We start from the raw sequence: 227,530 nt of genomic DNA, 5'->3' as shown, positions 1-227,530 counted from the left end.
AAATTGTCAAATTCCTAGAATTAAACACAGGGGAAAATATCTCTAACATCAGTCTTTGCAGTGATTTTCTTTTTGATATGACACCAAAAGCACAAGTAATGAAAGAAAAATCAACAAGTGGGACTATATACATCAAACTAGAAAGCTTGTGCAAAAAGAGAAAATAACAAAATGAAAAGGTAACCTTCAGGATGGGAAAAAAAAGATCTGCAAACCATCTATCTCATAGCAGGTTATTGTTCAGTTGCCAAGTCATGTCTGACACTTTTTGAATCCATGAACTGCAGCATGTCAGGCTTCCCTGTCCTTCACTATCTCCCTGAGTTTGCTCAAACCCATGTCCATTGTGCCAATGATGCCATACAACCATTTCATCCTCTTTCACCCCCTTCTCCTCCTGCCCTCAATCTTTCCCAGCATCAGGGTCTTTTCCAATGAGTTGGCTCTTCACACCAGGTGGCCAAAGTATTGACGCTTCAGCTTCAGTCTTTCCAATGAATATTCAGGACTGATTTCCTTTAGGACTGGTTTGATCTCCTTGCAGTCAAAGGGACTCTCAGGAGTTGTCCCCAGCATCACAGTTCAAAGGCATCAATTGTTTGACGTTCAGCCTTTTTTATGGTCTCTCACATCCATATATGACTCCTGGAAAAACCATAGCTTTGACTATAAATACCTTTGTTGGCAAAGTAATGTCTCTGCTTTTTAATATGCTGTCTAGGTTTGTCATAGCTTTCCTGCCAAGGAGCAAGTGTGTTTTAATTTTGTGGCTGCAGTCACCATCCGCAGTGATTTTGGAGCCCAAGAAAATAAAATCTGTCACTCTTTCCATTGTTTCCCCATCTATTTGCCATGAAGTGACGGGAGTAAATACCATGATCTTTGTTTTACCATGTTGAGTTTTAAGCCAGCTTTTCCACCCTCCTCTTTCACTTTCATCAGGAGGCTCTTTAATTCTTCAGTTTCTGTCATTAGAGTGGTATCATCTGCATATGTGAGATTGTTGTTATTTCTGCCAGCACTCTTGATTCCAGCTTGTGGTTCATCAAGCCTGGCATTTAGCATGATTTACTTTGCATATAAGTTAAAGAAGTGTGACAATATACAGCCCTTGACATACTCCCTTCCCAATTTTGAACCAGTCTGTCATTCCATGTTCAGCTCTAACTGTTGCTTCTTGTCCTGCATACAGGTTTCTCAGGAGACAGAAAAACCTGGTATTCTGGTATTCCCATCTGTTTAAGAATTTTCCACAGTTTGTTATAATCCAATAACTGGTTAATATTCAAAATGTATACAGAACTCCTTCAACTCAATAGCAAAAAGCAAATAATTCTACTTAAAAAATGGACAGAGGACTGCAATAGACATTCTTCCAAAGAAGACATACAAATGGCCAACAAGCACACAAAAAGATGTTCAACATCCCTAATCATCAGAGAAATTTAGATTAAAACCACAATAAGATATTATTTCACACTTGTTAGGATGCTTACTATCAAAATTAAAAATTAAAATATCAAGAGATAACAAAATGCTGATGAGAATGTGGAGAAAAGTGAATCCTTTTTGCACTGCTGGTGGAAACGTAAATTGGTGCAGCCACTATGGAAACCGGAGAAGGCGATGGCACCCCACTCCAGTACTCTTGCCTAGAAAATCCCATGGACGGAGGAGCCTGGAAGACTGCAGCCCATGTGGTCGCTGAGAGTCGGACACGACTGAGCGACTTCACTTTCATGTTTCACTTTCATGTTTCACTTTCATGCATTGGAGAAGGAAATGGCAACCCACTCCAGTGTTCTTGCCTGGAGAATCCCAGGGACGAGGAAGCCTGGTGGGCTGCCGTCTATGGGGTCACATAGAGTCAAACACGACTGAAGCGACTTAGCAGCAGCAGCAGCAGCAGCTATGGAAACAGTATAAATGTTCCTTGATTAAAAAAAAAAAAAAAAAGAACTACCGTATGATTCAACATTCTCATTTTTTCTGTGTATATACCCAAAAGAGATAAAATTAGTATCTCAAAGAGATACGTACACTCATATTTATTGCATTTTTCACAATAGCCAAGACATGGAAACAACCTAAGTTTCTACTGACAGATGAATGAAGAAAGAAAAATAAAGAAATACACATAAATAGAGGAATATTTTTCAGTCAGTAAGAAGGAAATCCTGACATTTGCCACAACATGAATGGGCCTTAAAGGGATTATGCTAAGTGAGGTAAATCAAAGACACATACTGTATTATGATCTCACTTATATGTAGAATCTAAAAATGTCAAACTCTGAAAGAAGCAGAATGATAGTTACCAGAGATTGTGGGGGTAAGCGAAATGAGGATATGTCAGTCAGAAGTATAAATTTCCTGTAATAAGAAGTGTAAGCTCTGGGATCCAATGTACAGCACGGTGACTATAGTTAGTAATACTTCATACTTTGTCTACTTCAAAGTTACATAGTAGAATTTAAATATTCCTAAAAATAACAACAAAATAGTAATTATGTGTGGTGCAGGATGTGTTAACTATTGTAGTAAACACTTTGCAAAATATACATGTATCAAATTATTATGCTGTATACTTTAAATGTATACAATGTCATTTGTCAATTGTATCTCAATAATGAGGGTGGGGGAACTACAATGAGATTTCACCTCACTCCTATTAGGATGGTGATTATCAAAAAGTCAAGAAACAAGTGGGTTTCTTGTCAACAACAGGGTTGACTTTTTAAAACTGTGGTTAACTTTCAGTTTTAAGATGCATAAATTCTAGAAATCTAATGCACAACATGGTAACTATAAATAATAATAATGTATCCTTAAAATTTGCTATGAGAGTAGATCTTGTTTTCAACAAATGGTAAGTATATATGAAGTAAGTATATATGAAGTGATGGATAAGTTAATTATCTTTATTGTGGTGATCATTGTATAAAGTATACTTATAACAAAATATCACATTGTAAGCTTTAAATGCATATAATTATTGTGAATCATACCTTAATAAAGATGGAAAAATAAAGGGGGAAAAAAAGTATATGTATGGTGAACTGGTTTTCAATTAATGTGCCAGGCCAACAGAACTGGAGGAGGATAGTCTTTTCAACAAATGGTGCTAAAACAATTAGGTAACCAAAAAGAAAAATTTACACTTTTACCTCATAGGATTCACATAATTTAACTCAAAATGGATCATAAACATGAATGTAAGAGCTACAATAAAACTTCTAGAAGAAAGTATAGGAAGAAATCTTTATAAGCTTGGTTGGCAAAGACATGATCTATTGAAAAAAAAAAAAAGATTAACTGGACTTGATCAAAATTTAAAACATGTACTTCAAAAAAATATGATTAGGAAAACGAAGAGCCCCAGACTGAGAAAAGATATTTGAAAGCATATCTGATAAAGGACTTGTACTCTGAATATAAAAAGAATCCTTACAACTCAATTACATGAAGATAAACAAGTCAGTAAAAAATTAGTAAGAAAATGTGAATACATATTTTACCAAAGAAGATACAAGAATAGCTAGTAAGCCCATGAAAAGATGCTTAACATTATTAATCATTATGGAAATGCAAATTAAAAGTACAATGAGATACCACTAAATACCTATTAGAGACGATATTTTTGTTATTGTTTAGTTGCTAAGTTGCATCCAACTCTTTTGAGACCCCATGGACTGTAGCCCAAGAGGCTTCTCTGTTCATGGTATTTCCCAGGGCAAGAATACTGGAGTGTGTTGTCACTTCTTTTCTGGAGGATCTTCCCAACCCAGGGATTGAACCTGTGCCTCCTATGTCTCCTGCATTAGCAGGCAGATTCTTTACCATAAGAAGAAAGAGTCATTGTGTTGATGAGGATGTAAAAAAGCCAAGACATTACTTTGTCAACAAAGATCTGTAGTGTCAAAGCTATGGTTTTTCCAGTAGTCATGTATGAATGTGAGAGTTGGACCATAAAGAAAGCTAAGTGCCGAAAAATTGATGCTTTTGAACTGTGGTATTGGAGAAGACTCTTGAGAGTCCCTTGGACTGCAAGGAGATCCAACCAGTCCATCCTAAAGGAGATCAATCCTGGGTGTTCATTGGAAGGACTGATGCTGAGGCTGAAACTCCAATACTTTGGCCACCCGATGTGAAGAATTGACTCATTGGAAAGGACCCTGATGCTAGGAAAGATTGAAGACAGGAGGAGAAAGGGATGACAGAGGATGAGATGGTTGGATGGCATCATAAACTCAATAGGCATGAGTCTGAGCAAGCTCCGGGAGTTGGTGATAGACAGGGAAGCCTGGCATGCTGCAGTACATGGGGTTACAAAAAGTCAAACACGACTGAGCAACTGAACTGACTGACTTGAGGATGTAAAGAAACTAGAACCTTCATATATTGATGCTGAGAATGTAAAATGGTACAAACATTTTAGAAAACTGGCAGTCTCTTAGAAGCTTAAACATAACTTTATCATCAGTCAGTTCAGTTCAGTCGTGGAGTGCATCGAGTCGGTGATACCATCCAGCCATCTCATCCTCTGTTGTCCCCTTCTCCTCCTACCCCTAATCCCTCCCAGCATCAGGGTTTTTTTCCAATGAGTCAATTCTTTGCATGAGGTGGCCAAAGTACTGGAGTTTCAGCCTCAGCATCAGTCCTTCCAATGAACACCCAGGACTGGTCTCCTTTAGAATGGACTAATTGGATCTCCTTGCAGTCCAAGGCACTCTCAAGAGTCTTCTCCAGCACCACAGTTTAAAAGCATCAAATTCTTCGGCACTCAGCTTTCTTCACAGTCCAACTCTCACATCCATACATGACCACTGGAAAAACCATAGCCTTGACTAGATGGACCTTTGTTGGCAAAGTAATATCTCTGCTTTTTAATATGCTACCTACGTTGGTCATAATTTTCCTTCCAAGGAGTAAGCATGTTTTAATTTCATGGCTTCAATCACCATCTGCAGTGATTTTGGAGCCCTAAAAAAGAAAGTCTGACACTGTTTACACTGTTTCCCCATCTATTTCCCATGAAGTGGTGGGACCGGATGCCATGATCTTCGTTTTCTGAATGTTGAACTTTAAGCCAACTTTTTCACTCTCCTTTCACTCTCATCAAGAGGCTTTTTAGTTCTTCACTTTTTGCCATAAGGGTGGTGTCATCTGCATACCTGAAGTTATTGATATTTCTCCTGGAAATCTTGATTCCAGCTTGTGCTTCTTCCAGCCCAGCATTTCTCATGATGTACTCTGCATAGAAGTTAAATAAGCAGGGTGACAATATACAGCCTTGACGAACTCCTTTTCCTATTTGGAACCAGTCTGTTGTTCCATGTCCAGTTCTAACTGTTGCTTCCTGACCTGCATACAGGTTTCTCAAGAGGTAGGTCAGGTGGTCTGGTATGTCCATCTCTTTCAGAATTTTCCAGTTTATTGTGATCCACACAATCAAAGGCTTTGGCACAGTCAATAAAGCAGAAATAGATATTTTTATGGAATTCTCTTGCCTTTTTGACGATCCAGCGGATGCTGGCAATTTGAGCTCTGGTTCCTCTGCCTTTCTAAAACCAGCTTGACCATCTGAAAGTTCACGGTTCACGTACTTTTGAAGCCTGGCTTGCAGAATTTTGAGCATTACTTTATTAGCATGTGAGGTGAGTGCAATTGTGTGGCAGTTTGAGCACTCTTTGGCATTGCCTTTCTTTGGGATTGGAATGAAAACTGACCTTTTTCAGTCCTGTGGCCACTGCTGAGTTTTCCAAATTTGCTGGCATATTGAATGCAGCACTTTCACAGCATCATCTTCCAAGATTTGAAATAGCTCAACTGGAATTCTGTCACCTCCACTAGCTTTGTTCGTAGTGATGCTTTCTAAGGCTCACTTGACTTCACATTCCAGGATGTCTGGCTCTAGGTCAGTGATCACACCATCGTGATTATCTGGGTTGTGGATCTTTTTTGTACAGTTCTGTATATTCTTGCCATCTCTTCTTAATATCTTCTGCTTCTATTAGGTCCATACCATTTCTGTCCTTTATTGAGCCCATCTTTGCATGAAATGTTCCCCTGCTATCTCTAATTTTCTTGAAGAGATCTCGTCTTTCCCATTCTGTTGTTTTCCTCTATTTCTTTGCATTGACACTGAGGAAGGCTTTCTTATCTCTCCCTGCTATTCTTTGGAACTCTGCATTCAAATGGGAATATCTTTCCTTTTCTCCTTTGCTTTTTACTTTTTCTCACAGCTATTCATAAGGCCTCCTCAGACAGACATTTTGCTTTTTTACATTTCTTTTCCATGGAGATGGTCTTGATCCCTGTTTCCTGTACAATGTCATGAACCTCCGTCCACAGTTCACCAGGTAATTTGTCTATCAGAGCTAGTCCCTTAAATCTATCTCACTTCCATTGTATAATCATAAAGGATTTGACTTAGGTCATACCTGAATGGTCTAGTGGTTTTCCCTACTCTCTTCAATTTAAGTCTGAATTTGGCAATAAGGAGTTCATGATCTGAGCCACAGTCAGCTCCTGGTCTTGTTTTTGCTGACTGTATACAGCTTATCCATCTTTGGCTGCAAAGAATATAATCAATCTGATTTCGGTGTTGACCATCTGGTGATGTCCACGTGCAGTCTTCTCTTGTGTTCTTAGAAGAGGGTGTTTGCTGTGACCAGTGTGTTCTCTTGGCAAAACTCTATTAGCCTTTGCCCTGCTTCATTCCGTATTCTAAGGCCAAATTTGCCTGTTACTCCAGGTGTTTCTTGACTTGCAATTTTACTCCCTGGTGTTAATATTTCTCCTAGTCATGAAAACAGATGTCCACAGAAAGACTGGTACAGTGTTTATAGTAGCATCAATCAAAAAAAACCCAAATCTAGAAAAAAATCCCAAAATCGACTAATCAATAATCTAAATGTGATATATCCATACAATAATACGCAGCAGTAAAAAGGAATGTTCATGTATGTTACACAGTGAATTAACTTAAAAATATGCTAAGTGAAGGTAAAACTCTTAAGTTCCATTGCTACTCTATGCTCTAATTCTGTAAATAAGCAGTAGGCCTTATGTAATACATTGCCCTCTGCTGACCTTATTTTATATTCACTGTTTTAAGAGCATTTCTTTGTGATCTCTCCCAGCAGATTCAAATTTCTCCTCTTAGAGATCAGGTTTTATAACTTTTAATTTGTTAGGTTGAAAATTTAGCTACTGCTTATTATGTTCCCATATCTTAGAAAATATGCTCTGTAATTATTTCATTCATCAAATGATCTCTATGAGGTAGATTATTACGATTCCTATCAAATAGGTTAGAGAGATGACAGGCCATGCTAAGACTTAGCTTCAGAGACTACTTTTCTGAACCAGGAGTCTCTTCTGGAAGATCATGTTGACTGTACATGATGTGCCCTAAAGCTGTGTGTGCTCCCTCAGCTGTGTGACTCCATGGACTGCAGCCTGCGTCTCCTCTGTCCATGCGATTTTTCAGGCAAGAATACAGGACTGGGTTGCTATGACCTCCTCCCAGGGATCTTCTCAACCCAGGGATCAAACTCGCCATCTCCTCCATCTCTAGCATTGACAGTCAGATTCTTTACCACTGAGCTACCTGGGAAGCCCCCCAAAGGTATATGTGCATTTAATTTAGGTGTTTGTGTGCTTTTACTTAACTACTGACAAGTTATTCAGGATAGCTTTGGATATTATATATATATATATATATATATATATATATATATATATAAAACACATATAAGAAATTTTCTTCTTCTTGTCTAATTGCTGTGGCTAAGGCTTCCAATATTATGTTGGAAGAGAACTGCTGTTACTATTCAAATGCATAAAATGTTTCAATTTCTGAATATCAAAATGCTCTCAGTTCTAACAGAAAACTTTATTTAAAGCAGTTTTAATAGTCTACCAAACTCAGGATTGTTCCCTGACCCATTTTCGAGGATGATCTGTTTCCAAGGTGCTGACATCTCAGCACCAGGAAGTGGTTTCTGGTCCACATGTTGTCTTGGTCCTTGCACACTGTCACTTCTAAAATCTAGGTTTCTGAAACATGGTCTTTGACATTAAAGACTTTTCCCTATAGCATGTCATGCTCCTGTTCAGGGTCCTACCATGGTCTCCAGATACCAGAGATCCAGTCTCTATCATCCTTACCCAGCCACAAAACTCCTTGCCAGTTGATGGTCTGGTTGAAAGAGGAGTGAACACCTTCACTCCTTTCAGACTGACACATACTTAAGGGCTTTCCTTTGACTTCTCTGTAAGAGCATACTCACTCACTCTGTGGGATAGTTCATTCTTCTCACAGAACTACAAGTATGGAGGTGGGCAAATCTAGGACACTGTCTGAACAGGCTCAAAGATGTCAGAATCCTGAGTTGGCAATGACCTCCCTGCTTCCCTGTGGTCTCAATGTGTCTAGAGTACCTCTGGTCATCACACAATCACATTCAAAGTTAAGCAGCAGGGTCCAATACAAGGCAATTTCTCCTCCAGAAAAATTCCTCTTATGAAACCCTCTCCCCCTCCACCACTCCTTACATCTGATTGGTCAGCTTTTGGTCCACCCCTACGTCAAGAGGTAAGGCACCTTTCCTGAGAAAGAATCCATACTTCAGGAACTTTTGAGGTTCTCCTGGAAGTCATTTGGGTAAGTGTTCCACAGGACCTCCACAGATAGCCACAGCACCCCTCCAACCCTTACTGATGAGGTCCACAGATAGCCACAGCACCCCTCCAACCCTTACTGATGAGGTTATCAGGCTGTACAGTCTTCCCTACAGGTCTCCCAGCTACGCTGTAGGGAAAGGGAAATTTACAACGGCCTCATCCTGGATCCCCACCCCAATCCATTTATGGAATTCCACAATACCCATCCCAGAGCACTAAGTGCAGGGACCATTTCTCCAGTACTCACCAAAGTCTAACTCAAGTCCCATTCCCTCCTTATTGTTTAGTTGCTAAGTCATGTCCAACTCTATGAACCCGTGGACTGCAGCACACCAGGCTTTCCTGTCATTCACAATATCCTGGAGTTTGCTCAAACTCATATTCATTAAGTCGGTGATGCTATCCATCTCATCCAATCGCCATTCCCTCCTTACCTGCTGGTAAACCTCTTGGGGTGGAAAGTTTATTACCATTTTCTTCTGCTCTGCTGCCATTGTGCAACTCATTATCAGTCCTCCAAGTTTAGCTTTAGACAAATTTATGCAAAATTACAAAAAGTCATTTAAAGTACCTGCTTCTGGCATTAAATTTTCCAGAGGCAATTTTGGCACTCAAAGCCAATAATTTGTCCTGTGGTCATTGCTGAGTTATGTACTCACCATGGTGCACTAAGCTAAGCCTTTTAACCTAATTATAATAGTGGAAGAACTTCAAAGGTTAACACAAAAACATGTGTTATTAAATGTACTACTGTGGTCAGGATGAAGGGGACATAGGGCATTATGTGAACTCTGTACTTCCTGCTCAATTTTGCTGTGAAAGTGAAGCTACTTTAAAAAGTTTTAAGAGGGGAAAAAAAAACTTTATTAGGTTTAATGTTGTACCAGGCCCAGTGGTGGGAGTATATATATCTTAGGGTCCCTGCTGGTCCCTAACCAGCCTTCACCTTAAAGTCCCTTCTGACTGAACCTTTCCATTTCTACTCAAACTTTTCAAGCCTGTAAGTCAGCGGTGGAACAGTACCCATTAGTCTTTATGTCACGTGTTTTTCCTAATTCCCTCTGCTGTTACCTGCTCAGTCTGAAAATTGGCCCGTTAAGTCACTTTCCAGCCTTCCTTGCAACCATAGTAGTGTAATTGCAGCACCAACTGATGACTCACAAAGGAGTCACTACTTGGTGTCATTGGAACACTCTTCAAACTGGTTTGGCGGATGAAATGTTCTTGCCCTTCCCCTTATGTCTTCCTGCCTGAAAGAGGAGTGATGGCATTAATAACAGTCATTGTGACAAAGAGGAGACCTTAAAAATGGGAACCATGTGCTAGAGTTCAAACACATCTTTCTAGAAAAGCTAGAAAGAATCTAGGCAGCAATCATGAAGCTTCCTTACTAGCACTGGGTAACCGTCATATTTACTTGAAACGCAAATTTATCTAAGCTACTGATGTTAACAGCAGTTCAATTACTCCACCCAGATTTTCTTACAGAAAAAATATCCTTATACCAAAATAAAACTTTATGAATCCCAAGAAATACAGCAAAATTTTAAGTTATGAATCCCAAGAAGTTAATATACCTGCTTCCCTCAGGTGGGCCAATAACCAAACTTTTTTTTAGATTTATAATACTGTGTCAACTTCAGGCATACACCGGTGATGTTTTTTATAGGTTATAAGATAGTGAATATAGTTCCCTGCATTATACAGTAAATCCTTATCGCATATGTATTTTATGTATAGTTTGTATACATCTCTTTGCCATCATCCCCCAACTTCCTCTCTGGAATAATCTGTTATTAAAAATTTTTTTTGTTGTTGTTATTAAAAATTCTGAGTGTTACATGTTGATTCACTTGTATCATCTTTTAGTTTTCACATGTATCAGTGGTATCCTATCTGACTTTACCTTAGTTCTCTATTCTTGCTGCTGAACATGGCAATCTCATTTTTTAATGCTGAGTAATATTCCATTGTTTGCATATACACACCTTAAATCAATTGTTGATGGCTGTCCTTGCTATTGTAAACAGTGCTGCTTTGAACACTAGGGGGCTTGTACCTTTTTCAATTAGTTTTTCCTCCCCCAGATACATGACCAAGAGTGGGACTGCTGGATCCATAAGGTAGCTGTTTTTAGTTTAAGAACCTCCATACTGTTCTCCATAGAGGATGAAGCAATTAACATCACCACCAACAATGTAGGTTTCCCTTTTCTCCATAACTTCTCTACCATCTATTATTTGTAGACTTTGCTTATAGCCATTTTGACTTAAGTGAGGGGATATCCAATTGTGGTTTTGAATTTCTCCATGTTAAACACTTTCCATGTGCTTTTTCAACCATCAAACTTTTCTGAAGGCACTACATCCAATCCCCAGGAGCCCCTTTCCAGCTCACCTCCCACCAAGATCCCAACCACAGGAGGCAAAATAGGAAGCACAAGAAAGAACAATCTGGAAAATCAAGTTCGATGGGATGGGGGAAAAATGAAGGTTGGCTGGTGTGGCCCAAAGATTTTAACAATAAGATGGTTAAAGTTCATTTAGAATACCTTTATAAGCAAAATTAGGGAAATTCTGAAAAATTAAAATCAATTTACAGAGGAAATTAAAGCCCCAATTGGTCAGAGGTGTGGAACATGCTTACACCTCCTGACCTTGCTTCCACTGGATCATTCTCTGAACTGGAAACAGGATGGGAAACTTCACTGACCCGATAGTCTTTTAAACATATTACTGTTCAAATCATTTGAAAAAATTTTAAGCTGCTCCCCAGTATGGTTAAGTGTTTGAAGTAGGCTGGAGAAATGAAGAGGGATAATGAACAAGGCAGTGTCTACTTTAGAAGACTCACTAGAATGAGAATTATTTCAAGAAAGTACAATGTCCTAAGCAGATGTAATTACTACAAAGACAAAACCATTTCCAAAAATGAAAGAGTAGGGTACGGCTGGAGTTAGCTTCACTAATACACATCTGTGAATAGAAGAATCAGCAAATTACTGCAAAGAAAAAAATTAAGTACTTTAACAGACCTTAAATCTAAATACAGAATAAAAAATTACATCTAAATCTGAAAGGATGGTTAAGAATGATTTAAAAGCACCAAGTTTTAGAAGTATTATTTTTATTAGAAAGATATTTAATAAAATATGTATATATCTTATAACTTTTCATTTTTGTCGACCTTCCAGTCCTTGCACATATTAGAGAGATTCAATCACAGGATTATATACCAGAATGGGTGCTCAGTGCAATGATGGATTCCCACACTATGCAATACCACCCCTAAGAAGTGCTCCAAATTTGAAGTCCAGAAAACAAAAAAAAAACTAGCAATGCATAAATACAGTGTAGGAAAAAGCAGAGTATTTCAAAAGTTTCATTAAATGCCTTCTGGATAAAGAGTTACAGAGGGGGCTACAGCTGGCAGTGTCATGAGCAGAAAAGGGAACATGACCAAAAACAAAACTATGCTTTCCCAAACTTTTCAGCACCCCCAAAGTGAGATTACATGAGCAACTATACTTCAGAAGTCTTAAATTCTCAGCAGTTGATGTTCATATAATGCTGCTGTTTATAAATCACTAAACCAAGCACTGCTTCTTTGGTATGCCAGCAATGTTTTCATTCGTGAGAAACTCTCCAGAAAAAAGTGTTTACACCAAAGCAAGGTACCAAGGAAACCGGTTACCGTGGTATAATAAGGCCCTAAGAAAGGCAGCAGGTCGTATAGTTACCTCCTTGTGGGCAAAATCCCTGCCCGAAAACTATGCAACCTACTACCTCTTCCTAGGAACCCATTTTTTTCTTGCTGGTCTTCTACTTAGTAGATGGACTTCAAATTAACCTGTTAAATTAGGCCATATTTTTTTTTGGGGGGGGGGGGTTATTTCAAATTAAAACCAGTTAGAATTCACTCACTGATAGCTTTTACAAAGGCACTGGCCAGAATTCCCTGGCAGTCCAGTAGTTAGGACTCCATGCTTTCACTGTCGAGGGTCCAGGTTCAATCACTGGTGGGGAAACTAAAACCCCTCAGGCTATACAGCTAAAAAACAAAAAGCTGGCACCACAGACTTTTCAAAACATTTAACAAAGTACTAAAATATGATTTCATAAACTCTCCATCTCTTTTGATAAACTAGAAAATCAGATGACAGTATGTCTAAACCCTCTTCACCACTGTCAAGTGAAGCTAACTTACAGTCTGTCCCCTTTAGATGCTGTCTCCTAGTTACAACCAGTCACTTCTAGGCCCAGGTTATCTGGGGTTTTGACCCTTGACGTAGAGTAACTAGAAGCAAATTCTGATCATGGTTTTTGTCACCATCAAAAACAAGCTTTCAGAGATTGTCTCACTGTACCATAAGGTACTTTTAAATGTTTTAAAAAACATAGTACACAACCATTTGATTCAATTGCTAGGCTTGACCAAAAAGGGTATGAAATGTATCCCTGAGTAATAATAAAAGATATAAATTCATTTTTCACCAGACCTTAGGTATTACTTAAATTTCCAATCACAAACTTGTGATGATATCCATTCTGGAGACACATGTACTGGAAACCCACAAAAACAACTTGCCAAAAATTTCTTGAACATTCCCACTTTTCTTTGGCACACCAAAAGGTAATGACTATAAAAGGCCCCCTACCCAACAGGTCTATGTCTAGTTTGAAGACCAATTCTGGAACCATGCAGGTTTCCATCTATATGTATGCCAGGGATGAACTAAAAAAACATAAATCTAACCCAGGGTAAATCACCTGGTTTGGACCCATCCAGGAGAGAATTTGATATTTTCTCTCATGCAAAGTTGCTGCAGCTTACAGCACTGTACAATGATTGCCTAAGATACTAAGATTCATGACAGATGGAAATATTTGAGAAGAGGTAACCTCTCTCTCACCTACACTTTGCCTCTTTCTCTTCTCCCAAAATAAAACAAATGGCAAGCACTTAAAACAGGGAGCATTAGCTAATTATAAGGGCCCAAGGTAGCATTTCCTTGGAGAAGGAAATGGCAACCCACTCCAGTACTCTTGCCTGGAAAATTCCACGGACAGAGAAGCCTGGTAGGCTACAGTCTATGGGATCATAAAGAGTTGGAGACGACTGAGCAACTTCACTCACTTTCAAGGTAGCATATGACTTGGCCATTGGAAAAAAGCTGAAACATGGACTTTTTTAGGAAAGTCCTAAAGTTCCACGATTAGAAAAAAGCTAATCAAGGGTGTTAAAATTCAAACATCCCTTTCAAGCATTATCCTCACATTTTCTTTAAAACAACTATAGACTTTCTAAACTGACAAGCTTCAGAGGACCTCCCTTTGTGAATGAAGGCTCATTTCAGGTTTTGGGGACCAGGGCAAAGCTGACATCTTAAGGACTTAAAAAGGGAACGAGAGCTGAACCCAAGAAACCATTTCTCCTTTTCTAGGCTACAGAGTGAAGGTGTCCAAATCATCACTGCAACAGTAGTTACAACAATGCCTAAGGTCACATAAACACCAAATTGGGGACTGAATCATAATCAACCTGATTTCAATTTAGCTCAGACAGTACTTTTCCAGTTTGTATTTACCTTTCCCACCTAGGATCTCACCTTGGACATCTGTACCAGGGGCAGTTAACCTATTCACAATTACAAAAATGCATGGTGCCCTATTAAGATTTCTTGAAAGTTATATACTTTCTCCACTCTTTGAGATTTTTGCTCAATTTCAAATTTCTAAAATATACCATATGTGAAAAATGTAAATGTTAGATCACTGTGTCTATTGTAGGTACACCATACTTGAACAGAGAATGTTATTATCAAGGACTTAAGTAAACTGTTAAGTACAAAGCAATGTCAAAATTAATTCTTCCAAGTTTTAACATCATCTAGACAAAAACAAAATGCAGCAAGTCTACTCCTCAGGGAAGGCAATAGATTGTATAGTTATCTCCTGAACAGGGTAAAATCACTACCCCACAACTATACAATCTACTACCTCACTCTGATAGAGCAATCTTTTCTTCTGAAATGAAGACTGCAACTCTTTATGGTGCATTATCAACATCAATCAAAATAAAATATACACTTATTCCAACATGCAGAAATGAGAAGCAAAAAGTATCCCAATCCCCAATCAGTCTAGTCTCTAAAATAAGCAGCAACCTGAACACTATTAAGAAATGCTGCACTACAGCATTTTTACACAAGTCAATCTTAAATGCTGCACAATTAGTTATCAACTGTGTGAGGCTGTTTGGATGCAGATTTTTCTATCACCTTAGGAAAGACAGTAGATTGTATAGTTATCTCCCAGTGGTGGGTGTGACCCTAAAACTATACAACCTACTACCTCATCCCACAGTGAAGAGAATGTCCAGGGAGAATGCTGAAACTGGACCAGAGCTGGGCATCACAGGAAAGCTCTCTCCTAGGTAATCCTGGTTCTCCTGTGTGATTAAAGGAGAAAAAAAAAAGTATTAGACTACTTTCATTCACTGAATGTGAACTAAGTTGAACTGAAACAAACCTTCCAAAAATCAGCAATTTAAACTGTAGCAATATTCATGATCTAAACAGTGCTTTTATTCCTTCTATTTAGTATTATTCTAAATTCTTAGCTATCTGAATCCATGTGTTTATAAGATTTAGAAATCATGATTTTATTGCATCTTACTTTATTTATCAACTTTAATTTTCTTAAGTTATCAGAACACTTATCCTTCCCTTGAGAAACCCAAAAACTCCATTACAAAGGAGGAACAGAAGATCCTCTAAAACACAAAAGTTCTGTACAGTATGCATAATCCATGATTAAAGGAACGGCAAAAAATATACAGAGATTCTAATTTTTAAATTAACGTACTCATGTATTCCATGCCGGCAAAGAAAGGCACTGTGAAGATCAAAGTGTGGAATCAAGCTATTTAACGTTTTGGTACAATACTCTCTGAACTAAGCAATATGATCAGCTTAGTTTTATAATCTAAATGTTACAAAGCTAAATCATATTAAACATCAGTCTTCAATTTACTTATTTCATACTTAACAGACAGCTACCACAAAGATTTCTTGATTTGTTAAGGAATGCACCAAATTTAATGTCAAGGAAAATTACTGAGTGGTGACTTACTAACAACCAAAACCTATAATCAAAACCATTTTTATGACATACAGCTCCATGTTATTAGAATTGAAAGTTCAGAAGTAACCCTTATACATTGGGTCAACCAATTTTCAACAAGAGTGCCACAACAATTCAATGGAGAAAAAATAATTTTCAGCAAACAGTGCTGGGACAACTGAATACCCACACGCAAAAAGAATAAATCTGGGTCCCCACCATATTTAAGTAACTTAAAATGAATAACTTATTTTAAAGAAGGGTAAAGAATAGCCATTTCTCCAAAGATATGATCAATAAGCAAAAAATGGCCAAAAAGTACATAGAGAGACACTCAACATCATTTATTACTCATTAGGGAAACCTGAATCATAATGGGACAGCACTTTCAGATCCATTAGGATGGCCATAATCAAAAGAGAACAGAAACAAAGGAAGCATTATTGAGAATATAGAGAAATTATATTCCCAACTACGGTTGGAATGTAAAATGGGTCAGGTGCTTTGGAAAGTTTAGCAGTTCATCAGAAAGTTAATTCCACTCATAGTTATATTCCTAAGAAAATTAGACACAAAACTTGTATATGAAATGTTCACAGCATTTGGAGTCAACAAAAGTCAAGGTTCAAACCCTGGCCCAACCTACTCACTGCCACTGAAGCCATGTGCAAGTAACTTAAGCTTTTCTAAGGTCTCTGTAACATCAATTAATTGGACTAAATCATCTGTAATGGTAAGGGAAAAAGATTTACCACACCCTCGATATACATATGGCCCAACATTAAGCCCCTTCATGTGTGCCATCTTATGTAAGTCATATCATCTCTGTTTTACATAGGTGGAAACTGGTGCCAAGAAGTTTAATAACCTGTTCCAAATTATTGAGATCTCCAAACTTATCATATCTGAGCCTATTTCAATTATACAAGGCCAGATGATGATTCAGGCATGAACATGCAAAAAACCGCCCCTAAAAAGTCAGGGCTTTACGAGCCAGTAGATGGTGATTGCAGCCATGAAATTAAAAGATGCTTACTCCTTGGAAGGAAAGTTATGACCAATCTAGGTAGCATATTCAAAAGCAGAGATATTACTTTGCCAACAAAGGTCCATCTAGTCAAAGCTATGGATTTTCCAGTGGTCATGTATGGATGTGAGAGTTGGACTGTGAAGAAAGCTGAGTGCCAAAGTACTAATGCTTTTGAACTGTGGTGCTGGAGAATACTCTTGCGGGTCCCTTGGACTGCAAGGAGATCCAACCAGTCCATCCTAAAGGAGATCAGTCCTGGGTGTTCATTGGAAGGACTGATGCTGAAGCTGAAACTCCAATACTTTGGCCACCTCATGCAAAGAGCTGACTCAGTGGAAAAGACCCTGATGCTGGGAGGGATTGGGGGCAGGAGGAGAAGGGAATGACAGGGGATGAGATGGCTGGATGGTATCAACAACTCGATGCATATAAGTTTGGGTGAACTCCGGGAGTTGCAGATAGACAAGGAGGCCTAGCATGCTGCGAATTCATGGGGTCGTAGAGTCGGACACGACTGAGCGACTGAACTAAACTGAACTGATCTTTCTCCAGAACCAGCAAGTGTTGTATTAAGTCACTCAGTCATGTCTCACTCTTTGCAACCCCATGGACTGTAGCCCGCCAGGCTCCTCTGTCCATGGGATTCTCCAGGCAAGAATACTGCAGTGGGTTGCCATTTTCTCCTCCAAAGGATCTTCCCAACCCAAGGAATGAATCCAAATACTGGTCCATGACAGAACAGTCAGACAGACTGGTCCAGACAGAACAGTTTACATCTCCCACTCCATTCCATTTTTGGCAGAATATAACAAGTAATGGGCTTGAAAATTTGAGTACATATCTACTGTTTTCTTAACTTTTAATAAAGTTTTCAAAATCCAATACATGAATTTTGAATATATATTTTTAAAATTAAAAATTCATTATTAACTTCAGTGGGGGTTAAAAAAAAAACCCTGCATCAAGTTCTTCTACTCTTCAGCAGATCTCAGGTGCCAACTTCCCATTTTCAGATGGCAGGTCTATTCTAAAAGAGCCAGTTTATACCTTAAAATCTATGTCCAAGTACATGTACACTCACACACAAGGACTTACATAAAGACAACTTTCTGAAGCATCATTTCACATCTATCATCTGGAAAATTAATGAACAAATTCATCTTCTCATTTTAGGTCTACTATGAAGGGTAATAATGCAATATACAATGCCATATCTTAAATATAAGTATCAGTGAGTGAGAATACTGAACCAGCATAGTCCTTACTTTTAAAATGACAGCCAACAGTAAAACCAGCTGATACCTCTACCACAACCCTCAAGCCCAGCCCAGTTTTCTCATCTAAAACGTCTGAATCTTCATCAAACATAGGAATCTAAGATTAAATAAACACTGAATCTAAAAATGTATTCATTTTTCAACTTTGGCAAGTGTGGCCTGCTTATTTCATACGATTTAAGTTGGGAGTTTATGGGTGAGCAGCACAGCAAACAGGTATCTACTATGTAGCATCACCATTCATAATTCACAAGAAAAATATTTTGTATTTTTAAACAGTACTCACACATACACCAGAGAAGGCAATGGCACCCCACTCCAGTACTTTTGCCTAGAAAATCCCATGGACAGAGGAGCCTGGTAGGCTGCAATCTATGGGGTCGCTAGAGTAGGACACGGCTGAGCAACTTCACTTTCACTTTTCACTTTTATGCGTTGGAGAAGGAAATGGCAACCCACTCCAGTGTTCTTGCCTGGAGAATCCCAGGGACGGGGAAGCCTGGTGGGCTGCCGTCTGTGGGTTCACACAGTTGGACACAACTGAAGTGACTTAACAGCACACATACACGTCTATACATATGTAACACTAAATACTAGTATTACGGTTGCTTTAGTCACCAAGTCATCTCTGACTCTGTGCTGTGCTCATTTGTGTCAACCCTTTGCAACACTCTGGACTCCTCTGTCCATGGGATTTTTCCGGCAAGAATACTGGAACGGGTTGCCATTTTCTCCTTCCCAACCCAAGGACTGAACCCATGTCTGCTGCACTGTCAGGTAGATTCTTTACCACTGAGCCACCAGGGAAGCCAAATACTAAACTAATATAGTAAGATACTAATATTCAATACTGTTCACAAATGAACACTAACTCCTACTCTTTTATTTTATACATTATTATACACATATATTGACTTTATGATCCACTGATGGTTTTCAATCTTCAGTTTTTCAGATTAACTCTGATTACAGCAAATTTTGGAAACTAAAATCTAATAGCAAAGAGGAAGCAATGTTTAGTTAAGCAAGCTTTCAGAATACAATCCATAAACTAGAATTTATGGATTTTAAGAACCCATGGAAATGTTCACTAAGAAAAAGGTTAAATAAAACTCAACATACACACTGATCACAACTATACAATCTTTGGCTGGAGAAAGAAGTTATGTAGCTGACTAACGTGTTTTCATTCCTTAAGATTTTCCCTCTAAAGCGTATTTCAGAATCAGAGATCCAGTTTGAATCCCGGTTTCTCATTTACCTTGTCTTCAGACACATCAAGTGATAATCTCTCAGCTTTTGTTATTTCAACTCATAAAAATCAGACAAATCTTACAGGGATGTTAAGAGGAATTAGAAATAAAATACAAAAACCACAAAGTATACCAAGTGCAGAGTGGATGCTCAATAACTTTCAGCTACAACCATCAGTATTAGACAATTCTAAAACATTCTTAGACAAGACTATCAGCTAAAACTATCCGAATGTGACCTTTTACATATTTTCTTTTCTAACAGTAACACAATTTTACATGCATTTTCTATCCTGTTCACTTACTACCTCAGTCTGGAGCTTGAACTCCTCCCCTCCCCATTAAATACCCTAGTGACCAAAAGTCTCAACTCAACTTGCACAAAATGTTTCTGTGCAACATGGCAGTACAGGAAAGGAGTTTACAGGTCAGGCAACTACGTGGCAGCTGTGTTCTTTTTCAAGTTAAATAACCTCCTTGAGGTTTAGTTCTCATCTCCAGTTGGAACCTAACATCCACACCTCACAGGATTGTTCTGAAGATTAGGAACACACACAGATCATCTTAGTGATCCATCTTAATGACATCTTAGCTGACATACTCAACAAATGGTAACCATTTTTCTTAATAAATTAAACCTATTTGAGAAACTAAAAAATCTAAGACTCCACCTGCAACACAGGAGACGCAAGTACAATCCCTGGGTTGGGAAGATCCCCTAGAGGAGAAAATGGCAACCCATGCCAATATTCTTGCCTGAAAAATACCATGGACAGAGGAGCCTGGTGGGCTACAGTCCAAAGGATCACAAAGAGTTCGACACAACTGAACACAGCGCACAGCAAGACAGTTATTTTACCTTCTTGGGTATACTTGTGACAGTCAAAAATACTTATCTTCAATTAAATCATGCATCAATTTAAAATGTCCTGTGAAAAGGCAATCTACTTATTTATGTTTATCTATATTTATATAAAAGTTTCTAACACTTTTAATATTCACTTATATCTTGGTAAACGATAATGTATGACATCATATAGTTTAATATACTTGTATAGTCAACTTTGGCCAGAGTTCTTAACTTGCATCCATAACCAGCTTCAGTAACCACCAGAAATTGTATATACAATTTCTCTGCAAGTTTCCATAGCTTTTGCCACATCTGCAAAAAAGTCTATAACCAAAAGAATGTTAACTGCCATGGCATTAAAAACACATTTGAATATATATTCTAAAGGCTACATATTAATTAAAATATATCAATACCACCTTTGCATTTATCAATTTTCCTACTTAGTCCAAACACAGGCATACCCCATCTTTTCTACATACTTAATATCTATTAACACTTTGATATTCTGAGCTAAAATGTTGTTTTCTCCAGCAATCTAATATTCTCACCTTTTATATTTACATACTCCTATAAACAAAGTAGCTCATTAAAGTTCTACTTTTTACATATTTCCATCTCCATTTACATGCCATCTTACAGGTGACTAAACATTTTTTTTTTTTGTCAAACTTTTATACAAATACAACGAAGCATTTCCTTTAGTCTCATCACCAAGTTTCACTTGATGATAAACACAAATCAAAATTAGAACACTGGTTACTTAATACAATTTCCTTCAAACACTCAGTTGAATATTAATAAAATTATCTGATGATGATGGCTGAATATTTAAACATAAATACATATACAAATTCTCCAGTTGTATTTTGATTCCTTTGGCAGAATATAGGCATTATTTTTAGCCATGGATTGCCCCATCAAGGTTAAGTTGACAAGTGAAATTGACAAGATTAAGTTTTTGGCTATAACTAAGTTTTACTAACAAAATTAACCCACTTTTAATCTAAGATCTTAATTTCTTTTTTGAGAGGGGCTGAATTTTTTTAAATGGAGGTCTAATTGACATATACCATTGTATTAGTTCCAGGTGTACAATGTAATTTGTTATTGTATAACTGTGAAATGATCACCACAGTAATCTAGCTACATCCACTAAATTTGTTATCCTACCAAATACTGCACTAAGCCTGAGACTCATGTTGAGACTCATGTTAAGTTTTAAAAGCTAAGTACTAGGTCATGTTTTCCAAAAGGACCATTTCCTTTCATTCACTTAGACACACAACATAAGGCATTCTAGATTAGATGAAACTATCTAAATTCTGAAATTTAAAAAAATGTCAGTTCAATTCCCAATATTCCTCTGAAGATTCTGCAATGCAAATTGTTAATCTAGGGCCAACATCCCTGCTGTTAAGTACATTCTAAGCTACCTCCCTATATTCTGCTACACACCCTATAATGCACACAAATATTTCGGGTAAAGCAGAGTACTCCACTTGGGTGACTTGTTCTGCTTAGTGGTCCTTATACATACACCATTATTTCTCAATCCTATCATATTCGACTTTCCTATCCTTAATTATACTGATATGTACCCAGGTTGAAAAGTCACCGTTTAATTCACACAATCCCCAAAGTCAAGAAAAGGTGGCTTCTTGTCATTAAATCCAGATTCCCCAGTTTACTATAACCAACCGTATCCTTAGTCTACAATGTACAAGAAAAATATTCTATAACTGACTAAAAAACTGGGGAGAAGGGAAGAAACGGCCAAGTGAACAAGTAGTTTAACTTCATAATGAATACTGGCACAAAGCAGATTAAAGGAACATCATCATTAATATCTGCTATTTTAAAACAAATCATTCAAAATCTCCTAAAACATTCCTAGAGAAGCAAAAGTGATACTTAATGAAAGCATAGTTGTCATCTGCCTCAGAGTCCTTAAACCTTATACCCAGAAAGAGCCTAAGAAATCAACTGATGAAACTGCCTCACATTTGAGATGAGGCCACAGACAGAGGGGACATTTTCAGCTGATAATCTGAAACACACTTAGCCAGAGAAAGCCAATTTCTGAAGAGCAGCTAAGCAATCCACTATCCATTTGGTGTGGTAGTCAGTAGCCACATGTCACTCGAGCACCAGAAATGTGACTAGCTCCAAATGAGATGTGCTGTTACCGTAAAAGACACTCTGGATTTCAAAGACTTAATATAAAGCAAAATAAAAAAGCCAGTAGCTCTCTTTTTATCCTAAGTGACTGTGCAATGTTTAGTACACCCACAGTCAAAGATCATACAGTGATCAAGCCTTCTTTATTCCACCCGAGGTCACATTAGGGCAATGTTGACAACTCATTGCTGGGGATCCAAATTCTCATCCTGTGCTGTGCTAAGTGGCTTCAGTTGTGTCTGATTCTCTGCGATCCAATGGAGCCCACCAGCCTCCTCAGTCCGTGGGTTCTCCAGGCAAGCATACTGGAGTGGCTTGCCATGCTCTCCTCCAGGGGATGTTTCAGACCCAAGGATCAAACCCACGTCTCTTACTGTCTCCTGCACTGGCAGGCAGATTCTTTACCACTAGCGCCACCTGGGCATGTACATGGAAAAATCATTCATCAGTTAATATTCTGGGGTGAAGAGCTTTTACTGTCTAAATAAAAGCTTCTCCAGATTTAAAAACATTAAGTGATTAAAATGCATGCTGGCCACTGATTGCTAGCTCCTGAAAACAAAAGTGAAAGGAACATGTTCCACCAAGTATAAATAATCAGGGCCACTTTTAATACTCCTTAAAGACCAGTGATATAAATGGGGGGGGGGGGGAACGCATTAGAAGAAATGTTCTCCAAACTTTTTTGATACTCATCTTCAGAGAAGTATTTTTGAAGGAATAAACATTATACAACAGAATCATCAGTTTCATATAACAAACTATTGATACTATTTTCTGTTTTTAAAAAATTCTGACCACCCACTGACTTGATTTCATAACCCAGTAAGTCAGGACCTACAGTTTGAAGAACTTGATTTAGGATTCATTTTCATCAATTTCCACTACAAAGCTATTAACTGTTCAAAGAAAAAGCACACAAATATCTATAGTGTGTTGTACTCTAAACCAAGAAATTCTAGTTAATGCTAACCACTCCACTCTCAAAGTTCACAAGTTTCACAATACTACATAACTGGGTATAGTAAATCAAACACCCTCAAAAAACCACCGAAGTAACTTACAAAACGTTACTTAACTACATATATTTTCTGAATATTCTATAAACGAATCAGACTGCCATACAGCAGAAAAACTTGGACAAAGGACAATTATTATACTTTCTGAACAACGTTTCAATTTAAAATTTAACGTTTTAAACAAGTGCGTGATTTTCTGGCCATCAGAAATGAATGAGGACTGCTAAATGAGGTTTTTACTCTAGCAACTGCGTGCCAAGAAAATAATCATCAGTAAAGTTACAAATAAAAAAAACTCATCCAGTCTTCTGATTTACTTAAAGAATTCAACATTCACTATCCCCGATGCCTTTTCCCATTTGCCAGCCCTCTCAAAATCGAGAAGTCTATTTTAAAAAGCTTTAGAGTTGACCTCTGACACAGAGGCAGGGGGGCCAGGCCGTACTGTAAAAGTTGGAAAGACTGAAGGCCATCGCTAGCCAAGGACATAAAGGTTACGCATTCCTCACACCGGAATCCTCCAGGAACGTGCATCAGCCAACCTGCTTCCAGGGTGTGCAGCCCCCAAGTCAGGGATGGGGCCGCTGGCTGGGGCCCAGGTCGCCATGCATGAGCCCGTCCCCCCGGGATCCCACTTCCTCCCGCCCGCCCTCTCCACTGCCAAGGACGGCCGCAGGGGTGGACCGGCTGCACAGCTGCTCCAGGACCGGAGGCTGAGTTAGGCCGGCGGATTAGCAGCAGCGAGGTAGCCCAGAGCCTGCCCGCCCGCATGTCCCGGCCCTCCCCCGCACTTCCTACCTTCCCTCTGGCATCCCAGCCCCCAAGGCCAAGGTCTCCCCTGCCCACAAACCTGATAGCGGAAGTGACGTCAGGGGACCTGGCGCTGTCCACAGCCAGTCACGCCATAGCGGGAGGGAACGCTGGCCAATGGGCAAGGCGCGGGGGCGGGACTTCCCCCGCCCAAGTTTGATTGAAGTTGGGGGAGGGGCGGGGTGAAGAATGTGAAGAATGACCCCTCCCCCCGTCCGTGAGGCGCTGGGCGGGAAGCGGAGGGGGTTGGGACCGACCACGCCACGCGGCGCCCATCCCCCACCCGCGCCACCACCTACTGCGGCCTCTGCTCTCAACCCGCCTGCCCAGCTCGCTCCAGCCCTTCAGGCCTCCACCAACCGGTTCGCAACTCTCCCGTTTTCCCACCGCCGCCGGGGGGGGTCCGAGAGATGGAAAATGGCGGCCCCGCGCTCGCCGTCCCGCCTCTGTACCCACCTCAGGCTTGCGGAGGAGGCCGCCGCCTGCCGCTGCCCTCCGCGGGGACAGCCCAGCCCTCGCGCCCGCCGCCCGCCGCCACCCGCCGCCACCCGAGAGCTGCACACGAGGACCCGGATGGAGGAGGCGCGGGCGGGCGGGCCGCAGCAGCCAGAGGGAAGGCAGCGCGGGCGCCGGGAGGCTGAGGCAGGGGCGGGCTCGAGAGCAGCGCACGAACTCATTGGCGGGACCTTTTGACTGACGTGTGTGTCGCCCTTTTGCCTCAGCCGAGTTGGGCTGGCCGGACCCCACTGGAGACGGCATCTGGACCCGCCCCGTACTGGGCGGCCTTCGGAGGAGGGGCGGGCGGGACCCGCCCGGGACCCGCCCACTTTGCCGCTCCCCGTTTCTTATTGGACGGCTGGGAGAGTGGTGGCGCAGAATCCTGCCTCTGCTTGTGAAGGACCGGCGCCGTCACGTGGCCTTCGAAATCGCGCCGGGCTGCGGTGCGCCGCGCTCTGGCTTTAGGACAGTGTACCGCAAGCCTCACAAAGGACTGTCCCGCTCGCCGTCACCCACTCCGCGCCTCCCCTCGAGGACTTAGACCGACCCGCTTTGCCTCAGTTTACCCGCAAGTAGGTGAAGCAGTCCTGTCCGCCGTTTGCCCCAGGTTTTGAAGATTCTTGTTTTTTCAAAGTAATCCATAATTTTCCTAACTTAATAATAGCTTAAAACATGGTTCGTCCATGCCGATTATAACTTTCCAAACTCCGGAAAGCACTGGTTGAGTACCCTTTCAGATCTCTTTATGGCTGGGAGTCCACCACCTGCACCTCACTGTTTCTCTTAACTCACTGCTACTTTGTGCACAGGATACTAAAAAAAGACAAAACGCATTCTCATGGATAACAGAACTGTTTTTAACAGCACTAAAAATTTACCTGGTGCGTCTACATTTATGATCTCAGATGGCACTATGCTAGTATTCGTCTTAGTGCATGCAAAAAATGCCAAAGGGGTTACTTAGTTAATTTTGTGGGCTGAAATGAACAAGAGATGAGGAGACAAAACTTGAACTTGGACCTGAAAGATGAGCATGATTTAGGACTTACAGAAAGAAGATGTATTCAGAAAGAAGAGCATAGGCCCACTGGGCTGGCTGGAGTTACGCTGTAGAGAGATGGAGTCCTCATCCTTGTCTGTCCCCAGTACCTATCACAGTAGGAGTGTGGCAGTCTGGGAGTGTAAAAAATTCTGTCGAATGGAACCAGTATCAATGATGTAGGCTGAGGTGGGAGGAAAATGCAGAAAGGAAACAGGTCAGGATGTTGTTCAGTTTTGAGATGAGAGGTGATGGGATTCAGCTACACAACAGCGACCCCACAGCACTATGAACTTTAGTGACGTTTTCTTCACATGTTCACCTACAAGTGGTTAGTAAGGTTGAAAAAGTATATATGAATTATATTATGCTCTACTTTCCAATCCGTGCTTCATTTTCTACCCTTGAAGGCCAACCAAACAATGCTGAAGTCTATAAAGAAAAAGATTAATAGAGTTGTCCATATGAGTGAAAACACAATAAAAAAAAAAAAAACCTTTAAAGTTAAAAGACAAGTGACAAATTGGAAAAACAATTTTGTATAATACATAGCAAACAAACATTAATTAGAATGTCTAGTGGTCAGGAGCAGGGACCTGAAACCAGGCTGCTAACTTTGAACCCTGATTCTACTTCTTCCCAACTAGACAGCTATGGACTTACCAAACCACTTATTCTCTCTGTCTTGGGTTCTCATCTGTAAAATGGAGATGACAACATCAGTTACCTTATAGTATTGTAAGGATTAAATGAGTAAACTTTACACGTGCTTAGAACAATGCTAGATAATAAAAGCATTATATAAGTGTTTGTTAATGTTAATCCTTAATATATAAAGTGGATTTTTTTCAAATCAGTAGTTAAAAGTGAATGACCCATTAAAATATAAACAAAAGATAAACTGTCAGTTCAACTGTCAATCTTATTAGCTATCAAATAAATACAAATCAAGTTGTCTCCCAGGTCATCATAGGTCATCTCTTAAACATTCCGTGAATAAATATGATGGTGATGTAAACCTAAATTTATCAGTATAGGAAGACTGAGACTTACATTGTTATGAGAGAAATAGGTATATGACATGACCTTATAAATTTTAAACAGTTACCTCTGGGATTACTTGCAAACTTTATTGTCTTTACACCCTTCTTGGCAGTAAGTATGAATTGCTCTCATAATCAGGAAAAAAGTATAAAAGTTATCCAGAAACATTTATTTGTTCCCCCATAACCCTTGTCTCCTTTGTCTGTATTAAACAGAAACCAGGTTCTTAGGTGACAACAGAACTAAAGTGCCCTAAGATGTAACCATGGGGTCGCTAAGAGTTGGACATGACTGCGCGACTTCACTTTCACTTTTCACTTTCATGCATTGGAGAAGGAAATGGCAACCCACTCCAGTGTTCTTGCCTGGAGAATCACAGGGACGGGTGAGCTGCCGTCTCTGGGGTCACACAGAGTCGAACACGACTGAAGCGACTTAGCAGCAGCAGCAGCAAGATGTAACCATCTGACTAAGTGCTGGCTTGAGATGTGAACAAAGTTTCTGGCTTCTGCCCTCCAAAGGAGGGACTTGCTCTTTCTCTCCGCTTTTCTGATTTCCAGCTGCCTAAGTAGAATGGAATATGGTGGAGAACCTCATGAAGCAAATCCCAGCCCCCTTCTGATGTCATACTGTGCTCTCCACTTAAGCTTGAATTTGAAAGAGATGTGACTTATTTAAGCCCCTAAAGTTTGGAGAAACTTTCATAGGAAGCCAGCCTGACCAGCTGGGCAAGCTCATGCAGTGTGCTTTCATTGTGTGTGTGGATTCTTAGGAGATAGAGAGGGCATATTGTGGGAAGAACATGAAGTTTTTGGAATAGAGCAAACTTGGATGAAAGGCCCAGCTCCTGTGTCCCAGGGGCACCCTTGGACGGAGACTGTGTGTTCAATTAAATCATAGTAGGGTATGATTTGGAACTGCTGAGTGATGAACAGAAGCTGGTTGTCTTCACAGTCATTGTGAGAAAGGGTGGCAAGAGCTGCATTTGAATCCTTGCTTGGGACCACTCCAGTATTCTTGGGCTTCCTCTACAGCTCAGCTGGTAAAGAATCTGCCTGCAATTCGGGAGACCTGGGTTTGATCCCTGGGTTGGGAAGGTCCCCTGGAGAAGGAAAAGGTTACCCACTCCAGTATTCTGGCTTGGAGAATTTCATGGACAGTCCATGGAGTTGCAAAGAGTTGGACATGACTGAGTGACTTTCACTTTCACACCAAGGGAGATGACCTTGTTGGCAATGCAGATCAGCCTGTCATAAGTCTTAGGTTCAAATTAGAGCTTGTTCCCATACTTCACCCTACCCCCAGCCTGGCCTCAACCTCCCTTTCTACTCCCAATGCTTGTGGGAGTCCAGCACCTGCCGCTGCTCAGGCCTCCTGGAATGGTCATCTTTATCCTCACCTAGCCAGTCATGGTCATCCAGATCTTTTCTGACCACCCAGTCTATCTCCTACCATCACTCTTTCACCATTCTATTTTATAACACGTTCGGCATGTTAGCCCACTTTGAGCCCATCTTGCTTGTGTTCTTGTTCTCCCCACAAGAGAGCAAGAACCTTGTCTGAATATTCACAGCTGTGTCCCCATGTTCTAGAACAGGACCCTGTACACAAAGTAGATGCTTTATTATCTCTTAAAGTGTAGAATTACAAGCAAAGACTAGGGCAGTTCATAGTGGAGGCTGAGCTCAAAGGATAGAAATTTTACCAGCAGGAGTCCAGGAAGTGAGAGCCTTAACCAGTAGACCATATGAAAAGCAGAGGGAGCAGCAGCCAGATGGGCCAGGAAAAGGAAGAGGTTTGGAGTCCTGAGAAGACCCACAGACTTCCATGGCTGGAATTCCTGGAGTAGCCAACCCCAAATGACCAGAGGCCTTGCCATCTCAGATCCCACTTCTTGTCCACAAAAGTTGCTGTGGAGGCAACCTCAGGACAGAGTCTTCCCTCCACCTTTGTGTGTGTGTGTATGTGTGTGTTAGTGGCTCAGTCATATCCGACTCTTTATGACCCCATGGACTGTAGCCCACCAGGCTTCTCTGTCCATGGACTTCTCCAGGCAAGAATACTGGAGTGGGTAGCCATTCCCTTCTCCAGGGGATCTTCCTGACCCAGAGATCAAACCTGGGTCTCCCACATTGCAGGCAGATTCTTTACCATCTGAGCCACCAGGAAAGCCCCCACCTTTGTTTACCTGCGACTAAAACTACTGAAGTAAACAAAACACATTCCAGGGAACACCCTCTGACCCTGCCCTCCATCACCACCCCTCCCCAGGTGAGACTGGTGCTCTTTGTGCAGCTGCTTCCTCTGGCCCCTCACTCAGCATGCTGGGTCCAGATACTCAATTTGCCTTTTGGTCTCCCTGCTTTTTACAGCAGATTCCCTTTAATTTTGCCCTTAATCTTGGGGCCCTGCCTCAGTGGGCCCAGGTTTTAGCTTGGAGCCTGGGGGACATGACCTTTTAAACTGTGGTGTTGGAGAAGACTCTTGAGAGTCCCTTGGACCTCAAGGAGAACAAACCAACCAATCCTAAAGGAAATCAGTCCTGAATGTTCATTGGAAGGACTGGTGCTGAAGCTGAAGCTCTAATACTTTGGCCACCTGATGCTAAGAACTGACTCATTGGAAAAGACCCTTGTGCTGGGAAAGATTGAAGGCAGGAGGAGAAGGGGATGACAGAGGATGAGATGGTTGAATGGCATCCCCAACTCAATGGACATGAGTTTGAGTAAGCTCCAGGTGTTGGTGATGGACAGGGAAGCCTGGCGTGCTGCAGTCCATGGGATCACAAAGATTCAGACACGACTGAGCCACTGAACTGAATGGCGGACATGTTGATTTGGAGATTGATGTCTGGTCAGTGCCTCTGGCGATCTCACCCACTCTAAGTGCTGATGGCTCCAAAGGTCTCCTGTGTTCCTATGTAAGTGCCAGAATTTCTGTCTAAGAGTCACAGTGGAAGAAGAGAGGCCCCAGGTTTGGCCTACACCCCCAGTATCCCTAGGGTGAAGTGGGCCATTATTATATTGTTGTTATAGTGTTCACTTTAGCCAGAGGTTGCAAACTGATGATGTCCTGGAAGTCACATCTAGTTCGCAGAAGTGCTTTGTGATGCCCCTGCAATGTTTTAAATCTATTTTTAATTAGCTGACAGCTTTCAAAATAATCGAGATATTTAATGCTAAAAAGTCTAGATTTCTTGCTCTTCTCAAAAAAACTAGAATCTCTGGCTACACTCAGCCAGCATTTCAACAGGACAATATTTTCTTTATGCACAAAATGGGCTCTGCTATTTGTCACAGGCCCCACCCTTCCCTCCACCTCCAGCCTGCTTTGTTTTGTTACAAGCCTGGCTCCCGTGGTCATCTGAATCTGCGTCCTTGCTGCCTCCACTTTGGGGCACTGTTCCTGTCCCACTTGGACCATGGGATTTGGGTCTAGATCAAGCAGAGTCCTTTCCTGAGGATGTCTTAAACAGGAACTGGGAGAAGAGAACCCCTTAGTCCTGGACCCCAAGCTATAATGACAGGGGAGAAGGGATCCTTCTGCAGGAAAGCAGCAAAGCAAGCTTGAGAAGCAGAGACAAAAGAGAGGGGGGCTTCCGGTCGCAATTGAGTCTAGTTCCTATCATCCCTGAGGCAGCCCTACCCTTTCCCCAGTGCACAGTTGTGACTAACAATGAGGTAGTGGGAAGGAGAATGGGCTTGAGAATGATACAGATCTGCCACTCTGCGATTTTGGCTGAACCACTGATAACCTTCTGAGTTTCTTCATCTGTGCAGTGGGGACACTATAGCTTACCTCCTAAGATGGGGTGGGGTTCCAATAATGTCATCTATGTGAAGCATTAGATGTAATGCGTGTGCATAACACATGCTACTAAGGATTCCATAAACAGTGAATTTTATGGTAGATGTTTACTAAAAACTGATCAGTTAGAGTTAAGAAGAGTGAGCGCCTTCCTGAAGAATAGTAGCAGTGTTCTTTAAGGAGATAAATCCTAATCAGTACTGCCTTCAGAGACTCGGGTAGCCTGGAAGAAGCTAAGCCTCTACCGGGAGGAGCTGGATTTGCATAACAGTTCACCCTTTCAATGACTGTGTCCACTTGGAATATTTACTTAAATTCTCTGACCCTGAGGTTCCTCCTCTAAAATGGAGACACACTCAGTCACGTCTGACTCTTTGTGATCCCATGGACTGTAGCCCACCAGGTTCCTCTGTCCATGGGGATTCTCTGTCCAGTAGGATTCCCTACTGGAGTGGGTTGCCATGCCGTCCTCCAGGGGATTTTCCCAACTCAACCCAGGGATCGAACCCATGTCTCCCACATTGCAGGCGGATTCTTTACCGATTGAGCCAGCAGGGAAGCCCAAGAATACTGGAGAGGGTAGCCCATCCCTTCTCCAGGGGATCTTCCCGAACCAGGAATCAAACCAAGGTCTTCTGCATTACAGACCTATTCTTTACCAGTTGAGGTACCCAAGAAACCCATCTTTTTCAGTTATTTTGAGAATGAAAGTAACTCATTAATGTAAGAATGGCTAGTAGTGTTTGTGTCCTAAGCATTCAATAAATCGTATTTATTGTGATGGAAAAACAACAAAAGCCACAGTCCAGAGCTAGCCAAAGGTTTCATTTCTGGGGGAGTCATTGCTATTGTGCTTTCTACTATCTGAGGCTCAACTGAGCTAAAAGTGCACACTAAGTCATCAGAACACAAAGCTTTTCTGTTCAGTTTGTGCCAAGAACTCACCTCCTGCACCACCCACCCCGACTGCCAAATTAGCAGCCCCCATGATTCAAACCCTCCTATGTGAGCTTCAAGCAAGTAGTTTTTAAAGCAGATTTCCATTTAAAAAAGAAGAAAAAAAGGCTTTGGATGATCAACACAAGACCAAAATCAAAAGAGAAACCACAATGTAGAATTTTTTAATTTTAAGAAGCAAAGTCTAGCAACTTTCAAGTTACAGACAAAATGATAAAAGTTGTTGACATCTTGAGACCAAAATAATACCTTACACGGTTGATTCTCTAGAACCAATCTCACTTCCTTGTACTGAGTAAGCATGAGATGGGTTCCTAGGAAGCTTTGCCTCTTGATTTGGTTTTGGCCCTGAGCCCAATACTGCCTTGCACAAAATATCCTCAAGCACTTGTTGCGACAGACGGCCCTGCATGGCACAGCCTGCCTGCCAGGCCTCTTGGAGCCCAGCCATGCTGGCCGGCACTTGGTCAGTCTCAGGCGGGGCAAAGGCAGTGATGTCTATTCCTCTAATGAGCTCTTGAAAATAGCGCCTGATGGAAATAGTGTCCTTGGTGGGGACTGCGGGGGACACGCTGCCCTCCACGAGTCTCTTCATCTCCTCCTTGAGCCTTTTATGCTCGTGGAGAAATTGCACTGTGTTAGCATGATGCTGCAGGAGCATCTTCATCTGCTGGTAAAGCTCTCGGGGGGCTTCAAGTTCCCGGGCAACCAGCTGTAACTTCTCCAGCTTGGAGCAGTGCTCATTCTGCAGTTGCTTTTTCAAGGTGGCAATACGACATTTGATGCCACTGAGCAGGCTGTCTCCGATGGCGTCGATCATGGCCAGTGTGTCAGTGGCGCTGGTAGAGAGTTCCCTGATGAGCTTCTCCATGTCCTGTGGAGGCAGCATGAACAATTCTTAGGAAAGACCTTCAGCATTCAGGCCTCGGCACCTGGTTCATGGCATTGCCTCTTCTCCAGTACTGAACCAAGAACTCCTTAGGGGTGGTGCCCACTGCTAGCTGCTAGCCTACTACCCTTTTTTCAACTCTTTCCTACCAAAGAACCCTGATTCTTCCAGCCAGTGATGTGTGGGCAGCTAAAAATACTTACATTCATTTCCTGCTTTCCTTGTAGTTCGGGGTGACAAGGCATGCAACAGAAGCAGAAGTCTGAGTTATTGGGTGCGGCTTCTGGGAAAGCTGCCTAAAAGTAGACAGATGCTTCTGGGACAAGTCTTGATCCTTCCCCTTTCTCCTGCCAGGACCTGGGGTCAATGCCCCGTGGAGTAGGCTCCTGGTAACCTTGTGCTGACAGGAGCACACACGGCAAAGCTGAGAGAAAAGGGTGGAGCATCATGGGGCCACTAAGCTGGCATTCTTGACTTTCTACCTATGGCCATTTCATTAAGTTAAAAAATAAATAGAATCTCTAATTTTTAAAAAAGCTTCAGCTTGTGAATTTCTATTACAATCAAACGTACACCCTTACTAAAAGAATACTCAAGTGGAAGGAGTTACCTGAATATTTTGAAGGGAATGAAATCACAAACCATCCATTGTGATCTTGCTAGAAAAAGTCAAGGTCTCTTACTCTGGACTCCATGACCTACAGTGCCCTTCCCCGTCTGGTCAGCTTGTCCTGCAGCTCATCCTGTCAGCCTCAGCTCTGCATCACCTCTGTGATCAGGTCTCCCCTCGGGGGGAAGGAGTGTAGGGGAAACAGTTGTAGAGGCACTCGGAGATAAGGCCAGGCAGCCCCTAGGTGTGCTTGTGGCTCTTACATCTGAATAGTCCTGCATCTTAGATTCCTGCCTTGAGGAAAGGAGATCATGGGTGCTGAAGAGAACTAAATGAGATGATGGACATATAGTGCCTAACACCAGACCAGCATGTAGTAGGCACTTAACAAATTCATCTTCCATGGGATGAAGAGATTCTTCCATTCTATTGATAAATGTTTCTATAGGTCTCATATATGTCACTGTGGCTCCCAATAGTACAATATAATAGTACAATAAGCAGGGTGACAATATAAAGCCTTGACATACTCTTTTCCCAATTTGGAACCAGTCTGTTGTTCCACGTCCATTTCTAACTATTGCTTCTTGACCTGCATACAGATTTCTCAGGAGGCACGTCAGGTGGTCGTCTGGTATTCCCATTGCATTAAGAATTTTGCACAGTTTGTTGTGATGCACACAGTCAAAGGCTTTGGCATAGTCAATAAAGCAGAAACAGATGTTTTTTCTGGAACTCTCTTGTTTTTTCGATGATTCAGCGGATGTTGGCAATTTGATCTCTGGTTCGTCTGCCTTTGCTAAATCCAGCTAGAACGTCTGGAAGTTCATGGTTCACATACTGTTGAAGCCTGGCTTGGAGAATTTTGAGCATTACTTTGCTAGCGTGTGAGATGAGTGCAATTGTGCGATAGTTTGAGCATTCTTTGGCATTGCCCTTCTTAGGGATTGGAATGAAAACTGACCTTTTCCAGTCCTGTGTCTACTGCTGAGTTTTTCAAATGTGGTGGCATATTGAGTGCAGCACTTTCACAGCATCATTTTTTAGGATTTGAAATAGCTCAACTGGAATTCCATCACCTCCACTAGCTTTGTTCATAGTGATGCTTCCTAAGGTCCACTTGACTTCGCATTCCAGAATATCTGGCTCTAGGTGAGTGATCACACCATTGTGGTTATCTGGGTCATGAAGATCTTTTTTGTATAGTTCTTCTGTGTATTCTGGCCACCTCTTCTTAATATCGTCTGCTTCTGTTAGGTCCCTACCATTTCTGTCCTTTATTGTGCCCATCTTTGCATGAAATGTTCCCTTGATATCTCTAATTTTCTTCGAGATCCCTAGTCTTTCCCATTCTATTGTTTTCCTCTATTTCTTTGCACTGATCACTGAAGAATCAAATGGGTATATCTTTCCTTTTCTCCTTTGCCTTGAGCTTCTCTTGTTTTCTCAGCTATTTGTAAGGCCTCCTCAGACAACCATTTTGCCTTTTTGCATTTCTTTTTCTTGGGTATGGTCTTGATCACTGCCTCCTGTACAATGTCATGAACCTCCATCTATAGTTCTTCAGGCACTGTGTCTATCAGATCTAATCCCTTGAATCTATTTGTCACTTCCACTGTATAATTGTAAGGGATTTGATTTAGGTCTGCATTCAGTTCAGTTCAGTTCAGTTGCTCAGTCATGTCCGACTCTTTGTGACCCCATGAATCGCAGCACGCCAGGCTTCCCTGTCCATCACCAACTCCCAGAGTTCACTCAGACTCGCGTCCATCGAGTCAGTGATGCCATCCAGCCATCTCATCCTCTGTTGTCCCTTTCTCCTCCTGCTCCCAATCTCTCCCAGCATCAGAGTCTTTTCCAATGAGTCAGCTCTTCACATGAGGTGGCCAAAGTACTGGAGTTTCAGCTTTAGCATCATTCCTTCCAAAGAAATCCCAGGGCTGATCTCCTTCAAAATGGACTGGTTGAATCTCCTTGCAGTCCAAGGGACTCTCAAGAGTCTTCTCCAACACCACAGTTCAAAAGCATCCATTTTTTGGCACTCACCCTTCTTCACAGTCCAACTCTCACATCCATACGTGACCACAGGAAAAACCATAGCCTTGACTAGACAGACCTTTGTTGGCAAAGTAATGTCTCTGCTTTTGAATATGCTGTCTAGGTTGGTCATAACTTTCCTTCCAAGGAGTAAGCGTCTTTTAATTTCATGGCTGCAGTCACCATCTGCAGTGATTTTGGAGCCCCCCAAAATAAAGTCTGACACTGTTTCCACTGTTTCTCTATCTATTTCCCATGACGTGATGGGACCGGATGCCATGATCGTTTTCTGAATGTTGAGCTTTAAGCCAACTTTTTCACTCTCCTCTTTCACTTTCATCAAGAGGTTTTTTAGTTCACTTTCTGCCATAAGGTTGGTGTCATCTGCATATCTGAGGTTATTGATATTTAAAATGGTGTATAAAATAACCACGTTTATTTAAAAATGTATTCCAATATCAAACAGCAAATTTCAACAATGCAAAACTGCAATTACTTTAATATATTTTCTTTTCTCTTGGGTTTTGAAACCTAGAAGAGGAAGAGCTGAACCAGTTATTTAACTTTTTAAAAAATTACCAAATTGTTTTCCAAAGTGTTTGTACAATTTTACATTCCCAGCAGCAGTGTATGAGAGTTCCTTACCCAGAGTCCCCTACATCCACACAAACACTTGATCTATCATTTTGGATAGATGTGTAGCTGTATCTCATTGTGGTTTTCATTTGCATTTCCCTAATAACTGAGAATCTTTTCATATACTGTTTGCCATCTGCATAGCTCATTTGGTGTAAAGTCTATGCTAATATTTTGCCTATTTTAATTGATTTGTTTGTTTTCTTTTTTTTTTTTGGCCACACTCTGAGCCATGCAGGATCTTAGTTCCCTGACCAGGGATTGAACTTGTGCTCCCTGTATTGGGAACGTGGAGTCTTAACCCCTGGACTGCCAGGGAAGTCCCCAAGCTGTTTGTTTTCTTATTGTTGAATTTTGAGAGTTCTTTATATACTCTTTATCTTTTATCAGATATATTTTTACAGAGATATTTTTCTCCTATGTTTTCTTCTACACATTGTGCGGTTTTAGTTTTATATATATATATATAGGTCTACTGTCTATGTAGGATTAATTTTTGCATATAGTGTGAAGGATGGATGAAGTTTTGTTTTTCTTTTCCTTCCTTTTCTTTCTTTCTTTGTTGCTGTTGCTACATACAAAATTTCAATTGTTCCAGTACCATTTGTTGAAGAGGCTAGTCTTTCTCCACTGCACTGCTTTTGCAGTTTTGTCAAAACTCAGGTTCTATTTGTGTACAGATTTGTTTCTGGATTCTTTATTTTGTTCCATTGTTTTATTTGTCTGTCTTTATGCCAATACCATGCTCTTTCGATTACCAGAGTTTTAGATTAATTGTTGAATTCAGGTAGAGTTAACCCTACAACTTTATTTCAAATTGTTTTGGTTATTCTATAACCTTTACTTTTGCACATGAGCTTTAGAATCACCCAGTCATTAAAAAAAAAAAAAAGTATGCTGGGATGTTAATTGTGATTGCATGAAATCTGTTGAAGTATTTGGGTAGAACTGGCATGTCAATAACATTGAGTTTTGCTATGCATGAAGAGTATATATTCTGCCATTTATTTACTAATAGATCCTCTTAATTTCTCTCAGCAATAGTTATATCGTTTTGCTTCTTCCTTTCCTATCTGAATGCTTTTATTTTTCTTGCCTAGTTGTACTGGTTAGAACTCCAGTACAATGTTAAATTGCAGTGATGAGAACAACATCATTGTCTTATTTCTGATCTTGTTGGGGGTGAATATTCAGTGTTGCAAGATTAAGCATGATGTTTGTTGCAGGTTTTCACAGATGCCTTTTATTATCTTCTATGTTGTGGTATAATGGGAAATATATGGCCTTTGTCCCTGGTTCCTGGTACAAAGCTCATAAAATTCTTGGAATTTCCTGAGTGATAGGTATAGATTTTGTTATTCATAATAAGCCCTTTTTAAAAATATATGAGATTATACTAATTACGTGACTCTTGGTGGGTCCCTAGATAGCTTCAGGATGGATCCTGGTTGCGAGAAAGACCAAACATGACTAAAGAGTTGGAACTTTCAGCTCTACCCTCAATCTCTGGGTTTTAGCCCTACCCTCAAACTCTGGGTTTCAGCCCTTCCCTCAACTGGCGGTATAAAACTCTGAGAAGAGGAGAGGGATTAGAGATTGAGTTCAATCACCAATGGCCAATGATTTGATCAGTCGTGCCCTACATAATTGGGGAAGGAAATGGCAACCCACTCCAGTATTCTTGCCTGGAGAATTCCATGGACAGAGGAGCCTGGTGGGCTGCCGTCTTTGGGGTCGCACAGAGTCGGACACGACTGAAGGGATTTAGCAGCAGCAGCAGCCCTACATAATGGAATCTCCACAAAAACCCCTTTAGAAAGGGTTCAGGGAGCTTCCAATTGGTGAACACTGTTATGCTGGGAGGACAGGACACGCGGAGAACTCATGCAAGCTACCTCTCTAAATACCCCACAGCTCTTACCTTGTCCTGTGTATCTTTTCTGTTTAGCTGTTGCTGATTTATATCCTTATAATAAAGAGGTAAAAGCAGTAAAGTGCTTTCCTGTGAATCATTCTAATGAATCATCAACCTGAGAAGGGAGTTGAGGAAACCCAAGTTTATAGCCAGTTAGTCAGAAGTACAGGTGGCAACTTCAGACTTGTGACTGAAATCTGAAGTGAGGGCAGTCTTATAGCATAGCCCTTAACTGGTGAGGTCTGAATTAACTACAGATGGTTAGTATCAGAACTGAATTAAGTTTTTGGACAATCAGTTTGGCCTCTGAGAACCAGAGCATCTGAGATATTACTAGATTGCTTAGTTTTATCAAATTAATATTGAATTCTTGCAAAAAAGTATTCTGTCTACTGAAATCATATGATTTTTCATTTTTCTTTTGTTATTATAGTGGACTACATTGATTTTTGAATGTTAGCACTGTATTCTGGAGATAAAGCCCCTTTTGCTTGTAATGTATTAGGCCTCTCATATATTTTTGGATATGATCTACAAAATTTTTAAATGAATTATTACATCAGTGTTCATAAAAGATATTGGTTGTAATTTTCTTTGCCTGGTTCTGACTTCAGGATAACCCTGGTCCTATAGAAAGAGTTGGGACAAATTCCCATTTCTTCAATTTTCTGGAAGTTTGTGTATATTTGTTATTGCCTCTTCCTTAAATGTTTGGTTGAATCATCAACAAACCTATATGGGCTTGGAGTTTTTAATGCAAGCAAGTTTTTAACTACAAATTTAACTTCTTTAACAGATAAATGGCTATTATAACATTTCTTCTGGGAGAATTTTGATCATTTGTGTCTTTCACAGAATTTAATCTAAATTGTCAAGTTTATTGCCATAAAATTGTTTGCAGTTGTCCCTTATTATGTGTTGGAGCCACTCCTCAGAAACCTGAAGAGTGATGATGTCACCACACAAAGATGTGATGAAAAGGGCTATTACATAATGAAGCTTTCTGGAGGAGAGCAGGGCAGCTTCCAACCAGGTCTGAAATAGCTTTAAAGAGCAGAGAAAGCAGATTGGTTTGGAATTTTTATGGTGATTATGAGCTGTGGAAGGTTCCCACAGCTAAGCTGGGCTTATGTGGTTTGAAATCCTGCAGGTGCCAAAGAAGGAAGCACTTAGGTTTGCTTATCAGCTTTTCCAGATTTTGATCAGAAGGGGTAGAGGGAGAAGGAAGGCTTTAAAAGCTGTGAGCAGTTTAACATTAAACATAGAGTTTGACTGTTGTATTTTAAATACCTATAGAATTTGTAGTGATGTTACCTCTCTTATTCCTGGTTTTGGTAAATAATGTTCTCTCTCCTCTCACCATCTCTATTTCCTTGAGTAGTCTGGCTAGAAGTTTAATTCTGTTGATCTTCTTGAAGAACTAGTTTTTGGGTTTTATTTATTTTCTCTATTGTTTTTGGTTTTCTAGCTCATTTTTTTCTGCTCTGTCTTTATTATTTCTTTTATGCTGCTTACTTGGATTACTTCACTCTTTCTTTTTGCACTTTCCTAAGGTGGGAGCTGAGATCAGTAATACCAAGTCTTATTATTTTCTAATTTAAATTTCCCACGTGCTGCTTTAGTGGCAACCCATAATACTGATACGTTTTGCTTTCATTTTTATCCAGTGCAAAATACTTTATAATCTCCATTTTGGTTTTTCTTTGATCTATGAGTTAATCAATACATGTTATTTAATTTCCAAAAATCTGTAAGTTATTCATTTCTAATTTAATTCTGTTGTCATCAGAGAAACTCAACATTTGAAAAACTAGGATCATGGCATCCAGTCCCATCATTTCACAGCAAATAGAAGGGGGAAAAGTGGAAACAGTAACAGATTGTATTTTCTTGGGCTCCAAAATCACTGCGGATGGTAACCGCAGCCATGAAATTAAGACACTTGCTTCTTGGAAGGAAAGCTATGACAAACCTAGACAGTGTATTAAGAAGCAGAGACGACTTTGCCAACGAAAGTCCATGTAGTCAAAGCTATGGTTTTTCCAGTAGTCGTGTACAGATGTGAGAACTGAACCATGTAAAAGGCTAAATGCCAAAGAACTGATGCTTTTGAATTCTCCAGTGGTTCTGGAGAAGACTCTTGAGAGTCCCTTTGATAGCAAGGAGATCAAACCAATCAATCCTAAAGGAAATCTACCCTGAATATTCATTGGAAAGACTAATGCTGAAGCTGAAGCTCCAGTACTTTAGCCACCTGAGGAGAAGAGCCAACTCATTATAAAAGACCCTGATTCTGGTAAAGATAGAAGGCAGGAGGAGAAGAGGGTGACAGAAGATGGGATGGTTGGATAGCATCACTGACTCAAAGGACATGAGTTTGAGCAAACTCTAGGAGATAATGAAGAACTGGGAAGTCTGGTGCACTGCAGTCTATGGGGTCACAAAGAGGTGGGCATGACTTAGCAACTAAACAGGGAACGTACTTTGTATAAATTGAATTTTTAAAAACGTTTAAAAAATAATTTTATTTATTTATTGGCTGTGCAGACTTCTCTCTAGTTGCAGTGAGTGGTGGCTACTGTGGTTGCAGTGCACGGGGTTCTTACTGCAGTGGCTTCTGTTGTTGCAGAGTACAGGCTCTAGGGCGTGTGGGCTTCAGTAGTTTCGGCTTGAGGGCTCAGTGGTTGTGGTTTCCAGACTCTAGAACACAGGTTCAATAGCTGTGGCACACGGGCGTAGTTGCTCCATGGCATGTGGGATCCTCCTGGACCAGGGATTGAACCCATGTCTCCTGTATTGGTAGGAGGATCCTTTACCATTGAGCCAACAGAAAAGCCCCAAATCCTTTTAAATTTGTTGATACTTGTTTTATGGTCTATCTTGGTGAGCTGTGTGAACTTGAGAATGTGTTCTATTGTTGTTGGGGGGGAATGTTCCATAAATGTTAGTCAGGCCTGATTAACAATGTTGTTCAAGCTATATATTTGCAGAATTCCTGCATACCTGTTCTATCAGTTATCAAGAAAAAGATATTGAAAATTATTGATTTGTCTATTTCTCCTGGTAGTTTTATCGGTTTTTGCTTTATATATTTTGAAGATTCCTTATTAAATGCATAAACATTTCAGACTTTTTATTCTCTTGATTAATTGATCCATTTACGAAAATGAAATTACCTTCTTTCTCCTTGGTATTAATAATATTATTTGGCCTGAAATCTTGTTTGCCTGATGTTAATAGAATCACTCTGGCTTCTTTTGACTCATATTAGCATGACATGTCTCTTTCCATTCTTTCACTTTTAACCTATTTGTGTCTTCATATAAAGCACATTTATCCGAGTTGGGTCTTGATTTTTTTTTTTTTCACTATGATGAAAGCCTTTTTAATTGGAGTGTTTAGACCATTTTCAGTTGATGTGATTATTGATATGGCTAGATTTGAGTTTTATCATCTTGCTATTTGCTTCGATTTGCCCAATCTGGTTTTTGTTCCCTTCCTCCTCTCTTTCTACCTTCTTTAGGATTAATTGTGTATCTTTTATAATCCTATTTTATCTCCACTGCTGGCTTATTAGCAATAACTCTTTACTATTTTAGTGGTTGCTTGAGGGCTTATGGGCTTCCCTGGTGGCTCAAATGGTAAAGAATCTGCCTGCAATGCAGGAGACCCAGGTTTGATTCCTGGGTCAGAAAGATCCCCTGGAGAAGGGAATGTCTATCCACTCCAGTCTTCTTGCCTGGGAAATCCCATAAACAGAGGAGCCTGGCATGCTTAGTCCATGGCATTGCAAAGAATCAAACGCAACTGAGGGACTTTCACTTTCTTGAGGGCTTATAGCACACATCTTTAACTTATCACAGTCTACCTTCATCTCACTTCACATGTAGTATAAAACCCTTATCGTACTGTACCTCCATGATGTCTCTCCTAGGCTCATGCTATTGTTGTCATGTACTTTACTTTTACATGTAATGAACGTCATATGACATTGTTATTTTAAAAACAGTGAGTTATGTTTTGAAAGATTTAAATAATATGAAAACAATCTTACATATTTACGGTTTTCTTTGCCATTTCTGGTGTCCTTTATTCCTTTTAGATTCAGATTTTCCTTCTGCCTGAAGGACTTCCTATAATATTTCTTATAGTGTGAATCTGCTGGTGATGAATTCTTTCAGCTTTTGAAAGAAAGTGGTTTTATTTTGTCTTCATATTTGAAAGATATTTTCACTAGATACAGAATTCTAGGTTGACTTTTTTAAACTGATATTTTAAAGATTTTTCTCCACTGTCTTCATGCTTGGATTGTTTCCAGCAAGAAAGCAGATGTCATCCTTATTTTTGTTCTTCTGTGTGAAATATGTGTGTGTTTTTACCTTTGGGTGCTGTTAATATTTTCTCTTTATCACTGGCTTCAGCAATTTGACTATGATGTACTCTGGTATAGTTTTAGCCATATTTATTTTACTAGATGTTTGTCAAATTTCTTGGATGTATTTTTTTTATATAGTTTTCATCAAGTTTGGTAAATATTTGGCCATTATTTTTTAAGATAGTTTTCCTGTCCTTCCCCCACCCTGTCATTTCCTTCAGGGACTTCAATTAGTCAAATATTGGGACACGAAGCTCTTCCCCTGCTAAGTAATTCTGTTTTAAAAAAAATTCTCACTCCTCTCTGGGTTTCATTTTGAGTAATTTATATTGCTATGTCTTCAATTTCACAAAGCTTTTCTTCTCAGTGACTAACCTGCTGTTAATCCCACTAAGCGTATTTTTCTCTCATCTCCAGAAATTTGATTTGAATCTTTTTTATATCTTCCTTGTCTCTAACTTTTTGAAATATGGACTACAATTACAATAATTATAATTATAAATATAATTTAGCAACTGAAAAAACCAACAAATTATTATTTTCATTGTGGGTCATATTTTCCTGCTTCTTTGCTTGCCTGGTAATCTTTGATGTCATACATTGTGATTTTTTACCTTGTTTGATGTTGCATATTTTTACATTCCTATAAATCTTAATATTTTGGGAGGATACAGTTAAGTTACTTGGAAAAAATGATCTTTTAGTGCTTGCTTCCCTGGTGGCTCAGATGGTAAAGAATCTGCCTGCCAATGCAGGAGACCTGGGTTTGATCCCTGGGTTGGGAAGATCACCTGGAGAAAGGAATAACTACCCACTCCAGTGGTCTTGCCTGGATAATCCCATGGACAGAGGAGCCTATAGTCCTCAGGGTCGCAAAGAATCGGACACGACTGAGTGACTAACACTTTTATTTTCACTTCATTATTTGTTAGGTGAGTCTGGAGCCATGCTCATTCTGGGACTAAGACTTCCTGAGTACTCACTTCAATGTCTCATGATTTACAAGTTTTTCCAATCTTGTTAGTGGGAACAGGCTTTGTTCTGATTCTGTTTGAGCTCCAAGCACTGCCCTCAATCTTTTCCTGTGGAGCCTTTCATGGCATAACGTAATTTTCTCACAGACAGGTGCTGAGCTCTGTTGAACACTCAAAGGAGACTCTGCAGATCTCTGGTTTGTCTCTCTGTGCAGTGCTCTCTTCTCTGAACTCTGTCTTATGCACTTGAAATGTCTTGACCTCCCCAGAGGCTCAGTTCCATCTCCTAAATTCAAAGAATCTGCCAGGCTTTGCTTGGGTTCCCTCTTTCCACCCTTTCAAGCTCTCTCAAGGCAGTAAGTTGTAGCAACGGTAGAGCTAATCTTGTGTATATCCTGTCTCTCAGAGATTAGTATCTTTTATTTCTTGAGGTCCAGTGTCTTGAAAACTGTTGTTCCATATATTTTTGTTTATTTTTTTTATTTTTCCAGAAGGGAGAATAAATTCAGACTTTGTTACTCTATCTGGATCAGATGAGGAAATAATAAAAATCCAATTTTAACCAATATTTGGTATTTAGAAGAAGATCTATAAAAGTCAGCTATGATAGACAGAGATATTCTGCCCCAATCCCCCTTTCCAGAGAGGACTTACTGCCTGTCGAGGTATGACCAGCCTCCAGGTGTCAAATCCTTTGGGATTGCTGTGCCCTTCCCACATCAGCCTACATTTGGAGGCTGAGCAAAAGGACCTACAGTCGCCTGCCCATTGCACCTCAACATAGAGTACTCTAATGGGCAAAGCTGGATCAGGCAATGCTTGTCAGGCCTGTGGTGTAGTTTGCCTTCTCCTCTGTTTCATCTACCTCCTCCTACTCTTACAGATGGCAGTCTTGGATATCTTGTACCCCAAACTCTGTCTCAGCTTCTGTTTCCAGAGACTCAACCTATGATACCAAATGTTAGGTGGCTAGTGTGGCCCAGTCCCCAGCAGCCTCTGCCTTGGCCATTCTGCAGGTGTCCCTTCTCTACAAAAGCTAAAGTTTAGAATTTGTTTCTCAAAGACTATCTAGTCTTCAGAGTGTGTGTGTGTGTGTGTGTGTGACTTAGAAAATTTTGTTCTCTTGACAAATGTATCCAGAGATTGATTCCTAATATCTAAGTTTTGGGGGGCGGGAGAAAGTTATAAAATAAGGAAAATATACCATAGAAGCTAGGATGCATCTTACTTTGTCATCTTAAAAGAGTAAAGTGAAGTGAAAGTCACTCAGTCATGTCTGACTCTTTGCGACCCATGGACTATACTGTTCATGGACTTCTCCAGGCCCGAATACTGGTATGGGTAGCCATTCCCTTCTCCAGGGGATCTTCCCAACCCAGAGATAGAACCCAGGTCTCTCACACTGTAGGTGGATTCTTTACCAGCTGAGCCACCAGGGAAGCCCATAAGAGTGAAATGGCCATTAAATGATCATTTTGGAATCCCTTTAAGCAAACAGAATTCAACCATTTCTCAACATGCACATTTCAAAACTTAACATATTTCACAACACACTTAAGGAGACTCACTCTCTAGAGAATTTCTCCCTCATATTTAAATACTGCTTTTGTTAATGTAGTGTCCTCAAGAGAACAGCAGTCATTTGAATGGAAGCCAAATATTGCCCTGCTGTTGGAGAAAAGACATGAGCCATATGAGCCATACCTGTACTGCCTGTGCCGCGCTCTCAGATTTCTGCAGCACCAGCTGAATATCCTTAGCAAAGTTCACTTTCCTCTCTGCATAGGCATCAGAAATCTTGGCTACTGGGTGAGTCTTGTGGTCCCCAAAGAGCTTGCACATTCCACATATTGGTTCTTCATCACTTAGGCACATCTGATTGACAAAAGAAAAGTCAATGACACTTATTTCCCTTCTTATTCCAGTCCTACACACTCAGAACCTTCTGTAACCTCAGGCTGCTGAATGTATTCTTAAGCAGGTATCAAAAGTCAGTTGCACAGGAGGCTTGATGTATGGAAGACAGAGATGGTGGTAGTACCAGGATGCTTGAATGATAATTTAGTAAGCACATACCACACTTGGTTTTTCTTGGACTCCTCATAATGACCCTTTGATTTGGATAGTATTGTGTCCATTTTACAGGGGAGAAAGCTGAAAAGTCTCCAAGTTGTTAAATGATTTGCCCAAGGACACAATGCCATGAAGGGATAGAACTGGGGTTAGAAGCAAAGTCATTTCCACTTGGCCAAGCCAAGGGCTGTTATAAAGATTAAATATGATGCATGGAACATGCTTGGTATGCAGTCTGGCACTCGGCAGACATTATACACATGGTAGCTACCAATAATATCATAAAGACTTCAACAAAGTTGACCCTGCTACAGGCTCAAGATAAACTGGGCCTATTTTAGATGAAAGGGATTGAGTAGGACCTCACTGTCCTGCTGGCCCCTTCACTTGGCTAATGGGAGCCTTGGAATGAAACCTTATGAATGAAATGAAAACTTACTAGTGAAAACTTGGAATCTCAGAAAGGGAGGTTACTGCTGAGGGTGAGAGAACCACTGAGAATTTGTGATAAATGAAACTGATTTTCAAAGGCAGAATTCAACAAGAATACCAAATCACATTGTATTCTTTTGGGTCCTCTTAGTGGCCTGAGCTAGCCTGCCCCAAACATTCCATTTATGTCCTTGCACGAGGAGGGGTGGCTGGAAGAAACAGAGCAGAAGCTGGTGGAGCTCAGAACAGCCCGGGAAAGTGGCTGAGGGTGGCGACTCACAAAGAAACCCTGCCCTCTGAGGACAGACCCTGGATATTCTGCCCTAAAGGGCTGGGGGCCCTGGAGCGATGATGCCCTCACAGAGCTCCATCTATGCTTTAGGAGTTGGCTGCAGAGCTCAAGCTAGAGCCAGTTATAAAGACTCAGGAAAGCTTTTGACCTTCTCCAAGGAAACCACTAACTTAGTTCACCCCTGACCTTTATCAAAGCAACCTAAACCTGGTGGCTGCTGCACAGTCTGTGAGACGTGGGAGCTGCCTCATGCTGTCCCACCAGGGCTGCTGGGGAAAGCAAACAAGCTCAAGGTTGTGTACAGGCTTTGTTGACTGACGAATGAAAGCTAAAGTGGTGTTATGTCTGATTCATATCTGAGTTATATTTGACATGGAGATCATCCTAAAGCTATTACCAAAGGGGCAGATTACATGTATCAAATCACCTGTGAAGATCTCTTAGCTGGGGAACATGGAATTAGAGTGGGGTACACATGGTTTTATTTAAATCACACTGTAGACACGTGTGTATAAACATATAACATGTATAGCATCATACAGAGTACAGTAAAGAGTTCATATGACATATTGTATCAAAAACTCATGCTTAAGATTAAACATCAGAATCATACACAGCTCTCCAAATGGGATGTGGCCAAAAGGAGGAATGGCAGATTCCTGGTCCCATCTTACCCTACCCTCTCTCTCTGCATGATCATGGGTAGCTAAATTCTCATAGATCTGACTATCATGCAACTTCTTTGTAACTATGTGAGCCTGTCTATCTGTGGTCCCTTTAATCTTGCTGCAGTTTACCTGACTGAATACCACACACACACACCAAACCCTGGGCTCCATCACTAAGAATGAAGGTAGCGTTGGTATGTGCATTTGTCTGGAAAGTAATCCTCTGCTATACTCCTAAGCAAATATCTGATTTCAACAATAGGTTGCTGAGTAATTTGACAGATTGTGTAGCTAAGCAAGAATAAAATAAAATTAAAAGTGTGATTGAATACCAGATTCACACTTTCTCCATGCTTTTCACATGTCTGAGCAAGTTGATTTTGCTCCTTGGTGTGAAGCGTCTCAAGTTCTTCCTTAAACTTCTCCAGTATGTTTTCAGCCAAGATGTTCCTCTGCAATCCGTTTGTTCCCCTTCCCCTCAAATAAATGACCTAAAACACAGAACCGGCATGAGCTTGTGGCAAATTCCCATCATCAACTGTGACATCATCATAGGGAAGGATGAAACACCGCCCTTCCTGCACATAAACACCAGTGAGCGGGAAGACAGCCCAGGCCACCCCTCCAGGCTTTCAAAAGGAAATGACTGTGAAGACTCCTCATCCCTGTAGAATATCTCCTCCTGCTCCAAAGCACTCTCACCTGAGCAAGTAAGTGCACTGTCTACAGAGACAATCATCACAGACTCCATCAGATGGAGCAGGAATCTGCCTTCTTTGACCTTGTAAGTCTTGGTTAGCACCTGCTCTGTCTCCTGGGGACATTCAGGCCAGTGGGAAGACAGACCTTCATGAAGGACTGTGTGCTTGGATGTATAGGGGAGCACAGAGAAGGAAGGACTAACTCTCCTTGGGGTGACAGAGGAGAGCATGACTGGAGTCTCAAGAAGATGCCTAAATTAAGCATTGAAGACCAAAGCATATTAGCCACGTCTTTTATTTACTGTGTCCTGATGTTCTGGCATCTGGGGCTTGGGATGAGCCCCTTCCCTTTGGCTAGCCAGTTCCTACAGACAGTAAAGGATTCACCTGGAGGCATTCATTTTACATGCAAACTGACAAATCTGGGGTCCACATCCCAACCACCTCCTTTACATTTGCTGTTCCCCTACCCACTGCCCTAGCCATTCAGGGCCAGATACTAGATATCTAGGGGCAACCCCATGTCCCAGAGGCCACTGAAATTGTTCAAGCTGGCCAATCCTAAGCCTTCTCACCATACCTACCTGTTTTCTTCCTGCAGAAACCAAACAAAAGTCTTTCTTGTCCACATTTCCCCATCCCCCTGTTTCCTGACCCACTCTGATTTCCACATGTGGCCCACTGTGATGTGGTGTGGCCCCTCCTCTTGGGGTCTATGAGTTACAAGCTATTTCTCAATGGCAATCATCTCCTGATCTGTTTGTCTTGTCATACCCAAATAATAACAAGGAAAAAAAGCCAAGGCTACATGCCACCCTGAGGTACCATCGCAGTCCACTCATCTGTCAATAACCTTAAATTCCACTTGTTTAATAAACTTTCATTGAGCACCTGCCATGCTGGGAATGTGATAGTGAACAGGACAGTGCACCTGGCCCTACCCTCAGGGGTTTATATACTAGAGAGGGGAACAGACACCGAACAACCTATGTGCCAGCTATAGCCACTGATTTCCAACCAGACAGTCTAAACTCTTCTTGGACCCAGTTGTCTCTTCTGCAAAACTAACCCATGGTAAAAGAAGTCTTAACAGTGTCTTGTGTGTGTGGTGGGGGGACGCACATGGAGTGAAGAAAATGTTCTAGATGTTGGTCCGGGTGGGGCTTATATGGAAATATACATATGTGCTTTATTGGGACAAAGTGTACCTCACATGTCCTCAATTTAGCAACTAAACGACAACAACAAATACCTCAGATGTGTGCATCACACGCTTTACTGTGTGTATTTTATACCTCGAGGGAAGAAAGGTGGGTGAACTTAAACATCGTGACTTGAATTTTCAGCCTCGGTTTCATTGTCTGCAAATAGAAATCCAGCCCGTTCTCTCCAGAAATGCTTAGATTCCTATTTGGGAATATGCATTAAAGGAATTACTATCATTATTGTTACAGTGAATTTTCAGTTACTTCTTTGAAAAAAAGTGCCTATTTAAGCTTGAGGGAGAAGGCGATGGCACCCCACGCCAGTACTCTCGCCTGGGAAATCCCATGGATGGCGGAGCCTGGTGGGCTGCAGTCCATGGGGTCGCTAATAGTCGGACACGGCTGAGCGACTTCACTTTCACTTTTCACTTTCATGCATTGGAGAAGGAAATGGCAACCCACTCCAGTGTTCTTGGCTGGAGAATCCCAGGGACGGGGGAGCCTGGTGGGTTTCCATCTATGGGGTCGCGCAGAGTTGGACACGACTGAAGGAACTTAGCAACTTAAGCTTGGGGAGGGGGTTCCATAAAGTGGGCAGTCTTAAATTTAGAGATTATCTTGCCCGTAATCCTTATATAGTAAATGTTAACATATTTTTTTTTCTTCGAGATTGTCCCTCTCTCTAGACTGAGGAGCTGGGCTTCTCAGCCCTCCTCAGCCAGCATGCCATTTCTAAAAGGTTTACACCCTGCTCAGAATTTCCCTGGCCCCTCTGGGAAGAGAAAAAAAAATCATCTTTAGAGGGGCCGGTCCTGAGTTTAAACCCCAGGCTAGCCATCGCTACAAAATGAAAAGCATAAGTAAATCTAAGCATCTGGTGTTTTTGAACTGCTGCCCCGCAGCTCTATACACACATTCTCTCACACACAACCTTCTCACTGGCGCCCTAGCCCCCATATTCAGTTGATTACCATTGGAGAGCCGGCACCTGCCTCTCCAATCGGCCTACCCTCCGTTCCTACTGACACAGAACCCTTCATAACTTCCCTCTTCCTGCAATCCATTCATTTTATATTTTCTTCCTTCCTTCCACAAATACCCAAAGGACCTGGAGAAACACCAATCACAGTACTTTCATGCTACCTGGGGAGAGAAACACCACACAAGTCATTGTCCAACAAGTTTCCATGAGAATACATACTGCAGATAACAGTAGTTTCCACACCAGTGCTATATGACCTTTTCCAGGTTAAACATTTCTCCTGGCCCCACTGCTTACAGGACAGCATGCAAAGAAAGCCTTTTGCATGACATGTAAGACCTCCTTCAACATGCCCTGACCTGTCCTCCTAATGGATGCCCTAAGTGCCCTGGCAGCTCCCACAACCCCACACCAAAGCCTTCTTATTTACTAACCAACTCTAAGCAATCTGGCTGCAGGCCCCCCTTTAGGCCCTTGGTATCTGCTATCCTCTCTTCATCTGCCCTGCTTTGTAGTCTCTCCCCAGCTGTCAGCTCCTCTGCAGTCTTTTGTGTCTCCACTGAAGGGTCTCTCACTGTATAGAGAGCCACTGGCTCCTACAAGGATGTGTCTTGTCATCTCTGTATCCCTGGGATCCTGGCAGTGACAAGGCCCCTGGCAGGTGCTTGAAAATGTCCCCCTACCCCAGCACATACTGAATAAGTGAAAGCTGGTGTATTTTATCTCTTGGCAGTTCTGTTAGAACCTTCTAACATTAAACCACAGTGCATATCTTCCTGTAGCTCCTATCCTGGGTCCCACCATGTCTTCTAAGCCTGCTCCCCCCAAAATCCATTGATGTGCTTAGTCACTCAGTCATGTCCAACTCTCTGTGACCCCATGAACAGTAGCCCACCAGGCTCTTCTGTCCATGGGATTCTCCAGGCAAGAATACCGGAGTGGATTGCCATTTCCTTCTCTAGAAATCTGCTGATAACCCTTCACAGATGTGAGTTCTGGCCAGACAGTCTTCATTTTGCAGGCCAAATAACCTTAGCTCTTTTATTGCATAGATTCAAAGATGTGTTGACCAGAAAGAAATCTGCTATGTCAGCAGCAGAAGGACCCCCAGCCTCTCTTACTTTCCTACACACTGGGCAGCAGAACTGTCCGTTGACGTGGGTGCAGTTCTGGCACACCAAGATCAGCTCCAGGCACTGTTTGCAGAAGTTGTGGGAGCAGGAGAGGAGCAGCACGGGCGGCGTGAACAGCTCCATGCACACGGGGCAGGACAGCACCGCACTCAGGGCCTCCATGGTGTCCACAGCTGTCTGCCTCCTCCAGGCAGCCAGCCCCCACCAGGCTTCTAGAACAGCCATGGAATGCAGTCACAATAGACACAGCTGGGCTTTCCTCAGAGGATAGAAGGCGCAAGGGGCCTCCAGACACTCGGGGCCCCAGGATGTATTAGCAGGGAGGTGGCAGACCATGCCCTGCCAGGGATATCCAGCCCACAGCTTATTTTTGGTACAACTCACAAGACACAAATATTTTTCATGTTTTAAGGCATTGTAAAAAACAAAAAAAAAAATCAAGAATATGTAATGTGCTTAGTCGTTCAGTTGTGTCCGACTCTGTGTGACCCCATGTACTGTAGCCTGCCAGGCTCCTCTGTCCGTGGGGATTCTCCAGGTAAGAATACTGGCCCTTCCTCCAGAGGATTTTCCTAACCCAGGGATCAAACCCAGGTCTCCTGCATTGCAGGCAGATTCTTTACCTTCTGAGTCACGAGAGAAGCCCAAGAATATGTAATAGAAGCCATACTTGATCTACAAAGTCTTAAATATTTACTTTCCAGCTCTTTACTGAAAGAGTTTTCTGACTCTGCCTAATTTAGAAGATAAACATAACTGGAATCCAGTCCACCTCATATGCATACTTTCAGCTTTAGGATTTGGTGGGATTGAGTGAGGAACAGGAAGCCTGCCTCTATCTAGCTCACAGTCTATGAGCTGGGTGATTATAAGCAGTGACTACTAGCCTCTCTCCTGTTTCTTCACCCACAGTATGTGGAACTGGGTCCTCGCTAATCCCTACCAGCCCTGTAACTCTGTGCATCTAGTCTGGCTTTCCTAACCTCCACCCCTGTCACAAAGGGGGCAGTTTTAGAGGTCTTACCTGGACTGTGGGTTCTTCGGAAGATGAACTAGTCTTAAAAAGAAGCATTGGTTGGACACTCAGACTGGGCCAGGCAGTTGTCACGTTGCGTGAGTGCTCAGTAGCTCAGTCGTCTCTAACTCTGGGAGACCCCATGAACTGTAGCCCACCAGGCTCCTATGTTCATGGTATTCTCCAGGCAATAATACTGGAGTGGGTTGCCATGCCCTCCTCCAGGGGAATCTTCCTGACCCAGGGATTGAACTGTTATCTGTCATTTAATCTCCACAACTGGAAGAGGCTCAAGTCATTAGCTTTCATCTGCATCATTGAAACTGAAGCCTGGAGAGGTCGAATAACCTGCCCAGGGCTTCAGTTCATGAAGATGGCAGAGCTTGTGATATACACTTGCTTTGCTTCTGACGGGCTGTTGCTGCAAAGATGAGGTCCTCCTACAGATGTTCCCAGTGAGATATACAGTTTCCCTACACTCCTAGATGTGTTCATGAGACCACGGAGAGCAGGGAGAAAGGAGTGAAAACCCATCATGTGTGCTCTCAGCATCCATTTGACAAACACAGATTGAGGACTGAACATGTTTGAGACACATAATGGGTCGTGTAGGGGCTTAACATGCCCATTATTCATGACAGGTTCGTTAGGACTGGTGCTTTGCACATACCACCCTGTTTACTTACCACATGGCTCCTGAGTAACTGACTAATTCATGAACACAGACAAGGCAAATCCTTGCTCGTAGAGAGCTTGCAGTCCAAAGGAAATGGCAGGTACAGGAGGAGAGGTGTGGATGTCCCAGGCGGCCCACTGGCCATTTCTTCTCTGACTGTCTTCCAGGACCGTGGCCAGAAATATCAACTCTGTCCCATCAAACTATCTGACATGGGGGAATGGTCGTGTCAGAAGCTTTTGGCCAGTGAGGCTTGCATTGAAGTCTGCTGAAAGGATTTGGGAGAAACTTTCTTGCTTTCCTGATGAAAGAGATTGATGCAAATTTCAGCACAGTTTCCTTCATCTTTCTGCCTTGTATGAAAATGTAGAACTTGGAGTTGCAGCAGCCACTTTGCAACCATGAGGATTACAAATATGAAGCCTAACATCAGTGATTAGCAGCACTGATGCTGGTACTCACCTCCCTCCAGCTCAATGTACATGAGTAAGCAAAGCCACCATGAAATGGGTTTGCAATCCTAACTGATTAAGCAGCAAGTATTATAAGCCATGGTGATAAACTAGAAGCATTTTGAGAATACCATCTTACAAGAGAAAGGACTGTGGACAGTGTAGCAGAGCTTGTTGCTTGCTTTGCAGAGGTGTTGTCTTCTGGCTTGCTAACAGGTCCCCAGCTACATTCAAGACTCCAGAGTGTTTGTAGGGAAAGTGCAAATTAGCTAAGATGGCTTATTCAGGCTCTCTCGCCCCACGTTTTGTAAATAATGACTATGTAACGGCTGAGATCACTTATAGCACTGCACATGCCCTGCATGAAGTACTCACTTGGTCACAGGTTGTGTGGGGTACTCAGATATGTGAGCTCCACCTAGAAAGCATTTATTGCTACCTCATGGCTGTGTCTGTTGGGTTAGCCACCAGAGGAGAAAATATAAAGTGTCTACTGCTACGGCTGCTGCATCAGTCAGTGGAGAATAAACATGTCTGCAGTTCTACAGCTTCTCAAGTTTTCTTCAGACTTTCCCACTTGCACCTTATCTACCATGAGTTCAGCAAACAGTGTAAATAGCGAGACAATTAGCGTCATGAACAGGATGAAGAACAATATAGTGCTCCATCCTGAGGTGTCCCTGACTGAGACAAGACCCCAAAAGCAATGTCATCTCTCTTCCCAGTCACTCGGATCTTTAGGCTAGCTTCATTACACGGCCCACTTCCCTCCAATGAGACATTAGGGGGATTTTGCCAGAAAGTTACTGGGAAACTTTTCCACCATAATAAAAGGGGAAATATCCCACTTTTTTTTTTTTTTTTGGCCTTGAGTATAGTTGTGTGAAGACATGATCTTGGAGCTACAGCAGCCATCTGTGATAGAGAGGTAATCCCTGAAGATCAGCAGAGGCACTGACCCAGACTACTGATACTGACATCAGTGAGCTGGCTCTAGACTTCTTGTAGGTAAAGTGTAGACGTCCTCAATGCTTAAATCCTATTGGCTGATCAGGCTCACAAGCTCATTCTTGGCTTGTGCACAGACTTCCTGAAGCACTAGATGTTTGGCTCCTCATGTCCAAGCCTCTTAAAGGCCGCATGGTCAGTCAGGACTGGGAGCAGCAGGCTGGGCAGGTAAGCACTGGCCTCAGTCTACTCCCCCAGTCCCTGGCTGTCTTGGGAACTGCCAGCAGGAAGCAAGCTTTTGTTCATTAAGCCATTGCTTTTTTGTTCATTTTTTATTGTGCTAAAATATACAAAACATAAAATTTACCTTTTTAAACCCTCCCTTTTTTTTTTCACACTGCATATCATGTGAGATCTTAGTTCCCTGATCAGAGATGGAACCCATGCTCCTTACAGTGAAAGCTCAGAGCCCTAATCACTGGACAGCTAGGGAATTTCCTTAACCATGTTTAAGTGCACAATTCAGCCTGAAGTGCATTCAAACTGTTGAGTGACCATCAGTTCAGTTCAATTCAGTCACTCAGCCATGTCTGACTCTTTGCGACCCCATGAATTGCAGCACGCCAGGCCTCCCTGTCCATCACCAACTCCCAGAGTTCACTCAAACTCACGTCCATCGAGTCGGTGATGCCATCCAGCCCTCTCATCCTCTGTCGTCCCCTTCTCCTCCAACCCCCAATCCCTCCCAGCATCAGAGTCTTTTCCAATGAGTCAACTCTTCGCATGAGGTGGCCAAAGTATTGGAGTTTGAGCTTTAGCATCAGTCCTTCCAAAGAACACCCAGGACTGATCTCCTTTAGGATGGACTGGTTGAATCTCCCTGCAGTCCAAGGGACTCTCAAGAGTCTTCTCCAACACCACAGTTCAAAAGCATCAATTCTTTGGCGCTCAGCTTTCTTCACAGTCCATCTCTCACATCTATACATGATCACTGGAAAAACCATAGCCTTGACTAGATGGACCTTTGTTGGCAAAGTAATGTCTCTGCTTTTTAATATGCTATCTAGGTTGGTCATAACTTGCCTTCTAAGGAGTAAGTGTCTTAATTTCATGGCTGCAATCACCATCTGCAGTGACCATCACCGCTCTCCACTTCCAGAATTTTTCATCTTGCAAAACTAAAACTGACCCATTAAACAGTTGCCCCTTCTCTCCTCCCCAAGCTCTTGGCAACCCTTCCCCTACCCCTGGAACCACCTCTTATAGATGGAAAGTGACAGAGAGGAGGTGTGGAGGCCACAGGTCTTTGGCTGGACCCAGGCAGGACAGCCTCTAGGGTCAAGCTCTGGTGGTGCCACAGGAGCTGGAGAGGGTAGGCACAGTATGGTGATCCTCCTCCCTCCCAGGCAGGACTCAGGTGGGAAGAAACCAAGAAAGGGATTGGAGAGGCCAGAAGGTCCAGGGGGGACCAAGGAGAGAAAGTGTCCAAGCTGCCTCTCAATTTGGTGGGGGAGACCCGGAACCTCAGTCATTACCCGTGGCTTCAGGAGAGCAGGGAGTGGAACCCACATGGAAGCCAGATGGTTGGCTTCAGGAACCAGGAATGCAGGAGGGAGGAGCAGCAGATCCACCCACACTGCGCATCTGCCAGGCACCCTGAGCTCTTCCCGCAAATGCTGGACTGAGCAAAGGCGGACACCTTCCTCCCACCTTGTCCTCCCTCCCTGTCCCCATCGCGTTTCCGCTTGAGAGTGGGCTTTTCCTGGTTTTCTATTTTTTTTCACTTACCCTCTTCCTGCGGCAGCGTCTTCCCCGCTTGTGTCCACCTTGGACACCAGCTCTGCGCCAGGCGCCTGCTGGGATGGAGGGTCAGACTTTAATGAGAAGCTACCCCTGCCTTCCAGGATCTGGCAGTCAACAGCAGCTGGGTCAGGGAGCCAGCAGTCTGCATCCAGACTCTTGCTGTCACTTGGCCTGGGCCCCAGGAAGCCATGCAGAGAAAGGTTCCCCTTGGGGCGACCCAGGAGAATGGATGTCACTGAGGGAAGGGTGAAAACAGAGCAGGAGGGCTCAGGGTGTGGGGGTCCTGAGACCCCTGAGTCCTGAGTGGTGCAGGTGGCAGTTTGATGTCTAGAAGGCAAGGTCCCAGTGAGGCTGAGGGGGACGGGTGTGGAGACACAGCTTTGGAAAGCAAGGGAAGTGTAGAGGGAAACCCAGAGACTGAACGGGGGTTGGAGATGAAGGGATGGAGCTGAAAGACAATTACCATGAATCTGTGGACAAAGTGAAGGCTGGGCAGGAGAAGGGAGGAAGTGGAGGCAGAGGTGAGAGAGTGAAGCCTCTGGAGGAAACGATTAAAAAGAGCAGCGTCGTGTAAAGTTGCTTACCACCTGGCCCAGCCATCCCTCTCCTAGGCTTTTTACCAAAAGAAACCGAAACCAAGTTTTGGGGGGAGAACCTACCCAAGCTCATGTATCGTCATGTCCTTTATTCACAATTGGCAAGAGCTAGAACCGGCAAGTGTCCTCGGGGGAATGGATAAACACTCCATGGTCCGTCCACACAACAGAAACTCCCTCAGCTCAAAAATGAGCAAACGACAGATGGAGGCAGCATTGGCGAATGGCAAGTGGATTTTGTGAAATTGAGAAAAACCAGACCTGCAAAGGCTGCATATTGTCTGACATTCTGGAAATGCAAAACCATAGGGACAGAAAGCAGATGATTGGGTGCAGGGCTGGGGGTGAGGGCTGCCAAAGGACATGAAGGGGCTTTCTATATGCATGGTGCAGTCCTGTATCCTGACTATGGTGGTGATTACAAGACAGTGTGTGTTTGTCAAAACTTAGAACATGAAGACGAAGAAGGCAATGGCAACCCACTCCAGGATTCTTGCCTGGAAAGTCCCATGGATGGAGGGGCCTGGTGGGCTACAGTCCCTGGGGTCGCTGGGAGTCAGACACGACTGAGCAACTTCACTTTCACTTTTCACTTTCATGCATTGTAGAAGGAAATGGCAAGCCACTCCAGTGTTCTTGCCTGGAGAATTCCAGGGACGGTGGAGCCTAGTGGGCTGCCATCTACGGGGCCACACAGAGTTGGACATGACTGAAGCGACTTAGCAGCAGCAGCAGCAACAGCAGCAGAACATGAAGAAGCAATAGTATTTCAGAAAAACATCTACTTCTGCTTTATTGACTGTGCCAAAGCCTTTGATTGTGTGGATCACAACAAACCATGGAAAGCTCTTCAAGAGATGGGAATACCAGACCACCTTACCTGCCTCCTGAGAAGCTTGTATGCAGGGCAAGAAGCATCAATTAGAACTGGACATGAAACAACAGAATGGTTCAAAATTGGGAAAGGAGTATGTCAAGGCTGTATATTGTCACCCTGCTTATTATTTAACTTATATGCCAAGTACATCAGGCAAAATGCTGGACTGGATGAAGCACAAGCTGGAATCAAGATTGCCGGGAGAAATATCAATAACCTCAGATATGCAGATGATACCATCTTTATGGCAGAAAGCAAAGAGGAACTACAGGGCCTCTTGAAGGTGAAAGAGGAAATTGAAAAAGCTGGCTTAAAACTCAACATTCAAAAAATGAAGATCATGGCATCTAGTCCCATCACTTCATGGCAAATAGATGGGGAAACAAGGGAAACAGTGACAGACTTCATTTTCTTGAGCTCCAAAATCAAGAGATGGGAATACTGTGGGTAGTGACTGCAGCCATGAAATTAAAAGACACTTTCTCCCTGGAAGAAAATCTATGAAAATCTAGACAATGTATTAGAAAACAGAGACATCACTTTGCTGACAAAGGTCCATATGGTTAAAACTATGGTTTTTCCAGTGGTCGAGTGTGGAGCTGAGAGTTGGACCATAAGGAAGGCAGAGTGCCGAAGAATTGATGCTTTTGAATGGTATTGTTGGAGAAGACACTTGAGAGTCCCTTGGACTGCAAGGAGATGAAACCAGTCAATCCTAAAGGAAATCTACACTAAATATTCATTGGAAAGACTGATGCTGAAGCTGAAGCTCCAATACACTGGCCATCTATGCAAAGAGCCCACTCCTTGGAAAAGACCCTGATGCTGAGGAAGATTGAGGACAGGAGGAGCAGAGGGTGACAGAGAATGAGATGGTTCAATGGCATCACCAACTCAATGGACATGAGTTTGAACAAGCTCTGGGAGATGTTGAAGGACAGGGAAGCCTGGCATGCTGCAGTCCATGGGGTCTCAAAGAATTGGACACAACTTAGCAATTGAACAAGAACATGAAAAGCAGAAACTTTGACTGTATATTAATTATATCTAATATTTCTTATTGTTGTTCAGTCACTAAGTTGTATCCAATTCTTTTGTGACCCCATGGACTGTATAGCCCATCAGGCTCCTCTGTCCATGGGATTCTCCAGGCAAGAATACTGGAGTAGGTTGCCATTTCCTTCTCCAGGGGATCTTCCCAACCCAGGGATTGAACCCACATCTCCTGCATTGCAGGTGCATTCTTTACCACTGAGCAACTAGGGACGCTCCATATATATTAATAATAAACCTGAATTTAAAATAAGCAGCTACTGGAGTGACAGCCTTCTTGAGGGAGGTGGCTGAGCCAGGGTGGCTGGTCATGCTGTGAAGGGCTGAGAAGGAGCAAAATGTGAGGTCAGGCATTGGGGGAGAGTTCAGGAAGGGGCTTCTCCAGACAAGCCTGGTTTTTGGAGCTGGGGGAGGAACAGATCCTGGAGGTTCCCATTTCTTCCTGGTCATCCCATCAGTGTTCTGTGCCAGAGACAGCTTCAGGAGATGACTGACCCCCTTCCCGATCAGACCGCCCCCCATGGGTGTCCTGGAGAGGTCACCGTTCTTTTTTCACCTTCTCCTGAGTGTTACAAGAGCTCCTGCACAAGCCATCTCCTTGGCCAGTGTCAGAAAAAGGGTCAAAGAAAAGTGATTTCCTCAGGGTCAAGAGCGGATGCCAAATGAGAAGATGGGTCTCTGAACTCCTGGATCCCTGTTTGTCAGGACTTCTAGGGCACCAGAGAGCATGCACAGCCATCTACACACTCATCTTGGAAGGTGGCTCAATCTCTGGCTGCTTGGGAGGTGCCAGCCTCCAAGACACAATTCGGTATTTAAAAGAGAAAATATGTATGTGTTCCAGCCTTTCTAAAGGCACCTAGGCTACAAGCCCAGTGGGCCAGGGGAAGAAGAGGTCCCAGGCCTGTGGGATATTCAGCATCTTAGCTCCAAATGATCCGTGAACCTCAGCAAAATCCTGGGGCCCAGAACAACCTCAATCAGATATTTCATCAGCTCTGGGGGGAAATGGGGACTTGGAGTCAACACCAAGTTGATCTAAACAAAGTAAAGGAATATGGATTTAAAAGAGTGGAAAAGGAGGGAGCCCCTTGAAAATTGGCACCAAAACCATCTCTAGCTTTCTCTCTCCTACAATCCAGGCACAGAGTAATTTGGTCTCAGAATGGAAGGCCAGAAGCCCTTCCATGATCATATCTTTGTCCAGAATTCTCATCCCCTTACTTTCTGTGGGCCACATTCAAGTATCCTCCCTGGCCTGGGAGCCTCTCCTTCTTCCCAAGGAAATTTGGGTCCAGAGCTCCATGTGCTCCCAGGGCCACCTGGCTCCCTAGACAGGAACCAGCTGTGCATCCCCAGTTCCTAAGAAGGGGATAGGAGACCTGAAGGTGCTTAAGTGAGGATTGAATGGATGATGCCAGAGAGAAAGAATTTAGATGGTCCCATATTTAATTCAACTTTCTGCTCTGTGGCTCAGACACAGTACTTTCTAAAGGACCATTTCTCATTTGCCTGAAGGTTTATTTTATACAGAGTTTCTTCATGACTCACAGTTCCTGGGCAGCAGCCAGGAGTCTCTGTCTATCAGAATTCCTGGGGTGATGACTCCTGGGCACACCATCAGTGCCATTGCAGGAGGCAACAGGCTGAACCTTTTCTGAAGCTTTAATTAAACTGAAGTTTCTGTGCCTCAATTTAATTAGTCTGTGGATACTGTGGTTGTCAAAATTTTTAATTGTTGAAAAAAAATCCTTATGCGGCTGTAATGGCTAAGTCTTCTCTGAATCCTTTAAATATAGAGAGCAGGAAGAAAAACATCTGGTAACAGAGGTTATGTTCTGAGGGTGGTGGCCAAAAAATTTCATGCATTAGTCAGAGTCTAGAAAAATACTGAGGAGAGAACGTAAGACATCTGTTAAAAAGCAGATTTTTCCAAACTTAGTCCTTCAGAAATTCTCAGGAAAAATAATATTTAAAATAAGAAATACACTTCAATTCATTTAAAGGTATTTTAGATTGTAAAAACAAAATTCCCACTGTAAAAATATTAAAGCTCATACAGGTTCTCTGAAGATTGAGTCAACAAACATCAGAGCCCACTTGTGTGTCAGCCATTTTTTTTTAACTTTAAAAAATAACATAGTTAATATGTGGGCCTATTTGTGTTAAAAATTTTTCAAATAATGCACTTAAAGCCCCAGTCCCCTTTGACAGTAACAACCCATTCCAATCCCCTCCCAGAGAAAACCATTGTGAACATCTAATGTTCTCCTTTCCAAAATGTTTTCTTTCATCATCTACACATTTTTATTTTATCTTAACAACTTTATTGAGGTACAATTGACATACAGTATTTAAAGTGTACAGTTGATAGGTTCTGACATGAGACCAATATGACAACCAATGTGTTGACCATATCCATCTCCTCCGAAGTTGCCTCGTGCTCCTTTGTGACTCCTCCCTTATTGCCGTCCCCTACCCCAGACAACCACACACTTGTTTCCAGGCACTACAGGTTACTTTTCCATTTTCTAGAGTGATATACAAGTGAAATCATCAATATGTACTTTTGTTGGGGGAGGATTGACTTCCACTCAGCACAATTAGGCTGAGATTCATTCCTGTTTCTTTTTTTTTTTCATTCCTTTTGCTGTTTCAATGGTTGATTCCTTTTTATTGCTGGGTGGCATTCCATGTGCAGATAAACCAAAATGTAGTTATCCGCATACCCGCTCATGGACATTTGTGTTGTTTCCAGTTTGGGGATATTCCACATACAGCTGATATGAGCACTGATGTAGGAGTCTTAGTAGGGACAAACATATTTTTTTCCTCTTGGGTAAATGCCTAGGAACGTAATGGTTGGATCACATAGTAGGTGCATGTTTAACTGTTCAAGGTATTGCTAAACTGTTTTCGAAAGTATGTATCATTTTGTTTCTTGACATCCTCACCAACACTTGGTATGGTCCGTCTTTTTCATTTTAACCATTTTGAAAGATGTGAAGTGATATCTCATTGTGGCTTTCATTTGCATTCCTCTGACTAATAATGCTTAGCATCTCCTTTTGTGCTTCTCTGTCAACTTTGTATCTTTGGTGTTGTATACAAATCTTTTGCACTTTAAAAAATTTAGGTTGTTTTTTTCTTTTGTTGAATTCTGAGAGGTTTTATATAGTCTGGATTCAAGCCTTTTATCTTATATGTCTTGCAAAATTCTTTCCTAGTCTATGGCTTGTCTTTTCATTTTCTTAACAGTGTTTTTGAAGAGCAGAAGTTTTAAACATTGAGCAGTTTAAACGGAGTTTTCTTCCTTAAAACAAGTTGATTAATCAAACCTGGAGCTACTTTACAGCACTGTGCATTTGCAAGACACGTGTCTCCCAAATGACCCCAGAACCAAGAATCTTCAGTCTAGAAAACTCAAAGAATAGAAATGCTGCCACTGGAGCCGTTTATGAAGTGAGCAGTCCTTCAGTAAGGAAATTTCAGTTTCCAGCAGCTGATCACAATATACGGACTGATCCAAGACTTGTCAATCAGCTCACCCCTTAAATTTCACCTGAAACCCTGGATGGGGAGACAGATTTGAGCCCTGCCTCCTATCTCCTTACCTGGTGATCTTTCAATAAAGTTCTTTCTTTTCTCAAAAGTCTGTACCATAGTATTGGCTTCCATGCAGGTCACGCAGCCAGCCCTTGCACAGTAACACTCTTGGTGTCATATCTAAATCTCTGGCTTACCTAATGTAACATATACTTTCTCCTAGAAAGTTTATAGTCTTAGATTTTACATTTAAAAGTTGATTTTTTACAGATGGTGCAAGATATGGATCCAAGTACTTTTCTTCATGTAAATATCCAAATTGTCCCAGCACCATCTGTGGGCAGACTATCCTTATTCCATTATACTGTCTTTCACTTTTGTAAAAAATCAGGTGTTCATGTATTTGTGGGTCTGTTTCTGGACTTTTTTGTTCCTTTGATCTATTTGTACAAAATATCACAGTTTTGATTAGTGTCAGTTCAGTTCAGTCACTCAGTTGTGTCCAACTCTTTGTGACCCCACAGACTGCAGCACTCCAGGCTTCTCTGTCCATCACCAACTCCTGGAGCTTGCTCAAACTCACATCCATCGAGTTGGTTATTCCATCCAACCATCTCATCCCCTGTTGTCCTCTTCTCCTCCTGCCTTCAGTCTTTCCCAGCATCAGGGTCTTTTCCAATATCAGTTCTTCACATCAGGTGGCCAAAGTATTGGAGCTTCAGCTTCAGCATCAGTCCTTCCAATGAACATTCAGGACTGATTTCCTTTAGAATTGACTGGTTTGGTCTCCTTGCAGTCCAAGGGACTCTCAAGAGTCTTCTCCAACACCACAGTTCAAAAGCATCAATTCTTTGGTGCTCAGCTTTCTTTATGGCCCAACTTTCACATCCATACATGACTACTGGAAAAACCATAGCTTTGACTAGATGGACCTTTGTTGGCAGAGTACTGTCTCTGCTTTTTAATATGCCATCTAGGTTGGTCATAACTTTTCTTCCAAGGAGCAAGCATCTTTTAATTTCATGGCTGCAGTCACCATCTGCAGTGATTTTGGAACCCAAGAAAATAAAGTCTGTCACTGTTTCCATTGTTTCTCCATCTATTTACCATGGAGTAATGGGACCGGATGCCATGATCTAAGTGTTTTTGAGTTTTAAGCCAGCTCTTTCACTCTCCTTTTTCACTTTCATCAAAAGGCTCTTTAGTTCCTCTTCACTTTCTGCCATAAGGGTGGTGTCATCTACATATCTGAGGTTATTGATATTTCTCCTGGCAATCTTGATTCCAGCTTGTGCTTCTTCCAGCCAAGCATTTCACATGATATACTCTGCATATAAGTTAAATAAGCAGGGTGACAATATACAGCCTTGACATACTCCTTTCCCAATTTGAAACCAGTCTATTGTTCCATGTCCAGTTGATTAGTGTAACTTTATAATAATCTTGAAGTCAAGTAGTGTTAGTCTGCCAATTTAGTTCTTTTTCAAAGTTGTTTCGGTTGTATGAGGTCCTTTGCCTTTCCATATAAATTTTATAGTTTGTTTTTGTTTTTGTTTTTTTGCTGCACTGCACAGCCTGCAAAATCTTAGTTCCCTGGAATTGAACCCATGCTCCCTGCAATGGAAGCTGAGTCCCAACCACTGGCCTGCCAGGCAGTTCTCCTAAAATTTAGAATCTATTTGTTAATTTCTACAAGAAAAGTCTGGTTGGATTTTGGGCAGGATTGTCTAGAACCTAGAGGGAAATGACATTTTAGCAATCTTGAGTCCCCTGACTCATGGAGAGGTATAACTTGTCTTAATTAGGTGTAAGTTTCTCTTGCCAATATTTTGTAGTTTTCAGTGAACAAGTGTAGTGAATTAAATAATTGCCCCCCTCCCTCCAGCCCTCAAGATATGTCCACATCCTAATCTCCAGAGCCTGAGAGTGTGACTTTATTTAGTAAAAAGGTCTTTGTAGATGTAGTTAAAGGTCTTGAAATGAGGAGGTCATCCTGGATTATCCAGAGGGGCCTTAAGTTTAATGGCAAGTGTCCTCATGTAGAGGACAGAGAGAGAGGAGGGGACATGCAGATAATGATTGATAATGACATGAGTGGTAATGCTACAAGCCAAGACACAGAGGGTGCCTGAGTCAGCAGAAGCTGCAAGAGGGAGGAAGGATCCTCCCCTAGAGCCTTTGGAAGGAGCACAGCCCTGCTGACACTTTGATTTTAGACTTCTGGCCTCCAGATCTGGGAGAGAACAAATTACTGTTATTGTTAAGCCACCATGTGTTATAGTTTCTTTTGGTTAGCCCTAAAAAACGAATACAACAGGTTGTTTACATCTTCTGTCAGATTTATCCATTAGTATTTCATCTTTTTGATGCCCTGCCCTTATTTTTCAATTTCAGATTATTCATCGCTAGTACATAGAAGTGGAATTGATTTTTATATATTGATATTGTATCCTTTTACTTTTATGAAATCATTTATTCTCATAGTTTTTCTGCAAATTCCATCAGATTTTCTACATAGATGGTTATGTCTAATAATAGAAACCATTTATTTTTTACTCCTGATGCCTTTGACTTCTTTTTCTTGCCTGACTGTACTTGCCAGAACTTTCAGTACAATGTTAAATGGGACTGGTGAGAGCAGCCCTCCTTGATTTGTTCCTAATCTTATGAGGACAGCATCCTTACACATGGCATCCTTATATATGGCCTCAGCTACAGGCTTTTTGTAGATGCTCTTTGGCAGGTCAAGGAAGTTCTTTTCTATTATTTGCTGAGAACTTTTATCAGAAATAGATGTTGGATTTTGTCAAATGTTCTTTCTTGACCCTTGGCAATGATGTTTCATTTTTTTCTTCTTCTTTTCTGTTTGTTTATATGGTAATGACCTCATCCTAGAGATGATCAGTACTCAGCTGAGCACCCAAGGGGTCCCTCTGCAGATCTCTTGGCCTGTGAAGCTCCCTCCTTGGTGGCACTCTGTCCAAAAGCTCTAGCTGCCTGGTCCCTCTTGACTCTCAGCTCCATTTCCTCCAGTAGGAAGCTGCAAGGCTGTTCTCAGTCCCCTCTCCTCTGCCACAGAAACTTTCTCACAGCAGTAAGCTGTGTCAATAGTGAGGCTCAAAGCATTTGTTTCCCATATCTCAGAGATCACTGTCTTTTGTTTCCTGAGGTCCAGTTTCCTAATATTGTCAATGTTGCTGTTGTTGGTAGTGGTGATGGGGCATGTATGTGTGTGTGTATTTGTTTCAGGAGTGAGATATCTATGGCCCCTGTTTTTTTCCATCTTGGGTAGAAGGGGAGGTCACATACAGAAACTTATGTAAGTTAAAAAAAATATGTTGTACATATTGCTTTTCTTTTTTTAAAGTTTGCTTTATGAAAAATTTCAAAAATATACAAAAATAGAAAAAATGAATTCCCATATACCCAACAACTAACTTTAACAATAAGTAATTTATGACCAATCTTGCTTCATCTATAACCCTGCCCAGATCCTAAGAGACCCTCTCCCCATTAGATAATTCTGAAATAAATTGCAAACATTACATCATTTTATGTATAAGTACCTTGATTTATATCTCTAAAATATGACTTTTAAAAAACATAAATGATAATTCCATTATATCATCAAATATCTATATGTTGTCATCACTGTTTTATAATAGTTTGTTAATATCAGGATCCTGCCCAGGTCTATATGTTACATTTGGCAGATAGGTATTTTATAATCTATAGATTCCCTCCCTAATTTTTCTTTTGTGATTGCTTTATTTAAGAAACCAGGTCACTTGTCCTGTATAGTTTCTCAGAGAATGGAGATTCTGATTGTAGCCTCATGTTGTCTTCCACATGATTCTCTGATAAACTTAGATGTGATTCAGTTTCTGCTGCTGCTGCTGCTGCTGCTGCTAAGTCGCTTCAGTTGTGTCCGACTCTGTGCGACGTCATAGACGGCAGCCCACCAGGCTCCCCTGTCCCTGGGATTCTCCAGCCAAGAACACTGGAGTGGGTTGCCATTTCCTTCTCCAATGCATAAAAGTGAAAAGTGAAAGTGAAGTTGCTCAGTTGTTTCCGACTCTTAGTGACCTGATGGACTGCAGCCTACCAGGCTCCTCCGTCCATGGGATTTTCCAGGCAAGAGTACTGGAGTGGGGTGCCATTGCCTTCTCTGGATTCAGCTTCTAGTTTTGGCAAATATTTTACAGGTTGCTCTGTATAGTAGCATCACAAATTCATAATCGGATTGTCCCTCTCTGTAGTGTTCTACTGCCTCCTGTGCATACAACTACCATGTGCAATCATACACCTTGTATTAGCCTGCTGAGGCTGCTATAACAAAGCACCATAGAATGGGTGAGTTAAACAACAGAAATTTATTTTCTCACATTTCTAGAGGTTGTAAGTCTGAGATTAAGGTCTGGCCAGTTTGGTTCCTGGTGCGGACTCTCTTCCTGACTTGTGGACAGCCGTCTTCTCCTTGTGTCCCTACAAGGGAGAGAGAGAGAGAGTCTGGTGTCTCTTCTTCTTCTTGTAAGGGCACCAGCCCTTTCAGATTAGGGCCCCTCCGTTATGGCCTGTTAACCTTTATCATCTCCTCACAGGCCTGATGTCCAAATAGACACACTGGCGGTTATGGTTTCAATACATGGTGTTTTTGGACAACTACCAAGATTTAGTCCATAATACAGCTTAAGATTGTCTTTTTAAAACAATAAGCTTTTAGCCCCAAGCATCCAGTATCGTGCATCGAACCTGGACTGGCAACTCGTTTCATACATGATATTATACATGTTTCAATGCCATTCTCCCAAATCTTCCCACCCTCTCCCTCTGCAACAGAGTCCAGGGATGGTATGGGGAGGAAGGAGGGAGAAGGGTTCAGGATGGGGAACACATGTATACCTGTGGCGGATTCATTTTGATATTTGGCAAAACTAATACAATTTGTAAAGTTTAAAAATAAAATAAAATTAAAAAAAAAAAACAATAAGCTTTTAAAGAATAGTTTTAGCACAGAAATAGAGTTGCAGATGCAGAAACAAATTTAATGGTTACCAAGGGGTAAGGTGGGTTGAGGGATAAATTGGGAGACAAGGATTGATATATATGCACTACTATGTAAAATAGATAACTAATAAGGACCTACTGTATATCACAGGAAACTCTATTCAATACTCTGTAATGGCCTGTCTGGGAAAAGAATCTTAAAAAAGAGCAAATATATGCTAAGTAATTCATTTTGCTATACACCTGAAACTAATAGAATCTTGTAAATCAACTATATTACAATTAAAAAAAAATTTAATATCCATACTACCAAAAAAAGAAATAAAGAATAGTTTTAGCCTAACACAGATGTTTCAAAAATAGTGGAATTATTGTATGTTCTTGGCTCAATTTCCCTATTGTTAACATTTTATGTCACCGCAATACCTTTGTCACAACTAAGAAACCAACATTGGTACATTGCTCTTAACTGAACTCTGCACTTTACTTGGATTTCACCAATTTAACCCCAATGTCCTTTTTCTGTTCCAGTATTCAAACCTGGATATCACAGTTAGTTAGTATGTCTCCTTAGCCTCCCCTGGGTTGTGACAGTTTCTTAGATTTTCTGGTCCTTGATTAACTTGATAGTTTTGAGAAGGACTTCGCAGGTTTTTTGATGAATGTCCAGCGGTTTGGGTTTGCCTGATGTTTTCCTCATGGTTAGAGTAGAATTATGGGTTTTGGGGAGGATGACCATAGAGGGATATCAAACTAGTCAATCCTAAAGGAAATTAACCCTGAATATTCATTGGAAGGACTGATGCTGAAGCTGAAGCTCCAATACTTTGGCCACCTGATGTGAAGAACTGACTCACTGGAAAAGACCCTGATACTGGGAAAAATTGATGGCAGGAAGAGAAGGGGGCAACAGAGGATGAGATGGTTAGATGGCATCACCGACTCAATGGACATGAATTTGAGTGAACTCCAGGAGACAGTGAAGGACAGGGAAGCAGGGCATGCTGCATTCCATGGGGTCACAAAAAGTCAGACACGGCTTAGTGACTGAAACAAACAACTACCACCACGGAGGTTAAGTGCCTTTCTCCTCATATCACATCAGGGGAAAATACTATCAGCATGACTTAACACTGATGATGCTGACTCTGATTCTCTGGCCAGCAGCTGTTTGCAGCTTTTGCCACTGTAAACTGATTCCCTTCCCCTTCCCCTTCCACCTTATACTCTCTGGAAGCAACTTACTAAGTGCATTTTAGTGGGGAAAGAGAAGAGTATCTACCTAAATTAATCTGGAATTCTTCATAGGAGGTTTGTCTCATCTTCCCAGTTATTTATTGCTCACTTATTTATATAAATTTGGGCTCATGGATATTTTATACTTTTCCTATGGCTCATGCATTGTACACAAACAAGCATTGGGCTAGATTTAGAATGACCCCGAGTCATAGAAGACTCCTCGGGAAGGACTCAAGTGAATAATATTCTCTGAGTTATTTTATGTTGATACACATGTGTGGCCTTTATATATAAAAGCTGCATGATTTGGAAATACAATCATTTTCTCCATCTCTTTAAAAAAAGGCTGTTGGAATTGTATCGAATCTGTAAATAGTTTAGATAATATTGACATCTTAGCAAGATACTTGTGTGAGTATTGTTAGCTTCTGGCATGGTGTTGTTTTTGAAAAGTCAGAAGTCAATCTAATTTTACTTCCCTTTTAAATGGCTTGGTCTTTGAAAAATTTTTTTCATTTAATAATATATATATTTTATTGAAATATAGTTGATTTACAATGTTTCAAGTGCAAAAAAAGGTGATTCAGTTATACATATACATACATATTATTTTTCAGATTATTTTCCATTGTGCTGCTGCTGCTAAGTCGCTTCAGTTGTGTCCGACTCTGTGCGACCCCATAGACGGCAGCCCACCAGGCTTTCCCGTCCCTGGGATTCTCCAGGCAAGAACACTGGAGTGGGTTGCCATTTCCTTCTCCAATGCAGGAAAGTGAAAAGTGAAAGGGAAGTCACTCAGTTGTGTCTGACTCTAGCGACCCCATGGACTGCAGCCTACCAGGCTCCTCCGTCCATGGGATTTTCTAGGCAAAAGTACTGGAGTGGGGTGCCATTGCCTTCTCCGATTTTCCATTGTAGGTTGTTACAAAATATTGGCTATGGTTCCCTGTGATATACAGTAAATCTTTGTTGCTTATTGCATATCTATTGTTTTAAAATTAGAAATATAGCATTTTATTCATACTAAGTCAAACAAGTGGAGTCAAAATGTCATAAAATTTTAATTAGGCAAAAATTCATACATTTTCTAAGATATATATATTATATATACTATTTATACATATGTGTACAACAGCTTTTCTACTGTACATGATACAGGTTTGAGAACGAACATCAAGAAAAGAGCTGGAGAAATTGAAAACATAAACTACATGAAATGGGAGCACTGAATATGAAGTAGAAAAAGTGAAACAAACTAGATAAAGGATCATCATACAGTCCAGTAGTTTTTAAACATGGCTGCTCATTAGAAACATATCTGGAGTTCTAGAGGGAAAAAGAAATATCTGGGCATTTGTATTTTTCAAAAAATTCCAAGATAATTCGATATGCATCTGGATTTTAAAAAGTGATTACAGGTTTTTCTATTAAATGGTAGTTTTAGTGATACAGTATTCTGTTGTTTTTCTGTTGGCTGATCATGATACAATGGTGTCAAGTGGGTTATAGTTACATAATAACAATAGTAAAAGTGGTTTATCAGTTTTCACAATCAGTTCAGTTCAGTTCAGTCACTCAGTCATGTCCGACTCTTTGCGACCCCATGGACTGCAGCATGCCAGGCTTCCCTGTCCATCACCACCTCCCTGAGCTTTCTCAAATTGGCCATCGAGTCGGTGATGCCATCCAACCATCTCATCCCCTGTCATCCCCTTCTCCTCCTGTCTTCAATCTTTCACAGCATTAGGGTCTTTTCAAATGAGTCAATTCTTTGCACATCAGGTCGCCAAAAAATATTGGAGTTTCAGCTTTAGCATCAGTCCTTCCAGTGAATATTCAGGACTGATTTCCTTTAGGATGGACTGGTTGGATCTCCTTGCAGTCCAAGAGACTCTCAAGAGTCTTCTCCAACACCACAGCTCAAAAACATCAATCTTTGATGCTCAGCTTTCTTTATATTCCAACTCTCACATCCATACATGACTACTGGAAACCATAGCTTTGACTAGATGGACCTTTGTTGGCAGAGTAATGTCTCTGCTTTTAAATAAGCTGTCTAGGTTGATCATAACTTTTCTTCCAAGGAGCAAGTGTCTTTCAATTTCATGGCTGCAGTCACCATCTGCAGTGATTTTGGAACCCAAGAAAATAAAGTCTGTCACTGTTTCCACATCTATTTGCCATAAAGTGATGAGACCAGGTGCCATGATCTTAGTTTTCTGAATGTTCAGTTTTAAGCCAACTTTTTCTCTTCTTTCACTTTGAAGAGGTGCTTTAGTTCACAATCAATAGCCAGACAAAAAAATAAAAGATAATTACAGTTGAAAATCATAATGTAAACATGATTAACCTAACAATATAAAATAATTACATATAGTTTGGGAGGTCAAGTAGAGTGATGTGGTAAGTATAAGTACATACATGCACATGTTTTCATCTGCCAAGCCAGTCTATCGTTTGGTTGGTGCATTTAATCCATTTACAATTAAGGTAGTTATTGATACATATGATCCTAATACCATTTTCTTAATTGTTTTGAGTTTAATTTCTGTAGGTCTTTTCCTTGCCATGTTTCCTGCCTAGAGAAGTTCCTTTAGCATTTGTTGTAAAGCTGGTTTGGTGGTATTGAATTCTCTTAACTTTTGCTTGTCTGGAAAGCTTTTGATTTCTCCATCAAGTCTAAAGGAGAGTCTGGCTGAGTAGAGTATTTTTGGTTCTTCCTTTTCATCACTTTAAATATATTATCATGCCATTCCCTTCTGGCTTATAGAGTTTTTGTTGAGATATCAGCTGAGAGCCTGATGGGAGTTCCCTTGTTTATTATTTGTCGTTTTTTCCTTGTTGCTTTTAATATTTTATCTTCGTCTTTAATTTTTGTGAGTTTGAGCACTATGGGTCTCAGTGTGTTCCTCCTTGAGTTTATCCTTCCTGGGACTCTCTGTGCTTACTAACTTGATTGACTGTTTCCTTTCCCATGTTATGGAAGTTTTCATCTATCATCTCTTCAAATATTTTCTCAGGCTGGTCATTTCTCTTTCTTCTCCCTCTTGGATTCCTATAATGCAAATGTTGGTGCATTTAATGTTGTCCCAGGGGTCACTTAGGCTGTCTTCTTTTCTTTTCATTCTTTCCTCTATATTCTTTGTTCTGTGGCAGTGATTTCCAGCATTCTGTCCTCCATATAATTTATCTGATTTTCTGTCTCAGTTAGTCTGCTATTGATTTCTTCTACTGTATTATTCATCTGTTTGTTCTTTAGTTCTTGTAGATCTTTGGTAAACAGTTCTTGCATCTTCTCCATTGTTTTCACAAGACCTTGGATCATCTTCACTATCATTATTCTGAATTCGTTTTCTGGAATGTTGCCTGTCTCCACTTTATTCAGTTGCTTTTCTGGGGTTTGATCTTGTCCCTTCATCTGGGACATAACTTTATGCTTTTTCATCCTGATTAACTTTCTGTAATGTAGTTTTCAATACAAGAGAACACTCTACACATGGACATCACCAGATGGTCAACACTGAAATCAGACTGATTATATTCTTTGCAGCTAGAGATGGATAAGCTCTATACAGTCAGCAAAAACAAGACCAGGGGCTGACTGTGGCTCAGATCATGAACTCCTTATTGCCAAATTCAGACTTAAGTTGAAGAAAGTAGAGAAAACCACTAGACCATTCAGGTATGACCTAAATCAAATCCCTAATGATTATATAGTGGAAGTGAGAAATAGATTAAGGGACTAGATCTGACAGACAGAGTGCCTGATGAACTGTGGACGGAGGTTCGTGACATTGTACAGGAGACAGGGATCAAGACCATCCCCATGGAAAAGAAATGCAAAAAAGCAAAATGTCTGTCTGAGGAGGCCTTACAAATAGTTGTGGAAAGAAGAGAAGCCGAAGGCAAAGGAGAAGAAGAAAGAGATACCCATTTGAATGCAGAGTTCCAAAGAATAGCAAGGAGAGATAATAAAGCCTTCCTCAGTGATCAGTACAAAGAAATAGAGGAAAACAACAGAATGGGAAATACTAGAGATCTCTTCAAGAAAATTAGAGCTACCAAGGGAACATTTCATGCAAAGACGGGCTCAATAAAGGACAGAAATGGTATGGACCTAACAGAAGCAGAAGATATTAAGAAGAGGTGGCAAGAACACACAGAAGAACTGTACAAAAAGATCTTCACGACCCAGATAATCACAATAGTGTGATCACTCACCTAGAGCCAGACATTCTGGAACGTGAAGTCAAGTGGGCCTTAGGAAGCATTACTACAAACAAAGCTAGTGGGAGTGATAGAATTCCAGTTGAGCTATTTCAAATCCTGGAAGATGATGCTGTGAAAGTGCTGCATTCAATAGGTAGCAAATTTGGAAAACTCAGCAGTGGCCACAGGACTGGAAAAGGTCAGTTTTCATTCCAATCCCAAAGAAAGGCAATGCCAAAGGATGCTTAAACTACCACACAATTGTACTCATCTCTAGCAAAGTAATGCTCAGAATTCTCCAAGCCAGGTTTCAACAATACATGAACTGTGAACCCAGATGTTCAAGCTGGATTTAGAAAAGGCAGAGGAACCAGAGATCAAATTGCCAACATCCACTGGATCATCGAAAAAGCAAGAGTTCCAGAAAAACATATTTCTGCTTTATTGACTATGCCAAAGCCTTTGACTGTGTGGATCACAATAAACTGTGGAAAATTCTTCAAGAGATGGGAATACCAGACCACCTGACCTGCCTCCTGAGAACTCTGTATGCAGGTTAGGAAGCAACAGTTAGAACTGGACATAGAACAACAGACTGGTTCCAAATAGGAAAAGGAGTACATCAAGGCTGTATTTAACTTATTTAACTGCTATGCAGAGTACATCATGAGAAATGCTGGGCTGAATGAAGCACAAGCACAAGCTGGAATCAAGATTGCTGGGAGAAATATCAATAACCTCATATATGCAGATGACACCACCCTTATGGCAGAAAGTGAAGAACTAAAGAGCCTCTTGATGAAAGTGAAAGTGGAGAGTGAAAAAGTTGGCTTAAAGCTCAACATACGGAAAACTAAGATCATGGCATCTGGTCCCATCACTTCATGGCAAATAGATGGAGAAAGAGTGGAAACAGTGAGAGACTTTATTTTTTTTAGGCTCCCAAGTCACTGCAGATGGTGACTGCAGCCATGAAATTAAAAGATGCTTGCTCCCTGGAAGAAAAGTTATGATCAACATAGACAGCATATTCAAAAGCAGAGACATTACTTTACCAACAAAGGTTCATCTAGTCAAGGCTATGGTTTTTTCCAGTAGTCATGTATGGATGTGAGAGTTGGACTACAAAGAAAGCTGAGCGCCGAAGAATTGATGTTTTTGAACTGTGGTGTTGGAGAAGACTCTTGAAAATCCCTTGGACTGCAAGGAGATCCAACCAGTCCATCCTAAAGGAAATCAGTCCTGAATGTTCATTGGAAGGACTGATGTTGAAGCTGAAACTCCAATACTTTGGCCACCTGATGCGAAGAGGTGACTCATTTGAAAAGACCCTGATTCTGGGAAAGATCGAAGGTGAGAGGAGAAGGGGACGACAGAGGATGAGATGATTAGATGGCGTCACTGACTCGATGGGCATGAGTTTGGGTGAACTCCGGGAGTTGGTGATGGACAGGAGGCCTGGCGTGCTGCAGTTCATGGGGTTGCAAAGAGTCGGACACGATGAGCGACTGAACTGACTAAATGTTTTTATTCTAGCTGTGGGATTGTGGTTCTTCTTGCTTCTTCTGTTTGCCCTCTGATGGAGGAGGCTAAGTGGCTTGTGTAAGTTTCTTGATGGGAGGGCCTGCCAGTGGGAAAAACTGGGTCTTGCTTTGGTGGACAGGGCCTTGCTCAGTAAAACTTTAATCCAATTATCTGCTGATGGGTGGGGTTGTACTCCCTCACTGTTAGTTGTTTAGCCTGAGGCAACCCATCCCTGGGGTCTAGGGCTCTATGGTAGGGTTAATGGTGACCTTGAAGAGGGTGTATGCCAATGGGGGCCTTCCAGGACTACTGCTGCCAGTGCCCCCTTCCCTGTGGTAAGCCCCTGTCAATCCTCGCCTCCACAGGAGACCCTCCAACACCAGCAGGTAGCTTTGGTGAGTCTCCTGTGGGGTCACTGCTCCTTTTCTCCTGGTCTTGGTACACGTAGATTTTATATGTACTCTCCAAGACTAGAGACTGTTTCCCTCAGTCCTGTGGAAGTCCTATAATCAAATCCTGCTGGCTTCAAGGTCAGATTCCCTGGGAATTCCCAGTCTCTTGGTTGGATCCCCAGGCTGGGAAGCTTGACATGGGGTTCAGAACCTTCACAACAGTGGGAAAACTCCTTTTGTATTATTGTTCTTCAGTTTATGGGTCACCAACCCGGCAGGTATAGGATTTGATTTTATCGTGGGTGTGCTCCTCCTACTGTTTCACTGTGGCTTTTTTGTCTCTGGACATGGGATATATTTTTGTGGTGGGTTCCAGCATCCTCCTGTCAATGGTTGTTCAACAGCTAGTTGCAATTTTGGTGCTCTTGCAGAAGGAGATGAGTGCATGTCCTTCTACTCTGCCATCTTGAACTGGAAGCTTAAATACCTTGGTCTTTTGTCTGATTGTCCAAAGAGGCTTTTCTTTTTCTTTTAAAAACCAATGATTTTACTAGAGTATGTGTTACTGTTGACCAGCCTGGGTTGATTTTTGCATGTAAATGGAGTAAATTTGTAGTATATACTTGTAAGTACATTGCTCTTTCACTGAGCAATTTTTTTTGATAGCGTAGTTTTTTAAATTATTATTTATTTTTTCCCATTATTTCAGTTTTCTTTTTCAGATATGCCTGTTATACTTACATTGAATCTTCTTTGTCCTCTGTATCTATCACTTTTCTCAAATCTTCTTAAACTTTACTTTGTAAATTTGCTTTCCTCCTTCCCTCCTTTGTTTCTCTTGGACTCATTTGGTTTTTGCTTCCCAGGTGGCACTAGTGGTAAAGAACCCACCTACCAACGCAGGAGACATAAGAGACATAGGCTCAATCCCTGGGTCAGGAAGATCTGCTGGAGGAGGGCATGGCAACCCATTCCAGGAGAATCCCATGGTGAGAAGCCTAGTGGGCTACAGTGCAGAGGATCACAAAGATTTGTATACAACTGAAGCAGCATTGGAGAAGGCAATGGCACCCCACTCCAGTACTCTTGCCTGGAAAATCCCACGGATGGAGGAGCCTGATAGGCTGCAGTCCATGGGGTCGCTAAGAGTCGGACACGACTGAGCGACTTCCCTTTCACTTTTCACTTCATGCATTGGAGAAGGAAATGGCAACCCATTCCAGTGTTCTTGCCTAGAGAATCCCAGGGACGGGGAAGCCTGGTGGGCTGCCATCTATGGGGTTGCACAGAGTCGGACATGACTGAAGCGACTTAGCAGCAGCAGCAGCAGCAGCAGAAGCAGCATAGCACATCCATCAGTTTAATATTCAGTTTCTCAAAATTTTCCTCTTTATTTCTAATTCTTTCTTGAGTTCATCTGCTTTTTTTTTCAGATCTTGTTTTTAACCAATTATCTCATTTCTGAATTTTTCATATTCTATTTTTTTGCTATTCTATCATAGCATCTATAATCTTAATTTTTAAAGCTCATTTAAATATTAGACATGTCTTTATTTTGTAAGCATATATCTCTGCATTCTTTCATTATTTATAGGAATGTTATTCCAAATTTAACCCATTAATCTTTTTTTCTTTTAATAATTTTATATGGGATTGTTGTTCATGTTATATGAGATGGGGCAGAACTGCTTCCCTAGCTTCATAGTTTCAGGGTGTCGTTCTCTGTGGTTTTTGAAAAGTGATGAAAAAAATAGCCCAAACAAAAAACCTCACACTTTCCGTTCCTCTCCCAACTTTCCTTTCCCTCTTCCTTTGCACTCATTTCTCTCTCCTTGTCAAACAGAATCCACTTCCAGCAGCATCACCTTTGTGGGAGGCTTTCTTGGGCTAACAGCTTTGGGCTGTTAGCTTTGACTTGATAGAGGCCATATGCTGTCAGGGATACCTGTAGGGGACCTGAGGTTCAGGTGTCTGCAACCTTTACTTTTTCATTAGAGTATTAAGATGTTATGTGCATTTCTCATGCTCATGAATGTATGGTGTAGTTTTCCAGTGGTTACAACATGTGTGATAGTATAACAAAATGAATGCTAGGCACATATGAGAATCCAGTTGTTTTCTCTTGTCAGAACTTAGAGATTTGCAAAAATTAAAAACAATGCCACTAACTTAAAAATATTTATATTAAGAAGTACTGAATGGGTTTATGTTAAGTGAATTATTTTAGAAAGGTGTCAATTACTAATATGTGTGTGTGTGTGTGTGTCTGGTCATGTTAAATCACTTCAGTTGTGTCCAACCCTTTGTGACCCCATGCACTATAGTCCACCAGGCTCTTCTACCTATGAGATTCTTCAGGCAAGAGTACTAGAGTGGGTTGCCATGCCCTTCTCCAGGGGATCTTCCCAACCCACAGATCAAACCCTTATTGTCTCCTGCATTGGCAGGCAGGTTCTTTTCCACTAGCACCACTGGAGAAGCCATATATATATATATATATATATATATATATATATAAAATATATATAATTATATATAATAATATGTAAAATTATAATAGTTATATAATTATTATATATTATAATTATATTATATAATCATACATTATAATTATATAATTGTTATATAATTATATATTATATAATGTATTATATAATTATATATTGTAATATGTATTATTTATATAATAATTACATAATACATATATAAAAATCAATAAATATTATATAATAGAAATAAGCAAAAGCTGTTTGAGGAACTCACTGATGCTTAGGAGAGCAAAGTTGTCCTGAGATAAACCAGTCAGAACTGCTGCATAGGAGCCCGTGTTTGTTGTGTGCGTTTGTGTATGTGGAAGCCCCTGTTGTATGCGTGTGCCTGTTTCAGTGACTCTACAGCTTTGCTTTCTGTTGCACAGTCTCCCAGTTGCTGAGAGTGGGATGGTGAAGTTATAAGCCTAACTGTGGCTTTGTCTATTTCTCCTTTCAGCTCTACCAGGTTTTGCTTCATGTATTTGGAAGCTCTGATGGCTGGTGTGGACTTACTCAGAATTATGTATCCCTGGTGGGCTGATCCTTTTATCACTGTGTAATGTTTCTGTGGGGAAGGAAAAGGCAACCCACTTCAGTATTCTTGCTTGGAAATCCCCATGGATGGAGGAGCCTGGCAGGCTATGGCTCATGGGGTTGCAAAAGAGTCAGACACAATTTAGCGACTAAACAAGACACAAATGTTTCTGTAATTTTCTTTGCTCTAAAGTCTACTTTATCTAATAAACCATTCTGTTTTTAATAAATAATGAATGATATAACCTATCTATAACATTGTATTTTAATCTTTCTGGAAGGTAGGATTTATTAGTCATTTTTATCTACTAAGCCAATCTGTCTTTGGTGCATTCAGACCATCTGAATTTAGGTAATTGTTAGAATTTGTCAGCCATTTTATTATTTGTTTGTTTTCTGTATTCCTCATTCTTCTTCTCTTTCCTTTTTTTTTTTTTCTCTTTCCTGTTGTAGTTATTTGAACATAAAAAAAATCCCATCTTGATTATAGTGAGTATATTACTACAGTTTTCCTAGTGCTTACTCTAGATATATGTAACTTGGCGTAGTCTACTGGCATGGGATGTTTTATTCTCCAGGCCAGCATCCTGGAGTGGGTAGCCTTTCCCTTCTCCAGGGGATCTCCCCAACCCAGGGATCAAACCCAGGTCTCCCGCAATGCAGGCGGATTCTTTACCAGCTGAGCCACAAGGGAAACCCAAGAATACTGGAGTGTGTAGCCTATCCCTTTTCCAGCAGATCTTCCCGACCCAGGGATTGAACTGGGGTCTCCTGCATTGCAAGTGGATTCTTTACCAACAGATCTATCAGGGAAGCCTGTTGAATGAAGTGGAGAACCATTACTTCCATTATGCCCCTATACACTCCACTTCCTTGTTTTTATTTATTTAAATTAATAATAATATAATGGAGTATAGTTGCTTTACAATGTTAAGTTTCTACTGTATAGCAAAGCGAAGCTATATATATATACACATATCCCCTCTTTTTTGGGTTTTCTTTCCTTTTAGGTCACCACAAAGCACTGCATAGTTTCCTGAGCTACACAGTAGTTTTTCATTAGTTATCTATTTCATACATTGAATCAATAGTGTACATATGTTAATTCCAATCTCCCATTTCATCCCACCTTCCCCTCATGGTGTCCAAACATTTGTTCTCTACATCTGTGTCTCTATCTCTGCTTTGCAAATAACCCAATTTTTAAACATAACTGACCCAGGTATTTTTTTCTATATACACTGACACCATGGCTCTACTTTCCTTTCCTCTACCCTCTTCCCTTTTACGCATATTACATTTGTTGAGTCCTCTCTATGCACCAGTGTTACACCAGGAGTAGCAGTTTCATGGATGAAAAGAAATACCAACAAATCCAGCATATTACGTTGAAGTCACGTGAGACACACATACGGACTTTGTTTTTAAACTTTATCACTTCTTAAAAGGCCTGTCTCCAAACACAGTCACATTCTGAGGTACTAGAGGTTAGGATTTCAACATATGAATTTTAGGACTTAATTCAGCTCATGACACCTCCCTACCTCTGCGGTCATCGGGTAGTTGAATTTAATTACATTTAACAAAATGTTAATTAATACATAGTTTGAAGGGATCAGAGCTGAATTTTGAAGGACACTCAGAATTAACAATAATAAAGTATTGAGAATTATTCTTCCACCATTGTATAGAAAGAATGAAGGTGTGGACTGAAGTGGGTAGCTAGGTGGCAGACAATGCAGAACTCATTTTGGGTGCTGCTGGAAGGAGATGGCATGAACAAGTGGCATACAGACATGCACTAGACTTGGCTCCTGGTGGAGGGATGAATGACTGAATGATTCCTGGGTGTCCCCAGCATCAGCAGAGTGGAAGCTCAGAGGAGCACAAATCAGTTGTTGAAAGAATAGTTTTATATTAATCTCTTTCATTTGTTTTGGAACTCTGAGCATAAAGGACATCCTTAGAAAGCAACTAATCATCTAAACTTTGCTAAAATAATTTAGAAAATGTCACCTACTGGTCCCAGGAAAATTAAATTTAGTATTCAGTTAAAACTGTATAAAATGGCCCATATTTGATAATTTTTGACCTGCAGAAATGGCCATTCAGTATAGTTCAACATAATTCAATGTCTGAGTAGTCTGTTTTATTTTTAAGAGGAGAAAGAAATGAAAAGGCAATTCACTAAATCAAAACCAAGTAATATTTGCAGACTGTAATCAAATGGTTAGGTAAGTAGGAATGTATTCTGAAAATAACTTTTCTCCCAAAGAGGCAATCTGAAGAGTAAAACATCTTTTAATTTTAATCAAGAAAGGCAGGAGGCAAGGGCATAATAGCCTTCTGTTGTGATGTAAATTGCAGTGGATGTATGAAACTTTTATTTTTTCAGGGCAAAAGATTTTATGATATTAACATCTTATTGGGACATTATTTTTAGTGACTAGCTATTTTAATTGACGATTTAGAATGAAGGTTCACTACAGCTCTACTGTTGAATGGCTCCATTGTGATTACTTGTAAATCAGTTTTATTGTCAGCCAGAGCTGGGCTAATCAGAGATCAGCTCATGCTTAAAAGCATAACTAAAAAATAATCCACTGCTGTGTAACAGGATTTGTTGAATCTTTCTCCTGCCATTTTATCTGTAAATAATTTTCAACTACCTAACACTGAAAAGTGAAAGTCGCTCAATCGTGTCTGACTTTGTGACCCCATGGACTATTCAGTCCATGGAATTCTCTAGGCCAGAATACTGGAGTGGGTAGACTTTCCCTTCTCCAGGGGATCTTCCCAACCCAGGGATTGACCCAAGTCTCCCACATTGCAGGAGGATTCTTTACCAGCTGAGCCACAAGGGAAGCCCAGATATTAGGGCTTCCCTGATAGCTCAGATGGTAAAGAATCCGCCTGCAATGCAGAAGACCCCGGTTCAATTCCTGGGTTGGGAAGATCCGTTGGAGAAGGGATAGGCTACCCCCTCCAGTATTCTGGCCTGGAGAATTCCATGGACTGTATAGTCCATGGGGTTGCAAAGAGTCAGACATGACTGAGCAACTTTCACTTCAACACTGAAAAGGGCTCCTTGGGTAAGGTGTTACTCTTGGGTCACATTCATAAAAAGCACCAAAGGAAATGTGGTTCTTAATTTACTGAAAATGTATCAATGCTTAATAATTTTGAACAACAAAGATCCTATGAGTAAGCTGTCACTTTTAAACAATTCCTCAAATTATCCTCAAATTATTTGGGGGCCTTCAGATACCAGGAACTTGGGGCACACACTCTGTCTACAATATACTATCTCTGGAAACTTTTTCAGACCTCTAGAGAACAGCCAGAAATAGCACCCAAGCATATATAAGCAACTGTCCTCCATGTAAGAGAGAAATACAGAAACTTCCTCTCTATTGAAGTATGATATATGTTTAATTTTCATGGAATCCAGAGTGATGAAAGCACATACTCTTTCTTTCTCAGATAGAACTGGGAAGTTGGTTGAAGCTATGAGAAAGTAGATCAGCATAGTGTTTCTGAGTTATACAAACAGATGAGGCAACTTTAAAATAGCAGCACTTCATCTCAAAGAGCATCAGCAAGTTCACTGAAACAGGAAAAAGAACACGAAGTGGCAAGAAATTATGCACTTTCTATATATGTATGTATGTTTGCGTGTGTGTATCACACACATATATATAATAGCAATAGAGTGAGCTCAGTCTTTTTCAGAGGACAAAAATTGTAGGATATTTCCACTGAAGTTACAGAATGCGGTGCTCTGTAATGCCATCATGGAATCTAGTGCTGAAAGAGTCTCAAGAGGGAGAACATACTTCAAAGTCAGTCAGAGGGGAATCCTTTCATCAGCCAAGTATGAAAAGTACTTCACTCCTGGCCTGGTAAGAGAAGTAATCAAGAAAATGCATGTGCTCAGCCATGGTAGTTAAGTTCTGAATGTGTGCAGTTTTGGCTCTTTCCACTCTGCTGAGCTTAATTTTTGTAGGCCTGTAACTTCTTCTAGTAGGTAGACTTCTATCCTGTGGGCTACAGAGAACTCTTCACCAGTTCAAATCCTGGAAGGCAGGAATCCTGCTGACCTTGAGATTTTCCTCCCATACTTCTCTTAGAATCCTCCTATCTGCCTGTCTCCATCCCTTGGTCATTCTGAACCAACAGAGTCGGGGCTGACTAGAGCCTGGCCAGCTGACTACTCAGTCTGCAACTCAGACTGCTCACTAGGAAATCCTAATCACAAAGCCAAATCTTTATCATCAGGATCTCAAGAGCACTAAGCTAAAGAAGTAAAAGACAAAGATCATGTGCTTTTTTCCCCCACTTTTATTCAAATAAATACAAAACCTGTATACAACTTGATTAATCACACCATCTCTCTTTCTCAGACTGGTGCACTTAGATTTTAGACAGGCACTGCTGTGGTCACAGCCTGGCTGTGCAGGATTTATTCTCTAATCTGAAATGATCATTTCAGATGCACAGGCCAAGAGCCACTTGTCAAATGAGCCATGGTGGCACCTGTCCATTTGAGATCGACAAACATAAGGATAAATATCTTTTTAGGTATAAAATACATATCTTTATAATGTACCTTTGGATAAATGTAATTGTTTTCTCCCTGTCTTTCCCAGATCAGGCACTTGAAAATGAAAAATTTCAGGAATGGGCAAACCAATTCACTAAAATTCACTGGATTTGATTTCCTAAAAATTCAAACAGTATGGCATTTGCCACTAGAGTTAGTAAGACCAATAATGACAGACATTTTTGATGTGCTAGAGTTGATTCAGAAATGTACAAGTTGGAGAAATTTCATTTCTTGTAAATTAGTTACTCTCTCTGAAATTCTGTCTTTAAGATTAAGTAGTAGCTTTAGTTTGAAACTGGTTTAATATCACTTTTATTGGGAAAAAAAGAGAGGCTTGGCCTCTTGTGCCCCACATATTCACTTAAATATTATTTAATGGCTTTGATTACTGATAGTTTGGTTTATAAGGAACTAAATAATTTAGGCAATTACTTCCTCTTATCTAAAACCTGTAGGGTGAATGCAACCTACAATGAGTCAAATTCAATTTAAACATCTAAATTCTCACAGAAAAGCAACCAAAGATAAAGCCCTGAGGCAACTGGGTCTATGAAACAGTAGACTTAGGACGTGTGGGCTGGGGCTCATGCTATCACAATGTCAGCATGAACAGAACTGCCTCTGGGGAGTGGCTGTGGCTATGGAGGCCGCCCCTGTAAGACAGTTCTGCTGGAGTCTTGCAGCTTCCTGCACTGCTTGTCACCGATCCTACTTTCTCTGTAAAGATGCTGCTCAGCTCAGCAACAGCCCAGAAAAGTGGGAATAAGGCTTGATGTGTTAAGAACTGTTCCTTCCGCCTGTGACAGCAGAGGTCAGTGAGGTTGTCAGGAAGCCTGACAAAGAGCAAGCCTATTTCCCACAGTAAAAAGTCCCAAACACTCTACTGTCAATCCTTTAACGTAAAACTAAAACACTCACAAAAATAATACATTTGAGACTGTTTGCCACATTTGTAAAAAGGAAAAACAAAAATATCAAAAAATGTAAAAAAAATCCTTTAAAATGTTGTAACAATAGCCTTCTTATAACAAATATCTTACAGTTTAAGACACTTAGTGACTTCCTGAAGGTCACGTATCAGGGCATACACAGTAAAGTTTTACTATTAAAATTATCTATTTGGTAAACAGATAATTCCATCAATAAAGAGACGAGCTCCATCAATAAAATAATTGTTTTGGAAAGAAGAGTCAGCTTTTTCCAAAATGTCAAAAAAGAACAAGGATGTAAACACCACATTCTTAAAATATTAATACAACAATATTAATTCAGTTAAATAAATACATAAATAAAAGAAGTGGCACTGACTTTATGGCAATTTTTTAACATAAAAATGTAACTGAAGGATATTTTAAAATAAATAATTGCTCCAAACAGGAACAAGCATTTCTGAGCACAAACCGAGAGCATCTGAAATAAAGTGCTATGAAACGAAGCAGTTCCACACTTCAATTTGTTCAGCTATGAGTAGAAATGCCACCCAGATCTTCAAGTCTGAAATAGTCATGAAGGGAAAGTCAGCGTCACTAAATGCCAGGCTCAGGGTTATCTTTTGTCATTTTTCTTTTTTCTTCCAGTGTGCGCTTAAATATTTTCTTCAGGGTGTTGTAGACTACTGGGCCATTTTCAGAATCAAAATTAACCTAGTGATAAAGAAAATTTATATTCAGTATACTATAACAAGAATTCAGGATACTATAACCAGTCTTTATTCTGGGAGAAAAGAAAGGGGGTGGAGAAAAACAAAGACTTACAAACAAAATTACATACAATTTTATAAGGACACACAATACAGTTCACATATTAGTTTAAATTAAAGTAGTATATTAGAACTGCCAATTATGTCAATACTAAACTTACAAATGAAAACTAAAACAATTAAATCTAGTGCCTGGATAGATACTGTACTCCTGAAGCAAGCCAACAGTGAGTGTGATGGCGGTTTTGAATCCAGAGACTAATCATGGCTGGCCTAAGGGAAAAGTCTCCTTATTAAAACAGTGCACACCAGGTTAAGTGTTGCACTGAGGTGACCTGAATAGGAAGCCTAGCTCTCTGTAAGCAACTGTAGCCTTGGGTCATATCTAACCTTTCTGTAAAATGGAGATCACAACATCCATCTCCTTAGGATTTCCGTGAGTACAAAATAGGAAAATCTAACACGGGCATGACACATGTAAAAACCTCTCTGTAAAGTTAATTTCCTTTCCCATTGGTGGGAAGGCACCATGAACACATATTTGGATTGCTTATCCAAGTTCACTGTATTGCAGGATTGCAATGACATTAGGACAGAGAACCAGGGCAATCACCACACCTCCACCCTACTCCCACTGCCAAATGTGCAACTCCCAAGATCAGGACTCCTTGACCAGTGATCCCTTCCCTTCTGGAGGGAGACAGGAAGGCCGTTCCCTCCAGGGGGGCTGGGAAGGGTCTCACACAACTTGTGGACACTGGCAGAAAACACGACAGTGTTGGGTCAAACAACTTTATGACTCAAGGCAGCACACGCTCCATAATCACATGGGTTCCCTTGCCTTCCAAGCCCCCTGGGGATGATGCAGGGGGACACAAGTGGAGGCCACACAAGCAAGGAGTCTGCCTCACTGCTGAGGAACTCCCCAGTGTCTGATGAGGGAGCTGTGCCAAGGCTGCTAAGCTGTGGCCTGAAGGAAATCTCATCTATTACACTGGAAGCAGATGCTACACAGATTTCCTTCACAAGCTAGTCTGGAATAAAAGCTATCAGGGCCTTATTCCTAAGACTGTACACAAGGGGAGAGACTCAAGAACAGTCTTCTAACATTTTTATAGACAGGTTTGGAACAACCAATATATTTAACTTTTCATTAGTATTGCTGTAAAAGGTCAATAGAAGTTGTAAAGAATTTCTACTGCTTTCAGGGAGACCAGTATTAAGGACTTATTTTTAATTAAATTCAGAAATTTAACTTTATCTTAATCATTGTTTTGTCTATCCTATCTGCAAAACTTAATAATATTAGTAATGGCCTGAACTGCATACTTTTGTTACACACCAAACCACAATCCTCCCCACACAGCAGGTAATCTCTGGGTCTATGAAAACATAAACACAGTTGTAAAAGATCACATAATTTGGTTTTGATGTGCTAACTCTGGAAATAGTCACAAAGAGACTGACTGAGAGGATGCAAAGTGGTTAGTGCTGTAAAGCTCTAGATGAAGAAAAAAACTCTGGATGAGGAACAAAGAAATCTGTAAGAAGGACATCACTTTGGAAAAAGTGGATGGGGAAAGAGATTGGTAAATGAGTACAAATAACAATTGCTATTAATATAAATGTTTGCCAAAGATGCTGTCATCAAAAAACAGGGTTCTTTGTTTAATGATATTTTGGTATCACATACAAGAAACACAAAACAAATTAGCTGAGGGGAACCTTTTCTCTTGGCACGAAATCTGGCATCTTTCTTCAGTCAGGAAAGACTGCTGCAGGACAAAAGGATGTGCATGTAAAGGAAACTTTGCTTAGGATCTGCCAACCAGACACGGTACTGAACTGCCAAAGCTGCATGTTAAATTCTCAATAGGCGGTTTCTTGTTCAGACCCAAAGTAGAACTGGCTCAAGAAGAAAAGATTCTCTCCCAGGGTTAGAATTCTACTAGGCACATGATTTAAAAATATTTCCTCAACACTTAATTGTTTCTCTCTGCATAAAAGTTCTTTGTTTCAAAGTTTTCCTTCAAAAAACCCACGGTTCAGCCTTTTCTTATATCATTGTTAGGAAACTGGTATTTTTTAGCCAAAAGTCTGTAACTTTCATGAAATGTCAAACATATTTCCACTAAAGGGAAACATGGCCAAAAGTTTTATTTTAGAGAAGGATGACAACCTCTGGATTCTGATTTACTAAGATTATACTGTGGTCTGAAGTGGGAAGGAGGAGTGCAACCCACCTTAGTGAAAGCTTTAATGGCGCGGGCAAGAACAGCTTCCTCCACGTCTGCAGGAATCGTCTGCAGGCTCACTATGCAATGCAACACGCAAAGAATAGTTTGTTGCTGGCCCTGTTTTGCAGAAATCGAAATCAAACAAGTTGTCTGAAAAATGCCTCAAGAAATAAACTCAAAACAACTGCTGAGCCAAGAACTGGTTTGCAATCAAGTATTCACTACCTCAAATACTAAACTATCTACCAAGGGCTCTACCAATGTTTACTGTTACATGTTAATCTGAACAGCTTTCAGGAGATAATATCAAAGCTGGTTATTTATTACACAAAATATACTTGAATCTGAAGATAAGTGCAATTTTTAATCAAAGGCCTTCCATGCAGTGTACTGAAGATGATTCATTCTTGCTGTTTCTAGACACAGTCACTCAGTGTCTGGCACCTCAAGCAGTATGTGTACTAGACAGCTGAGTACTCAGCACTCAGTGCCTTCATCATGTCTTGCCAGTGGCAGACAATACTGAATGGGGAAGGACAGAAGAAGAAAGACCACCACAGCCCTCCAGGAACATGCTAAAGCATAAGGGGAAAGGTTCCTGAAGAATGTGTCCCCAGCTTAACTCCTAAGGGTTGTTTCCTTTGGAGAAGCAAAGGCAAAAACCCTATCACTGGAGCAATTTGCATCCAACACACCCTGTCCACTGAGTCACTAATTTTACTTCTGAAAATCTACTCCAAGGACATAATCTGAAATGCAGAAAAACATGCGATCACAAATTATCATTACAGTGATCTGTATCAAAACTCTAAATAATGTCAACACCCTGCATGTGAGGACTGGAGTGAATAATGTGGAAATAGCACAACGAGACAGAAAAGTACAGGACCTTGGTGCCAGAGTTTGTATCTTGCTCTGACACAGGCTGCGTGCTGTGGGCAGACTGCTTCGCATTCCCTCTTCTGAAAAGTCGGGCCCCTACCTCTCTGAGCGATGGAGATGAACAAAGGTGAAAACAGAAATTATGACCCAGCAAGGGCCTGGCCCACTGCCACCCAGTCAGTGAAAGTTAACTGCCTTCCTTATCCCTGCTCTGGATTCATCTCTGTCATTCAAGTGCTCATGGGCATCACACAACTGTGCACAAATGCCGGTGTGTATCTCTGTGTGTCTATATTAAGCAATAGTTCGTAGCAGAAGTTTGGAAGCAATGAAATGTTTATACCACAGCATAGCAGATTACTCAAGGCTGATTATGAGGTAACATTGTTTCCTAAAACAAAACAAATCCTATTTATAGATGAAAATTTACTATCTCTACACGGTTAAAAATATTAAATTGTATAAAAGAATCTACAATGAAAAGTCTCTCTTGCTTTCTAGATCCACTGATTCCTATTACTATTCTCTAAAGGCAACCATTATTATCAGTTCCTTATTTTTCCTTCTATATTTTATATATACAAAATTATACACATAAATGTATATGTGACACACACCCTTTTTAAAGACATACAAATGAATGTATATTCCAACCCACTTCAGTTAGTCACATTATATGCTCATAGTAAATAAGTAGAAATAAACACCTGAAAATGAGAAAGTGATTAGTTATAGCATATCTCATGTTAGAGCATTATCTACCCATTTAAGTTTACATTTATGAAAAACACATGGAAAAACATCCATATTATAATTTTGAGCAAAATGAAGTATAACATTTTACGTGAAATAATTTTTACCAAGTTAACATATGTGTTGATAAGACTGAAAGAAAAAAACTTGAAAATGTTTCAATGAAAATGCTTAAAGTAGCTCTCCTGACTCATTTGATGTTGGGAAAGATTGAAGGCAGGAGAAGAAGGGGACGACAGAGGATGAGATGGCTGGATGGCATCACCGACTCAATGGACATGAGTTTGGGTGAACTCTGGGAGTTGGTAATGGACAGGGAGGCCTGGCATGCTCCAGTTCATGGGGTCACAAAGAGTCTGACACGACTGAGTGACTGAACTGAACTGAACCTGGGGTTATGGGTATTTTCCCATTTTACTTCAGTATCTTCTGAATGTTTATATTGGGGATGCATTTCTTCCCTTACCTTGGAAAATTTTAAATTAGACCTCAATATGGAGTTCTGTGTGAGTCCTCTTTTTTTTTTTAATGGTTATTTTTAGTGTTTAAAACTTGTACTGAGGGCCTCAGTTAACTTCATCAAGTGTTCAACAGCTATTTTACCTTTTCTAATAAGAACAGTGCTTCCGAGGCATCTGCACATCTGTCAACCAACATGTCCATGTCCTCTTTGGTTATCACAGGCTCCTTTAGCTGCTCCACCCAAGACCACATCAAACTGCACAGGATGAAAGGATCCTTTTCGCCACATATTCTTTCCCAAGCTCCGTCTCGGGAATTTAGTTCTTTCTAAAAAGGGAAAGAGAAAGAAAAAGAAAGAGAAAGGAGAGTGGACAGGACAAGAGAGGAGGGAAAGGTACAGAGAGAGAGAGAGAGACAAAGCAAGGGAGAGGAGGGCAGGGAGGCATGCTGTGATATCTGATGAGCCCTAGGCTCTCCAGGAGAGTGAAGCCTCAGGCTCTGAGGTGAGGACTGGAACCCCTCCCAGTGGTCCCACTTTCACTCAGTACCCTGGGCTAAGACATTTGATTTCTCTAAGCCTCAGTTTCCCTTTGTGAAATTCATCCCCACCCCACTGGTGGGCTGAATAAACTGAGAGGGCTGTTAAAGCTCCTGATACTGAGAAGGCTTAGTTAACCCGAGTTCTCCATTTCATTCAGAAACCACAGAAACAATTCAAGAAGGAACCTTTCTTTTCAGGCTCCTTAGAACAAAACAAATATTTACTGCAAGGAAGTTGAATGGTAAATGAAAAAGTATAAAAGTGCCAAAAAGTTAATAAATGTGGTATATATAACCTATTTCTTTCAAATTCCTTTTTAGAATCCCATGTAAAATTTAACAAGTCCTGCATTCTGAATTTGATAGGGTAAAACAACTAGGAAGTTTTGCCAATACTCCAAATGCCTGGAGATAATTTAAGGAGATTTTAAAACTTTACCTCACAGAGAGTAGGGGGGAAAGTAAGGTAACTATTTTTAATTTTGAGAGGGTTCAGATTTATGTTTTAATAAATAAAATACATGTTTGCAATAGTAATAAGCAGAATAATTACCACCATTCATTCATTCACCCAATCTAATATTCATAGAAAACTTGTAGTATGACAGGAATGATGACACAAGACTTTTCTCTGCTTCTTATAGCAACCCAGCATGGAGGTTCCCTTTACTGATGAATGTACTGGGAGGCTCATAAAAGAAGAAGTGACTTTCCCAGGAGCCCAAACTAAGAGAGCACATTCCCGACCCAGATCTGCTCTACCCCAGTCTGTGATGTTTTTCTTATGCTATCAGGGTCCTCCAGCACTGGTTTCTCTTTATTTTCTCATAAATAAGCCCAAACTTTTAGTTACGCATAGTCCTTCATATCTCATAGATCATGTACATAGCAGAGTAGCTTTTATTCAAATTTATGTTATTGCACAAACGACATGACTTACAGACCCTCTTAGTAAAATGACCATTACATCATTGCTGTTTTCTGAAAATTTCCAATGGGGCTAGGAAAAACATCAGGGATGATGTAAAGTATTAAACACATGAACTGTATCCTGGCTCTGCTATATTCAGACCACATGACCTCAAGCACATCCCTTGACCTCTGTGAGTTTTCCCACCTGTGATACTTACTTCGTAAGTACTGAAAGATTAACAAAGAATTTGTAAATAGTATCATCTGTCTCACAGGATTACTGTGAAAATCACATGCAACAATGTGAAAGGGCCTTAGGGGTGCACAGAATTCAACTGATTTTCTTTATTACTGAAAGACCCACAATAAAATCCAGAAAGGAAAAAAGGCAAACCTATCCAAAGGATAGAGTTGTATCTACATCTAGAAAATGCTTTTGTATATATTAGGTATTCAAATAGTTTGGTCATGTGGGGCAGACCCATGATGGGGTGGTGAGCTGTCGAGCCTGAAACCTGAGGTCCTGCCGCTAGCTACTGTGGCTCAGTTAGACGGAGGAGACCTGCCCACTGAGTGGAATGCTTGTTCAGCTTGGAGTACAAAATAAAGAAAATATTTCATGTTGGAAGACAGCAATACATTTAACTACTGATTAAGCAAAACACTACAATTCTGATGAAAAAATCATGCGTGGAAGTGCTCTCCTCCTGTCAAATAAAGCCTGTGAGTGAAGGCAGGCTCCATGCCTCCTCTTCTTGCCTCTGCGTCTGGAAGGCCTGACCTCCTGGAAAGTGTACACACCTTGCTTGATTAGTGGTAGGAGATGGAAAAGCAGCTACAAATAATTCATGGTACATTTTGGGCTAACAAGCCAATATCACTGAGCCAGGCCTCCCCAGGTCAGCCCCACATTTGGGCAGTTTACCATAACTAGGTTTATAAGGCCTGTCTTCTCTCTAATCAGCTGCTCATTCTAGGCAGAGAGCATGATTTAAGACTGCTCCCTCATGAAAGTACAACACAAAACAATGTTAAAGTTTAAAATGTCATATTCTAATTTAAGTAAAAGCCAAGAAATAGAACTCAGGGACTCAATCTCAGATAAAACCAGTGGACAAAGGGGCTCTGTGGCCACTCCCATTTGCTCTCTGGAATCTAACACCTGCCTTGTTTGGGTGGACTGGGGAGGGATTGCTGAGCAGTCAGCATTCATCACTCATCCTTCTGTCCTTACTTGATACTTGGGTTAATGAGCTTTGGGAAAGAATTGTCTCTATTTCATTTTATCTCTCAGCTTGGGGTTCTCAAAGTGTGGTTTCCTGCTAGGGCTCAGGTTAGAGATGCTTCAGGTCAGTTCCTACAGTTGTCTATCCATCTGGCCATCAGTCCCACAGGCCCAGCAAGGAAGAAGGAAACTATGGTCATCAATCACTACCACTGTCATGTTCAGTCAAGCACCCTGACGAGTGCTAAGCAGTAAGTGCTTTCTTTCACAGAGACTGAAATGAACCTATACAAGAGACCTGTGTCTGTTATTTCAATGACAGCAATTTGGTATTACAGTTGAGTAACTTGATGTTCAAAGGTTATGTATTATACCAACATGTCTTCAAATTCCTGAAAACAAATGAACTTGGGAAAGTATATTACTTTTGCTCTGACAAAAATATTTCCTACTCATAAATAATTGAATGAAATTCAAATACCTGCCACATTTCTACTTTCTTTTTCACTTCCTCCTTTTCTGCAATCTCATTTAAATTTGCCAGGGCTTTGGCTGCCAGTATTCTCCTTGCTTCAACACTCAACTCAGACTGTAAAGGCATATGTGCAGCAACTTCAGACAGGTATTTGCTGTTCTGAGTTTCATTCCCCAAGAACTGTGCTTTGGGACTGGACCCACAGTCCATAGGGCGGCGGCAAGTCTCACCATCCTCTGCAACAGAGCTTGGGCCACAACCACCATGACTTTCACACTCACAGTGGTACACTTTCTGTTGAGAAGAGTTTGGTCCCTTAGGAATATTTGCAAAGTTTGGTGTGACTGGTTCCCCAGGGTTGTATGAATCTGAAATTCCTGAAGAGAAGGTTCTACTTCGCTGTACTTCCTTTGGAATGCTCGTCCTATGGAAAATTGATGACCCATCATCTTTGAGTCCCTCTGGGACTCCAAATTTAGTGTGATTCCAGAAAGAAAATGTATTGCGGACCAGCGTTTCCTTATTTAAATCTAGCTGTGGAGACTGTGGGGAGTAACAACGGCTTATGTGCTTCTGCTGCCTGGGATTATGGCAAAGCAAGGCTTGGGCAGGCACCGTCCACGGAGTCCTCCCTTGCTCCAGAAGCGACTCGGCCCTTTTTAAATCTGAATCACTGTAGCTGAGCTGCCTTTTCAGATGAGCCAGGGGCTGAAGACACTCGACATTCCGCCTCTTCCAAAGAGGGTCCAACTCCTGCTCACTGGAAAGAACCACATCCTGATTCTCAAAATCCATCACTACTGCAGTGGGGGTGAAAGAGTCTGATGCATCACTGTCATGTCTCAGTAACTCCTTATCCAGCTGCCTTGTGATCATCTCAGAAACAGTTTTTTCAATTTCAGCTGAGAGGCCAGGTATGTCTGCCACTTCTGTCACCACCGGCCTGTTCTCAGCTAAGTCCAGCAGCAATTTGCAAACAAGGTGGATAATTTTTGGTATATGTTTCAGAAGTCGTGCCTCATATCCATGAAGCAGATGCCGCTGACGAATGAGATACTGTGCTAAGGTAACAGCATGTGCCTTGGGGTCACAGCAAGAGAATATATTGCGAAGAGGAATCAGAAACTGAGTAAATTCCCTTACACAGAGTAGCTGTCCTCGAGTTTGTATGGAATTAGGTCGCTTTGCCCGAACAAATATAATTGCTTGGTCAGCAGTCATTCTTGTTGCAAAAACTAAGTAACATGCTATTAAAACACCTAAACAGTGAAGAAATGAAGATTGGTATGAGAAAAATTTATATTTTTATTTATACTCTTTGATGATTTTAAAATTTGAATATGTATTAGGAAACCATATATATAGAGGAACATTTTAAGAACAATGATAACTTTTAAACTTTTGGTACAGGGGTTCACCTATTTACTTGTCTCTATGGTAACCCTCCCCTTGACTTAGAACACTTGGTTACCTCTGTACCCCAGGGCAAGCACAAGCACTGTCACAGTGAACCTGAGTAGGTGTGGAGTAAGGGAGGATGGCTGAGTGTGGAGGGCAATGACTGAATGAACTGATGACCTGGTTCATTTACCCTCATTATGCCTAACTCCAACATGGAAGGAAGCCAATACTGCTTTCCACTCTGAACAGTTCTTAAAAATTTCTATTCAATCACTCCGTACATTCTGTTTAGAACTTCCCACCCCTTTCAGCTTTGACATCAATTGGTGGCACATTCCAGACCTGCATTTTTCCCACTTGGGTATTTTTATCTTTGGTGACTATTCATTTTCACAGTCTATTTTGTCTCTTGAAGTTTCTTCTTTAAGACTAAACTAATGCCTAAACTAATATATATTTTCCTCCAGACCAAGATACTTTTCTATAAGTACTTAATATTAAGGAAGACCACATTAACAGTGTAAAAACTATGTACTATCATTAATACTAAACTGAGATGAATAATAAAAAGGTGATAAATTAATTTAAATACAATAGTTAATTAACATCAAAAGGCAAATCAAAAGATATCTGTGTGATTCACGAAGTTTCTGAATCTCATTACATGTGAAAATCAGAACCTCTGAAAAATGCCTGTTTTCCTAGTATGAGGTAAGGTCCAACATATCTTTCTCACTAGGATAAGGCAGTTCTTTAGGGTAAGCATGATATATCTGCAGAACTATCACATGGAATCCCTAGAACAATGAGATCTTGGCTCAACCATGAGAGCTGACCATCTGGAGCAGAACTATGTCCCCATCTGAAGATGCTCCCCAGTAAGTGGGAAGGCCAGTGGTAAGTGCATGGGTACATTGTAAACAGAGTCAAACTCTGGTGTCTGGTTGGATTAGATGACTAAGGAAGATTCCATCCTTTTTGTGCCCTAGTTTCGGCATTGCACTGATATTCTGCTGCATTTTAAAGTAAAATCATTGATTTTTATACATAATTTAGGCACAGTTAAGACTCTATAAACAAAATCCTTGTAGCTGTGGCTTTAAATCATGGTCCTATCACTTACTAGATACAGCAAATTAACCTCCTTCAAAACTTACAGTGTTGCTAACAACTTAAAAAGATTATTGGATAAAACAATGCTTGCTATTTCCATTATTATTTTGGTTTAGGAAGATAAAATTTTAAAAAGACTTATGTATTAAAAACAAAAGTATTGACTTTTTTCCTTGAAAGAAGAAAATCAGAAAGGTCATTCAGCTAGCTATGGAAACCCACCTATTTCTCAATACGATGCAGTTTTAACTCTAAATCATTCAAAAAATACTCTCATGGATATATGGTCACTGAAACTATCTATTTAAGATATTTCAAGTATCTTTTATTGACTTGTTCCATTTGACTCCAAACCTTTGATAGGAATATGAAAACTATCCTTAAGAACTAGGAAATATTTTTCCTTATATGTTTAAATACACAGAAAGGCAATAAAACCACCCACTAGAATTTACCTGTTCGACCAAGCCCTGCATGACAATGGATAGCTACTTTTCCTTCTTGTAAGGCAAATGTCATCACCTTCACCATATCTAAGATGGTGGTAAGGGACGCTACACCATAATCCTTCCATCCAAAGTTGTAGAAATAAACTGGACAATGAGAAAGAACAAGAAGAAATCAACATGTAGGAGAAATACTTGCAAAGACATTTGAAAAAACTGACTGAAGTCATGAAAAGTATACAGCTGTAAAACATGCAGATCTCACTAGATATGTAGACCTAAAATAACAGGCTTTTCCCATTTCCAGTAAATTTACTGTTAGCATTTCTTAAAAAGCATATTCTGTGTTATTTAACTCATTTCCTGCTGAAACTCAGAAATAATTAATGAAAAGCAGGATTATAAATTAAAGTTGATAACCTATGCCAAAATTACTCTACCATGGAGGGAAAGCATGCAACCTTGTTTAAGCACTGAAACCTGTCTGACTGACTGATAAATGACATGAGGTGGTACATACAGATTTTTCTAACTAGTGGGATAAAAAGCTAGCATGAACTTCAAGTTGTGGAAGTAGCACAGGTTGATCCTTTCCAGCTTGGTGTCAATGACACATGTTCAGTGGATTCTATGCTAAAGCTCCTGTGACTCAGAGCTTCTGGACTTGTCACATACAGAATCCCCGCATCCTACCCACAGGTTAGAGCTATGCGGTAGGTAAAAACACAAATAAGTCCTGGGTTCTAATCCTGTTGCTATGTTTAAGTTGTGTTAATCCTGGGCAAGTCAGAACTTCCTCAGTCTGTGTGACCTCATATGTGAAGCACAACAACTATATATATATATATATATATATATATATATATATATATAGTTAAAAGTTCGTTTATTTATTTGGCTGTGCTGGGTCTTGGTTGCAGCATGTGGGATCTACTTCCCTGACCAGGGGTGGAACCCAGGCCCCCTGCATTGGGAGCACAGTCTTAGCCACTGGACCATCAGGGAAGTCTCAGAACAACTATATTACATGAATGCTTTAAGGATTAAATGAGATGACAGGTCTGACATACTGTTTATGTTAATTATGCAGGTATTATTTCTACAAGGTCTCCTCTCAAGATCTCTCTCACAGGAAAAAAGAAATTCTGTACTTTCTTTACTTTCAACACCAATACTAAATAAGATATTTAAAGACAAAGTTATCTCATCTTCACTTTTCAGAAGCCTTACTACTATGCATGAACTTTGTTTCCATCACCTTTTTAACCTAAGAACTGAGCAGACAGAAGTCTCTGAGTTCTGTCCTTGGTAATGTATGGAGAGGAGGTTGGAAGGACTTACTGCCTGCCTCCATGAAAGCTTCAGGAAGGTATGTGAAGCCACTTTCTTGTTCCAGAGGGTTCCCACAGCTGGCATGCTCACCAGGACGCTGCAGGTTAATGATACTTTTTATGCCGTGGCTTAAAGGGAAAAGAAAAAAATTAGTCATATTGGGGAGGCAGTGTTAACAAAAAATAACCATTTTTGGTATTAATGAACATTAACTACTCTTACAACTTTGTCTTACTTGAAATAAGTTCCTCACATTTCTGTTGGTAAAATGAAAGCACTTTTCTATTTTAAGTCAAAAGCAGTGGAAAAGAAGACATAAGCTGGTTTATTACAGTGTGTAAACATGCAACATTTACCTTCGGAACTGCTCAATGATACAGAACTTCTCCAGGACCTCAGTGGATGGGCGTGCCATGGCCAGGATATTATCAGTGACCCTACAGATGGGAGGAGGGACTGATGAAATGCACAGAACTGAGAAAGCAAGATTTCAAGCCCTTACTTTTTCTATGATTTCAACAATACTGTAAGATAAGAATCTCCTTATACAAATCTGGCTTCAATTCTGTATTATGATTAGGACTCTAAGAAACCCTCACTTCTTAAACCCCTGGAAACAATTCCAGAACATAATGTATTTATGGGCTCCAGCAAAGTATCTTCAAGGACTTTGATGAGATTCTAGAGGACATGACAGAATGATGGAGAAACCTCAACTGGCAGCAAAATAACATCCTGGATTAGTTATCCAGAGGTTACTGACTAAATGAGGAGGGCCAGCTGGGAGGTATTTTTAGTTACATAGTTATCTGTACCTCAATTATCTAATGTGTTGAGTGAGGGTAATAATGCCTGCCTCATAGGGTTGGTGTGAGAATTCAATATGATGAGTATAAAGTCTTTTAGCATAAATTCTGGCATGTGGTTATGAATAAATGCTGAGTTATTGTAATTTAGAAAAAAAATATCACTTTGGAGTCACTCAGGCCTGGTTTCAAATGCTGGCTTTTCTATTTTCCAGCTGTGCAGCAAATTACTTAGTCTCTCTGGACTTCAATTCCTTATCAATAACATGACACTAACAATGCCTACTTAAAAGGGTTTTATGAGCATAATAATTTGAAAATGTCTAGCACTGTGACTGACCTGTAACCAAATGGATGTTTACCGAGTGTACAAATGGATAGAGGCCCAGTAAATGGCTGTCATTCTCACTAGGGCTCTAACTTCCCTCTGTTCTGATCAGATTTCCCGCCAGTGGTCTGGTGAAAGATACCTAAGACAGACTGTCACAAGTTGTGGGTTACGAGAACCTGAGAGGAGTAACAGAGACATCAGATGAGCAGGTCAGGATTCAGAAAGATACCATCTCTCGTGCCTGGGGCAATATCTAAAAACAGGGAACCACGAAGGTTTGGGATCCCCCAAATTTAATAGCACTTAGTGTAAGATTAGGAGAGATGTAATGTGAAAGCAGCAGAAGTGAAAACAAGATAGTTTAGTCAACAATAAACCAGAAATATTAATGTGACCTTAAGCTGCATTATTATAAATTTATGTGTCTGACCACATCTCAGGAGTAGTGTTTGCTTTTTTCATGACACTCTAAAAAAGTAGTGATGAAGGTAGTGACAGTGGATCCCAGACTATAACACTACACATGTACCCAACACATCCAATATGAAAAATACAGGGCTGGAGCTTAGTAAACTGGCTGACAAATACCTAATTTGTAAAAGGATTCTTACTTTATAAAATGATTCACCAGCAGAGTTCTTTAAATAGTGAATTCCTCTTAGTGCATTCCAAATATGGTTTTAAATATCAGAATTTTTCAGAGGTATCACTATATCAAAAAAGGTATACTTGACAATTTGCTAGTAATAATAAAAATAGCATGATTCAATAATGAATGAATTACACTTACATACCATAAACAATGAAAGCATTTTACATCATTTACTAAACTGACAACTTATACCACCCTCTACTGAGGCAGACTGGAAGTGTATGTATTTGTATGAAAATGTATCCTTTTATACAGAATACAGGAACAAAATAAAAATGAGGCTAAAGTTCACCTGCATGAAAGTGAAAAACTACCTGTATACCTTGTAATTTCTCAAATTTATAGCTGAATATTTTAATTGTTTCTAGAAATCTCTGAAATTTAAAATCTATCTAGTTACCAATTCTTTAAGATACTTTACCTACAACATTCTACTTTATTAAAAAAAATAATCCTAAAGGGTTGGTTTTATTATTTCCATTTTACAGATGAGGAAACTGTGGTTCAGAGTGCCTGTGAGTAGGCCAGATTGTCAAGAGGGGAAGCCAGGGATGGAAGGTAAGTCAGAGGTCCTCTGACTTAAAAATCCCACATTTCTTCTTCTACTGGCTACTGCCTCTGGCCATCACCTATAACTCCATTTCCTTTTCCTACTTAGTAGTAGGTGGGAGCTATCAAAGACTGACAGAATCACTTACCAGGACGAGTAGATCCCTTTAACAGCTTGTTCCTGTTCACTCCAGCGGGCTGCATTTTCATACTTGCAAGCTTTGCCACCACATGCCATAGAACAGGCCACGTGTCCAGGAATGACATGCCGCAAACGCTCTCCAACTTTTGTATATTTTGGTGTTGGACGTCCTGAATTTCCTAGAACATACGAAGAAGGGAAGATTTAAAATCCTACTCTCCAAATGGAACAGTAACAAGGGAAAGAGCTTCCAATTTCTCTCAGGATTGCATATGACAAGTTGGTGCTAAATCCCCTTCATTTTGTCAGGAATAAAACTGTTTCCCTTTCATATAAGTACACTATCCTTTACTTCAGAAAAGGCCTTTGCACACAAGAATCTCCATATGGGGTACTGGTAATGAAAAGGAAGAAACTGTTACAGCAGATCTTCTACAAAGAAATGAGTTTTACACAAGAACTACATTTTTAATGAAAAAAACATAAAACATTCAAGCATTTTTATCTATTACATGTCTACTGAATCTCTTAGCATAACAGACAATAAGTATAATGTAGAATTCTCAAAATTTTTAAAGGTATAAACACAGCATAGCTTCTTCACAATCATATTTAAACTCAAAGGTGTGTCAATCTTTAAGAAGAAAAGGAGCTTTACTTTTTCTCTCGGGGCAAGTTGGGTTTCTCTCAGCACAGCTGACAGAGGACATGGCCACCATCACCTGGAGAGAAGACGAGGACAGCACCTTGGCAGCAGAGCTGCGCCGCCCCTGCTGCAGCCGCAGGATAGGGTCGGAGGCAGAGTGGCGACGACCCTCAAAAAAGGAGCTGAGGAATGGCACAGCGGAGAGCCTCCGGGGTGGATCCTGCATGGTGCTGGGCTTCCAGGAGGGAAGAGCTGGAGGCGAGATGTCAGCGCCAGCCTGCTCCATGATGAAGTTACACTGAGATGTGAGCATCACTCTGCGTGATCTAACCGCTGTTCAGGATAGGCTGACTTGTTTCCATAGTGACAAACAAAGAAAGTACTGATTCCCACTCAGATCTGTACAAGCAAAATCCCTTATGAATGGATTGTGTTTTGAACAGATTGTTCAAATATAGGGAAGAATAACATGTATTTTAAATAGATTATACCTAAAATGTGACTTTTCTACTGTTTCTCAAATACCTTCAAAAAGATCTGACTGCTCAGAGAATTGTATCTAAAATATTGTAATGAATTTAGAAAAATGTCTTTATGATGCAAACACACACATTATTAAAATACCTAAATTTTGTTCTTCCGTTCATATCTATTCTCTGAACATTTTGAAAAATATTCTCTTTCTACTCCTCTCTGGAAAAGGGCAGATAAAAAGTTAATTGTAATAAAGTGGGACATATTAGATATCTCTAACATTATTAAAACATAATTTTTCAAAACCAAAAATCCCTCTATTTTTTGTTTAGTTGCTATATCATATCTGACTCTTTCACAGTCTCATGGACTATAGCCTGCCAGGCTCCTCTGTCCATGGGATTTCCCAGGCAAGAATACTGGAGTGCACTGCCATTTCCTTCTCCAGGGAATCTTCCTGACCCAGGGACTGAACTCACATCTCCTGCACTGAAGGTAGACCCTTTATCAGTGGGCCACCTTGGAAGACAAAACCCTCTATTATTTTATAGAACAACTTAAGAAATGCTTGGATAGAAGAAATAAAGACATCTTGAGGGCTGGTATACTAACCAAAAGACATTTATTTTCATATTTCTATTTTCAGAATGTGAAAATCCAATTCTTGGTTATTGGATAGTTATAGCAGTCATAACTACAGCCCTCAAAAACTCAAAAGACATGCTTTTGTGTCTTTTGTTGCTGACTAAGGGGAAAAGAGAAGCTTCTATAATGTCTTGGCAGAGACATAGGAAGAAAATCCACTAAGTATCACATTTTTTAAAGGAACTGGATGAGGGGGAGGTTGCAACTTGAGGATAAAGGATATAAAGAACACAGAAACTGTAACAACCACCCATTGTCCGCCTCCTCTCTTGTTAATGTCAAACTGCAACACCCTCACCCCACCCCCTTGTCTTTTTCTCTTTCTGTTTCTCCAAATGGTATTCTGGCCATGTGCAGATGGAAACAAACCATTATCACAGATAGGGCTCTTTGCTTTGTTATGTTCTATTTTAATAATTAATAATGCTTTAAAACTTGCTCTTTTTAAAACACACCCCCATTTCTCCAAATGGATATGTTTTGTCAAATAAGATACAGCAGCTCAATTTGGTGTCTAAATTCAAGTGTAGCACCCTGCCCCTATCATTTTGTAAACAGCAATGAAAAATAATTTCTTCTAATGTAGTCTATTCAGAAGGCACAGCTTCCACAGTTTGAAAGGAAAGGAAAGTACAGAGGATGTGGTGACGAAGGCATGTTGGAACCTGATGTCAAGAAGCCCTAAATGCTCAAAATAAGGAGTCTGAGTCTGCTATTGGGGAACAGGAGTCTGACTCAAGTTTCTCAGGGTTAACACTCCCTGCAAAGACAGGGATTGAAGTCAAGGACTGAGGGCCTGCTGGGACAGTAACAGTAAGTGTGGGAGCAAGATAGTACAGGCGTGGACACTGCACTGCATGCCAAGACTTCAAGTCTAAGCGAGCAGCAGCAAGACACTTAAGTCAGTAAATACGGAGTCCATAAGGAGAAGGTGCCAGAGAAAACCCAGCAGGCAATCTCCATCTGAGATGAAATGCATGTGAGGCAGCAACTAGGAGGCCTCAACCAGTGAGCAGGAAATGCCTGATCTGTGCAGCTCTAAGGATATGAGAGTCCAAGTGACTCTGCTCTCAACAGTTCTGAAAATGAGAATGAAATTGATGAGGATAGGACTTGTCTGGACCAAGCCAAGGAAGGGAAGATTTTTGTATCATCTCAGGAATAATTGCTGTGAAATGTTAAGAACTGGGCTGGCCTCAAATAAATATGCAACCACTTAGTGGACTCAGTTACCAGACAGGGACACTGAGTTTGGGCTTTCAGTAAAGTGGAGTTGAAGGCAAACAGGAATCCAAAAGGTGACTGCAGCCCTCCCTCTCAGCATATTCTTGCCTTGCTCACTCACCTGGGGCACCCAGGGGTGCTGGGATACACTGGCACTCTCTGGTGGTGAACTGGAGTGCTCCTCACCTGTGGGCACGACAGACAGAGCAGAGGCCTCCACTTCCCCAAGACATGTCAGAACTGTCAACCTCACTATTGCATGCTCCAAACTATTCCTTGAAAAAATGCCCAATTCATAGCCAAATCCACCTTTAAAAATCAGTTATTTATGCCAAATGACATTACAATAGGGAAGAGTACCTTTCATTCCACCCCTAAACTCATCTTCCTTTCAGTATCTGTCCACAGACACATGGATTTTCTACATATTTGTAGTCATAATTGCAAATAATTTCCTCTGCTTTTTCTAAGGAGCATAGCCAACACCTTCCCATTTTGCTTTAGCCTTCTCATTTTCATTTAGTGGATGCACAAGAATTTGATGCATTATAATTTACCCAGTCATTCTTTAGTTGTTGAATATTTAGGCTATTATCAATTACATTGTTTAAAAATAAGGTATTATATATTTTCAGGATTAAAATTTTTTATTTCTATTTTTTCCTTCATTAAACTAGAGATGATATGACTGGTATGCAAGGCTCATATTTTTATTTACTTGAATCTTTACATGTTTGAACAACTAACTTTATAGAAGCAGAAAGGAGTAATATTTTTTAGCAAATCACAGGTTTTTCCTGAGGTCAGAGAGGAACACAGCATTAAAATAAAGATCAAGAGATGCTGTCTCTAATAAGCTATTTTGCCAACCTCCGTGACCTCAGAAATCCATACCTCCACATAACCATGTTTTCGTTCACAGAATGTTGCCAAAAAACAATCATGCCATGACTTTAAAGGGATTATCTTTTAATTCATGGAATAAAACATATTAGAACTTGTACCAAATTAGTACAAGTTGGTCTTTCTTTTGTGTATTATTTTTAAAAAGTTATTTTATTCATTTTGTGGATCAATTTAGTTACTAATACTCACATTTTTTGTTTCACACCTCTGTAAGACTTTGTATTACATCCAAAAACCAATTAAAAATTTTAAATTGGGATGAATCATATAGATTGCTAATGATGAATTGTTCAGACTAACATTTTAATATTTAAATTATCAATAGGAAAAAGTGAAGCCTTTTCTTTAAATCAAAGGAGCAACAAGACTACTTAATTTCTAATATTTTTCATGTTTTATATAAAATGGAAGTGTTTTAGAGCAAGAGCAATTTTATGAAGGGCCATATTTTCAATAGACACCTAAAAGCTAAAGAAACTTTTTTCTGACAGCCACAGAGATAGGCTGTTGTTGTTCTTGTTCAGCTGCTCAGTCATGTCCGACTCTTTCCAACCCCACAGACTGCAGCACGCCAAGCTTCTACGTCCTTCACCATCTCCTGGAGCTTGCTCAAACACATGTCCATAGAGTCTCATGTCCATTTAGTCACGTGTCTATGTAGTCTCAGTCCTAAGTCAATAAAGGAGTCATTTCCAGGAACTAGACTAGAACGCCGACTTTTCAGCTTCTTTTTTATTCCACTTTTTGTGACAGGAGGCTCATTTCTCACAAGGCAGTTAACTATTCAACTGTTCGACAGCTCAAGATATTTTCTACTGTTGAGTCATAATCCATTCTCTGTAAACACTGGTCTTGGTTCCCCCCTGTGAAAATGAAAGTCGCTCAGTTGTGTCCGACTTTTTGCAACCTCACAGACTATACAGTCCATGGAATTCTCCAGGCCAGAATACTGGAGTGGGTAGCCTATTCCTTCTCCAGGGGATCTTCCCGACCCAGGAATTGAACCAGTGTCTCCTGAATTGCAGGTGGATTCTTTACCAACTAAGCTATCAGGCAAGTTAAAAATGAAAAATAAAGCATCTCTCTGACTTGCAAGGTTTTCAAATATCTGAAGACAGAACTTCTCCAAGACTCCCCCAATTGCAGTCAAATCTTAATTTTTACAAACATTAATAGTCATTGTTTCCAGATCCTTCACTATAATTCACTTTCTTCAGAGAGCCCCCTAGCCCCTGCCTTCCCTTTACAGATAAACTTCTAAAAAGAAAATTTGACTTCATTTGCTATTTTCATTTGTGACCTGTTTCATTCTTGCTAAGGTCTCTGATGGTCCTTTTTATAGTTTTTGTCTTATTTTTACTGCTTAGCACACATCCAACAGAGTTGAACAATTTAATTTTAATTTTAAAAATATTTGGAAAGGATTTTACTTTTTGATGCATCTCAAACTTATAGAAAAGTTTTAAGTATAATACAAAGAATTTTTTTTTATTGAACCATTTGAGAATAAGCTTCAGATATGCTGCTCCATTATTCTAAATAAGTTAGTGTACATTTCCCATAAAAAATTCTCCAAAATTCCCCCAAATCAGAAAATTATAATTGATATATTATTAGTTGCCCACTATGCCAAAGCCTTTGACTGTGTGGATCACAATAAACTGTGGAAAATTATGAAAGAGATGGGAATACCAGACCACCTGATCTGCCTCTAGATAAATCTGTATGCAGGTCAGGAAGCAACAGTTAGAACTGGACATGAACAACAGACTTGTTCCAAATAGGAAAAGGAGTTCGTCAAGGCTGTATATTGTCACCCTGCTTATTTAACTCATATGCAGAGTACATCATGAGAAACGCTGGACTTGAAGAAACAAGCTGGAATCAAGATTGCCAGGAGAAATATCAATAACCTCAGATATGCAGATGACACCACCCTTATGGCAGAAAGTGAAGAGGAACTCAAAAGCCTCTTGATGAAAGTGAAAGTGGAGAGTGAAAAAGTTGGCTTAAAGCTCAACATTTAGAAAACGAAGATCATGGCATCTGGTCCCATCACTTCATGGGAAATAGATGTGGAAACAGTGTCAGACTTTATTTTGGGGGGCTCCAAAATCACTGCAGATGGTGACTGCAGCCATGAAATTAAAAGACGCTTACTCCTTGGAAGGAAAGTTATGACCAACCTAGATAGCATATTCAAAAGCAGAGACATTACTTTGCCAACAAAGGTCCATCTAGTCAAGGCTATGGTTTTTCCAGTGGTCATGTATGGATGTGAGAGTTGGACTGTGAAGAAGGCTGAGCGCCGAAGAATTGATGCTTTTGAACTGTGGTGTTGGAGAAGACTCTTGAGAGTCCCTTGGACTGCAAGGAGATCCAACCAGTCCATTCTGAAGGAGATCAGCCCTGGGATTTCTTTGGAAGGAATGATGCTAAAGCTGAAACTCCAGTACTTTGGCCACCTCATGCAAAGAGTTGGCTCACTGGAAAAGACCCTGATGCTGGGAGGGATTGGGGGCAGGAGGAGAAGGGGACAACAGAGGATGAGATGACTGGATGGCATCACTGACTCGACGAACGTTGAGTTTGAGTGAACTCTTGGAGTTGGAGATGGACAGGGAGGCCTGGTGTGCTGTAATTCATAGGGTCGAAAAGGTCGGACACAACTGAGCGACTGAACTGAACTTACTTCCTGTACCTAGATATTTTCCCCTTTCGATTTAGCAAGTTTTCAGCAATAATTTTTTCAAATGAATTTTCAATCCCCTTATCTCTTTCTTCTCCCTCAGGAATCCCTATTATGTGTAAATTGGCATCTGCTGCTGCTGCTGCTGCTAAGTTGCTTCAGTCGTGTCCAACTCTGTGTGACCCCATAGATGGTAGCCCACCAAGCTCCCCGTCTCTGGGATTCTCCAGGCAAGAACACTGGAGTGGGTTGCCATTTCCTCCTCCAATGCATGAAAGTGAAAAGTGAAAGTGAAGTTGCTCAGTCGTGCCTGACTCCTAGCAACCCCATGTACTGCAGCCTACCAGGCTCCTCCGTCCATGGGATTTTCCAGGCAAGAACACTGCAGTGGGTTGCCATTGCCTTCTCCTAAATTGGCATCCCATAGGTCAAATATGTTGGTTTTATTTTTTCTTTTCATTTGTCCTTTTGTCTGCTAACTGTGATTGGGTGATTTCCATTATTCTATCTTCCAGCTCACTAATTCATTCTTCAGAATTAATTTGCTGTTTTAAAAAAATTTTATTTATTTTCTTTGGAGGCTAATTACTTTACAATATTGTGGTGCATTTTGCCATACATCAACATGAATCAGCCACAGGTGTACATGTGTCTCCCCATCCTGAACCCCCAACCCACTTCCCTCCCCACCCCATCCCTCTGGGTTGTCCCAAAACACCAGCTTTGAGTGCCCTGCTTCATGCATTGAACTTGCACTGGTGACCTGTTTTACATATGGTAATATACATGTTTCAATATACATACTGTCTCAAATTGTCTCACCCTTGCCTTCTCCCACGTCGAAAAGTCTGTTCTTTGCATCTGTCTCTTTTGCTGTCTTGCATATAGAGTCATCATTACTGTCTTTCTAAATTCCATATATATGCGTTAATATACTGTATTGGTGTTTCTCTTTCTGTTTCTCCTTCTTACTTCACTTTCTGTAATAGACTCCAGTTTCATCCACCTCATTAGAACTGACTCAAATGCGTTCTTTTTTACAGTTGAGTAATATTTCATTGTGTATACGTACCACACATCCTTATCCATCATCTGCTGATGTACATCTAGGTTGCTTCATGTCCCAGCTATTGTAAACAGTGCTGCAATGAACACTGAGGTACATGTCTCTCTTGCAATTCTTGTTTCCTTGGTGTGTATGCCCAGCAGTGGGATTGCTGGGTCACATGGCAGTTCTATTTCTAGTTTTTTAAGGAATCTCAACACTGTTCTCCATGGTGGCTGTACTAGTTTGCATTCTCACCAATAGTATAAGAGGGTTCCCTTTTCTCCAAACCCTATCCAGCACTTTTGTAGTTCTGTCCATTCTGTCCAGCGTGAGATGCTACCTCATTGTGGTGTTGATTTGCATTTCTCTGATAGTGAGTGATGTGTTTGTTAGCCATTTGTATGTCTTCTTTAGAGAAATATCTGTTTAGTTCTTTGGCCCATTTTTTGATTGGGTTGCATTGAGCTATATGAGCTGCTTATATACTTTGGAGATTAATTATTTGTCAGCTGTTTCATTTGCTACTATTTCTCCCATTCTGAAGGCTGCCTTTTCACCTTGCTTATAGTTTCCTTCGTTGTGCAAAAGCTTTTAAGTTTAATTGGGTCCCATTTTTTTATTTTTGTTTTATTTCCATTACTCTGGGAGGTGGGTCATAGAGGATCTTGCTATGATTTATCTCAGAGAGTGTTCTGCATGTTTTCCTCTAAGTGTTTTATAGCTTCTGGTCTTACTTGTAGATCTTTAATCCATTTTGAGTTTATTTTTGAGAATGGTGTTAGAAAGTGTTCTAACTTCATTCTTTTACAGGTAGTGGACCATTGTGCCAGCACTTGTTAAAGAGATTGTCTTTTCTCCATTGTATATTTTTGCCTTCTTTGTCAAAGATAAGGTGTCCATCATTTCTGTTCAATTGCTCAGTCATATCCGACTGTTTGCGACCCCATGGACTGCTGTACTCCTGGCCTCCCTGTCCACCATCAACTCCCAGAGTTTCCTCAAACTCATGTCCATTGAGTTGGTGATGCCATCGAACCACCTCATCCTCTGTCATCCCTTTTTTCTCCTGTCTTCAATCTTTCCCAGCATCAGGGTCTCTTTCAATGAGTCAACTCTTTGCATGAGGTGGCCAAAGTATTGGAGTTTCAGCCTCAGCATCAGTCCTTCCAATGAACACTCAGGACTGATCTCCTTTAGGATGGACTGGTTGGATCTCCTTGTACTCCAAGGGACTCTCAAGAGTCTTCTCCAACACCATAGCTCAAAAGCATCAATTCTTCAGTTCTCAGCTTTCTGTATAGTCCAACTCTCACATCCATACATGACTACTGGAAAAACTATAGCCTTGACTAGACAGACCTTTGTTGGCGAAGGAACATCTCTGCTTTTTAATATGCTGTCTAGGTTGGTCATTACTTTCCTGCCAAGGAGTGTCTTTTAATTTCATGACTGCAATCACCATCTGCAGTGATTTTGGAGCCCCTCAAAAAAAAAAGTCTGACACTGTTTCCACTGTTTCCTATCTATTTGCCGTGAAGTGATGGGACTGGATGTCATGATCTTAGTTTTCTGAATGTTGAGCCTTAAGCCAACATTTTCACTCTTCTCTTTCACTTTCATCAAGAGGCTCTTTAGTTCTTCTCCACTCTCTGCCACAAGGGTGGTGTCATCTGCATATCTGAGGTTATTGATATTTCTCCCAGCAATCTTGATTGCAGTGTGTGCTTCATCCAGCCCAGTGTTTCACATGATGTACTGTGCATATAAGTTAAACAAGCAGGGTGACAGTATACAGACTTGACATACTCTTTTCCCAATCTGGAACCAGTCTGTTGTTCCATGTCCAGTTCTAACTGCTGCTTCCTGACTTGCATACAGATTTCTCAGGAGGCAGATCAGGTGGTCTGGTATTCCCATCTCTTTCAGGATTTTCCAGAGTTTGTTGTGATCCACACAGTCAAAGGCTTTGGCATAGTCAATAAGGTAGAAATAGATGTTCTTCTGGAACTCTCTTGCTTTTTCAATGATCCAGTGGATGTTGGCAATGTGATCTCTGGTTCCTCTGCCTTTTCTAAATCCAGCTTGAACATCTGGAAGTTCACGGTTCACGTATTGTTGAAGCCTGGCTTGGAGAATTTTGAGCATTACTTTGCTAGCATGTGAGATGAGTGCAATCGTGTGGCAGTTTGAGCATTCTTTGGCATTGTCCGTCTTAGGGATTGGAATGAAAACTGACCTTTTCCAGTCCTGTGGCCACTGCTGAGTTTTCCAAATTTGCTGGCATATTGAGTGCAGCACTTTCACAGCATCATCTTTTAGGATTTGAAATAGCTCAACTGGAATTCCACCTCCTCCACTAGCTTTGTTCATAGTGATGCTTCCTAAGGCCCACTTGACTTCATATTTCGGGATGTCTGGTTCTAGAGGAGTGATCATACCATTGTGATTATCTGGGTCATGAAGACCTTTTTTGTACAGTTCTTCTATGTATTTTTGCCACCTCTTAATATCTTCTGCTTCTGTTAGGTCCATCCCATTTCTGTCCTTTATTGAGCCCATCTTTGCATGAAATGTTCCCTTGGTATCTCTAATTGTCTTGAAGAGACCTCTAGTCTTTCACATTCTACTGTTTTCCTCTATTTCTTTGCACTGATCACTGAAGAAGGCTTTCTTATCTCTCCTTGCTATTCTTTGGAACTCTGCATTCAAATGGTATATCTTTCCTTTTCTCCTTTGTTTTTTGCTTCTCTTCTTTTCACAGCTATTTATAAGCCCTCCTCAGACAGCCATTTTGCTTTTTTGCATTTCTTTTTCTTGGGGATGGTGTTGATCCTTGTCTCCTGTACAATGTCATGAACCTCTGTCCACAGTGCATCAGGCACTCTATCAGATCTAGTCCCTTAAATCTATTTCTCACTTTCACTGTATAATCATTAAGGGTTTTGATTTAGGTCATACCTGAATGGTCTAGTGGTCTTCCCTACTTTCTTCAATTGATGTCTGAATTTGGCAATAAGAAGTTCATGATCTGAGCCACAGTCAGCTCCTGGTCTTGTTTTTGCTGACTGTATAGAGCTTCTCCATCTTTGAATGCAAAGAATATTTTCAATCTGATTTTGATGTTGAACATCTGGTAATGTCCATGTGCAGAGTCTTCTCTTGTGTTGTTGGAAGAGGGTGTTTGCTATGACCAGTGCATTCTCTTGGCAAAACTCTATTAGCCTTTGCCCTGCTTCATTCTGTACTCCAAGGCCAAATTTGCCTGTTACTCCAGGTGTTTCTTGACTTCCTACTTGCATTCTAGTCCCCTATAATGAAAAGGACAAAGTTTTGGGGTGTTAGTTCTAAAATGTCTTGTAGGTCTTCATAGAGCCATTCAACTTCAGCTTCTTCAGTATTACTGGTCAGGGCATAGACTTGGATTATCGTGATATTGAACGATCTGCCTTAGAAACAAACAGAGATCATTCTATTGTTTTTAAGATTGCATCCAAGTACTGCATATCAGATCTTTTGTTGACTACGATGGCTACTCCATTTCTTCTAAGGGATTCTTTCCTACAGTAGTAGATATAATGGTCATCTGAGTTAAATTCACCTGTTCTAGTCCATATTAGTTCACTGATTCCTAAAATGTTGACGTTCATTCTTGCCATCTCCTGTCTGACCACTTCCAATTTGCCTTGATTCATGGACCTAATATTCCAGGTTCCTATGCAATACTGTTCTTTACAGCATTGGAACTTGCTTCCATCACCAGTCACATCCCACAACTGGGTGCTGTTTTTTCTTTGGCTCTCTCTCTTCATTCTTTCTGGAGTTACTTCTCCACTGATCTCCAGTAGCATATTGGGCACTTACCCACCTGGGGAGTTCATCTTTCAGTGTCATATATTTTTGCCTTTTCATACTGTTCATGGGGTTCTCAAGGCAAGAATACTGAAGTGTTTGTCATTACCTTCTCCAGTGGACCACATTTTGTCAGAACTTTCCACCATGACCCGTCTGTTTTGGGTGGCCTTACAGGGCATGGTTCATAGTTTCATTGAGTTAGATATGGCTGTGGTTCATGTGATTAGATTGGTTAGTTTTCTGTGATTGTAGTTTTCAGTCTGTCTGCCCTCTGATGGAGAAGGATAAGAGGCTTATGGAAGCTTGGGATGATGGGAAAGAGTGACTGAGGTGGAAACTGGGTCTGGTTCTGAAGGGCGGGGCCATGCTCAGTAAATCTTTAATCCAATTTTCTGTTGATGGGTGGAACTGTGTTCCCTCCCTGCTATTTAGTTCAGTTCAGTTCAGTTCAGTCACTCAGTCCTGTCCAACTCTTTGCGACCCCATGAATTGCAGTACGCCAGGCCTCCCTGTCCATCACCAACTCCCGGAGTTCATTCAAACTCATGTCCATCGAGTCAGTGATGCCATCCAGCCATCTCATCCTCTGTCGTCCCCTTCTCCTCCTGTCCCCAATCCCTCCCAGCATCAGGGTCTTTCCCAATGAGTCAACTCTTTGCATGAGGTGGCCAAAGTATTGGAGTTTCAGCTTTAGCATCAGTCCTTCCAATGAACACCCAGGACTGCTCTCCTTCAGGATGGACTGGTTGGACCTCCTTGCACTCCAAGGGACTCTCAAGAGTCTTCTCCAACACCACAGTTCAAAAGCATCAATTCCTCGGTGCTCAGCTTTCTTCACAGTCCAACCATATATGACCACTAGAAAAAACATAGCCTTGACTAGAAGGATCTTTGTTGGCAAAGTAATGTCTCTGCTTTTGAATATGCTATCTAGGGTGGTCATAACTTTCCTTCCAAGGAGTAAGCGTCTTTTAATTTCATGGCTGCAATCACCATCTGCAGTGATTTTGGAGCCCCAAAAAGAAAGTCTGACACTGTTTCCCCATCTATTTCCCATGAAGTGATGGGACCAGATGCCATGATTTTCGTTTTCTGAATGTTGAGCTTTAAGCCAACTTTTTCACTCTCCACTTTCACTTTCCTCAAGGGACTTTTTAGTTCCTCTTCACTTTCTGCCATAAGGGTGGTGTCATCTGCATATCTCAGGTTACTGATATTTCTCCCGGCAATCTTGATTCCAGCTTGTGCTTCTTCCAGCCCAGTGTTTCTCATGATGTACTCTACATATAAGTTAAATAAGCAGGGTGACAATATACAGCCTTGACGTACTCCTTTTCCTATTTGGAACCAGCCTGTTGTTCCATGTCCAGTTCTAGCTGTTGCTTCCTGACCTGCATACAGGTTTCTCAAGAGGCAGGTCAGGTGTCGGGTATTCCCATCTCTTTCAGAATTTTCCACAGTTTATTGGGATCTACATAGTCAAAGGCTTTGGCATGGTCAATAAAGCAGAAATAGATGTTTTTCTGGAACTCTCTTGCTATTTACCTGGGGCCAAACCATGGTGGAGGTAATGAAGATAATGGTGACTTCCTTCAAAAGATCCCATGCATGGACTGCTAAACTCAGTGTGCCAAACCTTGCAGCAGGCCACACACCTCCACTGGAGACTCCTGGAAACTCACAGGCAAGTCTGGGTCAGACTCTTGTGGGGTCATTGCTCCTTTCTCCTGGGTCCTGGTGCACAATGTTCTGTTTGTGCCCTCCAAGTACCTATTTCCCAGTCCTGTGTAAGTTCTGGCAGCTCTATGGTGGGGTTAATGGTGACCTCCTGCAAGAGGGTTTATGCCATACCCAAGTCTGCTGCACCCAGAGCCCCTGTCCCTGTGGCAGTCCACTGCTGACCCTTACCCCCACAGAAGATGCTCAAGCACAGTTCTGTCTCAGTCTCTGTGGGGTCCCTGGGTCCTGGTGCAAACAAGATTTGTTTGAGCCCTCTTAGCATCTCTGGCAGGAATGGGGTTTGATTCTAAACATAATTCGCCACATCTTGCTGGGGCTTCTCTCTTTTGCCCTTGGACTTGGGGTATCTCCTCACAGCTGCTCCAGCACCTATCGTCTTACTGGGGTTTCTCTGACTTGGACATGAGGTATCTCCTCACAGCCGCTGCTCCTGATCTGGGACGTGGGGTATCTCCTCACAGCTGCTCCAGCACCTATCATCTTACTGGGGTTTCTCTGACTTGGACATGGGGTATCTCCTCACAGCCGCTGCTCCTGATCTTGGACGTGGGGTATCTCCTCTCAGCTGCTCCAGTGCCGCGCAGCCGCCACTCGCCGCTCCAGCGCCGCACAGCCGCTGCTTGCCACTCCAGCACCTAAGGTGTCCATAAGTGTGTGGATTTATCTCTGGGCTTTCTATTTTGTTCCACTGATCTATATTTCTGTCTTTGTGTCAGTACTATACTGTCTTGATGACTGTAGCTTTGTAGTATAGTCTGAAGTCAGGCAGGTTGATTCCTCCAGTTCTATTCTTCTTTCTCAAGATTGCTTTGGCTGCTCAAGGTTTTCTGTGTTTCCATACAAGTTGTGAAATTATTTGTTCTAGTTTTGTGAAAAATACTGTTGGTAACTTGATAGGGATTGTATTGAATCTATAGATGGCTTTGGGTACTATACTCATTTTCACTATATTGATTCTTCAAATCCACAAACATGGTATATTTCTCCATATATTTGTATCATTTTTTATTTCTTTTATAGTTTCTATATATAGGTCTTTTGTTTCTTTAGGTAAATTTATTCCTAAGTATTTTATTCTTTCTGTTGCAATGGTAAATGGGATTGTTTCCTTAATTTTTCTATTTTCTTAGTGTATAGGAATGCAAGGGATTTCTGTGTATTAATTTTATATCCTGCAACTTTAGTATATTCATTGATTAGCTCTAGTAATTTTCTGGTGGTGTCTTTAGGGTTTTCTAAGTAGACGATCATGTCATCTGCAAACAGTGAGAGTTTTACTTCCTTTCCAATCTGGATTCCTTTTCTTTCTTTTTCTTCTCTGATTGCTGTAGCTAGGACTTCCAAAACTATGTTGAATTATAGTGGGGAGAGTGAGCACCCTTGTCTTGTTCCTGATTTTAGAAGAAATTCTTTCAATTTTTCACCATCGAGGATAATGTTTTCTGTGGGTTTGTCGTTTATGGCTTTTATTCTGTTGAGGCATGTTCCTTCTATACCTGCTTTCTGGGAAGTTTTTATCATAAATGGGTATTGAATTTGGCAAAGGCTTTCTCTGCATCTATTGAGATAATCATTAGTTTTAATCTTTCAATTTGTTAATATGGTGTATCACATTGACTAATTTGCAAATATTGAATCCTTGCATCCCTGGAATAAAGCCCACTTTGTCATGATGTATGATCTTTTTAATATGTTGTTGGATTCTGTTTGCTAGAATTTTGTTGGGGATTTTTGCATCTATGTTCATCAGTGATATTGGGCCTTTATCTGTTTTTATGTGGGAGTGCTCCTGTTCAGCATGCATGTATTCAGTATTTTGGTGCATGGGCTATATTTGGTATGGATGCCTGCCATGTCTTTCCTCAGGGTGTCCCAGCCATTATCCTCTTGGGAGAGGAGGGTGTGTGTGTGTGTGTGTGTGTGTGTGTGTGTGTGTGTGTGTGTGTTTGGTGTTATGGTGACCAGAGCCTGCAGTCAATGTTGGGGCTTGTCAAAGTCAAAGTCCTTGTTCTTTGATAGTCACAGCTCTGTTGGGGGCAGGATTTGCTTCTCAGTTGTAGGAATAGAAGCCTCCAGATCCAGTTCTAGAATGCAGTGTGAGGTAGTCGGGATTAGACTACTCCTTGTAGGAAAGAAGCTGCTGCATATTCCTCTCCAGGACTTGTCCACTGTGCTTAGTGATGTAAACTGCCACCCAGTGTATGCACCCACGAAGTACACTATTGGAGGCACTGTCTTTGGCCCTACTTCCACGGTGGGAAAGCTGGTAATTGGCTCAGATTTTGGTGCTACTTCCATGTGTGTGCAGCCACGAAGTCTGCTGCTGCTCATATTTGACTCACCTCAGCAGTAGGACTGCCAGTAGTCAGCATGGATGTCCCTCAGTCATTGCCCCCACAAAGTTGCAGGCTTCAAAACCCGCCAAAGCTATGCCTTGCATCCACTTGCACTGGTAACTGGCTCAGATTTCAGCCGCTTCCACATGTGGGCAACCTGCTGGCACCTGCATGCTCCTAAATCTTGTAGCAGCAAAATTACTCCTGCTGTTAGCACACTGAGACCAAAGCTACTACTGGCGGGCCATGCCCCTCCCTTTACAAGCTCACTGACAATGGTGCTCCTATGGCAGACCTGGGTTCCATCTTGAACACACATCCCCAGATCATATTTCAGGCTTTTTAGGCTATCTCCACATAGCCAAACCAAGTCCTGTCCCTGGGTCTGTCTGTTGAAGCTCAAGTTGCAGCACTCACCACTGCACTCATCAGCAGGGCCATGATTTGGGCTCGGAAGTGTAGCAAGTTGGCAAGGACCATCTGTGCTGGTCTTTCTCTGCCCTGTCTGCCACAAGCCTGCTGGCACACTCTCTTCTGAGCTTCTGAAGCTCCCTATCTGTCCCAGCTGACTTTTCAGATGATGAAGGAGGTTCCCAGGATGAGGGAACCATTCCTTTTTCATAGTTCCCTCCAAGGGGCACAGGTCTCATCTCAATTACCATTTTTTTCTCTCATTTTATATGTTGATCTTTCTTGCAGTTGGGGTTGTATGAGATCTTCTGCCTGCATTCAGTAGGTATTCAGTGAGAATTACTCTAAATGTAGATGTATTTTTGAGGTATTTGTGGGAAGAGGTAAGCTCCATGTCCTTCTACTCTGCCATCTTGTTTTCTCTCAGATTTTTTGAGTTAATTTTCATACATGGTAGAAGGTAAGAGTCCAACATCATTTTTTTTTTTTTTTTGCATGTGCACACAGTTTTCTCACTACTAACTGATAAAAAGATTATTTTTTTCCCACTGAATAGCCTTGGCACCCTTGTCAAAAATCACTGACCACATTTGCAAGGTTTTTTCTCCTGGGATAGCTTTTCCATTCCATTTGTTTGTATGTCTTTCTGTATGCCAATACCACACCATTTTAACTACTGTATCTTTGTAGTAAGTTTTGAAGTCAAGATGCAAGTTCTTAAACTTTGTTCTTGTTTTTCAAGATTATTTGGTAATTTGGGGGTCTTTCAATAGTCCATGCAGATTTTGGGGTGAATTTTTCTATTTCTGCAAAGAAATCATTGGGATTTCTGATAGTGACTGCATTGAATCTGTAGATTCTGTTGGGTTGTACTGACATCTTAGCAATTCTTCCAAATCATGAACACAGCATGTCTTTTCATTTATTTAAATCTTTAATTTTTTTTCAGCAATATTCTATAGTTTTCAACAAAGTACACTGAAAATACTGGACCCCTGACTGCCCTAAGCCCATCTCCTTTGTTCCAGAGGTTCCATGCTGAGAAAGGTAAGCCCTCAAAAAAGGATAAGAACAAACCTCAAAGACTGGCCTTGGTCAAATGAAGCTTAAAGAGGACACACCCAAAGAGACCTATGCCAAAAGTCATGGGTGGAAGTGGGTTTGGCTATAAATGGGCACCAGAAGGAATCTTTGTATTGATGGAACTGTCCTGTATCTTGACTATAACAATGTCAGTATACTGTCTGTGAAATAGTACTATATTTTGTAAGATGGTTACTGTTGGTAGAAACTGACTGAGTAAAGGGTAAATGAGATATTTTTGTACTATTTCTTACAACTGCATGCTAGTACTTAATTATCTCAATATTTTAATTAAAAATGTATATACAATCAAAGAAAAAAGTCACAAGGCAGGCTAAGTGAGGGTGATTTAGCAGAGGTCAGAGCTAACACAGGAAGATATCTAATAGCATATCTAATAGCATATGATACACGATCTGGCAGGATGTAGGCCCCATGTGAAAAAAAAAGAGCTAAACTAGATGATGGCTGAGCAGGTCTGGGAGACTGGTTATGAAAACGAGGGCTGAATAAACAAGCAAATATATTGGGGATAATAAGAGCCAGGTTTCTCACTCTTGGAGAAGAAAATTGTAAACATAAAAACAGGCAAAACTAGAATGATGGTATAGTGTTGGATTAGAATATGAAGTACCAATATGAATCCATGGTTTTCAATATGCATAGATAAAAACAAAAGTAACTACAAGTGTATACACATACATACATATATACATACACTAACATAAGTTGCCAAAGATTATAGTATCATATTTGAGCACCAAACAAATGATAGTAAAGGATGATATTCCACTGAACAAAGTAGTAATCTACACTGAAATAACTAAACAAATAAAAGCTAAGGGAAAGTTCTTCCTCACAGCAGAATGCTAACTAAGAAATGCCAAAGGAAAGAAGGAATTAGAAAATCTCCATTCAGTTATCTGTGATAGTAGTAATTAAAAGCTGAAACTACTGAGTAAAAGCTGGATGAGGACCAGGATATATACAAGGTCTCAGTGGATCTCTCCATAAAATGTTGGGAAAAAGAATAATGTATAATAGGTAAATCTTTGGCAGATACAACTTTACTGATGTGATCAAACTTAACATTTCCAGTTTTATGACAAAATGGTATCTTGAATTGCTTGACAGGATGGAGAATACAAAAAGCACAGAATCACTTCTGTGATATTTCTGCCAAAAATTTCAATCTTATGATGAAACAGTAGACAAACTCAAACTGAGAAACACACTGCAAAATAACTAGCCTGTAATCTTCATAAAGGTCAAGAAAGGACTAATTATGGTCACTAAAAGAAGTTGAAAAAACATGACAAGTAACCTTTTGGTACTAAAAGATATTACAGACAGTTGATAAAATCTGAATGAGGGTCTCCGGTTGAAAAATACATAGAAAATTTTTTGTGCTTTTCTGTATGTTGGAAATGATTTCAAAATAAAAGAAATGACATTATAAGAAGAGGGACAATCTGACAACATGAGAATTCTGATGAAAGAATATAGCACCTTCTGTGAAATATCATGCCAATAAAAAAACCTGACTATAGACTCTACATCTTTCTATCAATTCAATTTATAGTAAATAGTATTAGGATATAATCAGCAAAATATAGTTTATGGCAAAATCTACAGAGTAAAAAATCTGATTTCCTCAATAAATAAAGTGTAAGGAAAAAGAGATTGTGGGAAATCCAAATTTAAAAGAGATGTAAGATATATCTCAATCATGTATGATGTATGAAATCATATATACTGCTGGATCTCAATTTAAAGATACATCTATGAGACAAGTAGAAATCTTAGCAATGTTTAGATATCTAAGAAACTATTGTTAACTTTTTTAGTTATTGCAATGATGATATACAGTTAATGAATCAAATGAAGTAATATGGAGGTAGGGGAAATGAGTGGAGGAAGCTAGTGACCTGATAGGTTAAAGTTGGGTGATGATACCTACTTAGGGGATGGTACCTCCTTAGGGGATGGTACCTCCATGGCAGGTGGGTGGTACCCACCTGGAAATCTTTATTGTACTCTGTATACTTCTGGGAATATTTGAAATTTCCCCAAAATAAGTTTTCCCCTCCAAAAGTAGTAGAACCAAGATTGTTTAATTCCAAAGCTAATTCAATATTTACTGAATTTCTAATTTTCCTTTAAAAATCATTTAAGTATTTTATTTATATACCCCTTAGTTAGAATTTCTCATCACCTATTAGTCAACATTTAAAAAATATACTAGCCTTATCCCAATGTTAACTTAATAATGTATAACTGACTGTCTTCATAAATGAGATGCACTTTAGGAAAGTTACATATAAAGTTTTTAAAAGTTTTTCTAATTTTTCCTAATTAAAAATTAGGTACACTTACACAATAAGGAAGATTTTATTTTAAAAAAAAATGCTTTTCGAAAGGTAAAAATCAGCTTAGTGAGTGGATGACAATAGGGGTTACAACCTTCCTGGGGACATTTGGAAATGTATATGATTTTTTGATAGTCATGTGACCTAGGGACAGTACTAGATGAGGGCAAAGATACTAAATGTCTTCAATGCTAAGGGCTCTCCTGTACAATCAAGAGTTGCTTTGCCTCAAAAGCCAAGAGAATCCCAAGTGAGAAACACCAACTAAGACATAACGTTCCAATTGAAGAAAGGGAAAAAGGCTAATCGAATTCTTACATTCATTAACTGTAAAGTACATAGGGGAAAACCCCTCTACCAGAGAAGCAACAAACTGACACCATTATGAAAGCATTTGTTTTAGATACCTCTTCTTTCTAAAATCAGGGAGATGAATATGTAGTTAAGTCTGGCACATAGAAGTTGTCCACAGATGGTAGTTATCAGAAGTATTAGTCCCTTTAGAGTCAGACACAGCACAGACAGATGGAGGATCTATAAAGATCTGGAATTTACTTTTAAAGCTTTTTATTTTATATTGGAGTATAGCCAATTAACAATGTTGTGACAGTTTCAGGTAGACAAGGTCAGAAGTGCAAAACATTGGTTTTCTTGATGAAAGACAGCTCTCTCTGGTGGAGTGGATAGATTCTAATAAGAAGCATAACCAACTTCACGAACCAATTATTCCCAGCAAGCATTTAACTCCAATACCTTTAGACCTTTATTTCTTAACTTCTTCTTATATTATCAAATCCATACTCAGAAGGGGAAAATCCTTCCAAGATCCCTAAACAGGAGCACTAAAATGAACTTGAGCAAAATCCAAAGTAGGCAGTAAGAAAATCATACAAGGGGTACTGCCAAGAAAAATTATTCAACATGTTTCTTGGTTAACTGCTAGTGGTAGCAGCAAGACCAGTGATGCCAAAGTGGCAGGAAATCGGGTTGTACTTCCAGCTCAGAGCTTTCAACAGTAGGAAAGAGAGAGGGTGAGTGTGGCAGTAAGAGTTTGAGTAACATCACCTTTCCTTTCCTGGGAAGCTTTGTAAGAATCAGAACTGTAAGGCCATGACAGAGAGAAAAAGACAGAGAAGAAGGGCTAGGATGCCTCTGAATGGGCTTTATAAGTGACACTGATGAGTAACAGAAGAATGAAATGAAAGATCGAACTGCAAGCAGGTGCTTGATGAGAGGAACAGCCAGATAATTTAAGAGGAAAATGAAGGAGACAAACATTGTTTTCAACATTGCTCCTTAAAAGACTAAGGAGAGAGTGGCCAAGATGGCAGAGTAGAAAGACCCTGAGCCTACCTCCTCTCATGAACACACCAAAATCATAACTATATGCAGAAAAAGCATGGATGAAAAAGACTGGAACCTACCAGAAATGATCTTCTACAACTAAAAACAGAGACAGAACCAAGAGATGGGTGGGATGGGTGGACTCAAAATATAATCAAATTGCATACCACAGGTGGATGATCCTGGAGGAGGACATGGCAACCCACTCCAGCATTCTTGCAGGGGAAATCCCATGGACAGAGGAGCCTGGAATGCTATGGTCCATGGGGTTGCAAGGAGTTGGACATGACTGAAGCCAACTGAGCACAGGTGGATGATCCACCAACTGGAGAGTAACTATACTGCAGAGTGAGTAAGTGTTCTAAATCCTACATGGGGCTCCACAGCCCTGTATGATAACCCTCCAGAGCATTTGGTTTCGAACACCAGTGGGGCATTTCAGGAGCCCCAAAGAACTGTGGGAAAAGAGACTTTACTCTTAAGGGAAACACATAAAATCACACACACCAAGATCCAGGGCAAAACTAGTCATTTGACAAGAGCCTGAGCCAGATCCACCTGCTGGTCATGGTGAATCTCCTGCAGAGGTCAGGGCAGCTGTAGTTGACCCTCTTTGGCAGTCACACTTGGCAACATTCTTCCAGGTGAATACTACTGTTGGTAGCTGCCATATTGGCTGACTAGTGGTAAAACGGGCTTCATCCAACAGCCTGTACGGACTAGAGCTGGGCTACCTCAGGCCAAACAACTAACTGTGGAGGGACACAGAACACTCCTAAGCAAACAGGCTTTCCAAAGACTTCCTGAGCCCACAGCCACCTCTAAAATATGCCCCTGACATGGCCCTACCCACCATTGGGCCAGGACCCAGCTTCACCCACCAGTAGGCAGGCACCAGGCCTTCCCCCCAGGAAGCCTGCACTAGTCTCTAGAATAGCTTCACTTACCACAAGGAGCAGACACCAGATCAAAGGAAACAATAATCCTGCAGCTTGCAGATCGAGGACACTCACAGAAGGCCAGATCGTACCTTGGGAGCAGCTGGGCTCTGGCTGTGTCCACTACCAGGCCAACACAAGCTTCAGGACATCTCAGACTCCATAACCAAGTCCAGGAACCAACCCGCCCACCCCTACCACCAACTACCTGAAGCAAGTTCTGGGATCCCTGGTCCTATAATCGGACTCCAGGAACTGGCTCTGCCTACCAGTAGACCAGCACTAACCACAGGATCTGGCTTTAACAACCAGTGGCCAAGCAACAGCCCTGGAGTCTTCAGGACCTGGTTTCTGCCACCAGTGAGCCAGCACTAGCCATGAGGCTCCCTAGGGTTCTGTAGCCAGCTGCCTTGTGACCAGACCTTGTGCTGTCTTGCTAAACAGCAACCAGTAGCATTTGGACAATGCGGGGTCTGAAAGCCAAATGGGCTAGGGGCCAATAAAGCCTACAAGACTGTACATATAGCCCCCATAACAGAAGAACCCACACACCCATCTCAGGGAGAAACCCTAGAGCATCTAGCTTAGATGACAAGAGACAAATGTACTGCTGAGACACATAGGACATCTCCCACAGGCCACTTCTCACAGGTCAAGAAACGTAACTAACTTACCACATACATGAAAATACAAATAACAACTTACACAAAGTGAGATGGCAAAGGAAAATGTTCCAGATGAAGGAACAAGATAAAACTCCAGAAGAAAAACTAAGTAAAGTGGAGACAGTCAATCTACTCAAGAAATAGTTCAGAGGAACAATCCTAAAGATGATGGAAGAACTTGGGAGAAGAATGTATGCACAGAGTGGTAAGTCAGAAGTTTTTAAACAAAGTCTTAAAAAATATAAAGAGTGACCAAACACAGTTAAAGAATGTAGTAGTTGAAATGTACACTAAAAGAATTTAATAGCAGACTAAATGATACAGAGGAATGGATCAGCAAGCTAGAAGACAAATGGTGGAAATTACTGACTCTGAACAGAAAAAAGAATAAAAAGAAAAGAGGGCAATTAAAGAGATCTCTGAGACAACATCAAGTGCAATGATATTTGCATTATAGAGGTCCCAGAAGAAGACAGAGAGAGAAAAGGCCTGAGACGATACCTGAAGATATAATAGCTGAAAACTTTCCTAACCTGGGAAAGGAAAACATTCACTCAAGTCTAAGAAGTGCAGAGTCCCACCAGGATTATTCCAGAGGAAAACACCAAGCAAGACATCTTGCAATCAAAATGACACAAGTTAAAGAGAGAATATTAAAAGTAGCAAGGAAAAAGCAACAAGTTATATACAAAGGAACTCTCATAAGTTTATCAGCTGATTTTTTAGCAGAAATTCTGCAGGCCAAAAAGGAGTGGCAGGAAGTACTTAATGTGATGAAAGGGAAAAACCTACAACCAAGAATGCTCAGCAAGGCTCTTGTTCAGATTTGATGTAGAAATCAAGAGTTTTACAGACAAGCAAAAGCTAAAAGCTAACTTTTAATTTAAAAGTTAAATGTAAACTGACTGAATGCTCCAAGCAAAAGACACAGAGTCCCTGAGTGGAAACAAAAACAAGTTCCATAAATATGATGCCTACAAGAGACTCACTTGAGATCTAGAGACACATACAGACTAAAATGGGACAGGAAAAGTTATTTCAGGAAAATGGAAATCAAAAGAAAGCTGGAGTAGCAATACTTATACTGTTACAACAAAGCACACAATGATCCAGGGAACAAACGAAGAAGAAGATTTACAAATTGTAAATATATGTATTCAACATAGGAGCACCTAAATACATAAAGCAAATATGAATATACATAAAGGAAGAAATTTACAGTATCACAGAAATACTAAGGGACTTTAAATCCCCACATCAATGGTAACAACACTTACATAAGGGTATAAGATTAGATATCAATTACAAGGAAAAAAAAGGTGTAAAAAACACAAACAAATAGAGGCTAAACAAAACACTTCTAAATAATCAAGCACTCACTCAGCAAGCGAAACTACAAAAATGATGAAAAGACAACATGTAGAATGGGAAAATAACTGCAAATGAAGCAACTGATAAAGGATTAATTTCTAAGACATATAAGCAGCTCATGACAGCTCAATATCAGAAAAATAAACAACCTAAACAAAAAATGGGCAGAAGACCTAAACAGGTATTTCTCCAAAGAAGACATACAGATGGCCTATAAACACATGCTGCTGCTGCTGCTAAGTCACTTCAGTCGTGTCCGACTCTGTGCGACCCCATAGACGGCAGCCCACCAGGCTTCCCCGTCCCTGGGATTCTCCAGGCAAGAACACTGGAGTGGGTTGCCATTTCCTCCTCCAATGCATGAAAGTGAAAAGTGAAAGTGAAGTTGCTCAGTTGTGTCCGACTCTTCGCAACCCCATGGACTGCAGCCTACCAGGCTCCTCCGTCCATGGGATTTTCTAGGTAAAAGTATTGGAGTGGGGTGCCGTTGCCTTCTCCGATAAACACATGAAAGATGCTCAAAATGGCTTATTATTAGAGAAATGTAAAGCAAAACTACAGTGAGGTATCATCTAATACCAGTCAGAATCACTTCAGTTCAGTCGCTCAGTCACGTCCGACTCTTTGCGACCCCATGGACTGCTGCACACCAGGCCTCCCTGTCCATCACCAACTCCCAGAGCTTACTCAAACTCATGTCCAATGAGTCAGTGATGCCATCCAACCATCTCATTCTCTGTCGTCCCCTTCTCCTCCTGCCCTCAATCTTTCCCAGCATCAGGGTCTTTTCAAATGAGTCAGTTCTTCACATCAGGTGGCCAAAGTATTGGAGTTTCAGCTTCAACATCAGTCCTTCCAATGAATATTCAGGACTGATTTCTGTTAGGATGGACTGGTTGGATCTCCTTGCAGTCCAAGGGACTCTCAAGAGTCTTCTCCAACACCACAGTTCAAAAGCATCAATTCTTTGTTGCTCAGCTTTCTTTAAAGCCAACTCTCACATCCACACATGACTACTGGAAAAACCATAGCCTTGATTAGATGGACCTTGTTTGGCAAAGTAATGTCTCTACTTTTTAATATGTTGTCTAGGTTGCTTATAACTTTTCTTCCAAGGAGCAAGCATCTTTTAATTTCATGGCTGCAATCACCATCTGCAGTAATTTTGGAGCCCAAAAAATAAAGTCTCTCACGGTTTCCATTGTGTCCCCATCTATTTACCATGAAGTGATGGGGCTGGATGCCATGATCTTAGTTTTCTGAATGTTGAGCTATAAGCCAACTTTTTCACTCTCCTCTTTCACTTTCATCAAGAGGCTTTTTAGTTCTTCTTCACTTTCTGCCATAAGGGTGGTGTCATCTACATATCTGAGGTTATTGATAGTTCTCCCGGCAATCTTGATTCCAGATTGTGCTTCATCCAGCCCAGCATTTCTCATGATATACTCTACATATAAGTTAAATAAGCAGGGTGACAATATACAGCCTTGACGTACTCCTTTCCCTATTTGGAACTGGGCTGTTGTTCCATGTCCAGTCCTAACTGTTGCTTCCTGGCCTACATATAGGTTTCTCAAGAGGCAGGTCAGGTGGTCTGGTATTCCCATCTCTTTCAGGATTTTCCAGAGTTTGTTGTGATCCACACAGTCAAAGGCTTTGGCATAGTCAATAAAGCAGAAATAGATGTTTTTCTGGAACTCTCTTGCTTCTTTGATGATCCAACGCATGTTGGAAATTTAATCTCCGGTTCTTCTGCCTTTTCTAAATCCAGCTTGAACATATGGAAGTTTGCAGTTCACACATTGTTGAAACCTGGCTTAGAGAATTTTGAACATTACTTTACTAGCATGTGAGATGAGTGCAACTGTGTGGTAGTTTGAGCATTCTTTGGCATTGTCCGTCTTAGGGATTGGAATGAAAACTGACCTTTTCCAGTCCTGTGGCCACTGCTGAGTTTTCCAAATTTGCTGGCATATTGAATGCAGTACTTTCACAGAATCATCTTTTAGGATTTGAAATACTTCAACTGGAATTCAATTACCTCCACTAGCTTTGTTTGTAGTGATGCTTCCTAAGGCCCATTTGACTTCACATTCCAGCATGTCTGGCTCTAGGTGAATGATCACACTATCATGATTATCTGGGTCAGGAAGACCTTTTTTGTATACTTTCTCTGTGTATTCCTGCCACCTCTTCTTCATATCTTCTGCTTCTGTTAGGTCCATACCATTTCTGTCCTTTATTGAGCCCATCTTTGCATGAAATGTTCCCTTGGTATCTCTAATTTCTTGAAGAGATCTCTAGTCTTTCCCATTCTATTGCTTTCCTCTATTTCTTTGCATTGATCACTGAAGAAATCTTTCTATCTCTCCTTGCTATTCTTTGGAACTCTGCATTCAGTTCAGTTCAGTTCAGTTGCTCAGTTGTGTCTGACTCTTTGCAACCCCATGAAGTGCAGCACACCAGGCCTCCCTGTCCATCACCAACTCCCAGAGGCCACCCAAACCCATGTCCATTGAGTCGGTGACACCATCCAACCATCTCATCCTCTGTCATCCCCTTCTCCTCCTGCCCTCAATCTTTCCCAGCATCAGGGTCTTTTCAAATGAGTCAGCTCATGACATCAGGTGGCCAAAGTATTGGAGTTTCAGCTTCAACATCAGTCCTTCCAATGGACACCCAGGACTGATCTCCTTTAGGATGGACTGGTTGGATCTCCTTGCAGTCCAAGGGACTCTCAAAAGTCTTCTCCAACACCACAGTTCAAAGCATCAATTCTTCAGCACTCAACTTTCTTTATAGTCCAACTCTCACATCCATACATGACCACTGTAAAAACACAGCCTTGACTACATAGACCTTTCTTGACAAAGTAATGCAAATGGGTATATCTTTCCTTTTCTCCTTTGCCTTTTGCTTCTCTTCTTTTCTCAGCTATTTATAATGCCTCCTCAGACAACCACTGCCCATTTCTTTTTCCTGGGGATGGTCTTGATCACTGCCTCCTGTACAATGTCACGAACCTCCGTCGATAGTTCTTCAGGCACTCTGCCTAACAGATCTAATCCCTTGAATCTATTTGTCACTTCCACTGTATAATCGTAAGGAATTTGATTTAGGTCATATGTGAATGGTCTAGTGGTTTTACCTTCTTTCTTCAATTTAGGTCTGAATCTGGCAATAAGAAGTTCAAGATCTGAGCCACACTCAGCTCCAGGTCTTGTTTTTGCTGACTGTATAGAGCTTCTGAAACTTTGGCTGAAAATAATAGAATCAATCTGATTTCAGTATTGTCCATCTGGTGATGTCCATGTGTAGTCTTCTCTTGCGTTGTTGGAAGAGGGTGTTTGCTATGACCAGTGCATTCTCTTGGCAAAAACCAATCAGAATGGTCATTATCAAAAAGTCTACAAACCTTAAATGTTAGAGAGGATATGCAGAAAAGGGAACCCTCCTGCAAAGCTGGTGGAAAAGTAAACTGATACAGCCATTATGGAGACTTCTTAAGAAGCTAGGAATAAATCTACCATATAACGCAGCACTCCCACTACTGGGGATATACCCTGATAAAACCACAATTCAAAAAGACACACATAACCCAGTGTTCATTGCAACACTACTTACAATAGCCAGGACACAGAAGGAACCTAGATGTCCATCAACAGATGAATGGATAAAGAAGATGTACATATATACAATGGATTATTAAGCCATAAAAATAAATGAGCTTCCCTGGCAGCTCAGCTGGTAAAGAATCTGCCTGCAATGTATGAGACCTGGGTTCAATCCCTGGGTTGGGAAGATCCCCTGGAGATGGAAACGGCTACCCACTCCAGTATTCTGGCCTGGAGAACTCCATGGACTATATATATAGTCCATAGGGTCATGAATTTGAGTTAGTGGTAGTGAGGTAGATGAACTTAGAGCTTGTTATACAGAGTGAAGTAAGTCAGTACATATCATATAGTAAATGTATATATACAGAATTTAGAAAAATGATACTGATGAACCTATCTGCATGGGAGTAATGGAGACACAGATGTAGAGAATGGACTTGTGGAGATAGTGGGGAAGAAGAGGGTGGGACGAATGGAGACAGTAGCATTGACATATATACAGTATCGTGGGTAAAACACATAGCTGGTGGAAGTTGCCATAGAACACAGAGAGCCCAGCCCAGTGCTCTGTGATGACCTGGTAGGGTGGGATGGGGGAGGGGAGGGAGGCTCAAGAGGGAGGTGATATATGTATGCTGCTGCTGCTGCTGCTGCTAAGTCGCATCAGTCGTGTCCGACTCTATGCGACCCCATAGACGGCAGCCCACCAGGCTCCCCCGTCCCTGGGATTCTCCAGGCAAGAACACTGGAGTGGGTTGCCATTTCCTTCTCCAATGCATGAAAGGGAAAAATGAAAGTGAAGTCGCTCAGTCGTGTCCGACTCTTCGAGACCCCATGGTCTGCAGCCTACCAGGCTCCTCCATCCATGGGATTTTCCAGGCAAGAGTACTGGAGTGGGGTGCCACTGCCTTCTCCGATTTATGTATAATTATGGCTTATTCAAGTTGTTGTATGGCAGAAACCAACACAAGACTATAAAGCAATTTTCCTCCAATTAAAAAATAAATTTAAGAAAAAATAAAATAAAGTATAAATTAATAAGGAAAAAAAAAGAACTATTACCTTTCATGTTTGCAGCATATCCACTGTTATTCACCAATGTAGAATATGGTTGTTCATTTTGAGGCAAGGCTCCTGCAGCCATGGTAGTCTGTTGGAGAGAAAAGATTACTTTTTGAAGTTTTGCCTATGGAATATTTATTTGCTAATCACCTAAAATGTGCTAGTCTTCTACTGTCTAATACAGCAGTCATTAGCTAAGTGGTTACTGAGCATTTAAAATGTGGCTAGTATAGATCTGAGATATGCTATAGATATAAACTATAAGATTTTGGAGAATGGCACAAAAAATGTAAAATATTTAATTTTTTATACTGATTTTACATTTAAATATTTTAAAATATATTAGGTTAAATAAATTATTAAAATTATTTTTCTGATTCTTTTTGTTGTTACTGGAGAATCCAAATTTGAATATGTAGCTCATATAATATTCTACTGGACAGTGCTGTGCTAGACTGTAAGGAAATGATAGAAAAAAATAAGACCTACTCTTCCTGTACATTTATAGACTGTTGGGAAGATAAGATGTAGACACAAATAATGCTAACGTGCTAAGTGTCACAAGGCAGTCTGGGACAAGCAAGAGGGCTGCCCAATTTGAGGGCAGGTGTAATGCTTAAAAAAGGAATTTGTACTTGAACTAGGCTCAAGGGGTAACATTTATTGTGGACAGGATGGTACACTACGCAATTAAACAGAATCCCTCCTTCTTTACTAATTCAATTCAGTGAGAGTTACTGAATTTATGACTTTACAGTTAACAGTATTCATCTATCTCATGGTAAATTATATGGCTAAGTAACCATTGTGTTGCTATGGTTTCCACTGAGGAAAGTTAAGTAAATCTTTTAACGTGTCAAAAAGCAAAAATCGTCACTTTTCTGAAGCCCCTATTATGTGTCAGATTGTGAAATAAACAAAACACATATTGATTTCTGCTCCCTGGTTCCTGACACAGAGCAACTAGACACCTGTAAATTCCTAAGTGATAAGGACTCTATGAGACTCTTTGTTCTAGTTCTAATGGGGTAACTCTTAACTCTAGGTGGGCTACTGGATGGCTCCTGGATGGGGGCTGGTCACCAGAAAGCCATGATTAGAAACTTGGAATTTTCTAGAAGGGGAGAGTTAATGGCGATACAGCAGAAAGTCACATACAGTATTAAATTTTTTTTCCTAAATAACGATCTTAATATTTTTCTTTGAAAAGCCATGTTTATTGTTTGAGCATCAATGACTAGGGGATCAAAGACTAATTTTTATGTGATTGTTAATTTTTAAAAAATGCTTTAAAAATCTGTTGAAAATTTTGGCACCAATAAACTAAGTGGTAATTAACACACACACACACAGAAGTCACTCAGTCGTGTCCAACTCTTTGCGACCCCATGGATTATAGCCCACCAGGCTCCTCAGTCCATGGGATTTTCCAGGCATGAATACTGGAGTGGGTTACCGTTTCCTTCTCCAGGGGATCTTCCTGACCCAGGGATTGAACCCGGGTCTCCCGCACTGTAGGCAGACGCTTTACCGTCTGAGCCACCAGGGAAGCCCCAGGTGGTAATTAAATACAGTCTTAATATTTTCCTTGGAGCATTTATTTTTGTGGGAAAAAAAAAAAAAAAACACTTCACAAATTTCAGTGACCCTCTGACAATTTCAAATTCATTAAAATTTTATTTCTAAAATCAAGTTTTATATGTTCAATAGGTATAAAATTTTCAAGTCCTACTTGATGAAACGGTCTCCCTTCAAAAGAAATACAGAAATTAAAATCATAGATGTACTCTACCATGAAAGATAAAAGAAATTCCTGCAATATTCATATCACAAATCTGGTATCATACTAATATGAAATTTATAATGTACATAATATTTCAAACAAATATTAGACAAAGACAAGAAGTCAATGGACTAATGGAACAAGTTGTTCCAGGAAACTCATTAGCAAAAATTTAATTTAAAAGAATACCCACTAAGATCAGATTTACAATATTTTTACCATATTACTTTTCAAAATTCTGGACCTTTAAAACATATTTTGACCCCCAAAAAACAATTATCACCATTTTAGAACCATGGGATTTTTAGAGCAGTCAGAATTGTTGTTCGGTAGATGAGGAGTTATGAAGCATGTCCCAGGTGATCCAGCATGTGGTGACAAGACAGACCTCCCTGTCACTTTTTCTGTTAAGTCTTTCCTGAAGCCACCCTAAGCTCTTCAGCTGTGATGTAATAAAATGTGACTACTGGACTGGCTCCCCTGCACACCATGGGGTCTCAAAAGGAGAAGCCATGACTTTCTCTTCTCTGATGTAAGGGACACGTTCACTGCATACATATCTCTTGAGGTGAAATGGCATATTAGATGACTTTCATGGATCTAACACCTAAAACCCATTGAAAACATCACTTTAGGAACTTCCCTGGTGGTCCAGTGGTTAAGACTCCACACTTTCAATGTAGGGGAAGGGGTTTGATCCCTGGTCTGGAAATTAAGATCCCATGTCGCTAAGAGTTGGATACGACTGAGCGACTTCACTTTCATGCATTGGAGAAGGAAATGGCAACCCACTCCAGTGTTCTTGCCTGGAGAATCCCAGGGATGGGGGAGCCTGGTGGGCTGCCATCTATGGGGTCGCACAGAGTCGGACACGACTGAAGTGACTTAGCAGCAGCATGCTGCACAGAGTGGCCAAAGAAACAACCCCCAAAATGGCTTTAAATAGTGTTGAATTAATCTTATCCCTTTGGGTAGTAAAAAGTACAAATAAGATTGTGGACTATATTAAAACTTTCTTCTCAACTTGGCCCTCAGAAACTCAAATTTGTGAGGAACCTCAGAAGTCCTCTATTAGAATCCTAACCCATATGAGCATTCTCTCCACAATGTCTTTGAAAATTAACAGTGACATCATCACATAATTCTAGTAAAAAACTCTTTTTATGTGGCTACTCTGTAAATATCTGCTCTGAGACCACACAGAATAATAAACCCTTTGTTCCACATATCTAAAGCTGGCTAGCGATCATGCACTCTCGCATTACATCTTCCCAGACTATCCACCAGCAGATCTTCTCCTCCACATTTTTCATATGTAATGGTTCTAGACCTCATAGACATGGATGCCCTTTCTATTTAAATTCTATAGTTATTCATATCCTAGTACCCAGAGCTGAGATCTAACCCTCAGATGGGCTGTAATCATCAAAAATTAAACCAAAAACAATCAGCTCCCCTGTCTGCACAGTGTATGTGGTTTACTATCACATTAGTGTTTTCAGAAGTCCCAAGACACATCAAGACACTTTTTTTAAAAAAGGCTAAAAATGATTTGCAATACATTTTGAGGTTAAAAAGTAGACCTTCAAACACAGATAATTAAGCATATATAAAAGTTTACAAAGAAATAATGGTACAGAATGAAAAGTCTCCATTCTTATCTCCCATCCCAACTTTTACTCCCCAGAGGTAAAAAATGTAAACACTGGGTTTAGTTCTTCCAGGGGAAATGACTACATGTATACTTCTGGTTATTATTTTATCATCTTTAAAATGATTCACCAAAACGAAAAAACTGGCTCATTTACTCTACCTACCTCCCACCATGCCAAATCTTTCTCCACCAAACATACCAAAACATTTTTAATTCTTCTGATTATCTTTGTAATTTTAAGTAACATCATTTAACCATATTTTATTCTATCAACTTTAAACAGTATCTTGATTCTTACCTTGTAAAATAAGAAAAGTAATTTTATCTGTACTATTCCATTTCACCTTTCCTCTCCACTTCCAAGTTCTGCTATTTCATTTCCTTTTAAAAAAAACAATTTTTAATTTTAAGCTTTAGCTAGTTAAGATCTAGCTAAAGCTTAAAAATTAAAAGTAATTGAAAAAATGATATAGGTAGAAGAACTTGGAAGTGGAGGGGACCTATATCATTTTTTAAATGATTTTTAATTTTTATACTTAAGCTATATCTGCAATTGGGCATTCCTGGGGGGTCAGCAGTAAAGAATTCACCTGCCAATGCAGGAGATGCAGCTTTGATTCCTGAGTCAGGAAGAACCCCTGGAGAAGGAAATGACAACTCATTCCAGTATTCTTGCATGTAAAATTCCATGGTCAGAGGAGCCTAGCGGGCTACAGTCCATGGGATTGCAAAAGAGTCAGACATGATTTAGCAATTGAACAACAAAAAATACCTGTAATCAAGTTTTCCATGCCTTGTCTTCCATGCCTTGTCTATAGGCTTATTCTAATATGCAAGACAAAATACAAAATAATTATTTTGTGTGTTAGATATTATATACATGTATTGTGTGTGCATGCATTCATGGTAAGTCACTTTAGTTGCAAGTCTTTGCAACCCTATTCTCCAGACAAGAACACTGGAGTGGCTTGCCATTTCATTCTCCAGAGGCTTGATCCCACCCAGGGATTGAACCTGCATCTCTTATGTCTCCTGTATGGGCAGGCGGGTTCTTTACCACTAGCGCCACCTAGGAAGCCCATTTGTATCTGTAGGGCTATCAAAAGTATTCAGTGCAGATTCCCTTTCATTCTTCGTGCAGTTGTTGATCACGTGCCTTCATCTAAACTCTAGTAGCTCAAGTACTAGTAGCTCTAGTACTGTTTAAACTCAGTTCCACTGGTTTACAAATTAAACAGCTTTCCTGTTTGCTTGAACAACCAGTCATACTTTTATCCTGTTTTACTTAATCCTTCTTTCTCCACAAGGAAATCCTCATTACTTATTCAATAGGTCTCAATTACTCACTTTTTCCTGCCTCATTAGACTAGTTATCTGAAATTAGTATGGCAGCTCCACAACTGCCTTCATTTTAGGCTAATTTAGCCCATTGCTTAAGGCCACAACTTTGTAAGGCTTCCACCTGATGCTCTGGGTATCATGAGGCTTTTCTTCTCTGACTGGTGGGAACATGAACTATTTCCAGCCCCGTGAATGCCCTGGAACTGTTCTGTCTACTTCTTCCTGTATCTCTCCCTAGTCTTGGGTAGTCTGTGCAGATCAGTACTCAGCCAAATACTCTAGGCCAGCAAAAACCTGAGGGTCCTCCACATGTTTCTATAGCCTCTCTTCATGCTACTCCGTTCTCTCCAACATACTACACTGCAACTTCTAGCCATCCTGGCTCTCTTCACATCTCCAAGAAGACTCTGTTTAGGTACTCCCCATACTGCAGCATGCAAACTGCTTCCAGGGAGGCAGCTGGTGCAACCTGAAGCTCACCATGTTTGCTTGTCCTCTCTCAAAGATCATGATTCCAAGCTGCCTGTTTTTCAATGTCCAAAACCATTTTTACATATTTTGTCTAGTTTTATAGTTATTTCAGGCAGGGTGGTGATTCTGGTCTCTTGTTATTTCATCTTGGTTGGAAGCAGAAATCCCCCTTGGCTCTCTTCAAATAACTCAAATCCAGGAGAACTCTGCAAAAGTGCTCATTTGTGCACTGACCCTCCATCAGTTCAGTTCAGTTCAGTTCAGTTGCTCAGTCATGTCCAACTCTTTGCGACCCCATGAATCGCAGCACACCAGGCCTCCCTGTCCATCACCAACTCCCGGAGTTTACCCAAACTCATGTCCATCGAGTCAGTGATGCCATCCAGCCATCTCATCCTCTGTCATCCCCTTCTCCTCCTGTCCCCAATCCCTCTCAACAGCAGGGTCTTTTCCAATGAGTCAACTCTTCGCATAAGGTGGCCAAAGTATTGGAGTTTCAGCCTCAGCATCAGTCCTTCCAATGAATACCCAGGAATGGTCTCCTTTAGGATGGACTGGTTGGATCTCCTTGCAGTCCAAGGGACTCTCAAGAGTCTTCTCCAACACCACAGTTCAAAAGCATCAATTCTTAAGTGCTCAGCTTTCTTCACAGTCCAACTCTCACATCCATACATGACCACTGGAAAAACCATAGCCTTGACTAGACGGACCTTTGTTGACAAAGTAATGTCTCTGCTTTTGAATATGCTATCTAGGTTGGTCATAACTTTGCTTCCAAGGAGTAAGCATCTTTTAATTTCATGGCTGCAATCACCACCTGCAGTTATTTTGGAGCCCCCAAAAATAAAGTCTGACACTGTTTCCCCATCTATTTCCCATGAAGTGATGGGACCAGATGCCATGATCTTCGTTTTCTGAATGTTGAGCTTTAAGCCAACTTTTTCACTCTCCTCTTTCATCAAGAGGCTTTTGAGTTCCTCTTCACTTTCTGCCATAAGGGTGGTGTCATCTGCATATCTGAGGTTATTGATATTTCTCTGGGCAATCTTGATTCCAGCTTGTGCTTCTTCCAGCCCAGCGTTTCTCATGATGTACACTGCATATAAGTTAAATAAGCAAGGTGACAATATACAGCCTTGACGTACTCCTTTTCCCATTTGGAACCAGCCTGTTGTTCATGTCCAGTTCTAACTGTTGCTTCCTGACTTGCATATAGGTTTCTCAAGAGGCAGGTCAGGTGGTCTGGTATTCCCATCACTACTTTCTCTTCCATCTTCCAGATACATAGTGATCTGCCAAAATTTATACATGTATTTTGGGGAGAGAATTTGCAGGGATTGTATTAATAAGTGCCTGAGATATTAGAAGTATGGTATATTCTTCCTAGACTCTCAAAGCACTAGCACTCCAACGTGCATCAGAATCACCTTGAGTGCTTATGGAAAATGCAGATTCTTTGGCCCATCCTCAAAATGATTTATTAAATTTGGTCTAACAATTTCTATCATCAACTTACACTCCAGCTCATTCTGGTAAGAGGCTTTCTGCCACACTTAAAGAAATTCAATCAAAATGATTAGATTCTATACAGCAATCATGATAAAAGCTTCTGTGGCTAAAAAGTTTAAGTTTGTATGGGGAAAAACAGATGCAAGCCTAAGTCTATGAGTGAACCTATGTAACATATATATTTTTATGTTCATGAATAATAACACATACACTTACTTAATGCCAAGCCCTGTTCCAAATGCTTTATATATCTCAACTCATAATATCCATGACAATATTATTAGATGAGTATCACCATTATTTCCATTTTAAAAAATTATTTTATTTTTAGAGCAGTTTTAGATACATAGCAAAACTGAGTAGAAGGTACAGAGATTTTCCCCTAAACCCCTGCCCTATTTCCCACATGCCCAGCCTCTCATTATCAACACCCTCCCACCAAAGTGGTACATGTGTTATAATAGAAGAACCTACACTGATACGTCATAATCACCCAGAGTCAATAGTTTACCTTAGGATTCACTCTTGGCATTGGACACTCTATGGAACTGGACAGATGTATGACATGCATAGGTTTCCCAGGTGGTGCTAGTGGTAAAGAACCCACCTGCCAATGCAAGAGACACCAGGAACCTGGATTTGATCCCTAGGCTGGACAGAGCCCCTGGAGTAGGAAAAGGCAACCATTCCAGTATTCTTGCCTGGAGAATTCCATGGACAGAGGACTGTGTGGGCTACAGTCTATGGGGTTGCAAAGAATCATGATATGTATCCATTATAGTATCATACACAGTACTGTGTCTGCCCTAAAAATCCTCTATGCTCCACTTAGTTACACTCTACACCCCATCCCAGTAATAATTAATCTGTTCACTGTCTCCATACTTTGGCTTTTCCAGAATGCAATATAGTTGAAATCATACATTATGTAGCCTTTTCAGATTGGCTTTCACTTACTAATATACAATTAACATCTTCCATGTCTTCATGGCTTGAAAGTGCATTTTTTTTAGTACTGAATAATATTCCATTCTCTATATGTACCATAGTTTATTCACTTACCTACTGAAGAACAACTTGGTTGTTTCTGAGTTTTGGTACTTATGAATATAGTGGCTATAAACATCTGTGTACAGGTTTTTGTGTGGACAAAGGTTTTTCAGCTCCTTTGGGTAAACATCAAGGAGCATGACTGCTGGATTATACGGCAAGAACATGTTTAGTCTGTATATTATTTCTATTTTACAGATAGGAAACTAAGGCAAAGTCAAGTCAAACAATTTGTCTGAAGTCATAGCTATTATCTGAACTGGGATTTGAGCTGGGATTTGAATTTACATAGTTCAGCTCCAGAGTTTGTGCTCTTAACCACTATACATACAGCTTTTCAACAATAAAGACAGACCTTAGTCTGCTACACTATGCATTGGAACTTAACTACACTGGATTCTGCACCATTTATAATTGCTTCCCTTTCAAGAAAGTCTTCAGAGCTCCTTTCCACAGTAGTATTTTCAAATTTGTCTTGCTCTGTGCAGACAATCTGTCAATTCTTCCTTCCAAATCTTCATTCACTGCTATACCAAAGACAAGTATCAACAACACAGCCCTTTTACATATTTTATGTTCCCCCCTTCCAACAGAAACAGAAAAGAGCTAAACATAATGTTACAAAATCTAAGCATATTTTCAATAGAGTTGTTGGCACTTACTGGCTTTGTGATCTTAAGCACACTTACTAACAGCTCTGAGACTATCTGCTCTCTAGAAGTTATAAAGATTACCTGAGAGCCAGTACACAGATCTAATTCCATACCTGATTGATAATACAGTCTGTTTTCAACACAGAAGCCAGAATGATCTTAACTTCAGATGGATCATGTCACCGTCCTCTTCAAAACCCTTCTAGTCACCCTATTCACATTTTAAACCAGCTCTCTTTCCCTGTTCCGTTTTTCTCCTCAGAACTTGTGAAGAAAATATACCTAAGCACATTACATAATTTACTTATTTATCCCATTTACCATCTGCCTTTCTCTACCCAATGAAGTCATAGATTTTTGTCTGCTTTGTCAACTACTGTGTCTTAAAAGCCCAGAAAAGGGCCTGTTATGTAGTAGATGCTCAAAAATTTGTTGAATAAATATTGGGTTGGCCAAAGAGTTCAATCATTTGCAGTGTTGTTTGCTATTCAGTTGCTAAGTCATGTCCGACTTTTTGAGACCCCATGGAATGTAGCACCCTGTCCTTTACTATCTCCCACAGCTTGCTCAAATTCATGTTCACTGAGTCGGTGATACAATCTAACCATCTCGTCCACTGCCGTTGCCCTCTCCTCTTGCCTTCCACCTTTCCATCAGGGTCTTTTCCAGTGAGTCAGTTCTTTACAGCAGGTAGTCAAAGTATTGGAGCTTCAGCTTCAACATCAATCCTTCCAATGAATATTCAGGACTGATTTCCTTTAGGATTGACTGGTTTGATCTCCTTGCAGTCCAACTGACTCTCAAGAGTCTTCTCCAACACTACAGTTCAAAAACATCAATTGTTTGACACTCAGTCTTCTTTATGGTCCAACTCTCACATCTGTACATGACTACTAGAAAAACCATAGCTTTGATTATATGGACCTTCTATATCATTCTTTCTATATCAAACTATATTGTTCACAATATCTTATAGAAAAGCCCAAATGAACTTTATGGTCAACCCAATATATACCACACCACCATCATTTAATCTCTCTGAACCTCAGCTTTTTCATCTGTAAAGGAGGAAGAGTAATCATGCTTTACTTATCTCAAGATTTTTGCTAAGAGCCTATCAAATAAATGATAGCACCACTACACAAATGCAAGAAATGGCATTCTCTCTGTCTTAACTTCCCTGATCACAGTGACATTTCCAACATCTTTTCAATTTGCAACTTGAAAAATTTGTGTTCCTCCTAATTCCCTAAGGAGTGTAGCTTTTTTTTTTTTTTTTTTGCCAAATATGCACGATGACAATAAATTCAACCCTCAGCCCAAATGTTCTCCCCTTTAGGATGCTTTCCCTAATGCTAATTACACATTCTATTCACATCCCCTCATCATGAAGGGCTGACAAGATTTATCTAGTGGCTCAGATGCTATAAAAAATAGATTCTTAATACCACAGTATGTAGTATTTTGTCCTTAAAAGAATTAATGCACTCCTTATGACTCCTTATGTAGTAAAACAAAATAAAACCATGTTTCTTTTAAACTCTAAGTCCTCAACTGTGAATCCCACCTCTGAGTCTGTATCCTCAACAAAACAACAACAAAAAACCCTAGAACTATATAAAATCCCCTTTCTCCTCAAATCACCTCTGGAGAACAGGCCGGCAACATTTAAGACACACCTTTTCTTTTTTTCAAATCCCTCCAGCTTTTCTAACTAGATAAGTCCTCAGGGAAATAACTTACGACTGCTTTGAATATACGTTATGTCTGGCAGTTTGCTATGAACCACACTGGCTTCTGTGATCTCACACCTTAAATACACCTTAGGGAAGGTCCCCAGCTCTCAGGAGACTAATCACAGATCAGAGAAAAACAACAGTACAGTATCATTCTCAGTATTTCATCATTTGAAGAAATATGCTGTTTGGTTCAGACTGTTCACAAAACATACTATGATAAAACAGGTAAGATGTTAACAATAGGTGAAACTCGTTTTCATAAGCAAGGTTTCCATACTCTTTTCCCACAAACAACCACATCTGACTGGTTATTCCTACAGGTTTCAACCATCTTCACATGAGTGCCACTACCACAGATACTTCTAAATTCATTAAAAAAAAAGTCAACAAATCCTAATTCAACACTCATCAGAATCAATTGGAGGGCTTTCCTAAAAATCCAGACTAGTCAGCCCCACCTCGAGAATTTCCACTCAGTAGGTCTGGGTGGGGCTGAGAATCGCCTTGTTAACTAGTTTTCAATGACCCTGATGCTTTGAGAACCAATGCATTAGGTAGGCAATCTGCATTCACCTAGCAGCACATATTCTATAGATTATTGTGAAAGTGTGTCTCCTGGGTTCTATTTAGCTGCCAGAAAAATAAAACTTTCTTTTTTTTCTAACCCAATCTTCACAACCTCCTGAAATATGTTAAGAAGTTCTACATCATCAACCAGATCTAGAAAAAGACTCATGTTCCTGGGTGAGACTTGGGCATTAATGTTCCTATCAAAATTCTATTTTAAACCAAACACATTACCTGGAATCAGGGCATTGCTATGCAGGTGGTATCAGCAAGAAAGATTCTCCTTATCAGTTATTTTTAGTAAAAAAACAGCATACCACATCATTTTGCAGACCATAATTTGGATTCCTAACCAAAAGATGTTTAGTATCTGAATATTCTTTTTAGTAAGTATATAAACACTGTGGTCATATAATTACATCCACCTTTAAATACTGTGACACTGTTTAGAATTTTTAAAATAAATTGCAGCTAGTTCAACATGAAAAACTTAAAATAGTAGATGAAGCAGGGTTTACTATTCACCTTACTATCTCCATTTATTTACAGACTGAGAAGGATAACAAGATTTTACATCTTTTACATTCCTGAACTACTTCTCAAAGAAAATACTATTCTGTGAAACATATTTGAAACACTTGAGTGACAAGCTTGGATAACTTAAAACAAGGGCAGGTGTGTAGCTCCTGGGAAATCACAGGCTTAGATCAGACCTTCTATAGCAAGATACAGAGAACATCTGGTTTAAGTAGTGGATTGAATTTATACACTAGTTTCCCCTTCCTCCTAAGATCCTGGTGAGAAAAAATTTTAAAAAGGATAAGCTCACGGAGCAAGAAGCAAGAGGTTTCAATGGATTTGGGAAGAAAGCAAGCAGACACAAGTAGAGGCAACTAAAACTGAGTGAGGAAGCTGTAGCCTAAAATATGACCATGAAGAGAGTTAACAGATAGTTATGTCTTATCAGAAAAGATGAAAGACAGTGAGATGACCATCTTCAAAGTGCTAAAAGAAATACATGGTCAACCAAGAATTATATATCCAGCTAAGTTCTCCTTTAAAAATAAAGGAGAAATTAAGGCATCTCCAGATTTAAAAACAAAGACCAAAAAAACAGATATGAGAGAATTTGTTGCTAGTAAATCTGCCCTATGAGAAATACTAAAAGAATCCTTCAGGCTGAAATGACTGACATCATAGGGCATCTATAAAGATTTCAAATCCTAAATGATGATGCTGTTAAAGTGCTACACTCAATATGCCAGCAAATTTGGAAAACTCAGCAGTGGCTACAGGACTGGAAAAGGTCAGTTTTCATTTCAGTCCCAAAGAAGGGCAATGCCAAATAATGTTCAAACTAGCACACGATTGCATTCATTTCACATGCTAGCAAAGTAATGCTCAAAATATTTCAAGCTAGGCTTCAACAGTATGTGAATCAAGAACGTCCAGATGTACAAGCTGGATTTAGAAAAGGCAGAGGAACCAGCGATAAAATTGCCAACATCAACATGTCAACAGAGAGTAACATGGAAACTTACATTACCATATGTAAAATAGATAGCCAATGGGAATTTGCTGTATGACTCAAGGAACTCAAACTGGGGCTCTGTAAAAACTGAGAGAGGTAGGATGGGGAAAGAGATGGAGGGAGGTTTAAGAGGGAGGGGACAGATGTATACCTATGGCAGATTCATGTTGACGTTTGGCAGAAACCAACACAATTCTGTAAAGCAATTACCCTTCAATTTAAAAATAAATAAATTTAAAAAAAAGAATGAACCCTAAGGTAAATGATACTTTGGTTGACTATGATATATTAATATAGGTTCATAGATTATAACAAATGTATTATTCTGGTAAGCAATGTTGGTAATGGGTGATGTATCTGTTGGAGCAGGGAATATTTGGGAAATCCCTGTAACTTCCTCTTGATTTTGTTGTGAACTTAAAACTGATCTTAAAAAACTAGTCTTAAAAATATGGACCCAAAACCATAAAACAAAAAAGCATAAATTAGATTTCATCCTCCCGCTAAAAAACTAAACTACTAATATATACAATCTACAAAAGACATGTTAGATTCAATGACACAAACAGGCTGAAAAGTAAAGGACAGGGCTTCCCTGATGGCTCAAGTGGTAAGGAGTCTACCTGCTAGTTAGTACAGGTGACACAGGTTCAATCCCTGGTCTGGGAAGATCCCACATGTCACAGAGCAATTAAGCCCCACCATCTGCAGTGATTTTGTTTGCCATGAAGTGAAGGCACCGGATGCCATAACCTTAGTTTTTTGAATGTTGAGTTTTAAGCCAGCTTTTTCATTCTCCTCTTTCACCTTTATCAAGAGGTTCTTCTTTAGTTCATCTTTGCTTTCTGCCCATCAGGTGGAGGGTGAAAAGTGCTACTTCCTAAATATAACCAGAGGCAGCTCAGCTAAGAGAAAACAAAAACTTGTGCTATAGCGCCACCTATTGGAAGAGAAAAGAAAATCCTTTAATTATTTTTGAGTTATCAGAATCAGTTGAAATGAATTCTCTATTTCAAATACACCGCCAGAGGAACAACTCATGAAGCATCATGAAGAACCACAGTAACACTATCACAAAAAGAAAATGACAATTTCATCCAAAGCAAAATTAAAACTATGGAGTATTATGATCTAATAGAGAATTCAAAAGAGCTCTCATGAAGAAACTCAACAAGCTACAAGAAAACTCAGAAAGGCTCAAGTTCAGTTAGCTCAAGATAAAAATTACTGAAATGAAATAATAGTTTACCAAAGAGGTTGAAACCCTAAAAAAGAACAAGACAAATTCTGGAGCTGAAGAACTCAATATATGACATAAAGAAGGTATTAGAAAGCACTGGAAATAGAGCAGACCAGATACCACAAAAATACAAAGAATTATAAAAGAATATCACGAACAGCTATGTAACAACTAACTGGAAACATAGACAAATTTTTAGAATCATTATAACCTCCCAAAACTGAATCATGAAGACAGACAGTGAAATGGAAACATAAAAACCTCCCCCAAAACAAAAGCCCAGGACCAGAGGCTTCACATGTAAATTCTAACATTCAAAGATGATTTAATATCTATCCTTATCAAACTCTTCAAAAAAACTGAAAACTAGGGAATGCTAAGTAATTTCATAAAGCCAACATCACTCTGATACCAAAACCAAATGAAGACAACACAAACAAAAAAAGAAAATTATAGCCAATATCTCTGATAAGCAAAGATGCAAAAATTCTCAACAAAATATTAGCAAGCTGAATACAATACATTCAAAGATCACACAACCATGATCTACAGAAGCAAGGATGGTTCAACATCCTCAAACCAAACCATGATCTATCAAAGCAAGTTGATTCAACATCCTCAAACCAATCACTGTGATACATCACATAGATAGATATGTATATACAAGAATTGACTTCCCCAGTGGCTCAGATGGTAAAGCGTCTGCCTACAGTGTGGAAGACCTGGGTTCAATCCCTGGGTTGGGAAGATCTCCTGGAGAAGGAAATGGCAACCCACTCCAGTATTCTTGCCTGGAAAATCCCATGGACAGAGGAACCTGGTAGGCTACAGTCAGACACGACTGAGATAGATATGTATATACAAGAATACACACTACTTAATCACAAAAATAATAGAATATTGCTCAGTATAAAGATGATACTGCTCAGTATCATCTTTCAACATGGATGTACCTTAAGGGTATTAAACTAAATGAAATAAGTCAGATGAAGAAAGATAAATACCATGTAATTTCACTCATGTGAAATATAAAAAAATAAAAAACTTGAATAAATAAAACCAAATAGATAGATATAGAGAACATAGTGGTCACCAAAGAGGAAGGGGTGATCGGGGGAGAGTGAAATAGGTAAAGGGGATCAACTATATGGTGACAGATGGAAACTGAATTTTTGGTGGTGAGCTGTAACGTACATAGTAAAAATATATTATCGTACACATGAAGCTTATATAATGTTGTAGCCAATGTTACCTCAACAAAAAGGTAATTAAAAAACAGAAAATCTGAAGAGACATGATTGAGTATGCATACACACACAAATGAAGCTTAATCCTATTCGGGGATTCAACCAACCACGGATGGAAAATATTTGGGAGAAGAACCCCAGAAAGCTCCAAGAAGCAGAACTTAAGAATCTGCTACATACCTGCAACTATTTACATAATCTTTAGCTTGTATTTACAACCATTTACATAGCATTTGGGCTTCCCAGGTGGCACTAATGGTAAAGAACCCCCCTGCCAATGCATGTAGACATTAAGAGACACAAGTTCAATCCCTGGATTGAGAAGATTCTCTGGAGGCAACCCACTCCAGTATTCTTGCCTGGAGAATCCCATAGACAGAGGAGTCTGGCAAGCTGCAGTCCACAGGGTCACGCAGAGTCAGAAATGACTGAAGTAACTCAGCACGCAGGCACGCACATACATAGCATTTACATCATATCTATAAGTAATTTTATAGGGTTTATAAGTAATCTAGAGATGCTTTAAAGTATACGAGAGGATATGCATAGGTTATATGCAGACATTACATCAATTTATATAAGGGACTTGAGCATCCATGGATTTTGGAATCCAAGGTGGGGTGGGGGATCCTGGAACCACTTCACTGTGAATAAGCAGGATGACTGTATTTACAACTGGAAGTTTCAACACCTGTTTCCAAGGAATTGATAAATCAGGTAGGCAGAAAATCAGTAAAAATATACATGACCTGAACAGTACCATCAATCAACTTGATCCAACCGATATTTATAGAACATTCCATCCAACAACAGAAGCTCACACGGAACATTCACCAACATTCTGGTACATAAAGCACAATTTAATAAAGATAAAAGAATACAAACCTTATAAAATATGTTCTCAGAGCATACCAAAATAAAACTAGAAATCAATAATAGATGACAGCTAGACAATTCAAAATATTTGGAAATTAAACAATGTACTTTAAATTATACATGGGTTAAGAAGTCTCAAGATAAACTTGAAAATGTTTTGAACTGAATAAAAATGAAAAGTACAACTTAATTTACACAACATGAATATACTTAATGAACTGTACACTTAAAATGGTTGTTGTTTAGTTGCTAAGTCATCTCCAACACTTTTGTGACTCCAAGGACTATAGCCCACTAGGCTCCTCTGTCCATAGGACATCGTATTAACACAGAGAACAAGAAAAATCATGTGATCATATAATACATGAGCAGAAACAGTTCAACATCAATTCATGATAAAAACTCTCAAAAATTAGAAGAGAACTTCACTAAACTAATACAGATTACTTTTTAAAAATCACAGCTAACATCATTCTCTTGACTATGCCAAAGCCTTTGACTGTGTGGATCACAATAAACTCTGAAAGAAATGGGAAATTCTGAAAGAGATGGGAGTACCAGACCACCTGACTTGCCTCTTGAGAAATCTATATGCAGGTCAGGATGCACCAGTTAGAACGAGACATGGAACAACAGACTGTTTCCAAATAGGAAAAGGAGTATGTCAAGGCTATATATATTGTCACCCTGCTTATTTAACTTATATGCAGAGTACATCATGAGAAACGCTGGGCTGGAAGAAGCACAAGCTGGAATCAAGATTGCCCAGAGAAATATCAATAACCTCAGATATGCAGATGACACCACCCTTATGGCAGAAAGTGAAGAGGAACTAAATGATGAAAGTGAAAGAGGAGAGTGAAAAAGTTGGCTTAAACTTCAACATTCAGAAAACTAAGATCATGGCATCTGGTCCCATCACTTCATGTCAAACAGATGGGGAAACAGTGGAAACAGTGTCAGACTTTCTTTTTTGGGCTCCAAAATCACTGCAGATGGTGACTGCAGACATGAAATTAAAAGATGCTTACTCCTTGGAAGCAAAGTTATGACCAACCTAGATAGCATATTAAAAAGCAGAGCCATTACTTTGCCAACAAAGGTCTGTCTAGTCAAGGCTATGGTTTTTCCAGTAGTCATGTATGGATGTCAGAGTTGGACTGTGAAGAAAGCTGAGTACTGAAGAATTGATGCTTTTGAACTGTGGTGTTGGAGAAGACTCTTGAGAGTCCCTTGGACTGCAAGGAGATCCAACCAGTCCATTCTGAAGGAGATCAGCCCTGGGATTTCTTTGGAAGGAATGATGCTAAAGCTGAAACTCCAGTACTTTGGCCACCTCACGCAAAGAGTTGACTCACTGGAAAAGACCCTGATGCTGGGAGGGATTGGGGGCAGGAGGAGAAGGGGACAACAGAGGATGAGATGGTTGGATGGCATCACCGACTCAATGGACATGAGTTTGAGTGAACTCCAGGAGTTGCTGATGGACAGGGAGGCCTGGCGTGCTGCGATTCATGGAGTCTCAAAGAGTCGGACACGACTGAGCAACTGAACTGAACTGGACTGAACATCATTCTCAACAGCAAGATGCTAGGCTTTCCCCCTAAGATCAGGAACAAGGCAAGGATATCCTCTGTTTGTTGTTGTTGTTCAGTCCGTAAGTTGTGTCCAACTCTTTGTGACTTTAGCACGCCAGGACTTCAGCACGCCAGGTTCCACTGTCCTCCATTTATCTCCCAGAGTTTGTTCAAATTCATGTCCACTGAGTCAGTGAAGCTACTTAATCATCTCATCCTCTGCCCCTCCCTTCGCCTTTTACCTTCAATCATTCTCAGTCTTGGGCTCTTTTCCAGTGAGTCGGCTCTTCGAATCAGGTGGCCAAAGTGTTGGAGCTTCAGCTTCAACATCAGTCCTTCCAATGAATATTCAGTGCTGATTTCCTTTAGGATTGACTGGTTTGATCCCCTTGCAGTCGAAGGGACTCTCAAGAGTTCTCCAGCACCACAATTCAAAAGCATCAATTCTTCAGCACTCAGCATTTTTCATGGTCCAACTTTCACAACTGTACGTGAGCACTGGAAAAACCATAGCTTTGACTATACAGAGCTGTGTCAGCAAAGTATTCCTCTGCTTTGGAATATGGTGTCTGGGTTTGTCAGAACTTTTCTTCCAAGGAGGAAGCTTTAATTTTGTGGTTGCAGTCACTGTCTGCAATGATTTTGGAGCCCGAGAAAATAAAATCTGTCAAAGTTGCCACTTTTTTCCCTTCTATTTGCCATGAAGTGATTCAAAAAATCTAAGTTTTTGGATTTTCAGTTTTAAGCCAGTTTTTTCACTCTCCTCTTTCACCCTCATCAAGCAGTTCTTTAGTTCCTCTTCATTTTCTGCCATTAGAGTGGTATCATCTGCATATCTGAGGATGTTGATATTTCTCTTGGCAATCTTGATTCCAGCTTGTGATTCAGCCAGCCCGCCTTCTGTATGATGTATTGTGCATGTAAATTAAATAGGCAGAGTGACAATAACAGCCTTGTCATACTCCTTTCCCAGTTTTGAACCAGTCAGTAGTTTCATGTTCGGTTCTAACTTACTTCTTTATCTGCATACAAGTTTCTCAGGAGACAGGTAAGGTGGTGTGGTATTCCCATCTCTTAAGAATTTTCCAGTTTGTTGTGGTCCACAAAGGCTTTAGCATAATCAATGAAGCATAAGTGGATGTTTTTCTGGAATTCTCTTGTTTTCTCCATGATCCAATGAATGTTGGCAATTTGATCTCTGGTTCCTCTGCCTCTTTGAAACCCAGCTTGTACATCTGGAAGTTCTCGGTTCACATACTACTGATGCCTAGCTTGAATAATTTTGAGCATAAGATGTTAAGTATTTCCCCTAAGATCAGTAACAGGGCAAGGATGTCCTCTCTCATCACTTCTAATTCAACCTTATACTGAAAGTCCTAGCTAGTGTATTTAAATAAAAAAAAAAAAAAGAAATGAAGGGTATTCAGGCTAGAAAGGAAGAAATATGTAAGACTGCTTTCAGTTCAGTTCAGTTCAGTTCAGTTGCTCAGTCGTGTCCGACTCTTTGCGACCCCATGAATCGCAGCACGCCAGGCCTCCCTGTCCATCACCAACTCCCCGAGTTCACTCAGACTCAGGTCCATCGAGTCAGTGATGCCATCTAGCCATCTCATCCTCTGTCGTCCCCTTCTCCTCTTGCCCCTAATCCCTCCTAGCATCAGAGTCTTTTCCAATGAGTCAACTCTTCACATGAGGTGGCCAAAGTACTGGAGTTTCAGCTTTAGCATCATTCCTTCCAAAGAAATCCCAGGGCTGATCTCCTTCAGAATGGACTGGTTGGATCTCCTTGCAGTCCAAGAGTCCAAGAGAGTCCAAGACTCTCAAGAGTCTTCTCCAACACCACAGTTCAAAGGTATCAATTCTTCAGCACTCAGCTTTCTTCACAGTCCAACTCTCACATCCATACATGACCACTGGAAAAACCATAGCCTTGACTAGACAGAGCTTTGTTGGCAAAGTAATGGCTCTGCTTTTTAATATGCTATCTAGGTTGGTCATAACTTTCCTTCCAAGGAGTAAGCATCTTTTAATTTCATGTCTGCAGTCACCATCTGTAGTGATTTTGGAGCCCCCAAAAAGAAAGTCTGACACTGTTTCCACTGTTTCCCCATCTATTTCCCATGAAGTGACAGGACCAGATGCCATGATCTTCGTTTTCTGAATGTTGAGTTTTAAGCCAACTTTTTCATTCTCTTCTTTCACCTTCATCAAGAGGCTTTTTAGTTCCTCTTCACTTTCTGCCATAAGGGTGGTGTCATCTGCATATCTGAGGTTATTGATATTTCTTCTGGCAATCTTGATTCCAGCTTGTGCTTCTTCCAGCCTAGCATTTCTCATGATGTACTCTGCATATAAGTTAAATAAGCAGGGTGACAATATACAGCTTTGACATACTCCTTTTCCTATTTGGAACCAGTCTGTTGTTCCATGTCCAGTTCTAACTGTTGCTTCCTGACCTGCATATAGGTTTCTCAAGAGGCAGGTCACGTGGTCTGGTATTCCCATCTCTTTCAGAATTTTCCACAGTTTATTGTGATCCACACAAAGGCTTTGGCATAGTCAATAAAACAGAAATAGATGTTTTTCTGGAACTCTCTTGCTTTTTCAATGATCCAGCGGATGTTGGCAATTTGGTCTGTGGTTCCTTTGCCTTTTCTAAAACCAGCTTGAACAACTGGAAGTTCACGGTTCACGTATTGCTAAAGCCTGGCTTGGAGAATTTTGAGCATTACTTTACTAGCATGTGAGATGAGTGCAATTGTGTGGTAGTTTGAGCATTCTTTGGCATTGCCTTTCTTTGGGATTGGAATAAAAACTGACCTTTTCCAGTCCTGTGGCCACTGCTGAGTTTTCCAAATTTGCTGACATATTCAGTGCAGCACTTTCACAGCATCATCCTTAACCATAGACAACATAACTGTATGCAGAAGACCCCAAAGAATCTACCAAATAACTCTTATGAAGAGTTTAGCAAAGTCAAAAGGCACACAGCCAACACATAAAAGTCAACTAGTCAGTAAAGATGTCAATTTTCTGTGACCTAATGTAATCCCTATTGAAATTCTAGCCAGGTTTTTTTTTTAATAGAAATATATAAACTTATTTCAAAAATCTGTGAAAAAGTAGAGGTACTAGAATAACCAATCCAATTCTGGGAAAGAAAAGCAAAAGCTTAAGAATTTATATTATTCAAGATTCACCATTACAGTAATGAACATGGGGGCGGAGGGGGGTGGAGAACAGACACATCAGTCAATGAAACAGAATAGAGAGTATGGAAACAGACCTACACAAATACTGTAAATTTTTGACAAAAGTGCAAAGGCAATTCAATGGAGAAAGAAGTCTTTTCAATAAATCATGCTACACTGGAAGTCCATATACAACAAACTGAACTTCACATCTTACACAAAAATTAACTTGAAGTAGATCATAGACCTAAATGTAAAATGTAGAAACTAAAAAATTTGTATAAGAAAACTTAGGGGAAAAAATCAGCATGACTTTGAGTTTGGTGATGAGTTTTTAAGTACAATACTAAAAGCAAAATTCATTAAAGAAAAAAATTTTAAGGGGAAGTCAAGATGGCAGAATAGGAGGACCCAGAACTTGTCTCTCCTCACAATTACATCAAGAATACATCTACAAATGGAACAATTCTCACAGAGCATCTTCTGAACATTAGTGGAAGACTCTGGACACCTTAAAGGATAAAAAAAAATGCCCTAACAACCAGGTAGGACCAAAGAAAGAAAAAAAGAAAAGGAATAAAAAAACAGGCCAGCAATCCTGGCGGGAGGCTGAAGGTGAGGACAGGTTCCCACATTCAGAAAATGTGGAGAGATCAGCTGGGGCAGAAAGGGAACTTTGGGGGATCAGGGGAAGGCAGAACAAAGTAAGAAATGCATGCATGATCTGTGCCTTAGCCCTGAGCACTCCACTATGAGTTGTGTGTCTCCTGGTGTAGAGGGAGTTGAGTGCTGGAAAGCGGGGTTCAGAGAACTGACTCAGGGAGGATTGGCTGTGAAAAGACAGCCTGAAGTAACAGGACTAAGGGCCCCACAACCAGGAAAGTTTACACAAAAAACCTGGGACATCATAGAAGCAAGGCATCATTGTTGAGTGGCATAGAAGGGGTAGGGCCACCATTGCAACCCCCTTCCTCAACCATCTTCTTCAGCCTCTGCAGGCACTGGGAGGGACTCCCACCAGAGTGATCCTGCCCCAGTATAACAGCCTGTCAGTCTCCACTGCCACAGGCACTTCAAACACAGCCCAGCTGTGGTCACAGTTACCCCTCCTTGGCCTGGGTGAATAAGTGTGCTTCAATGATGAGCAGATTAGAGCAAGTCTTGGTTTCTAATACCATTTTCCAATGAAAGAATCCAGGGAAATAGGTGATTTTACATAAAAAAGAAGCAGCAGCACAGATGAACCTGGAGATTGTCATATTACGTGAAGTTAAGTCAGAAAGAAAAAGACAGATACCATATGATATATGCGGAATCTAAAATATGACACAAATGAACTTATTTACAAAAGAGTCACAGACATAGAGAATAGACTCGTGGTTGCCAAGGGGAAGCGGGATGCGGAGGAATGGATTGGGAGTTGGGGATTAACAGATGCAAACTATTATATATGTTAATAGAACAGATAAACATCAAGGTCCTACTGTACAGCACAGGGAATTATATTCAATATCTTGTAAAAAGCCATATGGAAAATAAAAAAGTAAAAAACAACAAAGATAAACAAAAAGAGAAATGGCTGATTTTAGAAGCAGAGTAGAGAATATACAAGATGATCCTGCCCAGAAAGTAGGAAAGTGCTCAAAACACAAACTGCTAGGGCTATGTCAAAGCGATTCAGAAGCCAACTAAAACAGCTCACAATGGCAAATGCTGGAACAATCTGAATAACAAAATAAATAATGCAGTTTTTAGTTATAACTGTATGATGATAGAAAACTTTGACATCCTCAATAATAATAAAATTAGATCTTTGATATTTTTCCAATTTTCAATCATATAGAATTGTGTCTTTGTGCAAATATATATATTTTTCAAAGTATGAAGACAGAGTATACAGGAACATACTGAAAAGAGACATATAAACTAGTATATGTTAAGCAGGGAAGAAGCCAGGATAGTTAGGGACTCATGAGTCAATATAATAAATACCTGAGTTGCTACTAGGTGCCAAGAACTATGAGGGGCATGAGGAATATAAGGATAAATAGTCCCTGACCTTTAAAAACATCATTGTCTGGGAGAAAGAATGAAAGAATGAAAGCATATACCCAGGGAGTATTTTTATTCAGTTATCTCTCCTTTCCCTATAAGTCTGAGAAAGAATTCCAGCATATGATTTTATTTTCCTGTATTACTCTAAATCCTCCCAACTCCACTCGTGATGTTTGTCTCCAGCAAATAAAATAAAATATAAAAATTCTGAAGGATTTACTGAAAAGACTGGAAAAGAAGAGAACTTAAGTGTTAACAATGTATAACTGACTAGATAAAACTTCCTTCAGAGACTCCCCCAACAGAACCCTCCTGGGGGTGGGGAAATGGGCAGTGGGGAGTAACAGGTACAGAATTGGGGTCAAAAAGGAGCAGAGAAGTAATTCTGTTCCTGGGTTGGTAGACTGGGTTTCTGTAGACTAATTTAATAAATAGATTCGTGTGGTCCCTATTTTAGCAACAAAACATCTGCTCACAAAGAACTTAAATTATGCACGTAAAAAGCACATTTATTTGTCATATGCTGCTGCTGCTGCTAAGTCGCTTCAGTCGTGTCCGACTCTGTGCAACCCCATAGACGGCAGCCTATCAGCCTCCCCCGTCCCTGGGATTCTCTAGGCAAGAACACTGGAGTGGGTTGCCATTTCCTTCTCCAATGCACAAAAGTGAAAAGTGAAAGTGAAGTCGCTCAGTCGTGTCTGACTCTTCACGACCCCATGGACTGTAGCCTACCAGGCTCCTCCGTCATATGCTACTAGATTAAAAAATATAAGGTATAAAATAGAATGCAGAGTATGATCTCATTTTTATTAAGAAATACATAAATAGAACAGGTACATAAACAAAGACCAGAAGAACATGTCAAAATATTAACAGAGTGTATTTTATTTTCTGATTATCAGTATTTTCTAAGTTTGATATTGACTATATATTTACCTACCTTTATTTATTTCTAGAAAACATTATTTTTAAAAGTCAATACATATTATATGCAAACTTCCTGGGAAACAGTATTGTGTCTAGAATAAAATAAAAACATAGAAACAACACTAATTAAACTACTGGGCAATTTAAACCCTAAATCAGAAGGTTTTTTTAAATGAAGAAAATATAAATCCTCTAGAACATTTTCCACCTAGAGCTAAATTAAATTAGTCTTTATAAAGCTATAAAAGTAACATATTAGGATTGACTTTGAAAACAGTATGACTCTAAATGAGAAAATGTTTCCATGAGTAGCTAAGACCATATGGCCCTTCTTAAACATACAGGAATCTAAGAATCTATAATAATTGATCCATTTAAACTATTATAATGTCTAGCACAAGTATTCAAACATTTTTGATGAAATCAAGTCCTGAGTTCATTTATAGGGCCAGACAACCTTCCTTTTGAAGGGAAGAGTGCCACAAATTATTAGATCGAGTGTGCAAAAGAAATGATGCTGCTTGAACTGTAGTGAATAAAAACTCCAAGATCAAAAAACACATGCCTTTGTTTCCCTCAAGTACAATTTGTAGGCCTTCTCTAAACCATTCTCTACCTGCAATGGCCAACTCCTTGCACTATAAACACATCCAGCAGCACTACACAGCATCCAGACAGCAAAGTATGAGCCAAAGACTAATATCTTCACATCCAAGAGAAAGAACAAAGAAAGGAAGTATTCTTTCATAGCAGCTAGAATAAGGCTAGTTAATGGTTTTGCAGTAGAATCTGCCACTCAAAAAGTTATGGATTAAAATCATAAAGGTTTACTACCCAACAGAACAAATGTTAGGTTTTAAATAAGACCAAAAAAAAAAAAAGAAGAAGAAAACATGATCATTAACAAACTGAGAAAATGTTAAAGCAGAATCCCTATTAATAGTTTCTTATGCAAGCGTAAGTAGAGAGTTTCAATTTTTCATCACTGTAACTAGTTACAATACAAAATTCACAGCTTCTTTAAAAATCTAATTTGCTCAATTTACTGTGATCAGATTGATCACTGTTTGAAAGTGTTGGAATTGGGGTTGGAGCACCAGGTCTTCCTCAAACTAAAACTCACTTTATTTCCTCTATCCCATATTGCCTCCATAAGAACTAGACAAATAAAACCTTTTTAGCAGCAAAGTGCATTAAATGACAGTTAATAATTGCAAAGAAATGTTTTGATTATTCAACTTACATTTTTTAGAACATGAAATATATAAGCAAATTAAGTATTAATAATTAAATATATCTTTTGGTGAGAATGAAGTGATATGGGAAAGAACAGATAAAGTCACTGGAAAAGAAACATTTCAGTGTATACATATGCATACCAATGATACCATTTATTTTTAGAACTAAAGAAAAATCTTCAGATTTTGAGGCATTTGGAAGAATGAGATATGTTCTAAAGAGAACTGTGATTTAAGGTTTATCTTCAGCATAATTTTCTGATTTCCAATTGGAATTGTGAGGTTCAAGCTCATCTCCTAGAAGAATTTTCTAAATTGTGTGAACCTGAATAATCTATATGATTAACAAGAGGGAGATTATTAATTAATAGTAGAACAATACAACAGAACATGAAAACTTACAGACTGGAAGCATTATGAATGAATTGTGGTTTTTAAACTTTTTTCATGGTGTTTTAAATTTTAATATGGACTTTAAAATAAATGCCTTGAGCCATTTTCTCAGGAGTAACAGAGTAGCAACAACAGAAGCTATATAAAAAAAGAGGGGAGAAAAGGGGGGAGGAGAAAGGAAGGAAGGAAGAGGGAGGGAGGAAGAAAGAAAACCAAAATTGCCAGCACTTTCTCAAACTGAGAGGTGTGCAAGGTGCTAGCTCATAAACCTTGGCTTCTCTCAAAGCTTGGTTGGCCACCTCTTTGGAAGAGAAGATGTAATCTCTGCTCTTTCGAATCCCTAGGGTACACGCCATGAGGACGTGGGGGCTGGGTGGGAAATTTATGGAGTAGTTGTTCTCCAAATGGTTCCTAGATCACCAAAATGGAATCACCTAATAACAGTTAAAATGCAGATTACCAGGCTAGGTCCCAGATACTGAATTCACATTTCTTAGGTGTGGGGGGCTGAGAATATTCATATTTTAAGTCACAAAGTAGAATTCTTGGTTGGGACATAACTGGAACAGAGGCTGAGAGGCAACATGATGAATGGGTTTTGGAGCCACAGAGGCTTGGGTTTAAATCCCAGTTCCTCATTAAATAGCTCTGACTGCAGCATGTCACCCAAACCCTTGGATCCTCAATTTTCTCATTACAGAAGGTGGAATGACAGTCTGTTTTGGAGACTAAGTAAAATTATGTGTGTGTACGTGTGAGGCGTCACAAAACTTTTCTAATAGACGACCTTTCAAGTTCTTCCAACTCATTTGCTTTAATCCTCTAATGTATGTAACTATCACAAGAACGTCTCTTTATCTCTTCCCTTAAAGCAGGGTTTCTCATCTTTTTCTCATTTACCCCCTCTCCTCCCAGGAGCCTTGCTAAGCATTTTCTCTTCTAATCTCCCAGTCCGAGACAGACAGTACTTAAGTTTTATGGCCCTTTGGTAAGCCACAAGCCATTGTATTGTCTGAGATCTTTTTCCCCTCAAAAATATGAGCACTATCATCCACGTTGAGAATGTCCATCCCCGAGAGAGGTGACTTGGTCAAGGTCACACAACAAATTAGGAGCAGGATCTAGTCTACATTGGCCACAAACCGATGGTCTGGAACCGGCCCATCCGCCCTCCCCCTCAGTTTACTCATTTACTTTTAATTAGTTACTGATATTTAAAAATCAGGAGCTCCTACAAAAAGATGTCGGGTCCTGGGCGGGGTTGAGAGAGGCCCCTCGCAACCGGGTCCTGCAGCCCCGAAACTCAGGCCAATCCCCCTCACTGAGGTGCCCGCCAGCACTCACCACGTGAGGATTCAGACATTTAACACGCAGCTGGAATCGCCGGGGCAGCTAAGTTAACAGCAGATCGCGCGCCTCTCCCGCGGCTTCTCATCCGTAGTCCTCGTAGCGGCAGGCGGGTCGCTTCCCCGCCTTCCCCACCCCACTTGCCCCCCGTCCGCCGGCTGACCTCCGCCCAGCCCCAACTGAACCCCACAGGCCGTGCTTCACCGAGGTGTCCCAGAGGCCCCGCCGCTGCCCACCAGGGCAAGCAATACTACCGCCACTCACAGTCCTGCCTGCCTGACCAGGCCGCCCGCCTAGCGGTCCATTCACCGCCGCTGGGCACTAGGGGCTGAGGTAACGCTCCCTCTGCGGTGCCCGGCGCGTCCCCGCCGCCTCGCACTGCACCAATCGCCGCCGCGCGCTGCTGCACGTGACGCGCGCTGGCCAACGGCAGCTTGAGACGGCCCGTGTCGCGGCTGGTGGCTCTGGGAGCTTTCAAAGTGGGCTGAGGGGTTGCGGGGTGCTAACTGCCTGCTCAGCTGACGCTGTTGGGTGGATTCGGGGTCAGTTCTGCGGGACTGCGGGTGGCCGAAGTCCAGTTTTGACTCCCGCTGCTCTCCCCGGACTACACCAGTAGAAGAAAAAAGGGAAAGGAGTACTTGGGGCGAGGGCTGACACAGTATGGGGTTTGGCCAGCCTCTCAGTCCTGCACAGAGAGCCTGTTTTCCACCTTTTCTTCCTCCGTTGTCGTCCTAGTCCAGCCCCAGTCTTGCTACCTAGCCTCCAGCTAGTCCCAGAAGTTCCCAAGGACGGGAATACTGGGATTAGATCAAGGCCCAGCAGTCAGCCTCACGTTAGCTCCTTTAACAGATGGAAGGATGGGTTCGCCTGCATGCCTAACTTTCAACATCCTAAGCCCTTACGCTCTTTTCCCTCTCTCAGAAGGTGTTAGGTTGGTACCCCAGGAATGCAAACTCAGCTCTATCCTTACTGTTGGCTTCTATCCTCAAGTTTGGGCCAAAATGGTGGTTGTAGCTTCAGACATCACCTTAGTTTATTTTAGTTTGATCTAGTAGTCATTGTATTCTTCACCACTACTCTTTGCAGAAAAAGAAAAAAAAACAAAAAACAGTTTCACAGTAACAATTATTAACTCTATCAAAAGTTGACCCTTGAGATATACATATCTTTAAAATTCTATGATGGTTGTCTGGAAAGGCAGTTGGACTATTAGGCTGAATGATATGATACAGCATTGCCATTTGTTCTAAACAAATACAGTTTGAGTTGTGAGCTTAACTAGTCACTGTTTTGCAAAATGAAACACCAATTTTACTTGACAGATGAAAGGTTGTTGTTGAATCACGCGAATACACCGGGATTCTTGGCCCCGGGAGGAGAAGAATTCAAATCAGGGCCAGAGACGAGACTTGATCACTTAGAGCTTTTGTGTAATAAAGTTTTATTGAAGTATAAAGGAGATAGAGAAAGCTTCTGACATAGGCATCAGAAGGGGGCAGAAAGAGTACCCGCTTGCTAGTGTTAACAATGAGGTTATATAATCCAAAGAATGTCTGGAGGTTATAAAGACCTCATCAGACCTACTCCCATAATTTACATTTTAAGATAACACTGTCCTCAGGCAAGATACATCCTTGTAAAGACCAGGTCTACTCCCATAGTTAACATTTTAAGATAACAGAAGGTTGAATCCAAAGACTGTCCTTAGGCAGGATACATTATTTTTTTTTCTTTCTTTTTTTTTTTTTTAGGATACATTATTGTTATATAATCCTAAGGAATGTGGAGAAAGAAAAAAAGTTTGTCCTTTCTTCCTCCTTGAGAATTCCAGACCCCTCTCTCCTTGGGGACCCCTAGGCTCCCTATCAACCTGCCTAGGAAATGACTTTCTCACTAAGAAACTAGTATTCAGAAGAGTATTTGTTAGATTTTTAAAAAATCTCTTTTAGAAAGGATCTTTCCAGAAGCCCCACCCAAGAACTTCTATCTACATCTTACAGATTTGAACTTAGTAACATAGCCTTGCCTGGTACTCTAAGCACATTTCTGTCCTCAATAAAATTCCCTTCCAAAAAAGGAAGGAAGAATGCCTTTGGATGAACAACTACAACCTCTTTTTATAAACACTTGCAAGTGGTCCTGTACCACACAACTCAGTAGAAATAATTCCTTCCCCTGGGTGTGCTGAACAACTTACTAGGCAAATATAAACTCTATGGCTGACTCTGTGCTAAATGCTTTACATATATTTTCCTCTTAAATGCTCAACAATCCTGCAAGGTGGGCGGGCATTACTAGCCCTCTCATGTGCATGAACACTGAAAGATAATAGTGAGAAACCATAGATATACCAAATGATATAGATATACTACTGAGCTGCTACACAGTATTTTACAAGCACATGGGCCTAAGGAATATAATTTCATGTACTAAGTCAAGAAGGACCACTCTGTCTAAAACTGACTAGAATCAAACAAAATGAGAATAAGGCCACTCCCCTATAAGCGCAGGAAGCAGGCCTCAGGTAATATACCCAGTGTAAAACTATAGTTTGTCAAAACACCAATATAGTAATGTTGTAAAAACAAATGCTTTTGATAAACAGACGAAGCTAAAAGAGAACTGAAAAAGTTCAACTTGGTACTTCTCAACACTGTCCAGGGGAGAAGAGTGCCCATATTAGAGTTTATTAGCAACCCACTCCAGTACTCTTGCCTGGAAAATCCCATGGACGGAGGAGCCTGGTAGGCTGCAGTCCATGGGGTCGCTAAGAGTTGGACATGACTGAGCGACTTCACTTTCACTTTTCACTTTCATGCCTTGGAGAAGGAAATAGCAACCCACTCCAGTGTTCTTGCCTGGAAAATCCCAGGGATGAGGGAGCCTGGTGGGCTGCCATCTATGGGGCTGCACAGAGTTGGACACGACTGAAGCAATTTGGCGGCAGCAGCAGCAGTAAGTAATGAGACTGATTTTTTGCATTCAATAAACTTTAATGCTTATTGAATACATGCTGCTCCATTAAGCATTAGTCAGATAATCCCTGCCTTTAGGGAGTCCACAGTCAAGGGGGAGAAAGACAAGAGTACAGACAATTTGAACACATCATGATACTATGGGGGATATGGAAGAGGTGAGAAGGCATCAAACCTGGAAGGGAAGGAAGGGAGTTGTCACAGAAGAATTTCTAAAGAACTGATGGCTCTAACTAATATTTTTTTTAAAGAGCTGATGACTAATGGGGTCTTGAAAATGGAACTGGAGACCACCAGCTAAGTGTAAGGAATGGTAGTACAAAAGTATATAGATGGCAAAGAGGGTGAGGCATATTGACTACTGGGTATGAAGAGATAGGGGATAGGAGAGAACGTGGAACAGTTAGGCAGTGCCTTATCATGATGGGTCGAATATTCATGCTAAGGAGTTTGATTGCTATGGCCAGTAGCATCCATTGTCTCCTTGCTTTGGGCGGTGGGTGAGGGTGGGTGGAGTTACTTTACCTTGTATACAGTTTTCTTGGTGGCATTCTTACTTTAGACATCTTCTGCTTCCCCAGCCAATGGATGGGCACTTGACACAAGCAAAGCCAATCAGATGAGAGGAAAAGATGCGGGATAGGGAGTTGAGTGTTTAAACATCTGCACTATAGAGCTGGTGAGGCTCTTGGATCCATGAAAAGATTCCAAGGTTGGATGGTACTCACAACTGACAATATTTTCCTTAGCAAACCCAATAACCTAGAGTTTAGTTACTTCATTTTCACATCTCACGACTAGCTATAAATACTGTATTTTAGCTGCTGAAAAGATGTACTCTATAGTTATTTTGATTGTACTATCTAGCCAAAAATTAAATTGTATTTAATCATCCCTGTTACAGAAAATCTGTACTATATAGAAATCATTTTTTAGTTAACATTAAAACAGTTTATTCCAGGCACCATCTCCAATTATGATATCCTCAGTAATACACCTTAGCCACTGCTCTGAATCTATCTCCTGTGCCACTGCTCTGAATCTTTCTCCTGTTAGTAAGGGAGATAAGTGGACAGTCATTCTTGAATGGTAAGTTGTTGCACTTATTGAAGACTTGCCCTGTTAGTTTATCTCAAATATTCCATTATTGAGTTGAATGAATGTTCTGGCTTGGCAGTTTTTCAAGTTGTACTTTTGTTTCCTTATGAAGCACAAGCTGGAATCAAGATTGCCGGGAGAAATATCGGTAACCTCAGATATGCAGATGACACCAGCCTGTGGAAGAAAGTGAAGAAGAGCTAAAGAGCCTCTTGATGAAAGTGAAAGAGGAGAGTGAAAAAGTTGGCTTAAAGCTCAACATTCAGAAAACTAAGATCATGGCATCCAGTCCCATCCCTTCATGGCAAATAGATGGGGAAAGAGTGGCACTTTATTTTTGGGGGCCCCAAGAAAGAGAAATGCAAAAAAGAAAAATGGCTGTGTGAGGAGGCCTTATGATAGCTGTGAAAAGAAGGAAGGGGAAAAGTAAAGAACAAAAGAAAATATATACCCATTTGAATGCAGAGTTCCAGAGAATAGCAAGGAGAGATAAGAAAGCCTTCCTAAGTGATCAATACTAAGAAATAGAGGAAAACAGTAGAATGTGAAAGACTAGAGATCTCTTCAAGAAAATTAGAGATACCAAGGGAACATTTCATGCAAAAATGGGCTCAATAAAGGACAGAATGGTAGGGACCTAACAGAAGCAGAAGATATTAAGAAGAGGTGGCAAGAATACACAGAAGAACTATACAAAAAAGATCTCCGTGACCCAGATAATCACGATGGTGTGATCACTGACCTAGAGCCAGACATCCTGGAATGTGAAGTCAAGCGGGCCTTAGAAAGCATCACTACAAACAAAGCTAGTAGAGGTGATGGAATTCCAGTTGAGCTATTCCAAATCCTGAAAGATGATGCTGTGAAAGTGCTGCACTCAATATGCCAGCAAATTTGGAAAACTCAGCAGTAGCCACAGGACTGGAAAAGGTCAGTTTTTATTCCAATTCCAAAGAAAGGCAATGCCAAAGAATGCTCAAACTACCGCACAATTGCACTCATCTCACATGCTAGTAAAGTAATGCCTAAAATTCTCCAAGCCAGACTTCAGCAATATGTGAACCGTGAACGTCCAGATGTTCAAGCTGGTTTTAGAAAAGGCAAAGGAACCAGAGATCAAATTGCCAACATCTGATGGATCATCAAAAAAGCAAGAGTGTTCCAGAAAAACATCTACTTCTGCTTTATTGACTATGCCAAAGACTTTGACTATATGGATCACAATAAACTATGGAAAATTCTGAAAGAGATGGGAATACCAGACCACCTGACCTGCCTCTTGAGAAACCTGTATGCAGGTCAGGAAGCAACAGTTAGAACTAGACATGGAACAACAGACTGGTTCCAAATAGGAAAAGGAGTACGTCGAGGCTGTATATTGTCACCCTGCTTATTTAACTTCTATGCAGAGTACATCATGAGAAATGCTGGGTTGGAAGAAGCACAAGCTGGAATCAAGATTGCCGGGAGAAATATCAATAATCTCAGATATGCAGATGACACCATCCTTATAGCGAAAGTGAAGAAAAACTAAAAAGCCTCTTGATGAAAGTGAAAGAGGAGAGTGAAAAAGTCGGCTTAAAGCTCAACATTCAGCAAACAAAGATCATGGCATCTGGTCCCATCACTTCATGTCAAACAGATGGGGAAACAGTGGAAACAGTGTCAGACTTTCTTTTGGGGGCTCCAAAATCACTGCAGATGGTGATTGCAGCCATGAAATTAAAAGATGCTTACTCCTTGGAAGGAAAGTTATGACCAACCTAGACAGCATATTGAAAAGCAGAGACATTACTTTGCCAACAAAGGTCTGTCTAGCCAAGGCTATGGTTTTTCCAGTAGTCATATATCGATGTGAGAGTTGAACTATAAAGAAAGCTGAGCACTGAAGAATTGATGATTTGAACTGTGGTGTTGGAGAAGACTCTTAAGAATCCCTTGGACTGCAAGGAGATCCAACCAGTCCATCTAAAGGAGATTAGCCCTGACTGTTCATTGGAAGGACTGATGTTGAAGGTGAAATTCCAGTACTTTGGCCACCTGATGCGAAGAGCTGACTCATTTGAAAAGACCCTGATGCTGGGAAAAATTGAAGGCAAAAGGAGAAGGGGACAACAGAGGATGAGATGAATGGCATCATCGACTCAATGGACATCAGTTTGGGTAAACTCCAGGAGTTAGTGCTGGACAGGGAGGCCTGGCATGCTGCGGTCCATGGAGTCGCGAAGAGTTGGACATGACTGAGCAACTGAACTGAACTGATAATTATTTGCAATTGTGTTTGAAATAAGCCATATGTAATTGTCTCAAGTTAATGTGAGCTGTTTTTAGCGGTGCAAAAGCTCTGATTGCATATTTTCTTTTTATCCTTAGTATTAATAAAAGATGGGCATTCATGTTTAATCATATTCACAGATTACCTTAGTGAACAGAAATATGTTTCATTATCTTTAAATCAATGAATTTCAATATGTTCCAAGGTTTCCCCCCAAATGCTGCATCATTATGACACAAAAATGATAAACCTCCTCCCAAGGTTTTGAATATAATTTTGAAAATGAGAATATATCTATCTTTAATTATAAAAAATACTCATTGAAAAAAATAAATTGCAAGAAAGTAGAAAAATATGAGGACTACCTTTAAAATATATAAATTTTATGTATAAAAATACATAAATTTAAAATATAAAAGTGGCTTATACTGTCCAAGACATTTTTCTACAAATTTATTCAAACATAAGCTTAATTTAAATAAGATCATATGACATACTATTTCATAATTTATTTTTTACTTAACATAACCTAGACAGCTTTGAATAACAAATTACCACAAACTTAGTGACTTTAAACAATACTTATTTATTATCTCACAGTTTTTGTTGCCAGGCTGCATCAGCTGTTGGCCAGGACAGCAGTCCCATCAGAGGTTTGACCATGGAAATATCTGCTTCCAAGCTGTTATTGGCAAGATTGATCTCCCTACAGCTCTAGACTGTGGTTCCATTTTTTTTGCTGACTGTCAGCAGTGGGCTGCTCTCAGATTCTAGAAGCTGTCCTCAATTCCTTGCCACGTGGTTCTCTCCATTGACCCTCTTACAACCTGGCAGCTTCTTTGAAGCCAATAAAGGAGTGAGAATTGTGACCCCATGGACTGTAGCCCACCAGGCTTCTCTGTTCATGAAATTCATGGAACAGGAATGGGTTGCCATGCCCTTCTCCAGGGGATCTTCCCAACCCAGGGATCAAACCCAGGTCTCCTGCATGGCAGGCAGAGTCTTTGCCACTGAGCCACCTGGGAAGCCCATAACAGTAGCCTAATATTCCACTGTACGAATGTCCTATAATTTAACTACCCTCTGTAGATAGAAGGTTGTTTCAAATTCTTCTTTATTATAAACAGTGCTACAATACGTTTTTGCGACTTCTCCAATTCTTTCCTTAGGATAATGCCTAATAGTAAAGTTGCTGAGTCGAATGGTATATGCTTTTAAAAACAATTTGCATATTACAAAATGGGCCTCCAAAAAATTGATCCCATCCAGTAAGAATGTATGAGAGTGCTGGTTCATGCACATACTTGCCTTATCCCTAAATTTAAGCTTTACCATTCTAATGGTGAAAAACTATGTTTCATAGTTTTAATCTGTATTGCTTTATTGGTAAAGTCAAACATGTTTATATGCTTACTGGACATTTGTTTTGTGAATTGTCTTCTCATGACTTTTGCCTAGCATGCAACTGTGAAAAACTATATGTTAACTGCTCTTTATAGATTGCAAATATTTTCCCTAATTTATGCTTTTCAATATTTGGCAGAATTCTTGGCCTTGTAAAAGTTTTAAATTTTTTTCAGAAATCAATTCTATTGGTCATTTTCTAAATGCTTTCTGCCTTTGATACAATGCTTAGTAATACCTTTCCCACTGGAGAAGTATAAACATTTCCACACATTTGTTGTTCTAAAATTCTTATAGTTTTATATCTTATTTAACTTTTAATTGTTCTGGAATTGTGTTGTCAGATTGATTAATTGTGACAAACATGACAAGTGTGTGTGTGTGTTTTACTTGAGTTATTTTAGATGGGCAACTCTAGAGCTAGTTTTAAAATGAGTCACTTGTTGCTGTAGATTTGTGGGAAATAGAGAACAAATCAGCACTGTGGAATGTTTCGTCATAATGCGGTTCTCTGAGTACTTTTATTTCCAGTAAAATCTACTTTTTCCTGAAATGTTATGGAACTATGTCACTTGTGCTATAATAACATTATATAAGAGGACATACTTAGTGATGAATTTGACAACAGGGAATAAATTAGAAGGATCTAGGACAAGGACCAAACCACAGAAGCCCTTAATTAAGAGAGCAGGATGTTCTTGCCAAAACACAATTACTCTCTAAAGCAATCACATTGAGGCCTAGGGCACTGACGCTTCTGTTGAGAAAGTGGAGTTATTCTTCACTACAAGTGGGAAATCAAAGATAGTTGGGGAGCAGTGGGAGGCCAAGACTGAGCTCAGGCTTGGCTGGAATGAAAAGCAAGTCTCTTAGGTATGCTCTCCTGCCCCAGTGGAATTCAAAGAAGACTGAGTCAAAAAGAAATTTTGGTGACCAGTACGCCAAAGTGACTTGTTGAGCTTTGATGTCTCTTAAATGAATTAATGTGTGAAATTAAGAAACAAAAGCAGATAGGAAATTCAAATTCTGTGACTTGTTCGCCTGCGATTCCCGACACTTAGCACAGAGTCTGGCTCAGTGTGGGTTCTCAATGTTAACTTTCTCTCCCTTTCCCCTGAGCCATCCTCTCACTTAACTCAACATCTATCACTTAGCACAGGGACTGGAATATTATTAAGCACTTAGTGAATGCTTATGGAATAAATGTTTGCATGGTTTGAAGAAATAAATGTATGTGTATTCAAGAGGAAATTTAGTTACATACAAACAATCATAGCCAATTTATGAAGAGCCTATTTCTGTACTACGTGCTTTGTGTACTTAGATCATTTAACCTTCATAATAACCCCATGATATAAATATTATTAATACTATGGTTCCAATTTTGCATGTGAAGAAACAGAAGATCAGAGAAGAACCAAAGTTATCCGACTAAGTGGAGGAATCAAGGTTTAAAACACTGAGCTGACTACAAAGCCCAAGTAATTTCCCAGCATTCCTTTAGAGCCTCTAAAAACATCACAGATCACTGGAGAGACACCTCTAATCATTGCATAGGCATGTACACTTCCAAGGTATTTCATGGGTGTTGATCTTCCAAAATGGACAAGACCCACATCCAAAGATTATGCAAGATCACAGGAGCCAGAGAGAGCTCATTAACCTCTCAAATTCCTTCAGCTCAGCTCCCCAGGGAAGAAAGACAACAGATGGTCAACATGCTATTCACTTCCTCAGCTGCATGACTATTTATAGAGACATTTAACTTGACAGACTGGTTGGAATTTCTAGTGGCTATAGGAGCTGACACATTCAAGTTTAGCCTGAGCTTTAATACCTACTTATTAAATCTGTTCAAAAGGCAGCCACTAGCCCAATACAGTGGGAAACGGTTTACTAGAAAGAGTGGTGGGTGGGAAATAGGAAATATGGGTCCAGCTCACTGTTTTATTATCATTACTTTTATTATAAATTTGTTCATTTGGCAAATGCTTTTTGAAATATCTGTTTTATGCCAGACTCTGCTCTATTCTATGTATTTAGCAAAAAAGGGTTGAGGAAAACCATCACATAATGGTTTCTTCTGCTGAAGGGGCAAACACAGTATATGTAAGCCATCATTGTTAAGCAATTTACATCCAGGTTTATGTGCTCCTTTCTCAGTAAGTAAGCTACACTGAAGGAAGAGAAAATGAGTCTCCTACACATGTGTGTGCCCCCTTACTTGTGCCTTTAGAACCTTGCCCCTTTGGTGGTGTTCTAAATAAAGAGAGCTATGATTAGATGTTACCATAACTCACAATTTTTGCCCTAAAGAACACCGGAGAGTGGGGAGGGATAGACAAGCTGTTTTCCTTGCTGAAACATGTGCCCAGTCATCTCTGCTGTGCCTTCCCCTTCTGAGTTAGACCCCAACTTTATCAGTTCATCAACTTATCAGATGAACATGTCAGCTTGGGGGTCCAGGACTGTTTGGTCACTTGAAAAAACCCCAGCTTTAGCCAAGGGCTAGAGCAGTCCAGATACATCTAAATACAGTTTAGTCCTGGGTAGGAAGACACTGCCTTTTGAAATCCTGTAGCTCCTCTCCTTTTCTTGGTGCCCTCAACTTCCGTGTCATTATGACTGCAAGGCTGACACTGCAGAGGAGAAAGCCCCTATTTTTGGCAGGTCTGAAGAGACAAACTTTCCTCTGCTGCTGCTGCTGCTGCTAAGTCGCTTCAGTCATGTCCGACTCTGTGCAGTCCCGTAGACGGCAGCCCACCAGGCTCCCCTGTCCCTGGGATTCTCCAGGCAAGAACACTGGAGTGGGTTGCCACTTCCTTCTCCAATGTATGAAAGTGAAAAGTGAAAGTGAAGTCGCTCAGTCGTGCCTGACTCTTAGCGACCCCATGGACTGCAGCCTACCAGGCTCCTCCATCCATGGGATTTTCCAGGCAAGACTACTAGAGTGGGGTGCCATTGCCTTCTCCGAACTTTCCTCTAACTTTTAGCAATTTTGAGTCTACTGATGCTACATACTTGTACATATTAACTTGAGGTAGACCTTGCCAGGTTATGCCTTATACCTTAAAGCCATTCTCATATCCATCTTCTCATTAACACTTACAAAAACTTTGTGGGGTATTTATTAATTTCAGTCTACCAATGAAGAAACATGAGCTCAATCAAATGTAATGATGTGTCCAACCGCAGAGATGGTGAGTAGTGAAGCTCATATCAAAACCATGTCTTTGATTTCCATTCCCTGTGTGTAGGCAGGATTCTAACTTGTTTTCCAAGAGTTCCTGCCTACCTTCCACATATACATCCTGAATCATCCTTGGGATTGAATCTGATGGGTTCTCCCGCTGTGATTAGGTTATGTTATCTGGCACAGTTGATCATAAGAAAAAGAGAGAGGATCCTGGTGGGCCTAACCTAACCACATGGGGCCTTTGAAATCAGAGGGTTTTCTGTAGCTGGTAGCCATGGCACAAATCAGAGATTGGAAGTATTAGAAGGATTTGATGCCCTGTTGTTGGCTTGATGATGGAAGGGTCAGGTAGAAAGGATTTGAGAGCCAATGGCCAACAAGGAAACTGGGCCTTCAATCCTGCAACTGAGTCCTGCCAGTAAGGATGAACTTGGGAGTAGGTTCTTCCCCAGAGCCTCCAGATGGGAACTCAGCCCACTGATGCCTTAATTACAGCTTCATGAGACCCTGAGCAAGGAGCCAGTCATGCTGAGCCAGGCAGGGCCTCTGACCCATAGACTGTGAGTTAGTAAATGGGTGTTGTCTTAAGCCATTAAATTTGTGGTAATTTGTTTTGCAGCTTGATTTTCTTGTTAAATCTTAGGACTCAGAGCAAGTTTTTTAATTTTTCTGGTCTTCATTTTCATTTGAAAGAGAATTGGTATGTTCTTCAAGGTATTTCCAACTCAGATGATTCTAAGGTTCTTAAAACTGTGTTTTTATAAAGATGGAAAGAAAATAGTATCATACGAAAGCACTTTAATCTTGAGGAAACATGTGAATTGAGAATAGTAATCAATCTAATGATGTTTCTAGTCATCTGATGCCCTCTTGAGATTTTGTAGGACAGTTTCCCATGAAAAGTAATCTCATGAAAAGCCCTAAAAGTAATTTTAGGGCTACAGCTGTGGTCATATAGGAAAAAGAGACTTTCTGACTCCCCAGGGACTCCTCTCCACTGTGGCAGACTTCAGGGAGCACATAGAGGGAAGGACACCCTCTAGCATCTTGAAGAACCCAAGCTATAGGGTTGGAGGTATGGTAGGAATGAGGCACAGCTCCAGCCTTGCAATGTGAGAGGATGGTGTCCATATGAATAAGCCGAGACAACAAAGTGATCGGAAGCTCCAGAGGAGGAAGAGAGGCTTTGTCAGAGGCATCCATGAGCTCGGATTGGGTTTTGAAGGGAAGGGGTTTCCCAGCCACACTAGGTTGGAGCAGCACAAACAGAGGCAACAGCACATGTGAAGATGTGGATAATAGCTGCTGATCCTAAAGCCCAGGTGGGTATTCAGTCAGTGGGAACTGTTAGTTGATTATTGCTGGAGCCTTGGAGTGAACATGCCGGAGGGAGATTAGAGTACCTCTGTGCTAATATTTGAGTCTGTTATCACCTCTCTAATATTAACTCCACATAATTGATACTTATTGATCCTTCAATCTCATGCATATACCCTCAGAAGGATAGTTTTGTTGTGCTTTACTTTCTGTAGTTAGGCTTTCCAGGTGGTGCTAGTGGTAAAATAACCCACTTAATGCAGGTAGATGTAAAAGACGTGGGTTTGATCCCTGGGTCGGGAAGGTCCCGTGGAAGAGGGCACGGCAACCCACTTCAGTATTCTTGCCTAGAAAATCCCATGGACAGAGGAGCCTAGTGGGTTGCAGTTCACAGGGTTGCACAGAATCAGACATGACTGAAGCAACTTAGCACACACACACTTTCTGTAGTTAGAATAATCAAATTAATATGCACATATTGAATCTATCCTTTCCAATGACCTCACCATCACCCCTTCCTGTTACCCAATTCAAGATTCCATTAGGCTCTCCTAAAGAGTAGGAATCATTTGTCCAAAATATGAACTTAATGTGAACTATGACTAACAGTGCTGAAATAAGAAATGCTGGGAATCTAACACTTTGGCCACCTGATGCAAAGAACTGACTCATTGGAAAAGACCCTGATGCTAGATAAGATTGAAGGCAAAAGAAGAAGGGAGCAGCAAAGGGTGAGATGGTTAGATAGCATCGCCAACTCAATGGACGTGTATTTGAGCAAATCCCGGGAGACAGTGAAGGACAGGGAAGCCTGAAGTGATGCAGTTCGTGTGGTCACAGTCAGGCGTGACTTAGCGAATGAACAACAAGAGCAGTAAGAAATACTGGACTGTAAACTTCTCGAGGACAGGAGTCTTGCTTTTCACATCTCTATAGGACTCAGCACAGTTTCTTACACACAGCAAATGTTCACTGTTGAATTAAATTTAATTTGAGTTAAGTTTTATTAGCATGCAAAGAAAAAAGGAGCAAAGATCATATAAAAATCTCCCCAATGGATAGTGCTCAAGCTTTTTGCACATACCAACCAGAGCAGCCTCAAAGCACAGAGCCAATTGGTTAGAGCACATATCTCTTGGAAAATATCATATTTCAGACCCTGTTCCTGGGAGAAAGTTGTTCAGCTGCCAGAGGCAAGCTTGGAAGAAATCCCCTCTCCACACTAGATCCAAGTTTTTCTCCTCAGTCACAGGAGACTCATTTATTACTACTCTAGATGACAGCTTCAGAAGTGGATAGTTAAATTACACAATTATGGATAATAGTGTGACATTAACTGAGGAAATATAACGTAGTTCCTAAGTGTTGCTAATCGTCTCCCACCACTATATGGAGTTAAAGACCAGAAATGATGGAAGCTTGGTCAATCTTTTGTTTCTTTTTGGTGGGAAAAAATGTTTCCCCTGAAATCTGGAGGAAGAAATCTTAGAGGTTATTTATTTCTCTAATGTTTAGTCTACCACTACTTTATTCATTGAGCAATGCTAATTACTGAATGCCTACTATGACTCAGACACTGGGCTGGCCTCTAGATTTGAGCTGCGAATGAGATCAGTGTGGTTGTTTGTCCTTATATGAAGCTTCAAACCTAGAAGTTAGAAATTTCAAGAGTGTGAAGTATGACCAAGGGCAAAGATGCTCCAGGAGCATGTTCTCAGGAAACTAACCTTGTTCAGGGAGGTGAGAGTCTCTAAGGAAATGATATTTTAGGTGTAAGCTAAAGATGAATGTGAGTTAGTGAAATGAGGGAGATAAGAGATGGTGGGAGGGATTCCAGATTAAAGGAATAACCAAATTTATGTAAGCTTGCCCTTATTAAATAGAAAAATCAGACTGAATTTCTAAAAGAGAAAGGATGCTCTGAGTGGAGAAGAAAAATTTGAGATTTTAGACTTAGACCAACCTCATTGCTGGAGTAGGAAAAGGCGGCCCACTACACTATTCTTGCCTGGAGAATGCCGTGGACAGAGGAGCCTGACGGGCTATACAGTCCACGAGTTCGCAGAGTTGGACACAACTGAACCGACTTTGCACGCATGCGCGCAACCTCATTGCATTTACTGAGAAATTGTGCCACCTTGTGGCAGCTAGTTATCAATGCACATACTGTGTATCAAAAGGTTTTCTTGGAATCCTAGGATTTTTTTTGAGAAGGAAGGTCCTTGCTTTAGAAAACAACTTATTTATTATACAGAGTGAAGTAAGCCAGAAAGAAAAACACCAATACAGTATACTAAAGCATATATATGGAATTTAGAAAGATGGTAACGATAACCCTGTATGCGAGACAGCAAAAGAGACACAGATGTATAAAACAGTCTTTTGGACTCTGTGGGAGAGGGAGAGGGAGAGGATGGGATGATCTGGGAGAATGGCATTGAAACATGTATAATATCATATAAGAAACTAATCGCCAGTCCAGGTTTGATGCAGGATACAGGATGCTTGGGGCTGGTGCACTGGGATGACCCAGAGGGATGGTACGGGGTGGGTGGTGGGAGGGGGGTTCAGGATGGGGAACATGTGTACACTCGTGGTGGACCAATACAATATTGTAAAGTAATTAACCTCCAATTAAAATAAATAAATTTAAATTTAAAAAAGAGAAAACAACTATTCCATAGATTTCTAACCTTATTGAGAAGGATACACATAATTGTATGCCTCTCCCTATGAGTCATATTTTGAACGGTATCTATAAAACAAAAGTCCACTTCTTTTTCCTTTTTTCCCTCTGTAACTGGTTGTTGTTGTTTGGTCACTGAGTCGTGTCCGACTCTTTGCCACCCCACGGAATGCCAGGAGTCTGCCAGGCTCTTCTGTCCATAGGATTTCCAGCCCTGGGAATACTGGATTGGGTTGCCATTTCCTTCTCCAGTTAACTGGATAATCCTGGCTAAATTATTAAGTTGATATAATTCCATTTAAAAGCAAAGGAACCTGAGTTTTTGTTTCATTTAGTTTTGTAAAATGCCAGTTCCGCCTTAGGAAAGTTATCTCCCTCTCTGTGTGCTAGTTCTTCATTTGAAAATGGAAATACCTACTTCATTATGCAACTTCAAGGAAACATAAACCGAAGTACATGTGTACTTAGTGAATGTTTATCCTTCTGTAGCCTTTTTGTGGGCGAAAGTTCCATTTTATTAGCTTACTTATTCTTGTTTACATCACTGAGAGCCCCCTGGGAATCCAGGGGTTCCATTTTTGTCATCTAATTCCAATCAAATTCAACCTTCTTGTTTTACAGATGAATAAACTATGACACAAGAGAAAGGAAGTGATCTATTTCTGCTCTTGATGTTAAATCGCATGTTAATTTACTTCCAGTCATTATAAAGAAACAGTAAAAATAAGGCCTTGGGCCTTCCAGAAATGCAAACAAGTCCATTATGGCAGGCAAGGAGTGGGCAATGGGAAGGAGGGGCATGAGAAATTAATGTAGAATGTTAATTGTAGTTGAGATTTGGAAACATATTGACAGATGCGTTTAAAAAATTTCATCCATATGTTTGGAAATGTTCAATCACAGGTTTAAAGTTATAAACTTTACTGTGTAAGCTGACAGTAAGAAATTATTTCCAGTGAGAATAAGAACCAAAAGCAATGGGCTTAACCAGACAAAAGAGATGTAGGTTGAATGTGGATGGAAATTCTTGACTGCAACACTACATGTGCTACAGATCTTCCATCCTGGAAAAGAACCCAGGCAGCAATGTTCTTAGAAAAGACCATTATGAATCTGAGTGTTTCCAAGCTTAACCATGAATGATAAAGATTTATTCTATGTAAAGAGCCTTTAAGATGTGTGTTTTTAAAGGGGTTCCCTGTTTGGTTTCCTTTTAACAAATTCTGAGGAATGAAGGTGGAGAGTTTGAAAGCCTCTGGATATATCACATCCACATACAAGCTATGAGACTGTGATCTTAATAACACTCTAAGAGTGTCTTCTGTTTACATACATCCCACATCTCCCTCCTATGTTCCAACAGTTTATTAGCCCCTTCTACTTGCTTGTCCCACAGGTACCTCTAACTCAACATTCTAAAACTGGATTCTCTCTTTCCCTCAAGTTGCTTTTCCTCCTAACTGAGTGAAAGAATCTCTTTTGATCTGTCAGTTCAAATCAGAAGCCAGGAGTCATCCTCCATCCTTCCTTTACCTCCCTGCTCATTGGCGTTCTGTCCTATGGACTCCACCTCCTTAGAACTACTTGGATTACTACTGGAGGTGATGGAATTCCAGTTGAGCTATTTCAAATCCTAAAGGATAATGCTGTGAAAGTGCTGCACTCAATATGCCAGCAAATTTGGAAAACTCAGCAGTGGCCACAGGACTGGAAAAGGTCAGTTTTCATTCCAATCCCAAAGAAAGGCAATGCCAAAGAATGGTCAAGCTACTGCACAATTGCACTCATCTCACACACTAGTAAAGTAATGCTCAAAATTCTCCAAGCCAGGCTTCAGCAGTACATGAACCACGAAATTCCAGATGTTCAACCTGGTTTTAGAAAAGGCAAAGGAACCAGAGATCAAATTGCCGACATTCACTGGATCATCGAAAAAGCAAGAGAGTTCCAGAAAAACATCTATTTCTGCTTTATTGACTATGCCAAAGCCTTTGACTGTGTGGATCACAATAAACTGTGGAAAATTCTGAAAGAGATGGGAATACCAGACTACCTGACCTGCCTCTTGAGAAACCTGTATGCAAGTCAGGAAGCAACAGTTAGAACTGGACATGAAACAACAGACTGTTTCCAAATCGGAAAAGTAGTACCTCAAGGCTGTATATTGTCATCCTGCTTATTTAACTTATATGCAGAGTACATCATGAGAAATGCTGGGCTGCAGGAACCACAAGCTGGAATCAAGATGGCCAGGAGAAACATCAATAACCTCAGATATGCAGATGACAGCACCCTTATGGCAGAAAGTGAAAAACTAAAAAGCCTCTTGATGAAAGTGAAAGTGGAGAGTGAAAAAGTTGGCTTAAAGCTCAACATTCAGAAAACTAAGGTCACGGCATCCGGTCCCATCACTTCATGGCAAATAGATGGGGAAACAGTGGGAACAGTGTCAGACTTTATTTTGGGGGGCTCCAAAATCACTGCAGATGGTGATTGCAGCCATGAAATTAAAAGACGCTTACTCCTTGGAAGGAAAGTTATGACCAACCGAGACAGCATATTAAAAAGCAGAGACATTACTTTGTCCACAAAGGTCCATCTAGTCAAGGCTATGGTTTTTCTAGTGGTCATGTATGGATGTGAGAGTTGGACTGTGAAGAAAGCTAAGTGCCAAAGAATTGATGCTTTTGAACTGTGGTGTTGGAGAAGACTCTTGAGAGTCCCTTGGACTACAAAGAGATCTAACCAGTCCATCCTAGAGGAGATCAGTCCTGGGTGTTCATTGGTAGGACTGATATTGAAGCTGAAACTCCAATACTTTGGCCACCTGATGTGAAGAACTGACTCATTGGAAAAGACCTTGATGCTGGGAAAGATTGAAGGCAGGAGGAGAAGGGGATGACAGAGGATGAGATGGTTAGATGGCATCACCGACTCAACGGACATGAGTTTGGTTGAACTCTGGGAGTTGGTGATGGACAGGGAGGCCTGGCATGCTACGGTCCATTGGATCGCAAAGAGTCGGACATGACTGAGCAACTGAACTGAACTGATGCTCTTGTCCACCTGTGGTATGGCTACCCTAACCTGGGTTCTTTACATTCCTGGCCTGGGTTACTGCTCCCGCTTCCTGAGTGATCTCTCAGGCTAGCCTGACTGCTTCTACACCTCCTTCTACACTCCCCCCACCAAGGAGATTTCCATACCACAGATCTGATCATTCCACTCCCTCTTTAAACACCTCACTTACCACATCGTTAAAAAGTCCACACTCCTTAGGGTGATATGCAAAGTGCTTTACGACCTTGCCTGCCTGGACTGTTAGCATCATGTCTTCTCCACCCATTTCCCGAAATTCTTTAATCTGACTGTGCATACGATGATTGGTTTTTTCCAGATCTGTCTAGCCCTCCTTTCCTTGTTCATGCTCCTCTCTTGTCCTATCACCTCTCTTCTTTTCTCCTCCTTCATGATTCATCTCAGTTATTATTTCTTCTCTCTACACCCTAGACCAAGTTAGGGGCCTATCCTCTGAAAAGGAATGTATTAATGCAGTACATTTCAGTTTACAAAGTACTTTTAAATACAAAATTATTTAATTCTTTTCAAAAACTAGATCAGATCAGATCAGATCAGTCACTCAGTCATTTCCGACTCTTTGTGACCCCATGAATCGCAGCACGCCAGGCCTCCCTGTCCATCACCAACTCCCGGACTTCACTCAGACTCACATCCATCGAGTCAGTGATGCCATCCAGCCATCTCATCCTCTGTCATCCCCTTCTCTTGCCCCCAATCTCTCCCAGCATCAGAGTCTTTTCCAATGAGTCAACTCTTTGCATGAGGTGCCCAAAGTACTGGAGTTTCAGCTTTAGCATAATTCCTTCCAAAGAAATCCCAGGGCTGATCTTCTTTAGAATGGACTGGTTGGATCTCCTTGCAGTCCAAGGGACTCTCAAGAGTCTTCTCCAACACCACAGTTCGATTTATACCCATTTTATAGACAAGACTCGGGGAATTAGCTTGTTCAAGATCACACGCTAGTCAGTAACAGAACTGGGACTATAACCAGGTCATATAGTGCAGGGCTCTTTCTCCTGTACCCTGTGGAATAAAATCAGAGGAGAAAGCAGAGGGTGTGCCATCCGAACTGTGACAGACTGCCATCAAGAAAGTGAGGGCCATAAGAGAAATCTTCCTTCTTGCTTGCCGCCCACCCCCAACCCTGTCAATGTGATTTACAGTATTCAAGAAGAGAAGAAAAGTCTATTGGGTTTATTCATACTTTTACCCCTACGGTTTTTCTGTCTTCCTCACTGACATTCCAGAATTCCTTCTTTTATCATTTTGGTCTCAAGAACATCTTTTGCAGTATGTCTGCTGATGACAAATTTTAGTTTTTCTTCCTCTAAGAGTGTCTTGATTTCCCCCTTATTCCTGAGGGATATTTTTTACTAGATATAGAATTCTGCATACATAGTTCTTTTATTTCTGTATTTGAAGTATGTTGTGCCACTTATTTCTGGCTGGATGATTTCTAATGAGAATTATGGGCATTGAATGGCTTTCTCCATAGGTAAAATGTTATTTCTTGGTCCTTCCTAAATATGAGACCAGATGCTTTAAAATACCTAGAAGAAAACATAGGCAGAACACTAACATTTCAATCCATCTCCTAGAATAATGAAAATTTAAAAAAATTGAACACATGGGACTTACTTAAACTCAAAAACTTGTACAGCAAAGGAAACAATAAACAAAGTGATAAGACAACCCATAAATTGAAATAAGATATTTGCAAATGACGTGACCAACAAGGGATTATTTTTTTTTTATCATAAAGCTTTTTTTATTATGTTTTCTTCTAAGTTTTAGCTGTAACATTTAAGTCTTTGATCCATTCTGAGTTAATATTTGTACATAGTGTAAGGTAAGGGTCAAACTTAACTTTTTTGTATTTGCATTTTTCTGCATTTTGAAATGCAGTTTTCCCAACATTATTTGTTAAAAAGACTGTCTTTTCCCCATTAAATGGCCTTGGCGCCCTTACAGAAAATTATTTGACCCTGTTTATAAAAGTTTATTTCTGGGTTCTCTATTGTACTGCATTGTGTATACGTCTGTCCTTATGGTAGTACCAAACTGTTTTGATTGTCACAGAATTATAGTAAATTTTGAGATCAGGAATGTGAGCTCCCAAATGTTATTCTTTTTTTCCAAAGACCGTTTTGACTATTTCAGGTCACTTGATAAAATTCCATAATAAATTCAGGACTAATTTTCTGTCTGAAAAAAGTGTTGAAATTTTGATGAATCTGTAGATCTTGTTGGGTAGTATTGACATCTTAAAAATATGAAAACTTCTAATCTGTGAACATGGGATGTTTTTCCATTTATTGGTGCCTTTCTTTCGGGAATGTTTTGTAGTTTTCAAGTATAATTAACCTCCTTGGTTAAGTTTATTGCCAAGTATTGCGTTCTTTTTGATGCTACTGTAAGTTGAATTGCTCTATTAATCTCCTTTTAGACTGTTCATTGCTAGTGTATAGAAGCAAAACTAATTTTTTTTAAAGCATGAGTGGTGTGTGTCTGTGTGTGTGTGCTCGTGTGTGTATATGTGTATGTGGTGTGTGTCTGTGTGTGGTGTGTATGTGTCTGTATATACATGTGCTTGTGTGTCTGTGTGTTTGGTGTATATGTGTGTGCATGTGTGTCTGTGTATGTCTGTGTGGTGTTTGTGTCTGTATACACGTGTGTATATCTGTGTGTGTGGTGTGTGTGTGCGCCTGTGCTTGTATGTGTGTGTGTCTGTATATGTGTGTGTGTGGTATGTATGTGTGTGCATGTGTATCTGTGTGTGTGTGTGTGTGTGTGTGTGTGTGTGTGTTTGGCTGCACCATGCAACATGTGGGAATCTCAGTTACCTGACCAGGAATCAAACTCATGCCTTCTGCACTGGGAGTAGAGTCCTCACCACTGGACTACCGGGAGAGCTCCTGTGTGTTGATTTTGTATTCTGCAACTTTGCTGAATTCTCTTATTGGTTCCAACAGAGAGAGAGAGAGAGAGAGTGTGTGTGTGTGTAATCTTTAGGGTTTCCTACATATAGGATCTTAGTACTTGCTGACAGAGATAATTTTACTTCTCTGCCAATTTGAATGCCTTTTATTTCTTTTATCTTGCTTAACTACTCTAAGTAGAGCTTCTAGCACCATGTTGCCATGCCCTGCTCCAGGGGATCTTCCTGACCCAGGGATCAAATCCACGTTTCCTGCATTGGCAGGCAAGGTCTTTACCCAACAAGGGATTAGTCTTCAGAATTTACAAACAGCTCATGTTGCTTAACAGCATCAAAACAAACAATCCAATCAACAAATGATCAGAAGACCGAAATAGACATTTCTCCTAAGAAAACATACAGTGGCCAAGAGGCACATTAAAATGTGTTTAACATCACTAATTATTAGAGAAGTGGAAATCAAAACTACAGCCAGAATGGCTATCATCAAAAAACACATGAACAATAAGTGCTGGCGAGAGTGTGGAGAGAGGGAAACCCTCCTACACTATTGTTGGGAATGTAAATTGGTACAGCCACTATAGAGAACAGTATGGAAGTTTCTTAAGAAACTAAAAATAGAGCTACCATATAACCCTATAATCCCACTCCTGGGCACATATCCAGAGAAAAACATGATCCAAAAAGCTACATGCACCCCAATGTTCATTGCAGCACTGTTTACAATAGCAAAGACATGGAAGCAACCTAAATGTCCATCGACAGAGGAATGGATAAAGATGATGTGATACACATCTACAATGGAATATTACTTAGTCATTTAAAGGAATGAAACAATGCCATTTGCAGCAATAGGGATAAACCTAGAAATTGTCATACTGAGTGAAGTAAGTCAAATAGAGAAGGAGAAATATTGTATGACATCCCTTATATGTGGAATCCAAAAAGAAATGATACAAATGAACTTGCTTACAAAATACAAAGAGACTCACAGACTTTGAGAAAGAACCTATGGTTGCCAGGGGAAGAATGGGGGGAAGGAATAGTTAGGGAATTTGGGATGGATTTGCACACACTGCTATATTTAAAATGGATAGCCAACTGTATAGCACATGGAGCTCTGCTCAATGTTATGTGGCACCCCAGATGGAAGGGAGTCTGGGGGAGAAAGTATACATGTATATGTATGGCTGAGTCCCTTTGCTATTCACTATCTGAACTATCACAGTGTTGTGAATCAGCAATACCTCAATACAAAATAAAAAGTTTAAAATTTTTTCTTAAATTAAAAAAGTTTCTTGGTATTTCATTTTCAGAACTTTGTGACGTTTTGCATGGATTTCATTGGGTTTATCCTTTTTGGAGTTTGTTCAGCTTCTAGAATCTATAGGTTTATATCATCTGCTAAGTGTGGATATGCTTAGCCATTATTTCTTTGAAAACTTTTCAGTCCCACCTTCTTTCTCCTCTCTTTCTGAGGCTCAAATAACACATGTAAGATTTGTATTACAGGACAATCTTAACACACAGGAACTGGGGGCTCACTTTTAGAAAATCTGTTTTCTTTCTCTTGTTCAGTTGGACAATTTCCATCATTCTACCTTCAACTTTTTTGATTCTTCACTCTGTACTTTCCTCTCTGTTTTCCGTTGTGCCCATTCATTGAGTTTTTCATTTGTATTTTTTAGTTCTAAAATATTAATTTTCAGTTCAGTTCAGTTGCTCAGTTGTGTCTGACTCTTTTCGACCTCATGAATCGCAGCACGCCAGGCCTCCCTGTCCATCACCAATTCCCGGAGTTCACTCAGACTCACATCCATTGAGTCAGTGATGCCATCCAGCCATCTCATCCTCTGTTGTCCCCTTCTCCTCCTGTCCCCAATCCCTCCCAGCATCAGAGTCTTTTCCAATGAGTCAACTCTTTGTATGAGGTGGCCAAAGTACTGGAGTTTCAGCTTTAGCATCATACCTTCCAAAGAAATCCCAGGGCTGAACTTTCTTTATATTTTCTATTTCTTTTCTGAGACTTTCTTTTTTTTTTCCCATTTGTTTCAAACATGCTCATATTTGCTCATTGAAGCATTTTCATTACGGGTGTTTTAAAACCCTTGCTGTATAATTCCAACATGTGTCCTATTGATGTTGGCTTCTGCTGTCTTTTCTCAATCAAGTTGAAACTTTCCTGCTTCTTGGTTTATCTGATGATTTTCTATTATATTCTGGACATAATAATTATTATGCTATGAGACTGTTTCATAGTTAAATTCTTTGTTTCAACGGGCTTCTCTGCCACTGCACTGGTAAGAAAAGGAGGATACCACCTTGGTACTGCCCAGTTGGGGTGGAAATTCAGATTCCCTAGTTTCCACTGACATAGTGGAGGAGGGGTTCATTAATATCAGATAGGGATAAAAGCCCTAGCTCCTCATTCAGCCTTCTCTAACACCATGCTGGTGAGTGGGAGGGTCTGTCTCGTTACAGTCAGGTGGGTGAGGGTGGGCATCTAGTTTCCCCAGTAACTCTGAGGATGTGGATGGCAATAGAGCTGCAGTATTTTATGTGATATTTGATAGAGTCTTTAATTTGCATTTTCTAGTTTTAAGATTTCTATTTGGTTCTTTAAGGTCTTAAAGTTATGGTTTAAAAGTTTTCTGTCTTGCTAGGTTGTCCTTTTCCAATTCTTTTGGCTAGACAGAATTGGCTCTGGGTGCGGGTGTGTGGGGCTTCTGTTGTCTGTACTCATTGGCATTTGCAAGTTGCCAGCTTCTTGATTCTTTATATCAATAACCTCAGCTATGCAGATGACACCACCTTTATGGTAGAAAACAAAGAGGAATTAAAGAGCCTTTTGATGAAGGTGAAAGAGGAGAATGAAAAAGCTGGCTTGAAACTCAAGGTTTAAAAAACTAAGATCATGGCATCTGGGCCCATTACTTCATGGCATATAGATGGGAAAACAATGGAAACAATGACAGACTTTATTTTCTTGGGCTCAAAAATCACTGCAGGTGGTGACTGCAAGCATGACACTTCTCCTGGGAAGAAAAGCTATGACAAACCTGCTGCTGCTGCCGCATCACTTCAGTCGTGTCTGACTCTGTGCGACCCCATAGACGGCAGCTCCCTAGGCTCCTCTGTCCCTGGGGCTCTCCAGGCAAGAATACGGGAGTGGGTTGCCATTTCCTTCTCCATGACAAACCTAGACAATGTATTAAAAAGCAGAGGCATCACTTTGCCAACAAAGGTCCGTATAGTCAAAGCTATAGTTTTCCCAGTAGTCATGTACGGATGTGAGAGTTGGACCATAAAGAAGGCTGAGCGCCAAAGAATTGATGCTTTTGAACTGTGGTGTTGGAGAAGACTCTTGAGAATCCCTTGGACAGCAAGGAGATCAAACTAGTCAATCCTAAAGGATATCAGTCCTGAATATTCTTTGGAAGGACTGAAGCTGAAGCTGAAGTTCCAATACTTTGTCCACCTGTTGCAAAAAGCCGACTCATTAGAAAAAACCCCAATGCTGGGAAAGATTGAAGGCAGAAGGAGGAGGGGACGACAGAGGATGAGATGGTTGGATGGCATCACCGACTCAATGGACATGAGTCTGAATAAGCTCCAGGAGATGGTGAAGGACAGGGAAGCCTGGTGTGCTGCAGTCCATGGGGGTCACAAAGAGTTGGACACGCCTGAGCAACTAAGCACAGCACATGGCCCTTCTCTGTGCCTCAGTTTCCTCATCTGTAACATGATATTGAGGCAGGAAATAGATGGGACCCAGGCTGAGCAGCTAGAATTTGCACTCTAAGATGAAGGTAGGAGAGGCGAGCCCTGCCCAGAATAAAAGATAAGGGACTATGTATTTCTCATTCTTGAACACAAGGAGACCTTCCTGACTATACAGCTCCTTGAAAGTCAAAAAAGGAGTGAGCACCACCCCGTAGCAGGTGATATCAACATACTCATAGTCCTCTTTGCTGGAATCCATCTTTGCTAAGAGATGTGCGTGCACTCATGGGAGGATCCTGAGATATACCAAATACAGACTCAGAACCAGGCAAAGCAAGATGATTCGTCAAAGGAAACTCAGAAGAAATGCCCCCATAAAAGTAATTTAAACCACCATGAGGGTTCAACTCTCTCTGAGGCTGCCTGTGTGTCATCTACATGTACTCTTTTCCCTCTTAATAAACACTTTACTTGTTTCACTATTTTCTGTCTTTGTGGGAATTCATTTCTGCAAAGCTGAAGGGCCAGAGCCTTGTCACTGCCGCTCGTCTAGGAGTTAGGATTCCGCACTCTCACTGCTGCAGCCCAACCTCAGTCTCTGGTGGGGAACCAAAACCGTGCTTCAAGCCATTACAGCTGAGGCCACCCAAGATCACACAGTGCTGTGCTGAGTTGGTCAGACATGTCCGAGTTTTTGTGACTCCATGCACTGTAGCCCGCCAGGCTCTTTTGTCCATGGGGATTCTCCAGGCAAGAATACTGGAGTGGGTTGCCATGCTCTCCCCCAGGGAATCTTCCCAACCCAGGGATTGAACTCAGGTCTCCCACATTGCAAACAGATTCTTTACTGTCTGAGCTACCAGGGAAACCCCAAGATCATATTTGGTGCCGAAACTCAGGAACTCAAGGTAAACTGCAGGCCTTGCCCAACTGCAGCTTGAGGTCCCTGACTGTCGCTCTTGCCCTCTTTCTCTCACTTTCTGCTTTGCTCTATTTTCAATACCCACAGGGCATAAACTCTGTTCTCCCACTGCGCTAAGTCTTCCCCCCAAAGTCAGGCGTGGCAAGGGTATTCCCCAGGTCACAAAAATTCAAATAATAATCACTTGAGTGACAGCTGATGCTGTTCTTTGGGACCTGGTGAAAATGTGATTTCCCATCGTGAAGGAGCCCTTGATGTTTCTCTCACTCTCTCACTGTCCAATGTGGAATCCTCCACTATACTTTTCTTCCGCACTTTGCTTTCACAACAAGGTATGTTTCTCACTTTATATCTTTATGCCCTTTTAGGGGAGGATTTCTTGGACATCATTCCTAAACTGTGTCCCTGCTTGCCAAACTCAGTGCTGTCTATATCAGACAAAATTGTCAGACAATTTCCAATTCTGTCTTAGCTGCCAGACATATAGGGCAACACATTTTGGGTTCTTCTGCTATTTAGTCTCTTACTTTACTCAATGCCCAGAATTTACTATGAGAATTTCTTTGTGTCCCAGCCTCCACCCTTGAACCCTGTGCCATCTTCCATAACATTCAACTTCAGTTTCTCCAAAGGTCCCTCTTTGTATCTATTGGACTCCTTCACTCCAGGCTTTGACAGCCTATGTATTGTTATGAATAGCCTATCTGGCTGGCCACTACCCAGAAGCCCAAATTATAAACTTTGTAGATGCTCAGTTATGAGCAATACACCCCAGTGTAGGAAGGCTTATCATAGGACACAAGCTGTGTAGACAATGGATCCCTCCAAAGGAAAATCCTGGCATCCAGTCTGCAATGATTCAAATGTCTCCCCTGCCCCGCAGCCGGCCACATTGGGGGACACCTTGGTCAAGGCACTAAGGAAGACCAGAGGCATCTTGATAGCAGAGTAGAGGATGCTTGAAACCCCATCAGGTTTGAAAGGAACTTGGGGGACACCCTGAACCCCTTCAGGTTAAAACCTCCTGGTAAATGTTTCTGGGACACCAGATTCCATTTGTAGAACTTTCTTGTTCTCAGTTGCAAGTTACCCGACATGGGAGGATCCTTCTCCAAGCCAGAAGAAACACCTGTAAAATGTATCTTTAAGAACTGGAAATTTTTTTTAATAGAAGGGCTTAGAAAGGAAAAACTTAAGTTGTATGTTGGGAAATGGAGAAAAATGGCCTGAAAAAAGGTCTCTAAATTATAATACCATTCTGCAATTGGATCTTTATTGCTGCAGGATGAGAAAGTGGACTGAAGTTTCCTATATTCAGGCTTTCAAGGTTCTTTACCAAAACCCTGCCCTATATAGCTCTTGTAATCCAAAACGTGGGGAACCAGAAGCTTTCCTGACATTTCATATGATTCCCTTCTATGATCTCCCATCTCTCAGAGGGGATCATCAGGCTCCCCCAACTCCTGACAGTATTTCTACTTCTCCAGAGCCACTCACTTCTCTGCAGTCACGTACTGTTCCCCGTCTCTCGGACCAATCCCAACCTCTACTTCCCTATGTCCCTCAATACTCTTTACCCCAAGGAAGAGTCACTAGTTCCTGTGGGGTAACTTGTAGTAGAGCTTCCTCGCACCCTGGATCAGGGAAATTATGCCTTCTTAGAGAAGTGGCAAGAAATTCAGGCAAGGCTTTACTGGGGTTCCTGTGCCAGCTACAGGAGGGAGCAAAAACAAGAAACAGGTTCTCTCACTTGCTCCCTAGAACAGGGGCAGGGCAGGGTGGGCAAGCTCATTCCTTATATGGGGTGAGGGTAGGGGTGTGTCCAGGGGTCAGGCTGGAAAGGTGGCTTAGGTGATTTACTCACCCCTCTGTGGTGTTGAGTGCTGGGGGCATGCCCAGCACCCTGTTTTGCTCCCGACACCCAGTTTTTGCTCCCGGATCTTCAGAAATGGCAGTTGGGATTTTTGTCTTTCGGTCCAGAATTTGCCCCAACTGCACATGCACTGTTATTTTTACTCTCATATAATTTCTTTGTATTTTCTAGCTCAAGGATAGGTGTGTCCAGGTGCAAGCATTGCAGCATGCATCAAAGGGTCTCAGGTCCCAGGCCTGACTCATGATCAATCATAGGTATGAAAGCAACTTTCAAAGGTATTTCTGGATTAAAAATGATATCATGACAATCATGAAACTGTGGAGTGGGACAGATTTTGACCTTTTAGATATTAGCTGTTGACTGAATTCAGCAGGCTTTGCATTGATCTTTTCAAATAAATCAAATATGGAGCTATGACCTAAGAAAAATGGGACACTGTCCCTTCAGCGAACCACTGGGAAGATGGTGTGGTGCACAGTTCAGCTCTAGCTGTGACCCTGTACTGTCTCCTGTTGCTGGTAACGAAATTAATAGGTTCGTGCAAAAGTAATTGTGGCTTTGCACTGTTGAACATTGCCATTTGATGTTAGAATGCATTCTTAAATAAATGTGGTTGTGTTATACATCATTTTTAATGCCCATTTCTGGCTTTATATATTTTTGCTAATGACATTACTTGCTGTCTCTTTTGTATTTATTTTAAATTAGGGAAATGATGTCAGACAAAAAGCAAGTTTGAGCAATTTTCTTCTTTGAGTTCAAAATGGATTGTAAAGGAGTGGAGATAACACAACATCAACAGTGCCTCTGGCCCAGGGACCGCTAATGAATGTATAGCGCAGAGGTGGTTCAAGAAGCTTTGCAAAGGAAACAAAAGGCTTGACGATGAGGAGCACAGTGGCTGGCCATGGGAAGTTGACATCATCAAAGCTGATCCTCTTACAAAGAAGTTGCCAAAGAACTCAATGTCAACCATCTTATGGTCATTCAGCATCTGAAGCAAACTGGAAAGGTGAAAAAATCTCAGTAAGTGGGTGCCTCATGAGCTGACTGAAAATCAAAAACATTGTCATTTTGAAGTGACTTCTCTTATTCTATGCAACAACAAAGAACCATTTCTCGATTGGATTGTGATGTACAACGAAAAGTGCACTTTATACAACAACTGATGATGACCCTCTCAATGACTGGACTGAAAAGAAGCTCCAAAGCACTTCCCAAAGCCAAATTTGCACCAAAAAAAGGTCATGGTCACTGTTTGGTGGTCTGCTGCCCATCTGATCCACTAAAGCTTTCTGAATCCCAGTGAAACCATTACATCTGAGAAGTATGCTCAGCAAATCAATGAGTCACACTGAAAACTATAATGCCTGCAGCCAGTATTGGTCAACACAAGGGACCCAATGCTTCTGCATCACAACACTCACCACACATTGCACAACCAGCACTTCAAAAGTGGAGTGAATCGGGCTACGCATTTTTGCCATATTCACCTGACCTCCTGCCAACCGACTACTACTTCTTCAAACATTTCGACAACTTTTTGCAAGGAAAATGCTTCCACAACCAGCAGGAGGCAGAAAATGCTTTCCAAAAGTTCGTTGAATCGTGAAGCACAGATTTTTATGCTGCAGGAATAAACAAACTTATTTTTCATTGGCAAAACATATGTTGATTGTAATGGTTCCTATTTAATGAGTGTTTGAGACTAGTTATAATGATTAAAAATTCACAGTCTGAAACTGCAGTTATGTTTACACCAACCTAACAACACAAACTTACTGACTTAATGGGACTTCCCTGGTAGCTCAGCAGTGAAGAATCCACCTGCCATTGCAGATGTGGGCTCAATCCCACAGTATTCTTGCCTGGAGAATTCCACGGACAGAGGGGACTGTCGGACTACCATCCGTGGGGTTGCCGAGAGTCAGACACAACTGAGCGACTAACACTTTCACTTTTTTTCAGTGACTTAAATGACTCACATTTACTGTCTTATGGCTCTGAAGTTCAAAAGTGTGAAATTACTTTCTCAGGGCTAAACATCAAGGGGTCAGCAGGACTGGTTCATTCTGGGGGGAAATCTATTTCCTTGCCTTTTCCAGCTTCTAGAGGAAAGAATCACTCCAATCTCTGCCTCTGTCATCATGTTGCTTCTTTGACTCTCTTGCCTCCATATTGTAAGGGCCTTTGGAATTACACTGAGCCCACTTGGATAATCCAGGAAAATTTCACCTCAAGAGCCTCAATTCCACCATATCTGGAAAGTCTCTTTTGCCACATAAGCTAACATTATCACAGGTTCTGGAGATTAGGACAAGGGTATTTTGGGAGGCAATTATTATGCATACCATGCATTGGAAGAATGCTGCCCCAGTTGTGCTGCCAGACCACAGAGCAAGCAGCCCCTAGCTGACTGCTGAAGGCTGAGTTGTTGTTTTAGTCACTAAATCGTGTCCAACTCCTTTGTGACCCCATGGACTGTAGCCTGCCAGGCTCTTCTTTCCATGGAATTCTCCAGGCAAGAATACTGGAGTGGGTTGCCATGTCCTTCTCCAGGGGATCTTCATGACCCAGGGATCGAACCCGCATCTCCTGCAGAGGCAGGCAGATTCTTTACCCTTAAGGCACCTGAGAAGCCTGAAGGCTGAGTAAGGACTGCTTTAAGAGGGCATTGTAAGAACAGGGACCCTGGAGGACCTGTCCAGGGTCCTCCTCAAAGTATTTGTTGTAGAATGCTATGTCAGGAGCTATGCTTGGGGCCTTATGCCCCCTTCTCTTTCATCCTCCAGACACCCTCATGAGATTCTCAGCTATGCATCTGAGACAAATAAAAAGAGAATTCAAATCAGAATGGAGTAGACTGGAGTGGGATGGGAAGGCTGGAAGGCCCTGGCGGTGGCTACATTCTGCATACACGTGTGATGGTGGGGTTGGAAAGAGAGCCTGGTGTCAAGTGGACAGGGAGGGGTGGGAACAGTCATCTGGAAGGATGCTAATGTTCTTGCCTTAATGGTCATGACAGTGAATGCTAGAGAACACGTTCTTTTTATTTTAAGGATGATATTCCTAGTTAATTTTTGTTCAAGGTTATAGAGGAGTAAAAGACAAAAAGCTAAAGTCCTTGCCTTCCTTCTCTCTCATGTTCCACAGTTAAACTTTCCAGATGTAGCTTCTATTAAAATAGTTTCACCTCAGAAAATTTTCTCTGAAAAACAAAGATTTGGAGGGGCAGAGAAGAGAGGAAGGTTAGCCTGGACTCTTGAGTCTGAGGTGCTGTTGGACATCCAGGGAGAGGATACTGGAGGCAATGGAGAAAAGGGGTCCAGAGTTTAATCGACAGGTATGGACAGAAAAGACTTATAATACAGCCTTAGAAAATTCATTTTCTGGATATGCTAGAAACTACCACTATAATGATTTTTCCTGGATATTAATATTATAAGCACTTTTTCCCCAAGCACCCATGGTACCATGGGTGAACATTTCCTTTTTCAGTAACTTACTTGCACATGTCATGGTGGTAAATCTCTTCTGCTTGAAATGTTTTGGTTTAAGAATGCTACTGTCTGGCTTCATCAACGGGGCTATCCACCCTAGCTATTTGGGTAGAGTCATCTTTATGATCTCACTGTTCAGGGAATTAGAGTTAGCTCTGACTACCAGAAAGATTTTAGTTGAGTAGATGTCATCATTGGGCATAATTTCTGCCCTCTTAGCCTCAAAAATGTTATTAAAAAGAAATCAAGGCTGAGTTTAATTTTCTGTAATGGTGAACCAGTTTGTTTCAAACCAACCTTCACAATCAAGAACAACTAGAAAATCTGGACAAAATCCAAAGTCACATCTTTTGATATCATTGTAGAGAGAAAGGAAGTGCAGTTAAGGGAACCCGACATTTGGTACATTGTCTCCCCAAGATACTTGCCAGAAATAAATGCTGCTGCTGCAGAGGCTGAGAAGCTCAATGAGACTGTTGGTGGTTCCACAGGCCTGGGGAGCAACAACTGTCATTCAAAGTTGGTCAAGGAGAGGGGACCTATCTAGCATCCAGAATCTCAGCTTGTTCCCTGAAGGCTTACACCCCGTCCCTTACGAACTGCCTGCCAAAGTAAGAGTAAATCCTCTCTGCATGAGAAGGAATCCAAAGTCTCGAATTATCTCTGTTATTTTTAAACCACAGATAACTGGCAATCAACCAAATATAGGCACGCGTTTAAAAGGACAATAATTAACTAAAAATTAAAAGAAGCAAAATAAGACTGAAGACGGTCCCACAGATGTCCCAGATACTAGGATTATCAATCATGGACTTTAAAATAATTGTTTCATATTTCATGTCTTCAATACATCCAATGAGAATATAGAGGGTTTTTTTTTTTTTTTTCAGAGAACTGGAAGCTATTAAAAACAATCAAATGGAAATTCTAGAATTGAAAACTATGATAACTGAAATTAAGAACTCAATGGATGACTTGTACTTCTGTCCATGAAAGATTAAATGCTATGGTAATTGCCCTCTGGCCATAAGAATTAGAAAACCAGATAAAATATCTGAAACAATAGTTTCAGACATTGGAAATCGGGTAGCATAGGACTGAGAAACTGAGAGGAAGCGAATGACACGAGCCCTATAATTGTCCCAGCTTGCTGCCTGGAGTCAGCTTCCAAAGAGCAATGCAAGAGAGGACAGGAAAACCCAACAACATTCGGAAGTATTGCCGAGTTCAAGAAACAGATATTGGGTTCTAGGAAAGTTGAAAGGTTAGAGATTTGCAGACAGAATTTAGAAAAGGATTGTGTTATAGAGTTCCAGACATCTGCAGAAGGATCCTGTTGAAGCTTTATTAGAGTACTTGTGCATGTTTGCACCAGGAAAGGAATCCCCCAAAGCAAGAGACAGAACAATTCCTGGTGCTTAGGTAAGGGTGAGAATAGTCTTCCCACAGGCCTCCTAATAATACCTGGGGGATTGAGTAGCATATGCACAAGGGCCAGGCCTAGTAGTAGCGCTGAGTTTCCCCCAGAATAAGAGCTACTCTGAAACCCCTATAAGTTTTAAAATTAAACTCAAAATTATCAAATTGATCTGAAAGTAACTGCTACCAGAACAACACTCCCAGCAGGGCTTCCCACATGGCTCAGTGGCAAAGAATCCACCTGCCAATGCAGGAAACACAGATTCAATCCCTGGATCAGGAAGATTCCCTGGAGAAGGAAATGACAACCCACCCCAGTATTCTTGTCTGGGAAATATCATGGGCAGAGGAGCCTGGCAGGCTACAGTCCATGGGGTGGCAAAGAGTCAGACACGACTTAGCAACTAGATGACAACAACCACAACAAACAGTATCCAGCATGAAAGAACACTGTAAAATTCACAATATGGAATATTCAATCACCAGTTACCAGGCAGGCAGAGAAGCAAGAAAACATGACCCATGGCCAGGAGAAAAATTACTCCACAGAAACAGACTGAGTACAAGGGTTTTTGGCTCCTTAGATAGTTTATTCCTAAGTATTTTATTCTTTTTGTTGTGATGGTGAATGGAATTGTTTCCTTAATTTTTCTTTCTGCTCTTTCATTGTTAGTGTATAGGAATGCAAGAAATTTCTGTGCATTAATTTTGTATCTTGCAACTTTGCTGAATTCATTGATTAGCTACAGTAGTTTTCTTGTGGTATCTCTAGCATTTTCTATATATAGTATCATGTCGTCTGCAAATAATGAGTTTTATTTCTTCTTTTCCAATTTATATTCTTTTATTTCTTTTTCTTCGCTGATTGCTGTGGCTAGGATTTCTAAAGGAGAAGGCAATGGCACCCCACTCCAGTACTCTTGCCTGGAAAATCCCATGGATGGAGGAGCCTGGAAGGCTGCAGTCCATGGGGTTGCTGAGGGTCAGACACGACTGAGCAACTTCACTTTGACTTTTCACTTTCATGCACAGGAGAAGGAAATGGCAACCCACTCCAGTACTTTTGCCTGGAAAATCCCATGGACGGAGGAGCCTGGTAGGCTGCAGTCCATGGGGTCGCTAAGAGTCGGACACGACTGAAGCGACTTAGCAGCAGCAGCAGGACTTCTAAAACTATGTTGAGTAAGAGTGGCCAGATTAGACATCCTAGTCTTGTTCCTGATCTTAGGTGAAATGCTTTCAGTTTTTCACCACTGAGAATGATGTTTGCTCTGAGTTTATTGTATATGGTCTTTAGCTAACACCTTTCCCTCTTAAACTCTTCCCAAAAATGGAAGAAGGAGGAATACTCCCAAATTTGTTCTACGAGGCCATAATCACCCTAATACCAAAACTAGACAAATACATCACACAAAAAAGAAAATGACACACCAGTATCATGATGAATACAGAGGTAAAAATCCTCAACAAAATACTAGCAAACAGAATTCAACAACACATTAAAAGGATCATACACCATGATCAAGTGGGCTTTATCACAGGAATGCAAGGATTCTTTAGTATATGCAAATCAATCAATGTCATACACCATATTAACAAATTAAAGAATGAAAACTGTATGATCATCTCAATAGATGCAGAAAAAGTTTTTGACAAAATTCAACACTTCATTTATGATAAAAATGATCCAGAAAGTAGGCATAGAGGTAAACTACCTCAATGTGATAAAGACACTGTTGGTGGGAATGTGAACTGATACAGCCACTATAGAAAGCAGTATGGAAGTTCCTTAAATAACTAAACATGTAACTACCATATGACCCAGCAATCCCACTACTGGACATATACCTTGAGAAAACCATAATTCAAAAGGACACATGTACCCCAGTGTTCGTTGCAGCACTTTTGCAGTAGCCAGGACATGGAAACAACCTAAATGTCCAATGACAGATGAATGGATATAGAAGATGCGGTGCATACATACAGTGGAATACTACTCAGCCACTACAGGAATGAAATAGAGTCATTTGTAGAGACGTGAAGGGACCTAGAATCTGTCATACAGACTGAAGGAAGTCAGAAAGAGAAAAACAAACATTGTACATCAACAAATAAATGTCGGATGTAGAAAAATGGTACCGATGAACCTGTCTCCAAGGCAAGAATAGAGATGCAGCCATAGACAATGGGCATGTGGACACAGCAGGGAAAGGGGAGGGTGGGACAGATTGGGAGGTTAAAACTGACATATATACACTATCATGTGTAAAATAAATAGCTAATGGGAACCCACTATAAAGCACAGGAAGCTCAGCTTGGTGTTCTGTGATGACCTAGATGGTTGGGATGGGGGAGGTGGAAGAGAGGTCCAAAAGGGAGAGGCTATATGTATGCATATGGCTGATTTACTTCACGGTACAGCAGAAACTAACACAACACTAAAAAGCAATTATGTTCCCATAAAAAATAAAACTCAAAAAAAGAAAAAGAAACAGACTGAGAGATGACAGAGATAATGGAGTTAATAGATAAAGATAGTAAAACAACTATAAATCTTATAACTATGTTCAAGGCAATAAAGAAAAATGTGAACATAATGAGGAAAAAATAAAAGATATAAAACAGCCCCAAGTACATTTCAAGATGTATGTAAGCCAACCCATTATTCTGTATACCTTAAATGTATATCAGTAAAACTAGAAGAGGAAAAAAAAAGATTCAAGTGAAAGTTACAGAGATTAAAAATATGATACTGAAAAGAAAAATAAACTAGATGGAATTAAAAGCAAACTAGATTCTGCAGAAGAATAAATCAGTGAACTTGTAGCTGTAGCAATAGAAACCATTCAAAATAAAGCACATAGAGAAAAAACAAAACTGAAGGAAAAGAACAGAACTTTACTGAGTTGTGTTGCAATACTGAGTTGTCTACAAGATTTGTAATTGGAGTACTTAAAGGAGAGAAAAGGAAGAAAAATATTTAGAGAAATTATACTTGAACACTTTCAAATTTGAGAAAAACAGGAAACCCAAATATCCATGAAGCTTAACAAACTCCAAACAGAAGAAACATAAAGAAAGTCACACATTATCAAATTGTTGAAAACTAATGATAAAGAGAGAGTCTTATAAAGTGGCTGGAGAAAAAAGGCTTATTACAAGAGCAAAGTAAGAATGACAATAAAATTTTATTCAGAAACTGTGTAGTTCAGAAGATAATAAAACACAATTTTTAGGTACGTAAAGAAAATGTTAACCCAGAATTCCATACTCAGTGAGAATATCTTTCAAAAAAGAAACAAAAGTTGAGATAATTTATTGCTAGCAGATTTTTACTACAAGAAAAGTTAAAGGAATTGTTTCAAGAATAAAGAAACAGATGCCAGGCCAAAACTGTGTTTCTCCACAAGAGAAATGAAGAGTATCCAAAATGGCAAATATGTGAATAAATTTGGAACTCATTTTCCAATTTAAAAAGTTTTTAAAACGAGTGCTATTTAAAGCAAAAAGCAACAATGTATTTTGGAGTTTATAACATGTAGAATTAAAATGTCTAATAAAAATAGCACAGAATATTGGATGGGAGGAAAGAAATATAAGTTTACTATTGTAAGGTTTACATATTATATATGAAAAATATTGTTATTTGAATATAGACTGTGATCAGTGTAAACCCTAGAGTAAATCAATAAATAAATGTGATTTATCTAATAAGACAAGTATGGAGACAAAATGAAATCATAAAAAGTATTCGTCCTAAATGAAGGTATGGAAAGAAGCAAAAAAGCAACAAAGAGCAAATTAAAAAATCAGTATGGTAGATGCAAATGCAGCCATATGGATAATTACATTAAATGTGAATGGTTTAAACACTCATGCCAAAAGGCAGAGATATATATAAAAACAAGACTCAATTATGCATTGTATACATTCAATTCACTTAAATATAAAAACATAGATAGGCTCCTAGCCACAGTAACTAGGTAAGAAAATTGATGACATCTACTTGGAAATGAAGAAATAAAACTGTCACCATTTGCAAATAACATATACAGTAAACCCCAAAGACTCCACCCCAAAATGATTAGAACTAATAAATGCAGTAAGATTTCAGGATACAAAATCAACATGCAGAAATCTGTTGCTTTTTATACAGTAATAATGGACTAACAGAAAGAGAAATGAAGGGGAAAAAAACCATTTATAATTTGCATGAAAAATAATAAAATACATAGGAATCAGATCAGTTCAGTTCAGTTCAGTCACTCAGTCGTGTCCGACTCTTTGCAACCCCATGAACTGCAGCACGCCAGGCCTCTCTGTCCATCCCCAACTTCCGGGGTCCACCCAAACCAATGTCCATTGAGTCGGTGATACCATCCAACCATCTCATCCTCTGTCGTCCCCTTCTCCTCCTGCCCTCAATCTTTCCCAGCATCAGGGTCTTTTCCAATGAGTCAGCTCTTCGCATCAGGTGGCCAAAGTATTGGAGTTTCAGCTTCAACATCAGTCCTTCCAATGAACACCCAGGACTGATTTCCTTTAGGATGGACTGGTTGGATCTCCTTGCAGTCCAAGGGACTCTCAAGAGTCTTCTCCAACACCACAGTTCAAAAGCATTAATTTTTCAGCGCTCAGCTTTCTTTATAGTCCAACTCTCACATCCATACATGACCACAGGAAAAACCATAGCCTTGACTAGACGGACCTTTGTTGACAAAGTAATGTCTCTGCTTTTTAATATGCTGTCTAGGTTGGTCATAACCAAAGAGGTGAAAAACCTGTATACTAAAAACCAAAACGCATTAATGAAAAAAATTGAAGAAGACACAGATAAATGGAAAGATATGATGTGCTCAAGGATTGAAAGAATTAACAGTTCTTACATGGCTATGCTACCCAAAGTAACCTACAGATTCAGTGCAATCCCTAACAAAATTTCAATGGCAATTTTTAGAGAAATAGAACTATCAATCCTAAAATTTATAAGGAACTACAAAAGACCAAGAAGATAAAGCTGATGTCATAATGCTTCCCTGATTTCAAACTGAATTACAAAGCTACAGTAATTAAAATAGTATGGTATCGGCATAAAAACACACATAGATACACAGAAAAGAAAAGTGATTACAGGAGTCAACTTATGCTATAAATACGGTCAATCAACTTATGACAAAATATCCAAGAATATACTATGGGGAAAGGACAGTCTCTTCAATGGTGGTGGGATAACTGTACAACCACATGCAAAATGATGAAACTGGACCACTAAATCTCACACTATACACAAAATTAACTCAATGGATTAAATACTTGAATATAAGATCTGAGATCATATAACCCTTTGAAGAAAACAGATGGTATTGGTCTTGGTGATGATTTTTTGCATTTGACACCAAAAAGAAAAACAAATACTTTAGGATCTCACTTATATGTGGAATCTAAAAAACCAAGAAACAAAATCCAACTCATGGATACAGAGAACAGATTGGCAGGTGCCAAAAGTAGGGAGTACTGAGTGGGAAAAATGGGCAATGGCTGTCAAATGGTACAAACGTCCATTATAAAATTAATAAGTCCTGGGGATATAATGTACAGAATGGTGACTGTAGTTAATACACTATTATATATTTGAAATTTTGTAAGAGAGTAGGTCTTAAAAACCCTCAGGAAAAAGCTTTTTATAACTATGTGTGGTGATGAATGTTCACTAGACTTTTTGTGGTAATCACTTCTTAATATATACCAATATAAAATCGTTGTATTGCATACCTGAAATTAATACGTCAATTATATCTCAAATTTTGAAATGCCTACAAGGTGCATATTTAAAAATTGAAAAAGGTGTACAATGCAAACTATCAAACCAAATGAAACCTAGTGTGGCTATATTGATATTAGACAAAGTATGTTTCAGAACAAGGAATATTGACACAGATAATGAAGAGCAAGTCATAATGATAAGGGAGTTGATTTCTTCAAAAGGACTTAATCTTTAAGATCGTGCATCTAACAACAGAACTTCAAAATACATGAAGCAAAACCGATAGAATGAAAAGGGGAAATAGACAAATCCTTACTCATGGTGGGAGATTTAAACATTTGTCTCTTAAAACTTGATGCCCCAAATCAGTAAGGATATGGACCAGCTTGACTTCACTGACACTTATCGGATACCCAGCCAACAACAGTCTCACACACACTGTGTTCAAGTGCATATGCAACATTCATCAACATGGGCTAAATGCCGGGCAGAAAAATCAAATATCACAAGGTACACAACTAACCCATAACTTGTTCCCGGAAGGAGCCTGGATCCCTAAGTCATTGTATGGAGAAAGGAACACCATCCATAGACCAGGAACGCCCACAGCAGACAAATATGTGAATGAAAAAGAAATTTTAAGTGGGTTAAGCCACAGAGCTCTTGAGGTTTACTTTTCAAAGCAAATAGTGATATGGTAACTACTAGAAATAGAATGTATATTCAGAACTATGGCTAAAACATGGGGTGTAGGATCAGAACTAGGAGGGCAAAGACACTGGCCAAGAAATATGAGAACGGACTGAGGAAAGGAGGGTGTGGTGGACCGGGTTAAGATCTTTGCCAGAGAACATCAGTGCCAGGATGATGAAACATCCCAGTCAAAAGAGACTGAGGGACCCTCTGCTGGGCACTTTCCAGGGCTCAGAATTTACTGGGCACATGGCTGGTGCTCCTGGAAACTGCCACCCCAGGCTGTGGTGCTGTTGAAAAGTTCAGGGTGGAATCATCGGCGCTGGTATCTCTAGATTGGAGGGATACCTAAGGCACCTTCAGTTCAGTTCAGTTCAGTCACTCAGTCGTGTCCGACTCTTTGCAACCCCATGAATCGCACCTTAGAGTAGTGACTGTTGTGTACATGGCGCAGATAAGATTCAAGGTGGACCTACTCCTCTGTGGACCCAAGGGCTGTGACTCCATTCATTCCTGTTCCTGCTCAGGAAAGCATATTGAAAGGCAAGAGATTGAGGATGGTGTTGTTACAGGTGTAACCTTGAATTTTCATATTAAAAGATGCATTTTAAGTTTATATAAATGTAAATTATTCACAAATCAATAAGAACAAACTATTTGGGACGCCTCTCAAAACTGGAAACATTATATTAATGTGATGCTGCCACTGAAGCATGCAGGTCTTACCCAATCCTCTACTGACCTTCTACACCTTTCCTGACCAATCAACCTGCCTCTGCTTGAACACCTCCAGTAATTCACCCAATCCTCTACTGACCTTCTACACCTTTCCTGACCAATCAACCTGCCTCTGCTTGAATTACCTCCAGTAATTCACTCCACACCAGGCATTCACTTTTACCAGTGGGCAGTTGGCCCAGAGGCTCCCTCCTGCCTCCAGCGGAGTAGCCTAGTGATTAGAGGGCTTTGAGAGTGTGCTCAGATTCCAGTTTCAGCCCTGCCACTTATTATAGGGTAAACCAGGCAAGATACCACCCTTGCTGAACCTCAGTTCCCTCATCCATAAAGAGAGATAATTGTGTCAAAACCCTAGGATTGTTGTGGCTAAGTGGCTCATGGCTTGAGTAAACACGTGAAGAAATAGATCCTAAACAAAGAGAGCCAGGACAAAGATGATGTCAGAAGTGGTAGGAGCCTTGAGAATGATCCAATCCATCCTTCCTCTCATAGACAGGGAGATGGAGGTCCAAAAATGAAATGGATCATGTCTGTGAGGCCAGTGCCTTAAAGTTGTGTAGAAGGCACAGAAAGAAGAAATGTGTGTGGTAAGGATGCATGGATGCAGGCATGCCTATGCATGAGGTGCCAGCTGTTTACAGCAGCACAGGGGCAGGTGTCCATGGATCCCTTTACCATGAGGGCCATGAAGGGAACACCACATGTCAGGCACCCACCAGCTAGATCCAGGGCTGCTCCTGAGACCCCATTCACCAGCCTGACCCAGGAAGACCCAGGCCAGGAGGTGTTTCTGGACCTGCTGCAGCTTCTCTCCAGGTCTCCACATGCTTGTGGTCCCAGGTGACCAAGAGTTACCCACAAAGAGGTGCTTGCCATAATACCTGAGTTGTGCGATTTTAGGATACTCCCCAGCCAGGGATTGAACCAAGTCCCCTGTATTGGCATGCAGATTCTTAACCACTGGACTGCCAGGAAAGTCCCTCAGCATATTTTTAATTTAACTTCATTCCAAAAAAATTATTATGGTATAAAATAGGAAGACAAATTAACATGGATTAAAAACTTTTACACTAACATATTTTAGGGGATCACATTCAACAAAAACATTGATCTGCTATGGTTTAATAACAAATTAAAATACATAGCGTAATTTTAAAAGGATAATAAATTTAAGTTAAATATTTCATGTGCAAAATAAATCTGCATTCACAAAACTAGTACCCTTTGCATTTTGCACTATTTCATTGTTCTGTTTGGCTTTTGAGATTATTCTTGCCCACAGTTACCTTTTTAACTTTTTATTTTAAACTATATTTTAGATTCAAAGTAAGTTGCACAGGTAACAGAGAAAGGTCTGGCGTACCCTCCAGCTTGTTCTCCTCAGTGACACCTTAGGTTAACTAACTGTAGTTAATTAAAATTAAAACATTGGTATTGGTACATGTGTGTTGTTCTTTGTCATTTTACCGCCTGTCTAGTAATCATCACCCCATTCAGGATACAGAGCTGTCACACTTTACCCTTGGCTCTCTGTTTCATTGTTGTAAGTTTTTAAAAAATTATTATTATTATTTATTTATTAGGCTGGGCCAGGTCTTAGTCGCAGCAAGCAAACTCTTAGCCGTGGCATGTGGAATCTAAATTCCCTGACCAGGGATCGAAGCCAGAACCCCTGCGTTGTGAGCTCAGAGTCTTAGCCACTGAAACACCAGGGAAGTCCCTGTTGTAAGGTTTAAACACTAGTAAAAAATAAACTGCCAGTGCTCTGGCAGGACAGTAGATTTGGAGCCTGAGGTCTGTCTTTGTCTTCGCAGTCGCCCTGCTTTCAGGATGGACACGGACTTTACCATTGGTCTCAGGAGTGTGTGGTCCTACTGGGGCTCACCAATGGTCCCCAAACCTCACAAACTCAAGATGTATGTCAGGCTCTACTGCTTAACTTCCAGTTATCTAAATAACTTCCATTCAGACCACAGTTTTCATGAAAAGGTAAATAATAGTGTGTGCTAGCCTAAAGCTTGCATATATTATAAAAACAATGATAACAGCAGCAGTTGTTTAGAACTTAAACCAGCATAAGATGTGGGTAAGGGAGGAGAGTTTCATGATTGACATTGTTTAAAATAGCAGATAACATGGTGATAATAAAAAAAAAAGGAGACTAACTTTTAGACAGCTTTGTTATTGCTCTTAAATTCTCTGTAGATAATGTATCACTTATGGCCTTGTCTGCTGCAGACCCTGCTTTGGCCCCACCCTTGGGATGCAGGGTTTTGTAGCACCCTTGACCCAAGCTGAAGTTGAAATTTCAGTCTGGACCTTTTACTTGGGATGGATGTTAAGCATTTAAATGAGAGGTTCCAGAAGAGGGCTGTTGCTTACAGCTGTGCAGCTTGTTCTCTGCATACAGGTACCCAACTCAAGGGTAAGGGAGAAGTTCAAACCCAGCCTGTGCTTGACTGCTGCAGCCATGCCTTCCCTAAGGAATTTGTACAAAGGTGCTATATGGACAGTGTTGTGGGGTGAACTCTGCTCCCCAAAGAGATATGCTGTAGTCCTAACTCCCAGGACCTGTGAATGTCACTTTATTTGGAAATAGGGTCTCTGTAGATGTAGTCAGTTATGATGAATGAAGGTAACCCTAAAGCAATGACAGGAAGGCTTCTAAGGAAGGAGATGAAGACACAGATGTACAGAGGAAAAGGCTATTCAACTACAGAGGCTGAGACTGGAGTGATGCAGCCAGAAGTCAGGGGTCATCGGCAGCCACAAGAAGTTGGAAGAGAAGAGGAAGGACCCTCCCTGGAGCCTTCAGAGGAAGTAGGGCCCTGCTGACATTTTGATTTCAGACTTCCAACCTCCAGCACTCAAAAAACAGATTTCTGCTGTTTAAGTCAGCAAGTTTGTGATGCTTTCTTATGACAGCCAAAGGAAACTCATACATGCAGTGATGGCTTTGTTCTAGAATCCTCTTTTAACTATTTTAAAGTATCAGAACTTATCCCCTTCTCCCTAGAAAACAAAGTTCTCCCCACCGTGGTGAAGGTGGGGTTGGTGAATGTTGTTGTCAAGGACATTAAAGGCCTTTGGCGGAGATTAAAAACAACAACAAAACACATGATACATAAATAAACAAATACTTGTTTCTTTGGGCGGGGGTGGGGGGGCGGGGAACACCTGTTTTCTCCTGCCACCAGAAGGGCAGGTGGGAGAGACAGATCGGAGCTAAGTTGTTGCTTCTGGAGAAGCCAGCAGAGGGCGTGCGGGCTGCACGCAGGCAGGTTGATCACACCTGCGCTCAGCAAGGGCCTGGCGCCTCACAGAGCGAAGCCCTGGAGCACCTTCTACAGCTCTCTCTTCTTTTCCTCGGAACTTCCACATGCCAACTTGGCTCTCCTGGGGCCACCCCTGGTCTCTCACACCCTCTGGGAATCCACTCACCCTCACTGTCTCAGGGATGGGGAACTGTCCAAAGTCCCCAGCAGAGAAAACTGAGACTGGAGGGAAGGAGCGAAGACTCACCTGAGTCATCAGTCCTGTTGGGGTATCTGCATCTTCTCTCTCCTCACCCGTCCTGAGAAGGTGCCCGGCTTCATACCAAGTTCCAAAACCTAAGGCTGGACCTGTGCAAGGGAGTCGGGGGCTGGGGGACACTTGACAGGCACTTGACCAGCACTTGGCAGTCCCTTGGCAGCCAGGGACTCCAGGAAGCAAAAGAGGAGTCCCGCAGCCTGGGCTTCTGTCCCTGCTTTCAGCTCTGGACCCCGACTTGAGCTTCTGCAAGAAGATGCCTAGGAGGACCGGAGTGTTGGGGATGGGAGAACATCATGCCAGCACTTTTTTTTTTCAAGAATTTACAGTTTATTTTTATTTTATTCTTTATTAATCTGGGAAATTCTTTTTTTTTCTTTTTTAAAATTTATTTATTTTTAATGGAAGGACAGTTGCTTTATATAATTGCATTGGTTTCTACCAAACATTAACATGAATTAGTCATAGGTTTACCCATGTCCCCTCCCACTTGAACATCCCTCCCACCTCCCTCCCTATCCTGCCCCTCTAGGTTGTTACCAAATGCTGGTTTGAGTTCCCTGAGTCATACGGCAAATTCGCATTGCAGCCAGCGTCTTTACCTAGAACCACCCAGCTGCGTCTTTGCACTCAGGCCTCCAAGATTTCCCTGAAATGCACATATGCAGTGCCAGCATCTTCTGTCGTAACCTCTGCACTGTTCCTCTCAGTGCTTCACTCTCCATCTCTTATTCTGGGTATTGATACATATGAGTTTCATCCCTACCACCTGGCCACTAGTTTCCTGCACCCAGGACTAGGCAACCGTAGACTCCCTAGCATAGGATTCAAATTTGACTATGCTTTTACTAGCTTCCTTGGGCATTTTCTGTAATGCCTCTAGACTCAGTTTTCTGGTCAGAAAGATGGGGACAACACTGCCTTATGCCAAAGGGCTTAGGTGTATGGTAGAAGATACTCATTCAAACGGTAATCACTAGTAAGGATTTTCTGAGCACTTAGAAGTATCTTATCGTTCCAATTTTGTGAGCATTTATTCTGTTCCTGGCCTTCTGCTAAGCACCTTGAAAGTATTATCTCATTTCACTCTCACACTAATCCCGGAACATGGGATTGCTACCACCCCCCACGGAGAGATGAGAAAGATAAAGCTCAGAGAGGTTTTAATGTTTGTCTCCCAAACTGGTGAACGGTGGAGCCAGAATGGTCAGGGAGACATGACTGGTCGAGACACACATGAATTGGTTGTCACAGCGTTGGGCAGGAGGGTGTTTGGAGACCTCTTTCACCCCTGTGACCCTACCTCACTAAGGGAGAGACAGACTGGGGATGCCACAGAGCAAGGGGGCAGCCTGGAGGCAGGACCCCCACTCTGAGCTTTAGCTGCCTGGCGTGATCATCTCAGCCCTGCTGTGTGTGTGGTAGGATTGTCCTAGCTCTGGTCGGGTTGTCAAGGAAAGCGACTAGAATCACCTCCAAGCTGGACCACTTAATCACCAATTTGAGACTCTCCAGAATTCCCTCTTCCTCTCTGCTCCTCACAAGCAGTCCCCACACAGAGCCACTCTGTGGACGGATGAGTGATGGACTCACAGCAGGAGCGGACACAGACCTTGGCCTTGCCAGCCTCCCAGGAGAGGAGGCTTTCATTACAGCCTGTTGCAACCATACATGTCCTTCCAATCCCGCCACCAGCCATGTGGCTTGGAGTGAGCCCCTCCCCTCCTCAGCTTTGCATGCAGCAAGTGGGAGCTTCTGTTCATTAAGCACCTGCTATGGACCAGGTGCTGAGAAATCCTGTGATGAGGAAGTTGGTCTGATTTTTATTTTATGATGGAAAACTGAATCTCTCAGGGGTGAAGTGATGTATTGACATAGCCTTCTCACTGGGCTTCCCAGGTGGCACTAGTGGTAAAGAACATGCCTGCCAATGCAGGGGACAGAAGAGATGTGGGTTCGATTCCTGGATCAGGAAGATCCCCTGGAGGAGGGCATGGCAACCCACTCCAGTATTCTTGCCTGGAGAAGCCCATGGACAGAGGACCCTGGCGAGTCCATAGGGTTGCAAAGAGTCGGACACGACTGAAACAACTTAGCATGCAAGCCTTCTCACCGGTGACACAGGGCACAGTTCACTGATCTGCACAACATTTATAAGGGATTCTGGCCTGTGAGATTGAAGGGGCCCCAGAGGAAATGGAGTGGCCGGGCTGGGGACAAGCAGCAGCCTGGAGAGGTTCTGGCCCTGTCGCCATATCCTTCCCCAGATGGGGTGAGTGAACAGACTCCCTGAGACAGACCCAGGGCTGGGCAAGGACTTCAAGGAGGGCAATGGACACTGGGATGGGGGTGAGCAGTCCTTGGGGTTGGAGGCCCTCCCAACTCTTCCACTTTACCGGATGTTGGAGGTCTACCCCAATGACAAAGGCCTTAGGAAGGACAGTCCAGCATGACTCTGATTTGATGGAATGTCTAACTGGAACAAAGCCTCTGCCCAACTCAAGGGGGTTCTGGCATCAGGAGCTCCAGGGTCTTGCTGAGAGGGCAGAAGGGCCTGGAAATCAGATTAGGCTTATTGTCTCCAAGCCCTGGAGATGGCTCACTTGGCTACCAGCACAGTAAACTTCCAAGAACAACCACTCTTCACTGCAGCCCAGCCTCACCCACTTTTCACCCCAGCCCAGCCGCACATTCCTCACCACCACCACCACCCCACCATGACCAGCACCAGCCTCAGGGCTTCTGTGGCCACTGCCCATCTAGCTGCAGTTCACTTTGTTGCATGTAGGGGAACATGCAGATGTTGAGTTGAGCCCTGACTGTAAGACTCGTCTGTTTGACACATAGCTCAGGAGCCACTGTCTCCACTTGTTGCTACGCACATGCCAAGGGGTCATGCTCAGCCAGAATAGATGTGGGTGAACCTCTGCGGGAGGCTGGTGCTTCCTGCTCGAAGGCTCAGGGCTCTTTCTGCAGCAAGCTCACCCAGCATCCAGACAACTGCACGGCTGTGGAACAGTCAGAACCTTCCTGATACTTCGTTCATTCATTCACATTCACTGAATGGGCGAGGCCCCCTGCTGGGTACTGCAGTTGACTGTCACTTCCTCCTGCCAGGACCGGTAAGGGCCCCATCTAGGGGACAAGAGAAGCAAGTGGCAGAGAAAATCTGGAGCTACAGGTGTCAGTGTGGGGGCAGCACCTCTCAGACTGGGGTCAGAAAGTCCCTACAGGAATGGCCATCAGCAGTGTCTAAGAGGGCTCACTATGCAGGCTTCCTTAACCCCATTTGTCAGTTCTACTTAACAAACACTCACCTAGCACATGCTGCATGGTTGAAAGCTTTGTGAATGTACACATAGTGGGTCTTCACAGTGTTATTGTCCTTTCTTGGTGAAAGAAACTGAAGCACAAAGAAGGCTGGTGCCCCAGGTTACTGAGTGAAATTCGAATCCAAATCTATGCTGCTCTGCTCATACCACCTCCACGATCATGTCATTTCCACATGAATCACCCGTGCTACTGTTTATCTGATTTTTTCCCCCTTTAAATGGCTTTGCTCTAACTAACTCAATGTATTTAAAATTTACCCAGATGTGGCTCAGATGGTAAAAAATATGCCTGCAATGCAGGAGACACCAGTTCGATCCCTGGGTTGGGAAGATCCCCTGGAGTAGGAAATGGCAACCTACTCCAGTATTCTTGCTTGGAAAATCCTATGGACAGAGGAGCCTGGTGGGCTACAGTCCATAGGGTTGCAAAGAGTCGGATACGACTAAGCGACACTTTCACAGATCCTAAACAAAAACAACCAGTCAGCATCACTTAGGAAAAATCAAAAGCAGTTAACTATAATGATAAATCCAATTTCAACACCCCTCTGTCCCTGCATGCCCCAGCGCTGCTACCTGCCTGGTGCTGTACAGCTAAAGCTGGACTCGTCTGCTGAAAGAAGAGTGGCCAGTCTGCGAGCACAGTGCACCCATACCAGCAGCAAGGTGAGGTGTGGGACTTAACAAAATCAGGAAGATGAAGAAAAAACTGAAAAGGGAGGAACTTCCCCAGTATGTGATACAGTGTAATCAGCACACAGTCTGTGTAAGTTCCCTACTAGAGATTAGCCAGCTCTCCACTCTCTCACATACAGCCCTGATTTCCTCTAACTTAATAAACTGTGGAAAATTCTGAAAGAGATGGGAATACCAGACCACCTGACCTGCCTCTTGAAAAACCTGTATGCACGTCAGGAAACAACAGTTAGAACTGGGCATGGAACAACAGACTGGTTCCAAATAGGAAAAGGAGTACGTCAAGGCTGTATATTGTCACCCTGCTTGTTTAACTTCTATGCAGAGTACACCATGAGAAATGCTGGGCTGGAGGAAGTACAAGCTGGAATCAAGATTGCCGGGAGAAATACCAATAACCTCAGATATGCAGATGACACCACCCTTATGGCAGAAAGTGAAGAGGAACTCAAAGGCCTCTTGATGAAAGTGAAAGAGGAGAGTGAAAAAGCTGGCTTATAGCTCAACATTCAGAAAACTAAGATCATGGCATCCGGTCCCATCACTTCATGGGAAATAGATGGGGAAAGAGTGGAAACAGTGGCTGACTTTATTTTTCTGGGCTCCAAAATCACTGCAGATGGTGATTGCAGCCATGAAATTAAAAGACACTTATTCCTTGGAAGGAAAGTTATGACCAACTTAGACAGCATATTGAAAGCAGAGACATTACTTTGTCAAAAGGTCTGTCTAGTCAAGGCTATGGTTTTTCCAGTGGTCATGTATGGATGTGAGAGTTGGACTATAAAGAAAGCTAAGCACCAAAGAATTGATGCTTTTGAACTGTGGTGTTGGAGAAGACTCTTGAGAGTCCCTTGGACAGCAAGGAGATCCAGCCAGTCCATCCTAAAGGAAATCAGTCCTGGGTGTTCATTGATAGAACTGATGTTGAAGCTGAAACTCCAATACTTTGGTCACCTGATGTGAAGAGCTGACTCATTTGAAAAGACCTTGATGCTGGGAAAGATTGAGGGCGAGAGGAGAAGGGGACGACAGGATGAGATGGTTGGATGGCATCACTGACTCAATGGACATGAGTTTGGATGAACTCTGGGAGTTGGTGATGGACAGGGAGGCCTGGTGTGCTATCGTTCATGGGGTTGCAAAGAGTCAGACACGACTGAGCGACTGAACTGAACTGAACTGAGGGGGCGTGAGAAGAGAACACCGAGAACTAGAGCAGGATTCTGCGGTGCATCAAAACCACGTTGACCAGGGTCTGGCCAGCAGAAAGTTCTGGTCTCATGGGCCACAACTGGCTCCTACCAGGAGCTCAAGTCCAGGTGCAGCAGGCAGAGGGTAGGACCTGGTGACTGTCACCAGGAGGGTGGGGAGGCGTCCTGTGGGCCATACATTTGCTGTGAGAGTAGGGCTGGACGAGGGGGATTGAGACATAGCCACAGAACAAACTTTAAATAGGTGGGTGGGGACTGAGCAGACTGGCCCAGTTGCACCAGGCCAAATGTCTGAGAATGGAGTCAAAGACCATGTGCTACTTCATCCTGGCTCCCAGATCCCAGAGGATGAGAGAAAGAGGAACTGGACACACATCTTCCCCCACCTCACTCCTGGTTTTCCCTGGGTCTGCATGCAACACTGGCCAGCTCTGCAGCCTCAGAGAGGCTTAGAACAGCTTTCCCTCTCTGCGTGGAGTCTTCCTTGGATTCACTCTTAATCATAGTGAGTGGGCGGTTGCAGGATACCAGGACATTGGTGATCAGAATCACCTCTCTTGTTCTCCACCCTAGGTGAGGAAGCACAATGTAGATCCTGCCCACACTGTGGCCAGCTGCCTGCCAAAGAGGCTTCCTTGGGTGTCAGTATGCATGTGGGGACTAGGGGCACACGATAGTCCCTTGGCAGGTGTGCCTTGGAGTACTGGAATCCCAACTTGGGCTCTGCAAAGGTCCCCAAAGGGGTATCCTCTCCTTGTGTAGTGTCTCTCCTGAGGCAGAAGTCAGGTTTGGCCCATGCACAAGTAACTTACTGAATTGGTTTCTATTCCTGAATAACAAATTATTGCAAATGCAGTTGCTTAACACAATGTACACATGTTATCTCAGGGTGTCTGTGGGTCAGGAGTCCAGGCAGGGCTTAGCTGGGTCTTCTGCTGGGTCTTCTCACAGAGTAGCAATCACAGATGTGGTCTCATCTGGAGGCCCAGCTTAGGATGGATCCACTGTGAAGCTCACTCAGGCTGTGAGCAGAATCTGTTCCCTTGCTCTTAGTTCCTTGAGGCCACTGTGGGGTCCTGGTCCCAGGTCCCCTGCGTGCCCCCTCACAATGTGGCAGCTGACTTCAAGGCCTGCAGAAGAACTGATCAGTCCCCAGGGAGGTCTAAAAGGGGTCATCTACTTAAGTCAAGTCTAGAATAATCTTCCTTTTGATCATTTCAACACCAACCAGTTAGGGACCTTAATCACATTAGCAAAATCCCTTTTGCCATATGGCGTTAGTTGTTCAGTTGTGTCCAACTCTTTACGACCCAGGGACTGTAACTTGCCAGGCTCCTCTGTCTATGGGAATTCTCCAGGCAAGAATACTGGAGTGGGTAGCCACTCCTTTCTCCAGGGGATCTTCCCAACCTGGGGATTGAACCCAGGTCTCCTGCATTGCAGGCAGATTCTTTACCATCTGAGCCACCAGGGAAGCCCTTTTTGCCATATAAGGTAACACAATCAGGGCAGTGACAGTCTATCACACATTCAAGGGTAAGGCTTACATAGGGTGTGTACACATATCAAGGGGCAGTCTTAGAATTTAGTCTGCCATATGACCCTTACTCAAAACTTTGAGAGAAAGTTTGCTCTAATCTGTAACAGAAATATAACATGGCTAAAATTAAGTTAGATTTTTAACACGAGTATGAAGATAGGCTATGTTTTCCTTTGGGATCTCAAATTGTAGCTTATCATTTGGGAAAGGGGCATATATGATGTCATAAAATTTAATGACAACAGTCTCTTCAACCCCATTTGGTTCTATGAAAACAGAAGGAAACAAGCATTTGGCAGGACTGCTGGACATGGTTGGGGGGACAGGGGCTGCGCATTGCACAACAGCAGGTGCCACTTCCAGTTCGGTCGATGACACTCCTAGCGGTTCTGTAGCCTGTAAATGGGGCCACAACAGAGGTCCTCAGACCCGCTATCTTTGGGCTATCTTTGGGCACTGGGAGCATCTACAGTTGTAACTCCTTGACTGAGGACAAGCTGCTGTGGGCAACATCAAATGCAAAGCCATTTGGAACAAGCTTGTTTCTGGAACAAGCCCTTCAGCCTCAAAATGGGTGACTTCCCAGACATCACAGAAAGGCCCAAACCCCTGCTCCGAGCTCAGCATGTGGGTGGACTTTCCAGCCCTGCTACACCCAGATACCTACTCAGCTGTTCCCTCCGCAGCCTTCTCTATTGTCTCCTCAGGTTCCCAAAGCAGCCTGTCTTTCCCAAAGCCACCACCTTTGGTTACCCTCTGTCCTCTCTACCCATACGCCCTCCTAGACAGCTGGGGTGGGCCTGGGTTGGGGCCAGTACAGGGCTTGCCCATGGAAGGGGCCCAGTACACGGGCTACCCTGCCGGATGAATGGGGATGCCCTGCCTGCTGTGAGTGCTCTGGTAAGAGTGGGGCCTGCCTCTTGGGCCCTCCTGGTTGGTGGGCAGTGTACACTGATGGCTGTTCCAGTGGATGCTCCCCACTCAGCCTGGGCACAGGGAAAAGGAGAGGCAGCCTGGGGGGAGGCAAGAGACATTGAGTCCAGATTCAGGCCCAGTGAGCACACCGTCTGTGGACACCTGACTGGAAGTGACCTTTGGCAGATGGAGCTACTGGTATAAACCTCAGTAGAAATCAGGCCTTGGAGAGAAAACAGAGGTTAAGTCAGAAGGTGGAGGACTCCCCTCCCCAACCAAAGAGGTCACTGTGGTGCTATGGACAGAGTGCTGGTTCAAATACCAGCTCACCGCTTGGACAAATGAAGTTGCTCTGCTACCTGTACTGATTCACCTGTAAATCAAGGGTAAAAATGCTCTCTTCCCAGAGTGAGATTAAAGGAAATAATGTAAGGGGGAGGGTGACAAAGCCCCCACAGAAGACATGCTCTTCAGATGGTTCTGAGGGCTACTTCATGTCAGGGAGTACACAGTGGAACCCATGACTGAATGGAGAGACACCCCAAGCACGGAGCGCAGAGGGCTGTTATGTCTCCAAAGTCCACCTGTGGCTGGCACTAAAGTATCCAAACATTTAAAAACATACTGACACATGTTGCCAGCCACCAACCGGAACACTAACACCCTCCAGAAGCATGAGCTTACTGTGTCTGCGTCTGGAAGCTCTGCACCCATCAAGGGGTTTTAGATCATGTCACCTGCTCTAGGAAGCCATCCACCTCCCCCTCACCTTGTTGTCACTTGTAAGCACATTTGTCCATCTCTCTCCATAAACTGCATTCCCTGAGGATATCTCCTCACTCTTGCTCAGCATCCAGCAAGCCACGTACATAAAAGGGAGATAAAGTTCTGGGTTGCTTTTCCTTTTGAAGAGGAAAGATGGATCCGAGTGAGCCTGGTTAGGATTCAATCTGACCAGCAGAGGGCGCAAAAGCCATTGAAGATGCAGAAGAAGAGGGTGAGGCCTCCGCTTGTGCAAGATTTCCTGGAAACACTTTTAGCAAGTAACACATTTATAATAGCTTTTTTTCTGTCATATTCTTTCCTTTTGCCTATTCCTTGCAGGATTTGTCACTTGGCAGCTGCAAAAGCCTGCAAAAGCTCAGGGCTTGGGAAACTCCCAGAAAGTCAAGGCCGCGGCCCCCTGTCCAATCCACATTTTAGCAGCTGGAGGGGATTTAGTTGGAATTGAGAGGAGATGGGAAAGGATGGTCCTGGAGGGAGCACTCACACCCTTGCTGGCCTTTGACCTTCCAAGGCTGCCAGCCAGGTCACTGAGCAGCTGGGGTTCTCCAGAGGAATCAGCCTTTAGAGTCTGTTAGGGCTGCCACTGAAGGGAGTGAGTGTACTGTCACAAGGAGTATGCAAGAAGCTGGAAAGTAAGGGTGAATAATTCCTACTCTAAAGACTATTGTGGGATTAAATGAGGTGATGGTTGTAAAGCATCCAACCCTGTGCCCAGGTGTATCAGTATCAGGAAGACTTTAAATTGTTGAGAATTCAGACATGGGAGTAGGAAATGAACTTAATGATTTGTGTTTCTAAGGCCAAAATACTGCAAAAATAATGAATGCTTTCATGGAAAAAAATTTAGAATGTTTATTAAATAAGGTAACCCTTCAGATACAGAGGTGCACCTATTTGGGCAATCAGAAGAATTTGCATCTAGACGAGCAGACTAGGAATTGGCAGCTATGATCCATTGCCTGTTTTTGCATGGCCTGTGAACTGAGAATGTTCTTCACATTTTTAAATAGTTGAAACAAATAAAGATAGGACAAATATTTGTGACATAATATTTTATGAAAATTAGATGAAGTTCAAGTTTTGATGTGCATATGGAATGAGACTGGCACAGAGCCACATTCATTCCTTTACACGTTCCCTATGGTGGCATTCATGCCCAAGGGCAGAATGGAGGCACTACACCAGATCCATACAGCCCACAAAGCTTAAAATATTTACTTATCTGGCCTTTTACAGAAAGTTTTTCAACCCTTGATCTAGACTGTTAAAATTGGTAAGAAAGAATTCATCTAGTTCATCCCTTCTTGTTTTTTTCATTTGGGGAAACAGGGAATGAGCTTGCATCGTGGGTTCCTTGTGTGCCCTGCATGGCATTTGGACATTTGCAAGCAGGGCCTCTGTGCCCATGTTTGGCACTGATGAACGTGTACAAAAGAGTGCAGGAAGCACAGGTGTATGTGGACTGGCACCAAGCTCCTAGACCCTTTATCTCGCTCAGACCAGCAGGAGGACTGGACTGGAGCCCAGGAACCAGAGGCTGGGTCTGGCCTGGTGTTTAAGGAACAAGGTGATTGTGGCTTCTCTCTTTCCTCTTTACTTCCCGCTCCCCACCCACTCCCCACCCCCCAAATACTGCAGAGGAGAAGGGACTTCTGCGTTAGGGAGGACAGATATAGGTGTGAATTCCCTCTTGCAAGGGGCAATATGTTCTGGCCTCCCATCTGTTGGAAGACACCCTGGAGGAGATGTACCCGCCTTGCCTGGCTGGGTCACAGATTCAGTCTTTTGCCTCATTCATCTTTGCCACCTCGAATGACCAGCTAGCTGGGAGGAGACCCTGCCCCAGGTCCACAGCCCACATAAGCCTCCCAGGGCTCTGCAGTGGGGTACCTGGAGGTCCCCTGATGAGTACAAGGCCCCTCCCTTTATTACCAGGGAGACAGACTGGGATGTGGACCCTTTCTGACCAAAGGAAACAGGGAAAGAGAGAGAAGAGAAGCAGGGAAGGAGCAAGAATGCAAGAAAAGAGGAAGAAGAAGCATGCAGAGGAAGCAGGCTAAAGAAGAAAAAGGGTAAACAGATGAAGGGAGGGAAAAGAGAATGAACAGAAAAGAAGGAAGGGAGAAAAACAAGGAAGAAAAACAAAGCTTGAGCCATTTTCATGAATCTTGCCTGCGGGTCTGTTTGGAGGGACCGGCCTCTGTCGTGGGACCTCTCCTTTTCTGTCCTGTCACCGAGGCCGGTCCCGTGGCTTCAGGAGGACAGTGGTCCAAGCGAGCGGGCACCTCGTTCGTTCTCTCAAAGGCCAGAACGGCTGGGAACCTGGACTGGGGTCCCTGACTGGCGCCCGGGAGGGAGTCGGACCCAGCCTCCTGCTCCTTGGCACCGTGTCCCTGGAGCACAGCGCCCTTGTTTCAGAGCACATTCTCGAAGGACCTGCGCATACCTGCGGGAGAAGCCGGCGGGAGACTCCCCAGGCTGCCTACACAAGGCGTGGATATCTGAGCGCAGGAGCTGGTGAGCGAGTCTTGGGGCCCGAGAGAGCGGAGGCACTCACAGCCACTACTTCCCGGCCCTGCGTGTGGCCTTCAGTGCAGATACTGTTCAGGACTCCACTCGGAACCAAGGTAGTTGTTCAAACCCTCCCGGCTAGGCTAAAATGCCTAGGGGCGAGTGCAGAACAGCCCGGGGTCTGCGCTGTGCCCAGCAGGAACGCTTTGGGTTTCTGGGGGCATCAAGAACGGGATTCTGACTGGGTCAAGGCAATTATTGCCTACCTACGGATCTGGTCTTTAAAACACATTTCTAAAGAAAATCACACGTTTAAAAAAAATAGCTACAAAACAAAAATAAAGTAATTATTTCCAGAGGAACAAATATGTAAATTACTTGAAGAGGGAGAATTTGAAGGGGGGAGGGAAGGATGTGTCTCAAGGCGCTGTCCCCAAAGGCTCTTTGAGCCCTGAGCTCACAGGTGTTTGAAATGATTCAAAACGAAAAGTCCACACATGACTTGAAATGTTCATAAAGGAAGGCATCAGTAGAGATCCGCTTCTCCAAAGAGAAAGTGATCATGAGGTCATCAGGAGGTGTGACTTAGGAGCGTGGAGACGGAGTAATTTTATAACATCGAAATTTTCTGTTCTGAAGGCAAGGCAGATGTCGCCAGTCTTGAATCCAGACACTATGAGCAAGAATGGGGCACGGGGCCTCAGGACGAGCGATGCGTTCCCGGCGGTGCCGATATGCTCCTCCTGGCATGGTCCACGGAGACAGAGCCGGTGCGGCCACCTGAGAACCTCAGCCACCAGCGTTAGCCTGCCCTGGGCCGGGGACAATCACAAGTGACCGCTTTCAAAAGAAGCCCGTAGAGGATGACTTTCGTTCTGGGCGCGGACGCGACCGCGGGCGCCCTTGAGGAGACCGGGCACAAGGGCGAGGGACGCCGGGTTGCCAAGGGTGGCAGACCGGGAAGTCCTTCGCGGCTCCGTTCCTGGATGACTTGGGCTTGAGGGGAGGTGGGGCGCCCCCACCCCTAGCAGCTGCCTACCGGAGGTTGCGCCCAGGGGTGAGCAGATAGGTCCAGAGGAAACCACTCTTGGTGGTTCCCATCCCCGACTCTGTTCTGCGGAGTAGGACACAAACCCTCGACAGCTGGGAGAGGAGACAACGAAAAAGGGCCAGGGTTCGGTGGATGCTGGAGGGGGAACTGGGCCCAGAACACTCCAGGTAATGCAGAAGCACCCAGACCTGGTCAGAGACCTTGCCCGGGCCTGCGGACTGCTTCCTCATCTGTACAATGGTTCGGGCCCCCTTCGCCCCATCGGCTCCAGAAACCCACCCGGAGGCGCCAGGGGAGGAGGAGCCCTTAACTGGAGAAGGGGAAGGTCTGGGACCTGCGTTCCTGGGCTGAGGGGGTTCGGTTAGGGAGGGAGGTAATCCTCTCTCGCGCCGTTGCCCTTACGGCGCGGCTGTGGGGTCTGAGGAGCACAGCAGCAGTGGGGAGGGGGCCCCACCCGGCGTCCGGGCGGCGCCGAGACCCCCCTGCTGCCCGGAGCCCCTCATCGCCCGGCCCGCGGTGAGGGCGGCTGGCTGCGGGCGCTGAGGTCACCTTTTCCACTGCGCCCGCCGAGAGCGGACGGTTTCCGGGATTTTCGAGGCGGCAGCGGCGGCGGGAGGCCCGGGCTGGAGGAGCTGGGCCCGGTGGTTGCACCCCTGAGGCGGGGGCTAGAAGGCTGGGACCGCGCGAGAGGCCCTGAGGCCCCTTCGCCCAAGGGGGTTTTCCCTTCTCTGGGCCTCTGTTCCCCACCGGGAGGAGGGACCCTTCTCTCTGGGAAGGAAGGAAGGACCCCACTCTCTGGGAATCATTTGCCGGCCAATAATGCTACAATTCCCAAGCAAAAGAGGCCCTGCTGCTCTTTGTGAGTATTTTTTCGCCTAAAAGGGGGTTTATCTGTAGATCTTCTTTGGGATCACAGCCAAGCACAGGCATGCCCAGAGAGGGGAGATCAGAGGCCTACCCACCCAGGGAAGGGCCTTGAGGGGTGACAGGGAGCTCTTTGGACCAGCTAGGGTCTCCAATGCTCCCCCAAAGAGTGTTGGGCCTTATTCCTGGCGCCTGCCATGGCTCAGACCTCAGCCTCCAGAAGCTAAGCCCAAGTAGCTGAGGGGAAGTATTCCCCTTCAGCATCTGCGAAACAGGGTGGGGGCTGGACTTGCACTAGTCTTCTGACTCCCAAAAATCTAGAGGTGAAGCCTCAATCCTGAAAATAACCTCCTACCCCTAAACCTGACCCAGGACTGGAGGCAAAATGTATTTGGTGAGTTGATCAATGTGATTCCCAAGTCCTCCGATCTGGGTCCTGAGCTCCGCTGGTTTGGAGGACCTAAGACCCTCAGGGAGGCAACTGCCTAAAGCAGAGATGGTTCAAAGCCAGATGGCTTCAGTTAAGGGCACAAATAGAAGGTAAAGGGATGGAGCGGGGGTGGCTGGGTTTAACCCTCACAGTAGGCTACCCATAGGCTATGCCCTTGGGAAGGTATGGAAAGAAGGAGCCAGAGGTGGCTGATGGGCCCTACTAGGTGGAAGGAGGTGAGAGGAAAGTGGGCCCCATGCCATATGCACCAGGACCAAATAGAAAACAAACCCTGCTCACTGTGGTCCCTGAGCCAGTACTTTCCTCTTGGTGGGCCTTAGTTTCACCATCTCAGAAAGTAGGTGGTTGGACTGGGTGACACCCAAGCACCTATCTAGGGAGGGGTTCTCTTTGCCTGTGAGCTAGAAGAGGCTCCCAGCTAGACTACCTAGAGCTCTGGGAGACACTGGCTTTTTTCTGTTTGCCTGGTGGCTGCTGGGCCAACTGAGGTGGCACAGACCCACTCCCTGTTTCTCTATCTCTCACCAGGAGAGAGGCCTGCCTTGTGTGGGATATCCTCACTCTTAATGGGTCCCACACTATCCCCTTCTGAGCAGCCTTGTGACTCATAAGATCACCCACATAGGGAGCGGCTGGAGGTCTTTTCAGTCCTGAGGAGGGCTGGGAGGTTCAGAAAGGTGCAGCCCTGGCTGAAGTCACTCAACAACTAGGGGGACGGGCAGCTGGGCTCTTAGAGCCTCTGGTAAGACATTCTTTTTGTCCCTGTGGACAAAGAGTCTTGGGCATCTCCTCATTGACAGGTGCCAGGGCCTCACCGCCAGCAGCTAGAGCTTGAGAAGCTGCATCATCCTGAGGTGAGGCAGGGCCACGGGTGTCGTAAGTAGGTCCTGTTTCCCAGAGGTGATCACTGAGGTCCCAGGCAGAGCTCATATGGGAAAGAGAAGAGGCCAGGACCCCAGCTGAGGGACTCCCAAGGGACAGGAGGAGAAAGGTAGGCACCCTCCCCAGTCTCCTGGGGACACCCACCCATCTCCGCTGACACTCCACCCTCCTTGTCTAGATAAACTATATACTCCTCCCTAGTCCATCCTATGTATCCATGGGAACAGGACCCCCCAGTAAGTCCTCACAGCCTCCCTGAAATCAAATGTCAGCGTCTTCTCTGGACAGGTCAGGAGACTGAGGTCCAGAATGGGGCAGTGGCTTGTCTCTAGTGACAATGCCAAAGAGATAGACTAAGTGGAGAGTTGAGCTTTGGGATTGACTCCCTAACTTGAACTAATATTCCCCTGATGATGAAGAGAGAGACCTACAAAGCCTCTGGCCTTCCTCAATCATATTGGGGTCCTTAAGGCTCAGAGAGGAGGCAGGAGCCAGAGTTCATCTCCAGATTCCCAGGGCCCTCTGTGGCTTCTCATCCAGCTCCACCCAATACCCGTTTTCTCTGTTCCTCCAAAACTGCGAAAAGGCAAATCTGCAGCCTTTCCTTTTCCTGGCATCCACCTCTTGCTCTAACTAGGGGAACCCAACACACTCCACAGCGTCTAGGGTTGTGTGGAGGGGTCCACATATCACTTGACAATATAAGCAAATTCTGGCTGGAGAAATCTGACTCTCAGGGCGGTTCCGGAGAAATGAGGCGGTGCCTGGTAAACTGAGGCACAGGTAAGATCACTGCCCTGCGAGTTGCCCTCGGCCCACTGCTGCACTCCAGCCCCGCGGGTGGCCCTGCGTCCTGGCATGGAGGCTGAGCACCGCCACCCACTTCCCAGCCGAGCTTTCTACTCCTCCCCCCGATCTCTCCGGGGCTCCCTAACCCCTACCCAGGCCGCCCGCCTTGCTAGCTGTCCCATCTTTCTTTACTGCCCCGTCTTTCTGTCCTGCTTGCCTCTGTGCTCTCTGGCACGTCACGGCCCGCTGACTCCCGCGCCTCTGTCGGTCGCTCTCTGCGCACGTCTCGGCGTCCCTGGCATCCTCACGTCACCGTCTCGCATCTTGTGTGGCCCTCGGTGTCTCGCTCTAGACCCTCTCTCACCTCTCTCTCTCTCTCTTTCTCGATCTCCCATCCCCGGGGTTCTTGTGTCCCGAGCTCTCCGGCTCGATCCTTCTTGGGCGTGCGCTCCGCTGGGTCTCCCTCTGTCTGGGTCGGTCTGCCCCTCTCGCGGCCCCCTCCCTCCTGCCACCCTCCCATCTCTGGCCCTCCCTCGGGCTCGGCCTGGGGGGTGAGGGGCGGTGTCGCGGGGCGGGGCGGGGCGGCCGGGCGGGGCGGGGCGGGGCGGTGACGCGGGGCCGACCGGGCTAGAGGCGCGGCAGAGCGGGGCGGGGGCGCAGTCTCGGGTCCGACCAGCCGAGCCCCGCGCGCCCCGCCCGCGCCCTGTGCCTCCGCCCGGCTGGCCGGCGGGGGAGGGGGCATGAGCCGGCGCCCGCGCGCCGCCGGGAGCTGCGGGCCGGCCTAGACCCCGCGCGGGCCCCGCGCCCCAGCCGCTGACGCCGCCGAGCTCCGGGAGCCGCGATGCAGCGGCCGGGGGAGCCGGGCGCAGCGCGCTTCGGGCCGCCCGAGGGCTGCGCCGACCACCGGCCGCACCGCTACCGCAGCTTCATGATCGAGGAAATCCTCACTGAGCCTCCGGGGCCCAAGGGCGCCGCTCCCGCCGCCGCCGCCGCCGCCGCGGGCGAGCTGCTCAAGTTCGGCGTGCAGGCGCTACTGGCGGCGCGGCCCTTCCACAGCCACCTGGGTACGTGCGGGGCCGGGGGCCGCGGGGCGCTGGCCGGGCTCGGCGGGAGGAAGCGAGCCGCGGCCTCTGCGGGACGCAGCTCTGGGCACGCAGGCCCCGGGTCGTTCCTTCGGCGCGTTCCAGGCAGGGAAGCAAAAGGGGCAGGCGCCGGGCCGCGCAGAAACCAGGCCTCGTGCCCGTGGGCCAGGCCAGCCGGGAGAGCATTCGCTCTCTTCTTCACTGCTACCCTGTGGTTTCCAGCCCCAAGGAGTCCAGCCCGGGGACCTGAGCCCGCATCCCCATCGCGGGCGCTGGACCAGACTGCGAATGTCAGACTTCGGGTCAAAGCGACCTCAGGCCGCGGGCGCCTGGGCCTTCGCCACAGGACTTGGGAGTGGCCGTGGCTGCCCAAGTTGGGGAAGCTGGACCTTGATGGAAGAGGCCCGTGTGTCTGAGTGCTGTGCTGGGGGCTGACGCTGGCCGGAGCCAGCCCAGAGCTCCCGGAGCCCAGGGTCTCAGGCTGGCGACGAACCCGCCTGTGCTGTAGCGTAGACCCCCTTGGGCCTTGCCTGAGATCAAGAGGCTTGTCTGTGAGCTGCTGCCGGACTGGCCCTTATGCTCCAGATCGGCGGCACCTTGGCGGAGCTTGAACCAGCAACTCAGACTTTTTCTGCTCCTTTCAGTTCTCTTCTCTTCTTCCCTTGTCCAGGCCCTGCCTTGACCTGCCTGCCCTCTCCAATGCATTCCCTCTTCTGACCTTTCCCTGTCTCTCTCCAACCTTCCTCTCAGTGGGGTGGGTCTGCCCTTCCTCTCACCGTCCCCCGAGGATCCCTTCTCCGCTCCCGCTGCCTTCTCACTTTCACCCGCTCATCTTTCCTGGGCCCTTCTTGACTCCAGCGGCCTAACATCGCCGGTAGTGAGATGTATCCGGGCAGGGAGCCCTCCTACCTTCTAGCAGGACCTCAGCCCAGGGAACTGACATCCTCTATACCCAGTGACCCTTCAGCCTGTGATCCGCCTGCCTGAGGGGCAGCGGGACCAGTTGGTTCGTTTTGAGTTCAATCTCTGCTGCCTTTTGCTTCCAGCTGCGCTGTTAATAATTCGTTTGAAGCGGGCAAAAAATAAAAAAATCATTTAGGACTAATGAAAATTGAAACGTCTTCGCGGGGAAGAGTCTAAAGAGAGAAAACAGGAAGAACAAATTTCCTATTTCTTGGGGGTGCTTTGGAATTTCCGGGAAGCTCCCAACTTCACCCTCACTGACTGTCCTGCCTGTTCACTGCCTGTCTCTCGGGGTGGCTGTTTTGCCCTGCATAGACCAGCAGACTGCTTACTTCATTGAAACTCTCTTCCCGCCCCCACCCCCACCAATGCAGCAAAGCCGATTTTGGTGGGGGAAATGCTCATGTTCCTAACTGTGCCGTTTTTTCTTGGTTTCCCTTTCCTGTGACACACGTACTCCGTTGGTTTGGGAGCTTCGACCTTGTTCATTGGGAATCCTGAAATGTCAGGGCAGCTGGGGCCTGGGGAACGCCAGGCAGAGCCCGGGTGGGGGAGGTCCCCCTTCCAGACTCTGGGAACCACGGCGTCAAGGAGGGTCTGCCTAGCACAGATTTCTCACTTCCCGGCCAGCACGAAGGTTTTGTGCCGGGGGCACTGGCTGAGGGCGAGCTGTCGGCAGGGGCGCACGGCGCGAGGATCTCCAAGAGGAGGAGCACGGCTCGAGCTCACCCGGCTCCCCACTCTCTCCCCGCAGCCGTGCTGAAGGCCGAGCAGGCGGCGGTGTTTAAGTTCCCGCTGGCGCCGCTCGGCTGCTCCGGACTGGGCTCGGCGCTGCTGGCCGCGGGGCCTGGGCTCCCCGGCGCGGCGGGCGCTCCGCACCTGCCGCTGGAGCTGCAGCTTCGCGGGAAGCTGGAGGCGCCAGGCGCTGGGGAGCCGGGCACCAAGGCCAAGAAGGGGCGTCGGAGCCGCACCGTGTTCACCGAGCTGCAGCTGATGGGCCTAGAGAAACGCTTTGAGAAGCAGAAGTACCTCTCCACGCCGGACAGGTAGCGCGGGGCCAGGCTGGGCCCAGCGGGTAGTGGGAGGGAGGCTGCATGCCCTGCTGAGGGTGCACCCCGCTCTTTCCAGAATAGATCTCGCCGAGTCCCTGGGTCTGAGCCAGTTGCAAGTTAAGACGTGGTACCAGAATCGAAGGATGAAGTGGAAGAAAATAGTAAGTGTTTTCGCGGTTTTCTGTGTTTTCTATTTGCCGCCACGCCCCTGCAGCCTGAGCTACTCTCTCCACCGTGGAGATTTGCACCCAATCCTCCCGATTCCCTCCGTCCTGGTGCCCAGAAGGACCCTCCCTGCTCTCTGTCCCTCTGGGTGCCCTAGCTCAGCTTCCTTCCGGTGCCCTGGCCCAGCTCCTTTCGTGCTCCCTGAGCTCTCAGTGTTCCTGGAAGACTTGAACCCTCCGCCCGAAAAGCTCTGGTCGTTTTGCCCCAGCAGCGCTTGGACAAATGGCCACCATTTCCCAGGGGCTAGGCGCGGCCTCCAACGGCCTCGATGGGCTCTCCAGGTCCTGCCTGCCTCTCCAGGATGCCGGGATCCCCGGCCAGTTCACCGCAGCGCCACTGGTCTCCCTCGCAGGTGCTACAGGGCGGCGGCCTGGAGTCTCCCACCAAGCCCAAGGGGAGGCCAAAGAAGAACTCCATCCCCACGAGCGAACAGCTGACGGAGCAGGAGCGCGCCAAGGAGGCGGAGAAGACGGTGGAAGCACCAGGCGAGGCCAGCGACCGGAGCCACGAGGACTGAGCGCGGCAGAGGGTGCGGGCCCAGGGAACCCCAGCGCAGTCGGCGGCTCCCAGAATCCGCCGAAAGCCGCGAGTCGGCCCTTCTGCGTCCACGCCGTTTGCTTTCTAAACTTTTTATTATTACCTTGAATGCGGACAGTTAGGGGCCAAACAAGGACAGACCCTGAAGCCAAACCGAGGCCCCAGTGCGCTCGCGGGCCTTAGCCTGGAAACTCACATGAGACGTGGCAGAAGGTCGCCTCCGCTCGGAGCTCAGCGGCGCCAGGCGCTCCACGCGCGTTCACGCCCCGCTCCTTTCCTGCACCCCCCACTCTCCTCTGGCCGGCCCCCGGGCTCAGACGCCTCCAGGCACACACGCGCTTCCACGTGTCGGGGACCCCGCGGCCCGGCGCAGGCCACCACGGCCGGAGATGGCGCCCAGACAAACCGACGTCGCTGGGGCCCCTACCCCTCTCTTACGAAGACGGTGATTTTTTTTTTTTTTCCCAATAAAATATTTTATGACACAGCGGGACTTGATGAGGGAGTTTCTGAATCCGCGAGGTTGAAGGGGGACACGGCGAGGTAAGAGGGAGACACGCAGTGGCTTCTGAAACATCCTTGCCCCGGGGTTCCGTGGATTCGAGCCTTAATCAGCTCCACCCGGCTGGGCCGGCACGCAGGAGGCTCGGTTGCTGCAGGATCCTAGGAATCGCTTCCACTTTGGGCATTAGAGGCCAGTGTGAACCTGCTCCCTTCCTTCTCGGCCCAGGGCGCTGCGGATGGCAGCAATCAGGCTACACAGCGGTCTCCAACAGGAGCGGGAGCCCCAGGCCACCTCGCTCTCACTCGGCAAGTAGCCCCGGGCTGAAAACTGCCCCAATTGTTGGTTCGGTCTCAGGGACTAACTGTGAGGTCCTTGAGGTTTTCTGGCCAGCCCATCCTAAGGCTGACGGGAAACCTAGGACTCACCTCGAGGCCGGCCACCATCAGCAGTCCTTGCCTGCAGAGGCACCCGGCTCCCGGAGTTTTCACGTTTTCTACAGTATACACCCGGTGGAGGCACCTAGGAACCGAGTGGGGGTACCTGAGGCAGAGAGCAGAGGACCCCAAACTGCTCACAGTTTTTCACGGTGCCCCTTTCCAAGGGCATGGCCTGGTGGCATGTGCTTGCTGTCCCCCGCCCCCAGCCCCTTTCGCTGGGGAAGGTTTCCAGTTGCCTCCTCCCTGACCTAAGCTGGGCTGCGAGCTCCCCAGTTCGTTCCTGTTTTGGTGCTTTCTAGGACTACCACCAGGCTATGGAGATGGGGAAATGGGCACACCATTGGTTAAAGCTAGGGGACAGATGGAAACTTGGCTCTGCAGAGTTCCAAACAGGAACAAGATTTGAAACCAGGTCCTTGCAGGTGCAAACAGAGACAGAAAGAGTCAGGAACATTATACTGAGATGCAGGCTTTGAATTTCAGAATGTGAAAACCGTTATGGCTTTCACCTGCAGTGGCTGATAGCTTCCTTTTCAAACTGGCCACTTGATTGCCCTTTCCTGAAACTTGCACTTGGACTTCTGGTACCCAAGCATCACTGGCCTTGGTTTGAGGCTGGGAGGACTGAAAAAGAGGATGTTTTCTGAGGTTGGCAGGCAATTCTCTGCAAGCCCCAGCCCTGCCAAGTCTTTGGGAAATCAGCTCCCTTTCTAGGCTCTTAAACTCAAAAACAGCTCCCAGACTACTCACTTGCCACTGTCCCCTGAGGGGCCTGAGAAAACCTGTAGGCAGGAGGGAAGAAATAGACCATCAGTGTATGACTGCAACTCTTAATTCCTTCCATCCCTTAGGGTTACCTCCAGGTCTGCTCAATGTAGTGGTCCTGCCAAAACCTTCCTACAGCAGGCCCAGGCTAGCCAAATCAGGTACACTACTGAGTTTAATCCTTTCCACCTCAAAGTGGGGCAGGAGTGGGAGTGAAAAGTCAAGAAGTTCTGCCCCTCCTTGGCCTGGGAGAGATTTCAGCACAGCTTTTGTCAACTATGCAGAGTTGCAGAAGACAAGAGAAGTGAAAGAGGAGAGACGAGGCATACCGACCTGCACTCCTCCAGTCCATTCTGGGACCTCGTTCTGGGTCCTCTGGGTCCTCAGGTTTCATTAAATCTGCGGAATGCAACCTCAGGCGGATTGCCTTGTGGTTCTTTGGTGCTTCCCCAAGGCAGCCCCCTCACTGGACTGGAGGAAAGAGCCTTAAAGGACCAGAGCTCTAAGAGGGAGTGGGGGCGTCCGAGGAAACCGGCTCCAGAGCACAAGGGCCCCAATATTCCAGTAAGTACAGCTCCTTCAGGCACAGATGGGGAACCTGACGCGGGCACTGCTGTCACGAGGTCACCAGCCGGTCAGTGGGGGAGCTGGGCCCCTGTAGAAGAGGTCCAAATTCCAGTGCGGGCGGGGGTGGGAGGGGTTTCTGTCACTGCCTGCGCCTTTGTGCTCCTTGGCGGACAGGGAGCGGGGCGACCGCAGGAGATCGAGACCTGGAGGCCCGGGAGAGGACCGGACTGCTGACCGACCGCGTTCCGGCACCTCGGCATTCCTGACTTGGGCAATTCCTATGAGACCCGATGGAAGCTCAGGCTCGCTGCAGGAAAAAGCGAAGAAGCGGAGGCAGATTTGCCGCCCATCCTTAGACTTACAGTCAAGGACCGCCGCCCGCAGAACTAGGACTCTAGATAAAGGGCAGCACCGTATCTCTGACGGCGATGCGGTCGCCCAGCGTCAGAGCCACCCCGCCCCGGCCACCTGGGCCACCCAGCGCGGAAACCCTCTCCCTGCCTGGTAGCAACCGCTCGCTCCCAGACCCGAGCCTTGGGGAAGGAACGATCTTCTTGCTCCCCACCGCCGCACAAATCTCATCTCCGTCCCAAGGTTCTGGGAAACAAAACCCAGAGACCACACCAAAGCGCAAAAGAGGTCGCGCGGCTGTGCCTCCGGAGCCCCAGACCCTCAGCCAGGGCAGGAGCGGGCTCAGGCGTCTCGAGATCGACGAGGGCCCAGAATGGGGTGGAGGTGGAACGCCCTTGGTGGCCAGGACTCCGGCCTGATTGGAAGGGCGCGCAGCTTGGCGCAAGGACTGAGCGGCACACGGGATTAGCTCGGCGGCAGCGCTCTGAGGCGAGCACGAAGTTTGCGCGTCTGGGCTTTGTGAGGTGGGGGTAGGTAGGGGCCTAGACCGGAAGGGAGACTATGGGCGCAGTTTGGCTGAAGGCCTGGCCGGGGATGGGGGTTATGACCCCGATCCTGAGCAAGTCATTCTCCTAGTCGGCGGAAGCGGGAGCCTAGCTCTGTGTAGCGCTCGGCTCAGGCAAGGATCGCAGGAAATGTTCGAGGAGAAGTGGGCCTGTCGCGGCCGGCTTGGGGTTCGCCGCAACTTTCTCGAAGCTTCCGACTAGCCGCGGGTTTTCCGCAAAGTCCGAACCACTAGGATATGACAGGCGCAGCCGAGCGGGGGCTCCCCATTCCTCCTCCTGTCGCCTCATTGTAAAAAATAGAGTTTATTCGGGTTTACTCCGTTTCCCTGTTCTGGATTCTCTTGTAGGGTCAGTAGTGAGAACCCATAAGGTGGAAGAAAAGAAACACGGACCCCAGGACCACATTAACCACGCCAGGCGCGAGGTTTGCCTCTCCTGGAGCCGGAAGGTTCTCTCTTACTGCACCTAAGGGGGAACCAGGATCCAGAGTGGTGCCGGCTCAACCTGGAGTGAGCAATACTGCCTGGGGACATTTCCCGAGGCCCAGAATTGGAGTAGAAACCAGGCCTCGCCTCCGTTTTTAGTCCGTGCCTGATTTCGTTTCTACACTCAAGGGGAACCCCTGCCCCAGAAGTTACATCTCTGATCCCATGTCGAGTTCCCATGTCCACAGAGGAGACCAGCTGATCCCTTGAGTCTCTGCCCCTCAAGGCCTCTTCAGGCCCAGGGGGGCTGCAGTCAGGCTAAGAATGACTACAGAGGCCCAGTGGGCTCCCTCCAGCTCAACCTGGCCCCGGACTTTCTGAGCTGAAAAGAAATTGTCTCCAAAACCACCTTCCCAGCCCCACTTTAAGGGGAAGGAAGGAAGCCAGGACTCACTCCTCATTTGTGGGCAGGCAGAAAGGGACAACAGCAACAGTGTCATGCATCTGAGTCAGCCTGGCTCAAGGCCAAGTTTTTCACTGGCCCTGGTCCCTGGACCACTCCACATGGTGCAGCAGAAGGCAGGTCCTCCCTGACTTTGCAGGGGTCTCTCCATTTTGTGACTTCTGATGTTTTCCTTTGTGTTAGTTCTCACACTGTATTATGCTCATCTTATTTACTTTAAGACAGTGTCTTCCCATTTCTGAAATCTGGTTTCATGTGACAGTTGGGGTGGAAAGCCCTGTGGGCCCTGTGTCTGCAAAGATGTGACTGTCCCTAAGGAGGTGTCCTTGGCTGGACAGTGGAGGCCCCTCACCTCTCAGGCACCAACTCTTGATGGAGAAAGCCACAGAGCCTGGGGGGAGGAAGGGATCTTCCTTAAGGTGCAGGTAGACACAGGGCAATAGCATGGCAGGAACTCAGAGACACTCACACACCAGGCAGAGGCCAAGTGGGACAGGACTGTAGGTTGCTAGAGGGGGATCAATTCAAAGATGCCTCTGACCTTGGAGAAGTTTTAGGAATGCTCAATCCATTGATTTCCCTGCTTGTTTCCTTTTCATGTAAACTCAGTAGTGATCTGTAATAGAAATTTTTGTCTTAATAAGCCCAAAAGAGATCCTTGAGTAAGTACAAGACAAAAATTCTGGGCGCTAAAAAACCACTGGGTTATGTCTTCATTGGCAGTGTTTTAACATTTTTCTTTCTTAGTGTTTCAGGGAAATAATGGTGTGAGACATCAGTGCTATCAAGGACTCTCTGATGTTAATTAAGCTCTTTCTTGGGTCATTCATTCATTTAAAAAGCAGTTGCAGGATGTGGTGGGGTTCTCAGCATTGGGACACAGGCCATTCCCCCTTTACTGATCCAGTTACAGTCTAGTAAAATAGGGGCCCTACTCCCATTTTGCAGATGAAGATACTGCTCAGAGATGTTAGGCAACTTGCTCAGGGACACATAGCTATCAAGAGCAGAATTTGGATCTGACTTCAGCTCTGTGGATCTCCACTGCCTTGAGGTTCAAATTGGTATATCCTAGATCCCTTAGGGTCCCCAATGGCCCCTGCCTGCCCAGAATGAGTCTCATCCATTTGTCTGCCAAGTATCTATTAAATGCCTGCTGTGTGCCAAGCACCGTGCTAGGCATGGGGCACACAGCCTGTGACCCAAGGAGCTCAAGTTGGAGGCAAAAATGTCACAATTAAATCTACAAGATGATATCAGGAAGTAACAAATGCCTTGTAGAAAATAAAAACAGATAGACAATGAGTGGGATGGAAGCTTTAGTCAGAGAGAGTCAGTCTCAGGAGTTGACTCTTCAACCAAGACATGAATGTGAGAAATGCTTACCAGGCAGTGGGCATAGCAAGTACAAAGGTCCTGTGGCAGAGTGAAGCTTGGCCTTAAAGACACAAGTGAAAGATCAGAGTGATGGGAATACATATGGAAAGGTGGGCAAAGGTAGTGGGTAAAGAGGTGAGAAGGTGAGTCTTGCTGCCCGGAAGGTGGTGGGGAGGAGGTGGCATTCTGGTTCCCTCCAGGGGCAGCTTTCTGTGCCAGCACAGCCCCCCTGAACTCTAAGCGCAGCCACTAGAGCCCTGAGGCAGCTCCGCCTACACCAAGCAATTTGCTTTTTTTTTTTTCTTTTTCATAAGGATGCAATTTTCTGCGTGCTTTAAGGACATTAGAAGGGCGTTTGACTGACGCGCCATGCGAAACGCATTAGCAAGGCTCAAGGCGCTGCGCACAGGAGGCAGCACCGCCATGCGTGCGCGTGAAGGGGCAGGTGGAGGCGGGAGCTGGCCCTGGGGACCCGCTTGGGGCGGGAGGTAGAAAGGCAGAAACTAGCAGAGAGGAGAGACAAAAGAGAAAGAGTTGGAAAGATAGGAGATGCAATAGTGAACTATCAATTTAGAAGCGTTTAAAGGGGCGGGACGGGTTTCCGAGAGAAGGAGGAGGCAGCTGGAGGAGGGGGAGAGCGGCTTTGGGAAGAGGGAGACGGAGCGGGAAGTGGAGAGGAGGGATGCGAAATAAGAAGGCACTCTGGGAAGAGGGAGGGAGGAGAGAGAAGGGGAGAGAGAGAAGATGGAAGGGGTAAAGAAACAGCTAAAAGGGGAGTGAGAAGACAGTGGAGATGGAGAAACAGAGGAGAAAGATGGGAAAAGGAGGCAAAAATGAGAGTTACTGACAGGAGATAATAAAAGGGAAGGGGGGCAAGGAAGGCAAAAGCAGGAATGGGGTTCTTCCTGGGGCAGGCTGTCTCCCAGACCAACCTGTGACCTGATGCAGAGGGGTCTTGTTTGGTAGTCACTGGGGAAGATGGGAAGCAGTCTAAAGTGCCTTCGCCTGCTGTTGACCTGCTGTGTTCAGCCTTTCAAACGTGCCAGGCTCCTCCTTTTCTCAGGGCCCTTGCACATTCTATTCCCTAGTCCATGGTGTTCTTCCTTGCACTCCCTTGATGTGAGTCCTTTCTCTCCCTCCAGGTGGAGGCCCCCTCATTATTCCCAAGGTGGTCTACTCTGAGTGCTGGCTGGCACTCACCCCTGTTGTGATTTTCTGTGCGTTTGCCTGAGGTCTGTCAAATTGCTTGGGGTCTATGCATTTGCCTGGAAGACAAAATCACATTTGCCTGTGTTTCTCTGTGCATTTGTCTGGGGGCATGGCTATCTCAGTCCTGGTATAGCCTCACAGCCTCCAGCAGCAGCTCCTTTCCACCTGACATTCTCCTGAGCAACAAGGGACACTGTATTTGCAGCCAGACAGACCTGGATTCAGACCTCCTGGTTCTTGCTGGGTTGGGTGCCCATTGCAGATGCTCAGAAAACTCCCAGAGCTAGGAGGACACAGGGCTGAGCTCTTTCCCCTTCAGGGACCCTTCAGGATACTTCTTTCCTGTGTGAACAGCGGCAGGTGGGCTAGGCATAAGCAGGATGGGCTCTGTAGGGGTTTGACCTGTCTTGGAGCTGTGCACCTTCCAGGGTGTCTCCTGGGGATGTGATGTGAAAGCTTGTAGTGGCATTGTCTCCCAGCCTTGGAGCTTGACTGGAACCCAGGGCCCTCCCTGAGCTTGTAAGCATGCCACCACTGCCTCCACCATTTACGGAGCACTGATGGTGGGCACTGCTTTGGTTAATTGTCATCAAGGTTAATCTTGAAGGCCTTGAAGGTGAAGACGATACCCAGCCCATTTCACAGATGAGGAAACTGAAGTGCAGAAGAGGAGTAGCTTGCCTTACTTACATAAGCAGAACTGGAGTATAAATTTAAGTCAGAGCAACTTACTGTCTCAGCTCTGCATCCTCTACCTCAAGTAGATTCCTAGGAAGGTTTCACTGAGAGTAGTGGAGGCAGTCTGGCTTGGTGACTGAGGTCCAGGCTAGCTTAGGTTTAAATCCTGGTACACCACTCACCAACTGTGTGACCTTGGGCAAGTTACCTGTCCTCTTTATGCCTCAATTTCCCTCTTGAAAATGGGGACTAATAATAAAACTTCAAAGCTATGGTTTTTCCAGTAGTCATGTATAGATGTGAGAGTTGGACCAGAAAGAAGGCCAAAGAATTGATGCTTTTGAATTGTGGTGCTGGAGAAGACTCTTGAGAGTCCCTTGGCCAGCAAGGAGATCAAGCCAGTCAATCCTAAAAGAAATCAACCCTGAATATTCATTGGAAGGACTGATACTGAAACTGAAGCTCCAATACTTTGGCCACCTGATGCAAAGAGCCAACTCAAAGACCCTGATGCTGGGAAAAATTGAGGGCAAGACGACAGAGGATGAGATGGTTGGATGGCATCACCAACTCAATGGACATGAGTTTGAGCAAACTCTGCAAGATAACAAAGGAGAGGGAAGGCTGGCATGCTGCCGTCCATAGGATTGCAAAGAGTCCGACACGACTCAGCGACTGAACAATAGCAATAAACCTTGTATTCTCCTTAAGGTGCCTGATCATTTGGTGAGCAGGATTTCCTCACAAAGGAGTTTTAGAATTATTTTGAAGATATGACATGATGTTTGTGTGTCTCAGGGGCTGATGGGAGTGACTCAGGTGTTGGCAAGGAACAAGGAATTCAGGCTGTCAGTTGATGGATTTCTGGCCAGCTCTCCCACTGGGAGGGAGAGACCCTACCTGTTCTGCTCATCCTTGAGCCCTTATTTCTGGGACAGTGCCTGGGATGTGGTAGGTGCACAAGAAACATCTATGGGCCAGAAAAGTGAATGCACATATAGGCTGGGAGATCCTGGGTCAAGCACTTGTGCCCCTCCTGCCTCAGTGTGTGCTGAGAGTGTGTGCAAAGATCTCACATGAAAGGTAGCCTAGCCTTTGCTCCAGCAGGCTCTGGAATGCAAAATCTCTCCTCCCAGGGCCTTGTGGTGGTACCCTACGGCAGCGGCAGGTTGCTTGGCAGGCTCCTGGGTGTGGCCTTGGCAGAGCTGTGCACGTTCCGGTGACTGCTTGGAGCTCAGGGCCGCATCATTGTCACGCTTACTCTTCAGCAGCTTCCATCAGGCCCAGAGCCCTCAGCTCACATCACCAACCCCGCCCCCCCGCCCCTGCCCACCCTCTCCTTTCACCACCTTCTGCCTGGTCTGTGGGTTCCAGAACCACTCGCTTTCCAAAGCTCCCTTCCCTGCCTGAAGCACCATTTCTGCCTTCCTCTGATGGCCAACCACAAATACTTCTCAGGCACGGCTTCTCCAGAGTCCTCCCTGTCTCCATCCCTGTCTGTGTTGGGCACCAGACTGACCTCCCACATCCCCTGAACCTGGACACTCATGCACATCCCCCCCAGGCTTGCAGTGAATGAGTAAGTGAGCGAACAGATGAATGATGTCCTGGGTCTGACTTCCACCTGTAAGTGCTGGCTTTGGGCTGCCTGAGTATTACTGCCGCCACGACAGCCTGCTTTCCCGGGAATTCACACCATATACCAGCAACCAGTGGCTGCCAGAAGTTGGCTGGTAGGCACAGCCCCTTACCCTCCAGTTGCCCCCAGTGGGAATTTGCTGGCAAACAACCCTGTGTCAGCCATGTGCTGTTTGTGACTGGGGTGTATGGGGTAAGCTGCATGGAGGGCTGTCAGGGAAATTAATCATAGAAATAGCTCCACTGACAGCTCTGAGTTAATAGGTTCTAGTAAGATTTTATTTGAACAAAGGATTGACTGCTAAATAAGTTTAAGACAGTCAGATGTAATTAATGCTTTCTGAGGACCCAGCTCAGAGCTTCTGGAATCCTCTGATGCTGTTCATCCACTTTCAAGAACTTCTACAATCTTCTGATGCTGTCCTACCTTCAAGCAGCCGCTGGCTTTGCTTCAGCCATGCAGCAGTCACCAAGATGTTTGAAGAGGAGGAGGTGGGGGAGACAGGGAAGGGGTGGGTGAGTTGGGGAGGAGGAGAAATATGTGGAGCGACATGAGGAAGGAGGAAGAACAAGGAGGAAGCAGAGAAGTACATCAGTGCTGCCTTGATGTCCAGCCTGTGATGCTAACAGCTGCTGTCCAGAAACTTCTGGATTCCTGCCTGTACTTCCTACTTGTGAAGGAGACCTTAGGCACTGTATGAAGACAAACTGGTAGAAGCCCTTCCAAAGAAGGGGCATCATGGGTCTTTGTAGCCATAGCCTTGCCTGATGGCCCAGCTGATGTTAGGATGTACAGGCTGAGAGAGGAGAAGAGAGAGAGGGAGCGCACAGAAACCACGCCTCAGGGGTCTGTGCAAGAAAGCCCAGGCCTGGATGCTCTGAGCATGCACCTTTATGCATTCATGTCTCCAGTCCCTCCTTTGATCCTCCTTTGGCAACAAAAAGTTACTCTTGCCAATTTGTATACCTATGTTCATCTCAGCATTCACATGAACCACAGGTGGAAACAACCCAAATATCCACCGATGGTTTAATGGATAAGCAAAATATGGTCTACCCATACAACGGATACTGGTGGTGGTGTTCAGTCGCTGACTCATGTCCGACTCTCTGTGACCCCATGGGCTGCAGCACACCAGGCTTCCCTGTCCTCCAAAATCTCTTGGAGTTTGCTCAAACTTATGCCCATTGAGTTGGTGATGCTATCTAACCATCTTACCATCTGCCGCCCTTTTCTTTTGCCTGCAATCTTTCGCAGCATCAGGGTCTTTCCCAATGAGTCGGCTTTTCACATCAGGTGGTCACAGTACTGGAGTTTCAGCTTCAGCATCATTCTTTCCAATGAATACTCAGGCTTGATTTCCTCAAGGATTGACTTGTTTGGTTACCTGGCTGTCCAAGGGGCTGTCAAGAGTCTTCTCCACCACCATAATTCAAAAGCATCAATTCTTTGGCGCTCAGCCTTCTTTCTGGTCCAACTCTCACATCTATACATGATTACTAGAAAAACCATAGCTTTGACTTTTGTAGGACCTTTGTCAGCAAAATGATGTCTATGCTTTTTAACACACTGTCTAGGTTTGTCATACAATGGAATAGTATTCAGACTTAAAATAAGGAACCTGTGACACATGTTACAACATGGATGAACCTTGAGGACATTATTCTCAGTGAAATAAGCCAGTTACAAAAAGACAAATTCTATATGATTCCAGTCATATGAAGTGCTTAGCGTTGTCAAAATCATACAGACAGAAAGTAAAATGGTGGATGCCAAGGGCTGGAGGAAGGGAGAATGGGAAATTATTGTTTGGTATGTATACGTATATATAGATATATATAGAGTTTCAGTCTTACAAGATAAAAAGAGTTATGGGCATGGATGGTGGTGATCAGATCAGATCAGATCAGTTGCTCAGTCATGTCCGACTCTTTGCTACCCCATGAATCACAGCACGCCAGGCCTCCCTGTCCATCACCAACTCCCGGAGTTTACTCAGACTCACGTCCATCAAGTCAGTGATGCCATCCAGCCATCTCATCCTCTGTCGTCCCCTTCTCCTCCTGCCCCAATCCCTCCCAGCATCAGAGTCTTTTCCAATGAGTCAACTCTTCGCATGAGGTGGCCAAAGTACTGGAGTTTCAGCCTTAGCATCATTCCTTCCAAAGAAATCCCAGGGCTGATCTCCTTCAGAATGGACTGGTTGGATCTCCTTGCAGTCCAAGGGACTCTCAAGAGTCTTCTCCAACACCACAGTTCAAAAGCATCAGTTCTTCGGTGCTCAGCTTTTTTCACAGTCCAACTCTCACACCCATACATGACCACAGGAAAAGCCATAGCCTTGACTAGACGAACCTTTGTTGGCAAAGTAAGGTCTTTGCTTTTGAATATGCTATCTAGGTTGGTCATAACTTTCCTTCCAAGGAGTAAGCATCTTTTAATTTCATGGCTGCACTCAGCATCTGCAGTGATTTTGGAGCCCAGAAAAATAAAGTCTGACAGTTTCCACTGTTTCCCCATCTATTTCCCATGAAGTGATGGGACAGGGTGCCATGATCTTTGTTTTCTGAATGTTGAGCTTTAAGCGAACTTTTTCACTCTCCACTTTCACTTTCATCAAGAGGCCTTTGAGTTCCTCTTCACTTTCTGCCATAAGGGTGGTGTCATCTGCATATCTGAGGTTATTGATATTTCTCCCGGCAATCTTGATTCCAGCTTGTGTTTCTTCCAGTCCAGCGTTTCTCATGATGTACTCTGCATAGAAGTTAAATAAACAGGGTGACAATATACAGCCTTGACCAACTCCTTTTCCTATTTGGAACCAGTCTGTTGTTCCATGACCAGTTCTAATTGTTGCTTCCTGACCTGCATACAAATTTCTCAAGAGGCAGATCAGGTGGTCTGGTATTCCCATCTCTTTCAGAATTTTCCACAGTTTATTGTGATCCACATAGTCAAAGGTTTTGGCATAGTCAATAAAGCAGAAATAGATGTTTTTCTGAAACTCTCTTGCTTTTTCGAGGATCCAGTGGATGTTGGCAATTTGATCTCTGGTTCCTCTGCCTTTTCTAAAACCAGCTTGAACATCTGGAAGTTCACGGTTCACATATTGCTGAAGCCTGGCTTGGAGAATTTTGAGCATTACTTTACTAGTGTGTAAGATGAGTGCAATTGTGCAGTAGTTTGAGCATTGTTTGACATTGCCTTTCTTTGGGATTGGAATGAAAACTGACCTTTTCCAGTCCTGTGGCCACTGCTGAGTTTTCCAAATTTGCTGGCATATCAAGTGCAGCACTTTCACAGCATCATCTTTCAGGATTTGGAATAGCTTAACTGCAATTCTATCACCTCCACTAGCTTTGTTCGTAGTGATGCTTTCTAAGGCCCACTTGACTTCACATTCCAGGATGTCTGACTCTAGGTCAGTGATCACACCATCATGATTATCTGGGTCATGAAAATCTTTTTTGTACAGTTCTTCTGTGTATTCTTGCCATCTCTTCTTAATATCTTCTGCTTCTGTTAGGTCCCTACCATTTCTGTCCTTTATCGAGCCATCTTTGCATGAAATGTTCCCTTGGTATCTCTGATTTTCTTGAAGAGATCTCTAGTCTTTCCCATTCTGTTATTTTCCTCTATTTCTTTTCATTTACCACTGAAGAAGGCTTTCTTATCTCTTCTTGCTATTCTTTGGAACTCTGCATTCAGATGCTTATATCTTTCCTTTTCTCCTTTGCTTTTCGCTTCTCTTCTTTTCACAGCTATTTGTAAGGCCTCCCCAGACAGCCATTTTGCTTTTTTGCATTTCTTTTCCATGGGGATGGTCTTGATCCCTGTCTCCTGTACAATGTCACAAACCTCATTCCATAGTTCATCAGGCACTCTATCTATCAGATCTAGGTCCTTAAATCTATTTCTCACTTCCACTGTATAATCATAAGGGATTTGATTTAGGTCATACCTGAGTGGTCTAGTGGTTTTCCCTATTGTCTTCAATTTCAGTCTGAATTTGGCAATAAGGAGTTCATGGTCTGAGCCACAGTCAGCTCCTGGTCTTCTTTTTGCTGACTGTATAGAGCTTCTCCATCTTTGGCTGCAAAGAATATAATCAATCTGATTTTGGTGTTGACCATCTGGTGATGTCCATGTATAGAGTCTTCTCTTGTGTTGTTGGAAGAGGGTGTTTGCTATGACCAGTGCATTTTCTTGGCAAAACTCTATTAGCCTTTGCCCTGCTTCATTCCATA

The 227,530-nt window shown here is 42.3% G+C and overlaps 3 protein-coding genes and 1 long non-coding RNA gene across 11 annotated transcripts; 2 read left to right on the top strand and 2 right to left on the bottom strand.

The window, feature by feature from the left end:
* Window positions 1–20,808: 20,808 nt before the first annotated feature.
* Window positions 20,809–97,519, top strand: LOC133253054 (uncharacterized). The gene is made up of 3 exons (XR_009738157.1): window positions 20,809–25,304; window positions 97,264–97,333; window positions 97,434–97,519. It is a non-coding gene; the product is annotated as an uncharacterized LOC133253054 (long non-coding RNA).
* LOC133253053 (tripartite motif-containing protein 54-like) lies at window positions 31,728–50,733 on the bottom strand. Of its 3 annotated transcripts, none has more exons than XM_061426250.1 (4): window positions 50,490–50,730; window positions 46,813–46,971; window positions 44,720–44,890; window positions 31,728–32,453 (listed from the first exon to the last, which is right to left on the bottom strand). In XM_061426250.1, the coding sequence occupies exons 1-4, from the start codon at window positions 50,724–50,726 to the stop codon at window positions 31,830–31,832; spliced, it is 1,191 nt and encodes a 396-aa protein (XP_061282234.1). In that variant the 5' UTR covers window positions 50,727–50,730; the 3' UTR covers window positions 31,728–31,829. The 3 variants fall into 3 exon arrangements, with proteins under 3 accessions (XP_061282234.1, XP_061282236.1, XP_061282235.1); XM_061426252.1 differs by lacking the exon at window positions 50,490–50,730 and adding an exon at window positions 48,477–48,626; XM_061426251.1 differs by lacking the exon at window positions 46,813–46,971 and having other exon boundaries at window positions 50,490–50,733.
* Window positions 78,321–152,664, bottom strand: PTPDC1 (protein tyrosine phosphatase domain containing 1). 6 transcript variants are annotated; one of them, XM_061426247.1, is made up of 11 exons: window positions 152,273–152,664; window positions 138,992–139,124; window positions 125,887–125,974; window positions 97,474–97,645; window positions 95,343–95,423; window positions 94,996–95,114; window positions 93,664–93,801; window positions 90,701–91,953; window positions 87,684–87,869; window positions 85,452–85,562; window positions 78,321–83,152 (listed from the first exon to the last, which is right to left on the bottom strand). In XM_061426247.1, the coding sequence occupies exons 3-11, from the start codon at window positions 125,966–125,968 to the stop codon at window positions 83,036–83,038; spliced, it is 2,259 nt and encodes a 752-aa protein (XP_061282231.1). In that variant the 5' UTR covers window positions 125,969–125,974; window positions 138,992–139,124; window positions 152,273–152,664; the 3' UTR covers window positions 78,321–83,035. The 6 variants fall into 6 exon arrangements, with proteins under 6 accessions (XP_061282231.1, XP_061282230.1, XP_061282232.1 ...); XM_061426246.1 differs by lacking the exon at window positions 138,992–139,124; XM_061426248.1 differs by lacking the exon at window positions 138,992–139,124 and having other exon boundaries at window positions 152,540–152,664.
* Window positions 152,665–211,059: 58,395 nt separating this feature from the next.
* BARX1 (BARX homeobox 1) lies at window positions 211,060–214,788 on the top strand. Its single transcript, XM_061426242.1, has 4 exons — window positions 211,060–211,506; window positions 213,242–213,533; window positions 213,616–213,700; window positions 214,117–214,788. The coding sequence occupies exons 1-4, from the start codon at window positions 211,284–211,286 to the stop codon at window positions 214,279–214,281; spliced, it is 765 nt and encodes a 254-aa protein (XP_061282226.1). The 5' UTR covers window positions 211,060–211,283; the 3' UTR covers window positions 214,282–214,788.
* Window positions 214,789–227,530: the final 12,742 nt, after the last annotated feature.

Source organism: Bos javanicus, chromosome 8 (assembly GCF_032452875.1).
Source record: "Bos javanicus breed banteng chromosome 8, ARS-OSU_banteng_1.0, whole genome shotgun sequence".
NCBI lineage: Eukaryota > Metazoa > Chordata > Mammalia > Artiodactyla > Bovidae > Bos > Bos javanicus.
This window is presented reverse-complemented; position numbering and strand designations above follow the sequence as displayed.

Coding starts and splice junctions, on each gene's coding strand:
- BARX1 (XM_061426242.1), top strand. CDS start 211,284: ATGCAGCGGCCGGGGGAGCCGGGCGCAGCGCGCTTCGGGCCGCCCGAG. Junction 211,507..213,241: donor GCCCTTCCACAGCCACCTGG/GTACGTGCGGGG, acceptor CTCTCCCCGCAG/CCGTGCTGAAGGCCGAGCAG. Junction 213,701..214,116: donor GGATGAAGTGGAAGAAAATA/GTAAGTGTTTTC, acceptor TCTCCCTCGCAG/GTGCTACAGGGCGGCGGCCT.
- LOC133253053 (XM_061426250.1), bottom strand. CDS start 50,726: ATGGCTGTTCTAGAAGCCTGGTGGGGGCTGGCTGCCTGGAGGAGGCAG. Junction 46,972..50,489: donor GCTGCCCAGTGTGTAGGAAA/GTAAGAGAGGCT, acceptor TCTGTGTTTTAG/GTCATTTATTTGAGGGGAAG. Junction 32,454..44,719: donor GCGCGGCACAGGCAGTACAG/GTATGGCTCATA, acceptor CTGCCTCCACAG/GACATGGAGAAGCTCATCAG.
- PTPDC1 (XM_061426244.1), bottom strand. CDS start 98,425: ATGCTCACATCTCAGTGTAACTTCATCATGGAGCAGGCTGGCGCTGAC. Junction 95,115..95,342: donor ATCATTGAGCAGTTCCGAAG/GTAAATGTTGCA, acceptor TTTCCCTTTAAG/CCACGGCATAAAAAGTATCA. Junction 93,802..94,995: donor AGCTTTCATGGAGGCAGGCA/GTAAGTCCTTCC, acceptor CTCATTGTCCAG/TTTATTTCTACAACTTTGGA.